Raw genomic sequence first — 288,358 nt, 5'->3', positions numbered from 1 at the left:
TTAAAAACCAGTCAAGTGGGAAATAATGCTTGACTCTTCTGATAAAAATTTAAGGAGCCAATAAATGTCATTATGCATTTGCCAAAACCCATAGACCGCACACCACCAAGCGTGAGCCCTAACGTGAACTGTGGACTTTGGTTGATAATGATGTGCCCATGTTGGTCCATCGGCTGCACCAAACACGCCGCACTGAGGACGGGTGCTGAGGGGAGGGGAGGATACACGTGTGGGTGGGGAGCGCTATGTGCGAACTCTCTGTAGTTCCTGCTCAATTCTGCTGTGAAGCTGAAACTGCTCTAAAAATATGAAGTCTATTAATTTAAAAAAAATTAAGGAGCCAAACACACGACTCTTATTCCAACATGAGAAAGATTAATAAGGGGAAAGAAAAGGTGCCAGTTTTGTTCCCCACTGTATTCTAGTGCCTGGCACAGTGCCTGGTCCACAGTGGGTGTTAAAAGACTTGATAAAGGAAGAGAGAAAAAGAAGGATGGAGGGAGGTGTACCATGTAAGGAGGGCGGAGGGTCTCCTTACAAAATAGTTCGGAGACATTTCCAGAAAATAAACACACATACAAAACTCTCAAGTTTTTCACCAGCGAGCACAATGAAGGAAAATTCAGAATAATAGTTAGCAAACACTTAGCTCATCCACAGAAAAAGCCTAACAGCGCACCCGTGACACATCCGATGTTAAACAAACCGGCTCCTTCCAGTAAAAGTCAGTTGCGAAACAGACCTCTAAGAAATTTGAATCAGCTCACTTGCTCTCTGGAGCTGTAAATAGATAAATTATGTGTTTAAAAACATATGCCAGAAATGATTCGGCCTTAGCAGCAATTGATTCTAAGCCGTTCTACCTGAAGGCAGAGAGGCGAAAGCCAGCTTGGTCCTTGAGCATCATCTGAAACCACCAGCCTATGAGAGAGCGCTCTCTTTTCTCTTCTCAACAGCAGGTGGGAACGCAGGCATTCTTTGCCAGGATCAAAAAAGGGCCATAAATCAGCACATATTTTAAACAAAGAGCATAAAACATTGCTTTCTTTGGCACCACTCTTTGACTAAAAAAAAAAAGAAAGAAAACTTATGTTTTCCAGAAACCATATTTAGCTGACTCCAACTCTGAAGGTGGTGTAAAATGCTAGTTCATTATAAGGATCCGTTACCAGGCTTCCATTCTGAATACACGGAGCTAAATCCAAAAACCGATTTCAGTCTACAGAAGGAAAGGTTGAGAAGAGCCCAGCACGGGGTCAACCGGCCACTTTACCTGCTGTTCACGAGAGGTTCCTGCCCAGGCCGGTCAAGAAGCTCTCCCTGGGTCTGGAATCCAGTCAAGCCGGCTGGAAATTTCAGGCTGACCTTCCCCAGGAAGGAAACAAACACAGCATTTGGGTAACATGTTCAGCAGACTGACAGTACACTGATTTGAAGGGAATAAACGCCATTCATTTTAATTGTCCGATGAGTTCAGATCGGTAAGTAGGTTGCCTTGGCTCCTACCTGTCAGAGCAGACCACGGTCTCAGGGGAAGAGTCTTTATTTGATGATTAATTTTTTGAGGCTTTAAAGTAAACTCAACTCTATGAGAAGACCTGGCCAGAATCCAACCAGAGAGGAGCCTGTGATCTACAAATTTTAAGACGTTTGTGCTGAAGCTGAAGAGCTGAAAAAAGAAAGGTCTTGATCCGAGCTTCCGTGTTTACTCTCGGCCGCTTCATGCCTGGTTGACTATGTCCCAAGGTCTTACCTTATTCGTGGGTGTAACTGCCAACTCCTGGGCCGCCCACAAAGATTTAAGTCTTTCCGAGGCAGTAATTAGTTTATATAAGATGGGAAGCTGATAAATCCTAAAGGGACCTCTTCTAAACTCTCGTAATCCATGGTCTCAGCAGTTTAGCCAATGTTTTTGTTATTTCCCTTGTGTGGACAAACCAGGACACTTGGGGACAAGCTGCATTCCCCCAAACGTGAAACAGACAGGACGTCTCCTTTGCTCCGCACCTAATGATGAGTCCTTAGTCTGTGCCAGGCGCTTTCGGGGGTCCTGGGGACACAGCAACGAACAAGGCAAGATTCTAGCCCCCACAGAGCCCCTCTCCAGAGTTTCCGTCAACAATTCACTCTGGAGACCAGGGAGAGGCAGAACGTCTCTCGAGGGACCAGGTATGGTTTTAAAACACCAGGGATGGTGTTTCAAATGACCTTCATTCAGCAAAAAGTCTCCCAGAAGATTAGACAGTCTCTTTCTGTATGTCTCTGCTTCCCAATCCGCTAGTCCAAGTGTGGCCCAAGCAGACCCCAACACAGCCCTGCAAAAGCCAAAGACAGAGGAGGACATTATTCGTCTGACCCTGAATCTCCATCTTAAGATAGATAAGCAGAGATGGATTCAAGATAATCTAATACTGAGACCAACTGTGTGATAAAATTTCCCACAGAGCGTCCCCATTTTCTGATTCTCTGTATTAACAGATTTTCTACCAGAGGAGGAATTTCAGCAGCAGAAATTGCAAATAAACAGGACATTTCTCAGGGAGAGTTACAGATGCGCCTTAAGAACACCTGGACGTATCGGTGGGCAGGTCACGAAAAACCTGAATCAGAGCAGCAGCCGCCAGAGAAGTGGGAGACAAAGCAGCAAGAGGTTGTATTTCAGAGAAAAATTCCCAGCAAGAGTTAGTGGCCAACCAGGAAAGTGGAGTAGAGAGCTCTGAAAAGCTAAAACTTGGTGTTCTGGGGGCTTCAGCCAGTAGAAATTCATTCATGACACAGGAAAGAGTAGTTTCAGCCAAGAGGTGGAGGAAAAGCCGGGATGCCGTGGGTGGAGGAGGAAACTGGTGATGGGGGGGCCAAGGCAGTGGGGGTAGACTCCATGAAGGATGATGGCACTCACCTCCTAACAGGCTTCCCTGCCTCTGCTTCATGCTGCACATCACTTCCTCCTAGAACACACACAAATCCCTTGACAGCACCTGCACAACAGATGTCACACTTCTCAGCCCAGGCACCCCATCCTAGCCTAATCCTGGCTTGCAGATACTTGCATAAATGCCAGTCTTTGCCACTGGGTTCTTCCCTAACAGACATGGCCCTTTAAAGGAATGCACCATTTCTTATTTGGCATTTCGTGTCACCCCACCTCTACCCATTCTGAAACAGCACTCCACTCACGTGGTTGAATGAATTGAAAAATCAGTGAGAGACGGAAGGAATATGAATGAGTGATACCAGCACTGACCATCTTTGCAACAATGAGTTTCTGCGTCCCAGTAAGGAAGGTGAAGATAACATTTGTGAAATGATTACATTTCCTCTTTAAAGCGTCTCATCGAGTTGAAAATAAAAATCTCTCTATAAATCCAACATCACGGCCATTGTCAAAGTGTTTTATTTTGGGAGTCTGAGTTACCCTGATAGTTCCTCATTATAACTGGACAAGTTCAACCGACACAAAGATCTCTGATTAGAAGAGGGTTCTCGTCGGCGATATGCCAAGTGTGTCTGGAGGCACTACCGTTTAGCGTGACGCCAAGACACAACACATGCCCCGTTGTGTCAAACCTCTGAGCCATGCAGGTGGAATCAAAGGACTCACCAGGATGGCAATCGACTTTGCTTTGTGTTGCCCCCGTTGGCACATTTCTTCGAGCTCTCCTGGTAAAGCTGGAGACTTGCTCGACTAATTCACTATGACGTTGTTTTCCTAATGAGGTGTCCTGACGCAGCAGGTACTCCAGTCTCAACATTTCTTTTGTTTCTTTAATGTGCCAGCGAGCTGTCTGACTCTCAGCCGCCTGGTCTTTCAGAAGTGTTACCTGCAACGTAGAATGAGTTTGCGCACGGGAGGTGCCCAGCCCAGCGTGCGGCACCTGCGAGGTCTCTGGGAAATGTTCATTCCATCCTCCTGGTCATCCTTGCCCTCTGGTGCTTTAGTTAACCTCCGGGGATAAAAATACTATCTCTGTAGGGCTTACGCTTTTCTTCATCCCAGAAGAGAGTCCAGTAGTTCTATAAACAGGGACTATCTAGATTCTGTAAATAAAATGCCACCATCGCTCCAGTGCTTTCTATGTGCCAAGTGTTCCAACCTTTCATCCTGACACTAACACTAGGAGACAGAAATATTTATTCTCCCTGCTTTTTAGAGGAAGAAACCTTAACGCAGAAGCCAAGTAGCTGAGGTGACAGGATGGGTGAGCAAGGGAGGTGGGGCAAGAGGCCACTTCTGCCTCCCTCCCACGGTCTTCGTCCTCAACCACTGCGCATACCGCCCCCAGCAAGCACGGTCTCGGGACGCTGCAGGACACAAAGACGGAGACGCCACAGCCCTGCCCTAAAGGGCTTCTTCCGGGCCGAACCGAACCGTGACCGACGACCGCAGGTGTGAGTGCCCGCACCTCCCCCCCCCCCTCGGCCTGGAGCGCACCCATCCCTCCGCCACCCCTCGGGCGCCCCCTGTGCGCACCATCCGGACCACCTGGGCCGTCTGGCGCGGGAGCGAGCGCACCTGCGTGACCCCCCCACCCCCCGCCTGTAAGCCTCGCCTCCGACACCCGCCCCCCAACCCCGAGGAGAGGGGAGAACCGCGGGGGCTCCCGCCGCCCTCGGCGTCCTGGGGGCCCACTGCCTAGTTTCGCCTCGCCAGGCCCGCTGCCCTTTCGGCCCTGGCACGCGGGCAGAGTACAAGCTAATTGGCGGGGCTGCTCCAAACGCTGCGCAACGCGCGAGCCGCCTGCTCCCCGGCGGGAGGGCTGCGTCCCCCGCCTGCGCGCTGACATTTTCTGGTGCCCGGGAGAGGCCACCTGCCTGAGGAAGGTGTAACGGGGGAAGGCTAAACACGGAGAATCACGTCCTGACAGCTTGGCAGAGATTCCCCCAGGGGAAAGGAGGCAGCTGGAATCCAGCTGCTCAAGATGGTTGGTCGGCAAGGAGGAGGCTCCACCTGGGGAGAGAAAGGAGTTCCTACAGGGACAGAGAGCGCTGCCTTGTCCTCCATCCATCTGCCAGGCGGGAGGGGCCTCAGCCCCCAGGCTCCTGGGAGGCAACAGGGCTGAAGAGGAGGCCGCTTCTAGTACCCAGCTCCCAGTTCCCAGCCTTCAGCCCTTAACTCTCAGCCCCCAGCTCTCACGCCCCCAGTTCCCCAGCTCTCAATCCCCAGGCTCTCAGTCCCCAGGCTCTCAGTCCCGCAGCTCCCCAGCTCCCAGCTCCGAACTCCCCAGCAAGCACCATCCCTAACATAGGCAAGAACAGGGCCTGGTGACAGGTGGGGGCACTGTGCTGGAACTGAAGGCAAAGATTCTTGACCTGGACAAAAAAAAAAGCCTCACAGAGAAGAGCGTCCCGGTGGAGAAGCTTTGCAGAGTGCGGACGGTGTGGACTTGTGGCCAGGTATATCCATGTTCAGATCTCAGCTCTAGGGCTGCCTGCAGCCAACCTAGTTAACTGTCCTGCTAACGTCTTCGAACAGTATGTCACTGATGCTCACAAGGAGCCCTTTAAGAGAAATTACCTTTTAATCTTTATTTTGCGAGAAACGTGCGCTTAGACATACCCAAGGGTACCAGCGCTGGGTCTAGAATTCGATGCTGCCTCGTGGACGTCCATGCCCTTCACTGCCAGCCCTCCCATAGAAGATGCTTCGTGCGGTACAGTACCTGTCCTCATCTGCAATGAGCTGCTTAGTTTCGCTGTCTCTAACGTAGAATTAATAATACGCATCTTGTGAAAAATTCGAGATAATGTAAAAAGGCACGTGGGAGAGGTCCTTGAAGGTTAAGGTCCAGGGAGAGTCCCTGGTATCCCCACCCATCTGCCCTCCAACCCCTGCCCCCACTTCCCCCCACCCTTGGCAGAGAACTGCAGACCCCATGTTTATCGCTGCCGTTTCTTTGAGATCAAATCCCTCTCAAAAACATTACCTTCGATCAGAAAGGAACAGTTGTTGAGTCTGAATTCATTTCGTTTTTGTTATTTTCCAAATTAAAATCATACATATTATATTTTTCTCATTAAAATTGTAATACATGTTGATGCCTAAAGGGTGGAAGATACAGAAACTGTAAAAAAAGAAAGTAAGAAAAATCTTTGCTTCCATGTTCAGAGGTGACTACTGTTAAAGCATTTTTTATTTTCAGTATTTCATTAATACATACTCCTTTTTTCCCTACAGAACTGCTGTCCTATAGCACGTTACCGCACTTGACCCCACATTTAAAATGCAAGGTGCTGTGAACACTTTACCATGCCACCAAACAATTCTTAAGACGCATGAGAATGAATGGTTGCTTTCAGTTTTCTTTGCAAAGTGGTTTATTATTTTGTAATGGAAAAAAATGTATGCTTTAAAGAATTCATTGTGTGAAAAATATCTTTTTAAGAGGGATGTGCTGCTTTGCCCAACAGGTGTAGTGTCTTGGGTTTTACATCTTGCTCAGGCCAAGTGGAGGGTGATAATCCCCCAGCAGTAACCACGATGTGAAATGGAGATCGGGAGGCTGATTTCGTGAGGACTGAATGAGACCAGGTATGCCATGTCCCCAGGAGAGCCTGGGCCGTGCTACGTGCTCAGTAACGGTAGGATTGTGTCAGTCAATGGCAACATAAGGAGAAAAAGATGGGCATTCACTGGGGGTACCTGGAGAACTGACGGACAGCCCTGCCAGCGATGTGCTGGGGCCAGCTCTTACAGACTCTGAAAAGTCTACTGTGGACTTTTGAATGATGGCCGTTCTGACTGGTGTGAGGTGATACCTCATTGGAGTTTTGATTTGCATTTCTCTGATAATTAATGATCCTGAGCATTTTTTCATGTGCCTATTGGCCATTTGTATGCCTTCATTGGAGAATTGCTTGTTTAGGTCTTCTGCTCATTTTTGAATTGGGTTGTTTGTCTTTTTTCTTATTAACAGTATAAGCTGTTTATATATTCTGGAGATCAAGCAGTGGTCAGTCTCATCTTTTGCACATATTTTCTCCCATTCTGTAGGTTGTCATTTGTTTTGCTTATGTCTTCCTTTGTTGTGCAGAAACTTGTAAGTTTAATTAGGCCCCCTTTTTTTTGCTTTTATTCCTATTGCTCTAGGAGAACATTGCTGAGATGTATGTGAGATAATGGTTTATTCACCAGAAATTGACACAACATTGTAAACTGACTATACTTCAATTAAAAAAAAAAGCCAACTGTTAAATAAATACTCAGGAACTTTGCAGGTTGGTGGTAAAGACTGTAAAACCATTGCTAGCTTGAAATGTGTCATGGTGGGAGCATTTACCCCACAGAAATTGGAGATCAGCAAAAGCTACAAATCGGGGCTATTTGTTTGTTGTTTATTTACGTATGTAATTTACCAGCACATCACTGGTAGGGACAACCCAAAGGCCGGCTTTGCTGCTCCTCAAAGAGGTGGAGCCCTGAAGAAAGGGTTCTGAGGGCTTGTGTGGCGTAAGTTGATTGTGTAAAGTTGGTACGTGATTAAGATGAGCTGAAATCATGGTCTGATTTCTCCTGCTTTAACTGGAAGGAGGAGTAGGGAAGCACGAGCAATGGGGAGCCTCCAGGGCAAAGCAGAAGAGTTTTGTTTGTGCTCCTAAAACAGAACTAGATGGATTAGAGGATTATAGTGTAGGCGATGGGGACGCTTGTCACCCGGAGTCATGAGGTCTTACTAGTGTACGTGAATAAGTTCAGGGTTGGAGAGAAATCCTTGCCCAGGGAGAAGGCTGTGGGGAGGAGCTGAAGAATGGATGCACACAGCAGGCTTCCCTTTGACATGTCACAAGAATCAGAGGCATAGGGTCTGTGTGCTGGAAATGAAGTGGGAAGCCCCGTGAAAAGACGAGCAGGACCCCCAGGCAGGGCCACTACTTTCTCACTGTCACCACCCGGTTCCCTGGCTTGGCAGCATTATCTCGCTTTTTACTTCTGTAAAACCACTTGCTTCTAGGAGGACGGAACTTATCCCTAAGATTATGTTGGTTCCCAAAGCTCACTCCTGATTGGTCCATTTGTTATACTTTATTTGCATATGATGTTGCAAAATGTTGCAGAGTCTAGACTGGCAGCCTACAAAAGCCTGTGTAAACCTACAGACGGGGTCTAGAGCTTGGAGTGTTAACTCCTCTGGGCCTGCCTCCGTAATAAACCTGAGTTCTCCAACCCTCCGAGTGCTGCTTGGTCTCTCGCCAGGATCCAGGGTGCTGTATCACTGAGCTCTAACACACTTTGCTGTAACAGAAGGGTCCACAGATCACCGGTTCTCTTATGTCACAAGGATCAGAGGCTTAGGGTCTGTGTGCTGGAAGGGTTCTCAGATCACCGTTTCCCCTTCTTCACCTGACAGGTAAGAAAGTAGGGCCCAGAGCAGATAAGGAGCTTTCTCCAAATCCAGAATCAAGGGCGTTGGACTCCTAGCTCAAGGTTCTTTCCTGAGCTGCCCACTGCCCAATTCATTGTGGATATTGCACCTGTGGTCACATATGTATGGCTGGAATTTAAGGAACTTCACACAGAAAAACCAAAGCATTAGGTCCATTCAGGGGGCACTATACCAGATTACCAGAGACTGGGTGACTTACAAGCAAGGGGGATTTATTTCTCACAGTTTTGGAGTCTGTGAAATCCAGGATCAAGGGAAGAGAAGGGCTGCTTCCTCGTTCATAGATGGCTCTCTTTCTGCGGTGTCCTCACACGATGACGGGCCTGGGGTCTGTTTAATAAGGACACTAATCCTTTTCATGAGAGCTCCACCCTCGTGACCTGATCACTTCCCAAACGCCCCACCTCCTAATGCCATCCCCTTGGGGGTTAGGATTTCAACACAGGAATTTCGGGGGGACATAAACATTTATTCCATTGCACTGTGGTACTGTGGAAATGGAATAGGGGAGGCACTGATAAAAGATATGCATGAAAAGAAAGAAGAAACGAGAAGGAAAAAAAATTTGGTTTTTCGATGTTAATGAGAAATCAATTTGTGATTGGATATGGAAACTCAGTTCAGGTTCAGTGAACAGCATCTTAATTATACTAATACCCAAATTAAGAAGCCCTTCAGTTCCCTGCTGCCTCATTACAGGAACTTGGCCTTGTCAGTTACTTCCTCAAGCCCCACCCCCAGGTGCTTGGGCACAGGTCTTCCCCTCCCACTTCGCTGTGCCCAAACACCACGGCCCCAGTGCCCTTTGCCCTTGTGGTCTGGGTTCTCTTGAAGCAGAAGCAGGGAGAGAATTTGGGCTTCAAGATTGAAAGGAAGGGAGGAAGAGGGCAGGGCCCAGGAAGAACTTCAGTGCAGGCCCACGAGGGGCTTGCCCATCAGGTGGAGTGGCTCTGCAGAGTTTTGCTGTTCAAACGTCACTGTGTCACTTAGGCAGGGTTTTTATAACCTGCTTTATTCAGGCCCCAGAGGAGAGCAGCCCAGGAAGGTGGTGACCTGGCAAGGAGGCTCTCTGCAGCCCTAGGAGCTGACCCCTGGAGGCGGGGCTAGCTGCACCCCGCAGCCAGAGAGCGGCCTCCTTAATTTCCCTTCAGCTCTGCTGCTCTTAAGAGGAAGTTTCCAAAGGGCTGGGGACATCAAATAGGAAGGAGGACCCAGCAGAGAATATGTCATAACTGAAATTAGGCGTGACCACTCTCAGAACACATAGGCGGGCCTGCCCTGGGGGCTCACAGAGAGCCCTGCTGCCTGGCTCCAGTGCCGGGCCTGCTCAGCCCTCTGCGTGATGCCTTCCGGGCCAGGCCCAGGCGCTCGAGGCCAGGCGAGAAGAAGGTGCTCTGAGCCTCAGCCCAGCCCAAGACCAGGCTTCCTAGGCTCTGTTTCTTGTCCGAGGATCTGTCCCTCCTCGGCGTTACCCAAAGTGGAAGGGCCTCCTTCGTGGGGCACCATTTTACACCCATGGGAGCAAAGTCCAGCTGCTGGATGCCATTCGAGATCCAAATAACTTTTAAAATAAGAAATAGAATTGTGAGTAAGAGGAGAATAGCTTGTGTGAGAAAGCTTTAAAGTGTTTAAAACAGAAGAAACCTATAGTCCAATCCTACTTATAAAATATTACAAAAATATTGAAGGAAAAGCAGCAAATAGAACAATTTATCATAAGAATAATATTTGTGAATTAGTCAGGGCTTACTCTAGGGATGTGAGAATGATTCAAAGTCAATAAATTTATCAATGTAATTCATTCTATTAATATATTAAAGCATGTTTTTAGTAAAAAAAAAAAAGACCTCTAAGAAAAATTTAAGTAGAAGGCAAGTATGTAAATGTGATAAAGGTGAACAGGTATCAACAGCAAACATCATGAACAGTGACATGAGAACAGTATTTTCATTAAAATCAGGGACGGAAACGACATGCTTTTTATGACCATTATAATTCATCACTATTTTGAAGTTTTAGTTAGTGCAGGAAGACAATAAATTAAAATAGTTTGTATAAATATTGAAAAAAAACTCTTTAGTAATACAATTTTATACCAACAGAATTTTAAAAAATCATTAAAACTAATAAGAAAAATCTGAAGGCTATAAATGTACATAAGAAATCCACAAGAGCCATATGAAGTGAACTATAATATTTTATCGAATGATATAAAGCAAGACAAGAAAAACAATGAAAAAATTTAGTATGGAAGGAGAATGCATTATAAAAATGTCATTTTCCTCAATAGTAACATGTATAATTAATAGAATTCTAATTAGGATCTAAGTAGAGTTTTTACTTAATTGGACACATAATCTTAAAATTCATTTGGAAGCTTAAATGTCCAAAAATAGCCATAAAATAATAAGGAATGGGTTGTGAACGAGGATTTTCCTACCAGAAGATAAATCATTCACAAATGGCACTATAGTACAAGCAGCACACTGTGGCACAGGAAGTTTTTAAAACATTAATAAAATCCCTGGAACAGCATGAAGAGCCCAGAAGTAAATCCCAGTGCACGTAGCAATATAACCTGCTCATGAAGAAGATAATACTGTAATCCAGCGTGGGTGGGGCAGCGGGTACCCTGTAACGCATGGCGCTGGCGCCACGAGCCACCCATCTGGACGAAAGGAAAGTCGCACCCCCATCTCACACCATATTCACAAATAAAGTTTTGATTGATGAAAATCCTAAAATAACTTTTTTAAAGTTTGAAAAGAAATTTAGGATGTATGTTATAACCATCATGTTGGGGAGAATATTTCAATTGAGACAGGAAAACCAGAAGCTATATGTATGTTAAAAAAACAAAAAAGGCTGACACTGATAAAGGAAATTCATGCCATGTAAGAACCCACTAAATAAATGGAGGCGGCCCCAGGGGTGGGGTTCACACCACAGATCTAAACCTGTCAGTCCCCACTTACCAGTAATGCCTCCCTGTCAAGGAAACCTAGCATAATGCCAGTCACCACCCTCCAGCCCAGCTTTAGTGTCTCCCCTTACCCTAGAAAACAGGATCTGCGGGTCTTAGAGGAACTCCCTGGCCTCCCAGCCAGTCACGCCCTGCTTCCTCGCTGCTTCTTCCAGCGCTCTGTAGAACTCGCTCCTGCCCAGAATCCCCCGGGATGAGTGGTCCCCTGTCCGCAAGGTACGGTACTCCTCCAGTCCATGAATTGTGTTTCCCTTGAACGGAAGAGCGGCAAACTCGTTACTAAATTGCCTTGTTTTGACATTTGACCACACAAAATTTTAAAACTTTCACATGGTAAAAAAAATAAATAAGTAAACAAAATCAAAAGACAAATGATAAATTTAGGGGAAAGTATTTGCAAGACAGATTATAGATAAAGGATTTATAGTTAATATCCTACTATATCACAAAGCTCCTCAAATTAAGAAGCAAAAGGCAATCCACAAGAAAAATGGATAAAAGATACAAAAAGGAGTTTATAGAAAAGCAATTCCAAGTATCACAAACCGTGAAACATTGTGTAGTCCCAGGAGCCTTGCACAGCTGCCTCGTGCTGTGTGACCTTGGCCAAGATACTGAACTTTCCTGTGCCTCAGTTATACCATCTTACAAATGGAGACACCCTTAGGAACTGTCCCATAGGAGTGTGGTAAGGATTAGGAGCTACTATATGTAATATGCTCCCAACAGTGCTCAGCACATAGCAAGCCCAGTACAGAGTAAAGCATTATGTAAGCATTGGCCGATGTAATGAACTAGGGAATGCATATTAAAATGACAGAGCAACAGGGCTTCTCACACATCAGGTTGGCAAACATTAAAAAAAGTGATTACACTGCCAGTGGGAACTCACAGAAGAGAGCTGATTGCTGGTGGAAATGTGAAACGTCACATTTGGGATTCCAATATCTCTTCACATTTTAAGTCTGTATACTCTTTGACTTGGCAGTTCAACTGCAGGGAGTCTGTCCTGTAGAAATAAAGTCACTAGGACAAGGATATTCACTGCAGCCTTGTTTGTAGTGACAAACAACAGGGAACAAAACGAGAACTTGCAAAAGGAGGGAGTAAAATTATGGTATATTCCCAACCTTGTAGTATTATGCAGTCTTTCAGTAGAATGAGCTTTACCAGTTGACTTGAAGGGATTTTCCCAGTATGCTTTTAAGTGATAAAAGCAAACTTCAGAGAATGTTTTGGGGAGGGGGGCATTTTTGCAAAGCAAATATTGACAGTCCTTAAGTATATGTATGTCTCTTTGTATATTGTTCTATGAACATGTGAACGTTAGAAAGACTACACACTGGGTTGTTAACTGACTATCTGTCTTTATTGCATCTTCTCTTCATATATATCTATTTGTAATAAATTCAAACACAAAGAAGTGTAAGGAAGAGGATTGAAATGATCTGAAATCACATCATCTGGAAATAATCCCATTAACTTTTAGAGATCATTTTTCATATATTTCTTAAGCATACTCACAGTTTTATGTAGATGGGGTGTGTGATATTGTGATATAATAAATATATATTTAGTATACTATCCTGGTTCTTGGCATAAGAGCATTTAAAAGCCCTGGAACTTTTTGGAAGCAAACTAAATGTCCATTAATAGATGAATGGATAAAGAAAATGTGTCCTTGCAGCACTATGTACAATAGCCTAGACGTGGAAGCAACCTAAATGTCCACTGACAGATGACTGGATAAGGAAGTTGTGATGTATATATGTACAATGGAATACTACTCAGCCATAAAAAAGAATAGAATAATGCCATTTGCAGCAACATGGATGGACCTGGAGGTCATCATTCTAAGTGAAGTGGGCCAGAAAGAGAAAGAAAATACCATATGATATCATTCATATATGGAATCTAAAAAGAAAAAGAAAAAGGAAAAAAAGGCACTAATGAACTCATCTACAAAACAGAAACAGACTCACAGACACAGTAAACACTCTTATGGTTACCAGGGGAAAGGGAGTCAGAAGGGATAAATTTGGGAGTTTGAGGTTTGCAAATGTTAGCCACTATATATAAAAATAGATTTCAAAAAAAAACCAAGTTTCTTCTGTACAGCACAGGGAAGTATATTCAATATCTTGTAAAAACCTTTAATGAAAAAGAATATGAAAGTGAATATATATATATGTATATGCATGACTGGGACATTATGCTGTACAGCAGAAAATTGACCCATTATAACTGTGCTTCAAAAGAAAAGAAAGTGTGGTATGTGTATGTGTGCGTGTGACTATATATATAGACACACATGCACAATGGGATGTTAATCATAAAAAAAGAATGAAATTCTGCTATTTGCAACAACATGGATGGACCTAGGGGGTACTATGCTTAGCGAAATAAGTCAGACAGAGAAAGACAAATACTGTATGTTATCACTTACATGTGGACTCTGGAAAATAAAACCAATGAATGAATAGTACAAAACAGAAACAGACTCACAGAGAACAAACTAGTGGTTACCAGTGGGGAGAGGGAGGTGGGGAAGGGCAAGATAGGGGTAGGGGATTAAGAGGGACAAACTAATATGTATAAAATAAATAAGCTACAAGGATCTGTTTTTCAGCACAGGGATGGGGTAAGAAGAGCATCTCTTGTTATTCAAAAGCCCCTTACAAACACACCTGAATTTATGATAATACGGTGACTCCAGGTGAGCCCCTAGGTAGGTTCTGAATGGGGGCTGGTGGCCAGAGGAACCAAGCAGTATTGGGGGTTTGGAACTCTCAGTCCCGCCCCCTAAGCTCCAAGGAGGGGAGAGGAGCTGGGAATTAAGCCAAACACCAATTGCCAATGATTTAATCATCTGAGCCTAAGTAATAAAACCTCCATAAAAATTCTAAACAATGGGGTTTGGAGAGCTTCTGGGTTGGTGACTGCACCCCAGTGCCAGGATGGTGGTACACCCCAAACTCCATGGGCTCAGAAGAAGCTCCTGTGCTCAGGACCCTTCCAGGCCTGGCCCTAGTATTTCTTCATCTGGATGTTCATTTGTATCCTTTATAATCTCCTTTATAACAAATTGGTAATAGTAAGTAAAGTGTTAGCCTGAGTTCTGAGAGCTATTAATAACAAATTTTCAAACCTGAGGAGGAAGGGGTCACGGGAATCTGTGATTTGTAGGCAAGTCAGACAGAAGTGTAGGTAATTTGGGGACCTGCTAGTTGTGATTGGCATTTGCAGTGGCTGCGGGGGGCGGAAACTTGTGAGACTGAGCCCTTCACCTCTGGGGTCTGCATTCACTCCAGATAGTGTCAGAATTGAATTAAAGCGTAGGATACCTGGTTGGTTTCCGCAGAGAACTTGAGAATTGCTTGGAATGGAAAACCCTCACGTTTAGTGTTACGTGTGGAAAGAGATCCTTGTAGGATGAAGGATGTTTTTAAATTTTATTTTATTTTACATAATACAATAAAGCTAGGTTTCATTTGAGAAGGGAAATCCCCCCAAAAATCTCATGCCGAATGCTCACTGTGCAGGAAAAAGTCAGGAGTAAAAGTCAGGAGATGCTGAGAAACGATGGCTCCTGTCACCAAAATAACTCTGTGAATCTGAGCAAATCATTTCACCACTCTGGGTTCCCAGTTCCTCGAATAAAGTGGAGTTTTCTGTAGAGGATCTCTGAGGTTCCTTTCTGTTCCAGAATTTGATGTTCCTGTATTGTTAGCTGCGAGGAAGTCAGCATGATGTACGGAGGGAGGGCACAGGCTGTAGAATCAGACGGAACTCCACAGCTGTTGTTAATGCGTATCTTTGGGCTAAAGAGTGAAACTCTAAGAATGAAGTTCCTCACTTGAAAAATGGGGAAATAATAATTATAGGATTGCAAGAACTGACTGGAAAATGAACACTAAGGACTAAGTATTCATAGTAGCATTCTTTTTGGATCTATGCTAATGATGAGACAAAATATTTTTAATCAACAAATTAAAATGATGGACTCATTTTCAAAGGGATGCTTTGTTATCTTAAGCTGAAACAGTTTAAAAACAGGGCACCAGATTCAATGGGGGAAAAATCAGCAAGTGATGAAACAGCAGAATATCTGTGCAGCTTTTTCAGAGAGCTCATTTCTGAACAGCTTACCAGGGAACTGTTCTATTTTGGAGAGATTTTTTCCCCCAAGTTCACCCAAACAGGTGCTGCTGAATGAAACCTTCCTAGGTTTCAGCAAAATGGAGAGGCTGCATTTTCTCCCCTGTGCTAACGCATCACATTTTTCATAAAATTGGAAGGAAAAAAAAAGTTGTGAGCAGAATTTCATCAACCAGAGCATTTCAGAGATGCAGAACATGGGCGTTCAATTTTACACCGTAAATCACGGTGCAGGAAACCATCATCTGAGTCCTGCTGCCGTCCTTCTGTACCTGCCGTGCCACATCTTGTCCTGGGAGGAGAGCGACTTCATTGCCTAACAATTATAATGCTTTCTCTGAGGAATCCCAGTTGCTGCTGAGAACCAGCCTGTCCAAGAATGTTACGTCAGTGATTCAATCAGAATCTGAAATATTCTTACAGAAAAAACATCAATTAGAAAGTTGCATCATGCAGACTCAATATTGGACCTTTAGCTCATCATATTATTAAAGATATAGTTCATTAGGGACTAAAAACACTGCACCAAGAGCTGGCGTTATTTTGAACAGGCCAAGAGTCACAGTTTGAGTAAAGACCAAGAAGGAAAGCAAACAAACAAGGTGGAAGAAATTTGGGATGTGATTCTTTTTTTCTCTAAATCTGTAGTACTTATTATGTGCAGATGACAAGAAAGTGTCGTCTGGGCCAAGATGACTCTCACCAGGTACCAGCATGAGATGTGAAAAAGCAACCTTCTTTCTACCCAGGAAGAGAGCTGTTCTGGATGCGGGAGGACAGTTTCCCCTCTCGGAAGGGCTGTGTCTCAGGACGGTCTGTGCTGGGTTTGCTGTAGTGGAGTTTGGTTCTGCAATGAATGTCTTCTCCGTAAGAGTCTCCCTGGTCTTGTACGCTGTTTCTAATTGGACCACCAGCCTTCGACATTGAATGAAAAACCCCAAACTCAATCAACCAGAGGGTCACTGCATAGAAGAACAAATCATTTGTTTGTTTTTAATTTATTTTCTTTCTTGGCCCAAATACTAAATTGAAATGACACCGAAAGTATCGACCTAAAAAAAAGAAAAAGAAAATTCAAGGGATTTACTCCATTTAAAAAATATATGTCTGTGCTCTGGAGTATTAACAGCACGCAGGGCTGTGGGAAACCAGTTCCCAGTGGATGACAAGGTGATGAGAAATGATTCGGGTTCAACTGCTTGTTTTGTTTTGTTTTTAATTTATAATAATAATAATAATAGATAATGTAAGTATGCCATGCCCAGTTTATAAGTTGCTTTAGAATGTATTAGTTACTGAATTTTGAAGGGGCAAAATCCACAAAGGGTACAGCAAGACCTCCCAGGCAGGGCCGTTGCCTTGCCGCTTTTGCACTTCTGTAAAAGGGCTTGCTTCTAGGAAAACAACAGTTACCCCTAAAATTCCATTGGTTCCCAAAACCTCATTCCCGATTGGCCCATTTCTAACACCTCATCATTTGCATATGGCATGAACTTAATCAAAACCTAAAACCGTATGGAAGCCTGTGTAAACCTACAGATGGGGTCCAGAGCTTGGAGTGTTAAGTCCTCCGGGCCCGCCGGCGTAATAAACCTGAGTTCGCCAACCCTCCGAGTGTCACTTGGTCTCTTGACAGGATTCAGATTTCTGCAACATTTCGATCTTCAAAGCAATGATACAGATACCATAATTCCCCATTACACAGACAAGAAGACCGAGGCTCTGAGAGATTGACTTTATCCAGGTTTTTCAGTTAATGAGAGGCAGTGATTGAAATCAAAATTAAGTGTTTGGCTTCAAATTCCTTGTAAGGAAGTTGGATTGAACTTTTAGCTGTTATTCGACAGATTTGCAGTTGGAAAAGGGAAGTCATAAGGAAGTGGCAGGTTTCTGCTCTCCTAATTCTTCACACAAAAATTTTTATTAGTTGTACACCGGATTCCAGGCGCTGGGTGGGGATCTGTGTGGAAAGATGACCAGGACAGTTCCTGCCCTCAACGTGCTCCCTCACATTCTAGAACCAGGTGCAGACAAAACTAGCAATTAATGACAAATGTCTACGGAAGTGGGCACGGGACGGGAGCCAGAACAGAGGCAACAGCTCGTGCTGGGGAAGACTGATGGGGGAGGGGGTCTGCACCAGGGGTCCCTGCTCATCCTCCTGGTGGGAGAAAGGCCACATCAGCCCCTTGAGCTGACCCAACCGAGCAGGGTGGTGACTGGGTGTGACCCACCTTCCAGGATCCATCCCCATCCCAGGGCCTGGAGTCTGAGCTCCACAGCTTTCCTGACAAAGAGCAAAAAAAGAGACTGAACACGTCTCAGCTCCACACGCCCTATTTGTCATTGATTTGCGCACAGACTCTTCCATCAGGGCATTAACATTTAATTGTGCTGTCAGGGCACAGCCTTCCCTGTCCGACAGTTAAAAATGGCTTGGGACAGGGGAGGAAATGAGGACATGAAGGCCACGTGAAACGAGAAAGGTGAGGCATGTTCTCAGAGGGGAGCCAGACCTAAGGGCCAAGGACGGTCCTGAGAAGCAGGCCATCTTGCTCGCTTTCTGTCACTGTCCCTCCACTGCACACTGACGCCTGGCAGACCTGGGCCCGAAGGCCATTTAGGGGGCCACGTGAGAGCCTAGACAACCCCGAGGCCTGAGGAGAAAGCAGGGGTTTTCTTCAGTGAGGAGAACCCAAGAGGCTGGGCCCTGCAGAAGTGTCTAGAGGGCAGACGCATTCACGCCCCGCTTTTCTGAGCCCACGAGCAGCCGGCTGGTGTTTTGACTCTGGGCCCCACCCCGGCCCAGGTGAAACCCAGTTGCATCCTGTTTGTTTGAGAAACAGTGCCCGTCTTGGCTGCCCAGCGTCACACGCAGCCTAGAGAAACGGCCCGGGGAACTCTTCCAGGTGGCGGCACTCTCTGAGGCAGTGAATCAGTGTCTCAAGGTGACTCATTCCAAGAGGCTATAAATAGGCAGGCGATGAGAGGAAGGCGAGAACTGAGTTTCATTCAGTTTGGGACTCTCTCTTTATACCTACCTCCTTTTTAAAAACAGAAGCCAAGCGGGAGAGCTTGCCTTGCCGAGTCTCCAGGGGACTGGGGAGAAGGTGGCCCACCGCCTCCTCGTCGCCGGAGTCAAAGCAGCGCCCAGCACAACCCTGTCTGACCCCCGCCCACGCCTTTGCAGAACACAAGCCTGAGTCCAGGGCATCACAGAGAACCAAGATGAGGTGCCGCCTCATCCTCAGCAGATGAAAACCTTAGAGTCACATCCAGAAGATGCTTCAACATCACCGTCACGTCTCGGGGCATCTTCTAGTTTTGAGGGGAGGCACCTGCTGGAAGGGAGGGGCCTTTGGAAATGCGTGGGTGTATCTGGTTGTCTTAATCAGGGCTGGGATGACCTCAGCGTTTCATGGGGGGAAAAACCAAGATGCCAGACAGGTTGAAACGCTCTGGCACGTGTCCCCAACCAAGAACCACCCCTGCCCTGCATGACTGCTGGGGGCCCTACCAGGCCTTCTCGGGCAGGGAACGTGTTTGGAATGGTCTGAGCCTAAAACTAAACTGCATTCTACTCATCGACCGAAAGTATTTGTTTCATGTTTTCAAATGCATGAAGTTTTCCAGGAAAACTTGATTTTTCCAGGATGGTGGGAAATCAAGAAAAAAGAGAGTTTTGTTTCTTTTGGAGCTTTACCAAGAGTTGTTCACCTTTTGGGAAAAAAATCAGATCCCAGACGGCAGTGCCCCCCGCGTCATTTGCTAGCAAACACACAGGCTTGTACCGGTCTGCACCTGCCGCGGTCCGATTTCTGCACCGGAGGATCTGACCGCTGGGTGCTGGCTCCTGATGCAGTCGCGCCAGATCTTTACGTGTTGAAGCACATATGCTGTTACCCTAAGCGGCTTTGGCTCTATTTCTCCTTTCTGTTCCATTGGGGCATTTTACTGAGTTTTAGAATCATGCATAAGTGAATAATATCAATTGAATTCCAGGAAAGTAAAGGGGGTATCTTAGAATATTTGTTGTGGGGGAGTCATGGGTCTGATCCAGGTCCTAAACCAGGGTAGAGAAAACTGGTTTAGGTTTTACAACAGGACAAACTCCTGAGAGAGGAACCAAGCAGGTGACCATCAGCAACGGGACTCCCTGAATCATATTCTGCGCTGAGGCTCAAATGCTTCTGAAAACACAACTGCCTGCAAGAATCAGGCGGTTCATGGGAGGGAGTGAAAGGGCAGAAAGCAGGAGGGTGAGGGCTGTGGCAGGGGCGCCAGCGCGCCGTCTCACCAGGTGCAGCCTGGTGGCTGTGGGCCTGCAGGGCTGCAGGCACAGGCTGCCTAGGCTTTCCATGTGTGCGCTGGGAGCTAGGAAGCTGACATGTTGGGGTGAATCCAGGCTACTCCACTAAAGAGCCGACAGTCCCCTGGCTTAGGGGACCGGTCGTGATCACAGCGGGGCCACAGCCACGTCTGGGTGTCAGCTGGGAGGGGAGGGGCGAGGGCGCGGAGGAGAGCCCACGAGCAGCATTACTGAGGCCCTGACTCGGGAGCGGCCCACCCCCAGGCCACTTCTGCCGGCCCTCTGATTGGTGGGGAAATGTCATCGTCAGCTGGACAACCATCGCCAGCTGTAACGCTGGCAGTCCTTGTCTCAGTACTTAGCTCAGGCGCTTAAAATATGTCACGTAGGCCAATCCTCCGCAGACCACGGAGCTGCACTTGGCTCAAAGACTCAAAAGGTGGTGCTGCCCTGCTGAAATGGACCATTCAGTTGAAGCTTTTGAAGTTCCTCACCCGGAGAAACCATGCGGAACAGAGGAGGAAGGCAGGTGGGCCAGAGTGTTTGAGTGGGCGGAGGGGTGGCGCCCTCAGAGCAAACACTCTTAGCGGGACAGCTTGCAGGACAGAAGGACCCAGGCCTTGAACGCAGGCAGGGGAGGTTTGATTCAGCTTACCTGTCTCAGCTCTGCCTTCCGTGACAGACCCCTCCCAGGCCAGCCTAGGTGCTCCTGGCACAGTGCTGGCCACACTTCACTGTTTTCCTTGCCTATTTGTGTCTTCCCTTCTAGACGGCAATTATAATTTGCTCACTATTATACCCTCAGGTCTTGCAGAGTAATTGGTACACAGTAGGTGCTCAACAGATACTTGATGAATGACTAAAAAAAATCTTATGAACCTTAGAAAGTTAATGCATGCTTCTGAGTTTGTGCAAGGTGCGATCATGGTGAATGAATGAATGAATGAATCTGGTTATCATGTTCCGAAGGCCGGAGTCAGCAGGACAGAGGCTGGGTTTCTCGTAAAGGACTCTGTGATCCAGGGTAGAGATGTCCTGTGGGGAAGGGATGGGCTCAGAAAGGTCAATGGGTTGAGGGGTCTGCACAGGGATTGAGGAATAAGAAACTCTGCTTCTGGGTGTTTCAGTTCAAGTTCAAATCTAGTCTAGTGTTAACGGAGCTGGCTGCAGTACAAGTAACCAAGGGAAGGCCTGAGTGGAGGAGACAGCGTGAGCAGCAAACGCCTGAGGGTTCTATGTCCTATGAAACTGAATTAAATAGACTTTCTAGGAGACACTTCCCGGATGAGGAAGCATTTATGATGGGCTGTGAAGCATGCGGAAAATGAAGGTTCTGGAAAAGCATGTCAGCTTCATTATTTGCCAGAAATACAGCAAGATTCTAATCAGTATTTTTATGAATGAAAAAATAAATGAAGAAATGAATGGATGGCAATGGTTTGTAACGGACTCTGGAAAAATGACTGGGTGGACAGACAGGGGGTCTTCTCTAGTTGGAGAGATTCTGTCTTTTCTGTATCAGGCCTTGGTCACTCAGAAGAAAGCCATGGCCTCAGAGGAACTGGGTTCTGCTAGATGTGAGGGGGCATTCAGGGAGAAGTCAGGCCACACCTTCCCTGGGCCAGTGATCTGGGAAACACGAAGCAGGTGGCAGCCCCTGTGACCCGGCATCGACCCGGCTGCTGACCTTGCCAGTCACACCAGCCAGCCCCAGGGACTGCCAGGCGGCCCCGGCATCCACTGTCACATCCTCAGGTTTGTGAAAGAAAGACAGGTCTTCCACTGTGTGCAGGGGAGTGGGCTGCAGGCAGGGAGCCTCAGACAGAGCCCAGACACATGTGAGGGGAGGCAGCCTCCACAATCAAACAAAGGCTTGGCTGTTAGGGGGCCCCTGAGGGATGACTGAGCTTGGGTTAAGGAAAGGGCTTTCTCCACAACCACACGGATGCCTGGAAGTGACGGTGCCGCCTCCAGGGTGCCCGCGGGAGGCAAGACTGAAATGGTCCAGCGCGGCCGGTGGCCGGGGTCACGGTGCCACTAAGCAGGTCTTAGGAGCTGGGGGTGAGGGAGGGTGGGGCTTGGCTTTAAGTCTTGGAGAAAGAGACTCCGAATGCGGCTGGAGGTGAAGAGGAGACAGAAGATGATCAAGCTGAAGGAGAACGAGACCGAAAGCAGGAAGTCTTGCATTTTAAATTCAGGTTTTCCCAACTAGCAGTTGACTAGTCATTGTCCTCCTTTGTGCCCTCTTTTCTGCACCTGCCCTGCTCTGGCCCAGGTTTGCTGGGGGTGGGGCTGGGGCAGACGGACATGCTTGGAAGAGGCACAGAGTCCCGCATCGCCATGAGGGGCTGACACAGAAGTGATTTCCATTTTCCTGCATTTCATGAGCACATCACGGATACTCGATAAATAACAGAATAGCAACAGCTCCAGGCTCACAGACCCCCCAGCTGGAATTCTGTTCTCTGCCAAGGTCAGGGGGACCCCAGGTAACCTCAGGAGCAATGACTTCCATGCCTGTAGCTTCCAGGATCAGTTAGAAATAAGAAAAGATTTAGGCCAGAGAATTAAAAACTGGGATGGATCTAAAGCACTTCACCCCCAGATACTCCACTTTCTCAAAGATGATGATCCAAATAATGGAGGTTCTGAATGAGAGCGAAAAACGCTCTTTGGGAAAAAGCCTAGATTTCGGTGCTGAACAATAGGGTAAGTGTTTTGAAAATGACTGACAACAACAAAGTTAAAATATCCAAACCTACCTCAGGAATTAACCAGCCAAGGAAACGGGCATTTCCACTATCCAGGATGTAAGCAAGACTTCAAGGGTGAACATCTCAGAAACGGTAGGATGTCATATTTGGAAGGGACGATTAAAGGTGAATTTAGCACAACATACACACGTTACAGGTGAAGAAACTGAGGCCCAGAGCAGAGATAAGACATGAAAAAGGCATATTCAGTGTTTACCTATTCCTGTGCTGAGTGAGGATATGACAACAGCGTGTCCACACGTGGCGCCCGGCTGCCTGCAAGGCTGATGGGGAGGGATGTGTGGTTTGATGCTCCCCCGCATCTCTTCCTTTGGGAGGACGCTCCATCTCCTGAATCTGTCACCTGTGGTGCTGTCCATCATGGGAGGACCCTTGACCTGGGCTGGGCCGTAGTCCCAGGGATTGGTCTAGAGTGGGGATGTCATCCTAGCAGAACCCACCCAAGCATTTTCCTGACATTTTTATATGGTTTGTCCCAGAGCTTCTGGGGCCATGGAAGCATGCTCCCTGGCTGCAAAGAGGAAGCTATTTATAGTAGAAAATGAGGTTAGTCTAGAAGGAAATAAACCCAAGATTAGACAGAGAGACAGCAGATAAAAGATAGATACATAAATGCACTCACGCATAGAAATATAAAAAGAACAAACCAGCTTTTGCTTGACTTGGTTCGAATTAGGTTTCTGTCAACTTGCAAACAAAAAAGTTGTGATCAGTGTAGTGGAAACACAAGGGGCCTGTGACTTTTTAATGATCTAAAGCTGATGAGCGGTGGTAGAGGGGAAAGGAATGTAAAATGGAATCCCTTTCCTCTCCTGGAACGTCTTCCCTGGGACCCAGAACTAGGGGGAGGCCGCGGGCCTTTGCTGTTGATTGCCTCCCGCCCCACTTTGTCTATTTAAAAATGACAAGACATAAATTGAAATATACAAACACTGTGAAAAGTTACAACGTTCAGCAGCCAAACGCATCCGCTGGTCTGGCCGCGCGGCAGTCCTGATGTGCAGGCCTTCCTGAATTCTGCCTCCCGCTTTATGTTTTATTCAGAAGCACACCGACGATGGCCATCTTCATCATGGAAATGGCCGCGTAACGCTCCTCTGTGTCGTGTGGGCAGTTTATCAGACTGTTCCCCAAATGTTCAACATTAAAAAAAAAAAAAGATAAGAAGACCTAGGTGGTCTTCTGCTACTTTCCTGAAACATTTTAGTTAAACTTATTTTCAGATAAAATGTGGGGCCACTTCCGACCCATTGCTGTTCCCCGAAAACTCCGTGTTTGCATTTACCTTTGTAAATGTCATCCTCTCTGCCCTTGGAATCTCCTGCGCCTTTCCTTTTATGTCTCTTTTTTGGGTTAACTCTTATTCATCCTTTAAAGCCCGGCTCTGACGCCCTCATTCATTTATTCTTCTTTTAGCAAGAATTTACTGAACCGAGTGCTCTGTTAGGACCTGGGGATGTGGCATTCCCCAGGGGAAGGGGAACATGACAGTCATTCATGCAACCAGCGGGTGTTTCTTGAATGTCCACTGCGTCACTGTCCACTGACAGTCGCCGTGTTAGGTGCAGGGAGCCCAGCGGTGAGTAAGACCAGGCCACTACCTTTGCAGAGCTTTTGGGAGATAAAAAATCAAATTCATTCACCAGTGGGACATGCACTCCTGTCCGCTATCTCCGTCCTCCTCAACAGGTCTTTCTTCATAGTAGACTGTGAGGAATGTGAGGAGAGAGCCCGTGTCTCTCGTCTCCTCCCTCCACCCGTGCGCGGGGCCCAAAGACAGCGTGGCGCCCAGCCTGCGCCCGGCAACGCAGCCTCACTCACGGAGGCCGCTGCCCCGCTGGGGGTGGTGGGGGAAGGCACTGTGCTTCCCCAAGCCTGGCAGACTGCTTTCCAGCAGTGGGTGGAAAGAGGAATTTAATGAGCTTTTAAAGGAGACAATAAAGCAGATGCAACGCCATGGCCATCTGGGTTTGAGCACTTTATGAGAAAGTCAGCCTCGGTTAAACTCTGAAGAGAAGCCAAGTGAGTTTAATCCCCAGTGAAAGCCGTTCAGTGAGGTCCCTGGGCAGGGCTGTGGCTGCCACTGCCGTCGAATGAGGCTGCCGGGGGCCCCCTCCAGCTTGGGGAGAGGGCGGTCGGGGGACCAGCCAGGCGGCCGAGGGCAGGGCAGACGCGGGAGGCCCTGGGTGCCCAGGTGGGGCTGCGGCTCCCGTGGCCGGGAGACCTGTGGTCCCCTTGGATTCAGAGCTGAAGAGACCGTCGAGTTCCTCTGGTCCTACCCTTTTGTTTAGATGAGAAAACTGAGACCCACAGAGGTTAGGTGGCAAAGACCGAACAGCGAGGCGGCGGCCGAGGCAGGAGGCGGCTCCCAGGTCTCCTGCCCCTGCAGCAAGCCCAGCCCCTCAGGCAGGACGCAGGGACCCTGACTCATCCTCCTCCACACGCGGCGCCTTCAAGATTAGGGTTTGGCCCTCTTTTAGTTTTTTTCTTCCTCCCTCCCTCCTTCCCAAGATGAGTGGGACACCTGTGTGTCCCAGGCACCGGGATAGGTGCTGAGGGTAGAGACGCCAGGTCAGGCTGCAGCCCGGAGGAGCCGCCGGGCTCTGCGGGAGGAAGACGTACCACTAGGAAATGACAGGGCAGTGTGGGCAGGCAGGATGCACTATGAGTTCCCAGTGCACAGGGGGCACCCAGCTGATCCTGGGGGCGTCGGGGACCACGCTCTGGAAGAGAGGGTGCTTGTGCTCAGTGGTGAAGAGTGAGAGAGAGACAGGCACGCAGCAGGCTTTAAGCAGGAAAGGGAGATCCTGGGAATTTCATCTTGGATAAGCGACTCCAGTGACGATGTGATGGGGGAGTTAAAGGGGCAGAGATGGGAAAGGGGGAGCTGTCTGAAGGCAGTGATCTAAGGAAGAGGTGATGGGGGCCTGGAGTTGTGCATGATAGGCAGGCAGCAAGGAAAAGAGTCAAGAAATAGTTAAAACTAACACCAGCACGCCCGTGGACTGGTGAGGAGGCGATGAGGCAACGGAGGAGCAGGTTGAGGCCCCGGCCCCACCAGGTGGTCCGTGGTCTGACGGCGCCTCCCCTGAGCTCCAAGCTGCCCACGGAATGACTCTATGCGGACAAGCACTGGCCTCTCAAACCCGAAACCCTACTTGATTATCCACAAAACCGTCTCCCCTGCTTCACTGTCCGGTTTGAGTCAGTGGTTCTCTTGCTTGGCCGAGCAGATGACTTCTCTCAGGCCAGCCCAACTGGCTTGCCTTTTCCTGAGGTCAGATTTAAAACGTGCATCTAGTCACTTCCCTGGGAGTGGCTGCGCCCCACCCTGAGCAGCTGAGTCGTTCAAACTGTAGGTCGGTTCAGCAAACATTTACCCAAAGATCACTGTGTGCTGAGCCCTCGGGATTCAGTCGTAGCCGGAGGTCAGTCCCTGCCCCTGAGCTGCCCGGAGCGTAAAGGGATCCGTCTCCGTTTCTGAACTACAAGCCCCTAATTCCGGGTTCTTTCTCCACTTTGCTTTGATGTCCAGAATGAAAACAAACAAAAAAAAACAAACAAGAAACTGGTTTAAAAAACAAAACAAATGAACAATAGCAAAACTCCCTTAATCATGTGTTCTAATGGGTCAAAGGTCAACATGATCTAGGATCTGGTGATAAATCTGTTCCAAAGACAAAATTTTTAAATTTGAGTTTTGATTTTACTGTAGGTGCTCCGTGACTATTTGTGGAATGAATGAATGTCCAGGCTAAGAAAGCATCCCCTGCGCAGGCCCTGTAAGACTTGCCTGAGACAAGGCTGGGAGCCGCCCGCTTGGCACCCCTGGGCCTGTGACCAGCCTCACAGAAACTCAGGGCACGATGGGTGGGCCAAGGTGTCAGTGACTATGATCACAGTCACTGTTTGTGAAAATCAGTGATACTACTTTGTCCTGGGTATTTGAGCTGGATCCCTCCTGCGCCCTGAAGTTCTGTGGCTCTAGTTATTCAAATCAATTCAACATTTACTGAGAAAAAGCAGTACAGATTGTTCAAGGTTGAGAAGAAGCCAGTTCTGATTTCCTACGAATTACAGTCTAGGTGGTGGTGCGATGAGGGGAAGCGGGGCTGTGGGATGTGGGTGTCAGGCCTGTGTTTCTCCCCAGGTTGCCCCTACCAGCCACCGGGGCTGGGCAAGCTGCCAGCGCCCGCAGAACTCTGGGTTTTCTCTCCTGCCTTCCTCACCTTGGACTGCTGGGAGGGCTGGGTTAGTCCTCTGGGGCTGCCAGGACGAAGCACACAGACTGCGCGGCTTAAACAACAGAAGGGAACCTTTTTACAGTTCTGGAGGTGAGACGTCGGAGATCACAGTGTCAGCGGGTTTGGTGTCCCCGAGCCTCGCCTTGCAGATGGCTACACCTTGCTACCCCTTCATATGGCCGTCCCTCTGTGCCCACTCAGCCCTGGTGTCTCCCTGTGTGTCCAAGTCTCCTCTTCTTGTGAGGATACCATTCACCCTAACGGCCTGATTTTTACTCAGTCACCCCGTTAAAGCCCCTGTGTCCAAACAGAGTCACATCCTGAGGTACTGGGGTTAGCGCTTCAGCATACCAATCTGGGGGGCACGATTCAGCCCACAGCAAGGACCAAAGAAAATCAAGTGCAAAGTGCCTAGCATGATGCCTGCCGGCACATGGTAGCACTCTACTGATTTGAGTTCCCACCTCTTCCCTTCGGTAGGACGCTAGAGGCCCAGAACAACCATTGTTAGATACAGCAAGTATAAAGTCTGGCTCTTGGGTATAAACTGTTACTAAATATGAACAAGGGAATCAAAATTAATGAGTTTTTATTATCAAAGCTGGTTTGGGGTTTTTTTTAATTAAATGTACTGAGGTATGGTTATAAACCATAAAATTCACCCTTTTAAGTGTTCAATACATGTCCAGGGAGTTCTGACAAACGTGTAGTTGTATATCCACCACTGTAATCAAAATACAGAACTTCTCCTTCACCCCAAAAAGTGCTCTCATGTCCCTTTGTAATTTCCTACCCATGCAAACCCTTTGTAATCACTGATCTCTTTTCTGTCTCTATGATTTTGACTTTTCCGTTATGGCATATAAACTGTCCTTTGATATGTAGTCATTCGTGATTGACTTCTTTCCCTTAGTGTAATATTTTCAAGATTCATCTATACTGCTACACGTATCAGTAGTCATCCCTTTTAGCAATTTTTATTGTATAATTTTTGTTATTATATTACACATTATCAGTATATAATATATATTATACATAATTACATAGCATATAATGTATATTATACATATTATATTATGTATAACAATAGATTATAATGTATAGTATATGTAATAAAATATATAATAAATTCATATTATAATTTATAAAAATTATATTCATATATTTATTACATTACACATTATATTATATTATATTATATACATAATTACATAGCATATAATGTATATTATACATATTATATTATGTATAATATATTATAATATCTAGTATATGTAATAAAATATATAATAAATTCATTTTTATAATTTATAAAATTATATCCATATATTTATTACATTGTACATGTTATATATATGTATTATGTATAATTACATAGTATATAATGTATATTATACATGTATTATGTATAATAGATTATAATGTATCATATATAATAAAATATAACATAATAAACTCATCTTTATAATTTATAAAAATTATATCCATGTATTTATTGTTACATTATACATTATATTACATGATATCATTATATTATATCATTTATTTATTATTATAGTATTATGATTTTATTATTATAATTTTAGTTTCTGCATTTACTGCTATGATCCATTTTGAGTTAATTTTTGTGTGTGGTTTGAAGTAAGGGTCAAGGTTCATTTTATGTATATGAATGGCCAATCATATACCTACCAACACAACATATTAAAAAGGCAATCTTGAGTGAGGGGAGGGTATAGCTCAGTGGTAGAGTGTGCATTTAGCATGCACGAGGTCCTGGGTTCGACCCCCGGCACCTCCATTAAATACATAAATAAAATAAACCTAACTGCCTTCCCCTTAAAAGTAAATAAATAAATAAAAAGGCAATCTTTTCCCCCATTAAATTACCTTGACACCTTTGTCTAAAATCAGTTGACCACACACATGTGGGCCTGCATCTGGACTCTTATTCTGTTCCGTTCCTCTATCTGTCTGTACTTGTGTGTTTATACTATGTGTGTGTCCGAATCCTTATTGTCTGTATAGCCTTTATAGCTTTATAGCAAGTCTTCAAGTCAGGTAGTGTTAGTTTTCCAACTTTGTCTTCTTTTTCAAAATTGTTTTTGCTTCTAGATACTTAGTGTTTCTATATAAACTTGAAAACCAGTTTGTGAATTTCTACCCAAGAGACAATCAGGATTTTGACTGGGATTACTTGTACCCATAAAGGACTTCATTCTGATAACTTAGATGAATACCATTCATAATTTGGTTAATCTTTGAAAGAAGCTTTGGTATTTTAGTAAACTGGTCAGTTTTTATTAGGTTTATAATAGAGGAGAACAGATCTGACTCCAGACTGGATCTGTTCCTTAAGTTTTGACCACTGTGCCCTGCCTTCTAGACTCAGTCTTGCCAGCTCTGCACCTTTTGGGAAACAATGTTGCCTTTAGCCTGAAATAGACAGGAGAGCCTGTTCTCAGGGCGCTGACCTTTAAGGATGTCAGCACTTCTGCACTTACGCAGAGCTGGCAAGTTGCAAAACAGAGAATAACCTTTGTTTTGTTGGAGGTTTACAGGGACACCATGGCCTGCCCACATGGACGGCTGCAAGAACAGAGCATTCCTGCAGCAACAAGTTTGCAACAACAAAATGCAACCCCTCCCCTGGTTTTTTTTTTTTTTGGTTGTTTCTTTTTTTTTTTTTTTGTATAAAAGCAGCCTGTATACTCATGGGAGCGGGACAGTTTTCCAAGACATTAGTCTGTCCTCCTCTCGGTCAGCCAGCTTTCGCTATTTCTTGCCCCAACACTTTGTCTCCCGATTTACTGGCCTGTCCTGCGGCGAGCAGAACAAGTTTGGACTCGACAACAGGTTGAGTATTTAGAAGCCTGTGATTCTCACTTCGTCTTCTGATTCTAGGATGCAGTGGAATGAAGCATCTCTCTGGTGACAGAAACACCTTGGAGTACATCCAAGACTCTAGGGGGTGCCATTTTGTCCTTGACACAAAAGGCAGCTTCAGGTGAACTCTGTCTCTGCCTATGACAGGGAAAACCTCAGAACTCAAACCCAAGAGAAGCTGCTTCAGCCATTCCCAAACAGCCACCTTTCCCCACTTCGTCCGGAGCAGAGTTCATCCAGTTTAGGGAAAGTGGTCTCACCCACCGCCCAAGACACCGCAGGCCCCAGGAGGAAGCGTGCTGGGGAGGAGTTGAGGAGAAGCCCAGAAAAAGCCAGGGCAGAGGCACAACTTTCTGGAAGCATTGCCACCGCTAGTAGGGGCACTTCCAGGTGGAACTCCCAGAGCAGGGCCGTGGCTGCCACACAGCCAGCCCCCCCGGGACCGCCCTCAGGACGCCAGCATGTCGGCAGCTGAGCTGTTGCGTGTGCTTTACAGTGGGGATTGTTAGCAGTTCCTAAATAGACCATTCATTCTTCCTTTCAGCACAGAAGGGTCTCACAGCTCCAAATACCACCAGGGGCCTGAATGTTTCAAGTCAAAACATTCCCCAAACCACAGCCCTTGGTTGAGATGCCGAGCTAGCCAAGGATTTAGAAGAAAAACAGCCACCCAGCAGCCTGGGAACCACTGGGCACACAACAGGCTGGTGGCCTCGCTCACGGGGGCTGGGAGACGGTCATTTTTTACCAGTCAGAGGTAATCTGCTAAAGCCAGCTTCCCTACCAGTGCCTGCCTCCACTTCCCTTCTCCCCCAGGAAATAACTCCAGCCCTGGGGCTGGATGCCGCGGGTGTGGGGCATGGGAGGGATGCCTGGGGTACCTGGAGGACCTGAGCCACTCCCTGCACCCCTTCTTCCTCCCCAGCTTTGGGGGAAAAAAGAGAGAGAGCGACAGAGAAAGGCTTTTGTAATGTTCCCAGCACTGCGTGTGCTTCAGGGAGAAGCGGGGCAGTGCCAGACCTCTTCCCAGACCCTGCTAGGTCTGTGCAGCAGCTCCAGGAACACAGGCCTGGTAACGCTGCAGAGAAGTTCACGCGGGTGCCAGCCCACCCAGGGAAAGCCCGCGTTCCGGGTGGTTGCAAGGCTCCAACAGCCATCCAGCCAGCAAAAGATATCTCCGAGGTCCTAGTGGACCTGTGCAACCAGCGGCACCGTCTGCGGGGCCACTTTCTGGGAGAAGGGTGGCTTTGCCACGTGCTTTGAGATCTCTGACCAGCGAGGACACCAAGGAGATGTTTGCAGCAACATCCTGCTTAAGTGGAGGCTGCTCAGGCCGCACCAGAAGGAGATGTCCTCGGAGATGTCTATTCACTGCTGCCCGCCCACCAGCACGCCATAGGCTTCCACGGCCGTCATGTTGGCTGTGTGGGAGCCCTGTGGCCAGAGATGTCTCCTGGAACTGCATTGGCAAGAGGAGAGCACTGCCCCAGCCCGAGGCCCGTTGTTACATGTGGCAGATGGTCCTTAAATGCTAGTTCCAACACCAGAACACCAGGTTATTCAGCAGGACCTCAAGCTGGGCAAACTCATCCTGAATGAGCATGTGGAGGTGAAAGTAGGGGCTTTGGACTGGCAACCAAAGGTGAATATGATGGGGAGCAGAAGACCCTGTCTAATTACTCAGCTCCCAAGGTGCTGAGCAAGAAAGCGCACGTTTCCAGGGGAACGTGTGGCCCATTGGGTGTGTCATGTATACCTTGTTAGTGGGCAGGTCACCTTTTGAGACCTCTTGCCTGAATGAGACCTAGCTCTGGATCAAGAAGAATTAATGCAGTATTTCCAAGCGCATCAACCCCATGGCTGCCTCCCTCTTCCAGAAGATGCTGCAGACAGATCCCACTGCCCACTGCCCACTCATGAGCAGCTCAGGATGAGTTCTTTACTTTTGGTTACATTCCAGCCCATCTCCCATGACGTGCCTCAGCATTCCACCGAAGTGTTCAGTCCCTCCCAGCAGCCTGCACCCCAGCAACAGGAAGCCTCTTGGAGTCCTCAGTAAAGGCCCAGAGAACCCTGTGCCCTAGACTCCCTGGGAAGAAGAGGAGTCCGTGGTCCAGGAGACCAGAGAAGTGGTCAACTGCCAGCTGGGGACATGCTGCAGCGTCTGCACAGTGTGACTGCCTCCAGGCCCTCTGAGGCTGGGGCTAGTGAGGCAGGAGGAGGCTGAGGATCCAGGTGGCATCCTCATCTTCTGAGTCAGAAAGTGGGGGAACTTTGGACAATTGTGGCTTCAGGAATCAGCTGTGTGACAAAGCATGGGGGTGGTCTTCAACGACTGAACTCACTTCATCTTCCAGTGCATTGTTGACTGTCTGTGGTACATAGAGTGTGATGGTCAGAGTTCTACTGTTGCAACAAAGTGTGCTACAGCTCAGTGTTACAGCTCAGCTGTGACAGCAACCTGGATCCGGGTGAGAGACCAAGCAGCACTCAGAGGGCTGGAGAGCTCAGGCTTATTACTCCAGCGGGCCCAGAGGAGTTAACACTCCAAGCTCTGGACCCCATTTGTAGGTTTACAGGCTTTTATAGGCTGCCAGTCTAGACTTTGCAACATCATATGCAAATAAGGTGTAACAAAGTGGGTCAATCAGGAATGGGCTTTATGCAAATGAGGTGTTACAAATGGACCAATCAGGAGTGAGCTTAGGGAACCAATAGAACCTTAGGGGTAAGTTCCAGTTTACTAGAAGCAAGCTGTTTTACGGAAGTAAAAAGTGAGATAATGCTGCCTGGCCAGGGAACTGTATGGCGCTGGTGGGAACGTAGTGGCCCTGTCTGTGGGTCCTGCTGGTCTTTTCATGGGGCTTTCCACCTCACTACATCACTGTTAGTTCTCCTCCCAGCTTCTTGATGAAGAAAACTCTCCGAGTATTTCCAAAACTGTAAGCGTGAACCCCTGTTAAAAGTGGGTACTCATGTGAAGGTCCAGCCACCGTACCTCCCTACCTGATTGCACACTGGCAGTGCCATCATCCTGTACCTCAGTAGTGACTCTGTGCACAGCAACATTTTCGAGGACCATAGCAGATTCATCCTCCCCAGTGTGGCAGCTGTGACCTACCTCGATGAGAAACTGGATTCTGCAGGTACTTCCTGATCCTCCTGGAGGACCACAGCTGCGCCAAGGGACTGGCTGGTCGGCTGTGCTGCACCCACCAATGGTGGACAAGCTGCTGGGCTCACGCTCGGCCACCAGCCACCTCAGACCTGTTCATAGCCCCTTCTGTCAGACTAGTGCCCCTCCTCACCCCCACAGGCACCTCGGGCCCCTATGGGTGAGCTCCCGTGGTGCTGTTTTTTGTGACATGCCCCCCCAGCCCAGCCCCCACCCGACCTGGGGTTTGGAGAGAGCTATGTTGTCCTCGCAGGTGGGGCTTGCTCTGTGAGTTATTTTTGTACATGTTGGAGTGTAGGTTCTGTGCCTCTCCTTCTTTCCTCTCAACCTCACCCTATGAATTGTACAGAACTTTGCTATTGAATTTGGGGCTGTCTTTTCCTTGGCTTTATACACATTAAATGTGTGAATCTTTTAAAAAAGGTGTGGGGAGTACTGACTGGCTACTAGTTGTCATGTGCTCTCGGGGGTCGCCTGCCTCAGCCAATGAGCAGCAGGAATGGACTCCTCCTGAGGTGTGCAGAGGCGGCTGTGCGGTGGACAGGGTGCCTGCCCTCACTGTCCTGTAGCCCAGTAAGCCATGTAGCAAACGTAAACACATTCAGTGCAACACGTTAGCAAGTCCTTTGCGATGTGCCTTTGACAGAAGGTGGTGGTCTGCTGAGAGCTGTGGGAGGCCCTCAGGCTGATGGGGCCAGCGGAGGCTACGCTGACTCGGTCATGGGGACAGATCTCTCAGGAATGGTCTTGGGGCAAAAGGATGGACCTTATGAGATCTCCTTTGAGTGACCAGCACAGGTCATCTAGCTGGTGTGCGGGAGAGCTGGAAATGCAAGCCGAAAGGTGGAGAGGGAGAGAAGGGGAGGAAAGCAGGAAAGCAGGGAGCCCTCAGTGGTAGGTGCTGTGACGGCAGCATGGTCTGGGGTCCCCTGCACATGCTCAGGGCTGCATGTGTCCACTGATGGGGAGTGCCTGGTGGATTCAGTCCAGGAGGGACACGCTTAGGGTAGCTATTTCGGCTGAAGGAAGGGCATCCTGGAAGGAAGCTGGAGAAGGTGGCTCAATGGTGGCCCAAGCAAAGAACGTGACCAGACTGAGATGACACGGCGTGCTGACTCAGGGCACATCTGGCTGCATATGCCTGTCCTGGTCCTGTTCCTACTACGTACTGCTGTGTGTCCTTGGGCAAGTTACTGAATCTCTCTGAGGCTCACTTTCCCCCTGTAGGAAAGATGAGGGACTAGCACTTACTGCACAGGGGTTATGGGGAGGATTACATGTAGTTACTGCTCCATAAGTGGCAGTGACTATTATGAGGAGGGGTCAGTTGGGGACCAGCTGATGGCTTTGATGTCACGCTTTCCCCCAGTGATGTGGACTCTGCCAGTGGGTGGGAGACTCAGCTTCTGCTAAGAAGCCAATCTCCCCTGGGGCTTGAGGGCAGGACTCAGCGCTCACCATGACCAAGTTTCAGTGAGTTACGAGGCCTCAATGTACCAGAGTCTTCCTACTTACCCTGATGATCCTATTAACCTATTACTTTAAATTGTTTATCTATGTGTTTATAATGGAGGTACGGGGGACTGAACCCAGGACCTCATGCATGCTGAACACGTGCTCTGCTGCCGAGCTCTACTCCACCCCCTCCCCCATTTACTCATATTTTGGAAAATCTTCAAGCTTTTTTCCTTCCAACTGTGTATAAGGGGAGGAAGGGTGGGAATGGGGAGATGTTCTTGGCCCCTGGCAGGAGCCTGAGGGGGCCCGGGGCACCAGAATCCCACTGCATTGGCAGGGGCACAAATCCCAGACAGATTATGTCAAGGATAAAGAGGATTTAGGGCGATGATTTAAAGCTTCCCTTTTCCCCTTTTTCGGCAAGGGCCTGGGAAGAGCGAGTGGGAACTGAAAACAGACGGAGCCTTGTTAGTGACGTGCGTTTTCACACGTAGAAATGACGGAGCTTTGGAAAGGAGTTTCTCCTCCTGTGCCTCCCAGCCCTTGCCGTCCAAGCTGATCATCAGATCTGAAGCTGCATTTGTATTCCAGTCTGATCATGGGAGACACGCATCCCTGTCCCTGTGGGCCCCAGCCTTGGCTTGTAGCCAGCAGAGAAATGTTCAGGGGAGCCTTCAGCTGGCACAAACGGGCTGCGGGGAAGCCAGCCAGCACCCTTCCCGGCAGCCTCAGCCCACAGTTTGCGGCCCTGGGAAGCAGGGTTGTGGCAGATCAGTCTTTACAACTGCTTTTTATTGGGTCCTCTCTGTGTTGGTTGCATTCAAGGCTCTCAGTCCCAGACAGGAGAGCAAACCACGAGAACCCGGTGGCGGGTCACTGACCCAGCGCTGAGCATACCAATGACCAGGATCCTGGGAACAATTGGAGCAAGTGCTTGAAATTCCAGACATGAGCCTGGCTGCCCCGCGCGGGGAGATGCATGTGTCTTGGGTAACATCCCAGCTGGCGATTCCCAAACTCACCAGGATTTCCACCACTGCAGCCCCGATTATAATTGTACCGCCACCCTGCTTCCCTGCCTGACTTCAGCCCTGCCCCACCGCAGGTCCTCGGTGTGTAAATCGTCTCCTGTTTACTCAGCTGAGGGACGCTGCCGAGGGGATGGGCAGCCGTTGCCCTCAGTCTCTTGCAGCCAGTGACCCCCGCGTTCTCACCCAGGCTTTCCTGGGGGTGAGCTCTGCCCTCCCCGAGGTTTGTCAGTTTCGGGGGAAGGGGCTCATTCCCTAGAAGCTGTGTTTCGGCCTGAATGCGTCTCCCACAGCCGGGGGCGTCCTGAGGGCTGAGGGGCAGCTGGGGCAGGAGCACGGCGGGGCAGGAGCAGGCTTGGGCGGCTGCCTGAGGTCAGCGACCTCAGGAGCAGTAAACCTCCTGCCCGCGACGTGTGTCTTCACGAAAGTCACTTTCCTTGGAGTGGCTTGAGCAAAATTATGCCTGGACACCAGATGGCCCTTCAAGGCCCCTCCCTTAGCTCGTAGTCTTCTAGGGGTCGATTCATCTCTTGTCCCACCAGTGAAAGGGTCGCCCGTTCATGTGTCACCGGGAGTTCCTCCTCATTCCCTGCCTTTCCCGGTTTATTCTCACCATCGAGATGGAGCGCAGAGTTGGGAGCTTCCTCTTCCAGGCTTGCATAGCCCCTGAGAGTGTGTGTGTACAGATCTGCGCCCTAATGTTCCATAGTACCCTGGGGGCAGGTTTGTTCTGTCCGGCCTTGTTTGCTGGCCCATCTGAGTGGCATGCAGGGTAGACAAGTGGCCTGGGGACCCTCCCGGTGCCTCACAGTGCCCTGGGGGTTACTTCAAAGTGCCCGGCGCTACTCCCTGAGATCCTGACTTGACTGACCTGAGGTCTGCACGTTGGCCTGAAAGCCCCCGGGTGACTGATGTGCAGCTGTGGCTGCGAGCCTCCCACCCCACCCCCACCCCAGTGTAGACCGTTGATGAGGCTCGCCTTGGAGTGAACCAGAGCTTTGCCCAAATGACACCTCCTCCTTTATTTTTTTTGTGTGTGTGTGTGTATGTGTTTGTGTGTATGTGTTTGTGTGTGTGTGTGTGTGTGTGTGGAGGGGGCGGGATTCTCAAACTCTCTTCACCCCTAGCGTTTATCCACTGTTGATACCATTGGTTTGAGCCATAAAACTCTTGGGGGAACCAAGTTTTGGAAGGAGACCTACCGGCAGGCAGTTCTCCTGTGATGTTTGGAACCGCGCTGAACAACTGTCTCCAGCACACGGGATTCTCTCACCCGCCAGTGTCACCCGTCACCTTCCAAACCTCTTCCTCCACGTTTTCTGGGCTGCAGATCACGGTTTCTGAGACCCTGTGGGAAGTGGTTGTGGGCAGGTCTGAGGCGCCGTGTGTGAGGCCCCAGGGGGGCCAAGCAGCCGGGAGGAAGGCATACATGGACAGGGTGTTTTATGCTAAACTGGAGCACGCACGGGGAGACTGGCTAGAGCCTCAGCCAAGGGGAAAATGATGAGTGAAATCAGATCAGGAACCGTTTGTCGAGGTCCAGCTCCACACGCAGCTCTCCGCTGGGGGCTGGGGGCTTCAGGGGATCTGACCACTACCTGAGAAAACCGGAGAAGAGGACGTGCCCATGTGAGATGGTGCGCAGAGTTGCAGAGCTCTCGGAGCACCGAGAGGAGTGATGCCCACTCCTGGTCGTAGGTTCAGTGTCTCACTCGTGGCTGACAGCAGCCCCGCGGCTAAAGCACCTGCAGTTGGTGGCTGGCATGAGATTGCTCCTGGGACATTCTTGATTTTTTTTGAGCACACAAAAGAGTATAGGGAATATTGCCCAAATACACGAATACCCTATTCCCCCACATTTGTTTCAGTTAATTTTGGGGGGTGGGAGGGAATTAGATTTATTTATTTATTTTTAATAGAGGTGCTGGGGATTGAACCCAGGACCTTGTACGTGCATGCTAGCCATGCACTCTACCGCTGAGCTCTACCCTCCCTCCGCCCCAACTCCTTGAATTATTATTTTTTTAAAGCCTGAAACATTAACCTTCTTGTGTGTCATTTCCTTCCCTCCCTCCCTCCTTTCTTGAAACTGGCATTTGTCTTTCCCATGCTCACATGGGCATCCACGCACAACATATGATACGGGTTTGCAAGCTTGCAAACTTTGTATGAGTGGCATCATACTGTGTCCTCTGCATGTTTTCCATTCACTGCTCTGTTTCTGAGGTTTATCCGTGTTGATACGAGATTGACTACACTATTTATGTATCCATTTTCTTTTTGATGGGCATTAAGAGTGCATCACATTCTTCCCTGTTAGAATGTTACACTGTTGTTTGTAATGTGTACTTTGGCACGTCTTTGTTTTTTCCTTCCACCCTCCCTCCCTCCCTCCCCTCTCTTTCTTTCTTTCTTTCTTTCTTTCTTTCTTTCTTTCTTTCTTTCTTTCTTTCTTTCTTTCTTTCTTTCTTTCTTTCTTTCTGTATAGTTGATTTACAATATTATATTAGCTGCAGGTGTACAGCATAGTGATTCAGTACTTTTGTAGATTATACTCCATTATTACAAGATAATGGGGATAATTCCCTGTGCTGCGCAGTGTAGCCTTGTTGCTCATCTATTTTACACATCTCCTTGCACACAGATGCCCCACTCTCTCCTCAGACGCTTCCCCTGTGAACAGAGCAGCTTTCAGCCCTGCTGCCCACCTGCCCTGGGCGGCTCAGCACTGGCAGCTTGCCTCTTGGTCAGTGAGCATTTGAACTTGCCCTGGTTTCTCGGCCCCACCCTGCACTTGGAGACCTCCTCTTACCCCGGAACTTTTTGTGGATCAAGCCATTCGGGGCTTCTACAGAGAGACTTGAAATTTTATCACTGCTTATTTTTGCAACTTCATCAAATTGATGAATTTATGAATTTGCAGGAGCTGATGGGACTGAGTGGGCTGTCCTCCCTGCAGGTTGGAGGCGACGAAAACAAGGCTGAAGGCTTTCCAAGTGAGTGCTTGACCTCATACATCTCCTGAAAAAGCAGAACTTGAACTTACATTCCTACAACAGGAGAGAGGAGAGAAGAGCGGGGAGACAAGGAGGACATAGGATCTTTTGCAGACATTTATAACGGCCCCCTCCCTGAGGTCCAGGGAAGAAGAAAGGCATAAAAAAAAGAACAAAGTCAGGTCAACTGTTAAAAATTATTTAATAGAAAGTCCAATGTCAAAATGTAACAATAAACAAATATACACATGTATAAATATGTATATATAATTAGAGCTGTACACTTTCTCAGACCCTTTTCCGAATGAAACAGACTCATTGTCACATCTTGGTGGTCAAATCAAAGATAATATTCAAGCGACGTGGACCCACTGGTGCTGTGGGGAACAGTGCTGCTGAAGCCCTTTGAGGGTTCAAAGAATTCCAGTCACGAGAGAGCTGGGGATGTTGCCCAGCGTCCTTTTCTGGAGACACAGAGAGGGAAGGTGCGCGGCCCCACAGCCCCCGACAGTGCACCCGACCCTCCTTCCTTAGCACCTGCAGCCACAGCCACCTAGGGACAGCTCTCCTGTCAGATGGGGTTTTGGATTATTTAAGCTGATGTTGTTTGAGAGTTTGCTTGCCCTGTCTCCCAGCTCGGAAGCTCCTGGAGATTCTACTTTAAGATGTTCTTATTCTGCAGGCTGCCTGCCAACACAGTGATCTGGGACGGATGCCATTGAGGTGTGCTGACCTGCTCTTAAAACAGTGGTGTCCAAGGTTGGTGTGCACATACCAGGGGGCACCCAAACCCTCAGGGGTTCAGAGACAAAACATCAGAACCTCTGTTTATAATATTTTTGTATTATTATTCTTAAAAAAGTCTTTGTTGTATACTTCAAAAAATGTGCCTAATATACTAGTACAGGAGTATATGAGTATCTGTTTTAAATAAATTAATAAAGATACAGAGGGAGTGCGTCTCTCACGGTTTTGGCCAATAGGCGTGTGTGGTCCAGATAGATGGGCACCCGCTGCTTTACAGAACCCACGTGCGTGCGGAGCGCTGGGGAGGCTGCCCTGCTGGGCTCCCGTGCCCACCTGAGGAAGTCCCTGCAGGTGCTCAGAAGAGCAGTGCCTCAAGATTACCTCCCAGACCTGAATGAGAGTTGATGCCTCCTGATCCTGTTGCTAGATTTTCCTTGAATATAAGGCCTTATCCTCAATAAAACACAAATGCCCTTGGGAAGAGTGAACCCACAGCCATTGACACCTGGCAAGGAAGCACTGCGATCTCCTCCTGGTGATGAGAGGGAACTGGACCGGGGACGACAAGGGGACAGGCTGCCCTAAGGCAAACCTGGCCGGATTTCATGACCACACCCCCACCAAGGGGACCTTCCAGGGCCTTCATTTTAAAGTAGGTGTATTTGAAGCCCAGTGTTCTGACAGTTTCCAGCATACGCTGGTGGGATATTCCAGTGGGAACCACAAGACACAGAAGTAGAAATTGCTCAGCAGGGAGCAGAGGAATATCTGGGAAAAGAGTAGGTGTTTGAGCTACAGCCTTTCCAAGGGTCCAGAAGGCTGGTGAATCGGCCAGGCTGCACCCAGGGGGGCAGGTGTGGGGGTCCGGCAAAACAGGTGAGCCTCCAACCGTACCGAGGGCCCTTTGGGATCCCGGGGCGGGAGACCTGCGCCACTCAGTTGGGAAAACCGCCTTCAGCCCCCAGTGCCTCCAGTTTCTCAAGGAAATGATGTCCCTTGTCTGAGCCTCTCCTTGAGCTTCTGGAAACCGTGCTGCCTCACAGCTAGTATTTTGACTCATCAAATTCTTTTTCTTCTCTTTATAGTTTTTAATTGCATTTGTCTGGGGGCAAGGGGAAGGGAGACCCCACGCTCTGAGCTCTGAATAGGTTCTTTGGAAAACCTAAAAGGCACTTTGAGTAGTCTCCACAGAGAGACTCTGCCGTCTCCAAGCCCTCCCTGGGTCACGCCCAGAGAGCACAGGGCCCCGGGAGCCCCTGTCCCCACCAGGCAACAACAGCTGTCTGAGCCTGTGGGTGTTTCCCATGTGCATTCAGTCCAGCTCTGGGGTTTTTCTTTTTTAATTCCCTGCTCTTTGGCAGGACACAGGTGCACACTACAGACCCAGCAGAGGCTCGGCCACCAGGTGTGACCCACCCCGGGAAAGGCTGCCTGAGGGAGGCTGCCCTCCCGTAGCGTGAAGGAAGGCCTCACAGCCTGAGTCGGGAGGCCCGCGGAGCTGCCCGTGCATTCGTCTCAGGGGGCACCTCCTGCCAGGGTCTAGGCCAGTCTGCTCCCAAGAGGCATTTTTAGCCTTGGTGGCTCTATAGACGGGTCAGGATGACCCAAGAGCTGTCCCCTGTAGGTCTCTAAATCCAGCTCAGACTAAAGCCCTTGGGTTCAAATAGCTTTCTGCCAGAGGACGAGGAGCGGGGCGGGAGCGGAGGGTGCCCGGGCATGAATCACCTCAGCAAGGCGCTGTGCACTTCCACAGCGGGGAGCGAGACCCCGGCCCTGCCGGTGACCACGCAGGGGGGGGGCTTCGGAGGGCCGAGCGGCACCTACAGCTCTTCTTTATGCCCCGTGGGCGGGCCACTGACAGCTCTGGCTGCATCCCTCTCCTCTCCTCTGTCTTCTCCTGCTTGGCAGCATGCAGGTCCTGACAGCCCACACTGTCCCTCCTTTGGCCTGAGTCCCATGCTGTCCCCTCAGCCTGGAAGGCCCTTGGCAATGCTCTCCCTCAGGCTTCTGACCAACTTGGGCTTTGATGTCCCTTCTTTTAGGAAGCCCCTGAGTCCCAAAGCTGGGTGCCTGCTCCTCTTAAATGCTCCCCCAGCACCCAGTAATGACCCTGCCCTGGCACGTCCCACACCGTCTCTCACTAACAGCAGGCTTCTCGAGGGCAGGAGTGGGGCTTGGGTCAACTGTGTATTGCTGGTGACTAGCTCAGTGCTTGGAGTTCACTACGTGCTCCATAAATTATCTGTTGAATAAATGAGTCCTCGACAGTGCGGAAGGCAATGCTAAAAACGCTATGTCTGGGCCAACCTGGACAAAGGGACCCCAGCCCCACTCACTGGTGCCCCAGTGTCCCAGTGGAGCTGCGGGAATGCCACAGTCAAGGCCACACCAGATGAGTGGGGAGTGCGTGCCGAACGCTGTGGAATACGGCTGGCCCTGGCACGTGTCCTGAGGGATGTATGTGTCTTACATGCGCCTGGGGTTGGGAAAAGATGCCACCGTGTTCAGGCTGGAGCCCAGGTGAGAGACACATGCTAGTGGCAGGCGTCCTGGTACAGAGGGGGCGCAGGGCGAGACCAGCAGACCTCCATCCTCCTGTTCGAGTCTAACAAACTTTCACAAGAGTGATCACTAGCTTTTCCTATACTGATATTATTAAATTACTCTAACACGTTCCTAGACATTATCTTAGAGGTTGCAAAAAGGCAAAATGCAGCTCTTCCTTGAAGTATTTCAATGATAAAGCAGTTATATCTTTCTCCATGTATCTTCCTGTGGGGTGTGTGTGTGTGTGTGTGTTAGGAAACTGATCCAAATTTAGAGCCTTAATAAGGCAGCTGCCTGGTTCTGCTCCAGGAAAACAGATACAAAAATTTTAAAATAAATTTGCATCTTGCCTTAAATTGAAAAACTGGCTTGAAATCTACTTGGAAACTTCCTTTGCTCACTTGACTGTCAAAGGAAAGCAGTCGCTGAAGATCTGGACTGAGATGCCAGGAAGCACGCCCGGGTCCAAGCCCAGTGGCCCCGAGGTTCTAAGGCTGCTCCCACTCCTTGAGACGCTGAAGTCCACCTGGCTGAGTTCACAGTGTTCGTTTTTACTGCCTCTAAATCTTACTCAATCAAGTGCAAAGCCTTGGGCTAAAAATAATCCCTGGAAAGGAAAGAAGGAAGAATACAGGGTGGAGAGGGAAGACAGTGTGAGAATGGGACCTTTGGTTTAGGGTTGAGTCTTGCTGAATGACAGTAATTTTTTTGGCTTCCAAGAGACAAGAGCCATTCCCTATGACATCTTAAAGGAACTGGACAGCTACCATGTTAAGAAAGAGGCGGGAATCTTGGGGACAGTTTTCATGAGAAAACTGGACATAGCACCCCCTTGACACAAGGAAATTGTTGGTTCTCTCAAGCTAAGTCAGTGAGGGTGGAGGCGGGCCCCCTCCAGGCAGCACCTGTGACAGCTGCTATGGAGACAGTCATCTGCTAGGCTGTGCCTTCGGAACCAAGGAGAGGAGCTCGGGGGAATTCTTGGGCTTTTCTGACCTTGGAACATGTCATTTAAATGACTCTCCAAGTCACTGCACAACTATCCAAAACATTTAAGGTCTTGAAAGAGAGTCACATCTAGTTTCGATGCTTAAATTAGCCTGGAAAATACAGAGCCCCCCAGTCCAAAGATCAAAGAGAAATTAAATCCCAGCCCACAAGAAAGGATTTCAAGTTAATGGTTCAGGCATGGCCTTTCCTCCACTTTTGGAGACCAGATTCTCCTAAACATTTCTGAAGGTTAAGGCTTTTCACCTTAAAAAGATGCACTCTGGGCTGAAACAGGCTTGGGACCCAGGAAGGAAACCAGAGCATTGTTCTGGCTGCATCTGATACCCAACTGCAGATACCAGGTTCCTCCTCCAGTTGCTGAAAGGATCCTAAGAAAGATATGTGCCTAAAATCCCAAAGCCTTTTCCTTCTGGGCACTAACACCCTGTTGGCCAGTGGCCTCTCCTGATTTGTGTGTTGCTCACCAGATATGGGAGGGGTCCCCGTGAGGCGACTGAGCTGGTGACAAGCCAAGGAGAGATTCTGGGAAAGATGGTGCCCCCACAGGGTGGTTTTCACAGCGTTGTGTCGCAAAGGGCATAGTGATTAAAAAAAAAAAAAAAAAAGCCCTCTGGAAAAGACTTGAATGACACCTGTCCTTTCAACATGAGTGTTCATGTCGGATGGGTGCGTTCTGCACCTAAGACACATCGCTTAGCACGGCGGGGTGGAGGGATGGATTCCCTTCCCAGGATTATTGTGCCAAGACAACGAAAAAATGCCGAGCACGGAGTCTGGCACAGAGTGAGTTTAAATAACAAATAGTAGTTCCTTTTCCTCTTTCCCCAAAAGTAGATTGGATCCCAGACAAGGTACAAGAGTCTTCGGAAAAGCCACGGTGTCGCTAGTGAATGAGTCCTAAGGTTTGTCATAGAAGTTGGTCTATTTACCCACAATCCTCACTTTCTTTCATAGCTTTTGACCCTTTCCCAGAGATATACAGAAAGGGGGCAGAAGTGAAGGGCATTCCTCACCCCCCTTAGAAAAACATTCATTGGCAAAAGGCAAGTCTCAGACCTCACCTGTGAAACCCCAAAGCTGCACGGCGGGGACACCTGCAGCGCGGAAGCCGGCTGGCTCACCCTGCTTTACACAGGCGGCAGGGGCGGGGATCCAGTACTCCACCCACAACCCTGGGAAGCCAAGTTTCTGCTCTGAGCCACCTTTTCGTTATGCCCTTAAATATATATTTCTTCTCCCTGATCAGGACTTGTCTCCTAGGGTTTTAAGTGACTTTGCAAAAACTTTTAATTTCTGAGAGGTACAAAGAAATGAAGGTCTGATCATGTCTTCCAGGGGGAAAGGGCGTGGAAAGCAGATTTTATGTAACTGCAATCTGATACCTTCTTTTTATGCGGGAGTTGGGAGGAGGAAGGAGAGAAGCCTTAGATACGAATTGTTTTGCCTTTCATAAAAAATACATCACATTGTAAAATGATTATAAATCCATAAAAAATGTTAAAAAAAAATCAGCGTCCTGGAGTCCAAGATTCAGAGTCTGTATTTTCCTGGATTAAGAATTTGATAATTCTTCCTATCAAACTGCCATATTTAACTGAGTTTCTTTTCTAAGACTTGTAGACATGGAAACGCTCTTTTAAATTCTTGCGCAATGTCTAAGCAGGACCTGTAATCCACATGCCAACGGCCCTCACGGGCCACTGAGGTGACATTCATGAAGAGGTACAGCCCCTGCTCTGAGCAGGCTTATGGGGAGAGCCTGGCCCTCAGAGAAGACACGTCTCAAGGAGAGTGGGAGAAGGACAAAGATCTAACTCGAAGCGAGAGGCATCAAACCGGGACCAAAAGCTGTGAGGCCGGGGCACCATCATCCCTGGGCCTGCTCTGGGGGGGCTGTCAGGTTGCAGGCGTGGCTGCTTCTGACCCCAGGTGACTCCTCAGTCAGGACATCAAAGCCCCGTCTCAGACCCTGGGCGCTGCAGACGGGGACAGACCCGGCTTCCAGCAGGCGGGCAGGCAGCCGCTGCAGTGTCTGAAGGCTGACCTAATTTTCTGTGCCCAGACTTTGTACCTTCTTTGCCCCTAAATAGACCATCACACCACCCTATGCTCCAGCCTGGGGCGAGGAGGCATCACTGAGGTAAAGCCTGTTTTAAGGCTCTCTGCCAGCAACAAACACGCATTCAATGATGACAGCAGTATGCCCCGATCCTGAATCCCCGCCAACCAGAAGGAAGCCACGCATCCACTGCTGAATTTTTACAATCTGCAACTCCGGGCACACAAGGCGTGTGTAATCCAGCTATAAATCTCATCGACAGCCCGCCCCACCCACTGGCCGCTGGCAGCTGGATTATAAATTGCACCCGGCACACAGCCATTCCATCAACCCTCTCTGTCTTAAATGCTTCTCAGTCCATCTCTCATCCTTTTTCTACCTCCATCCACCAGGCTACTTCCCTCCCTCCTCGCCTCCTTCCATCTCCTTGAGTCCTCAGAGACAGCAGCCAGGATAAGCACTAGCTTCTGGATTTTTCTTTCATTGCATCTAAGACAATCTGCTTAATGTTCAGACACACGTGGGAGAAAAAAAAAGGCAAAATGTTTTTGCATTAGACCTTTTCAGAAGGCATGAAAAAATAAAAGTACAAACACAAATCTCTTGACAATTTTATGATTAAAACCAACAAATGGAAAACAGACAGTTCTGAGCGTGGCTAACATAATCAAGCATTCCATGCCAAGCCGCTCCGCCACCCCATTTCTCAGACCTATTTCTAGATGTACCAGATGTGTCTGCAGATAAAATTGCTTTTTGCACATCAAAGAGGCAGCCAGCGTTGAACCCGGGAGACAGAACCCCAGGTGAAAAGCCACTGGTTCACGGCACAGCGCATAAGGTTTCATGAAACACTCAAAAATCAGGTCCCCAAGAGACACTTGGTTCTGTGAACATGTGTATCATGTCAAAATGCTAAATGTGACTGTAAGAAAAATGACGTGAGCGTGTTTCATCCGGGCGTAGAAGGGGTGATTTTCTGGGAAGACACTGACTGAGACACCAAGCAGGGAGACAAATGGAAGACATTTAGTGTTTGCTTCATTCTTGCTCAGTGAGAACAAGGCATCTTGGGAAAAAGTCATCCTCTGAACGGTGGACAAGTCCCGGGGGGACAAGTTTGAGGTGGGGCTTAGCAGTTGGTTTACAGTTGAGAAAAACTTATTTTAGTCACTTGGCCAAAAACCATACAAAGGGAGGGAACTTAAAACCCGAGGCGACTCGGCTCTCCCTGCATTTTCTGCTGGAAGCGGGAATGAAAAGCCTGAAATTTTGGCTGCATCTCTGTTTGTGTAACAACCACAGCTGCTTCCCAAAATAGCTGCTGCTGCTGGCTGAAGGCAGGCAGGGCTTTTGCGGCTAACATTTCAGTATGTTCTGGCTAGTGCTTGATTGAGTTTCCCTGCCCTCACTTTTGGCGTGCGCTGGGTCGAAAAGGAGACAAGGAGTCTCCCCGGTGGGCACCTCAGCGGTGCCATCAGCTGCGTGGATGGATGTCCAAGTGAAGGCTCGGTGGCAGGGTATCTGCTGACGACTCAGAACATACTAACGACCCCTCTTCGGAGGGTGGGGGTGTGGCTGGTACTGAGCCCCAGTTCACAACCCCCTCTCCCCGCAGAGAGAGAAACATACAGTGTTCCTTCTGTGTTTCTGCGGGACGGACTCGAACCTGGACTGCCGCTGTGGCATTTAACAGGGGGCCCTCCCCCGAAAGTAACAAAGAGAACCCTCGTCAAAACTACCCAATATGTTAAAAAAATACAAGTTATTTTCTCCTTTTGATTGCTATTTACTTGTGACAATATTTGTTAAAAATATTACTTCTGTCTTTGAGAAGAGATTCTCCCTTTTCATAGAATATGGAAAAATAAACTCTACCAAACGCACAGTTCATGCGCCCCCCCCCCCCGGCAACCGCCCTGATGCTCTGGGTTTTGCATCTCCCCGCATCGTCACCAGGGTCAGTGGGCTGCGTTTCCCGGCTGGCAAACGCTCTTCACTGCACCATCCGGAGGAAGCTGAGGTGGCAAAGCTCACATGACATTTTGAAGGGAGGGAATTAGGGAGTCGGGTGGTTTTATTTGCTAACAAAATGAAAGGTGACAGGGTGGTTTCAGGCCCTCCTAAAAAGCCGTGGGATGTCCCCTCATCTCCCCTGACCACTGACAGCGTTGTGGATACTTGGCGGGTTATAAATGGGAGGGTATGGAGCCATTAAGGTCAATTACCAGGGTCATTGCTAAGGAGGGCTCACCTGCCGCACCCAGGATCATCGCAGAACACTGAGCTGGATGAATGGGAGGAGACAAGGATACATAAAAACAGTAAAATGTTTATTTTCTTAGAAAAAAAAAGTGGGCGAGAGGGATTCAAAATGATTGTGATCACACTTCCGTCTGCATCTGAGCAAAACTGGTGTTGCAAGCTTGATCTTTGATTAAGAGAACCAGAAAATGAAACCACCCGCCGCTCGCTCCTACGTCACCTCCAGAAGTCATGTCACAACATGCTTTTTAATCGGTAATAGCGCCTCTACTTCTTCGTAGGAGAGCAACAAGGCTTGCCATAGCAACCATCCTATCTCCAAAGCGCAACACTGCCAGTGAGAAGCAAGGCTCTGAACGGCTCGGAGGGGGGAAGCAGGGAGGAGGGAGAGAGGGAAACAGGCGTGTGTCTTAGAAGCAGAACCGGTCTAGAATAGAAGTTGGATATCTGAGTTCACCTCTACCTCATCTTTTATAGAAAATAGGTTGCAGAGCATCTGAAAAACCAACAGCATCTTTAAGGTGAAATTGCAGAATTTCGCTGCAGACCTGGACACCGAGAGAAGTGAAAAGTTGCAACAAGTTTTAACTAGCAGCAACAAAGAAAGTTCGATACCAGTTTTTTTTGTTTGTTTTTAGCAATATTCCTTTGCGAGTTCATTAAGGAACACTGTGATTTAATGGGGCATACGATATGGAACGATCTTCTGTTGCTATATAGCGCTGTTCGCTGGAGAGAACCGACCTTTGCAAAGATTTCAACTGGGGTGTAACCTATTTACACAGTAGTAGCTCCCGGTTTGAGTGGTAGAATGGCGCTATGTGATATCCTCTTCTTCCGAACAGTAATCTCGACCCTTGAGGGGAAAAAAAAATAACAAGACATGAGTTACTTGCAATCAGTTTTCTCCCCAGATGAGTCTCCATGCTTCAGAGTCAGGCTCCATCAGTGAATACTGGGCACCAGGCAGGTGAGTCATAAACACGAGCAGGCTGATTTATAAACCGTGTAGACCTCAAGGCGTGGCTAAGTTTCACCAAGCTCCTAATAAGTCCTTACGCTGTATTGGTAAGAATTTATTTTATTCTCGGCACATAAAAGACTCAGCCTTTCACCGAGAAATTACCAAATGGCTGATCCATTCAGGAGACCAATTTTTCATGAACGGGGGAAACTGAAATGAACAATGAACAAGCCTCTTTCCGCTCACGATCCACAGCTACATCTCCATGCCTGGAATTGAACACTTTTACAGAGGAGGAGGGTATAACCTAGGGATGTCTTGTTTTAATCCAATATAAGTTAAAACAGGGATTAAAAAAACAAACAAGGAGTCCCTGAATGTGAGTAACACACCTAGGACCACGCTTGGTACGTGTGGGATGCACAAGGAAGACAAAAATGCCTCCAATGCAGTCTCTGACAAAACAGGTTAATTGAAGGCTTGAGATCTGTGTCCAGTTGTTACTTTTAAAGAGATTCTGCCCTTTCTCTGGCATGAGGTTACAACTCTGCGAAGGCACGGTTATGCCTGGGATTTAAGCTCCACAGAGGACCCAGCTGGGCTGTCTTGGTTAGAGCACATGGCTCCTCGGTCTGGCATCCCTCATGGACGGCACAGGAGCAGAAGTCCCTGCGTAGATAAGGACTTTGGATAAAGTCACATATTAATCCTATTTGTAGCCTTTGACCTTTTTTTTTTTTTTTTAAATACACACTACATGTTTCAATTTTGGGAGGAAATGTTCCTTTAAAAACAGAATTTTCTACAAGGACCTACTGTTATATAGCACAGGAAACTGTATTCAGTTTCTTGTAACAAGTTATAATAAAAAAGAATCTGAAAATATATGTATCTATATGTCTGTACATACATAACTGAATCACTTTGCTGTACACCTGAAACTAACATTGTAAATCAACTACACTTCAATAAAAAAAAAAATTAAAAGCCCAAGAATTTTCTAAATAACTGGGACTTATACTCCTTAAAGTATCTAAAACATGAAGCAAATAACTTTGCATAAAACTATTTCCCAAATGTATCAAGTGTGTCACAGTATCTGTATAGTGGAAGTCTCTCACATTCCCCTAATACTTTAGCATCATCGTAATGACTGATGGTACCCCCTGTCTTGGCGGTAATCCTGACTCTGTGACTTACTAGCTCGGGGGTCCTGATTAGGCTACCTCTCCGGGTCTCAGTTTCCCCATCTCTAAATAAAGGTAACAGCAGTACCCATCCCAGGTGGGTGCTGAAGATGGGACGAGTTAATAGTAGTGAAGTGATCAAATATGGCTTGGCACATAATTTCATGTCATACGTGTGTGCACACGTGTGCATGTGTGTTTGATAAATAAACAAACCCTGCCACACAATGGAGGCTTCAGAGCCTGCGAAAGCAGGAGTGGGCTGCGTCCATGCTATCTGGCCCCAGATTGCTCGTTCTCTCTGAACGTGATTCACTAATTACAGGGTTTGGTTTCCTCCACTTTCATGTTGCCAACTCTTACTTCCTGCTACTTGCAGAGTGTCTGAGCCTGGTGTCATCTCATGGGTTTTTTGTTCTTTTTTTAATTGAACTATAGTCAGTTACAATGTGTCAACTTTGAGATTTGCAGGCAGTTTTTCTCCCTGCATAAATGTCTTCCTGGGCGGGGAAGCTGGGTGACCAGTGTTCCCAAGAAGAGAAGGTGCACTGGACCATCATCCCCCCGACCCCTGCCTGGTGACACTGCCCAAGCAGATGCCGTCCCTTGCCTTGGTCCAGACCACTGAGGCGACACTCCCTGAGCCATGTGATGGGGAGCTAGAGAGGAAGACCTCGTGGACCCTGACAGCAGGGAGTTTATTCTCCACTGTGGGCAACAGGACACAGAAACGTACCAGACAATGCTCTCCATGTAACCTCAACTCATGGGGCACAGAGAGGAGACCTGCAAATGGGCCCCGGGTGCCCAGCCAGAGGGGCGGGGTGGGGCTCGTGGACTTTTCATGGAGGTTTTGTTAGGAAAGGAAAGAAGACTTTTCCAGTTGCATGTGGACGCAGACACTGCTGTGGGACGCTGGGCACATCACCCGGCTTTGGTTCCCTGGGGATACTCGTGGTCTCTGTCTCATGGGGTTATGATCGGAATTAAATGGGAAAACTACCGTGTGTGGCAGATGGTCAATACGTAATGGCTACTTACTGCTATGAAACTCTGGCTTTATTCAGGCCCCAATAGGAGAATAGGGACCGCCTTCCTTGTGGCTGCAAAGTGAGTGGGAATGGTGGTCACAAACTGTTCCCTGCCAGGTGTCGACGAGCCCTTCCTGCCACCTCGGCCTTGCACCCCAGACAGGCCAGAACCCCACGTGCTTGAATGCAGCTTCTACGGCAGACAATTAAGTCCCTTCCCTTCTCATGAAGCCTCAACTCAAAGCAAAGGCCCAGCTGGCCGATGTGGGGTTCAGAGGGCTCCTCGTTCACAAGGAAGAACTTGGATACAATGACAGACACACTCACACACACAGGTGAACTGGGGTGCTCATTGCCAAAGCAGTGTCTACAGCTCCGTAAAGGACTTATAGGGGTAGGCGGCAGAAGGAGCGTTTCAGACCCTGCGTGTTTGCTGTCACCATAAGAAAGTGCACCCTTCTGAGGGGCAGAGAGGAACCAGGGCTATTATGGGATGATATGGAATCATGTGTGTGAAGCTTTTAAAAATTGTAAAGCACTATAGAATTTAAAGAATCTTTCATTCTATAAAAAAGTGCCCCCTTTCGAGGGACAGATCTCCGTACATCCTCAGTATAAACCCCAAACAGCAACTGTCATTCCCCAAGCCTTTGTTCCTCTGAAATGATCCTAGTCAGTATGAGAAGGGGCAAGAAAAATCACCATCAGCTGCTTAGCAGACACAGCTTCATCGCTTGCTTACACCAACCCTGCGAAGTAGGAGTCCTGCCTTGCTGCTTGCTGGCAAACCTCAGAGAAACCCAGCCCATAGGGCTGGTCCTTGCCTCTCTTGTTACAGTGGTGAGTTGACAAGTGAATTCAAATTCAAATCAGCTTCATGTTATTATCACCTGTCAGCAGCTCTAAGAACCAAATACTTTATGAACATTAAACTTGGAAATAAAAAACATGGCGAGTAAGAGCTCCCACAGGGCCGCCGTGGTTTTAAGGAAGGGGAGCCCGAGAGAACTGTTCCTGGAGCAGCAGCCGCGTCTTAGTGTCACCTGCACGCTGGCCCCGCTGGGCAAGAGGGGGACTTTGTCTTTGTACTGTGACTTCGCGTCTCATTTAAATTTTTAAAGAACTGTGCTAAAAAGAGAACCTTAAAACCTCCAGCTGTCGGAAGGCAGGAAGTGGGAGTGAGCTGGGTTTGGGAGAGACACAGCAATTCTCCTAGCTGAAGCGTGCCCTTTCCCCTTAAAGAACCACAGAATGGAAGTCTTTGTAAAGACGCTCTACGCCGTCAGAATTAGGGACCGCGAGACACAATTCCACCCTTGTGCAAGGGACACACTGAAGCCACAGAGAGCCGGTCCCCACGGGGCCCCCACAAGCTGGGGAAGTGGAAACTCACGATGATGCTGACAAGGACGAGCTGTTGGAAGGACCACAGGGGCATTTTGGTGCAGACTGAAAAAAAAAAAAAAAACTCAAGGAGCTTTTGCTACCAGCATTTCCCTGACCACACCTCTACTGTGTGGTTTCCACGTCGTCTTCAATTGTCTGCATCATTTTCTTGTAAACCTGAAGTTTATGTCAACTCAGACAGTTCTCAGATTCTAGGGTAAGGATTTTTTTCTTTTTGTCTGTGTTTTGACATGTCTAGGCTCAGAATTAGAGCTATTAAGGGAAAGTGAAGGAAAGGACATTATCCTAATGTTAGCTTCCTCTAGTTTAAAGAGGACAGCTCAAAGACTGACTTCAAATAAAGGAATTATTCCTCCGAAGTGCCTATGGTACTTCTCCTCAAGTTTAAGTAGGCAAATGGTCTAGGGCTGGCCATCCAGTTTCAGGTCGGACTTTATCACAGAAGTCCTTAGGACGTCTCTGTAGACGTGTGTGCGTCTGGTCTAATGCGTGTACCTCAAGCATGTAGCAGTCCGTGTGAATTGAGTATTTCCCCGGTAGAGTAGACTAGAACAAGATGGGACTTTCCAAGAGGAAGCCGTGGGCTCCAGTTACCCCATCTGTAAAATGGGGACAATAAGACCTAACTTGCAGTGCTGTTGTGGGACTTAAAGAAAGTTAATACCCAGAAGTGTTTAGTGAAGTGCGGCACGTGGTGTGTGCTTAATAAATGACAGCTTTTATGATGATGTTGAAAAATGAGATCAACAGATCCAACTGGTAACAAACTGCCCATGGGAGGACACTCACGGACATTCAGGCCCTCAGACAAGCCGACACCGTGGGGGTTTGTCCTGCCCCCCCACCCCCCACATCCATTTCTCCTCATTTTCTGGATCTCTGCTCAAATGTCACCTCACTGTCTTCTCTAGGCTCCCTATATACAAGAGCACTTTTTTTTTTTAAACTGGAAAAGCATTTACATTTCCTTTTTCTTTTTAACTGAAGTACAGTCAGTTACAATGTGTCAGTTCCTGGTGTACAGCAGTGTCCCAGCCATGCCTATACGTACATATATTGGCTTTCATATTCTGGTTCATTAAAGGCTACTACAAGATACTGAATATAGTTCCCTGTATTATACGGAAGAAATTTGTTCTTTACTTTTATATATGGTGGCTAACAAGAGCACTTCTCACTCTGCTTCATTTTTTAAAAACTACTTATCTTTACCTGCCATTATTAATATATTACTCCATTTCTTTATTGGCTGTCCTCCCCTCCGAACAGACGTGTCCAGTGGGCAGAAACTGCTTTATGCACAGTTGCATCCCCAGGACTTAGACCACTGCTGGCAGCATGCTAGATGCTCGTAAGTATTCATTGAATAAATGAAAGGAGGAACAATGTCTAAAGAGTTCTGAAATTTGGGAGTTGAAAGGGGACTTAGAGGTCTTCCTCCCTAACCTCCCAGCTAATGTAGAACAGACCTCCACTGACCACATTACAGGAATCTTCTCTGTTCGGCTGGAACACATCAGATACTTCTCCAAGCTGCCCTTGAAACTGTTCAACAGCTGAGCCCAAACCCTGTCTCTCTGTAACTCTGAGGGAATGGCACAGTGTGGGCCTTTGCAACCAGGGGACAGATCCTCCCTCATTCCATTACCTGTGAATAACGAGGTTTCCACCCAGGTCTCTGTTTTTGCACGTCTGTCAGGTTTCCCACGTTCTTTTCAAAATGGACCCATCAGAAAAATCACCAGCACAGAATCAGATATCCAAGTGACACTGTCTAAGATATGTAAATTAGGTATCTGACAAAGAGGATCACCAGAAATGAAAGATTCCAAGAGAATCTATGTGCTAACTCTTAACAATAATACAAAACAGAATGTAAAACTGAAATTCCATCAAAGCTCTGAAGAAGGAAGTAAACTCTCAGCCTCAAAGGCATAGAAAAAGATCACCAAGAAAATTAAAAAAAAGATGAACATATTTGATCATGTCAACTTTTCCACTTAAAAAAAGAGAATAAGACATAATAAAAAGGCAAACCTCAACGGGAAAGACACCAGCGGCACACAAGGTGAAAACGGCAGGCTAGGTGAGAGCCTCGTATCACTGAAGGGGATCTCGATGGGAGGGAAGGGCACAAAGTGGAAACTCACCAAGAACAAAATAAAGCCACTAAACACACAGCCAGAAGAACGGTCTGCCTCAGCAATCAAACAGTACAAATGAAAGCAATCAGGTATTATTTAAAGATAGCGATGCCCAATTCTTGGGCGCGTACAAAGGAAAGCAGCTCTTACACACCGCGGGCAATGCTGTAAAATAGTATGGCTGTTCTGGAAAGTCACGTGGTAACATGTATTACAGGCCAGAAAAATGTTCATACCCTCAATACAGCAATCACAGAAGTCAATATCAATGACAAACCTCCAAATACATGTTTTAAAAAATATAGTATCTTGTAGTAGCTTACGGCGATAAAGAATATGAAAACAAATATATGTATATTCATGTATGACTGAAGCATTGTGCTGTACACCAGAAACACCAGAAATTGACACAGCATTGTAAACTGACTAGACTTCATTAAAAAAATTCAATAGATATGTGCATTGGTTCCTTGGGGCTGGAGCAGGGAGTGGGCATCTTAATCAGGTGATGGAGATGTTCTAAAACTGAAGTGTGGTGATGGGTCATGCAGTTTGGTAAATTTACTAAAAATCATCGAATGGTACATATAAAATGAGTTAATTTTATGGCATGTAAACTATACCTTCATAAAGTTCTTAAAAGGATATATTCAAATATTTTCATTGCAGCATTTTTATTAGGCGTGAAAAAAATCAATCTAAGATCCCAAAAGAAAAAATGGTTAAAACATAGAAAAAACAAACAAAACAACAGGACCAGTCATCCACTGTGTCCCAACCTGGCAGGTCCTGAAATACCACTGCCTTTGCACACATATCGTCCCCCCGCCCCTCCTGCCCAGCCTTCTCTTAGTGGCTACTTAGTCCTACAGCCTTGTTCCAACATCAGACCTTCAAGTGAAAGGTCTGGGGAGAATCGGTCTCTTCTCTCAGTGGTCCTTCCATCCCACCACCGTGTCTTACAGTAATTTTAACCCAAATGTTTGCTTCCCTTACTCTAGGGGGCAGAAGATGCCTCTCACTCATCTTTGTCTTTTTGACACTTAATGGAATCCTTGTGTGGCCCTCATCACAATGGTTATGGTACTTAGGTATGTGGAAGGAGGCAGTGGTCTGTGTGTGTGTGTGTGTGTGTGAGTGTGTGTGTGAGTGTGTGTGGCGGAGTTGGGGTGGGGATGGAAGCTGTTGAATGACATTATATTGGAAGTGTCCTGGGACTTTAATAGGTGAAGCCAGTCATCAATAACTTGCAGATCTTGTTGGAAAAAGCAGCCATCTTTAACAATACAGCTGATAAAGAATATGTTTTGAACAAAAAGTACAGAAGGTTCCCAGGTTTAACAAAAGTATAGACACATGGTCCCCGACTTACGATGGTTCCACTTTCAACTTCATGAAATGCAAAAGTGATGTGCACTCAGTAGGAACTGTGCTCTGAATTTTGATCTCTTCCTGGCTAGCACAGTGTAGTTCGAGTCTCTCTGGTGACGATGGGCTGGGCAGTGAGCTGCAGCTCCAGCCAGCCACGTGACCGGGACAGTACGCAAGCGATACTGACAACCATGCTGCACCCAGACCCCCCGTCTGCTTTTCACTTTCAGTACAGTATTCAGTAAATCACATGAGATATTCAACACTTTATTATAAAATGGGCCTTGTGTTAGATGATTTTGGCCAACTGGAGGCGAATGGAAGTATTCTGAGCACGTTTAAGGTAGGCTATGATGTTCAGTAGGTCAGGTGTATTAAATGCATTTTCGACCTCTGATACTTTCAGTTTGAAATGGGATTATGGGAATGTAACCCCCTTGTGAATCGAGGAAGCTCTATATCCGCAGAGGCTGGAGCACAGCCTGGAAGTTAGGGGAGGCGCAGCAGGGCTGCAAGGAGGGGGAACAAAAGTTGATATCAGAATTCCACTGTCCATTACCCATCATTTTTATTTATATAAATAACACCTACGCAAACTGCACATGGAATCAAGTCTCATTCTCTTTCCATTCCATTCAGCCAGGCGTCTTAACTCCAATCATTCACTCTCATCACCAAGTTCTGATTAAAGAACTTCACGGGCACTGCGATGGGGCCAGATAACTAAATAGCCCAGTCAAGATTCTCAGCTTTGGAGAAAACAAAGTAAAGTTCTGTAATGAAGGCTCATTACAGAAGTTTGTTTTGATGAGGCTTATCTCTGTCTAGAAGCCTGTGCTGCTACAGTCGTGGTGAAGCATGCTGACGACTCACCAGCGGAGAATTCCTCCCCCTCTCCTGAGCCTGTCTGAATGACAAGCTCTGTATGTTTCTGGTCTGTGCGTTTTCATTTCCCTACTTCCTGTTACACGATTCATCTTCCTCCCGGCTCTTGCTAACTGTGGGTTTACTGAGTCTCAGTTTCTTCACTGAGTTATGCCTCTTCCACAGCCTTCTACCCTGCATTGCGCTGGCTTTCTGGGCACCAAAGAACATCCTGATTAATGAAACACGATTGCCCCCACTGTATCATGTTGCAGATATTAAATGGGCCATCTTGTTTCTCTGCCCACCTAATGCCTTTCCCCTCCAGACTTTCCCTCCACGGATCCTCATCCAGAGGCAACTGCAGTTCTAGGACACTTAAGCTCTGTCCTTGAACCGGGAATATGGGCAGGAGAGCCGCATTCCATGGCTTGGGCATCTGCAAACAACCAGGCAGAATCCAGAACAATCATGATGAGAAGGGGGCGAGGAATGGGTGCAAAAATGAAATGAAGGACCGTGGAGGGGCTGTGGTTTAATCCTCCTCCTGTTGGGCTGTGGGCCAGAAGCAGGCGCCCTCCACCCCTTCCTCGGGGCTGCAAGTGTCAGAGCCTTTTCAATCGGGGAGTGTTTCAGCAGCATTTTCATTTACAGTCCAACAACAATTTATAACAAGTTTTCCAAAGAAAAGCAAAAATAATTAGCTGTGCTGTTCAAGTCTCCTCCCCCGGCTTATTCCATTAGAAAAATCAATCGAGGCATTAATGGCCGTGTCTGTTTCTAATGAGCTTTATTCTAATTAGACTCGCACGTTATTATTTCAGTTGGAAAAAGGTCTCGACTGTAATGAGCAGTAGGAGTGTGACAGCCTGTTTCTTTGACCGTATAAAGGAGTGAACACCCCGATAACAACCGCGGGGACAAGAATCCTAGTGTACTGGCCTTTTCATTTCCAAGACAGGATGTATTAACCAAACAGCTTTAAAACCCCATGAAGTGTTTATTATACCTGAATCCTCGTTCTACTGACAAAGGGAAGGATGTTTCAGAAGCTTTAAGGGACCCATTTCTCAAGCTTTGTCTGATGCTAACACTCAGATGACTTCAAAGATGCTCGTTTCCCCACAAGGAGGCGAGCAGGAGGACAGAGAAGAGCAGGGACGCAGAAGGTGGGGTGCCCGTGTCCTGCAGCAGGAATTGGCTACTTCCTCTGGGAAGAGTCAAACAGTAAATAGCTTAGGCTCTGTATCCAAAGGGTCCCTGTTGCAACTCAACTCTGGCTATAAGTGTGAAGGCAGCCACAGATGGTTAAAGAGTGAGCGTGATCGGGTTCCAATAAAGCTTTATTTGTGGAAGCTGAAATTGGAATTCGCATACTTTTTCACATGTCAGAAGACATTACTCTGCCTTTTGTTTTCCCCAACCATTTAAGAACCATTCTTGTCTGGCAGGCACTGGGCTGGAGTTTCTGTGACCCACTCCGGTCCCAGAAAATAGAATCACCATCAGTGGGTTCAGAGGCTAACACAGGAAGAGGGTCAAATCCTTGACAAAGAGCTCAAACAGCAGAGGTAATTTCCATCTTGAGAGAGATTTCTCTCAAATGGGGCCAGAGTTCTTCTCCAAAAGGTCACTTTATAAAATTGTTTTTATTTTATGAACAAGAAAACCATCAATCAAAATAAAAATAAAATTTAAAAAAATTTTCTTACAAGCCTGTCTTTTTAACAGATCAGAAAGTTTTCAAGTTTCATTTAAATTTTTGTCCATATGTATGTCACTGTTATATAGTTTCAATCCTCCAATAGGCACATTTTTTTTTCACTTAACATTATCTTATAAAAATTTCCCTGTTGTACCTGATTCCTTAGAATGATAAGGAGATACCATCAATTTTGTGGAATTCTTTGCAGAAGATTTCCAGGTCATTTGATGGACTTAATTCAAAGCGATGTCTTAATCTGTTCTCAGGAGTAAGAGTTAAGACTTAAATACCACCCCTTCACTGCCACTATATTTCCATCATTCAGGCATAAGAACTAGTAAGATTTTGGAACACTTGCTTCTGGCCGCCACTCTACCATCCCTGTCCCATGTCCCTTCCCCCATCCCCACGTGCAACAATGGTCATGGTTTGGTATGTCTCCTTCCAGCTCATTTTTGATACTTTAATCTTCATATCATATTCATCCTATACCAAAAACACTATATACTATGTGTATACGAATGTTTACACATATAATGGCTATAAACACATGCCATTTGTAAATATATCAAGACAGACCATACTAATATGTACTTTCACGTGTGTTTGTCTGTGTCTCTGTGTGTTTTGTGCCTGGCATACAGCTGGTGCTTAATAAATGTATGTTGAATGTTCATCTATAAACAATACATGGTATTTTACAATTTGTATAGTGTCATACAGTTTTCATCATTCTGCTTATTCCACTATTTCTTTAATAATATGATTTGAGATCTATAATTGTGGCTATATATATATATATATATATATCTGAATTATGTAACTGCTGCATAATATTGTACTGTAGGAATATATAGGACTTTATTCATTCCTCTAGTGGTAGGCACTTAAATTGCTTCTAGTTTTTTTTTTTTTTTTTTTGCTATGGAACATAGTATGCTTTAGTGAACTTTATAGTATAAATGTAAGGGAATTTCAAAGATACAGACTCATAAGTTTAATTGATGGTTTTTATTGGTTTGTGTTCGTAATACCTCTTTATATATTCTGGCTACAGACCCTTTTGATGTTTTAAGTACTACAAATATATTCCAAACTAGTTTACCTAGAAGCTCTGCACCTGGGACTTGTGAGACTCATACAGATGGATGCTGACCCACGATGCTCGCCTGGCTTCCTGTGTCTATTTAACATTTTTTAAGAACCCAGAAGGGAAGCAGGATAGGATTCAACATCTCCAAATCTCCAACAACCAATGTTGAGAATATGAGTTTAAAGTATTGGATACTCCTCTTTTGACTCTATTTAGAAAAATAGGGCTGAAATGAGGGCAATCTACAAGTGTCTGTTCCAAGAATGATGCTTTCTCTAGGAGTTCTCAACAGAAGGGCTCGTTTCTGGGTCTAGAGAACACATTCCAGTTATACTTCCTAAAAGAATCAAAGAGGTCAGGCTTACCGTGTTAGTGCTTTTGTTAGAGAGCTCCTTTTTGTGACTCTTTGTTGTTATTACAAGCATGTAAAGACTGGTATTAATAAACACTTGTAAAAGCAGGTTTTAAGAATCTCACAAGAATTAAAAAAGAATGAACCCTCCCAACAGGAAAAAGATACACAGGGATCCAGCTGTACCCAGGCCAGTGGCTCCCCGGCTTGTTCTGTAACCACAGATCAAAAACTGGGACAGGCTATTTACTGGCTCTAGAAATGTTCATGCAAATCTAACTCCTTAACGTGTTTGTACCACACAGGAGGGGGCGCGGCTCAGCACGCTGGGGAACCTCTTCCTCTGGCGCTCTGCCTTCGCGGTGACATCCATCCACACACAGGAAGGCACCTGCTCCAGCAAGACTCAAGGGGACAAGTTCTGCACTTTCAGTCTCCGTCGTAGCCTGCCTCCAAACCCTTCCTCTACAGACGCCCTATATGATACGGACACAGGCACCTTCGACCAAAATAAAAGCTGCCAAGCACAGAGCATGAACAGTACACCAAATACTCTGCTAGAGAGTCTGGGTGAATTTTCTTTAATTTCCCAGACAAGTCAATATTATTATCCCCCTCCCCCTTCTCCTGGTGAGGAAACCAAGGATCAGAAAGGCGAGACGGGTCACGCAGCTGCCCCCAGAGCCGGTCCTGTCCCTCCGGTTTCTCGGCACCGTGTTTACTGGTACGTGCGTGCGAGGCTGCCTTTTGTTCAGAGCCTCTCGTCTCACACCGAGCTCTCTGCTTTGGGAGCCTCAGGCCACACCTCCTTCCTTTGTGTGCTTGCGCCCAGGGTCTTATCTGCACCATCCACCCGTTCAACAAGTTAATTAAGCCTCTGTTCTGTCCCAGGCCCTGTGCTGGGTTCTGGGGAAACAAAGATGGAGACCCAACTTTTATTCTTAGGAAACTGCCTGTGTATTCTGCAAGTCCTTTTAGAGCTTCTGAAGTAATAAAGCGGTAGTTACAGAGGCTGGCACCCCCTGTCCCCGTGTGCTCCCTGCAGGGTTAAAACCAGGCCCCTGGCTGCCAAACGCAGAGTGGAAAGGCCCTGGGGAAGAAGGGAAACAGCCAGCTCAGGATGAAGATGTGAAGAAGCCGAATGAGAGCAAGTCAAGAAAGCAGCTCAAGGCGGCGCCGCGGTCGCTCCGCTCGGAGGGGCACTGGGCTGCCTCCCTGCTGCGTGCTGCCCAGCCTCCTGGCGCTGCTGCGTCCACAGCGTGGAACACCAACACGGACCGTGGCTGCTGAGTCCGGCTTCGCTGCATTCATAGAAATGGCATGGGTTGCTTTTTTCTTTTTCTTTTTTGCATTCATGTACGCCACTGTGCTGGAACCTGAACCCTTCTCCTCTGCTCCTTCCCAAGGAGGCGGCACAGTCTCAAGAATGCTCTGAAAACCGAGCCCTCCAGGAAAGAAAAGTGAGAGACTGGGTGTGTGACTGCACTTCTATTTGGCTGCCGCCTGCTTTATTTTCTTTGGTCGCATCACTTAGGACTCGCAGCTCCACGGGGATGCCGGGGAACGCTAGGGTCCTCAAAGCCCAGGGTGTGCACGCCCCTTGCCAGTGGTTCCTGCACAATGTTATCACCGTGACTGTGAAGAGGCACCTGCACAGAGCTAGGCAGCAGGCAGAGACTCAAGCCAGGGCTGAGTCTCCCCGCCTTACCCTGGTGATTACCGCTTTAATTTGGTGGACAAATGAGGACAGGTGTGCACAGGAGCGAGCGAAGGTGAGGCAGGGAAAGGAAGGGTTTGGGTACTAGCAAAGCAAGGCCACACCATGTCTCCCACGGAGCAAACAACCGTTTAATGCGATGCTATTTGCAGTCCAGCCCACTTCCAAAATATACGTGCCGGTGAGAGCGTCCCTCTGCCAGTGCTGAAGGCCTCAGTTGTTACTGAACGTGACAAGCGGGGTGGGGGGGACACACTACAACGCTCTCTGTACAAGTGGGGCAGGCCAGGTGACATTCGTCAGGGTTTGATGCAACAGTCCCATGTTTCTCGTGGGCACTGAGAAGGGCGCTAAACACAGGACCCAACAAAGCTTAAGATGCCTTTCATGAGGAAAACTAACAAGAAGCAAACGGCACTGTACTGATGTTAGGTAGTTTAGACAGAAACGAGCACTGGGCTGGGGGAGAGGGAAGGGAAAGGATCAGCCCAGAAAGTGGCAGTGTGTCTGCATCCAGGAAAAGGGACTCCAGACATTTTTACTTTCTCTAAATGAGGGCCAGTTAAGGAAGCCAGTTAACATCAAGGTGCGGCAGCTGCTTGTGGGAGGGGGACCTGGTATAACCTGACCCAGTGAACCTGCCCAAAGGGGGTGGGCGGGCCAGAGCGCAGGGAACCTGAGCTGTCAATCAGTCAGTCAGTCACAAAACCAGGATATAAAAACGGGAAGAACAAAGGAACGGCGCCATTTTCCCCTCTCTTGGACTGGCCCGCGCCCAATTCTCGGGAGTGTAGCATGTTTCACCATTTTTTTACTTCACTAATAAAAATCTTGCTTATGTCACAGTTTCTGTCTCTCGTCAAAAATTCCTTTTTTTCGGGTGACTAAGAACCAAGGTAATTCTTACTTTCCTTTTCCCGGGAACACTGAGACAGTCTCATTTCACAGTCAGCGTTCCCTCTGAGGGCGAAAGACGCCTTGGCTGTCGGCGGCTCTTAAACCTTCAGTAAAGCAAAATATAAATCCCTGGGTCTGCCTGGAAAAGGTACTATGAATGCAGATACTTAAAAATGTATTTCCTTTTTCTGTTTCTTACAGGTAAACTCAAATGTACAGCAGAAAGCAAGTCTTAAAACTGGTCGTGATCTGTGTCTGGTACTGTGTTCAGAACCCCCTCCTCGGGGCCAGGAGGTTTCCCAGCCTAGGTCTCTCCTTTCTTCTCTAAGTGCAGCGGAAGAAGTTTGGAGTTTAAAGTTACTACCTTGCTCTGCAGTAAACTGTCATTTTCTTTAAGGTGCAAAATTAGGCAAATGTCACCACTTCACACGAGGGTGAGGAGCCCGTGAACTGTCAGGCACAATGGCTCTCGATCGATCGTAATGGAGTAACGGTGAGGCATCCGGGTGAGAAATGACGAGGAAAAACTAAATGAGGCACTCCCATCGTTTCACAGGGTTTTTACTCTCCAAAAGGAAAAGCAAAAGTAAATCAAAGATTTTGAAGTGTCTTTTGAACTCTTCCTGCTCTCCTGACAAAACAGCTCCTGTGGTCACCCGCAGGTGCAGCTCAGTGGCCTTCTACATAGACGCCAGCCTAGTGAAACGTGGCCACATGTCCCAGAGTGTCCCACCTGCCTGGTTCCTGGACCTCAAGTTTCAACTGGAAACACTTCGATGCTGGAGGACCTGAAATTCGCTTTTAAAATTGAGCTCCTCAAGGCAAGGGGCTGTGTCCTACTTATTTTGTATCCCCTATTTCCTACCTGGTTTTCTGTTCTGAGTCCCAGCATCATGTCTGGTACTCAGAAGTGCTGAATAACTTTTAATGCATTTTTGCTACTTGCTTTTCTTTGCCACGATTAACTTCCTAGACAAACCACAGGTCCAGGTGTGGTGCAGAAGTAAACCACCGCTCGGCATCAGGACCGTTTCTGAATTAGAGGGAGGTGCGCACATTAAGCCTCACTGTAAGAATGGTCCCAGTTTCCTTATACCAACGGTACTCCCACATCTTGTGAGAGACAGAGCAGAGAGTGCTTTGGTGTGGACAGGACAGTTCAAAGGTAAATCGAAAGATGCCCTACAGACATTCAGTAAATACAAAGGATGAATCCAGGAGGGGCAGGTTTAAATCTCTCCAGAGTCACTCAGTTTTGCTTCTTATCAATTTAAGGAAGGAAAAAAAAAAAAAAAAGGAATTCCTGGATATTTCTGGGAAAGAGTAAATCTCAAAACTCAAGGCCTCTCAAAATGACTCCAAGTTTCAGCATGATGCTCTGAGTTTTCTTTTTAAAATCAACCCTATAAAACCTAAAGAATAGATCTGAATTGCATTTATGGTTGACTACATGCTAGTTGGACCAAAGAAATATTTAGCAATGGTAAAAAGTCAGGAAGGTAGTAAGAATCCAACTTCTAATTCTGGTTATACAAACTACGGTGAAGACCATATTCAACCACAAACGTATTATCCGGAAGGGACACTCTAACATTGGGAGGCTGGATGTTGAGATGACACACAGGATGGCATATTCACAATATTCAGAAGGACAGGCTTTAGGTACGGGAGGAGAAACAGGCAAGTTTGGCTCAGAGAAGATAGAAAATTCCCTTAGAAATCTGTAACTGGGTACACGTCATAGATTACATAACGGCTCTTTTTTGAACATAAATGTATTTAATACTGGGAACACTGTTTATGTTGTATCTACAAATCCTCAAAGCCAATAAATGATCAAGTTATAAACCTTGTTTCTGTTGTGGTCAACACATCATAGTTTGTACCCTGGATGCAAAGTAAGAAGGGATGTCGCGTTTCAGGTGGGAACAATATATTTCAGTTTTGAGTAAAAAGAAGTAGAATTTAAACTGTGGAAACACACCAGACAGGGATTAGATAAGAGCATCTTCAACGCCTGGCCAGGGTTTGTAAGTGTCGTTTAAAAAGGTAACTCACAATTCAGGCTTCAATTTCTACAGACCACCTCTGACTACTAAGCAGATATTTCTGTTGCCAAAAAGTTAGTGGAAGAGAAATAATCCAAACTAACAGAGAGAAAGCCCTTCATCATTACAGTGAGAATAAAATACTTCTTTTACGCCTCTCTTTACTGAAAACAAAGTGTTATCGACAAGTTGAACAGCTTTTGAACCAGTATGTGAAACTTGGTGATTATTCCTAAATGACCTTTTCAGTCTGAAAAGTCATGCATAAGGTAAAATTTCACTAAAAGTAAACCACCACCACCCCCACACACATACTCAACTGAGTATTTAACCATAGCCAGGGAACACTGCAGATTAAGCTATTATTTTAATTTTAATTCATTACCCATCTCTGTTTTTCATATTGGTAACATATGCTGGTCTTTTAATGGTGTGTTAGAAGACTACACAATGATTCTTTTGGTCAGAGGGGGGTCTGCTGCTAAAAATTGGATGAACTTAAGACCTCCTTCACTGTCTCCCACTGACTGAAGAAACACTCAAAAGGGCCACAAAAAATGAAAAATAAACAAAAATTAAAATGGAAACCATTTCGAAGGTAAAACTGACCTACGATACTTAACCATGGCTGAGATATGTTCTGAATGTAGAATTCTAGTCTTCAGAGTAAGATTTTCAAATGATAATACTAAGATTGATAACTTTAGCGTTTAAAATTCACCCCCTGCAGTGAATAATTTAAATTCTATATGCACGTAAGCCTTTATTTATTACCATATTCCATACATCATTCTGTTGATTCGTATATGGCGCTCTGAGATCCTAAGCATGGGTTCAGTTTCCACACAGATCAACTTTGTATCTGTCTAGACAAAATCCACACATTCCGAGAGAAGCAACTGGGGGACCGCTTTGGAGTCAGACAGACGTGGGCTGGAATTCTAACTCCACCGCTGGGCAAAGCTGCAAACCAGGTAAATTACTCACGCACTCTGAGTCTCAGTTTCCTTGTCTGTAAAATACAGAGATCACCTGTCTCACAGCCACTTCTCTGAGGTAGGTACCGATTGCAACATGTCCGCGACGTTTGTAAAGGACTCAGCGGCGCTGGGCGGGGGGCAGGCAGGTACTGGAGACCATCTTGCTTGCAGTCTGAGGTCAGAGCGGGGCATCGGGGTCGACAACACACAGTGATGCAACATTCTGTCTCTACGCAAAGGCTCTTACTAGTCTCTACCTGACTTTCCAAGCTTTAATTAATGATCAGCGGCAGCCCAGATCCTGGGAAGCTCTGTTATACATTAAACATTCTCAGAGCCTCAGTTTTTGGAGCAGGGTGGGGGACTTTGGTTTTAACTCTCTAGCCATCCCCTTGCAAGAACAGCTTTGCAACGTACAAACCAGAATATCGTCACCCTAACTCATGAGGCAATATTTCCCTCAAACACTTAGTTCTTTTACCTCTTACCTTTTCGATTTTTTCATCCAGCATTCTGAAGAATTCCTGTTGGCTTTCAGAGATGTGCATGCTGAAAAACAAAGAATAGTTAAATACATATTTCCATGTTTAAGAAAACCTAGCTCCTTCAAACGAAAACTGCTGGGTCCCTCAACTTTGGGGCAGCCATTTATTTCTTGCAGACTTTTGCACTTAAGTATCATATTGAGGATAAATGTCATTATGAGTAATCCTACAAATGTGTTTCCTAATAGCCTGTCAGTTCCTATGATTTAAGGAACACAATTTCCTTTCAAAGTACTCAAGTTATTTTTAGTGGTGTTACTGGGAGGTGTGTGCCAAATTTTTTCTTCAGATACGTATTTGTCATTAAAACAAACAGTATAGGCAAGCAGCATACAGCCTATTTCAACCCTGGGTGTAACCACAACAAGAAAATATATCCTAATTATTATACTGAAATGTGTGTTTCACAAAGGCTGTCAGTGTCAGCACGGTGTCCAGCCGACTGCACAGGCGTGGGCTGGCCGCAAACGAGAGGGAACTTGACGTTGTCCCTGAACATCTTCTGTCCCGGGGACAGCAAAGGCATCTCTTTGGAACTGAAATTCCACTGGAACGTGGGAGTCAGTGAGGAGGCATGTCTGAGGAGCCCTCGCCCTGTGTGATTGCTTGTCCTTGGCAATTTACCGGCATACTTAGTGAGACACACGTGGTTGGTGGGGACAAACTTAGAAGGGAAGGACAGCAGAGAAGATTCACAGACGGGAAGGAAAGGGGCCTGGCAGCAACATGATCTTAACGAGAGTAGTTTCCACCCAGTGAACAGCCGTGGGTGTCCAAGGGGGTTCGGGATGCTGGGGGAAGAGACACTCGGCACTGTTTCTTCCCTTACTGTTAGTTACTACCCCTGGTTTAGTAGTGGGGGTCGGGGGAGGGGTGGCTCTGGACCAGCTTCTTCCCTCCCCGCCGAGGGACGGTGAGCAGCCCACCTGACATCCCCTCCGCACACCTCATCCTTTTGGGGCCACAGAGAGTGACACAAGTGACCCGAAGCCCTTCAGGCCTCCCAGGACAGGTAATGAGGCTCCAAAGAGGTTTTCCCCAGTGCGTAAAAGCTAGGTTTCAAAGCTGGGAGCACACAGCCATCAGTGTGGAGATCAAGGAGAAGCAATGAGAAGACCTGGTAGCCTTCACTGCTGGAAGGCACCACGGACATCATGTAATTTACGTACACGTCCTGTTGCAGAAACAGGCCCTCTCACTGCAGGCTGGAAAGGCAGGGCGGAACCCGGGATGGTGAGAGTAAACAGCCTCCTCGTGCTCTGTCTGGACAGAAAAGCCGCTTTGCAAAGCTGAGCTCTTCCAGATTCCTCAGGGTTTGACTTCTTTTAGTGCCAAAACGTTTTTTATTCGAGCCACTTTGGATGCAAGTCTTCTAAACTGTGCACTCAATTTAATAGACGATGTATCTCAACTTTCATTTCATGGCGAGGGGCAACTCCCCTGATCTTAAGTCTTAACCCTCCTCTGTAATACTGGGATAGTCCGGGAGCCTCGACGGTCGGTGGAGCGGCTCCTCTTTAAGCAAAAGCTGAAACGGCCTTGAGTTCCAGGCTTCCGTTCTCTGGCTGCCTTTTGAGCTTCTTCTCCTGTCAGAGGAGGTAACAGTCCTGTTTCCTCCTTCTTGCCAGTTGCTGCTTGGGCTTCATGTTTGGCAACAGCACAGCCAAGCTTGTTAGAGTTTTGCCTAAAGTTCATGTGAACAGGCTGTGAGGGAGAGCCTGGGGGATTTCTTGTGAGTGGGAAACACAAATATTCTGGTACCCACTGTGGCTGCCTAGACACTTTTTGGGGCACCTGCCATGTTCTTAGCCAAGCTCTCAGCAGATGAAGGTGCTGGACAGCTCTGGGCCCCAGAGAGAAAAGGCATGAAGATACTGATCGATCGATCAGTAGATTGATCTGTCTGTCTATCTATCTGTCTGTCTATCTATCTAAACATAACCATATATATTAGTTTCCCTAGGAAATCCCAAGGGACGTCATAAAAGTGGCATTTTTAGGATCTGATGTTCATGGTGGAACCTTTTTTGGTTAGAGATTTTAGCATATATTGCCTTGCATATAACAGGAGGGTAGTACATATTTAATTAATAGACCAAGTGGTCTCTATTTAAATCCGTGGGACTCACGACTCCTCACAGAGGCAGCACAGCTTTCTAGCATAGATGGGGTGCAGGCCTGAGATTCCTCATTTATAAAACTGCTAGGCTGGTCTCTGAGGTCCTTTACGGCAGTAACGTTCTGTGATTGTTACTAACTTCCGTTAGCTCCTTTACTCAAACATCACAACATGAAAACAGGGGTGTTTGGCTGATACTCATACGTATGCACATCAGATGGACAAGAGGGGAAATCTTAAGTGAATGTGACCCTGCAAGTGTGTCTCCATCCCTCCCTGTGGTGGAGAGCGCACAGGCTCAGGGACCTGTCTCAGGAGTTTCAGACCCAAAGTGAAGGACCTCAGGATGCCCATACGGTAAAAACTTGAGTGGATTCAGTTTTGTGTAGTCTAGCTGCATACTTTCTAATCATTAAAAAAAGAAAAAGATATCCCTTGATGGAAGCAAACTGAACGAAAGCCACCTAATCCAGGATTAACTAGACAAGACAGCGTATTTTCAACCCCGTCTGAATCTTGAAGGAAGTATTCGCCTTGCTCTGGGGTAGAGGGTACAGGGTCAGGCAGGAACCTTACATTTTCATTTTCACACGTGCCTTTGAGAAACAATCCTAACCAAACGTCAGCAAGCTGCCTTCGGTCCGCTGTGTCTCTACCATCGTGCCCACGGACGGAGAAAGGCTGCCTCCTTTTCCTTCATCCAGGAGCCCTAGCACACCGCTGCCTGCTTCTGCCTCACTTCAGAACCGGCTGGGACGAGCCACTCAGCAGACCGGCTGCCTGTCTTGCCTCCCTGAAACACAGCACGTGGGCTGTGACAGAGAAGGCAGAATGGAGGGGGCTGATTTATTACCAAGTCCCGATGCACCAAATGAGCTTTTTCAGGCAAAGCCTGCGGTCCCTGGAAGCGTGGCAGGCGGACACCCACATGAGAGCCTCGTGGTCTGTGCGTCGTCTTAGGGCTGGTGTGACCCGAGGGCACGAGGCTTACCCTGCTGTTCTCCACGCCTTCCTTTCAACGGGGGCAGAGGCAGGATGCTCACTCTGATGAAGTGAATTGCCCACTGTTGACCGACTCCTGCCCAGAGAAACACGATGCCGTCTTCTCACGTGGAAACTCGTATCAACACAGCGGCGCTGACGGTGGCGCTGACCCTCCAGAGCGCACAGCGCACCGTGGGGAGCGGTCCGTGAGTAACAGCTTGACTCTCAGATCGCCTCTGACGGACTGTGTGATGGCGGTGAGTGCGGAGCGGAGGAGGGAGAGCACAATGGTCTCCCATATTCCCTCAGGATACCACCAAGGGCTGACTGGGTTGCTTCTGATTTAGTTGATAAAGTATGAATCCTTGATGCTAAGACTAATTAGATCTAAAAATCTTTTATAAAAGCCTGTATGTTGGTACTTGATTTAACTCATAAAACTTCAGTCATTCCTCTTTCTCTCTAATAACTAAAATTCCACCTTGGAAAACACAATGCTCCCCCTGGAACATTTCTCTCTCTCTTTTTTCAATTGAAGTGTAGCTGGTTTACAGTATTATATTAGTTTTCAGGTGTGCAACACAGTGACTCAAAATTTTTATCGATTATACTCCATTTATGGCCCTGGAACATTTCTCATGGCTCTCAGCTGGTCCTGGCAAAGCTCTTATGAGTTAACCCTGCCATCAAAGGTTCTTTTTCCTACAACTTCTCAGCTTCATGAGACCAAGGATGACAACGCTATGGAATCTCAATGCAAGTAATCAAATGAACCAAAGGTGGACAAATGAGCTCTAGAGCGGAAAGATACATGGTTTCCACGTTTAGTCACTTAAAAAAATAAGCTTCCAAATAAAAATCTAAGCCACAGAAGTATGGGAAGACAAGGTCCTAATTCCCTAGTACTTCACCTACAAAAATGAAACTCAGTTACCCCGTGGGTCCCTGACAAATCTTAGCCTGAACACAGTTCCTTCTTGATGATCATCATCAGTGTTTTTCAGCTGCACCTCAGGAAGTGGATTAATCCTAGACCTCACAACAGGACACACCCTTGCTATTAGTTCATGCATGGCTCACTTTTATTCGGTTATTTAAAAAAAAGTATAATAAGTATTCATGAAATCAAAACAAAAAAATAAAAGCTGGGATCTCAACAACCTAGAGCTTACTTCCCAGCTCAAGGGAGCCATCACGTCCCCGCTTCCCTTTTGTAAAGCTTCACTCCATCTCTCTCCGTGCTTGAGAGCAGATGATCTGTTCCAGGTGTTTGTAAGTTTACAGAGCGCATCATGCTACGTCACCGCTTGGACTTGCTCTCTGTCCCAGCGCCATGTTGCTGGGTCCGCCCAGGGCTGTCCATGGCTGCGGGGCATTCGTGGTGACTGCTGATGTTCCACTGTGTGAACACAGCGAAGCGCATTTGCCCAACTTCCCGTTAAAGGGCGTTCGGGCTGTTTCTAATTGTTAAGGCGTTCTTGCCAAGCGTCAGACACTGTGATGAGCATAGGGCATACATTATTTTATTTATTTTATTTAAGCCCCAGCTCTGTAAGACAGGATTTTTCACCTCCATTTTTCTTGGAGAAAACTGAAGCTCCAAGACGCTAGCTCACTTGCCTGAGATCTCAAGGCCAGCGGGAACGTGCTCTGCACGTGACGCCGAGCGAGGGCGAGGCTGTGAGGATGCCTGCCTTTACAGTAAATCTTCCACAAGGTAGGGAATTATCCTTCCGCTCATGGGGGAAGAAGAAACAACACCTCATCATATTTTATACAACTACATAATAAAGAATAGTTTCCTGGATCCTATATGTCAGCAAGTAGGAAAAATAAAACCCTTTTCTTGGCCCTCCAGAAAGATTTCTTAGTTGAATTCCAGGAACCCAATGATCTGATTCACAGTTTAAAACACACACACACACACACACACACACACACACAGAGACACGAGCGTGATGCTGTGTGAAAAATAGGGAATTTTCTTCATAATTTTAATGTAAACACATGCTCCAATTTACTCAACTTCTCTGAAAGCTTCAGCACATGCCAGTCTGCAAAGCATGAAAGTGTGTCAAAGTTAAATAAATATTTGCTCTGAAGGAAAAAAGGAATTCTTAATATAGTCTTTCTCTAGAACGCAGAGATAAGAAAAGCATTTAAAAATAGCATATATCCAACGTTTTGGATGAAAAGATGATTTGGTAGGGTCATCAGATATCGTTGTCCCCAGAGGCAGATAAAGTTAGAGGAGATAAAAGTGATTGCCGGGGAGTGGATTAGGGAGGTTGCGATTATAGCCCAATGCTTACCTAAGGGGCAAAAACCGGTGGTATCCTTAAACTGACGTTGAAAATGATAAGGGGATTTAAAAATGTCCAGTTTTCTTTGAAAGTGAAAAAAATTAAGTCCCTGTGCTCGCTCACCACCCCCTGAAGAGTCCCAACCACCACGTCCCAGTGGCCCTGGCTGTGGCCGGGGCCCAGACGCTGAGCCAGGTGAAACCAATTACGTTATTTTTGTCTCAACTTCCTGGGAAGAACCAAAGATAACACAACCCTGTCCACTTAGGATTTTGATTTTGGGGCTCTATTACATACAGGCACTAGTCACATTTATGTTGGGGTGGGGTGACACATGTGCGAGCAGCACCCTCGGGGTTTGTTCGTTTTCGGCTAGAACAGCACAAGGGGACGTGCAGCCTCGGGGACAGCAGGGCCTCTCTGAGGAAAGGGGCGGTAGCTTCACAGACAAAGTGCATTTTGTTGCCAGTGTAGATTCAGTTCTAGAAAAATCCAGAAAACTATTCTTTATTCTCTTTTAACATTTTAATTGTGAAATACTTAACACATAGAAAAGAAAACCTATCATGCTATTTGTACACTTTTAAATAATAAGAATGAAAGGAACAGGGATAAAACCACCACTCAGATTAAGAAATAGAACCTCTCTCTGGTCCCTCTGTGTTCTATGCAGTAGAAGCGACCACGATTTGAATTTAGTGCCCTTCATCTCCTTGCTGGCCTCTGCTGTTTATCTCCCCCCCCATAATCTTGCTTAGTTCTGCCTTAGTTTTTGAGCTTCATATGTGTAAAAGTGCATGGAGGCAGGTGCTTCTTACTTTACGCCACAACATGACACTGGCGAGGCTCCACCTCCTTGACACGTGGAGCTACGTACAGGTCGTAGATTTTCACTGATACGCAGCATTCCCAGCACAAGGACGTGCCACATTTTTTGTTATCCATTATATGTTGGACGGACATTTGGGTTTTTCCTTCAAGAGCTTTAAGAGCTCACGTAAGCAGTGCTGCTGTGAACGCTCCCAGAATATGTCTGCTGGCCCCCGCGCACAAGAGTTTCTCCAGGGCCCACACCTGGGAGTGAAGTTGCTGGGGGGCCAGGTACGCCCAAGCGACAATTCTACTAGATAATGCAAACTGTTTTCCCAAAGTACTTTGACCAGTTTATACTCCCACCACCAGGGGTCAAGAGTATCAGTTACTCCCGATTCTAGTAAACCTTTCGTAGCATCAGACTTCTAAATCTTGCCAGTCTTGTAGTGTGCCATGGTATCTTTCTCATACGCATTAGATACTAATGTTTCCTCTTCAGTCAAACGGTTGTTCATGTTTTTAGCCTGTCTTTCTATGAGTTCTGTCCTTTAGTTACTGATTCATAGAATTCCTCTATGTGTTCTGGAAATCCAACCACTGTTCATTGTATGTATTATAAGTATCTACCCTCATTCTGTGGCCTTTTACTCTCCTATTGCATAGTCTGATAAATAGAAGGTCTTAATTTTAGTGTAGTCATAATAATTAATCATTTTTCTTAAGATTTGCATCCTTCGTGAGTTATTTGAAGTTCTCCCCTGCCCCAAACTCATAAAGATATTCCCCTTTATTTTCTCCTAACTGGTGTGAAACGTCAGCTCTGCCATATATGTTGGGTCTGGTTTGGGACTCTGTCTGTTCCATTAGACCCAGTCACACTGTCTTCATTACTGAAGCTTTACCGTAAGTCTTGATTATCTGGTAGGCAAAATGGAGCTCACTCTAAAAACATTTTTAGCTTTAAAAACGACATAGGAAAAAAGGAATGAGAACTTACTTTGCTCTGGGTTGATGAACTAGTCCCGGAATCTCTTTGTTAGTTTTAAGTCTTACATTTGAACTGGCACTTTTTTCCTGAAACACATAAACACACACGCAAAAGACACGATGAGAGTCAGCAATCAAAAAGAGCACACATTTCCATCCCCGAAATGGTAGATCTGTTTGGGAGCCTGTGCAGTCAGTTCCTTCACAAGGACGTCACAGGGTACAGGCAGCCTGGCCAAGCATTTTAACACGGAACGTTGTCATGAAAAGAGGAATTCACTTTTTATAACAGCTGTGGCTCCTTTTAGAAAACTATGTGTATACACAACATTGTAAACTGAATATAACTCAATAAAAAAAAAAGAAAATTATGTGTGGGTAGTCTTTGATTTTTAGGTGGAATTCCTGAAAATAGGAAGAGAATCAAAGCGTCAAAAAAGAGCAAGTGTCATACAACCGCCGCCATGGCTGGCTTGCCCAGGTTAAGCGACTTCGTGCAGTTTATTTGTGAAACACAACTGCGGTTATTGGGACAGAAAGTCTGCACAAGGCTCTAGCAGCGACAGGCACAAGAACACAACTAAAAATAGTATTTTACACCTGCAGTAAATATTGAGGTTGAATTCGATTAACTTAGTAAAACTCAGTACTAGTCTGTATTCCAGAAGCCACTTCTTTGGCTTTTAGCCCGATCTGATTTCTTGTTCCCAGTAAACTAGCCACATGGGAAAGAAATACTCTTAAATTTTAAAATGCAAGTGTATCAGTAAACACGCTGTCTCAATGCTACAACTGCTCTGTAGTTTTACAACATTATCTTTAAAAATTATTCAGGGTGCTTCTTAATTTGCTTTCTAAACACACTTCCCCAAAATGAAAGGAAAGACTATTCTAAACTTACTTAACAGGTGACTGTAGACACTCCAGGAACCCGAGATGTGGCCATAATTAAAGACCTGGGCGAGGGCAAGGAATCAAACTCCTGCGGGCCGGCCCACCCTTCTCACCGCAGGCAGAGGGACGCGAGATGCTGCACAGAACAGCGGGCCCGGAGTGATCTCTTTCAAGCGCCCCTACCGCTCCCAGGACAGCAGATGCCACGTAAGTCAGCGTGAAGCTGCACTGACTCCCATGCTCTGGCTGCTGGCTATTCACCCTCAAACGTGAGCGTGTCTGTACAACGTCAGTCCCCCAAAACAGGGTAATTTTGTTTGCGACCTTCTCGAAGAAGAATCAGTCACTATAGTTCTCTAGCCGTCTAGCTTACTGCCTTCTTTACCTCCCGCTAAACTTACTTAAACATGAATATTTTAAAAGTATAAAATAGATACTGTCCCCTCTGCTGATGTAGTCAGGGAGCAGCAGATGAACTACCTTATCTTTTTCACAAAGAAGTGGGAGAACAATCAGAAAACTTTTAACGCACTGACTCCAGGCGGGCAGGACCCTGGTTCCTTCTTTACGGCCGGGGCCGCCGTGCCTGGCTCGGGGCCTGGCAATTCACGGGAGGTGCTTAATGATGATAGAACAAATGAATGATGTCAGCAAATAACCACCTTTTTTTTTTTTAACACTTTGAGATAAAAACAGTTCAACCGCAGTCTCTCTGCAGGACTGAAGATCTAGGTTCCCTCCACATGAGTCATTTTCTCCCTTAAACTTTATGTCCCCCTTGGATTAGGCATTGAAAATGGATGTACTGGATATGACAGAGTCTTACGCTTTTTTTCTATTCACATAATTTCCTAAACTCTTTGAACTTAAAGGATGCATCACAATTGTAAATGTTGCTGAGGCAGGAAAGAGGCTTCTACTTCTAAATATACCAATGACAATTACATTGTTTCTATTCAACTTATTAAACTGTACCCTTCATCATTATATCATCTCACCATATCCTCCTCAAAAATACATAGTGTGGTTGCTAAAAAAAAAAACCTCCCCCAAAAGAGAGATTCAGGAGATAGGAGGACACTTCAGGACACGGGGCGCAGACGTGCACTGCTGCGAAGTGAGGGGCAGTGAGGGGACCAAAGGCGAGGCAGAGGCAAGGTCGGGGGAGAGAGCAGCTGCAGATTACCCAGGTGCGAACACATATAATTACATACAGCTTTCTACCCATTATGTATTCATAATGTATTCATTTTCCAAATTACCACTCAGCAAGATCGGTAACAACTGAGCGCTTACTGTAAGTGAGGTACTGTAAGTGATTTGTGGAGGAGGGTGGAGCTCAGCGGTAGCACACGCTTCGCATGCACGGGTCCTGAGTTCAACCCCCAGTACCTCCATTAAAAAAAAAAGACTAAGTGATTTGCATATACTAACTCATTTTAATGTTCACAAATATTTACATATATTAACTCATATTTATGCCCACATACCGCTCTGAGATAGACACCGTTATTATCCCCATTTTATAGATGAGGAATCGGAAGGCACAGAGAGGTGAAGCACTTACTGAGACCCTGCAAGTAGTAAGTAACGGCGTTGGGATCTAAACCCATGCAGAATGGCCCGAGTCCGTTATTAGCCACTAGGCCAGCAGCCCTCACACATTTTAGTATCAAGAACCCTCATCTCTATTCTCCAAATTTTGATACATTTTATTATACAATATGGAAAAAAAAACACATTTGTTAAAATCACCATCAACCTCATCAGAAAAGTCATGACAAATGCTATGAAACTTTCGGTGGTAGTTACAAGTTTTTCAAAATTTCAAAATGAAAACGGAATGTATTCTTCCCCTGCGAGTGCCTGGTGGTGGTGATCACGACGACTACTAACCAGAGGTGATGCCACTGCCTGGATCTGTGCCATGTCACCGGCAGTTTTATCCACCATTGCTTTTGCTCCATCAGTGCAAATGTCAACAGAGTGAAAAAAGCAAATAGCTTCTGTATTATTAGGAAAATGACCTTGAGGACTCCCTAAGAATGTCTCAGGAACCTCCAAGGGTCTGCGGGCCACACTTTAACTATATGCCTTTCTATTTCTCTTGCATAGAAAAGAACTATTAATTGTTTAATTGAGGTATGTGCCTTATTTCAGAAAAAATATTTAACTATCTTAAAGAGGTAAAATCTATATTCCATAAGATTCCCCTATTATAATGAAGACATACGAATGACCAACAGAAACGTAGAAGAATGCTCAGTATCACTAATTATCAGAGAAATGCAAATCAAAACTACAATGAGGTATCACCTCACACCAGTCAGAATGGCCATCATTCAAAAGTCCACAAATGATAAATGCTAGAGAGGCTGTGGAGAAAATGGAACCCTTCTACACTGCTGGTGGGAATGCAGTTTGGTGAAGCCATTGAGGAAAACAGTATGGAGATTCCTCAAAAGACTAGGAATAGACTTACCCTATGACCCAGCAATCCCACTGCTGGGCATATATCCAGAAGGAACCCTACTTCAAAAAGACACCTGCACCCCAATGTTCACAGCAGCACTATTTACAATAGCCAAGACATGGAAACAGCCGAAATGTCCATCAACAGATGACTGGATAAAGAAGTTGTGGTATATTTATACAGTGGAATACTATTCAACCATAAAAATGACAACATAATGCCATTTGCAGTAATATGGATGTCCCTGGAGAATGTCATTCTAAGTGAAGTAAGCCAGAAAGAGAAAGAAAAATATCGTATGATGTATCACTCATATGTATCTAAAAAAAAAAAAAAAAAAAAAAAGAGAGAGAGAGAGAAGAAGACAAATGAACTTAAATATAAAACAGAAATAGACTCACAAACATAGAATACAAACTTGTGGGTGCCAGGGGGAGGGGGGTGGGAAGGGACAGACAGGGAGTTCAAGATTGGTAGATACTAACAAGTATATATTTAGAATAGATAAACAAGTTCATACTGTGTAGCACAGGGAAATATATTCAAGATCTTGTAGTAGCTCATGTGAAAAAGAATATGAAAATGAATATATGTATATTCATGTATGACTGAAAAATTGTGCTGTACACCAGAAATTGACACATTGTAAACTGACTATAACTAAATAAAAAAAATTCCATTATAAATGTGTGATGACGTGATTACAGTAAAAGTATACAGCTGTGCAGTTATCACCACAATCCAGCTTTAGAGCAGCTCCATCAGTCCCCAAAGTTTCATCATACCCATTTGCTGTCATCTATATATGCTCCCTGGCAACCACAGATCTGCTTTCTGTCTCTACAAACTTGCTTTGTCTAGATTCATACAAACAGAATCAAACAATATATTAGTGTTTTACATCTGGCATTTTTCACTTAGCATGATGTCTCTGAGGTTCATCTATACTGCAGCATATTTCAGTATTTCATTTATTTTAATTGCTAAATAATATTCCAGTGTACGGATATCCTGTATTTTGTTTACCCATGCATAAACTGATGAACATATGGATTATTTCCAGTATGTGGCTATTACGAATAATGCTGCCATGAACATTCATACACAAGTCTTTGTGTGGACGTATATTTTCATTTCTCTGGGGTAGATTCCAAGGTGTGGAACTGCTTGATTATATGGTAAGTTTAGATTTGATTATTTAAGGTACCACCAAACTGTTTTTCCAAAGAGGCTGTACCATCTTACATTCTCACCAGCAGTGCGTGATGGTTCCAGTCTGTCTACCTCCTCGCCAACACTCGGTATTATCTTTTCGATTATGGTCATTCAAGCGGATGTCTCATTGTGGGTTTTATTTATTTTATATATGTGACTTATTTAGATTTGTTTTTATATTTCTTTGAAGCTATCAGAACACGTAGCATCTTGCTACATAGGAGCATTTATTTGTTTACTGGTTAGCTGTATTTGTATCAAGACATCAGTTTTATATTTGCTTATAAATACCATTTAACTTCTACTTTGGGTTTGTTTGTTGGGGAAGAAGAAGTTTAAAGAGATCTGCCTTTAAAAAAAGAAATAAGCAAACAAAACCAAGAAGGGCTGATGGGAGCCTCTGATGGAACAGACACAAAAGAGTGGACTGAGAGCTGGCTGCAGAGTCCTGGAATAGGCACAGAGAATTAAATTGGGAGATGACGGAAAAAGTAACTAAGATATTATTTCCCTTGGCAAGAAAAAACTGTTTGATGGCATTTGACACTCATAAACTAAGTACCTAAAATAAACTGGGACCAAGCGGGATTCAGATGAAGCCATTCAAAGGGCCCTCAGCAGGCAGTTTGCAGCGCTGTGTGTTCTGATGATCCATTCACACTGGCATCACCGTCATCTAGGATGTTTGTTGAAATTCAGATTCCCAGGCCCTGCTCAACACCTGCGGGCAAGTCTCTGCAATCAAGCCCAGGAACCTGCATTTTAAACAAGAGTCCTAGGTGACTCAGCTCAAAAAGGTTTGAGGACTCCTAGTTTGGAGAAAAGACACCTTTGGGCTTAGAATCCCCCCTCCTGGCCTTCCACAGAGCTGCTTTCAAAATGAGCCCTGGGGGTCTGCAGAGCTGCCTCCGGGGTCAATAAAGAGAGGGCTCCCAGAACAGCGACCTCTTGGACAGTTTAGACTCAGGGCTTTCAACTGATGCTGGGAAAAAAAAAATCCATTTCTCACACATGTTTGCAAACGAATGGCAGGTAGTGACAGGTTTATTTAAACAGCAAATCAAACAATTTCTCTTTTGCTTGAAATAATTTTATTTCTTTACGACGAGAACATACTTGTCAGAGTGTAGAGTAAACTTATCATTCTCTTCTTAGATTTCCTCACGTTAGAGACAGTCAAACTGGCTATATTTATCCTGCTGCTCCCAGCCCCTGGTGGGCATCTCCCAAAGGGAAAGTCAGAGTACCGAGAGAAACTGGCAGCTGCTTTAGGAAATTCTCTCCAGCTTCGGCTCCTTAATTCTAAAGGAAGCACCTCACTGCCTGCGGGGAGCTGACAGGAAGCGCCCTCCGTGCAGGCGACGGGAGCAGCTTCTTTTCCTCCTGTCACTTCTGTGACTGTGTGTCCCAGGGCGTGTGAGAGGACTCCGGCAGCTGCGGTCCTGGGGGGGGGGTCCCCTGAGTTGATCTGGGCTGGAAATGTGAGGAGGGATTTTATCTCCTTTTCTGGGGGGCCCAGAAGCAGGAAGTTCTATCTTATAAAGAAATCCCAGGGGCCAGATGGATTCGGGAAGCTGGAGGCCCAGAGAAAAATAGTGGGGGTTGGAGTAACAGCTCCTGGGACTGCTCATGAGGGACCCACACAGAGGAAGAGACACAAAAGCACTAAGTGTGAACTCTCAAAGGGTTTCCCTCGATACACAGACCCTGTGTGTACCTCTGAACCACTGCATTGCAGAAAGGACCTGAAAACTAGAAAAGGTAAGATATTTTAACTAGAATCAGGAGAACTTTGTGTGTGGTGGGGGAGGGAGGTACATACACATTTTAAAAATAGGAACATGTTCCACTATAAAACAAACAATGAGCAATCATTCCAGCTTTGGGGGATTATTCCATAAGATGTACTCTCTGAAAACACATGTGATGTCTTGTGTGTGATAAGCGGTGTTAACATGAGCTAGGACACTGCCTCCTTCAAATATAAAGGAATTTCATCTCCTGTCTTCTAAAGGATGCTGATTAGCTGATCCACGTTTACTCCACCAAGATTTCTGGACGTTAGCAAATGGCAAGGCCCAAGCTACCCAAAGCAACTGTCAACTTGGGCCCAACAGGGTCATAGTTACGTGAGGGCAACACCTTCATCATGATGACCTATCTATGGAGATCATTGGAATTATTAGTATTTTGTTAGAATTATGTAGTTGTCATGAAATTGTCATGGAAAGTCTCAGCTTTATGGAAATTCTTTTTCTATAAATTGAAACACAACCATGTTCCTCATTTTATATAAAGTAAGTCAGTTTTAAAGCACCTAGTATTTTTCACACAGTTGCTTCTTAAGGTAGATTGGAAACATTTAAAATAATCTTTCAAAAGTAAACAGAGTGGTAAGAAATTGCTCAGAACAGATTTAGAATTGTTTACTAAAAAACCTAGAACCAACTCACGAAGTCACTATGTCAAAAGTTAAAAGAAACAAGCTATGATGTTGTTATAAATCACACTTGGAATTATAAGTTAAGGATGTTTCCAACAAGATTTTGTGTCTCCAGGTTTTTCTAATTTGGAAGAACTATATTCCATGTCTGGCCAAGATGCTTGTATCAGTCAGCACTGGGGAGGTTATGCTGCAGTGAAAAACAACCCCCGATATCAGTAGTTTAATAATATACCAGCTCATGTCTTACACCTGCTACGTGTGCAGTGCGGGCTGGCAGGAGGGCTCTGCCCATCCTAATTGCTCAGGGACCCAGGCCAGCGGAGGCCCTGTGTCAGCGTGTGTTCTCATAATCCCCATGGTGGGGGAGGGAAGAACAGAGCTGAGCGAGGGTTAAATGCTCACCCTTGGCCCCAGTGTGTCACAGGACCATGCCTAAATTCAAGACTGGAGAAGGAGAAAGCACAAGCCTGCGTTGTGCTTGGAGGAACTGGGGTGTTTATAAATAGCCCCAGTGACTACCATCATGCTGAGTTTTAAAAGAAGTATGTTTTCTTGAAGAACTACCTAACATTCATATTTATGACCTTTCTCTCTGAACAATGTAAATGCGTCAAGTATCTTATTTGTACTGAACGTGGAAAACACTTAGTGACAGTTTAAACAGGCCCAGATGCCAGACCTCAGAGTTCAAAACGAAGTTGACAGCTGGTTAGCTGGCACTAGTAAATTAGGTTAAATGTCGTCTCTAACACAGAATAGAGGCAAAACTCTGTGGTTTTATTCCCCATCCAGAAAACTGCACTGGCACCCACATCCACCTGCCTCTGATTTTTCCATTTCTCACATCTCCTTTCCAATCATCAAATAAAACAAAACACAAAGGAATTCAAATCATAATCACTGTGATTCATAATAAAAGAGATAAAAGATTTCAGGAATTCACCTATCAATGGACTATGGTCCTTAAAAGATTGCAGTTAAGAGCTGACTAGACCAAAATAAACTTGCTTTATGCTAGATTTTTCTGATGAGTAAAAATAGAGGCAGAAAAATCAAAGTATATGTGATCAAAGTTAACAAAAAATATTAGAACAAAGAAATGTATCATCCATCATGCCCTTAATATTTTAGCAAATAAAAAGCCACCACTTGTGCAGAATTGCTAAACTTTTCCTGTGATGAACTAAAATCTTGACAGGTTTTCCTGGCTAAGTTGAGAAACTGTAAATGCCAAAGCTAAAAACAAAAAGTTAAATGATCCAGTTTTTTTTTACAGGCGTGATCTTTCTTCTCACATTCACTGTGCTGTATAAGCCAGCCAAAATTCAGACTCCAGCCTTCCTGATCTAGCTGGGCAAACCCACAACTCTCTTTAATTCCAAATTTGTCAGCGTCCAGAAAAGCTGCTGTTATTAATTTCCTATTGCTCCTCTGGCAAATGAACACAAATCAAGTGGCTTAAAACAACACAAATTTTTATCTTATACTTCTCTGGAGGTCAAGAGTCTAAAAACGGTTCACAGGGCTGCCTTCCTTCTGAGGCTCTAGGAGAGAACTTACTTCTTTTCCTTTTCCAGCTTCTAGACATCACCTACATTCCGTGGCTCATGGTCCCTTCTTCATCCTCAAAACAGCAGTACAGCATCTTCTGACTTTGGCTTCTGTTCTTACACCCTCTTTTTCTGATTCTCCTGCCTCCTTGTTATAAGGACCCTTGTGATCATATTGGGCCCACTCAAATAATTTAAGATAATCTCTCCACGTTAAGATTCTTAATTTAATCCCTTTCCCCATGAAAGTAACTTATTTACAGGTTCCATGGATTAAGATGCAGACATCTCTGTAGGGAGGTATTAGTCAGCCTATCACAGAGTTCCCCCCGGCCCCCGAAGATTCATACCCAACTCACATGCAAAGTAAGTTCACTCCATCCCAAGGTATGTAAGTCTCAACCCATTACAGTATCATCTCAAGTCTCATCTTATTTAAATCTAATCAGCTTAAAAGTTTCATTACCTAATTACCTAAATGATCTAAATTACACATGGATGAGGCTCTTGGTATAATCTATCCTAGGGCAGAATTCCTCTGCATCTGTGAACCTGTGGAAATGTTACAGCAGAGTGTTACAGCAACCTGGATCCTGGTGAGACACCAAGTGACACTGGAGGGTTGGAGAACTTGCGCCGGCAGGCCCAGAGGAGTTAACACTCCAATCTCTGGACCCCGTTTGTAGGTTTACACAGGCTTTTTTATAGGCTACCAGTCAAGACTTTGCAACATTTTGCAATATCATATGCAGAGTGGGTGTAAGAAATGGACCAATCAGGAGTGAGCTTTATGCAAATGAGGTGTTAGGAATGGACCGATCAGGAGTGATCTTTGGGAACCAACAGAATCTTAGGGGTAAGTTTCATCCTCCTAGAAGCAAGCCATTTTACAGAAGCACAAAAGCAAGATAATGCTGCTGGGCCAGGGAACCGGATGGCACCAGCAGGGAAGTAGTGGCCCTGCCTGGGGGGTCCTGCCAGTCTTTTCATGGGGCTTCCCACCTCAGAACTAAGAACAAGTTATCTGCTCACAAAATAACCTGGTGGGACAGACATGAAACAGCAGCTACAGGCTGTTCTCCCCATAAAAAAGGGAGAAAATGGAAGGGAAGAAAGAGCCAGCGACACCAAGCAATTTCAAAACCCAACTGTGCAAACTCCACTAGGTTTCGAGGCCTGGGAATAATCCCCTGTGGCTTAAGACTGCCCTCTGGGCCTGTAGCTCCTTCCTTGTAGGGCAGCACACATTTACAGCTGAATTGTTTCATCACATTGTTTCCTGATTATAAAATTTTGGGAAGGCAACAACTGTAACAGAGGAGAACAGATCTGACTCCAGACTGGATCTGTTCCTTAAGTTTTGACCACTGTGCCCTGCTTTCTAGACTCAGTCTTGCCAGCTCTGCACCTTTTGGGAAACAATGTTGCCTTTAGCCTGAAATAGACAGGAGAGCCCATTCTCAGGGCACTGACCTTTAAGGATGTCAGCACTTCTGCACTTATGCGGCGATGGCAAGTTGTAAAACAGAGAATAACCTTTGTTTTGTTGGAGGTTTACAGGGACACCACGGCCTGACCCACATGGACGGCTGCAAGAACAAAGAATTTCTGCAGCAAGAAGTTTGTAACAACCAACCATATCACCTCCCCTGTTTCTTTGTATAAAAGGAGCCTGTATTCTGACAGGAGCAGGATGGTTCTCCAAGACATTAGTCGGCCGTCCTCTCAGTCTGCCGGCTTTCTGAATCAAGTCACTATTCCTTGCCCCAGCACCTCGTCTCCTGATTTATTGGCCTGTCGTGCGGCGAGCAGAACAAGTTTGGACTCGGTAACAACCTTCTTTTCATTTCACCCTCTCTCTGTTCCTTTCAGTTCAAAGTAGCAGTGTTTCTGTTAGTATAACATCCTTGAGGACCTCAGGGGTCTCCTGTGTATGTCACAGGTATTCGCTCTGTAACACAGGAAGGGCCTCCACAAATCCTTCCTGGATAACCCCATCTCTGTTCCTGGCTCTGCTGAGATGACTGAGGAAATACACACCTGAATCACAGGCCTAATCTATTCAAAGAGCCATGTATGTGATCAAATGCTCTGACTTTTTAATCCTTCCCAGGAACTAGCAAAACATTGTTCAACCACACGCTTGGCTTTTTTTCAGAGCACGCTTTCCTGATGGTAAATTTCTTAATTTTAGTGTCTTTTGCAATGTGGATAGGCTGAGAATTTCTCAAGTCATCAAGCCCCGGTTCCCTTTGGATCAAGAAATAGCTCTTCTTTCAATTTATCTCTTTCCTCTTGCATTTTCCTAGAAGCAGCAAGAAGAAACTAGGCTGTGACTTCAGCACTCTGCTTGGAAACCTTCTGGGCTAAATAATCAAGTTCACTGTCTCCAAATTCTCCTTTCCACATTGCTGTAGAACACAGTTCAGCTAAGCTTTCTGCTACCGTGTAACAGCGGTCCCCTTTTCTCCATTTTCAAATAACAGGTGTCTCGTTTCCTTCTGAACCCTCACCAGCAATGCCTTTCACGCCCATGTTTCTACCAACAGTCTTGCTTATGACGACTTACACTCTTTAAGATGATAAAGGTTTTCTTTACCACGCTCTTCACTTTCTTCTGAACCCTCAGCAGCAGAGTCTTTAAAATCTACCCTTCTACTAGTGGTTCACGGCAATCTAGGCTTTTTCTGTTACGCTCTTCAAAATTCTTCTAGTCTCTGCCTACTTCCCACTTTGAAAGTCACGTCCACACTTTTAGGTATCTATAACAGCATTACCGTATTTCACAGTGCCAAAATCTGTACTGGCTTCCCACTGATGCTTACCAAACTATCACAGACTTCTAGCTGAAAACACAAATTTGGAGGTCACAAGTCCAAAATTGGTCTTCAGGTCTGTCTTCCTTTGGGAGGCTCTAGGAAAGAATTTGCTTTCCAGCTTCTAGAGGCTGCTTACCTTGACTCGTGGCTCCTTTATCCGTTTTCAAGGTCAGCAGCTTAGCATGTCTCCTCTCTGACCTCTGCTTCCAACCTTGTATCTTCTTGTTCTAATTCTTATCCTCTCGTATCCTGCTTACAGGGATGTTTGTGATAATCCAGGATAATATCTCCATGTCAAGATCTTTAATTTAATCAAAGTCCACTTTCGCACGTAAAGGAACATATTTACAAGTTCTAGGAATTAGGATACGGACCACTTGGGAGGTGGGGAGGGAGATCATTATCCAGCCTATCTCACATATAAGACTCAGTCATCTCAGGCCAAACTCAGGTCCATGGCTCACAATGAAAAATCATATAGGGACAGAAGTATGCATTAAAAAGTATTCATGGAAAACTATAGTAGAGAAAGCCAATGGCCCATTCTTCACCAAATCACTATTTAATGGTACTCATGGGCCAGACTGTGCTAAGGAATCAAAGGTATGATCCTCACCCACTAAAACATAAGAAAGTAAAGAGGTGTTTAAAAAACATAAACCACTTGAAATGACACAACCCAGAGGAGATCAGGGAAGCTTCCTGGAGAAGGAAAGGCAGGACTGGGTCTTGAAGAGGGAAGAATGTATACCTGGCAGGGGAAGAAGAGAACCAGGCATGTATGGAAAGACATACGGAGCCAGAGGGAGCACGGGGTGCCAGAAGGGGGTGTGAAAGATAAAGCGGTGAGGTGGGCAGGGGCGGGGCCATGAAGGGCTCACGTTGGGCATTTAGATTTTCCTTTGAAACAAGGTGAAACTACTGAAGGAATTTATGGAGCTTCTGTCTTGTCAGAATTGTGTTTCAAAGATATAATCAGAGAGGGCTGGGGGTAGGGAGAAGGGCAAAATAGGGGAAGGGGATTAAGAGACACAAAGTACTAGGCATACAATAAACAAGACATAAGGATGTAATATGCAACATAGGGAATACAGCCAGTATCTTATGAGAGCTTTACATGGAGGATAATCTATAAAAGTATTGAGTCACTATGTCATACACTTGAAACTAATGTAACATTGTAAATCAATTATACTCCAATAAAAAAAAAAAAAAAGAGATGGGATCAGAGAGCTGGTGAGGAAGCCGTGCCAGTAAAGCAGAAGAGATTCTCTGTGAAGCTAACTTAGACAAGATGCGACAGCAGATAACAAGAGTATGGCTTCTGGAGTCAGACTGCCTCTCCACTTCCCACCTGTGTGGCCTTGAGCAGATTATGTAACCTCTGTGCTTCAGTCTCCTCAGCTGTGAAATGGGGATGAAAGTTGCCCCTACTTCCCTGGGTTGCCTGTTAGGCAGGAAGTGCATAACAGACGATGGCTTGTATTGATAAGACAGCTCATTGCTCTGGGAATTTCAGACAAGGGAACAGGTTTGAGAGTTACCCAGGAAAGACTGAGTGTCCACTGCGTGCTGGGAGTCGTGCTGGGCAGGCTCTGAGGGAAACAACAAGAAAAGACAGAAGAGATCCCTATCCTCTGTGAGCAACTGCAAAAAACAGGAAAAAAACTCCAAATGCTAAATGATAATATAAGAAAGAAAAGGATTTGAAGTCAGTTGAAGGTATACAGGAGATGCATGAGGAAAAGTACAGTGAAAGGTGACAACCAGATTTCTGGCTTAAGCTGACCCAGGAAATGGAGGTCACTAAATGGGAAATAAAGGCGGCGTAGGGTTCCTGATTGAAATGGATCCAAACACGTGCTTTCTCTTCCTTGCTACATAATGGATGCACTGACATTCCACGTAAAGGCATCTTTCTGGGCAGGCAAAGGGAAGTTGACATGGCTATTAATGCAGAAACGGGCTGGGCGGTGGTGCATTTTTCTTGAAGGGAATGAAACTGAAGCTTCAGGGTCTGTATCTAGATGGTCTGAACAGTCAGAAGAAGTTAGGAGCACACGTGGTCTTTGTGAATGGATACATTAGAATGGAATTATTTTTAGACGATATCCTTTACCAATGGCACATAGTCTATCCTTGTGGAGCCCAACTAACATTCACATGTGCCGGGTCCCCTGTGTCAGGGAGGGATGGCTGGGAGGCACGGCTGGGAGGCACTGCAGATGGAGAGAACACCTGTCTGAGGGCCTGGAATTTACTGGCTTACTTCACAAAAGTGGATCTGACCTCAGGCCCAAAGGTGGTCAAGCAATGTCCCCTCTCTCCCTGGCTCTGATCTTTGCTTGTCACCTTGGTTTCATTTTCCAAGACCCTATGGTCACCCCAGACTTAATCCAACTCTGTGACCCCACAGGCAAGAGGGACTTCCCCGTCAGCCCTAGTTACAAGGATGCCAGGTGCCAACCACTGTGGGAAGGGGGTTGGGGTCCCTTAGCAAGAGTCAGGGGGCTTGCTGGGGAAAGAGAAGCAACAGCGACCACAACATCTTTAATTCTTCTGCCTATAAATTCTTTGTACGAAAACATTTTTTCTGTAACTACACACATTTATAAAATATATGAATTCTCTCTTGTATATATTATGGTTTAAAAAAAATTAAAAAAAAACTCAATGGTTTCACATACTCGAGTCTTAAGATTTTGACTGGTGGAAAAGAACTGATTTCTTTTTTTCATTTGCTATTTCTTCCCTCATTCTATGATGAGTCCTGGCTAATTCTAAATTTAGCTCCCAACCCGTAGTGTAGTTTTTTCTCTCCTATACCCTTCAGTAACCTCTTTCCCCAGATGTCACAGTAAATGAGGAAGTTGTCGTTTTAAAAGGGCCCTCCAGGCTGTCTAGCTAACACAAGCACTGGCTCTGCCATGGCATGATTACTTTACAATGTGGACTCGGTCCCTAGATTTCTGTACCCAGTCCTGACAGTCAGCAATCAAACCCGGTGTTGTTCCATTATTGATGTACTTTTCGCCTGGGGCTAGGAAAAGACGGGCTGGTTGCAGCTAGCACTGGGGTTGAAAAAGCTCTTTAAACGTGAAATATGGTACTTAGAGCAATAAAGAGTAAGTGTATCTTCCCCCCACCCCTCCTTTTGGAGAAATGTGCTTCTAGAAATACCTTCATTCTAATGCTTTAAAGGGGGTGTGAGACCATGACGATCTATCTGCTTCTCGGTCTTTTCGAAGCTTTCCAGAAAAGCTCTCTTTGTGGTCTTTGCCCTCAAACTGATGTCCATTCCTGTGAGACATCCGAGCTGCGCGCTTCCTGTTGATGGGGGGCCATGACGGGGCTGGGCGCCTCTGGCAGCCTGCCAGCAAGCTGGGGAGAAGAGGTGGGAACCAGCGCTCTCCGTCCCCTGCGGTCACTTCTTGCCTCTCTGAGCTGCTTTTATTAGGAGGCTTTCAGATCAGGGTTTTTAATGATGCAACAAGCCTTGGGGTACTAAGCCGGCCTTAAGTAAAACGGCTTCTGAACGTTCAGTCTGTTTTCTCCGTTCTTCTCATTTTTCAGTTTTGGGATTTTTTGGGGGGATTGGGGTGGGGGAGGAATGGAGGTACTGGGGATTGACCTCAGGACCTCATGCATGCTGAACATGCAGTCTACCACTGAGCTACACCCTCCCCCCGGCTCATTTTTTAGGACCTGCTAGGAAAGTAAGTCTTAAGAGTCAGTTTGCTTGTTTCCTTGTGCTTTTCTTGTTCAGGGGGAAATCTTTTTCTAAGAAAAAGGGGAAAAAAAGAGTGTAACTGGCAATGAGAGAAAAATATGTTAAAACACATGTTTAAGAGCTTTGATGAACAATCCAGCCCTAAATATAAGGTGATCGCCATTCTTCCAAATAAAAGGTCCTTGGAAATGTGTCTTGGAAAGCTTAAATTTATCATCCTTTACATATGTGGTTAGAATCTTCAGGTGGCTCCTTATGTAGTTTATTAATTCAGTCTCAAAAATATATTTAAAGTCATGATTTTTAAAAGTCATATTAATCTAGAACTAATACTTTTTCCACACTCACATTTTAGAAAACAATTTAAACTTTTCAGTGCATCTGACATCAGTGTTTTCACAGTCACTAACTTTTTGAGTCTTCTAAAGTTTCCCAGGCATATCATTTTCACTTTGAATTTGTTTGCTAGAAAATGCATTTTGAATTTTTGTATGTTGTTGTTTTGGAAATTTAATTATAAGCCACAAACAAACATTCAGTCGTGGTGAGCTCCACATTCAAGGTAACTATTCTTTCAAGGTAACTATTCAAAGGTTGTTTACGATGACACATGGAGATAATGACTAAATTAGAATGATTTTTTTTTCTCATTTAGAAACAAAACTGATTCTGTCAGAAGATCTCTAAAAACATCTAAAGTGACCACTGACTAATAAAGTCAAGTGTTTTACGCTCATATGTCTCCCTGAAACTCTGTGTTCAAAATAACAAGAGTGCCTTGTACCATGTGACTCAAATACAAGGTGGCATTACTTTCCTGAAGGATAATTAAAAACAAAACAAACAACTCTGCTTATATTCTGGTATATCTTTAATAAGAGATTTTCTTGTTTGCTTCAAAAAATCTATTTTCTGTTCTTTCCTTATTTTTATACACTCCAAAATCAACATTAAACAGAAAATAGATTTCTATGTAAAGATCTGTTAAAATACTTCCTTGTATCTTTATATAGTCTGCAAGCTCAAAGGACAATTGGTACGTCACATAATCCACTGAACAATCGTCATCTGCAGGTTTTGCAGCAGAGAAGAACAGATCTGACTCCATCTGTTTCTTTGGCTTCAACCCTGTGCCCTGTTTTCCAGGCTCAGTCTTGCCAGCTCCCCACCTTTTGTAAAAGAATGTTGCCTTTAGCCTGAAATGTACAGGAGAGCCTGTTCTCAAGGCGTTGACCTTTAAGGATGTTAGCACTTTCGCACTCCTATAAAGATAACAAGTTGCAGAATAGAAAATAACATTTGTTTTGCTGGAGGCTTTACAGGAGCACCATAACCTGACCCACGTGGACAGCTGCAAGAACAAAGGATTCCTACACCAAGCAGTTTGCAACAACCAACTACACTCCCCGTTTTAGTATAAAAGGAATCTGAATCCTGACTTGAGTAAGATGGTTCTCCAAGACAGCAGTCTGCCATCTTCTCAGTCTGCCAACTTTCCGAATAAAGTCACTATTTCTTGCCCCAACAACCTTGTCTCCTGATTTCCTGGCCTGTTGTGTGGTGGGCAGAATGAGTTTGGACTAGGTAACAGTTTGGCTGCACTGGGAAAAGCTACACATCCTATTAAAGTTCAGATATGCAGGAATTTTAACAACATGTAATTTTACACATGCAGAACTTTTTAAATGCCCTTGGACTTGGAGAACTCAGAGCAAAGTAACTTTGTGAGGGGCCTATAGGTCTTACTTTGTTTCTGACGCCAATACCAATCAACCTTATAGGAGAAAAACATAATTTTTCAGTGAAAAGCAATAAAGCCAAACTAAAAACTGACAGCAGCTGGGAAGGAACTACAATGAATGATTTTACTGGGGAAGCATCAAATAGAGTTCAGAGAAGAGGTACTTGGTGAGATCCAGAGAACTACGGCCTGTACATGGCCAGATCTTCAAAAACCAGACTCTGCCACTTACTGTGTGTCAATTCTGCGTGTAGAAAGTTCTCAGAGCCTCAACTACTTTCTCTGCAAAATGAGGATAACAGAATGTTTCATAAAGCACCAGCATCCCGTGAAATGAGATTAAGTATGATAATGCAGAAGCATCTGGGATATGGCAGATATTTAATCATTCTTAGGTATTATTTATTTTCATGATGGAAGAGTTACTTATTACTACTAAATAAAGCTTTTTATTCTTTTATTATACTTCCAAAAAGTAACCAGGTCAACCTGAGACCTGTCCTGAAACACATTTTGTCCTGATATTGTGGGGTGTTTGAGAGCAAGGGAGCCACCCCTAAGGACGGTCTAGTCTGTCCCTTTTATATCGGTGGTAACTACTGTCCATAGAGATCAAAGGACTTGATGAAGGTCATACTGTTAGTGTCAGAATGAAAAACCTGTCCTTTAATCCAGGTGCCAGAGTTATAAAGCAGCTGAATGTTCAAATCTCATCTTCTCATTCTGCACGTAGGCGAAACTTGTGGAAGGTGACTGGCTTGTCCTGTGATGGCTGAATGAGTCACAGTACCAGCGAACATTTACTGAGTGCCAGCCACATGTGAGGTCTGCCTGAGGAGAGATCCAGGATGTGCTTGGAACATGCTAGGAAGGAAGCAATGAATGGATCCTAGAACCTAAACAGGCATTCCTAAGAAGCCAGAGCAGCACGACTGAATGATTTATCTCATGGACACCCCACTGCGATGCACTCTCGGGGGGCCGTGGTCTGGGATCCTTGGCCCTCTGTCCTAGTTAGCATGGGGCCCTAGGCAGCCATTTGGAAAGCAGCTCCGTGCACACAGGCTGGGCACGTGGACTGTGGGCTTCAGGGGTGGACAGGGCTTTTTAGTCTGATACCCGTCAAGGGCAGCATACTTGGATCTATCTACGTGGGCTGATAAGGGTCCCAGAGAAGGTGCACTGCATCTCATTGTGGAGAATCTAAACCTCCTTGCCGAGCATTCTGGGAGCCGGATACAGGAAGCCAACCAGGGACGCTGGCATTGAGAATGCAGACTTCCCCTTGAAAGCCTGGATCTCAATTCCCCAAGACTTGCTCATTGTACAGTGTATCCAGCTTTTTGGGGTTTGCTAAGCCAGCTTCCGCTCCCTCTGCTTTCCAGTTTACAGAACACTGAGACTCCTCTCTGTTCTTAGTCAGAGAGGATTATTGTTACTGTGCATCGCCTTTAACTGTTAGCTTGTTGGTATTTCAGAAGGAAACACAAGGTAAGAGCCATGTTCTTCCTGGTCAAATCCAGGCACCGTGAACACACTGTCTAACCCTGTACCTCTGTGCGGTAGTCTGCATCATTCCCACGGAGAGGTGAGGAAATGAGTTTTAGCAACTTGCCCAGAGGCTCTCAGAAGGTTTGAAGTCAGGTCTTTCAGAGGTCAGAGCCCAAGCTGTCAGTGACGACCACACCCAAGCATTCACAGTTTAATGATGACAATGGCCATGGGTCATCGTAGAGCGCTCTAAAGTGTTTTGTGGGGACTAACTGCGACAGCCCCGTGAGACGGGTACCATCCTATTAACCCATCTTACAGAAGAGGAAACCAAGTCACAGTGTGGTTAAGAAGCCTGCCCAAGATCACAAAGCCTAGAGAGCCTGGCTCCAAGGCTGTGGTCTTAACATTTCCCAAAGACAGTTAAATACACTATGTCCACCTTGTGGATTTCCATGCTTTACTTTAGGAACCTCCCTCAGCTGTTTTTCCTCTTTCCTAGATGACTTGCTCCGAAAGAAAACAAACAAAAAAATCTCTTTAAACCAGCCAACCAAAGCAAAGACAATGAATAGAAGACAGCCACAGTTAAAGTAAAATTATTTGGAAAATATTTGCACAAGAAATTATTCTACTAGATTACAGTATCCTGTTTGTAGTTGCCTTCAGATATCAATTCAAGAATAGTGTGAAGAATGTGCCAATATAACTAGGCATGGGAAACACATACACTTTTTAGAGAGGAAATGACAGCTTGAATTTGCCTCCTCGTCTGACGGCCTACAATTATGTATGCTAGGGGGTGCTGTTGAACAATTTTAGGGTTTGTGTCCGTTTGGTATTCTTAGATTTGTGTGTGGTGGTGCTATGGGCGAGAGTGAGCTTGTAATTTTTAATTAAAGTCTGTTTAACCTCAGTCTGGTAACTGCTAACCAACACAGTATTTCACTGCAGAAGAAATTTAAAAATAAGTTACATTCATTTATGTACAGTTACTTCTTATTCATGCAGAAGCATTAATCACCCATTATTTTCTTTTCCACTTGCATGTCCCAGAACTCAATTAAAAGATAATGAAATGGAGGTGTGAAACCCCAAGAAAGTGGCAATGTCTCTAGAGCATGATCGATGGTGTAAAGACTTGTGTCTCGGAGTAGTTAATAGAATCCGTGAGCTAAAGGAAGCACAAAATCGAATCAGTGGAACCAAAACATTAGCAATCAGGAAATCTTGGTTCTACCTCCCTTGCCCCACAATTAAGCTAAATGAGCTGAATACTTGTTAAATAAATCATGATGCAGGAAACACAGAGGATTAGGAAGGTTAGAAAGCACAGCAGTGCTTGCACTGAGCTAATACAATTTCAGCCACCTGAACTCGGTCTAAAATAAAAATGTGATGCAGTTAAACATATAAAAGGCCAAACAACAGGCAGAGCCACCCACAAAGGCCACCCAATTCGAAATGAAGCATTTGTAGAGATAGAAATCCGTCCCCTCCACAGTGGTCTAAAACATTATTTATTCTAGAGTGGTGCCTAGCTCTACACAAAATAATTTTAGTAATGGATGTTTGAAATTTTTTGAATGAGTAAAGTGATTGATCAGCTCCAGTGCTTACAGATTTGTGACTTTCATACTCGTTGCTTAAAAGGAGATGAGGATGAATCATCCATGTACGCTGAAAGGTACCCTGTGACGAATGAGTACCCAATTTACCAAAAGATAACCACGTGGCCTTGATTATTCCCTCATGGCTTCACACATGGCTTCTCCCACGTGGAGTAAAAGACTTGCTCTGATATTTTATGCAGCTGCCAGGACAGTGCTAGGCAAAAGGAACTCAATGAACACTTGCTGATTGACAAACTGTACAGACAGAAATGTGGGCCTGTTCCTACGGAGTTGATCCAAGTTTACCGGAGCATCCCCACAGCTCAGGAAGAGTCACTACTCCATCACTGTGGTTTAAAGGCGGAGGTGAACAGCCTGCCACCATTTTGCTAAGAGAACCATTTATTTACCTTCTTAGAAATTACTAAGTCAAATATATATATTTTGCCTTTCGGTTCTCAAGTCCAAGATAATTATTGCTTACGATCAGAAGACCTGACAGCTTTTAGAGCACCGAGGCAAAATGGTGTTTCCTGCTAGACAACCCATGGGAGATACTCCAGGTACTTACTAGTTTTCTAAAAGCATTTAGTTTGTGCTTGGAAATAGCCTTCAGCAGCAAATACTACACAATACAGGTCCTTTTTCAGTATTTTGGGATATAGACTAAAAAAAGAAAACTCTAAAAGCCTTTTAGTGGATGAAAACTGATTATTAGATGATTAAAAAAAAAAAAAAAGCTAGGAGGAAAATACCCGAAGTGTCATATTTAAAAACATCCAAAAAAAAAAAAAATAAACCTATTCAATAGGCAACTTCAGCCTTTGGGAACCAAAAGTTACTTTTCAGGGAGCAGTATCGAAGATTTAGGGGAGAAAACACTCTGGATGTGACATCGGGGCCAAGGCAAGCGATCTGGTTAGATCACGTCTTATCACTAATCACATCTATTGATCCTAAAATGCCAAATTTTGACTTCATATGGTCACTGAACGTATGCTATTGTGCCGGTAACATTCGCCAGATAGCAGCCTATAGCCCCGCTCAAGGCGGTTGGGCAAGTTTTACCAGTGATCTGCACCCCCCCGTCCCGGCAGCCAAGGAAACCGAGGGCCACACTCACACGTCTTTGAGGGGCGCAGAGGGTTGCGTGAGGGAACCAGCTCTGAAATACATGGAAATGCCTTCTTGCTCTGCACTGGCAGACTCATCCTGGACCAGGCAAACCCACTGCCCCAGTTTGTTCTAAATGTGGTAAATGTTCTTGTCAAGATGATCTCCACTGAACTTGGATTATTCCACAAAGGCTGGAAATGATCTCTTCTTCAAAGATTTTTCATGGAGGACACAGATAGCATTGCAAACAAGAGCGCTTCAGCAATGCTGAACAAAATTAAGAAAATAAACGGTTTTCAAAAGGCCCTTAAGCACACCAGAGGGCGTCGTTTACACATATAGACAACTGAAGCACTAATTAAAAATAATTCCCATCTGTTCATTAGAACAGGCAATTGAAAAGCTGCCATTAGTCACCATCTCTTTAATCTACAAGCAAAGATCATTCAAGGTAAAGCAAAGAATTAATTTTATAGGGGCATCTTTGCCAGGGACTGGCTCCTTTCAGAGGTGGTGAGCCAGGGGGCACAGCTGTTACACTGGAGGATTCTGGACAGCCGGCCCCCTCAGGGCCAAGACATGCAGGTCTGGGGTGCCTGGAGTTTACGGCAGAGAAGAGGCCGGCTGCCCCAGCCAGGCGCTCCTTCACCGGCAGAACAGACACCTAACAATGGTGCTTTCAGCTAGAGTCTCCAGGAAGAGGGTTTACTTTAATACTTGAAAGGAAAAAGCCTGAATTTCCTTAAAAGGATTCTAATCTGCTTGTTCTTTTGGCTCCCATGAACCAGTGCGGTTTTGCTATCATCAAAGAGAAAAATTACAACAATATCTGAGTTTATACACATCAGAGAATCTCACATAGTCTAGTAGGTCAGTGTAAAAGGATTTTCACCTCTAGGTTTGCAAAAATTTTTTGTGTCCTTTCTTTGGTTCTTAGGAGCTCCAAACATGAACTGCCCTTCGATTTGATCTCTTACTCTCCTTTGAGTAAAATAATCCAGTATCTGATAAGCACTGGTGTGACAGGTGCAGTGCTATACTGTCTCCTAAGGCAAAGCAAACATCATCTTTTTGGGGCCCCTTCAACTGGGCAGGAAATGTGACTGATCGTGATTGTTCAAGGCATGTCTACTCCGTATCAGGCAACTTACGTGAATTCCCGCTCACCCTTTTTACATCACTTGGCATTTCCCTGCCTGCTACAGCGAGTATGTGCCAGGGACTCCTTATCCACACGCTACACAGAAGGAAATCCAAGCTCGGGAAACGTGGAGCATGTTCACAGGGCGAGGTACTGGCAGACTCGAACCCGTCAGCCTGACTCACATCCCTCCCCTCGGCTACCCCACGGTTTTCCCTGCAGAGGCAGGCAGCATCAGCCAGGGGCGGCGATCGCGCACTTAGCTCTCTCCAAGCGTTGCGTCCACAGGTCTTACGTGTATTACCTGATTTAACACTCACAACAATTCTATTAGGAAGTTATCATTGTTATTATAGCCATCATTTCACACGAAGAAACAGAGCTTAAGAACCTGGCCTCAGCCCCCACAAAGCCTCTGACTCCAGACGCCCAACAACCAGAGGGGCAGCCTGGTGACGGGGAATCTTCTCTCGCCAGAGGTGCCAAGTCGGCCGCCAAAGGATGCTGTGTTGGGGGAACCAGAGAAAAATCCCTGCACTCTAGTAGGTGGTTGTACCTGACCTCCGACCTTTCAGTTAGAGGTTCCCAGATGCTTCTGTCTACAACCTAATGGTTTGTATATATTTTGACTCTGGAACTATAAAATGGATGTTAAAAAAAAATTCTAGCAACTACCCTAGGAAATATAAGAAAGAATGCACAATTTGTCACCTTGCCAAGATCAAACGTTTGGAAAGCCCGAGTGAAATCGGCTGTTGTCACTCACACAAACCAGGGCCAGAGAAGTCATTCACTGATAAACATAAAAGACGCCACGTTCCGTGACGCACGTGTTGAAAGTGAAAGCGAGCGTGGGGGAAGATGTGAAGAGGCAGCTGAAGGAGAAAACAGAAGGCTGCGGTGAGGACAGCAACTTCAACGGCTGCTCAGGAATTAGTGAGAAGGGAAGGCAGAGGCAGGGAACTGGCTGGAAGGTCCCAGACCTGAGGGAGGAGAGCTGGCCCCGGGCACTGCAGCCCGCGGCCCTTGGCTCTTACCATTTTGAAAACCAAGTGGGTAAAGCAGGACATGTGGTAGATTCTGTATACAGACCTATGCCTGAATTCATTTAAAAAACAGGGGTTTATCCGGACAACTGCGTGTGCGTCCCACTGGAATTCCCCACTTCACAAGTGGGTGGCTGTGTCCAAATCACAGCGGTGTCATCTAAAACGTAAAGTCCCATTAGTGACAGTGCTGCCAAGCTACTGGTGGTGGGTTTTTTTCTTCCCAGTTAAAACAAAAGTACTTAAAAAAAAATCCCCAAACTAATATATAATCAATCAATGAGCACCAAAATTCATCTAACTACTTTCTAAGTGGAGATTAAAACTCGACGGGTGTCATGCTTCATAAATGGGGCATCCCAGGCTGGGTCAACACGATCAGCACATTAATGGATCAATTCATGGCCCCCACACTGACTTTCTTGGGAGTCGGGAGGCCAAGGCCCATGGTTAAGAATTCCACTGTGACCCTGCGAAGGTGGAGTGGAGGGCAGCTCACATGCATGCAAAAAACATCAGTGATAATTTATAAGGGGATATAATGTTTGGCAATGAGGAGAAATGGTACTGTCTGAAGCAAGATAAAAGCTGATGGGAAAAAAACAAACGAACAACAACAACAAAAAAAAAAACACTGGCATTTTCGGGAACAGAGTGGGAAGGGAAATGACATAAAGGTTAGCAAGTCTTGTGATGCTCGGGCCACATTTATCACAGTGACTCAGTTGGACAAAAAATAGAAATGGATTTTCTGCGCCAGGACAGTCTTCCATTCATCTTTTCCTTTCTAATATTACAGCCATCCTCCTTAACAATGAAGATCATGATTTTACAAAACGTGGAGTATGGATTCCCCCCAGGCCTGGTCCTGCTGGGTCCTGTCACTATGCAGACAGCCCTTTTCCAAGATTTCTAAGGCTGGTTCTGTTTTTCCTTCCTTCATCTTTTTCAACAAACTTTGAATTGTTTCAAAATAAAACATAATAGCCTTTTCTGGTTAAAAGCATTACAAGGGTATACAACCCTGAAAAGACAGCGAGCAGTTGTCACAGTGGTAGTGATGGTACGTTCTTGGTTTTTTAGTTTTAATTTAAATTTTTAAAATAAATAGCAGGCAGCCCCCGATTCCCTTCCTCTGGGTTGGCCTAGCCTCTGGCAGAAGCCCCTTGCCCTCTGCCCAGATCCATGAGACGGACCAACCGTCTTAGAACAAAACCTGTGACTCCGCTCTGGAAGCAAGGACAGGCTTCTGGATATGCTTTGTTAGCTTGCAAGAAGCGTGCAGGGAACAAGGCCGTGCGTGTCAAACATGTTGGGGACTCACATCCTACCCCCGCGGCTGACCCACCCCGTGGCTTATCCAACTGTCATCTGCCTTGGTTTACTTGTCCAATAAAAATCCATGAGAATGTATACTGTGGTGAACGCTGTGAACGCCTGTGTGTGTGTGTGTGGTGGGGAGTGAGGCAGCCGAGAAAGCAGTCACTAATTAGGACACCATTTCTTACAGATCTTTCTCGAATACAGTCCAAAACAAAGCAGAAAGGAGGCAGCAAAGCTTTATCTTCCACCAGCAGCCGCCCTGTGTCCTAGCCGCGGGGCTGAAGCGAGTTCACCTCAGGTGTCCGTTGTATCCAGATGGCTGGAGGGTCCACACAGTGAGGATCTACAGGAGGCACCAAGTAGTCTCCAGGGAAATTACTTCTCCTGCCAAAGGCTTGTTAGCTGATGCCTCTGTGTTGGAGCAGAGCTGTGGTGAATTTTTCCTCACTCAGAACTTTTTTTTTTGCTTGAAAAAATTTTATTTATTTATTTATTTTTAAGGACGTATATAGTTGGTTTACAATGTTGTGTCAGTTTCTGGTGTACAGCATAATGCTTCAGTCATACATGTACACACATGTATATTCCTTTTCAAATTCTTTCTAATTATCGGTTACTGCAAGATATTGAATATAGTTCCCTGTGCTACCGAGAAGAAGCTTGTTTATTTTATGTATATAGTAGTCAGTATCTGCAAATCTTAACTCCCAATTTATCCCTTCCCACCCCCTTCCCCGTAACCATAAGTTTCTTTTCTACATCTGTTTCTGTTTTGTAAATAGGCTCCTTTGGGTCATTTTTTAGATTCCATATATAAGTGATATCATTTGGTATTTTTCTTTCTCTTTCTGGCTTACTTCATTTAAAATGATCATCTCCAGGTCCATCCATGTTGCTGCAAATGGCATTATTTTATTCTTTTTTATGGCCAAGTAGTATTCCATGTACATATATACATCACAACTTCTTTATCCAGTCATCTGTCAATGGACATTTGGGCTGTCTCCATGTCTTGGCTATTGTACATAGTGCTGCTATGAACACTGGGGTGCATGTATCTTTTCACATTAGAGTTCCCTCCAGATACATGTCCACTCCTGGGCCTATATCCAGAACTTCTGATTTAGTCAAGCATTCCACCCCACCCCAGAGTAATCTCTCCCCCTAGGCACACCCCTTGACCTGGGAGTGAAAACAGAAAGGGAGGTTTCACCAGAAGCCTGAGAAGAATTTGGGAGCACAAGGTAGCTCTGGTCCAGAACTCTGGGATGGGCAGGTAACAGGTGCCTTTGCATGTGGGTGTGAGTGTGTGTTATGCGCTCATTCCCACATCAGCAGAGAAGACTCATCGCACAGTTCCATGAAACAGTGGCCTTTGGGGAGGATCCTTCTGTAAGGACAGGAGCGGCCTCTGGCTGTGCGCAGCGGTGCCCTGCGGCTGGGCCCTGAGGGGCTGCGCTGGTGCAGACCTCAGCCTCGGCTCAGGCAGGGGGCAATGCAAAATGGGCATCAGGTAAGTAATAGCAAGTCAGGTGGTGAGAAGTAGTAAGAAGAAAATACAACAGGATAACAGGGAGTGGGGGCTGGTAGAGAAGACTCATTTTTAGCTAGGAGGTCAAGGTCTCCAGAGTTAGAAAAACGTTTGCATTGTTGTTAGGCGTACACACACACATGCACTTTTGGACTTCACAGTAAACAATAAAAAAGCTTCAATTTTTGTTTTCATTTCCAACCGTCAAAATCTAAAGAATCCTACTATATAGATCAATTTAAGTTGCAAGGAATTTTTAAGGTACTGTTCATAATTTTTATTGTACTTAAGATTTTATTTTATAAATTATGATACAAAGGAAGTGGGCTATAAAGTTTACAAATCTTTGCTATACACAGATTTCCTTGAATTGATATGTTTAATTCATTGGAAGAGTGAATATAAATGGATCAGTGAATCAATGAGTGAGACACTGATGGCCCCATTAACAGAAAGGTTCCACACTCTTACTTATTAACTTGACTTTGAAGCCTCTATTTCTGTAAAATGGGATTAAAAACCATAACCAGAGGATTGTGAAGATAAGATAGTGCCTTTACGTGTGTAGCACAGAGCTGGACAAATAGCAAAGACGCACTGACTTTTTTTGACTGAAAAATAAATAGGGGGGAGTGGTTGTAACTCAGTGGTAGAGCACATGCTTAGCCTGTACCAGGTCCTGGGTTCAATCCCCATTACCTCCCTGGAAAGAAAAAAACTAAAAGCTAAACCAAAATAAAAATAAATAGTAGGATGTAATTTATGTGAATTCTAAACTAGTTTTATTAAATAAAAATGTATTTAAAGACAGACTGTGAAATAACTTCTGAGCCTTGAATTATTAATAGAAATCCAGCATTCTCAAGAAAAAAATGGAATTAATTTATTTCTCTTGAATTTATTAATAGAGCTTAAAAAAAGGTTTTCTCCCCAAACCCAAAACAATAAAATACATCTTCCTTCATCCTTGCATCTGTGAAAAGTCACATTCAGGTCACATGAAGCACTGAGCCGATACACTCAGCAGGCTTTGGGCCCCCTGCTCACGTGCGAACTGAGATGTGGAATACGAATACACAGTGGACGTTTCCTGAGCACCTACGGTGAGTTCTGGGCGTGGACCGAGACCTTCAGAGGTGGATTCGCTAATGTAATCCTCTTAGACCAATACGCCAGGACTATACGGAAGCAGCTTTCCTGAGCAGGGATGTCCCTGCTATTGTAAAGTAAAATGTCTATTTTACTTTGATATAAATATCAAAGATATCATTGCTGTTGCTTCTCTGATAATCAAAGTAATACATTTTTTAAAATTTCACTGAGTTATAGTCAGTTTACAACGTTGTGTCAATTTCCGGTGTAGATCACAATTTTTCAGTGATACGTGAATATATATAAATTCATGTTCACCAAAGTCATATTTTTGTTGTAGGAAATAAATAACTTGTCCTACAGAGTGCCATTAACAATTTGGAATTTTTTTTTTTGTTAGTTTTACGTTTCTTTGCTTGTCTTTCTTTTTTTTTCCTCTCTCCTTTCAACTACAAAATTGGAATTAAGTAAACAGTCTTTGAACAGATGATTTTTTAATGGCTTACACTATTTCACTTTTTCATTATGTGGATAAACCATTAAGGAACCATCAGGGTAATACTGGGGATTTAGGTTATTTCCAGATTTCCACCACTGCACATAGTGCTGCCATAATATGCTTTATACATGTCTTTGACTTCCTTCTTCTTGGAAGAATTATTTGATCAATTTGAATATAAGCATCTATTTTCACGGCTGAAAATATTTTCATTCAGAAAGTAATAATTTATAATATATTTACATAAATGTATAATTTATACCCTTAGCGGAAGGATATGAGTGTCTAGTCCATCCTACTTTGTCAGAATTGACAGCATGATTTAAAAACACAAAAAGGGCATAAAAAATGTCAGCTTCCTACATTAAAAAATATCTGACTGTTTTCTTAAACCTGCTTTTTTTCCCCCAATAATAAGGTTAAGCTTCTCTCTTCCATGTAAACAATTTGCTTTTCTTTTTCTTTTGTTCTGCAACCTGTCTACTCATGTCCTTTGCCCATTTAAAAAATAGGATTGTTTGGGGTATCCGTATGGTCTGACAAAACACTTTCTATGTTAAAGGCATTAAATCTCTTTTTGGATAATATTTGTTGCAAATAAGTAGTTTTTTACTGGGCAGTATTTATCTTTTAAATGTTTGTTGTGCTTTTTGTTCTAAGGAGTTTCAGATTTGCATACATTAGGCATGAATCATCCCTGCTCTGCCCTGAGCCTCTTTCTGTCCAATTCACATCCTTTTCTCAGAGAATCTGCTCCTGTCCAGAGCAGACAGTGAGTCTCCCCTTCTGCCAACAAGGCCAGCTGGTCCAGGGCGGGGCAGCTAACCAGAAAGAAGCAGACGCTGGCTGTGTAACTGAGTTCAGGTCTGGTGCCGAGACTCCTGGTCCCGCCAGAGTCTAGACCAGCTTCTCTATCTCAGCCTCAGGAAGGACCAGCCCAGTCACACCCCTTGCCCTCGGATGAATTCAAGATCCCTTTCCAGTAAACCCTCCATTTACTTGCTGTATGTTGAGTTAGTTTAGTTCCTCACTCTCTAACTATCTTTAATAAAACATGGTGAAATAAAGTAATTCTTTCCCTTGTGGTTTCCCCCACTGCTTTTGTATTTCAAAATCCTTCCTCATCATAGTACTGGTTAAATAGTCACCTGTTTTTTTCTCCAAGAGTTTAGAAAACATTAAAAAAAAAAAATCCACATGATTCTCTGGTTCTCTGGAGTGATTCTGGTATGTGGTTTGCTGAATAATCCATTTCTTCCCCTAAAGGTTTGCTGTGTTCCAAGTGATCATAGGCGTGTGTGTGTGTGTGTCTTTGTGTGTATTTCAGAGCTATTTATTCTATTCCATTGATACTTACGCTTGCAATACACTGTTTTAATTACTGCAGATTTATTGTCTATTTTAACATGTGAGATACCAAGAGCCTGTTCATCACTCCTTAAACATTTTTAATAGCTACCCTGTCCAAAAACTATTTTGTTATCAAAAGATATCTTTTGGGGGCTGTGGGGTCGGGGGAATGGGGAGAGGCTGGTCAAGGGTATAAACCCTCAGTTATAAGACGAGTAAGTTCTGACGGACACGCATGATGACTATAGTTAATGATACTGCACTGTATACTCGGAATTTGCTAACGGAGTAGAACTTGCGTTCTCACTACAAAAAGAAAAGGGGGTAATTGTGTGAGGTGATGGATGTTAATTAACTCGACTGTGGTATTTCACAAGGTATACATATATTAAATTACTTTGCACAACCTAAATATATACAAATTTTGTCAAATAATCCTCAATAGAGCTAAAAAAATCTGTTAAAAATGTAATAGAGGAGAACAGATCTGACTCCATACTGGATCTGTTCCTTTAGTTTTAACCCTGTGCCCTGCTTTCTATGCTGTCTTGCCAGCTCTGCACCTTTTGGGAAACAATGTTGCCTTTAGCCTGAAATAGACAGGAGAGCCTGTTTGGAGGGGGCGCTGCCCTTTAAGGATATTAACACTTTTGCACTCCTATAAAGATAACAAGTTGCAGAATAGAAAATAACCTTTGTTTTCTTGGAGGTTTACAGGGACACCATGACCTGGCCCACATGGACTGCTGCAAGAACAAAGAATTCCTGCAGAAGTTTGCAACAACCAACCATACCCCTTCCCCTGTTTTTTGTATAAAAAGAGCCTGAATTCTGACTGGAACGGGGTGGTTCTCTAGGACATCAGTCTGCTGTCCTCTCGATCTGCTGGCTTTCCGAATAAAGTTGCTCTTCCTTGCCCCAGCACCTCCTCTCCAGACTTACTGGCCTGCCATGCGGCGAGCAGAACGAGTCTGGACTCGGCAACACAACTAGATGTCCTTTTCTTCCATCAGGTCACTGACTGGACTACCTCAAGCTCTCAACAGCCAGTTATGGTTTAACCAAGTCTGGTGAGTTCACCTTCACAAAACCAGAAGAGCTGTCACTTCTGGATGGCCAGGTTCATGGCCATAGCTTGTGCTCATCAGCCCTGCCATGTGAAAGTCAGAAGGCAGGTAAGAGAAGTTTAGTGAACATGCTGTGGGCAGCATTGTGAGTTGCCTTTTTAAAAAAAAAAAAAACTGATGAAAATTAGGTAGTCTACAAAATTAAAATAAATTAATGCACTTTCCTTCCAAAAAGTTCATAAAAATGGACATTAACAGGCCTTGCAATCTGATCTAGCATCATACACTTTCTTTGATATTTAAATCTTTAAAAAATTTAAGCATCTATTTATACTATGTGTTTTCACAAAACCATATACAATAGTTATTGGTACCTTAAGGAAAAATACCCATTAACTTCTTCAGTCAACTACCACATTTTGTCTTGTAGCAATAGTTCTAAAGGGACTTTCTATATATAATCAGGTTTTTTGGAGATACATATACTTAGCTAAAATTAGAACATATGAATATATAAAAATAAATAGGATAATTTGGGGACTTCACTGATAAATTTTTCATTAAAAAGAAACATGACTGACTAGGGAAAACCATCTGCCAAGAATGTCCCAGAACTGCCTGGCTGGCAGAACCGTCCCTGATGCTCCACACCTGAATTTTACACACCACAAAAGCAATCAAATAAAAAGAAACGTGCCCACAGAGATAACTGTCTCACCTGCAGAGAATGGGGGGGAACACAGTTATTTCCCTGACCAAAAATGAGACCAGAATATTTAAAAATGCAACAACTAAAAAGGAAAACATATGAGTGTATATGATACCTTCTCTGACTTTATATATTTAATACATATGTTAAATATGCATTTATTCTATTTTTAAAACACTGCTGCTAACAGGAAAAAAAGCAAAGACAACAGACTGGAGGATTTTAAGTGATTTCTTAGTGATTCTATTTTATCAATTTAAAAGCATTCTAAACAAGGCCTCACGCTCCTCAGTGTAACTAGAGGGAAAAGATTAAGTCCTTTGTTTGAGATTTTCGCTTACTTTACCTCCACCATCACTATTATTAAACCATTTTGTAGATGATGAAACTGAGGCTCAGAGGTTACTAGTCTCTGGTTACACAGCCAGGGGATTGAGCAGGATTTGAGCCTGGAATTTAGGTGCTTTCCACCACACGGGGCTCTGAACCTTTCTGTGCCACTGACCCCTCTGGCAGTCTGGTAAAGCCAACGTACCTCTTCTCAGAACTGTGTTCTTACATTGCTAAAATAAATACATGGGGCTATAAGGACAAAGATGATAAGGAAATAGAGTTCTCAAAACATTTTTAGGAAAAAGTGTGTGATACAGCAGTACATGTTCTTCATTAATGTATTAAATAAAATATACGAGAGGGTCTGGTAACTACGGTAATTCTGTAGCAGTGACGAGCATTAATATCTCAACAACTTTAACAAATAATGGTATCTACAATAACTTTAACGTAATACGAAAACACCTGATTCCTCTTGTTGGAAAGTCTCAGGAACTGCTGTTGCTTTGCTGCCTCCACTCGAAATTACTGTATTTCCTCGACACCTATTTCCTTCCCCAAAGGAAGTACCGGACACATCTGTCCTCATCAGAAGGCTAAATTCTAGTTAGAGGTTAGTAAACATAAAGATGCTGATTTTTCCCCTCAATCAAGTTCACAGGCTTCCTGAATTCTGTCTGCAGACTCCTTAGGAAAACTGGCTAAATACTCAACATAGATCCCGTGCAGACACCATGTAGACTCCCACAGGGAAACCGCGAATGACTGAAACGTCCCACCAAAACACTGAGCTGGGAGGCACTATGGGTTGATGTTTCACTTCTTTCAGGGCCAATTTAACCAATTAATACGCGCGCGTGCGTTTGTGTGTGTGCGCGTGTCCGTGTGCGTGTGTGTGTTGGAGAGCTGGAGATGGGACACAGGAATTACTACATCTCTGAAGGGTACCTTTATTACCCTGCCTGACCAGTGCCTGGTACATGCTGACCCTCTGCAGCCAAGGTACCACCAGGAGGTGTCAGCAGGTACCTGTTAGGGCACCGAAGAGGAGGAGGAGAAGAAAGGAGGTGAGACCCAGCAGAGAGTGACAGCCTTCGCGGGGCTGTGACAACCTCTAGCAGTGGTTACGAGGGGTGGTGGCCAGCAGCGTGGGTGCTGAGGAGGTATCAGGGGCGGGTAATCTGTTTCCAATCACTTGACTGGCCCGCGTTGCAGCTGCACATCCTGATGCCGTAGGTCAACACTTCAGATGGTTGCGGATGTCAGACAATGTCTGATGTTCACCCACATCGTCTTCCTAGAGAACAGCATATTCATTTTGATTGTTCTCCTGATAAGTGATGGGATATGTTAATATATTCAAGTTTGGGAGTCAATTTAAGATGCTGGCTAAAATTTTAAATACCTGGAAATGCTACCAAAACAAAATAAACAAACACATTTGGCTTTATTTTCACGACTTTGTACGTTGCAAAGAACTTTCCTGTGGTGTGGCGTTTATGTGCGTGTATGCTGGTCGTGAGTAAAGGAACAGACTTTCCTTGAGATTTCCTCACTGTGGTTCTCAGAAACCATGTACCCAGCAGCCAGCTCAAGAACTTGCCTTGGACATGCATGTCATTTGTAGTAAAAAAGTAAGTTTGTATGTACCTTTAATTGGCAAGGAAAGAGAATCTTAAACACAAACTTATATAGGCGAAGAATGATTACACTTAAAGACAAAAAGGAGACAGAATAATTCAGACCCTCTATCAATAAAAGAATGGTTCTCCAGTTCAAGTTAATTTAGCTCAACATTTGAGGCCACCCTCCATCTGGGCCTCCTGACTGGTCCGGGGAGGTCCTGCCCTGCGTGGCCTGGCCTGTTCCGATTGCTCTGGCTTCAGCTCAACCCACCCTCCCGCTTGCCCTCCTCCCGTCTGGGTTCCTGGAATATCCTAGGCTCGCTTCTACTTGGAGGACTCTCAACATGCCGTTTCCGCTGCCTGGAGGACTCCTGCTGGTCTGCCCCACCACCCGCCCTCCGCCGTCTGGTCAACACCCACTCAGCCTGCAGGTCTGCCTCGGGCCTTCCCGACCCTGCAGATCAGCCAGCTCGCAGGGCCCGGCGTCTGGGTGGGCGGGTACCAGGCTGCATCCACCTGGAAAAAGGGACTCTTCTGTGTAAACTAGAAAAAGGCTCCATCCATTGCCAAACTGTGTGCCTACAGCTTTGCAAACACCTGGAGGGGCTGCCTTTTATCTGCCCACAGAGAGAGGATGGCCTTTTCTAATTTGCACAAAGGCGCGGTGTATCCTGTCGCTGGCCCGGCAAGCCTGCCTGCCCACATATGCAGCTGGGCTTTTCATTCCTAGCACTGATCAGAGTCTGCAGTCACTGATTCGTAAGCTTAATTGGGCAGGTCACTCCCACCAGACAGGAAGCTCCATCAGGGCAGGGCCCATGGCTTCTCACTCACGTCTCCACCTCCAGTCCCTGACACAGTGTCTGGTATGCAGCTGGTGCTAACTGCATGTCTGTCTGTGGAATGAAGTAATAAAAAGGAGGGGCACGGAGATGCTCTAATGGAAGAAGTAACCAGACTCGGGGCACGATGGAGGTTACTAGCAACTTTACTTACTCTTCCTGAATAAAGGAGGACTTGAAAGCTAGAAGCAGAAGCGGGAAGCCCAAAAGATTGACTTCCTGACAGCAGAACTTTCATCGAAGCATTTCACCCCAGGGCTAGAAAGAAAGATGCTGCTTCTAGAAGAAAGCAGAGCCAGGCCAGCGGTGCTCAGGAGCCTGCCTGGGAGGAGAAGGAGCTTCAGACCGGGCAGCAAGCTGGGCGGAAGCCTCCGTGAGACAGAATCTAATGACTCATGAAATTCCAGGTAGACCAAGCATCCTGGAGCTCGCGAAATGTGTTCAAACAAAAGCCTCTGGCCCGGCTGGCTGAAGGCGCTGAGGCAGAAAGCGTCAACGTGTCACCCTGTCGTGCACGGTGGGAAAACGGGCTGCGAATGGACAGCTGAGGCCAGCGCAGGGGCAGTCACAGCCCAGCCACCCTGCGTCCACAGGGGCTCGGAAAAGAAGACCTGTGCGGGGCAGGGCTGGGCCACACAGCGGTGCCCCAATTGTAAGTTTTAAGCAATTACACGTGAGAGGGATGGAGCAGGGGAGAAAGAGGAAAGGTCCAGCGCTGGTAACTGGTTTCCATTCTAGGGGAAAAAAAAGGATGTTCTACCAGATTATGTGCCTACTTTTAAAACATTTATATAAAATACACCATCCTATACAGTATTCTCTTCTAGAATTCTTTCTCTACGTAATAGCTTAAAGACTTTCACATCTACACATATAGATTTTAAACAGCCACAATGCATTCCACAATATGGTGTATATTGTGGTTTATGTAACAGAGAGAGGGCAGTCAGGTTGGTGATACTGTTTCTTTGTTTTAATGTAGCCACTTGCGGTTGGCAGCCTCCAAGAGGGCCCCCCGGAATCCCAACCTCCTGGTTTTCACATTGTGTTGTCCCCTCCCACACTGGGCCCGTGTTGGTCTGTGTGACCCGGAGTCTACGGCAGAAATGATGGAACATCACTTCCAAGGTTAGTTTATAAGACTGTGGCTTCCCTCTTGGGTTTCTCTCACAGGTTCGCTCTGTCTCACTTGGTTTCTACATTCTGTGGGGAAGCCTACAGCCGTGGGATGAAGACACTCAGGCAGCCTGTCGGGAGCCCACGGGGTGAGGAACTGAAGCCTCCATCAACCAGGAGAGTGAGCTTGAGAAGCACCCTCCTGCCCGAGGTGAGCCTTGGAGGGGCTGCCAACAGTTTGACGGAACTTCGTGACAGACCCCGAACCAGAACCACACGGCTATACTGCCCCTGATTCCCAAACTCAGAAACTGTGTGAGACAATATTTGTTGTCTCCGGCTGCGACGTTCTGCGGTAATCTGTGACGCAGTAACAGATGACTGACACGCCGCGCATGGTCAAGTCCCAGCAGGGGACTACTTCGAGCAAAGGCATATGCATTCCAAAATTTGAAAGATACTGCCAAATTGTCTATCAGAGAGTGGCAGCAAGTTACAACCATCACGCCAACAAAGCACGAGAGTGTTGGTTTCTCCAAACCTCACAGCACCAGATATGACCGAACTTAAGCAGGTTTGCTGGACTAAGGGGTGAAAAACGGCATCTGGTTGCTTTGGTTTGCTTCTTTAATTTCAGATGTTGTTTTGGACATCAGAAATGAAAGGAAAAGGTGCCTTGTGAGGTTCTAAATGATTTATTAAAAAAGTGGCAGAGTGAGCCGCTGTGCCTCAAACCAAAGCCACTAGCTTACCATTTAAAATTTCTACTAAATGATTAATTTTATGCAAGAAAGAACCACTGAAATTGAGTCTGGCAGTTGAGGTCAGCATCTTGTTTTGGTCACTTTCTCAAAACTGCACAGAACATTAAGTGATCTCCATAAGAGATGTGACCTTGAACCTTAAATCTATCAGCCCTAAATCAGACGTGATCGAACTCCAAATATTAATTCCCTTTAATGCTACTGAACCAGAAGTTTAAAAACAAAATCAGAATGAGTGATCGGGATCAAATGGGAACTAAATGTCTGTGTTTTCCAAAACTACTTAAATGAAACATCGTAATAGTCTCAGACCAAACATGAACTCAACCAGGTCTTTACTTGGCTTCAATTCCTGCAGAGAATAAATGGTTCTGGGGAAAAAAAAATCTTTTTATCTTTTATAAAAAGCTATAAAAAACACTGGAACTCAGTGATGTTTGAGAGAAGCAAAAATAATGCTCCTTGGTGATGGAAATGTTCGCTTCCTTGATTGTGGCGGTGGTTTCACTGGTTTAAACACCTAATAAAATTCACCATGTTGCATATCTGAAATGTTCAGCTTACTGTACAGAACATGTAACATACCATAATAAAGGCATTAAAAACTAAACTAAAAAAAATAAAAATAATGCTCCTTACTAGAGAATGCTCATCGGAAATCATTATAGCCCTCTTACCACCAGCAACCCCCAGGTTTCACAATAATGAACACAAATGTTTATTGAATTATTTAAAAAATAATTAACACTATTCGTCATGACATTTCCCCATATTATTAGATATACCTGTTTCTACTGGCAGAAGTCATAAGAAACATTTTTAGGAAAAAAAAGATCTACTTCTTGTAACAATACTGTGGACATGTCATACCAGGGAAATTCCGGACAGCATTCCTAAGTGTCCAGGTGTCCAGGGCTGAGAACCAAGACAAATTGGTTGTAGATGGTATCAAATGATTACTTTACGTAAATGAGCAACTCAGCAGGCCCTGAATGGTTATTAAGCCAACCAGCTGACTTAGCACATGACAAGCAAGTGGCAATACCATTTAATTATCACCGTTGCTTCCCCAGGCTACACAGGTCTGAGAAAGGAAAACAGTGATGTGGGTGAAAACATGGCTTTCTCTCAAGAGAGGCTTTGGGGCCCCCGAGTTTCCCCCGTTTTCCTGGTGGGGAGGCCTAGGGTGGGTATGAGGGCACCAACATGTCCTCGCTGCCCTGCCCTGCTCCAGAGTCACCCCTGATAAGCCTCTGCCCGCTCTGGCCCTGCCCCGGGTCAGCCTGGCTTTTCCGCCCTTGTGGGCCCGTGTCGGGCTCCAGCCACACCTCCCCATACAGCACCCCACCCCACCACTGCCCCCCATCCCCGTCAGCACACAGGTGTGCTCCTCCTGAGCTGGGGGGCTCCCGCCCGGCAGCGGTGCATCGGGGCCACCCCCCCCGTGTGACCCTGCTCCTTCAGTGACCCTCAGCCCTCTCCACCGGTGGACGCCATGCTCTCAGTCTCCACGGTTTGGGTGGGAGGACATTCTAGCCATACGTTTCTCCCTGTGCACAGCTGAAGACAGTTTTGGAAAAGGAACTGCAGCTCTTCCCTCCCTCCCTAAGGATGCTGTGGCCACGGAGGGAGGCAGTCTCTGAGCTCTGCCGGAGCCTGGGGCCCGTTACAGGGGACTTCACTCCTTCTCCCCAAAGGTCTGCGGGATCCCCGGGCAACGGGAAGACCATCACTCCGGTCTTGTCATCGCTCTGCACTCCACACACATGGACCCTGAAGAGATTTTCTAATGAGCTACCTGAGGACAAGCACCATCTGTTACTCTACCCACAAACTCCATGAACTCTCCATGTAGAGGGGATGAAAGTCTCCTGCACAAAACTGTCTCATCCAGTAGCAGCTGAGAATTCGGATCTGCTTGTCAGGTAATTACCTATAACCTTCTGATGATAAAAAGTAATGTATTTTGCTAAAACCCTTCCTTCCTTCCTCTGCATCACTGTCGACCCTAGACTTTACCATCCTTTAGTGACTGCTATGGTGACCTGCGATGGGCTCATTTCAGCTCGTAGAGCCAGACTGCCTGGGTCTGAATCCAGCTCCGGCTTCTACTGGTTGCACGACCCCAGGCAAGTTACATAAGTACTTGAAATTCCTTTATCTGTGAAGTAGAGATAGTAAAAGCATCTTCTCCCTCCCTGCTATTAGTAAGAAATGAGTTAAGGCATGTGTAGTGTCTAGGACCCGGCCTGGCACACAGTGCTGGCTGTTAGCACTAGTCTCTGAGTCGTCCTGTCCTGGACTGTACCTCAGGACCCCCACCTCTGTGAGACCTGCAGGTGAGACCCAGCAGAAGGGCTGGGGTTTTTGCTCCATCACTCACCCAGTGGCTAAGCTAATGAGCCTCCCAACATGCTGTGACAATAACATGCTGACAAGCTGAGGATTACTGCTCCCGGTAAGGAGGAGGAATTTGCCTGGAAGCAAAAACAACAGCACAGTTCAGGCGATTAATCACCCTCAATGCTCTTCCCAGAACATTCAACTTCAGCAAAGTCAGGAGTTTTTGCATTTCAGAAACTGCAAACGGACAGCTGGCCATGCGGACACGCCACACCTGCCAGGAGCCACGTGGAAGGCTGTCCCCCTTCCCTCTGGAGCTCAGACGGTTCTGACTGAGCAACCCTGCCCACCAGCCTGCGACACCCCCCGGCTTCCAGATTGTTACAGGTAGATGCACTCCTTGGCACGCCTTTCTCAGGAAGGCAGCCACCATCATCAGCTTCCCATGTGGACGGCCAGGTTTCCCCCGCTCATCACACAGAAGGAGGAAGCCCTGCCATGGCTGTTGAAGTTTTACCTGGAGGACGCTATGAGTATTTCAGGCTTTCTGGACCCGCAGCATCATCGGGGGACCATGAGGAGATCTTTAAGTAAACCTTTAAGGATCTGGAATGTTCTCCCTATCATTTCTGCCAGGGTCTGAGCACAGGATTTACATCCTTATTCTGCCACCTGAAGATGTCCAGACAGGCCACATGTAAACAGTGCTAGTCCAGGACCCAAGGAAGTGAAGTCATGATTCTGTCTGCTGGGATGAGAAGAGCAGGCCAGATGCACAGCAGGTCAACAGAGGGGGAAGGGGTGGGAAGGGATAAATTGGGAGTCAGAGATGTGCACATACTAACTACTACACATAAAGTGAACAACAAGCGTCCACTGTACAGCACAGGGAACTATATTCAGTTATCTTGTAGTCACCTACAGTGAAGAAGAATGCGAAAACGAATGTCTGTGTCTATGTATGACTGAAGCATTGTGCTGCACACCAGAACTGACACATTGTAACTGACTACACTTCCATAAAAAAATAGGTCAAGGCTTATTCTAATGACGACAGGAAGCGTATTCCCTTAGGATGATACTCGAAGTTAATCTATTAGAGACCTTAATGCAAAAGAAATAAACAACCTAAAAACCCAAACAAATAAAACTAGAATTGCTGGAGGGTAGGGAGGAACCACATACTGGTTGTAACTGGAAAACGAGGAAAGAAATGTAACTTACATTTCATCTGCTCTGCTCCTTACCCAGCTGGGCAGAATCAACAATGGACACAAGTACTTCAAGGACCCCCGACACCCCCACCGCTGAGGAGGCAGGATGGCGCTGTGGGTAGACATGGGGGCTCAGGGGCCAAACGACATGGGTTCAAACCAGTTCCTCACTCACAACCATGTGCGCTTCAGGGAATTTCTTAGTTTCTCTGTGCCTCAGTTTTCTTATGTAACAAGAGGACTATTATGAAGATTCAATGAGAATTTATGAAATCACTTAGAATACCTGGCAATAGTAAGCATGCAGTGAATGTTAGCTAGTGTTGTTTGTTTTTGAAATTGGCTTTCAAATAAATAAAATCTCTTTACAAAGTTATTTGAAAATGTTCAAGTATACACTGGCACTTCTTTTAAATGGTTAAAAAATGCTAAATATTTGGGAAAATAAAAATGGCGTGATGGCATTTACACTGTTGGTTGTAATACCACTCACAGACCTCAGAACTACAAATAGAACTTTACAGCATAATAAAGCTTTTCCCCCAAAACTAGATTACAAGTTACTATAACTCAAAATACTGAAAACTGCCAGGCTCTGTCAATTTCTTTTCAAACCATGGTGTATCTTATACCCTAACAATTATGTTAAGAGTTTAGGAATTGGCATTTATTTAAAATGTTACTAACTACTACAAAAAGACAACTAAACTGAGCTAATAATTTGAGCATTAGTTGTTAGTATTTGGGTAAAAGCTTTTAGAAAGAACAAAAATATGCATGCATCACACACTGGATTTCTTTGGCATTTATTAAGAGCAATGGGTTTTTGCTTAATAATTTCACTTTCACGAATAGAACAGTAACGCCCCCTATCACTTGTCATCTACAGGGTGGGTATTTTTTAGTTTCTGTTTGTATCAGCCAGGGGTTATGTTGTGCTAACAAACATCCCCCAAACTCAGTGGTTGAAAAACAACAAGGTTTATTTCACTCATGCTACATGCTCATTACAGGTCAACAGGGGAGCTATTCCATGTCACCATGTCATGTCCTCACTCAGGGACGTGGAGCAGAGACCAGCAATCAAGAACTTTGCTGGTCCCCATGATAGGCAGAATGGAATATGCAGAATTTGACACTACCTCTTATGGTTTTCTCTGAAACGTGGCACACATCATTTCCACTCACAATCCATTAGGAAAAGTAAGTCACATGGTCCCAAGGGGCAAAGGAGTGCCCCGAGGACTCAAAAGGAGGAGATTTGGTGAACACTGTTAAAAGGAGCTTTGTAGTATCCTTTCACTTTTAATTTAAAGGTTAAGCATGCAGCTGTATCTAGTTCAAACATCAGACAGAACATACGTCTCCTTTTACAATGCCCCCTTGCTATGTACAGCCATAGCCTGGCTATGCAAGGGAGGAAATTAGCAATTTGTATCCAACATAAACTGACTTGCTTCTCCCTTCTAAGTGGAAACAAAAGTTGGACATGAAAGTAGTAAGAAGAAATTAACTTAGTTTCTTGTTAAATTATAAAGTAAGTACAAAGAGGGAGAAATATATATTTTTAAAATAATTCATTCTTTAAAAAAAGAACTCATTTATTTTATTATCTTTTTCTTTCCTTAACAGAGGCACTGGGATTGAACCCAGGACCTTGTGCATGTGCTTTACCACTGAGCTATACCTGCCACCCCCAGAACTTGTTTGTTTTCCCTTTCTTCTAGGGGAAGTAATCAGTTTTTTCATGCAAAGAATGCATTCCATCAGGTTGCTCCCCAAGGGTTTTACAATGTTACCCTCTGTGGGGCTTTTCTCTGCTTGCCTCCTCTGTCACCTGCACTTTCAAACAGGCACCTGCAGAAGACAGATTCAGTCTGATTTTTTTTTCCCACAGATTGATGAAAAATTAGACCTGGAACTTGCACTTGTTATCGTGTATTTTAAAACTGGAAAGGACCTCAGCTGTCGTGACAGGAGAACGTTAGTTGTCCTCAGTCACCTACCCCACTCCTCCTTTTACACGACGCAATGTAGCTACATGCCACGCCAGCCACCTCACATCCCTCACGCTGGCTGTTACCACCAACTACGTTCTGGCCAAAGAGGTATGAGTGGAAGCTGTGTGTCACTTTTAGATCATGCCTTTAAAGGACCTTCCCCATGGTCCTTTCCCTCCTCTCACTGGCTGGTATGTCGTCATGGCAGCAGACACCACAGTAGCGTTTTTAACCACAAGTGGATGCTGTGTGTTGCACATAGCACAGTGACAAGACAGAAGAAATCTGTGTCTCTGAAACCATGAAGCATCTATGTTAGCCCTGGAATGTGTGCAGAAGGACCATATGTAAGAGAAATGCATGTTTATAATAAAGTGTCAACTATTTCCACGTCAGCAGGTTCAAATCTCTTGTTTTCTGATGAAGAAACTGAGAACAGAGAGACTAAAGGATGTGTCCCTGGCCAGCTATTCCCTCTGTAGCCTGTACATTAACATGATAGAAGACTGCTCATCTCATGTTAACGGCTGTAAGTAAGAGTAAAGTTTCTCAACAATTTCTTTTTTTTAACGCTTTAATGTCATACTTAGCAGGCGGAACAAGAGAATGTATGCTAAGAACTATATCATCTCAAGTTTTCTTAGGATGATCCACATGTCCTATGAATAGAAATTACTTAGTTCAATGTGGATTGCCCTGGCTCAAAGCTCATGAGAAATCCTGAAGGTTTTGACTGAGGAAGCAGCCAAATTGTTGGGAGCTAGTCTCAAAATACATTTCCCGAAGTCTACAATCAGTGGGTCGTAGTGCATTTGTTGTTATTCCTGAGAAGGAGCAGTGAGCCTTCAGATGGGATTGGAATTTGGCTGATGGCATAAGTACCCAGCTTTAAGCAGACGTACAAGAAAGTACAAGCATGATTACAGTGAAGTCCACTCCTCGAACCACACTTGCTTTCATTTAGCTTTTTTATAGGAAAGGAGGAAAAAAATGGTTTTCAATTCACCACTTCCTTGATATCCTCATTTGCTATTTTAAAGTGCCATTCAACAGGCATTATGTTGTTTGACGTGGTTTTTGTGCATCTGACGCCACGAGGAGTTGCGAAACGGCTGGGAACCATTTCAGAGAGCAAGAACATCTGACCTTGTTGATTTAAGCTTGGACAGTTCACGGAAAACAAGAATTCCTTCTCTCCTTGGGAAAACATTTTGGAAGCATTTCTTTTAGGTCCTAGAGTTGTCTTTGTGTTTGGAAAACTTGCCACTGAATCTTAACATCACAACTAAAACCTCAGCGGACTCTCAGCCATCAGAACGCAAGGCCATTTAGTGCGATTTTATCCGCGCCTTGTTCCGATTTCCCACACAGCTGTCCTGAGTCATTTTTGCTACTAGCAGAAGCGACAGCTAATGCAAATGGGGCTCACTTTCTTACAACAAACCATTGTTCTTTGCATCACGTCACTTGTAGCTCTCAAAATCTCTAATTTAGAACTCAGAACAGGTAGAAGGGTGCACGCGAATGCTAGTTCTTTTTTAAATTGGATGCCACATACCCGCTTTAATAAATATCAAGGGCTCCTTGCTGCCTAGAGATTGCCTGAAATTTACCAGCATACAACGTTCCAGCCCACCCATCCTGCCTCTCAAGCCCTGTCATCCCCCGTTGTTACCTTTGCCACAACCACCTGGGGCTCTTCTCAAGTTAGAAACTTTCCCATCCTTCCGAACGTTCTGCCTGAAGTGACCCCCTCCACACCCACTTCTCTGTTTTTTCTGTGTGTTCTTTTCACTTGGTTTCTCTCCTGGTCCCTCCTACCTCTCCACTATCACTAGTTCCACTGTATTCTAATTATTTATGTATCCACACCCCCTGCTAAGTTGTGAGCACCTCACAGACAGGAATCACGTCCTAATTTTGTTCCGAACATCTGGTACAGTTCTTGGCACGCTGAGGATGTTCAATATATGCTTGTGGACTCAACAGACGCTTGGGAATAAAAGAAAAAGAAAGGATCCTAGAGAGTCTAAATCATTCAAATGAAAAAAAAGGACCCTAAAAGTGTAAGAGAAATCATAATTTACAATCATGTCTTTTTATTCCATCTTTTACGTTAAGCCAGGAAGAAGCCAAAAATTTATGGTGCAGAAAAGCTGGGTGAGAGGCCATGCATGTCTTTACACTGGGAATCAGAAGACTCAGATCTGAGTGTCGGCTTCGAGCTTTCTGCCTCCCTAACTCTGGGCATTTATAAAGTTAAAGTCTAAATCCTACCTCATTCTAAATTAAATCTCAGGCAATCATTGGCAAGAAACACTCCTCTAAGGCTTTCTTTTCCTTTTTAAAATCACTTCAGGATGATGAAAATACCTGCTGTACGTTCCTCAGTGTGTGAGGTTCTGGAACAGAAAAGAACAGATTTGACTCCATATTAGATTTGTTTGGCTTTAACCCTGTGCCCTGTTTTCTAGGCTCAGTCTCACCAGCTCTGCACCTTTTGTAAAACAATGTTGCCTTTAGCCTGACATAGACAGGAGAGCCTGTTCCCAAGGCGCTGACCTTTAAGGATGTTAACACTTTCGCACTATATAGAGATAACAAGTTGCAGAATGGAAAATAACATTTGTTTTGTTGGAGGTTTTACAGGGACACCATGATCTGACCCATGTGGACAGCTACAAGAACAAAGAATTCCTACACCAAGAAGTTTGCAACAACCAACCACACCCTCTCCCCTTTTTAGTGTAAAAGGAGCCTGAATTCTGACTCGGGGAAGATTGTTCTCCAAGACGTTAATCCTCCATCCTCTCAGTCTGCCAGCTTTCTGAATAAAGTTGCTATTCCTTGCCCCAACACCTCGTCTCCTGATTTATTGGCCTGTCGTGCAGCGAGCAGAACGAGCTTGGACTCAGTGACAGTTCCAGTCACTGGTGGGCCGTCAAAGTGCTCAGTAAACTGCAGAATGACATGGACGGGAGAGGCGTTATTGACATGTAAGGGAAAGAAAGGAAACAAGTCCCTTTCACTCAGCCTCTTCAGAGCAGTCACTTTGGATCAGGCAAGGTTGCAGGTTTTAGGGATTCAAAGAAAATACAGAGACTGAGGATTGTTCTGACAGAGCCCCCCCCACCAGCGTATCTCACCTACTCTCAGGTGGACTCACGCTAACCAGCTTCAGCCGCCGGGGTCTGAGTATCATGGTCTGAGGGCACGTCTGGGTACAGCAAAGGAACAGACGCACCTCCGAGGCCGAGACACACACCAAATACAGAAGAAGAGGGCCCACTATGAACCACCACAAAGCACCTCCCCTTTCCCAGTTTGATGGGGGACAGCAGAGCTGTCACTTCCTACTGGAAATGAGGACTGCAACAAGATTTAATTTTGCATTTTTCTTACAGGAAAGAACCAGTAGCTGCAAATATCGTGCTAGAACATTTATTTTTAAAATTGTTTATGAAGCATTCATTACTCCTTAGCATCCAACCTGGCTAAGTCCTGGATCTACAGGAAGCATTAAAAAGCGAAGACTATGCCTCTTTTAGCATTGTGTTAAAGATGACGCGCTTTTGTTGATCCATTCATTCATCCCACCAGCGTTCAGTTAACACTTACGACATGCTAGGCAGTGAGGCACCGGGGAAGCAGCCATTCACCACCAGAGGTGGCCGAAAGCAAGCATTACAACAATAGCTGTAACTGCAGCGGTGATCAGGGTTACAAAGGAGCAGTACAGGGTTCCATGCTGCAGTGCAATCTGTAGGGGGCAAGGAAGGATGGTGCAGGGGTGAGAGAATGCTTTCCCAAGGCAAGGGCAGCAGGGCTGAGTCGAGGGTGGGTGGTGCTGGAGGGGGAGGAGGAGAGAAAGCAGGTAGGGGCAGGAACAACTGGGCTGCAGGCCCAGGTGGGAAGGCATGTGGCCAGCAGGGATACCAGGAGGGGAGGGGACAGAGAGGAGCCCAGAGAGGCAGTGGGCAGGGGTCACATCCCCACCCCCAACCCTGGGTCAGTACCTGAGAGCAACACAAAGCCATTGTAAGAAAGGCTTTAAACATGGTGAACAACATGATCAGACATGCAGTAAAAAGCTAAAAAAAAAAAAAAAAAAGCGACTTAATACCCAGGGTAGTGGCTAATTAAGCAGCAGAGAACCTGGACAGGGGTGAGCCTGGGGAGCCATCACGGTTCCTGACCCTTTCATTTTATGGGTGAAGACATAGCCCCCAAGGTGAAGTCACTTGACCAAGAACACGGGAAGAGATACTGGCAGAATCTCCTCTTTATGACTCTTGGTCCAGTGGGTTGTTTGTTTGTTTACAGAAGAGCAACCTACACCCTTTAACTGTGAACGTAGAGTCATAGCTTACCCACCCTTTGACTCACTTTTCCACAGTCACAGGACTGACTGTACTTTCTTGCCAAACTTCATGGTAACAGCAATCGTTCATTAAAAGCCTGCCACGTGCCAGGCAAACTGCCAGGAGCTTTCCGTGTTTTATAAGGTAGGTATGATGTTTTACCGTGCTACAGTTGAAAAAAAAATGAGGCTCAGAAAGCTTTTTAAAATCGCCCAAGGTCAGATAGGCAGTTAAGTGGGATCAGGATCCACATCCATCTTCCTCTGGTTCCAGACCTTCCCCCAGGCCACACGGATTCTAGACTTCATTATCAAACACCCAATTCGGGTCCTCTGGGAAAAACCAGCATTGAAAGGTAACACCTTCCTGCTATAAATTAAAAACAAAAAACAAACCTACATGAAATTGTCTGCAAAGTTAACTAACTAAATAATGCACAAGTGCATAATCAAATAGCTACAGCCCCAAGGTGTAACAAGAATTGAAAAACTTGAGAAAAAATTTTTATTTTTAATCTACCAAACCAATGGCACCACAGTTTTTAAATGCTCCATCAACCTGTTCAGCCTGTTTCAGGAGACACATATTGGCAGTAACCACATGGCCGGAACAAGAGGGAACAAGGGCCCTCACGTGGTCTGATCTGCAGACTTAACTGGGGGACTCGCAACGCTGCTTATAACGAAAAAGGTGGGACAGTGGAGAAAACAGATCATCTCTGACAGGCCTGATCCCGGCCTCCAAACAGGCAGGAACGGAACCTAAACTCCGCTTCCCTACGGTAAACACTCCAAAAATCAGAGAAAGTGCAAGAGAACAGAAAACGAATCTGGCCCCAACGAGAAAGTAAGACCACAAGAAAAGTGAAAACCTTGGAAAATCTTAGAAGCAATGATCATCCCCCTGAAATGAGCCTCGCACACCATGTGAGAAATTTTCAGGAGACAGCTGCTGTTCATTCTCAGGGAGGGAAAAAGAAACAGCCCCGTGAAGAAGCAGGACCAGCAGGATGCGCTCACCCCATGACAGAAGCAATCAGATCATCATGGCAGAGGGTCAGTATTAAAATCAATGCTGCAGGAAATTGGGTTAGTCAATCAGAATTAGATACATGAGACATATGTGCAGGGCTGAAAAAGTAATTAGACGTTGAAAAAGAAGGTGAGATGAGATGGCATTAAAAGAGGGCATGACATTAGGTGACACTCCATTTCACAAACTAAAAATCATCAAAACATGCACAAGAACAAAATGGCCTTGGGGTATCATTTTTATTCTTCATTAAATTAGCAAGAGTGTTTTTAAAAAAACACTTATTGCTGAAAAGGCTATCAATTCTGCCCCTGTATCTCAGTGTTGGAACCGGCAGCCTCCCGACACTGCTGGTGGGAGGCTACGTATGTCCAAAACAATAAAACTCTTCATAACTGTCAACCAATGATCCCACTGCCGGAAACTTATAAAGGGAAATAAATCCTGCTGGAAACTTACGTAGGGAAATAAGTCAGCAGAAGAAAACGGTTGCTTTGGGGATGTGCTGACAGTAGCATTAGGTACTATGCAATAATGAAAACCAGGAAATATCCCACGGCAGGGTAAAAGCTAAGGAAAATCAATTTGAAGTACTTTTACACATCCATTGAAATTTAACACGATGACTATAAAGGAAGATGGAAAATGACATGATGCTAGGACAAAACTGGAATGCAAACTTGCACACTGGTTTTGCCTCCCACTCTGTAAAAACTCTTACTTGCACCTGAGCCAAGGAAGAGAGCATCCAACAAGAATTCACAGAAATAAAAAAGTGCATTGTGACGGCTGGACTTTGTATCTTTTCAAGTCGAATGTCAGGACGCAGTGGCTACAACAGGAAGTGAGACACAGGTTCCACGCTTACCAGCTGTGCCGCCTCAGGCAAGAAGCGTAACTGCTCTGAAATTAGCTTTCTCATCCATAAAACGAGAAAAGCCAGATTTCTGTCCCTTAGCAGATAGAATTATGCGATAAATATGTACATAGCACTGTCCTAGGCACTTTACAAATGTTACCATGTTTAATCATCAGAACAACTTGCTAAGATGAAGCAGTAAGCGCTTCAGTAACCTACGGTGACGACAGCAAGGAACAGTAACTTCCAGTTGCTTTCCTACGTCCAGGGGGTCAAATCTAGCAGTTAACAGCGACTGTCGCATTTACTGAGTTCTGCTGAAGTGGCACACAGTGTGCTCCGTGCGTTCCTCGCATGATCTTCCATAGCCCTTACAACAGTCCCTTAGGCAGGTACCATACACGTGTCCTCAGTGTCCCTCGAGTGAGAGCGCCGAGATCTGCACACGGGTCTGTCGGAGTTCAGAGTCAGGTGCTCTGTCACCACGTGACAGGTTGTCCTGTTTTGCTCGGCTGGTGTACATGGTCCTTCAGAATCTGAACCTCTCCACAGCGGCCTCACGCCAGACCTGGGAGAGCCCCGAGGGGACACCGTAACGTTTTAAGCCCCTGGCCTCTGCTCCTGCTGTTCCCCACCTGGTCTTCTTCAAAACTCGTCCTCATCCCCCAAGGCGCCACCTTCTCGTACCTCCAGAGGTGTAATTAAATGTTCCCTCATCTGCTGCTCTTTTTGTTAGTCATTTGTGCTTATAAGTCCCATGTGCTATATTGTGTCCTTGCTTCTTTATCAGCCTGTTTCTTACAAATTGTGAGTATCACAGAGGCAACGAAGAGCGCGTTCATACAGTTTGGCATACGTTGTATTCCTGGCTCTCAGTATAATTCCCAGAACGTGATAGGGACCCACCAACTACTTGCTGAATTAACGCACACTTCCAGGGGGGAGGACGCCCCTAAGACTCACTGGTAACACCGTAATCGTGTCCAAAGGACGGAGCATCAAGAGTCCACGTTGCTCCAGACCCTTTATCGCAGAGCGTGGACGCTGAAGGTAGTTTAGCTCAGTGAGAACGTAGAGGGGACACCTCCACCAAGAAGACTTCCCGGATGCAGTTAGGTCTGGGTTATGTGCGCTTAGCACCACGTGTTCACTCATAGGCCTGTGAGCCTGCTCCGTGGAGACTGCCTGCCCACTGGCTGCCCTTCCCTCCTCAGCAGTAAGCTCCTTGAGGACAGAACTGTGGGTACTTCTCACAATCTCCAAAACCAAGGACCAGTAACTGGCACGTTACTGATTAAGGAATATTTGTTGAGTGAGTGGTTGAATGAATGGGGTTGAGACATTTTCCTTCCTTACATTCTTCACAAGATATTTCAACTTGTCGCACGCTCTACTGGGCCAGTGCCAGACTTACAAAACAAACAAACAAACAAAAAACAACCTTCAGTTTCATGGTATTACTAGAATTTCGTGTAAAAATTAAATGAACAACTAAAAAGGGTAAACTACTGTCTATGTTAAATGTTTCTGTATTCTCTTCCATGATTGGGAAATCACTGTGAGCTCTAACCCACAGATTTATTTTTTCTCTAAAAACAGAATAGAACCGTTTGAGAAAGTAAATGTGTTTCCCACTGAAACCTTCTTAAAAACACACAAAATAAGAAGACTGATTTGGTGGACATGTGCCCTCCTTATCCTGAGATCAGTTCAGAGCTGAGGAACTATTATTAGAAAGCGCTCCGCTGAAGAAGATGCCTTCAAAAAGGAAGGTAAGATGTGGGACACTGTGTGTTCAAAGCTAATTCTAATTAAACAGGCTACTTTGGGTTACCGAGGTACACCAAACATTTAGCTCATTAGCAGGCTCTCGAGACAAGAGAGCTGTCTAGAGATAGACAGTTCTTCCTCATTATGAGTGATGACAAATTCTAGTTAAACACCCATTTTCACTTGTTTTATACATTCACTTTGTTTTTTCTTAAATTCCAGTAACATCAGCTAATTTAAACTTGAAAGCTAGACGCTAGGGTTAAGACGGCGATCCTCCACTTCAAAGACAATAATGCAACTTCAATCACCGTATTGGGAAACTTTCTCCAAGAAAGTAAAAAGTTATTAATATTGATTATGATACTATATTTGAAAGTTCAAAGACCGAAAATTAAAATTAATTAGAAAACTCCATTAAAAAATTCTACAGGTGATGTTCAATAAAACAGGGAAAACCTAAGTTAATATGCACTGAAGTGGCGGGGACCCGCTGGCAGCTGGTTTGGAGGGCACACGAAACAGGGAAATCTGGAAAATGAGATGAGAGGAAAGCATTTCATTAAGCACTTACTATGTGCTGCAATATACTGCAATAGGTGTTCTACAAAAACCACCTAATTCCTCAAATCCACCTGGGAAAGCAGAAATCATTATTCCTACTTTATAGATGAGAGACCAAAGCTCGTGCAGTTTGAGTAGGATCGCCCAGCTGGAAAGGAGCTTGGCTGGGTTTGATGCCAAAGACTGCTTTTCTTAAGCTTGTTTCAGATGTCATCCTCACTGAGAAGACTCAGGGGCAACGTAAGTAGATACATGTAGCCTTCCGGGTATCTGGTACTTACAAAGGTGTTTTGCTCAGGACACAAGCATGAGATAGATGTGTTTCTCTGTCAGCCTTTCTGTTCAAATAGACAACAGATCCAAGGACACAATTCAGGTTTCTGAAGTCAGTGGGATTTCCCACAATGCTTTTCACATCAAGTGGTCCCTACTCGCCCCGACACTTGAACTGGTCGGTGGTCGTAGTCAACCGTAGTTCCCAACGATGGCTGCCACAAAGCCTCCCACTCCCGGTGCCCCTCTGCGGTGGGACCTCGCCGCTCCCCCATCACAAGGCACAGTCCATTTTCCTACCTCTCGAATCCAGGCAGGCTCTGTGACTGCTCTGACAAGCAGAACTGGAAACAGTGCCAGTTCTAGAAAGCCAGCTGTCAGGTGAGAAGGGTGACCACCCTCAGACCACCACGCTGGGAGAGGCCCAAGCCATGTGGAAAAGTCATGTGTAGGCATCTGTCCACAGCCCCAGCTGAGCTCACAGCCAACGTCAGCCACCAGCCGTGTGACGGGAACACCTTAAACATCTAGCCCAGCTGAGCCCGAGGATGACTGCAACTCCAGCTGACAACTAAACGCAAGTGCGTGAGGGGCCCTGAGCAGGAGCTGCCTCGCTAAACTTGGCCGTCCACGGAACCATGAGATAATGACTTGTTATTTTATGGCACTGCATTTGGCAGTGGCTTGTTACGCAACAATAATAGATAATCAGAACAGCGGTGTTGGTTTTCTTCTTTGGTGAAGTACCTATTTCTTTTAAGCACTGGGAGTAGATTTGCGGGGGTTGGGGGGTATACTAAAATACCATACATCCCTGACCTGGTGGCTATTCTCCTGTGGAGGGTTATTCCTCTAAAGAATGGAGAGACTGTGAAAATGTACCTATATAAATAGAACCCATTCAAACAGGGTGGGTTCCCAGCAAATTGATGAGATATATTTGGAATTAGTTTACCATAAGGCTGTCAAACAATTTGCATTTTTTTAAAGCAGGAGCCAAACATGATTTAGTTCCTCAACAGCTTCAGAATGCCAGTAACCTGATTTATGTATGTCTCAACTGCCAAACCCCACCTGAGCTGATAAGAGAGAATTCAGCACTAACGATCCTAAAGTAAAAAAATAAATAAATAAATAAATCAAATGTCGGCAACAGAAGGATGCTCCAAAAATATCTGTAGGTTAAGTATATGAGAAAATAATGCTAAGATAAAAAAAAAAAAAAACAAACCTCTTTTCTAGGGGATGTCAGAAGGCTAGCACAGATTTAGCCAAAAATCCTCAACTTTCGGATCTATTGTTCAGTTTTTGGTGTTTTTAACAATGACCTGAAGGCTAGGCAAGAGAGTGAATCATCATTTACTAATACTCAAAATCCTATACTTACTAACAAAGAGAGGGCAGATAAAATATACTTCAAAAACCTCTCAGTAATGTAGGAGGGTTCTCTTTTCTCCACACCCTCTCCAGCATTTATTGTTTGTGGACTTCTGAACGGTGGTGATTCTTACTGATGGGAGGTCATACCTCACTGTAATTTTGATTTGCATTTCTCTGATAATTAGTGATATTCAGCATTTTTGCATGTGCCTATTGGCCATTTGTATGTCTTCATTGGAGAATCGCTTGTTTAGGTCTTTTGCCTATTTTTGGACTGAGTTGTTTGTTTTTTGTTATTAAGTTGTATGAGCTGTTTCTATATCCTGGAAATTTAACATTCGTCAGCTGCATCATCTGCAAATATTTTCTCCCATTCTGTAGGTTGTCATTTTGTTTGGTTTATGGTTTGCTGTGCAAAAGCTTGTAAGTTTAGTTAGGTCCCATTTGTTTATTTTTGCTTTTATTTCTATCATCTGGGTAGACTGTCCTAGGAGAACATTGCTAAGATTTATGTCAGAGAATGTTTTGCCTATGTTTTCCTCTAGGAGGTTTATAGTTCTTATCTTATATTTAAGTCTTTGAGCCATTTTGAGTTTATTTTTGTGTGTGGTGTGAGGGAGTGTTCTAATTTCATTGATTTACAGGCAGCTGTCCAGTTTTCCCAACATCACTTGCTGAAGAGGCTGTCTTTACTCCATTGTATATTCTTGCCTCCTTTGTCGAAAATTAATTGACTGTAAGTCTGTGGGTTTATTTCTGGGCTCTCTATTCTGTTCCATTGATCCATATGTCTGTTTTTTGTGCCAACCCCATGCTGTTTTGATTGCTGTAGCTCTGTAGTATAGCCAAAACATGGAAACAACCTAAATGTCCATCAGCAGATGACTGGATAAAGAAGCTGTGGTATATTTATACAATGGAATACTACTCGGCTGTAAAAAAAAAAAGAATAAAATAATGCCATTTGCAGCAACATGGATGGACCTGGAGATCGTCATTCTAAATGAAGTAAGCTAGAAAGAGAAAGAAAAATACCATATGATAGCACTCATATGTGGAATCTAAAAAAAGAAAAAGAAGACACTAATGAACTCACCTATAAAACAGAAACAGATGCAGACACAGTAAACAATCTTATGGTTACCAGGGGGAAAGAGGGTGGGAGTTTGAGATTTGCAAATATTAACTACTATATGTATATAAAAATAGATAAAAACCAAATTTCTTCTATATAGCACAGGGAACTATATGCACTATCTTGTAGTGACCCTTAATGAAAAAGTATGAAAATGAATATATGTGTGCATATGACTGAAATATTGTGCTGCACACTAGAAACTGACACATTGTAACCAACTCTACTTCAATTTTTAAAAACCCTCTCAATATCAGGGTAAGAATAAAGGAATTTTGGCACTTGATCAGCATTGCTCCATTCCCTGGGCAATTTGGGTCACTCGAGTTTTCTGTCATTAACACTAATAAGAAAATTTAAAAATAATTGCCGCTTTGCTAAATAATGGGGATAGTTCCACCACGGTACTTTCATTGTATCTTTTAAAGAACTCTTAAAAAGACGAAGCAATTTGTCCCCGTGGTGAACGTATTTACCTCCCAAGTTAATAAAGCCCTGAGAAGTTTACAGGGCTGCATTTATTCCTTCACCACACCACCCAGAGCAGAATGAAGGTCGTGCTGGCCCTCAGCCGAGATGCAGCTGGGTGAACTGTCCTCCCTCCTCTCACAGAGGTGTGCATTTCAAGGAGAAAAGCAACTAACATTTGAGGCAGCATGAATGCTGCTGCTCTGCTGTAAATCCTTGGGTTTTAAATGCTTCTTGTATAACTTCCTTTTCCCTGAGTTGTAAAAGTGACAAAAGTTCATTAAGGACGAAAGCACTTTAAATGCAGAGAGAAATTTTAAAAAAGGAGAAGAATCTTCCATAACCCTGCTACCCAGAGACACCCCACCCTCCAGACATTTTTTGTCAGTTAACACAAGCTAACGTCTCTTGTGGATTCTTTAGTTGCATTTCATGATCTGATCACAAGATTCCTGTGTATGTCGCAACACTGATATGGCTTCTGCTTACTCAATCAGAACTCTGGGCCAATCTTTCTTAATGCTGATATGTTTCTTGGTTTTTAAAAAAAAAAAACAACCCACAAAACCAAATGATGGACAAGAAAGATGTCATGGAACAAAGGGCTAAAATTAAAACAAATAGAGAAAACTGGAAGCTTATGATCCAATCAAACTGCATATGGTAAGAAGAATACACTGTAAAAATTTTATGATAATTTGATGACAAATGAAGATGTTACAACTGGAAGTTAATTTTCCATGGAAACCAACAGTATGAAAATAATTATCATAATAGCCAAAATTTATATAAAAATAAAACAAAAGGGGTTTTAATAGCTAATGTTAAGTTTAAAATAAAAGCTATTTTTTCCCATTCATCCCTGCAGATACATTTATTTTTGCCTTAAAACAAAACATCACTATATTACAGAATGCAGAACTTAGATGCAGAAGTCTTTAACCAAGGAGTAAAAAAGATTCACCACTGTTCCAACTAAGAAAATATTGTTATTATTAGTAGGTAATCTCAATGCACTCCCCAAACTGTTAGATACCTTAAGAAATAACTTCTAAGAATATTTTCTACAACAAAGGAAGTAAAACCAATAATATCCAGTTCAAAGAGTTTCATCTTAATTATTTCATCATATACAAGACTATGAGCTGTCCTGAGGATAAAGTAGGAACCACGTCAAGTTCTGAAGCTCCTGGTCCACAACAGTAAGGATGCTCTTCATCAGGAGTTTGAAACCTATAGAAGGACCCAGATCTTCCAGCAGCCAGTGAAGGTGATACTGCCCAGCCATCTTTGTATGTTTAATGCAATGCTGTTGGAATAACTGTTGAATATTTCAAAACTGAATGGAAGGATGTACAGATGGATGGGTGGGTGAGTGACTCTAGAAGAATATTTTAATCTGGGATTAATTGCAGCTAATGTCATGATTCCTCCAAATGTCACACTTCTTTCCACCTTATGCAATGGTCTTGTGGGCCAGTATCTTGGGTCAAAATCAAATACAGCATAATAAAGGATGGGCCAACTTTTCTGAATAACATCCAAGGAGGCCATTACTTAGGAATTCCTCATTAAGATACTGGGTTTTAACAAGTTTATACTGTATAGCACAGGGAAATATATACAAGATCTTGTGATAGCTCATGGTGGAAAAGAATGTGAAAATGAATATATGTATATTCATGTATGACTGAAAAATTGTGCTCTACACCAGAAATTGACACAACATTGTAAACTGACTATAACTCAAAAAAAAGATATCCAGTTTGATAGTTTTATATTCACGTGTAATAGAATTACCAAATTCTTTTGTCCTGCCTTTCTTCCCCACTCCCTCAATGAAAGGAAAACATGATTCCAGCAAAAATGAAACAGAAGAATTATAATTTATTCATTAACTATTTATTAGTATTATTAGTATTAGTATAAGGTCCTGAATGAAAGAGACAGGGTCTCATCCTTGTGGACCTTACATGCTGAGTTATAAACACATTTTTAAAAGTGCAAACTCATTAGTAACCAAAGAAATGCAAGTTGAAACAAAAAGGTACAGAGTAGTAACAACTAAACATTGTAAAGCTCCCCACGTGGTAAAGGGTCAAGAGAAATGGACACTCTCATATTTTGGTAGTAGGAAGATGAATTGGTGAAAGATACAGTAATTTGGCATACGTATTAAAAAAAATCTTTTGTCTCAGTAAGCTTACCCCTAGGGACTTATCGTAAGAGAATGAATGACTGGAGATACAAAGTATTATAAAAAAATGCTCATTAAAGTATCAGTTAAATTATGGTATATTCAAATGGTATACTCACAATGTGTATAAGGCAGGTCCATTTTTTTATACTTAAATAAATTTTATAATTTACAGGGGTTTTATACTTAAAGACAAGTTGTGAGAATAGTAAGGCGTTCCCATACACCCTGCATCCGGTCTCCTCTGTAATTAACCTCTTACACTAGGACGGTACACTTGTCACAATGAATGATCGAGCTCTGTTACGATATTCACACTTCCCTAGTTTTGACTGGGTGTCCTCCTCCTGTTCCAGGATCACATTCAGGACACTACACTACATGTAGTTGTCACGTCGCCTTAGGCTCCTCTTGGCTGGGACAGTTTCTCAGATTTTCTTTGGTTATGATGCCCTTGACGGTTTTGAGGAGTACTGGCCAGGTATTTCATAGAATGTCCCTCAATCGGGGTTCATCTCATGTTTTTCTCATGACTATACTGAGGTTACGGGTTTTGGGGAGGAAGACCACAGAGGTCTGAGCCATTCTCATCACGTCATAGCAAGGGACACGCAATCAACATAAACTTAACGCTGTCCGTGTTAATTTTGGCAGTGCTCAGGTAGTGTCTGTCAAGTTTCTCCCCTTATCTCCATAATGTACTCTCTCTAAGGAAGGCACTAAATAATTATTCAATCACTTATTTATATCAGTGTGGACTCATGGATATTTATTTTTATAATCTGTATAAAGTAAATGCATTGTGTACTATTCCACATTTATAGCACAACCTAATGCTTCCTAATTTGGGCACTACAAAATGCTCCAGGATTGTTATGTATTTCCCAGCCCTATAATCAGCCATTTGTCCAAAAAATCCTGGCTCCTTTTTTTTGGAGAATGGTGCTAAAAATAAGATCTGGGTGTCGGGGATGCTTGTTGCTACTGGGGTGTCATGGCTTTTAGGTCCTCTTAGCTGAGAGAGCAAGAAACTTGTGTGTGTGTGTGTGTGTGTGTGTGCGCGCGTGTGATTACACACACATCTACACCTGCACATATAAACACAGGTTATCAACACATGTATACACATATATGTATACAAATATATACTTGCCCATATGTGTGTGTGTATGTTTACAAATATGGATACACACATCCATCAATATTTCTGCATGTACCCATCTGTATCTACATTTGACTAAGCATTAATTCACACTAATGTCCCCAGCTCTAGTCTACTGCTGCAGGATGCTTCTAGCCACCTCCCCATGTGTGTCTGTAGCCTCTTACTCCGACAGTAAGGAACCTGGCTCCACCATCCAGGAGCCACTAATTCATTAATTACAGTGTTTTCAGAATTGTGAAATCTTAGCTCCGTTGCAAAACAAGTGCATAGTGCTTCTGTAAAGTTTCTTCTTACTTTCAGTCCTACAATCTCCATTCATTTCCAAAGTTACTTAGGTCAGCACATTTCTTCCCCCATCGTCTTCAGCGAGGTTATTTCATATATTTGTAATACTCTTAGATCCTTTTGTCAGCCTACATTCTATCCTGCGATCCCCTGATCTCAATGTTTTTTTTTTAATTTGCAAACATTAAAGTTCACTCTCTTTATTATAAAGTTCTGTGACTTTTGACAAATGCATAGATAGTATCATGTATCTACCACTATAATATCATACAGAATAGTTTCACCACTCTAAAAATTTCTGTTTCACCTACTCAGCCCTCTTCCTCCCACAGACCCATGGAAACCACAAACCTGTTTACCATCTCTATGGTTTTGGCTTTTTGAGAAAGTCATATACGTAGAATCGTATCATATGTAACGTACTGTTTTGACTATATTCTTTCCCTGAGAAATGTGCACTTAAGACTCACTCGTGTGCTTCCATGGCTTGGTAGCTCATTTCTCTTTCTCACTGACTCATATCCCATCGTGTGGATGTACCACAGTTTGTTCATTCACCCACTGCAGGACACCTTGATTGCTTCCAACTTTCGGTGATTATGAACAAAGCCAGTATCAGCATCCATGTGAAGGGTTTTGTGGGGTCACACTCTTTCAAATCTAGAAGCATGATTGCTGGACATATGGTAAGACAATGTACAGCTTTGTAAGAAGTTCAGGTCCATTTTTGTCCAGAAAAAGCTTGTATTTCTAACTGCTTGGGCATAAAAACAAACAGTTGTGATGGGATTTATGACTGTTTATTTTTGTATTCATTTTTGCATTTTCCCCAGAATGTTCTGAAGTCATTCGAGCAAGCAGCACATTTATAATCAGGGAAAAGTTAATTTAGGATAATTAACAGGAGTAAAGCAAAGCCAACGGCTGGCTCCGTGTTGTTTCCGTTCCACGAGCCCCGCAGCCCCCGGCCAGCAGGGGGCTCTGACGCGCGCTCCCCCAGCGCGCGCGGAGGCACCGCAGGTCGCGGGGAGCACTTCCCTACAATGAGATGGTCTGTTCCCGCCCCACAGCTGGTGCTCCCTGACACTGCCTTCAGCCACTGTGTGTCTCCGACGCAGGAGAATAACGGAACCCTGGCCAGACACCCGGAGTCCCGTCAGGATCCCTGCGCTCCCCTGCTACCAAGGACCCTTCTGCCTTGCTTTGAAGCCAACCGTGACCTCATTTTCCAGTTCCAGTCACCGGATTCCTGTCTTGGAGGCGCTGAGGGTCTAAGCTGAGGGTCTAAGTGCCCTCAACTGTACTAACCCATAAAGTATATTTTTAGAAAAAGGTTTGCCTCCAATTAAGCAAGCCCTCAAATGATCTAGTTACGAGCAGAAGTTTGTCAGTAAATGGAAATCTGCAGTATAACCTCACACTCTGACATGAACAACAACAAAATAACAGAAAAATGAAGCCAGCTCATTAAGTTCAGGAAAATACATTTGTCATTACCAATGGTTTTAATTTTCAAAGTAGGAGGACAGCTGGCATCTATTGTCATCCGGAGTAAATAAACTAGATCTACTGTGAACACGAAGCAGGCAGTTACAGTGGCACCTTCGTGTATCTATTATAATGTGACAAGCCAGACCGTACATCCTCTTCCTTCCAAAGAAGAAGTATGAATTTTTTATGCCTGGTTGTTTATTTCCAGTTTCTCTGAATGATAGGAATAGAATCCTTTGTCAGAATTACCAAGAATCTTTCAGAAACAACCCATGAGGCTGGTGGGTCCTGTGTCTCTGTTAATACTGGGTATTATTTACGCACCAAAGAGTCCAGGAGAAGAGACACTTTGCAAAGCCCGGACTCTTGGAGACATTATGGTTTCTTTCGATACTCTTACCTTCTGGGCATAAATTATTAATGTCGGGTAAAGCTACCCCTACTACTGGCTACTGAGTTGGCCAACTGATGAGTGCAACTTACATGCTTCGGTTTTATTTTTAGCATCACATGGGAGATAAGAGACTTCCATGAACAACTTGCAGAAAAGGCACCACTGTGCTGTATTGTTCTAGGCACTCTAATGGGTGGTGGGCCCTCCGTGGCCTTCTCCCTTGTCACTCATCTCCCTCCAAATCCACTGGGTAAAAAAAATGCCCGTGCTAAAACAGCGGCACAAATAAATCCAATATCCAAAATGACTGGGCAGACCAAACAGAATCAAGGTTTGAAGAGGACTTTTTTCCCTTTTCCACTTGAATTACTACGGCCTGGCTCTTGGAGAAGAGGCCCCAAATTGAAACCTAAGGTATTGTTCGTGTTGGCTACACTGGGAAGGTTTCAGAGGACAAACCAGAAGCTATGCTCTTCTGGGCAGGAGAGGGTTAGGAGGAACTAGGTTCGACAACTTTTAGCCAGCACCTTGCATCCAAGGAAGGCGTACTTCAAAGCAATCACGTTTTGTGACAATGCTGGGAAACGGAGAGTCATTCGTGGGCTGCCCGTGCGGTGGGAGCGGCGCCTTCCCCGGGAACTACGCTCAGCACCCCAGCATCAAGCATCAAGCCGCTGTAGCTCTGAACTGCGCCTGTGCTTTATCTCGGTTTATTTTGTGCTTCCATAAACAAGGTGTGTCCTAAAGTGACTGCTTCTCTTCTTGACACCATTTCAGTCTACAGAAGGTTTTATCGGAACACTGCTTTTGGATATCGGGGGGAATCGGCGTACACTTTAATATTGCCCTTTCTTCCTGGGAGAAAGAAGTGTGCTATGATAGTGTAAGCCTTTCTTCAAGGGGAATAGGTATTAACTCTTAACTTGGAACCAGAAGAATGCTGTTCCTTAACTTTGTTTCCACCATGAAATAGCAACTAACCTCAGAAATGAATCCAGGTGTCCTTTGAACTAGTGGCAACAATCACTATAATTTGTATTGGACTTTGTTTACAAAGCACTTTGTGGGCATTCTTTCATTCTCATAACATTCTGTTCCTGAATCAGGAACTTTGTTTCTGCTCAACACTTGAAACTTAGAAGGTTGATCTGACAAATCCCTCATTCTTAGTGAATCAGACTCTACCCCTGCTCTGCTCTAAACTCCCACAGTGCCAGGACCTGAATGTGCCTGGCTCAAGTAACACAGAAATGCTAGTTGGACAACAGATGTCTTTCAAGATTGATGAAGAGATAGCATTCTGCCCTCCTATGCCTTTTATGCCTCAACAAACAAAATACAAGAGAATGGTAACACCCAAATGAAAGCTCATGTGAGCTACTCCCTTCAGAAACTAAAAGGTTCAGGTAGATGGGGTCCGGGGTCCCGAAGCTGTTCCTCTAATTACCTGGAAGAACCTGAGGCTGATGTCAACGTCACACACATGAGAGAACAGGAAACGGGAATGAAACCACTGAGTTAGAAGCAGAGAATGTGGGGGAACAGTCTTGTGCTAAAGTGATGTTTACGAACTGCTCTAGGAAGAGGTTCTCCTGTCTAATCTGATACTCTCAGGACGACTCCCCAACTGCACTTTGGCTTGGGAACCCTCAATCTTCCAGAACTTCCACAAACTAGGAAGTAACTCCTTCAAGTCCAAATCCTACCCCCCCGCCGCCCTGCCCCCCACAACCCATTTCAGCCCCAGCCTGGGCTCAAATCCAACCTGCACCTTGGAGGAGGGAGGGGAGGCGAAAAGAGGTGCTGTATATGGCTTGACCCTTTGTAACATCAGCTTACTCTTGTTGGTTTATTTCCCCTTATTCTCAAGAGTGCTAGGAATGGTTAAATGACTTGGGAAATTGGGACATTCTGAAATCATGGTCTTTTGCCTTATTTAGTCTCTGAAAATAATGATTTGACCTTCCATTTGAGATGAGCGCTCAGAGATAAAGTCATTCCTAAGGGCACCAAGAATAACCTTTCTACAGAAAAGTCAGTTTTGCTATTATGTTGGCTGCTCTGTAGAGTCATAGGATAAGCAAACAGTTGTTAAAAAGAAGAGTTTAAACTGACTCTTAGAGGCTGCCTAATTATGAGACCATCTAGATGGGAGTTAATGTATCTTCTTACAGTGAACGATGTTGAGTCAAAGTTTACAACGTTCATTCCCACGCCTTTCAGTCCTCACGGGCATTCTCTAGAGATGAGAGTGGCATGGTGACTGTGGTCCCGAGCACTTAGCTCCCCTCCTGACCTGCAGGCACCGAGCTCGGCTGCGGACGACTCTCTGGTTTGTTCCAGGCTGTCAGTCACTGCAGCGCTCTGGAGAACACTGGCCCTCTCCAGGCACTGCTTCATCCACAGCCCATCTGGCAGGTCAGGGCCATGCCCCAGTTTTCACCAGCTGAATGCCACTGCTCCAAACAGAACGCTGGGAGGTTTCTGGAGCATTTCCTCTTATCGAACACACCTCCTATCTCTAAACCTTCAATTTTTTTGCAACTGGATATCCTGATGTTTGTTGGAAATGTAATGCCCTGGAGATACATATGGAAGCTCTCACAAAGCCCACAGGCAGGAAGAGGGTGTAGCCACACCTAACCTTGATTCCATTCTCCTGTTCCATTTAACCCCTTTAGAACGCTCTGTGTTTCATTTTGTCATTTGATTGTATTCAAAGACTGGTGACTTAGATAAGCATGTTTCAACTCAGTCTTCAACTCTCTGGATAAGACTGAAATCAAAAGCTCACCCAACCATGATTTGTGTCATCCGATAGAAGAGAATCTTCTCATTTATACAAAGATTTCCAGAAATAACGACTCAAAAACCATTGTAATACATGTAAGTCGAGGAAATACACACCAAACCCCAAAATAAATCCAAAAGAAACCCAACATCAAATGATCAATTAATTCCTAAGGGAGGATGGCTTAAGAATGGCAAATGTCAATCAAGGAGAATGTGATCATGTTTTAGCATCTAGCAGGAGGAGGGAGCATTTCAGAACTAAATCTGGAATGTCTTTTATTTGTCAAGATACTTTGGAGAGGGAAGCAGACTGAATACTGCCATGTCTGGAGCAATTTGCCTTTAAATTATTTACATGTAAAACTATTAACCTAAATAAAATGAAGCTGTGTGATCCTTGAGCTTCCTTGAGGTTGCCTTCTGTTAATCAGATACCTGAGAATGGTGTAAAACTGAGGACATCAAAGGTAATGAAAAAAAGACATAACCCTCCTTCATTCCAGATCCCCAAGTAACCAAGAAGTAAAAGCCAGAGTTTTGTTACTATTTTCCACTTCTTTAAAAATCATGTTTAAATCACACAAATAATACACTTATATTTTCTTTAAAAATTAAAAATATTGAGTTTAAGGATAAAAATCCCCTTTCATCACCACACCCAATTCTTTCTCATCCTTCCCACCCAACCCAACTCCACTATTGACAACAGCCCAACAATGGCATTTTCTATGCCAGAAACTGTGCTAAGAGTTTACAGGAATGTCTTATTTAATTTTCACAACTTCCGGCTAAAGTGGGTTCAATTATTGTCCCTATTTTGCAGAGGAGGAAACCCAGCCGTGGCATGCTTACACCCCTCATTAACTCAGGTGTCCAGTGCTGCTAGTCTGAGACACATCTCTCCAGGTTTTTCTATGGGTCCCTACACACAGAAAATGTAGTGTGTTGCTGTTTCGTTTTATTAAAAAAACCTTAAATGGTATCATACGATACACACCCAACCTACAATTTGCATTTCTCTGTGACGATTCATAAATTCTAACTCATTCCTTTTAACTGCTGTCTAGTGTACTACAGCTGGACCATCTTTCTATTGGCAAGCATGAAGGTTATTTTAAATTTTCCACTGAAAGAGACGATGCTGTAGTGAGTCTTGTGCAAGTTTCCTCACGCACACAGGCAGCTGGTTGGGTGGATACCAAGATAGGGAAGCCTTAGAGCATGGGTGTGCCTGTTTAGATTTTAATAGATACTGCTAAATTGTCCTCCGAGAGGTTTCCCACTAGTCTGTGTGTACACCGTTTCCGACGACCATGCCAAAATCTGATATTATCTATTTTCAAATTTTTGCCAACCTAAAGAATCATGTTTTAATATGCATTTCCCTGATTACAATAAAAGTTGCATTGAGCAACACCATCTGGACAGGTAATTAAATGATAAAGCGAGTTAAAATAGGGCAACATAAAATATGTGTGTGTGTGTGTGTGTATATATATATATATATAAATAAAGTATATTACTTTATTTTAAAATACATAGATGTGTATTTCCCCTCCCATCTTTGAACACAAGGACAAAGCTTCTCAATTAATGAATCACTGACTAGGGTTCCACATACACTTTCTGCATTAACCACACCCTTATAATGCACATCTGAGACTCCCTGGTTTGGCTGCTTACGTGAAGTGAGGATGTAAAGACCTTGTGAAATAATCTGAGTGCAGAATTTAATTGAATTTAACCTCAAGGTTTCAGTAATGTGCCTTCATCAAGACTTTCCAAAGCATTTAATCTAATTTTCACTATAACAGCTCTCTTTCCACACTTGTGTTTCATTGGTTTACATATTACTTAACTAAAATTACATAATTACAATGACATTCAACCAGTATAAACAGGTTTGGAAAACATCATACGGGCTCTTGGAAAACATGCATCTAACTGAGAGAGCAAAATCGCAGAGGTGTTCTAGAGAGCGGTCCGCCAGCCCCTGGGGAGCACAGCCCCGGCTGCAGCCAGCACCGCTCAGAGAGGACCTGTGGGAGTCTTTTAAGGCGGCAAGTTGGGTAAAAGAACAGCCATTGTACCAGTGATGCGGAACATCTTTTTATATGTTTATTGCCCGGTATCCTCCACTGTGAACCATCTGTTCATTTCAACTACCTATTTTTCTAATGGATTATCTTTTTCTTAATTATTTACAAGTGTTCTTTACAAATCCCAGAGACTAATCCTTTGTCTTTCATGTCATAAATATTTTTCTCTCAGGCTGTTGCCTATTAACTATTCTTTTGCAGTTATTCTGTTTTACAGAAGTCCTTAATTTTGATCTACTGCAATAAACTATTTTTCTGTCTTCAGAGCTTTTGCTATGTCATAAGAAAGCCTCCCTTTGCTAAGACTCTAAACATATTCTCCTATGTTTTCTCCTAATACTTCAATAATTTTATTATCCTAGATTCTAGAGGAGGAACTTGAAGTTCAGAAGATTCATGTATTTGACCAAAATGATAAAGCTAGAAATAAGCTAGGATCCACATCGGTATATATTTACCTGTCATCTCCAAAGCCAACGCTGCTACTTTATACCGCCTTTCTGAAGAAGGAGTTAAAGTCTGAGAAACTAAGTGAAATATATGGGTGTCCAACAGTGATGAAAATTGGATGAATGCACATCTTTGTGCTCAGAGCACATAAATTGTTGACATATAAATAAGTCATCACCAGCCACAGAAAACCAGCGTGATCTCCTCTATCCATAGAACCTGTGGTCCAAGGGCCCAAGTGACTAGAGATCGAAATATAATTGAGCAACTACTAGGTACAAACCAACCTAGAGGTCCAGCTACTCTTACTCATACATTCACTCATCCATTCAAGCAAACAAAAATATACTGAACTCCCAGCACGTCCCAGGCAATGCTCCTGTGCTCCACACACTCACGCATGTGGACTTTGCTAGACTCCTGTGCATGAATGTTCTGTAAATTCCTAAAGCTTTGCTTGCTCAAAACCAGCCTCTGCATTTGCAGTGTACCTTGAGTTGTGGTCATTTAGGTTGCATGCCTTCTATCTGCTGCCAGGAAGTGAGCTCCCTAGGGTGAGACTGGTCTGATGCGCCTCTGTGTCCTCTAAAGCACAGAGCCTAAGGCCCTGGTGATGCAGGTGTTCTGTCAATGCGCTTACTACACTGTCCTGGGAGCGATGGCTTCACTTTCTCTCTTGTGGACCACACCTGATCTCGTAGGGCTGGGCAAGAACAAGTAATGAATAATGAGTGAATGAACACCTTATATTTTCGTCAAACACAATCTTCCTAGTGGTTTTACCATTTCACTGAGGTCACTATTTATTTTCACCACCACTGGTCATGTTTCCAGGGGGTCACAGTCTTGTGATTACCATGATCTCCTGATTCCTCTGTCTTCCATGAATATGTACAAAAAGCTGTCAAATCTTGTTGCTTCTGCTGCAACCATGCCTAAACCCTTTCCCTTCTCCCCCTCCACTACCTTGGTTTGGGTTCACTGTCTCTTGCAAAAACTATTATAAATGATCTCCCCCCCCACCAACCCATGTACACCTGCTGATGCCACACAAACTTTCCTGAATCATAATCTCATTCTGCCAGTCCCTTGATTAAAATCTTCAAAGGCTCCCATCAATCCGCTGAACTGATTTCAGACCCCTCAGCTGGACATTAAGGCTCCATGTATGTATGACCCCACCTATGTTTTGATTCTAACTTCCCACTGCTACCCTACTGACCCCTTCTCCTCCTCCCTCCCACTCTGCAATCAAACAGGCCCATGTGCTTTTTATTGACTATATCTAGCTTTTCCTACCCCTGTTACTTCCGCCTGGGGTGGTACCCTCAGTCTGTCCTTTGAGGCCCATTGTAAACACAAACTCTTTCATGAAGTAGGTCCTGATGGTGCAACTGACAAGATATCTGCTGCCTTTGGTATCAGCAGCTCTCTGTGTTGCCTTCTTGGAATCAAGCTTGTCTTATGCATCTAATCCTGTTTTACTTATAGTCACTTGGTACTTACCTTGTTTACTGCAATACAAGCGCCTTGAGGTGTCTCAGTGGTTTTGTTATTTTTGTATTTTTCTGCAGAATCTGGTACAGAGCCTTGTACACAGAGGCACTCAGTAAGACACTGGTTGACCTGAACAGTTCCCTCGACTTTACTGTAAACTCCTTGAGGACAGTGACTTTAAGTACCCTGTGTCTCTCAATACAAGCTAAGAGCCTTGTGCACAACAAGTGCTCAAAACTTAAGTAATTTCATAGTTCCACAGCAAGAGTTTTCAAAACACATGTAACACTGGCATTAACCTGAAGTATTCACTTAAACATCTCTCACCAATTAACGTTGGTGAAATGAAAAGAAACACTGACTCTGACATTCTCCCTTCTTTTCATCTTACATGGTAATGCCTAACTGGGTGCTGGTCAGGCACCAGGCACTGCTCTCAGAGTTCTGCAACAACCGTCTCATGTGACCCTCACAACAGCACGAGGAAGCACTGTCTTGTCCCCCAGTGGGGGGGCGGGAGGTTTGGAGAAGTGAAGTTCAATCCCATAAGGAGTAAGTAGCAGAGCGGAGATTTGAACCCAGGCAATTTCAGCCTCTCGAGCCCACGTGGTCACCATCAGGCCCTGTGCCTTGATTATGTCTGCCAACACCTTAATTTCAACAGTTTGAGCAAATAAAAACTTTTTAAAAATACTCCAACCTACATCTTAAAATCATTCTTTGAAACACAAAAACCTCTTGACTCAGATTATTTTAAAATAAATTGTTAAGTCTATTTCATCCACCTTCTAATGTAAGATTCAAATTTAGGAGGCCATTTGTTTCCTCCAACAACATGCATGGTCAATCCTTGACTGTGCATCCCCTCAAAACAGCAGTGACAAAGACAGCATGCTTCCAGATGACTGAAAACCCATGTACCTTGGGAAAGCAGTCTAGCAGTCTCAGAACCAAAAACAACCATTTAGTCCCCACTCCCCATGTAAGTCCTCATACCCTTGGAAACTCCTCTTGGTGGCCTGGACTCTGATTAGAATAAAGGGGTGTGGGGTTGACACAGAGAATCCACAGGTAAAAAAGGCCAGAAACCCCCCCCCCCCTTTTTGAAGCTCCATTCGGTCTGCATGGGAGAGCATGTGCACCACTCCCGGCCACAGGGCTGAAAAATACGCCAGCACCGAGAAGTTGATAGATTATGAAACTGGAAGAGAAGGAAACAAGTCGCACTGGCCCTCAGTATGGGCACCATTGAGAGAAAACTCACAAGCTGTAAGATAAAAGCTGTCGATTTCCTTGGGATTTCAGAGACACAAGCATGTGAAGTTGAGAGGGGCAGGGGCAGGGACATCCAAAAAAGGGCCATCGGCCGACTGGTCATCAGTGTCCCTCCAGCCTCCAGTGGAAATGTTATTATTAAGATGAGCTTTGTAACTCAGACTGAAATTATATCAAGTGAGGACAAACTCTGATTTTCAGTAAAATAAGGTAGAAAAATGACTACTGACGTTTCAACTACTCAGGCCTTCTATTTATCTATTCAAAGTAAAAAAAAAAAAAATTCACATAAAAAGCCTGATGATATCAACACCAGTATTCAGTCATAGCTGCCTTGTTCTGGATTTAAGCGTTGATGTTAACACATACCATAGGCAGGATGAGGTTCTGTGGCTTAAGGGGTACCTTAAAATCCAAATCCCATGTATGAGGCAAGATTTTACGATACAGTACTTTTGCTCCTTTAAAATGGTCTAAAATATTCTGTTGCTGGCATTTCAGTAGTTGGAGCTGCAGATCTTATTATGTTCAGAAGAGAACAGAGGAAAAAGAATAAGCCCATGATGCTCACTAGCTGAACACGGAAAACGACAGTCTTCCATCTTCCTGAGCCCTGGCTAGCATTCTGCCAACTCCCTCTGCTGCAGCAGAAATCGTAAAAGCAAAAACAAAGCACACGATGGGAAGAGGAGTTTAAGGCAAACGAAAATATTTCATGAGGTTGCAAGCTTCTTAAAAATATATTCCCTCCAACACGAAAAAACAGCACATCATGAATCCCAAAATAAAACAGAAAAGCCATTTTGCTACAATATAACTGAAGGAATGCATATTCTTAACAATCTGTAATCTCTTGAGAAGTCAGCAAAAAGGCCAATTTACTAAATGCTTTTTCAGAGATGGACTATTAAAGTGGAGACGTGCACTCATTCATGTTAGAGAAGGAGGTCCCCAACTGTCTGTTTCAGATCATTGCGATCCTCACGTGAACTCAAAACCCACGATACTTTAACACTGAGTGCGAAGTGGAGCTACCTTTAAAGTACCTTGTTTTCCTTCGGAAGGCAACCTCCTTAACAGCACTACATGTTCAGAGTAATGAAACCGAGCCATTCGTTCAGATCTGGGTAAGAGTTAACAGAGGCAGAGAAAAAGGTACAATAATAACGGTCCTTCCCCCATAAACCTCAGTCCTACTCCGTGCTTTTTTCCTTTCAGTTCAACCACTTTGAAACACTAATAATCTTGCTCTATGTCCCCTGAAATATTCTCCATCAAGATTAAAGAAGGGCTGAATCAGAAACAAACAGGATACAGGAGTAACCGTGTTGCTTCCAGGCAAGCTATAAACAGCGGCAGCACGTTCAGGGCTTGGGTGCCGGTGTGCAAGTTACGGCTTAAACACGCAGTGCAGACTTCATTCCGACGCTGTCACCAAAATTCATTGTTATACGAGAAATTCAGTTCTTACCAAGTTTTCTTGGTTCCTGGCTGCTATTTTCTGCTCCTCTTCTGCCCCATTTTTCATGTATTTGACCTCTTCCACGGGTTTGATCCTATACTCGTCTGAGTACCAAAAAAAGAAAAGACATTTTATAACTTTTTTTCACAACGGTGGAGAAGTGTCAGTGAGAAAACCCCAACAGCATAATTTGTTAAGAGCCTTTTTCCCTGTGGCCTTTCCACGTGGTTCATCTGAGACAATCTGGAGGAAGCTTAACCAGCCTGTTTTTACGAGGTGCTCTCCTCTGTCCACTGGGAAAGGCTCAGGATCACGGAGGCAGCTAATGAAAGCTCTCCCCCTGGCCCGCTCGCAGCGAGCAGACGGTGGCAGAGCAAACCGGATATTCCATCTCTAAAGGTGGTCTGGAATCTATACACGGTAGGGCATATCACATAATGGTCTAAGCGGATTTTCTGCCTGTGGCGCAATGACATGCAGGACATTCACACCTTAATTTCTCTCTTTTGGGAAAGCAAAGTACTGTTTAAGACTGAAGCACTTAACTGATCAACAGACAGACATAAACAATTGGAAACTGAAATTTTCCTACTGGTCATCCCCGTATTAAATGTAGAAGAATATGCAGTTATTTTCATATGATGCACACAGGCTTTAATTTAACCTCTCTGTGAAGTCACACATGCAGAGCCACAATAGCTCATGGACCTAACTGGTAGGTCTGTCAGTCAAGGCTGGGGAGCACAGTGGGCTACGGCTGGGACCTGGACTTGGCGACAGCCAGGGAGAGCACAGCAAATTCCAGTGTCAAAATACGTCACAGGACAAACGCGGGAATTAAACTTCCCCAGCGTAGTGGTTTGGTGGTGACATTTTTACCAGATTCCTGTCAATAGGAGATGACTTGGACACACTAAGGTCAGGGGTAGGTGTGGCTCTGAGTCATCCTTAGTCCAGTGTGTCAGAAAAAAATCACAGAAATTATGGAATTAGCACATGTTATCAACCAACAAGCTGTTAACTGCCTAGTATATGGCGTGGAGTGATGCCTGTAACAGGCTACCTAACAGACAGAAGCCCATCATGAAGAAGCTGTGATGTATTTTCTTACTGTCTGTGGTTAATCTGGTGTCATGGCTGTATGCATACATAATCCCCTCCCTTATTATTTTTAATACCATTTTCTACATGGTTCCAGGCTTCTTCATACTACTTCTTAACACACTGCCCCAAAAGATGTTTGTTACAGTAATATTTCTCCAAATAATTATGCTGTTCCAATGTTTCTCAAAATTCTCCTCCTTAGGAAAGTAATACATTTGCATATACTGGAATAAAGACTTCATTGTCATAGCTAAGCCAATTGTTTTTTCCAGCTGACAGTTCAAAGTGGTGATTGATTCTGCTTCCTTCTAAAGAAATTAGAAAGACTGGTATGAGGTCACAGTAATGAGCCCTTTAGGAATACCACGTCCTAAATTTATCAACAAGTTAATCAATGGATTCTGATCCACCATTACAGCATACAAGAATTCGACATTCCGATTATAACTCAATAAAAAACATCAAAAAAAAAAAAAAAGAATTCGACATTCCAATTTGGTATTCAGAAGAGAAAAAAATGAAAGTAAGTTAAATAAAATTGGCACATTTAATTAGAGATTACTTACTCAGAAGTTGGAAGAGCACTTGTTAATTGAAGAAAAAAAAAAGACACTAATTATGCCTCCAATACAATTACATGGAGATAAAGATAAAGAAAAAAATAGTTAACTAACTTCAGTTTGTAACATTAATATTTATAAATGATGGTTCACTAGGATAATTACTAACATTTAACTGAGCTAAACTGTGATCTTTATTACTTACGGTGAGTCTCTAATTGTATCTAAATATAAATTACACACATACATATTTTTTAAAAACACAATTCTGGCGGACACAAACCCTCACATGATTAAGATGAGGAAAGCACAGGATGTAAGGACCTAAGCAGAACCTTATGAAAAAGCCTTCTAAAGGCGATGGCTATTTACCTGCGGCACAACAAAGGTCCCTCCTGGAGAGGAGCTGCCCTGGCGTTGCCCACTGTCCCCGCCCGCCCCCCAAGCCACAGCCCCCTGCAGGCACGCTCTAAGCAGACCAGTGACATTCAGTCTTCATTCTCTTTTTATCCCTCCAGGGAACGCAGCTGACTTGAAAGTGGTAGACAGGCTATTAATATTTTTCTAATATTTTTCTTCAATGAAATGGAAAAGCTTCTGGTTACATTACTTTCGAAGCAGCATTTTCGCACATGTGGACTTTTTATAACATCACCAGTTTAGAAAGGGGATAGGCTTTAGTGGGTCATTAGCAAATGCAGCTGGCTAGCCAACGCTGTCTTAGTGGAACATGCTCTGACCAGATAAAAAAGAAAGGAAAAACAAACAGCTACGCCTGCAAAGCCAGACCTATCCTTATTACTTACACAACACACGGCACAGAATCTCTCATGGTATATAGCAACAAAGCCAGCCAGACCCTCAGATACACCAGCACTTGCACAAAGCAAATACTTAGAAACGGTCTGTCAGATCTCTCAAAGGCTGGTGCCGGGAGTGAAGATGCCCATCTGGAAACAGACAACTCGTCAACCAACGTGTCACACATTTCCATGGCGATGCATCCGTCAGAAACGGCGCTCACCAACGGGCCTCCGTGCGGACAAACGGAGCATTTCGGGTTATGACAGTGACACAACCACGATGGAAATCCATTTTCCCTTTTGTTTAGGGCACAGGGGGGAGAATGCGGGACTGCAGGCTCCTTTCATGAGACCCACACTGAGGCAGTTAGCAGAGCCGCTGTTACAAGCCAGAGCACCCTGGCAGCAGAGCCATGTGCCAGCTTGATTAGGAGGAGGGAGAAGCAGACCGTCCTCCTCCCGCTTCCTCACATCTGCTCCCAGTTTTTCTTTGCTTCCTGTTGATCTTGTCAGGTGGCTTATTAAAGTGCACGTCAAGAACAGTGGGCTGATGCCCCGTTTCAAACCTGCTCCCTCTTCTCTCTGTAAACAACTGCAGGCCGTGCTAGTCAACATAGATCAGGGGAACAAGCGATGCCGCGAGGATATTCTCAGCATTCCATCCCCCAGGTTCCATCAGAGAGGGGCCGCACTGTTTCTGTGGCAGCTCGAGCTGCTGAAGACACACTGTTTTCCACCAAATCTCTGCACCTCACTTTTGACGTAAACTATATCATATACACGTACATAGAAATTAAAGTTTTTAGAGCTAGGAGGGGGTCAATTGGTTGGACTTGCTTTAGATGGTAAGGAATCATACGATTTTCTGGATCCCGCCAATTCCTCCAGGGTCAGCAACTCACGGGTCCCTCTCCCATTCTCCCACGCTCTGCAGACAGACAATCTGCCACAAGGTTACATTTATAATAAATGGAACTGACTTTCAAATGAGTCCATTAGTTGGAGATGAGCGCTGGAGTGAGTTTTAAAGTGCCAGAATTATATAAATGTTAACAATTTTCATAGAAGTACACATCAGATGGGGAAGGAGGAAGAACTGCGAGAGTTCCAAAAGTGGTTCTCTCCAAGGTAAGCAGGGACCTTATAGTTGGTTGCTCCCCAGAACGGTGAAATCTGCATTTACTTTGTCACCTCCTCACTCAGTCGTCTTCTGATCAATGGCATGTGTACGATAATAAATCCCATCTTTTCCAGGACTGGATTTCCAATTTCAAAACCTCTGTGCTAAGGTTCTCATATCAAAATAATCCAACATCTGGGCATCTTAACTGAATGCTCTGGATTGCTTTTTCACCCAGCATTTGCATGAAGATTCCCTGGTAGACTGATTTTATTATATGCCCAGGAAAACATGAGGGCTTGGGCCGGGAGGCATAAGAAGTACTTACAAAAATAAGCAAACCAATTAAAAGATTAAATTATCCTGTCTTATAGTAGAAACGCATTCCCCTTGGGTTTCTCCCATTGCTGAGCATCCTGTCTCTGCAGTTAACTAAATTCAAGCCCCCAAATCCTGGTACAACTTTAAATCCTTGCCTCGGATCTTTCTTTCTTTCTTTACTTGGGGAGATCCTTTGAAGAGCTGAGTATTCCCGGTGGCTGAGTCTCTGGAGCTAGAATGCCCAGCCATACGGCCCTGGGCACGTTACTCTTCCTCTCTGCGCCTCAGTTTCTCCATTTGTAAAGTGGGAATATTTACAGCACCTCATCTCACATGTAGGGTCATGTGAATGAATACGTAAAAACACCTGAAACAGTGCCTCGCCCGTCATAAATGCTCAGTAAGTGCTGGCTGCTGCTTTAGAAAATAGAAAAACTCTTGCTAGTTCCGGAGGGAACACTACCGCTAATGCACAAAGTCCATCAAGGTATAAAACCAGAAGAGCACACTGTAGCTATCAATAAGTAGTTCAGCTGAAAACTGCAACTCCACTAGGTTAACAAGTAAGACAAGAGGCAGTGAGAAGGGGGAGTTATCCGTGACAAGCCTTTAGTATTTTTAAACTATGTACATATATAGTACTTAAATTAAAATGCACATAATTTTAAAAGAACAACAAATGGCTTTGCTGATAGGAAGAGGAGTGGTCATTATCTGAGGGAAGCCAGGGTTACAACAAAACGATGCCCCTCTGTCTTCCTTTCCATCCTCACTCAGTTATTGCCACTGGCCCGGCTCCTCGTCTCCGCCTTTCTCGAGGGCACAAGAGTGGACAGGTCCAGCGCAGGACAGGCAGAATGCCTGTTTTAGAGCAAGAAGGGTAGAGGCTGCTCTTTTAAAAAGCCACTTTGGAAGGAAAACCCTTTTCTGGAAGGACAAGGAGGCAGGACTCTACGGTGCCACAAACCCAGGAGGGAGCGCTGGGTCGGCTGCCTCGGGAAGCGCGGCTCTGGCTTGGCAGAACTCCACCTCTCCAGCTGTTCAAACCTCCATTCGTTTACTCATTCAACAAACATTCACTCAACGTCTGCCATGTCCAAGCCCTGGTCTTTCTCTGGGGCTCATCAGACGCTGTCTGGATGGACTAGATTCCTGTTTTTAAACAAAATCTTTTTCTAAAAAAGAGAAAAGAACCCAGACAGTTGACCTTGGTTCACACATGAATAAATACATTCCCTAATCACTATTTCAGTCTTGTTTGTCTGAGGCATCTTTTTTTTTTCCCCCTGCTGGATTATCCAATGAAGAAAAAAGATTTCCTATGGGGGGAAACCCAATACCATTCTTTGCATTTCTGCATACAAGGGCAATGGGTGTGAAACTGCTCCTTCAAGCCGACCTTTTGAATGTGAGGTCCTCAATGTGGAATTCTTGGCTGACCTATATTCAGGCCTTTAAGCTAAAATTTATATTATTCTCCCATCTGGGATTTCTTTCCCAGCCTCTCAGTTGGCTCAAAGACTATTGGAGCCCAAGTCTCACTATTTTTATGAAATCTTTTTCAATATCTTTGGTCTACCAGTATCTCTTCTGCCTCCAACTATCTAAAGTTCTCACTTTTCACTTTTAAAACTTGCCAAAAACTCTCTTAGCATTATTTCCTTCACCTGTGAGGTGATTTAGACTAACTGTAAACTTCTCCAAGCTTCCGATGGAGTTGAACTTAGATTTTTGGACCCTGATACGGAACACTGTTGCGCCATCCTTGAGCTCAAAGACGGCTGCGCTATAGAAGGTGGGTTCACACGTTGGCCGAAGACACATTAAGCAGAATTCCCAAAACAGGGCAACTAGTTAGAGTTCCTTGAACCACAGGCACGTTGTCTCTGCTTTACGTGAGTGCATGCTCTATACACTAAGTAACCAGAAGACTAATTACAATAGTATCGTATGACCGGGACTGCTGTGGAGAGTGCGTAATGTAAACTGTTAGCTGCAGCTTGGTTCAACACTGAGCAAAAGCCCCTTTACCACAGAGAATCACTGGCTTCCTAAGTCCAGCCGCTTCGAACGTCAAGAGCGTCTTCAGTACTTGTGCCAGAAGCGGCGACCTCACTGGGGTGTCTCTTTCCACCACAGCCTCCTTCCCTCACTTAATTGTTTCCTGCCCGACCCCCGACCCCCAGTGCCTCCAGAGTCAGGAGCCTTCCTTGGTTAAGAAATGCAGGGACGGCACAGAGTAAACAGACTTCCAAGTGTACTCATTGTTAGAAAACATTCTGAACTTGGTGTTCCATTCACGACTCTCAGCCACGTGGACCTGGGAATCTGGAAAAGCCAAAGATGCGCCTGGGAATTAGTCACAGGTGTTTTCTAACAGTGACTGCACTTGGAAGCCAAAACCAAGCCAAACCAGCAAACCCCAGTAGTTGAAAGGTTTGCACTTCAAAGGGCATCTCTGCATAGAAACTACTTGAGAAGAGATGCTTGAATGTCCTGGTTACTCTGTGGAGAACCCGGTTAATGTCATGTAGCTGAACTGTTCGTAATGAGCACCAGCAACCTCAGTGCGAGGTCTTGGGAGGAGGTGGTCGTGGGACCCAGAGAGGTAGAGAAGGGGGAAAAAAAAACACTTCCTTCCCTTTTCCTCGATGTAAAGTGTGACCTGGGCCAGCACTTTAAACAGGTAGATTGTCTTTGATGTCAAAGAACATCCTCTTCTGGACCTAGCTTACATCTCCATGTAAACCTCTCCCCAGGGCTCCAATGCCTTCTGCAGCTTCCCCAGCTGGACCCCACCCCCACTCCGAGTCCCGCCCCGCAACCCCCCCTCTCCTGCAGCATTTCACTAGGGCATGTATCCAAGCCCAGTTTTCAAACTTATAACTTCTCAGCCTTTTTTTTGTCCCCCCAAAAAGATAATTCGTGTTAAATTAGTATAATCTCTAATTAGTGGACGTCTAAGGAATGCAACATAAACAGAAAGAATTTGAGCCTAGATGGGTGCTATGGCTGGGAATGGAACGAGGGGGACATAGTTTGTTTTTTTCTCTGTCTTTTTTTAAATTGAAGTACAGTTAGTTACAATGTGTCAGCTTCTGGTGCACAGCACACTGTCCCAGCCATGGACACACACACACGTATTTGTTTTCATATTCTTTTTCATTAAAGGTTTTTATAAGATATTGAATACAGTTCCCTGTGCTGTACAGAAGAAACTTAGTTTTTTTAGATTTTTGTCATGTAGCTGTCTGTTTTTTATATATAGTGGCTAACATTTGCAAATCTCAAACTCGCCAAATTTTATCCCTTCCCACCTTCTTTCCCTTGGTAACCATAAGATTGCTTACTATGTCTGTGAGTCTGTTTCTGTTTTGTAGATGAGTTCATAGCTTCTTTATAATAGGGCAGGAAAGTCACCACTGGCAAACCAGTCTCATCTGTCCTTTATCCGTTTTGGAGCTATTGAGCTTCCGAGTCTGTGGGATGCTGCTGATGATCAAATTTGGAAAAACTTCAGCTAATATTCCCCCATCCCTCCCCTCCCCCCGCTTCACACAGCTTGTAAATAGGGAGCTGTCTGACTCCAGAGCCCACACTCTTCACTATTACATCTTTGTGCTTTGCTTCTGAGCTTGTCTCACCTCTCCCCTCATCCTAATCTCCAAAATACAGATTTTATGGTCCTTATCTTTCCAGCAATAGGTCAGTGCCTAACATTTGTTGGACGGAACAGAATTTTGTCGCAGAGGCATTGAAGAGCAGAGAATGGGAAAGGCTTTGATGACGACAGCACTATCCAGCCCCGGTTCACTGCTAAACCTTCCTCACCCGGAAAGCATTTATTTAGCACAGACTGAGAACCTGCTCTGGGCTGGGCTCTTAGACAAGCAGCGCAGGGGGCGGGGAGGGGAGGGGAGAGGAGGGAGGAGGCTGGGAAACAGTGCCCAAGGGAAACTACTGTCCTGGGGGGAGGACTGATGTGCTGAGAACCCCTCTGCTACCTGGAGCGTGTTCCTCAGCACAGTTAGACCAACCCTGTTCCATCTTCGGCCACAGTTCACCAGGACGGACTAAATATGGAAAACCTTATGCACAAAGCACAGACTCAGCAGAAGGACCTCATAGACCAGTATCAGTTCTCTGAGCCAGGCAGTCCCTTAATGATACTTACTACATCCCCACTCGTAGGAAGTGATTCCGCCCTTTCCAATGTAATAGGTGTTATTAAGCAATTTCCAGGGTGATTACGAACTGCCCATTCTAAATGTTTCAAACATTTCTAAAAGAAGGCTTTGGCGCATTTAATGCAAAATGCTCTCGGTTCTTCCCAGAGTGTGTCTCAAATCAACTTAATAAAGGAAAACTAATTTCAAAATAAGATTGTTGGATACATTAAGTTCTCATGGTCTAAAAATACTAGCTCTTAAAAATAACACGCATGGAAATGATGTTTTCAGACGTTATATTTGTGAAGGTTAGACATGGAGGTGTCCGGCCACAGGGTTTCTACAAGAGGAATTGTGAGGACTGTACCCACCTCCTTCATGACATCTCATAACCGAAAACTGTAGGGGGAGGGTACAGCTCAGCGACAGAGCACGTGCTTAGCGTGCACGAGGTCCTGGGTTCAATCCCCAGTACCTCCATTAAAAATAAATAAACCTAATTACCTCCCCTAAAAAAATAAATAAATAAACAAACTGCAATTAAAAAAAAAACCTGTGAATGTCATCAAGAAAGCAATTATCTTATGCCTGTTGTATCCTTATTCACTAGTGAAACCTAGTGGGCGAAATATTTGAAAGCCAGAGAAAAAAGGCCTTGCGGTGCTGTTGGCTCCATTCAGTCTTGCGTTGGCCGTGTGACACCCATGTTAGCACACCCTGACCAAGCAAGGGTGTTATCCTTTTTAAAAATATGCAATGAAATGAAGGGTGAAAATGGTACCCAATTTTTATTTTCAATTTGATTTACCAGTGATACTGGATAGTTTCTCCACATGTTGATCGATCATTCATGTGTATTTCCTTCTTTGTGACACGTCTCTTCATGCCTTTTGCCCTCCTTATCTTATTGGAGTTGTAGCATTTTTTTTTTAAAATTGACTGCTACTCTCTGGGCCCTAGTTCAGAAGAGATTCTTTGACATCAAAGACAAACCACTTGTTTAAAGAACTGGCCCAGGTCAAGCTTCACACAGAGGAAAAGAGAAGGAAGTGCTCTCTTTCTCCTTCTCTACCTCCCTGGATCACAGACGGACAAAATTCTGTTCAATCCAACAGATGTTAGATTTAAAAAATTTTTAAATAAGCTCTCTGTAAACTATAACAATTTACGGACACACTTCGGGCCTAAAGAGGTCTGGGCAAAAACACCTCTGGATTTTAGTTCAGACGTGAGGAAGGAGAAGGTACTACCTGCTTTCTGTCTGAGTCAAGTGCCGGGCTACCTCCTCTGTCTCTTCTGTGTTTTTTCTTTCTTAACGTCAACAGTATTTATTGAGCACCTACTACATGCGAGAATGCAGTACTGTCCCAGGGTTATGTCTAGGGGAAGGATGCACACCTGTTGTCAAGGGGCTCACAGCCAGTGGGGGAGGATTTAAGAAGTGAGCAAACAGAGCGCAGAGTGTTTACAGCCATGAGGCGCACAGGTGTGGGGCGACCGAAAGGCCAGGAAGGAGGGGCCCTCTAAGCGAGGCTGGGGAGAGTCTTGGAGGAGGTGGCATTTCAGTGGAGCCCTAGGGAACACCAGTGTGTGGGGGGAGGTCAGGTTTGGACAAGTCAGTGAGTTCAAAGGTCAGAGAGAGCGCGGCAAACAGGCGCAACTGCAAGGTAGTTAATCCGGCCACCACGCAGGGTTCCAGGGGCCCGGAGAGACGTCAGGGGGAGCGGCTGACAGGGCCAGCGCAGGACGGCCTGGGGTGCAAATGCCACCACCGAGTCAGGCTCCGTTCTGAGGGAGACATGGACGCCCCCTCCCTGCCCCCCAGCGCCCAGACTGAAGCCACCATTACAGGCCAAGCTTCTGTCCTCTGGACTGTCCTCAGTTATCTCTGGAGACACCCCCAACTATTAATCCAAGGCTTTCTGCCTCTCCCTGAAAGACGGCACAGCCAAGGTGGAACTTACATCTGGAGGTGGACCAGTCAGCTGAGGAAGGCGAGGAAGACCGACACATGGAGAAGCCTGGCCAAGAGCCAGAGAGGGCGGCCACAGAGGGCCCCACGGGGGTGGAGTCTTCACCCGGAGTCGGCCGCTGGGGCGCCGCTGGGGCTGCACCTTAGGATGCACGTGCGCCAGAACCTGACTCCTGCCTCCCCAACAGGGGAGCCTTCAGCTGGGGGCGGGCAGGGGTCACAGCACGCAGAGGAGGGAGTGGCCGAGGTGCGGTGTGTCATCTGTTCTAGGGGCAAAGGGGTGCCCCTGGACCTGACCCCAGCTCCCGCCCCTCTGGCGGGACAGCAGTGAATCATAGCGGACGGGGCACTGGCTTCAAAGGGCCTTTCTCCTGTGGACCTGACTCTGTGGCTTCCCAGCTGAGCGCCGCGGAGGCGGGGGACAGGCCTCGGAGTGAGCGGAGCACGCTGAGCTGTGGCCTCTCAGCACTCTTAGGGCCCCGTCCGCGTCCTCGAGGAGGACAGGCTGAGCCGCAAGGATGAGATGGTGGTGAAGCTTCCCTCACGACGGCGCCTTAAATAATTAAGACTGGACCTGCAGGCCCCGTTCCTGAGTCAGTCACCGCAGAGGCTGGACGCGCGTCCCCTTCGCTCACTTGGGCTCATTGTTCAGTGACCGGGGAACTACCAGCCACTCATTAAGGGCCCTGGAGCATTCATCTCCTGACAAGTTCCATGCAGTCAGGTCCAAATCCAGCCTGGATTCCTTTAGGAATGCACATGCAAACCCAGGCTTTCATATGGAGAAGGGGGTTAATTTTTATATCCTAGAGTAATAATTCCCAGCCAAGGAAGAGACTGAGTGGGGAGCCGCTCCCAGAGAGGGGGGCACGCAGGGTGGTTCTGACAGCGACTTATCCAGTTTCTCAAGAGCCCTGCTCTGCCTGTGCTGTGCTGGTCTCCACCCGCCACAGGAAAACGGGGGGGCCAGCTAAGCTGTCTCTGTTCTTGGTGAGGTTCCTGTTAACCTTGATAACCATTCAAGGGAAATGTCTGCCCAGTCATCTGTCCTCTCCCCTGCTCTGATTTAATCCTCAAGGCAGCCAGCCCCACGAGGCTGGCATTAGAACCCACGTTCTGCAGGTGCAGAGATCAGCCCTTGATCGGCTGGTCAGGTGGCATGGCAGGTTCTAACACAGGTTGGTCTGAATCCAGGGCCAGGCTCCTAACCACTCAGTCTGTTCTTTTCTTTTTTTTTCTAAATTGCAAAACACAGGAAATAATTATTTTGGGAAATGATACAGGCAAGAAGTATGAATGGATTCAGACACATCTGCAAATCGCAGTGATATAAACAAAAGTTACCAGATCACCTAACGCTCAAGGGTAACGCCAGGGAAGCGACCAGACCCTCCCTTGTCAGGACTCGGGAGTGTCCATCAGCGGAAGGTGACGTCCCTGTGCCCCTTAAGTTAGGGATTAACATCCCAGCAAAAGGAAGGGGCATGAAGCTGTTCATTACTATTTTGACCACCACTGCATCTCATGGAAGAAAGCTGAAGCTCTTCTCTAATACACAGTAAAGTCAATACTGCAACGTCTTTACAAAAACTTGTTATTCTGAAATGTAACTTCATTTGGGGGCCTCTGTTAAACACTGTAACTTTGATCTATGATCTTACCATTGAGACCAAGCAATAAAACAAAGGTCCCTTCCGTCACTGGAGTGAGGAGCAGGAGGAGGAGACTTACCACTGACACAGCGCTTTAAATGTCCTGGCTCCAGCTGGGAAAACTTGTTTTTCCACAGCCCGTTTGACTCACAGTGGCTCTGTGAGAGAGAACCATTAATGTCCCCATCATAAGGAAACGTTCAGCTCGATAGCTGCACCATCAAGCGAGTGGTGGGACTGGGGCCAGGCCTCGAACCCAGGCAGTCTGACTCAGACCCCGGGCTCCCATTCAACTTCCCACACAAGTGCGGTACAGTGAATTTCTGATAAAGACGAAAATTCTCTTTGCCTACTGATTTCTATTACAGAAATGTTAGGACATGCCATCACAACATGAATCCTGTCCCTGAATGCAAGTCACTTTTAAGATAAACCTTTTCAAGTCTGGCGTTAAAAAAATGTATTATGATAAAACAAGGTCTCAAGTAAATAGATTTTAAGGTAAACTACAAGGCAATATAGCAAATACGAACAGATGCTACCAGAGCGGCTCACGCACCTTCCTTTGTACTTGGAGTTGATAAAACCCCCGTCGTCAAGAGGGCTTGAAATGAGAGTTGCTTTTCTAGGACTGGCAATAAATTCCCACTGATTCATTCATAGTCAGTCTGTCACCTCTGTCCAGGATCAGTGGTCATGAACTTGCAGGATGGTTGGTCAGGATTAGGAAATCCCGTGACCATTCCAGAAATTCTTCCCCATTTAGTGTGGCTGCCATAGAATCATCCCACACTGTGAACAGTGTGGCCAATGGGGGTGTGTGGTGTGTGTGTGTGTGTGTGTGTGTGTGTGTAGGAGGAAGAAATACACCTTAATGCCCATCTGATTTAATTCCTTTAATGAGTTCTAACTTAAGTGGATTTCTGTTAAGGAAATGATTCTTAAGGTAATAATCAGAACAGAGGAAGGCATTAGCGCTTAAGCATCCCAGCAACCCCCACCCCCAGGCACCTCACTGAGGCCGGATGGGCTTGGCTTCTTTTGTGATGCTGTCCGGCGAGGGGGTGAGGTCAGCATGGAAGCCACAGCAGCCTGGGTGTACACCAGGAAGAGCAGAGCTAATGAAAAGAACTGGGCTGGAGGGGGAAGTTTTGCAGAAGATTAGAGAGAGCAGTGGAAGATTTCTGAGGCGGTCCAAAGACAGAAAGTCACCAGAGCGGCAGAGCACGAGCTGTATTGGGTGGACTTCAGTACACTGTGAAGCAGGTTTACAAACGAGATGCCTCTCTGGGATCCTCTGAGGTTATTCAGTAAAAATTTAAATTGCTTTTCAGTGATCTTTGGTGATTTCTTTTAATATGCCTCTGGACTGAAGCTGGCATCTGGGTTCTACAACCATTAGGAATAATTTAGTGGCAGCAAAATCATTAGCAAGAATAGGAAGAAACTGGGTAGGGTCATTTTCAGTTGAAGTAATCCCCAAGGCTACAGGCACTGCCACTGAATTTTTAAAATGGAAAAACACAGCTAAAATACAATTTGTGATAAAAGAATGCAGCCTCCTCACTTATGAAAAACATTCGTGACTTAGCCTTGCATAGCAGATCTCATGAGAAAGGTCCCCGAAGGCTAGGGGAGAACTCATTCACAGGTGTGTGCGCGGGTGAGGAGGGCGCGCACTCTCTCTCTCTCCTTTTGACATGTCTGTACCTCTTCTCACAAGAGCGTCATTCACATAAAACAAAAGATCATTTCCAGCTGCTATGACTCGCCAAGTTATCTTCCCCTCAGAGACTAAAGTGTGTTCTGACAGCGGCAAAGAACAGCTCTTTAGGAATAATGTGTCTGGGTGAGCCAGGGGAACGGCGTATCTGATGACTGCTTCAAGGCAAGCGGCACAGCCAGCAGCACGCCAGCCTCCGCAACCTGGTTGCTGTGAGCAAGCCTGTTTCAGTAACACCTTCTGCTCAATCTGTTTGTAAAAGGCGGTAGCTGTGTTTATTATTTATCTTTTAGGGAGAGGGGATGAGTATTCATTCATAAGGGCATTTGAGCCATTCATTTAAATTCAGATCAACTAAATTGTGCTGGAGAGCAACTGTGAGGCAGGCTCTGTAGGAGAGCCTGGGACACAGCGCCCCATGGAGAGGTGGTCCTCAGCGACCCCCACCCACCATCTGGAGGTAAGTTATTTAAATGTAGATTAAGACCCCGTAAGTTCCTCAACAGTCCATTTTGCTTCCTCAAGAGGGATGTATAGTAGCAAAAAGGAATTGTTGAATCGTCTCACACCTGTTAGAATGGCTATTATCAAAAAGATAAGCAGCAAGGGTGAGGGTGTGGAGACATGGGAACCCTCCTGCACTGCTGGTAAATTGATATGGTCACCATGGAAAACAGTATGTGTAACAGAGGAGAACAGATCTGACTCCAGAGTGGATCTTTTCCTTTAGTTTTGACCACGGTGCCCTGTTTTCTAGCTTCAGTCTTGCCAGCTCTGCACCTTTTGGGAAACAATGTTGCCTTTAGCCTGAAATAGACAGGAGAGCCTGTTCTCAGGGAGCTGACCTTTAAGGATGTCAGCACTTCTGCACTTCTGCAGAGATGGCAAGTTGCAAAATAGAGAATAACCTTTGCTTTGTTGGAAGTTTATGGGGACACCATCACCTGACCCACGTGGACGGCTGCAAGAACAAAGAATTCCTGCAGCAAGAAGTTTGCAACAACCAACCACACCCCCTCCCGTTTTTTTGTTTTGTTTTGTTTTGTTTTGTTTGTATAAAAGGAGCCTGTATTCTGACTGGAGCAGGATGGTTCTCCTAGACATTACTCTGCCGTCCTCTTGGTCTGCTGGCTTTCTGAATCAAGTCTCTATTCCTTGCCCCAACACCTTGTCTCCTGACTTAGTGCGGTGAGCAGAACGAGTCTGGACTCTGTAACATATGGAGGTTCTTCAAAAAATAAGAAATAGAACTACCATGTATATGACCCAGCAGTCCCACTTCTGGGTGCGTACCTGAGAGGGATGAGATCAGGCTCTCCAAGAGGTATGTGCATTCCCATGGTCAGTGCAGCATTATTCACGATCGCCCACATATGGAGACGACCCAAACGTCCATTGATGGAGTGACGGATAAAGAAGCGTGGTGTATATATAGTGAAACATTACTCAGCCATGAGAAAGAAGGAAGTTCTGCCGTTTGTGATAATAGCGATGGATCCTGAAGGCATTATGTTAAGTGAAATAAGTCAGAGAAAGACATACACTTTGTATCACTTATATATGGAATCTAAAAATGTTGAACCCATAGGAACAGCGTGGAATGGTGGCTGTCAGCAGCTGGAGGGTGGGGGAATGAGGAGATGCTGGTCAGAGTACAAGCTTCCAGTTCCAAGATAAGTGCTGGGGGTATAATGTCCAGTATGGCAACTGTAGTTAACAATACTGTATTATACACTTGAAAGTTGCTAACAGAGTAAATCTTTTTTTTAAATCAAAGTGTAGTTGATTTACAATGTTGTATTATTTGCAGGTACACAGGAAAGTGATTTAGTTATATATATATGTATATATTCTTTTTCAGATTATTTTCCATTATAGGTTACTGTAAGATATTGAATATAGTTCCCTGTGTTTTTACAGTAGGTCCTTGTTGTTGGTCTGTTTTATATATAATAGTGCGTATACGTTAATCCCAGACTCCTAATTTATTCCTCCCCTCACTGCCCCCCGCTTTCCTCTATGGTATGGTTTCCTATGTCTGTGAGTCTATTTCTGTTTGTAAATAAGGTCATTTGTATCATTTTTTTTTTAGATTCTGCATATAAGTGATATGACAGTTAAGAATCAATCTTAAATGTTCTCATCACACACACACACACACACTGTAATCTTGTGGGGTGATGGAAGTGTTAACTAACCTTATTGTGACAGTCATGTTGCAATGTATACACCTATCCAGTCATCACACTGTACACCTTAAATTTATACTTTATATGTCAATTACATATAAAGCTGGAAATAGTAAAAAAGAAAAAAACAAACCTTCTGTAGTTTCTAAGACTTTGCTTTAAATCAGACATTTTCAACATATAGCAAACTATGAAAGGCCCACACGAGTCTCCACAAACAGGCCAGAGGAGGCAGAGGGCAGCTCATACGGAGGCACGGCAGAGCTCCTCAGCACATCTTCTGTACGGCTTCCGCTCAGCTGCCTTTCTGAGATGCTGCTTGCCTGAGTTGAAATCTCAAGAACCCAAAGCTTTTCGAGTATAATGCTTGACCTGCACATGGTCTGAAGTCTCTTTTACTGAGGGTTATATGTGAAAGGGGCCTTTCGCCTGATCAAGGCCAGTGTGAGTGGGGTTCCCTGCCGCTCCTGCAGGGTCAGCCAGGGGTATACCCAAAGTCTGGGGGTCTTGGCAGCACATACGCAGGGAAATGTGTGCCAGCCCAGAAGGGCAAGAATTGTAGACTCATCCCTTTTACACCACCACCGTGCCAGTTCCCAGAAACAGCCTACATCACCGCCTGCAAAAACTGTTCCCCAAGGAGCAAGCCATACCAGCCACTCCAAGGTGTGGGTTTCAGGCTTTGAAACCCTTCAGCCCTCCCGCTAACCGGGGGGGAGGCCTAGAGTTTATTCATTTGTCTCCTCTGGGATGCTCTCTGGGTAGACCTGGCCTTGGCTAACCAAACCCCAGTCACTCACCCCTCTGCTTCCTGCTGCTTTTTCTACCCCTTCTGGTTGATCGTGTGACTCTCTTTATAATTTCATCTTCCATTTTCTGTCAACTTCTCTTCTCCCCACAGTCTGCGGAGGCAAACCAAACTCACAAAAGCCCAACTTCCTACAAAAAGTGAGGGTCTCTAACAGGAAGATTACCCATTTACCCCAACTTTTCAGGGGCAATTTTTTTCTTCTGTAAGAGTCTCCTGAGCACAAGAAGGGCTCTGGTGGAGCAGCGTGAAGGGCGCCGATGCCGTCATCTGGCGGTGGAGGCAGTGAGGAGAGAGGAGGTAGGGCAGTCAGTGTGTGACGTTGTCCTTTCCTGGAAAGATACTGCAAACTGGAGAAGAGATTCATAACGGGAAATTCTCTGGGGGCTTCATTTGTGCCCACAAAAGTCTGTGCTTCCTTTGTGTATCAGTTTGTGCATCTCATAGGACATTGCTCCTATTCTGGGAAGATGTGAAAGGTAACTGAGTGGCGATGATGGATATGTCTAACACAAAGAGAACAGAACAGGGACTGGAGCTCAGAGCAGGTCAGAGAAAGAAACTGAAGCCCAGAGTTCCATGAGGAACCAAGCGTGCAGACCTTGGAAGGGGCTGTGTTGCAGGAGAGGGAAGGGCCAGGTGAAGGGGGAGGCATGGCTGTCAGGGGAAGGGACGTGAGACCGGAAATGCACCTTCCAGGCACCCCGACCTTCAACCATCTTGCTAACAACGAAAAAGCAAGTCATCCCTGAAGATCCCCTCGTACGCAGGCTGAGTGAAATGGAACGCGGCGGTCTCTGTTAGAGCAGACGAGATGCTGAGCAAACACGCCTCCCCCCAGGAGGTCCTGGAGCCCTGAAGTGACTCCCTTCACCGGGCCGTGCCCCGCGCCTCGGCACCACCAAGCGCTGTGAGCTAAAGCAAGGCCAGCGGGACGGCACTGCTCTCTGCGACCCGGCCAGCATCAAACGAGTGTGCCCGAAGGAGGTTCAAAAAACCCAAAAAACCCCAAAACATTAATGTAGACTTTTGACCTTATTAATCCTTAACAGCTCCGTCTTGAAAAAGTCTTTACTGTCTCACACTAGAGGCTCCTCTTTCACCCCACGCTGCTCAGCGGCAGAGCACGGGGTCTTGGTCCAGAACTGAGAAGCCAGTGAGGGGGGGCAGCCTCTGTCGGTGCCGAGTCCCACCTCCCACTCCCGCTCCCCACTCAGACACCTGCTCTCGGGACGCTCCTACTGAGCCACCCCCGGAGCCGGGCCGCATCTCACTAGCTCCACTGGCGTCTCCCTGGTCCAGACCGCCGTCACCTCTCGCCTCGGCCAGCTTCTAACCGGTCCCCTGCTTCTACTCTCGTGGCTTACAGTCTGTTCCCTACGTAGCCGCCAGAAGAAGTCTTTAATTTAAAATCAAAATCAGACGACGTCCCTTCCCCACTCCCCAAACCCTCTGCTGGCTTCCGGTACGTTTAGAGCGGAACCCAGAGGTCTGCAGTCTCGCCCAGGCTGCCCGTCTGAGTCCACCCCCCGCCACGCCCCTGGCCTGGGCGCTTCAGGCTCCTTCCCGGCTCCCTCCCAGGGCTCTGCCCTGATGGCCTCGGCCTGAAACGCTCTGTCCCTGGGTGTTCTCGTGGCTTGCTCCCCTCCGTGTCTCTGCTCAAAAAGGTCAGCTCCTCAGGCAGACCTTCTGTGACCTGTGAATCTAAAATAGCCTCCCCCCGGCCCCCTCTCTCCTGGTCTTTATTTTGCTCACTGCACTCATCCCCACCTGACAGTGGATTGTATGTCCCTCTGCTGCCTGCCCGGGTCACTCTTTGGGATGTAAGCCAAATGAGGGCAGTCATTGTCTTTTTCACACGGTACATCCCCCCTGAAAAGGCCAGTTTCTGGCAACTGCTCAATAAATATTTCTTGATAATTTTCAGAGTTCTATCAGAGCTAAAAGTGTATATATATATTTTTTTTCATTTCAACACTTGGCAAGTGAACAACTTGGTTAGGGGCAAAAAGGCGGGGAAGAAAGGAGGAAAGCCATGGGCAAACTCAAGATCCACTTTTCAAATAAAGAGACATTTCTTTAGTGCAAGAAGACAACAGGAAGTAGAAGATTAATGAAGAAATACTGTGTTAAACAGCTGAGACAATAAAGACCAAAATGCTGGGGGGACATTAAAAATGAAATCCTATTTCACATACAATTTGATCATTTCTTCTTTGGTTGTAGATCAAAGTCAACAGTGACATTTACACAGTGAAGCATGGGTGCCTGTAGCTAGAAGGGAACTTAAATGCAATCTAGCTTGTCTTGAGTGTGATTTTCAAAATGGAAATGAAATGTAATGTAGAGATTTGTACCAGTTTGGCTTTGTTTTACGATCTGAAAAAATTCATTAGTTTCACGGATTTCTGTTTTACCACCATAAGGCCTTTTCACTTCACCCTTAATCTATTACCTTCAATTCTTAGTAGCCAGGCACATAGCTTTTGAAAATATATTTTAAATGAAAATGTAAATATTCATTTACATTATAACTTAAGCACTTACTTTTAAGGAAGTGAGCTGTACACACGTGGCCCTTACAGCCTTCCTCTCTCTCTCCCAATTGCCTTCCCCAGTAATGGCCCTTCTAGCTAAGAAATTTTAATTAATACTTTGTAAATAACTTTGCTGGAAAAGAATCTGAAAAAAAATGTATATATAACTGAATCACTTTGCTGTATACTTGAAACTAACACAATATTGCAAATCAACCATACTTCAATAAAACACTGTAAGTGTGCAACCTTCATAAACCATCAAAGACCATTTTTATTCACTGTTTAAAAGTATCGTTAACTACGTTAGTAGAATATTATTTATGTATATATTTAGTATTACAGTCATGAGACTATTATCTCTGTTATCCTTTAGAACTTGACTTTCCTAAGTTGTGACTTTCTCTTTTCTGGCCTGGCTGGACCAGCACAGTACAGCCAAGTAAGTTAACAACTAAATCACACTCTGAAAGCGACCAAGTTAGAGTACAGCGCAAAGTCAGCACCCGGGGAAATTAAATATTCCCTTTTTGTCTAAATTTTGTTTAAAACTAACTCCTACCATACGTTTTACTATCTCTTTCAAACAACAGAGCTCACACAGCCCCACCAGCACTTCTAACAAAACTTTAAAACAGAAAGTCAGTGACACAAATCTCACGCTGACTAGCCGAGGCCCTGCACCCTTTCAAGCATCCCTGCCTGAAGGATAAATTAAAACCCAGCCAGCCAGCCAGGAGGGAAGCAGGGGTCGTGACCCTCACACTTCCAATGTTCTCTCCTTCTAACTCATGGTAACGCTTTGAAGGTACAGAAAATATTGGGGACACTTCTATTGTTTTAGAAGGAAAAAAAATCACGTTACAAAGTAATCAACACTTAGACTGTAAATCTCGTTGTTGAACACTACCACCACTGTCATTTTTCTTTAAAAAATCCTCAAAATAATATCATATATAATCTCTTCGATGGCCCCATGGTTTGAGAGAAACTGAGACCACAGGTTCGTGTGAACTGCCCTGAGTCTGGGAAGCAGGTAAAGCAGAACGTGTAAACGTGAGCACTCAGCACTCCCCAGCAGTGACCATCTAAGTTCAACCCACTCACCCCTCGATGTGGAAACTGGGGGTGACAGAGGGCCTTCCTCTGCGGCAGAACCCAGACACACCCAGGAGCTCCAGCCTCTAAGTCAAAACTTCTCTATAATCTGGGCATGCTAGGCCACAGCCATTCGTTTTGTTTGTTTTAATAAAACCTTACGTAGTATGTTGCCCACTGCGCTAAGATGAATTAATTCTGCAAAGAGTTACTTATACTAATTTCAGAAGTGAGAGATTGGGACTGAAGCCACAAAGGATGAAGGTGGCTCAATTTCAAGTCAGTACTTTGTCAGCCTCCCCGTGACTTCTCCTCTTTATGCGTGGAAACGAACAGCAAGACAAGGCCCGTTAGCTAAAAATAAACTTCAGAGAGGGAATTATATCAGAGTTATTTCCTGCCTTTCAATTTATTCCCAGTCTTAAGCAACCTGTTGGGTGCGTGGCTGAGGGCAGGCAGAATGAAACCCAACAGTACAACTAATGAGTGCATCATGGGTTAGAGAAGAGAGCAGTGTCTTCAGAGCCCTGGGGCGCAATCCGGTACTTCACGGTGCAGCTGGCCCTGAGGAGCAGGGGACAAGCAGAACCTTGCTGCTGGGAACAGTTCCTAATGAGCGAAAGCACTGTGCGTGCTGGTATTTCAATGCCAACAGGTATATGAAAATACAGAAATTTCTCTTAATAAGTCAGCATCTTGACCACACTGCTTTTCATATTTTATATCTATGCAGGTGCTAACTTTAAGTTAAAAGGGACCTGAAGGTAAGGTCACATGGCATAGTGCTTAAAGGTACAGATTTGGGGACCAAACAGGTTCCTGTTGGACCCTACCTCATAAAGTATTATGAGGATTAAATGAACGAATAACAACATGCTCGAAATAATGTCAGGCACATAACAAATACTAAATAATTAAATAAACTCCTTTTAGAAAGTTTTCCAGGTTATTCTTTCTTTCATAAACAGCACATTCATCTTATAAGCATAATGTTCACCATAGTGTGTTTCTAAAGAAAATTTTTATTTAATTTTTTAAAAACTTCCTTTAGAAAAAAAGATGTAGATATTTGGAAATACAACAGACACACAAAGCACCGCCCAGAGATAATCATTACTCACCGTTCCTGGTAAATACCTAGAGGCTTGTTTCCAGTCTATGCACATATACCCTGAATATTTATTTGTCATTTGATAAATGACATTCTGTATATACAAGTTTCATAACCATTCTTTTTTCCACTCAGTATCAAAACAATTTAATTCAGTGAAATGAACAAAAAGAAATACCCAAACAAGGAAAGGAAGCAACAACCGCAGTGAACTCTGCTGCCCTCCTAGCCTGAAGCCTGGAGAGCGCAGGATTAGTGATGTGATGCACTTGGGTTTTCATTTGGTCCAAGGACCTGCAGAGCCAGACATGCGGATGAGTTCCCAGCCTCTAAAACAGAGGTGCCCTTGACCTTCCTTTGGCTCAGACATGAGTTTCCCAGACCCGAGTCCACAGGCGCTGGCTCAGGAGCAGGGTACAGCTGAGGGGGTGTCTCCCTGCCAGGGCTCAGTGATGGTCCGCCAGCAGCAGCAGAAAGAAGTCCAGTGTACAACATGGCCCAGCACACCTGTGTGTTTGTTCTTCCTTCAGAACTCTCAAGTTCACTGTCATGGGATAAGTCACGGCCGTGAAGAGGGCAGTGGGAGGGGTGGGCCAGGGACCGCCATCAGATCACAGGCTGAGGGCGAGGGCAGGAGGGCCTCGCATGTATCAGGGTTCAATCAGCGCTTCATGAACGGACACCCCGGCTGACAAAGGGAGAGGCATGGTCCATGGCTTTGTTCTCCCATTAGGTTGATAGTTCTTGAAACAGAGGAACTGTATCTTGTAGGTTAAAAAAAAATCCCTTTCTGTGCCTAACAAGGTGGCTCTGTGCGTCCCCTTTCTAAAGCACACATTTGCTCACCTAAGTTCTAAAACCAGACACAGCTAAGTTCCCTAAGTTAACATCATTACCTTAGGGAAGTTGCTTAACTTCTCACAGTCTCCATCCCCTCACCTGTAAGTGGGCGTGAGAGCCCCCCCCCCGCCGCCCCAGTAAATAATAGCTATCATTAACATCAGTTCGTTATTACTGAGTAACTTACATGTTGGGCATTATGTCATGTTAGGCAAGAGGGGTGTGTGATTAAAATTACAAGCATTATTTTCAAGGAGCTCAGAGCCAACGATCATAAAATAATCATGATTTACTGAAGAGTGGCTAGATTTGTCTCTAAGAAGGAAATGTCTTTATCTTCCCATCACATTTCACTGTTCCCTCTACCCCCTAAAGCAGGCCTGCACTGATTTTTCCCACTTCCCATCACCCACCTCCAGGACAATCTGTGCCACCAGATGTTCAACATACCACCTGGCTACATGTTTTCAAGTTTCTGTTTCTTGCTGAATATTTCCTGTGCACGAATGGTGTCTTTTCTAAAATGAGGTAAACTCTTTAAGGGCTGGTTACCTGATTCTGTTTTCTGTGCACCCACCACCCACGAGCACACAGGGCCCGTATATAAACACGGATTCAACTGGAACCACTCTAACCCTGCAACTGGCCGAGCAACCACTACTGAATGAGGGTTATTCCCTTAGGAGCACTTAATCGGGTGAAACCGTTTTCCTCACTGTTGAGAATGTGTTATCAGAAACACAATTAAACTGTGACACCAATTTATGATCACAAACTACTCAACTGGAAATGTTTAACAGCTGAACGCTTAAGAGAGGCTGGTGGGCGAATGAATGGTAGACCTATTTCCGCTCTGTCCCACGGGGATGGACATGCCATGCTACCTGCCACGGTGTCCCAAGCCTCCCCTCTAAAATCTGGGGCAAAGACCCAGGGCACATCTGCAGCAACCGCTTCCTACATGCCTATCCAGGCAGAATCTACTGCCATGGGTTTTTGTATTTATTTCACCAGATGTGAAGAATTCATCCGTGATATATGATGCGCATAGAAGCTACTTTTGAGACATCACCAATGTGCAGTGGTAAATAACTGTCATGTTCTGATTCCCGTGTGGGAAAAACAGCACACCATCATACTCTGTCTTGGCTGGGTCTATGAGGCTTTAATTGTTGCAGCAAAGTGTGTTACAGCTCAGTTGTGACAGCAACCTGGATCCCGATGAGACCAAGCAGCACTCGGAGGGTTGGAGAGCTCAGGTTTATTACACCGGCAGGCCCAGAGGAGTTAACACTCCAAGCTCTAGACCCTATTTGTAGGTTTACACAGGCATTTATAGGACCAATCAGGAGTGCGCTCCATGCAAATGAGGCACTACAAATGGACCAATCTGAAATTAGCTCAGGGAGCCAACAGAATCTTAGGGGTAAGTTCGCTTTCCTAGAAGTAAGCCGTTTCAGAGGCAAAAAGCGAGAGAATGCTGCCGGGCCAGGGAACCGGATGGTGCTGGCAGGAGGGCAGTGGCGCTGCCTGGGGGTCCTGCCATCTTTGTCGTGGGACTCCCGCCTCACAATGATAACACAGTCTCGATATGCACACAAGGCCATGTAATGGCCTTAGTAGTTCAGGGTCTGTAGTTATCTAGACAAAGGTGAGGCTGATCATTAAACAGCTTAAGGAATTAGCATCAAATTTTCTAGACTATCCGTCCAGTGTTTTCTAAATGCACCACCAATTTCCAGGTAACATAATTATGACTCCTATACTGTCTGTGTCAGCTTTTTAGTGTTTTGGGGGAAAAAATGTATAATGTAAAATATCCTAATATTTAAGATACTTGGCCTAATGTGAGATTTTCTAAAGTTATCTTCCCCACTGGTTTGGTAACGCTTCCCAGTCTCCCCTTAACATAACCTGATGCATAATGCACCTGAGCCTTTTCACCGTCTCTCAGCCTAAAAACTGCTGCCTGACTTCTGTTCCTTTGTCTGTTGTTCCTCTTTTAAGACTCAGCTGAGACCTTAATGATCCTCTTTGTGAGTCTTTAAGAGACCCTTCTGCATTATCGTCATGCGATACTGACACTTTTTATTAAGATGCCCATCTGTTGTATCATCATCAGTTTCTGAAAGGCAGGGACCAGGTTTAATCCATCTTCACAGCCTCAGTGCCTAGCACCAGGCTTAAGCCATGTGAGACAGGAAGTGTTCAGCAGACTGAACTGCTAGGTTTTAAGTGAAACCAACAAGAACCAGTGATCAAACTCCATCTATTCACCTGGACAAGCAAGTCTACCAGCCCAGTCCCTGCTGCCCTGGGGCTACTCCCAGGAACAGAGCTTTCTCCTCTGGGACAGATTTCACAGTACCCTGAAGGGCTTCAGAAGGCAGAAGCATAAAATTATATTCATTTAAATAAACAGTTGCATTGAATGACGTTAGCCATAAAAGATTTAAATCATACAGGAAAATACAAAAAAATAAAAGAAGTTAAAAATCACCTGAAGCTTCACCATCGAGAGCTAGCCGTTGTTAACGTTTTCATGAACAACCTTCCAGATATTTTTGTGCCCTTGCACAGAATTTTACACATATTTTATACAAATCAAATTTATAAACAAGATATCCTGTGTAAAACGCTTTACCAACACGTTGCAGACCTCTCTCCATCTCAATAAATATAGAGCACCTTGATCTTTCATGGCTGGATTCGATATATGTCCCATCAGCAAGAAAGACCCTGGAGCGCACATGTTTGCAAGCTTGTCCAATTATCTCCCTGTGATAAATTCCTAGGAGTGGGGCTGCTGGGGCAAAGGCCATGCTCATTTAAATTTTATATAGTATAGATTAGCATCTAAAAAATTGCTCTGGTTTGACATCCCCAGTTATAGCATGAGACAGATGCTTGTTTCCGCCAATTCGAGTGGTGAAAAACCTTTCGTTTTGCTTTGTTTTTTGGTGTGTTTTATCTGATTACTAAGAAGTTGAATACCTTTCCGTACGTTTATTGGCCTTTCATATTTTATTCTTTTTCAATTGCCTGGTCACAAACTTCATCCATTTTTCAATTGGACTGTTGGTTCTTTCCTTATAGATTTTAAGAATTTTTATTGTATTAGTCATGTTAACCTTATCTGTGTTGCAAAATGTTATTCTCACTCACTTTGACATTTATCTTTTTATCTTTTAACTTAGTTCATGGCAGTTTGTGTGTTTGTTGCCATGCAGAGATTTAAAATTGTTATGTAGTCAACTTTTTATATGGCATTGGGTTTTGTGGCATCAAGAAGACATTCTGCAACCTCAAATTATAAAAACACCCATATTTTTATAGCACTTTTATGGTTTCATATTTTACAGTTCAATCTTTAGTTTCATCTGAAAAAGTCTAGTATGAAGGGATGAGCTAGCTAATTCAATTTTTAATATTATACTTATGAATATAAGGTCATACAAGTTTTATCAAAGGATTCATATTTTAAAGAATAAAACAGAACTGAGTATGAATAAAGAATAAAACATGAAATAGTATCTAATTTGTGCATCTTTTTACTTCAGTTAGTTATGAATGCATTTATCCAACTATAATCTGTCTGTTGCCTCTTGGCCTCTCCATGCTTTGCAAAGAAATGTCCTTACTTCTATAAACATCCTCACTGTACACGATAAACCCAAGAGTAGGGAAATGCTGGATCACACCATACATGCAGACACAACACACAGATTTATTGTTGATAAATAAAAATATATTTGCTAACTTCTATGGTGGGATTATGTTTTTAATCCACACTTTTATAGAAATAAAGCATCATATTATATTCACCACTCTTAAACCATATACTTTAGTCTTTTGATTTAAAGATACACATACACTCACGTTTTACATAGAATGGAAGCTGGTCTAGGTCAAATCAGAGAAAGGACAAAGAGACGTTCGTAGACAATAAACATTTAACGTCTGGAGAATGACATGTCTTCAGTAAACTCCCCCAGAATAATCAAGGGAAACTCCGGCTGCTCACTGGGTGGTGATAATAAACGGGCCTCACTCAGCGCACGTCACGTGGCAGGTCCTGATCTGAGGGTTTCCCTACATCGATGCAGTTAAGCCTCACAACTGCCCTCTGAAGGCAGGTAAGTGTGCAGATGGGGGAACTGGGGCGAGGTGGGCCTCAGATATCTGCCAAGACTACCTGTTAGTAAGCAGCTGGACAAGGCTTTGAGAGCAGTTAGCCAGACTTCTGGCCTGTGGGTTTCCAGTCCACTGAAAATAGCCCTAATTACCACAACAGAGTCCCCAGACATCTTCATGGAAAAGCCGGGGCTGGGCTCAGGCAGCCAGTTAACAATCGCTTTGCAGACTCTTAAGCAAAAGTGGGTTTGGATTTAATGCTGAGGACTGACACCTTATTCCAGAGGGGACCCTCCCTTTGCAAAAGTCTGCATCCTCAATTCTAGCCACAGCCCCACCTCTTTAGTTAAGTGAACTGGCGTGGCTCTTAACTGCAGTTTCCTTTTATATCAAGTGGAGAGCATGAGAAGAATTGCTCATGAAACGGCCTCATAAACTGTAAAGTATGAGTCAAACAGCTGTGCCTTTGATGCCAAGTAACAATTCAGGGACAAAGGACACAGCCACACTGAAGGCTGCAGGTGCGGAAGGCAGGTACCGTGCACCCTGCAGAGAGGGCCAGGGCCGGAATGAGGTCCAAGCCCCAGCCAGGTGTGGCCAGGTGGGCACGGCCAGGTGGGTGCCACTAGCTACATAAATGCTGCCAGGCAGGTGCTGATGGCCAAACCGGTCCTCTTGGTCACTCAGCCAGGATTCCAGGAAGAGGCCATTGTTTTGAAGTTCTGAACTCTGTGACGTCACTCAGGAGCAAGTAACTATGGGGAGAAGAGCTGTGGGTACAGATGCCCTCCCACCTTCTCTCTTGTGGCTGAGTCACTTTTTTTTAGAACTTCCCCCGGCAGAGAACAAGCCTTGCCCGCAGCTCCTTTCGCTGGATGGTACCAGGAGGCCAGGAGGCCCCCAGCCGCATCTCCGCTGCCTCCTCCAGGGCCACATTCGATCTTATTTTCTGTCTGATGAAGGGCTCCAGGCAGCTCCAGAGAAGACAAGGCACCTGGACGGGCAGGGGAGCAACTGAAGGAAACCCTCAAGACGGAAAACCGAAGGGACACTACCAAGGGCCCTGCCGGCACGTCCCTGCCGATGGCGTCTGAGAACTTGGAGGCCCCCTCATCTTGCCTTGGAGTGACAAGTGATCCAACTTTTCTGCTCATCTCTTTGTCTAATATGAAGAGAACAGACTCGAGATACCACCAGCAAAAGAAAAACAGCCCGTGGATTTTTCTTTCTTTAAATATAAAAAATATAGCACATTGCGTGACTTTCTGTCATGGAGCATTTTCCAAACAGAAATTCAGACGGACTGTGCCTCGGCTAGAGGAAATTCTGCATCCCGTGGCATTCCAGCGCATCTGCTCTGAGGTGGGCGAGGGGCAGGGGTGAGGAGGTCAGGCCAGTCGACTCCTTTTTACAGCTATCGCTTGACTGCGAATTACACCTGATTTTTTAAAAATCTTACTTATTTATTATTATATTACTTAATCACTTTGCTTTGCCAGTAGTGAGGAAGAGGTAGTTAGGTTTGTTTAGTTTTAGAGGTGCTGGGGATTGAACCCAGGACCTCATGCATGCGGAGCACGCGCTCTACCACTTGAGCCGTCCCCTCCCCACCAGCCACACCTGATATTTTTCCAAGTGCTTTCTCTCCATGGGTAACACCTCTGCTCCTCCACACACCCCGCGCGGCAGGCGCCGTCGTTAGCTCCGCACTGGAGATGAGGAAGCCCAGGCCGACGAGGCTCCTCGGCAGAGACAACACGGGAAGCGGGGGAGCGGGAACCGCCCCGGCTGTCGGAGGGACTCACAACCACGCCGTCATGCGCTCAGCGCTCAGGCTGGCCTCCCCTCTCCTGTGAAAGCAGTAACACGCATGGCCTGGGAACTACCTAAAAGCAGAAGGGAAACTAAGATGCTGTGAGACCCTCTCTGAGCGAGACGCTGGCCTGAGCACCACCACTTCGGAAGTGCGAGCTGGAAACCCCAGCCGGCCGGGGTGGGCTGGCTTCCGTAACTTCACGAGCCCCGGGGGCGCTTTAAATCATTAACACCTTTCCGAGGCTCGGCTCAAGACACCGTGGAATCTCCAAAGGCTAAATCTGGGCCAAGGTTCCTCACTCATCTTGGCTTAAATTTTTTTCAGATTTTATGACGGTGACCCAGCTCTCTGACACACCCATCAAACACTTCTGCCCATAAGGTTCTCTACCGAGTCACTGAGTTGGGGGAGGAAAGATGTCCTCGCTGACCTTTGGGAAATCACTTCAGAAGTCACTAGAAACTTGCGTAGGCCAGCAGAAAAGGTACACAAAAGGCAGCTGAGCACAGGCACTGGGGGGCACAGAGGTGAGCGCCCGCCGGGCCCGCTCCCAGGCTCTGCCTCTCGGGCCGTCCTGCGCCCCCACCTGAGTGCACCTCCCACCGGCAGAGTCAGACGATGAGGGCCGCCGCCTCGGCCTGACGCCTGTGTTAGACTCATAATACGGAACCTCCAAAACAAACCTGAGGGGGACGGAAACTGTGAACACTACCTTCCAGGGACTTAAACTAGCACCATCCAATGGAAACATAACATGAGTTATGTAAGTCCTTTAAATATTGCCAACAGCCACAACTGATAAAAAGAAGCCAGTGAAATTAACTTTTAGTAATACATTTTCTTTAACCCAATACTTCCAAAGTATTATCATTTCAACATGTAATCAATAGAGAATTAGTGAGCTAATTAGTGAGCTATTTTATACTTTTTTTCGTACTAAGTCCTCAAAAACCTCGTGTGTAATTCACACATACAGCACATCTCAGTTAGGACCAGCCACATTTCACATGCTTAATGGTCACCTGTGGCCTGCGGCTCCTGTGCTGGATGGCACAGGGCGAAACACGATTCCCTCTGTCACTGAGCCACGGACACAAATTAATTAAGCTTTGATTCATCGTCTCTTGATGCAACCGGAAATTACTGTGGGAAGAAACAGTGAATTACTACTTCGCTTCCAACTGCTTTGACTTTCTGAATAGATCTGATATTTTCTCATTTAATCTTCACTATAACCTGTGAAGCCAAAGTCAGTAACACCATCTCTCACACACGCACGCACGCACACCTGTTACATGTTCTCAAAGGATCAGATCAGAACTGAAGCCACTCAGGAGTAATACAGGACTTGAATGAAAGGAAACGGTCAAGATACTGATGCTTTTTTATACAAGGTCTTATGTCACCATTCGTAAGAATCTAAGCGCTTCTACTTAAGGGAATATTTATAAACATCTGGCTTTTCTAGTCCTTTATCAGCCAAGGCCACCACACCACACAGGGAAGCTGCCATGGTCAGAACCCCACCTGGTCCCCGAACAGTCTGTCTGCCTCCAGCTCCTGGCACCCTAGAACCCTGTGTCCTCTCAGGACCACACAGCCCCTGCCTTCAGGGGGATGACCAGCGCATGAGAGAGAGGACACACGTACACAAACAAGAAGATTAGACACATAAGCAAATACACCAAACACGTAAGTATGTAAAAAAGTATTCTGGGACGGCAGGAAAGAGATACTTTCTGAAGGTATTAGAAAAGCTTCATGCAAATTTGGAAAAGGAACAGGATTTAAAGAGACAAAGGCAGGAGAAAGGGCCCAGGGCAAGCAGAGGTCACGGGGTGCCTGACCTGGAGGACGGCAGTGTGCGGAGCAGGTAAGTTGTCCCATCTGGCGGAGGAACAGGGAGCGTGAGGGACAGAGTGTAAAACAAGGCTGCAAAGGTGCGTAAGAGCCATCTTCAGAAGTCTTGCTATGTTCACTAAGGATTTAGGATTTTACTAAGAACCGAGTACAACGGCAAGTCCTGGAGCAGGAGGATGAACACAGACAGAGGAGTACCGCAGAAAAACCTGCTGCAATCTGCCAACGGCGCCAATAACAAAAACAAAAAAAAAAACCGGACAGTCAAAAACAAACCAAAAAATAAAAAAAGCAAAGCAGCGAACAACCAACCAAGAGGGCCAATGGAGCATCAGTTCAGAGGACACGCACTCGTCTGGGCGAGGGGTTAACACCCCGGGTTACCGTGGCAGGAGAGGACACTAGGAGAGGCTGATTCACAGATGCGGGAACCGGAAGAGCCAGAGGCCTCGAGTTTCAAGCCTTTTCAAGATTAAAGCCTACACCATTGCTAGAATGATGGTGACCTTCACACAAATAGGAAAGGCAATATGACTAAGCCTTCGCCTCTTCGGGGTGGGCGGAGAGATAATGACCTCAGGTCAGACACGTTAATTTCCCTAATAAGGCCCGAATCTGCTCCGTGCAACCACTTTAAGGGTCTAAGTGAATGACTGTTGAAAGAAATCCAATAAGCACTTGGCCTTCCCTAGAACTTGCTTAACTAGTTCCTGAAAACTTGAAAACTTCCTGGTGGTCACTTACTTTCTGCAAGCTGCTCTTGGCAATCTGCTCGGCTGTCCTCTGAATGACCTCAGCAGACCGGCTGACCACCCTTCGCGTCGGCCCTGACCACGGAGGGAAGGAAAATTCCAATCTGGAGATGGAGCTTTCTGGCCTGGATTTTGCTTCTGAAAGGGCCACAGTGTTGAAGCATCACTTTAGATCTGCAATTTTTTTATGCTTCGATATTTAAAGTGAAAGAAAAGCCTGTAGGTAAACATCAGTGATAAAGTTCCTTGTCAACGTCTATGAAGGTAGGAGTCAAGATGCACATTTAGTACTTAATCCTCGATTGTGGAATATTCTATAGAAATTCTCTCCCACACAATTGGAGTGGTCGGTCTCCTGAATAACCAAAATATCACAGAGACCAAAAGGATCCCTATAAGCAGAAATTACCATTTGTAAAAACACACTGCTTATCAACGTTCCCCAGCATGTCCTTAGAAGCTATGAAATTAAATTCACACTTTTAGGAAAAGGATCAAACCTGTGGGTGGACACACACTCAGAGGCACATACTTCAGAGCTGCCCCCAAACATGCCACCTTTCACAGACTTTGTCAACTCTTCAACAACACGTGGTAACAACATTTTTTCAAATATTTAAAAACACTGAGCCTTTAAAAAGTGAATGAGGCCACTTTACTCAGCGAAAAACAGAGGTGTGATTTAGAAAGCAGAGTACAGCTGGCCAGGTTGGAAGACAACCAGCATGAGTTCTCATTGCCTCTGTCAACGGGTTTGGTGACCAGTCTCCAAAGATGGTGCCCATCAATTCTCCCCCTCCCCACAGGCACACACTCAGAGACGGAGAGCCTCTGGGCCCCCCTGCCTCTGGGCTGGTCTTCTGACTTGCTCTGCTCACCAGAATGCAGCAAAAGCGACCTTCTTGGATATTCAATGGATATTCAAGCCCAGGTCTTAAGAGGCGTGGAAGCGTCACTTCCTTTCTTGGAAGCTGGTCACCACGTGGAACGCCTCACTCACTCAGATGGAAAGAGAGATGTGAAGCCATCGCGTCAGCCGAGCCCAGCTGAGCTCCCAGCTGACGCAGCTGCACGGCTGAGCCCAGGCAGAAGATAGATGGACTGCAGCCACCCCACAGAGTCGGGACAAAGAATAAATCAGTGCTGCTAGGTTCGGGGTCCTTTGCTGTGTGGTAATAGGTCACTGAGACAATGGGTGACCAAAAATATCAAATGGCTACAAGGGAGACAGAGCCACCATTCATCTGTGACCATCTGGGCTGCCACGGGGATTTTGTACACCGCCGCTTGCAAAGTCATTTAAGTGGAGAAAAAGAACCTTCTCGTATCAAAGCGAAGCGCTCAGTGACACCTGGGGTACTGAGCACTCACGGTCGCTCTGGAGTCTGACAAGTACTCCCAGGGCCCTGCAGGACTAGGAAGACTGTCTCCCTTGGCTGGTACACGAAGCTCTCTCCTTCCCAGTGTTCCCGCTCTAACTGACACCATGTCATAAATCTGCAAGTGTTGATGTCAGAAAGAGTAACAGGAGGATGGATGCTGGAGTGAATAAAACTTCAGTTATTTAAGTATTTGGCAAGATGAGGGGAAGCTGGCAGAGGCCTTAAGTACACTTTCTGGCATGGACGGCACGGAGCCAGACAGACAGCAACGACCCAGCAGGCTTGGGGCAGAGGGAGTTCTCAGCCCCAACCCTTGACCCCTGTCTACAGCCACACCCTGGCCATGAACGTGCTGTGGTCGGACGGGCTTCTCTGCCCCTTGATCTTTGAGCCGGTTCCTGTGCCTTGATGTGGCCAGGGAGCCAAGTCCAAGCCCAGGCTTCAGAGGCATCGTGAGTATCACCTGCACGTTCGCCTCCTGCAAAAGAAGAGCACGCGCCTCCTGGCTCCCTGGCCCCAGGAGGAAGCCGAGAGAGTCACGGAGCAGAGCCATCCAGCCATCCAACCGACTCATGGTCAAGAAAGACGTGCTTGCTGCTGAGCGCCGCTTAGACCTTGAGGTTGCCCAGAGCCCAGCAAGGGCTGACTAGCACAAGCCTCTTCTTTCAGATACTGACAGCTGCAAACTACACCCGCTACTTCAGAACCACAGGAAGGCTTCTGGGCTATAAAAGCTGTAATCCTATTAGAAATGGATGGTGAGATGGTCTCACTGCCAAGCAGAACATAAATACAATACATGGAATATCACGGAATTTTTGCTCTTACAAGTCTAAGGTTATCTTTCTACAGATTGCAGTTTGGTATTCAAAGCTCTCCATAACCCTAACTTAGTTTTCTAGCCAATTCTCTCTCACTCATATTTTATATTCCATTCGAACTAAATTACTTATAATTCTTGAATATGCATCACATCAATCACCTCCAGCCTTTCTTCATCCAGTACCTTCCTACACCCTTCATCCTATAGGTTTAGAGTCTCCAGTCCTTTAAGGCCAGGTTCAGATGTCACCTCGGAAAGAAATCTGCTCTGATCCCGCCTTTTAAGGCAATCTCTCCAACCCTCTGACTCTTACCATCAGGTGTATGTCTTTTCCTCTTCTGGTGTTTGGCTTATGCTGCCTCATAACACCCCCCCATCCTCTTATAAGGTTCCAGAAAGCAAGGTTTACGTCTCCTTTTCCTCTGCATCCCCCATGGCATTTAGCAAAAGGCCTTATACATCATGCACCGGCCAGCCAATACTTTTCTGCATTAAAGAATGAGTGACCGACGGGAGGCAGCAGGGCAGTAGGAAACGACACTGAGAAAGAAACATGGACTTTGAAGCTGAGACCTGATTGCATCATTTAGTAGCTGAGCAACACTGGACCAGTGAGTCTCATGGGGCTTCAGCTTCCAGATCTGTAAAACTGAGCTGGCACGGGCGTCACTGGAGTGTTGCGACCATTCCACACGGAAACGGATGCACGTGCTCCTCGCTGTCTGACAGATGGTGGAGGCACACAAACGTAGCTCTGGTTACAACAGTGACAATGACACAGAACATCACACAGAAGTTGGTTTAAACAAATCCCTGAGATCAGATTATTCCCTCTTAAAAGTTAAGTGCTTGAGAGTGACAGTAATGACTCTAGTTCTCATTAGCTGTCTTCCCAGAAGGTATGGTTTCAAAGATGTGGATTCTAGTTTTATTAAGATGCTCACATACTACGTGTACACAGACTCTTTTCCGCAGTTCTCAGTTCTATAGGTCGTGACCCCTGGAAGCCAATTTGTTCCAGGCAACATACACCTTACAAGAAAACAAAAGGAAATCCTTCTCCCGCTATACACTCGAGTCCACCTGGAACAGAGCAGGATCCCTCCCACAGTGTCCCCAGTGCCTCGCCAGGGCACGGAGACAGCCCCACAACCAATCAGATGGAAGGCTAGAGATTCAAACGCAGCAGGTTTACTGACAGCGACTGAACGGTGCAGCCTCAGCTGTTTACACATGAACACTATTTCAATGAAGTCCTTTATCCAATAAACGCCACGCGGAGCTTTGATGAATAAAAGGGCCACGCAAATGTCAAGTCGTGGGTTAGAAGTTACTCCGGAAAAACTGCTTCACCCGCCTGGACGAATTGGAATTTTGTAGGAACACGAACCCACACTTCATCAGGGCAATCACTGATCTTCCGAGGGACAAACTCAAGATCAGGCAAACTCAAAAGCCGGTAAGTGGCCAGGTAGGAAGCCTCCGTGAGTGACCGGGGCCTGATGTGCACTCACGGGGAACACTTGGCCATTTACTGGAGGCCACAGGACCTGGGACCCTACCCTGCATTTTGCTGCCTCAGAAAATGATGCATCAGTGTTGCCAAACCTTTGCAAGAAACTGGAGGTTTTATGTGAAACATCCTGATTTTTAAAGACTGCCTAGCTTCTTATTTTAAAACTCTCTGGGGGGGCCAAAGAAAATATATTTGCAGGCCAGATGTGGCCATGGGCTGGCAGTCTGTGACCTCTGCACTAGTTAGTCTCAAGTCACTAAGCACTGTCAGCGGAGGTTCAAAGACGATTATTAAATCCATAGCATTTGCACCTTTGAATCTGAGCATTTATAATTCACGCAGAGTAACTCCAAAAAGCCATCTCATTGCCTCAGTTATAAATCCTCCCCTACTTTTGGACGTCCACGTGTTCAGTCCTACAGTTCTCTTGGACCAGGACACCCTGTGGTCACTGTCCCACGCGACTATTTAAGTTCCGCTTAGTTCTTCAAAGCTTCCTGTAAATGTAGCTCCTGCATAAAACCTGCACGATCCTCCTCCCAAGTCTTCTATGTGTGAAGTACAATGAACACTGTCTGATGTAAAAGCTCACACTGATCTTTATCCTGTCTCATCAGCCCTCGACCTGCCCCACTGTCCCCCCGAAACGGAGTAATGCAGTAACACTGCAATTACTCACTGCCGCTTAAGTGCAAGGCCTGGACCGACGGACCAAGGATGAAGCTCAAAGGTACTTACCGCCAAACACATCTCCGTTCTGGTAGCTCTTCCCTTTCTGGGCCTCCTCTTCATTTTGAACAGTGGCAACATGCTTGGCGGAGGCACAGCCCATAGTCTCATTCGGTCAGCTTCAGCCGGGCTGAACTGCAAATCATCTCTACAGACACAGGGACATTTTTTTTTCTCTCTCTTTAGACACAAAGAAAATCCACCTTCTTGCTGAGTCGGTCAAGATGTGCGCACCTGCGAGAAGAGAAAGCCAGATCAGAGTGGGTGACATGAAACTCGTGTGTGTGTGTGTGTGTGTGTGTGTGCGCGGCCAGCACTGCCCTGAATTCCTGCCCGACCCCACGGGACGGGGGTGTGACTGGGCGCTGAAGAAGGAAATGCCATGTGGGACATCTCTCATCCGATTCCTGCTTGGAAGGCCGGGTCGGAAGGCCTCCCCTCTACACAACGTGTGCCTGGACTTTTTGAGGAGCTAAAAAATTTCTATTTGGTTACTCAAATAAGTATTTGAGCACTCCCACTTGCCACACACAAACTTGAAGTGCCATCTAGGTTTGCTAAGGTTCTGGGATCTGAAAAACCTTCAGAGGGAAGAAAGCACGCAGACGAGGTGCACCGAGCTCCGGAGGCTGGGGAAAGTCAGAAACTCGGGCTGGTTTCCACGCATCCGGTGGGTTTTGTACATGATTCAGTACTTCATTTGACCCCGAGGTGACACTGTTTTCAAGGATAAAGAAAGGAGACGGGGGCAAGGACTTGGACTTTTGTCCATTTTCTGCATAGTCGGCTGCATTCTAAGGATTGAGAAGATGCACGGCTACGAAGAGAAGAAATCAAGGCGGTTGCCCACCTCTTTCAGAGCGTCCATGCCTCTGCCTGACCTCCACTATAGGCGGGAAGGGTACTCACAGATAAGCCACGGAGGCGACAATCCGCTGGTTAGCTGGCGTGAACTCACCCTCCGCTGCTCTACTCAAGGTCACCACCCAAACCCCCAAGGTTTGCTCTGCTCAACTTGCTTGTTTTTACTGATTTATTTTTTCATCATCCTTACCGAGCCCTCCCAGTCTCGTCGATGTTTACTTTGAAACATCTACCCCTGCCTCTGTCTCCATCCATCCCCCTGTCAACAGCCCTTACCTCCTCATACCCACACCCACGGCAGCAAGAGAAGCAGCAAGCCGCCCTCCTAACCCCCGTCAGCACCCACACCCCACCCTCCCCTCTGTCCTTTACAAACACTCGTTTCTCAGTCCCAAGGGCAGTGCTACCAAAACGCAGCTGCCAAGGTTTTCTCTTCCAACGAGACCGATGCCCGAAAGCCCTCCTTCCTAGAGACTGAAGACATCTCTGGATGTAGAAACCCTACCATTTAAACCACCTCATCTCAGCAAAGGGAACTTTTCATATTAGCCTAACACTAAAAGGTCATTCTAAATCAACCTAATGAATGACCTTAAGTAACACAGGTGACGACCTTACATTCAGCCAAGCAAATGCAAATGCAAATGCCAACACCAACTTGGCAGCTGCACCCCCAGCTGGGCGTGGAGAGCTCTGCAGACGTCTCCATCGCTGGGTACATCGCATCACTGACAGAACATTACAGGGCTGGCTGGTGAAGTTTTACAAGCAAGGGAGATTTTTTTTCCATAGTCAATTGCTTATCAGTTTCTGTAACAATATTAGGTAACCTCAGTTTAACACATTTCCCCCTCTTTAAAGCTATAGAACACACATACACACACGCACGCACACAACTATTCTCATGATATCTAGCCCCTAAAGCTACAGGATTTCCACTGCAGGTCTACTCATACTGGTCTGTAGAATACAAAAATTTAAACAAATTTCTACACAATACAGTGTAGTAAGCGCCGTGATAAATGTTTCCCAGGAATCTATGACAGTGCAGAATTCCAAAAAAAGCAAGTTACATTATGACTGGGCAAAGGCAGGAATTAAAAGAGGAAGCGGTATTTTGTAGGGTCTTAAAAGCTTGGTAGAAATCTGCCAGGCTGAAAGGGTGGGAGCATCACCCAGAGGGAAATAGCTGCTTGAGCTGAGACACGGGAACGTGGAAGAGCGTGGCATGGGTGTGTGTGTGTGTGTGTGTGTGTGTGTGTGCGCGCGCGCGTGCACAGGCATGTGTGTTCAGATGAGTTGAGGAGGGAGCGGGGCAGGGAAGGGGACTGCACTCCTGCTTGTGAACCTGGAGGAGGCCTTGCTAACTTTATCCAACGTAATAAACTGTAACTCGTCACAAGATACAGGCAGTCCGTTTGATCCCACTTTGAGAGATTTCGAATTGGCAGTGAGGAAATCCGTTCTGTCGACCTACTGTAGTTTTTTAAGAAACATCCGTGAAACACGAGACAAGGACAGGAGACAGGATTCAGTTCTGAAGGCAGGAGGAGGGAACTGCGCTCTAACCGGGGGGGGGGGGCTGCTAAGGGTTGCTGCCGCTGCTCCATCCTCCCAGCCGGCACTTTCTCAGGGCAGCATCCCCCCGGGGTCCCCACTCCAGCATCACCAAGCAAGGTGTGGGCTCCCGGAATGAGTTCCTTAACTTTCAGAAGGGAATATGCGGAAACCACCTCACACCCCAAGTGAGAGGGGGAACCTCCCCTGCCCTCCCTGTGGTCTGCTGCCACCTCCTCAGAACAAACAAAGTAAAACCAGAAAGGACAGCGGGAAACCGTCACAGAACCCAGACGGACAGCACGAACCCAGAGACAGCTTACAGCCCTCCTCCCTGCGGAAGTCCTCCAGCTTTCCTGTTCTGCATTCCTGTTTCCTGTCGACAGCCTCACAAGTTACCCAAGAAGTTAATGTAAGAATCTAAGGTGTGGATTATTCTCTGCCTCTCCTGAAAAGCCCTGTGCGCTGGTTCTTCTGTTTTAAAAGTCACGTTTGTGTATCAACAAATCATACTTGAGTTTAAAAAGCTGAAATCACACGGAAGTCGAACATGTTGCAGTGGGCAGATAAAAATAAAGCACTAAAAAAAAACTTTTCAAAGGACTTCTCTGTTACTCAGGCATGGAAGTGAGGGGTGTATAAACAAGCAGATTAGACACCATTCTACTGAGACACACCCAGTTCAAGTGATGACTCAGGAAGCTTTCATTTAGCTCTGTTTTTTAAAATAAGCCCCATCGCTCAATACGAATTCTCTCCAAATCACAATTAGGTGCAGATTTTGTTTTGAAACACACACACTATGTGATTTATGGCAGTAACTTAATTTTAAGAACGAGGTCTTCAAGTTTTACAAGTGCATCAGAAATATACTTTAATATTTTGCCCATTTTTGAAGGAGATAATTATGAATTTCTCTGAGAGGCAAGAAGATCTCTAATTCTCAAAATCAACCATGGCTCACCGGGGAAAGGTTTTTACTATGTCATTTGGATTCTGCTCATAAATAACTCCAATCATTCATTTAATCAACTAATATTTATTGACAACTACTATGTGAGAGACACGTTTGGTAGACACTGGGCACACAGAGGTACACAGGACAAGATACAGTCTCCTCCCTGTCCCCACAGAGCACGAACACGCAGAGGAAGATCATTAGAAAGAGCAGCCTCACAGCCTTGTGGCCCTCCGTTCCCAGGTAAGTACAGGCAGAGAGGGGAGTCCGCCCCACAGGCACTGATTCAGCCTGGAGACTCGGGGTATCAAGAGAGGTCAGGCTGGAGACCTGACCACGGCCGAATAAACATCACTAAAACACCCTTGAACTGCATCTCTTCTACAGCCTGATGTAAGTGTCAAGGTTTCATTTCTACCAAGAATTCTCTCACTTAACCTCAACCCAGCTGAGACCTTGAATTCAGGAGACCCTCAGCAATGGATCCCTAATGACTGCTCTGATAACCTGCTCAAACAAGTTTCCCTTTGGTTTGTACTATCCTCCACATGAATCCGATCATGTATTTTTAGCTTCCATCTTCCATTAGTTTTGCTCAGCTTCTTCTCTCCCAGCCCCCACACCTCCTATTCCGCAACCTCCCTGAAAGCAGCCCACTTAGAGAGGTAAGGCTGATGGTGCAAATGAGCGTGCACAGAACGCAGCACCAGGCAGATCTGAGTCTTGCTCTCACATATGGCTCCAAACCGCGTGCTATTCCTGAAGGCACAGATCACAGTGTGAGAATTAAACTGAAGCACCTCTTTGATGTTTCATGGAATCGTCTAATAGCAAGTCCCACTGAGGGGGACGTTTTAAAACTGGGTAAATCTATATGGTAGGATCACCAGGCACCTCCAAAACATGGGGTCCGATTAACGGCCCACGGCTTTGTGTAAAAATCTCCCCAAGTGGTGGTTCGGCTACATCATCTCGAAGCATGAAATCAGAAGCTGTAACTCCTACCCACGGTACTGTACGCTAACCTAACACAGCACCATCTATACAGGACATTTTTCCTGCTTTTGATGAAATACACAAGCAGATTTGTAAATCAATTCATAACTTTTAAAAAGGACTAAAAATTTGCAACATGCAAGTTCCCCTCTCCTCTCCTCACACTGGGCTTCAAGCCTCTTCAGGTAATGTTTTAGGTCTCCTTGGGGCAATTACTGTTCCGGAACAATCCACGTGATAACATGAGGAAATTCTTCTTTATACACAAGTTAAGTCTGTTACTTTTCCATGCATATTCCACACATGCGGAATGCATTTGCCGTCTTATAAGAAAAATTATGGATTTATGATGAATTTTATTCTTTTCTTAATGTTGATGATTTCTCTTTATTTTTATTTTATCCTTTCATCTTTATTGAGGTATAATGTACAAAACTGCAACGTATTGAAAGTATTCAATGGGATGATTTAATTCGCTGCATACACTAGGAGAGGATCCTCACCAAGGTAATTAACATACCCATCACTTCACATATTTACCTTGTTTTAAAAACAAGAACACAAATTCTACTCTCTTAGCAACTTTCAATCGTACATACAGTGTTACCAACGATATGAAGGCTAGGAAAACCCATAAGCAATCCCACTCAGACCTTATTCATCTTGTAACCGAGAGTCTGTACCCTTTTACCTGCCTCTGTCTATTCCTCCCATCCCCCAGCCTCTGGTGACCACAATTCTACTCCCTAATCCTGTGAGTCTGACTTTTTAAATTTTAAGATTCTACAGGTGAGTGATGCCATGCAGTATTTGTCTTTCTCTGTCTGGCTTATTTCATCTAGCATAGTGTCTTCCAGGTTCACTCATGTAGTTGCAAATGGCAGGATTTCCTTCATGATCAGGCTGAATAATGATCCAGGGTGTGCGTGCGTGTGTGTCTCTCACATCTTCCTGACCCATTCATTCACTGAAGGACGCTCAGGTTGTTTACACACCTTAACTATTGTGAATGATGCTGCAATGAACATGGGGTACTGCTATCTCTTTAACAGAGTGATTTCATTCCCCTTAAACGTACATATTCCAGAAGTGGGATTGCTTATGGGTTTTCCTACCCCCAATTTTTTGAACTGGAAGCACAGTTTCATCAAAAAATACACTTTTATAGAACTGGGAAGAAAAAATATGCAAAATCTGTTTTAAGAAACATCAAAGAGATATCTGACCTTTTTTTAAAAAAAGGCCATGGGAAATATTTCTATTTATATAATATTGTTGATCATTTCACTTTTGAACAATTAGTTGTGGATTTTTTTTTTCCATTTTGAGTGGAAAAGCCAAAAATACTGTACACAGTATCCATGTCAAGAAAGGCACTTCTAAAAAAGTGAATTAAAAGTGATAAACTCCATAGAGAAGATCTAGGTGAGAACGAACATGAAGACATCACATGCAGTTCGGAGGACTGGAGGAAAATCAAATTCTGATTGCAATGGGTACACAGAGAGCTATGAAGTCAGTGGTTAAGAAAAGGATTTAGCCACACTATTAATAGATCAGGAGCAAAGTGCCCCATCTCCCTTTGATTGAAAAGGGGAATCAAGAGAAGGCAACATCTAAAAACTCCTTTCTTTGATTGAAGAAAGAACCAACATCTAAGCTCCACAAAGGAAAAAAAAAATATAGATAGATAGATAACTAATCAGTCTGTTTGCCCATCTGTTCTGCTTTGCTATAATGAGTGTTAATACAGCAGCCCACCGGGGGGAAGAAGAAAGACAGCTTAAGAGTGATTTCTAATCTTGAAGTTCTGGAGTCCCTGGGCTACCGTTAACACCATTTCACATTTCATTGTGCATGTTAACGATAAGACACAGAGACGTCACATTTGACACAGGGATGCTCTGGAAAAGCCGGATCCTCCTAGTAGCCACAGAAGACATTCATTCCTCGCCTCACACTCATTCAGTGGCTTGACAATGGACGATATGCTATCAACGCCAAAGAAACAGGAATCTCTGCTGCTGGTTTCTTTATGGGAAAACCCTCAGTTCCACAAATAACGGTTGTACAGAGGTGTCTCTCAGACACATAACAAGAGTAAATGCTATGCAAGACGATGCGTTTCAGCTGGATTTCCGCAGAGAGGGATGGGGAGGTACGGTGACCTGCGGAGGGGCACTGGAGGGGAGGCGGGGTGCTGGATCCCGTCTCAGGCGTCACGCGCCTGCCTCAGTGCCAAGCTGGGCTTCAGCTCTCCCAGCCTCCCTCTTCGATTCTGTCATCCACCCGGACACACGTCCAAGTGATGCTGAGAATGAAATTACCACTTACGGAAAGGCCATTTCTTAACTAGACTCTATCTACAAACTTTGTTTCAACACTTACCCAATTAGGATATACTTGCAAAATTTTCCCCCCAGAATTTCAGGGAAGCCCTGTGAGGTCTAAAGATTATTACCAATTACGTTTTGGCCCCAAAGTGTCAATTTCAATTGTGTATAAAGTGAAAAAAATGAACAAAGCTTAGCTCTCTTATTTCCTCTTCTCTATTCTGCCTTTAATGGATAAAAATAAAAGAAAATTTTAAAATGTTTCTTATACAGAGGTGGTGAGAGAAAGCCTGTGGAATAACTGTTCTTCAGCTAAGGATTGAAGAGTCTGGCGCCTTCACCCTGCAGCTGAAAACTCTGTTCTTGTGTTTCCGGTATGCGTTCACACAGGTTCATGCATGGCGGACACTACTTCAGAGCAGGCAGGAGAGGGAAACACCAGATCCAGATGAAAGCAACCCACCCACGCCAGGGGGAGCCTGCGCAGAAGAACTATGCCGTCTCCAGGTCTGCTCCTCCGTGTTCAAGGTCAGTGGCAGACACTCCTGGACTTCGAGTTCTCTTTCTTCTTTCCACTTCCGAGACTCAGAACACCAAGGGATTTGCAGGAAGTCGCCAACCTGTGTCGGGGGGAGGCTTCTAACCAAGACGCCCATGACCAGGGTCTTCTGGCAGCTGTGCTGCTGGCTCACCACGTCACTTGGAGCAAATCCATGTGATTTCCTTGTCAGTATCCCAATAATAACAGCTGTTGCCCCTCTTTTTTTTTTTTTTTTGATTGTTTTGAAAATCTAGGTTACGAAGACCTAGACTATGAAATGCTTTGCAAAGCACTTATCAATGTGAGGCTACAGTCTTCTGTGCGTCCTCTGCCGTGCCGGGTGCCTGACATCACCCGTCAGACTCATGTCTTTTCAGGAGTACTGGGTGGAATCAGTACGGAGTGGCTCCCACAGGTGGCCCCGGAGAAAATGAGAGAAAACAGATGGGAAGGAAAAAGTAAAAATCAAGAAATGACTAGAACGTGTAACTTGAATAAGTATGAATGACTTTTCCAAAACAGAAGTGCAACTTGACTCTAATCTAAACAGATGAAGTCATCGTCCTTCCCAAACGGCCAGTGAAGGACACCGTGGGGGGTCTGTGTGTTGAAATGCGAAGAACAGATACGATTCCTGCCCTTGAAGGGCCAGCATTCAGATAAAGCTAACAGATCATAAGCACAAAACAGTGAAATAAAACTCCAATGACTAGTATACACTACAGGGCAAGAAAGGGATCGGAGATGTTTTTCAAAGTCAGAGGATATTTCAAGCTAATTAAATTAGTGCTTGTCTCAGCTTTATTTTATGCAATAAGAGATGCAGGAACACCCAGTGTAATGAGCTACCCTTAGCAGACCCTTGGGAAGAGACCCTCATTTACCGACGGGCAGGATGGAGAAAGAGATGTCATGTCAGTTTTGAGCTGTTGATCCTCTTTAACACCGTCAACTACAACAGAACAGCAGCTGGATTAATCCCTTGGAAATCTGAATGTTACTTCTGCGGTGCTGAGGACAAGAGTTGAACACCACTGATCTTTGTCTGATGCACACATTGGAAAAGCACGTGTGACGTTTCCACCACTGAATTGCAAAGTCTCGACTTTTATACAAGGCTAGTGTGTTCCACATTTCTGATTCAATTCAATCTCTAAACTTAATGCTGAAACGGCTTATACCTCAGCTTTAAACTGGTTACTGTGGTAGATAAAAAGAAATATGACCAGCAGACACAAAAGAAATGAATTATCTAAACTAACCCTTAGGAGCAAATGTGAGAATCATTTAAAAACAAAAAAGCCCACTGATACTTTCTTTGTGGATTTGGGGTGCTAATATTTGAGCACAGATATATTTAATATCCCCAAAATTATGAAAACTTTTAACAAAGTAATACTCTAGCACTTTAATAAGATCTGAATACTAGAAACTGAAAAAGTATTTCTCTCAAAACCTAAAAGCACATGCTTCTTTCTTCCCACAATAACCTCTTCCCCCCTTTTCTCCCCTCTCTGCTGAAATAAATGAGCTCATCCATCAGAGACTGGTGCACACTCTGACCTACGATCTCCTGCTCTCCCTCTGCTCTGCTTCAGGCCAGACGGTCAGGTCCGAGGAGAAGTCAGCAATGATCCAGTGACTGAGTGAACTGAGCACTTCCTGGCTGGGCAGGCTGCTCACTGAAATGAGCGTCTCTAAGGGAAAGCCTTGGTTACTTGAAATTCTGCTAGAATCATTGTGTTCCGTCCGGAACAGCTCAATTTCTGCAAGTGCCCTAAAAACTTAGAGAAAGCGAACAGAAAAAAGCTCTGTGTTGGTGGAGGACGTGGCCTCTTACACACACACACACACTCTAGAGATGTAAAAATTACATCCAGTATCTTTGGATTTTGTAAAGGAAAGGAGTTGTGTGGCTCTGTGTTCTCATTTATGAGATGGGATTAGACCCCCTGAATTCTGAGGGGAGTAGATGAGATGACACATGGAGTGTGCTTAGCACAGCACCTGGCAATGAGTGAACAACCAGTCAGCACCTGAGAGTTACTGTCACTGTCATCACCGTCATCATTACTTAATGGGACGGTGATGAACTTTAAGAAGAAAGGGGCGGAGGCATAAGAGCCCAGAAAAAAGAGACAGAAGGAGCGATGAGAGGTGGACCTGTGGCAGCTTGGTGGTTCCTAGGGACTGCACCAAAGATAAAAAGACAGAATACAAACAGAAACCGAGAGACACCAGTTCTGCAGCAGGAGAGACCCACGGTCCTGCTGCAGTTCCCGCGCGGACAGCTCTGAGCGCTGCTGGTACTTCCGCAGCACTTGGGGGGGGGGGCAGTCTCGGCGGGGACATCCCGGGCGCTGTGTGCGGACAAGTCGGAGGTCAGTGAGCGCTCCCAAGCTTTGTCACAGCTGTGCAGCTCCCCTCTCCCTGCTAGTATGCGTTTATGTGTCTGTCTCCTTCATCAGGCAGATATCCAAGGTCATGACCATGTCTTAATTATTCCTCTCTACGTTCTCTCCGGCACAGGTCAGGCACATAGTGGGTCCACAAAAGATGCTGAGAGATGAATTCTCTTAGAAACCTCTTTTCATAAAGAGATGTGGAGGGTTTTTAAGGAAGGGAGCTCTCCTCCACCTCAGGTCCTAGGTCACCTGCACGGACAGTGACGTCTTTAGCACATTATCAACAGCTGTAGTTAAAAATGTTCATCTGAGCCAACATAGATGATTTAAAACTATGTTCAGTGTATGCTTCCTAAAAAGACAGAAAGGGAGCAACACATGATATTATACCAGCATAATGGAGTTTTGAAAGCATTTGGCGCTTGTATGGTTGGCCCTAATCTGCTCCAGAAAACTGTGCTATTTATTTACTTCGACAGTCATTTTTGGGGTAACCTGTGTAGCGCTCAGTGTTCCACCTGGGTCCCAGGACTGCAGAATGGTGAGCCGGCCAGACCTCGATGTGCACTTCCCGACTGTCAGCTAGAATCCAGAGACGTTTAGCAATGCTTCTAAAACTCAGCCACCTGAAAAATCAAGGGTTTGCTTTTTGGTTTTTTGCTGAAATTTACATCTTTGCTAAGCTTTCCGTGACAAAGAACGATTTCAGGATAATGTCCTCAGAGGACCAAACAAACTGAAGTTATAAATATCATTTTCAGGTAGCACAAATCAACACCCCTGAGTTTTCAAAAAAAGCAAACCAAACAGCACCTCAGCTCTCCTGCTGCTCTCAAGAAACGCACGAGACCTTGGGGAACGTCATCGATTTTGTAGAGCTCAGCCCGAACGCACATTCTCTGCAATCATCTACTTAGAGAAAGCAGAATGGACGAAGCTGAGAGAACAGATCCAGGAGGACAAAGCAATGTCATGTGAGGCAAGGCCACCCCTCCCTGCTGTACCTTCCTCCCATTCTCCTGATGGGTTTGCTCATGACTCTGCACTGGGGAGTCTTCCCACGCCTACCATCATTTTGGTGACGTTCAGTAGGGCTTGAAACAACAAAAACATCAAAGAGACGGCAAGAAGCCCTTCCCTAGCCTTGATGTTCACCTTCAGCCCCTGAAAAGCTATTAAGGAACATGCAAGGGTTACAGGTCATGAGCTGTTGTGACCTGGCAAATGTTACCCAAATTTGCAGTCTACTCTAAAATAGTGATTGGAAATCGTCCCAACGTTCCCCACATGAAGTAGCATGATGAGCGGACATGGTGTTCCTTCCCACTTGCCCGGCAAAGCGCACTGAGAGACAGAGACCAGAGCGACAGGCTCGGCAGGACTGGACAACACGGGCAGGAGCAACCCGCCTGGGGCCACCGACGGGCAACCGCAGTGCAGCCTCTGGACGCACCAGCCAGCACCTCCTGGCGCTGATGCCTTACAGCAGGCCCACAGTCAGTCCAGTCGGACATGGGAAGGTTTCAAGGCTTCATCTGGACAGAGACCTAATGCATGGCTTGATGGTCAACTCTTCCATTGGAGAAAGAAATGGCAGAAATGCGTATCTTTGAGATCAGATCACGTTCTGTTTGGACAAGGTCTCTGCCCAGCCGTCATCTCTGTGGGACCTCTAGTGGGGTCCAGGCTGAGGCGGTCCTGGTCCTGAATATGACAGAGGTGCATCTGGCAAGCCGCTCAGCGCTCCTGCACCTGGGAGGACGTCACTCCACCGTGGCCCCCATTATTACATCAAGCCATGGCCACCCTAGGAACAGCTCTGCAAAGTATAAATGGCATACATTTTCTAATTCCAAGATGTCCCTGAACATTTGTAAGAATTTTTAGGATTCAAATTCAAATCCGCATTTGTAAATCACGTTCTGAACCCAGCCTCTAAACCTCCCCCTGTTCATCAGCATTTTCAGGCCATATTTTTATCTGCTTCTTTGCTCTTTTTGAGAAAGGCAAAAATTCACAAGGCAATGTCCAGGGGACCTCAGGACAATACTACTGGCAGTTTAAAAGCATCAGAACAGATTAAAATTTTTCGTAAAAAGTTGTACTTCTCATAAATTAGTAATTATCCCATTAATCTTCTACAACAAAGATGAATTAAGATTCTTAGTGCACTGATTCTGTTGAGTTCTTCCCCTGGTCCAGAATTCTTTAAGACTCACTAATGTCTCCAGCGTAAAGCCTGAGTTACCTAGACTTCCAAGCTAGATATGTCCTCAGGGACCACTGAGGTCAAGCTTCTTAATTTTACAAACAAGAATACAGAAGACTGAGGAGTTTAGGCCACTCAGGGTCCCCCAGGACCCAGACGCACTGACCCACTGACCCACTGCTGCCTCTTCCTCCTGCCCCCGGGTAACACGCATCCTCCTCACCACATTGGGCGGGGGGTCTCACAGACCACCCTGTCCCTCCATGTTCAGCTCACATGCCCACCTCTCCACTTAAGCCTTAATTTTTCCAGGAAGAAGCCTCCACACCGTTTCATGCCTTCCTTCAATTTTCTCTCCTTCCTAAACTCTTCCTTACAGAGCTAATTATTTGGTGTCTCCCGGCATCGCTCTCTAAATAGACACTAAGTTCTTGGAGGGCAGAAACCATCTCCTGTACTTGTCTTCTCTGTTATGTTGGACACCCCGCCAGGCACAGAGCAGGAACTCAATAAACCTTCTTCAAAACAGCGAGCAGCAGGCTGGCTTCGTCTTCCCGCCTCTGCACCTGCCACCCGCTGCCTAGAAGGTCCTCTCCCTCCTCACCTCGCCTGGCTAACTTCTAGTTTGCACGGGCTGTCCCCCCTCAAACGCCTCAGAGTACTTGCCAGTCCCCGTTCACAGCCTTCACGCAGGGCAGAATATTCGAATTCCTAATTGCCAGTCTATTAGTTCCTTAGTCTAGAGTGCAAACTCCTGGGGAGACACAGGTCGTGTGGTTCTTGCTTCCTCCTGCATCCCTAGCTCCCCCAGCGCGCGGCTCAGGACATATGCTCAGTAAGCAAACACGGGGTGAATGCCTCCAGGAGGAAGGTTTTGAATTCCTCTTGGAAATCAAAGCTTTCCATCCGCATCTCCAGTCTCAGCTGGCCTCCCGCAGGCAGACTGCTCTAGCCAGTCTAGCCTCTGGCTACTAACCCCTGAACATACCTGCACATTCCAGCCCTAACTGCCTCTGCTCACACTCTGAGCTTAGACAGAAAGCCTCCCCACTCATCTCTGCCTGTTACTCCAACTCTACCCATCCTTCAAGACCCAGAGCGAGTCCGATCACCACTCAGAAACCTCGCTCCAGGCCACACAGATCTTTGCCTTCTCCAAATTCGTCGGCCTGTGTCCATACGGCCCATTCATCACCTATCCACGCGGCTGCCAGTCCGCAGTGGTCTTCCCATCTCAGTGCACCCTGGCCTGCGGGCATCGCCTTCTCTCTGGCGTCAGCACTTCCTGCTCCACTTAGGGTATGATTCCATGCGTAGTCCTGGGGCATCTCCTGCACTGTGGTTTTATGTTAACTTCTGTGCATTTTGGTCTTGGTGTCCTAGTTCATTTATACATTTTTCAAGGCAAGCCATGCTTTCAGTGTCTTTGATCCTGTGCAGTTCTTTGCACAAAGTAGAAGACTCATAAATATTTATTACTTGACACGTTGGCTAGACAGCAAAAGTGAGTGGGATGGGAGAACCACGGAAATCATAAAGGATAACTTTTGCCAAAAATGCAGTTGGAACTTCAGATTATTAGAGGCTGTTTAAAAAGGTCAAATGGTGATAGTGTAATTACCCCATAATTTGGTAAAATTGCTCTCTGAATAAAGGTTATTTTTAAATAGAAACTTCTGTCCATATGATACAAAATTATGAGCAGAAGAGAAAATTTAATAGAAAAGGAATAAAAAGGGAAGGAAAGAAAAACACACCCAAGACAGGGGGGCCTGGCTGCAGCCTCCCCAGTTGCATCGCTCGACTTTCATCACAAGATCTAGCTGGTGACTGAGTTAACACCATGGCTCTACAAATGCTTGCCCAACAACTCCCTGAACGTGAACACAATGATTCCTCCAGTGTCGAGGGAGAGGAGGGTGGGGTGTTAATCTCTGTTTCCTAGTTTGCCATAAACATTTCCTTGCCGTAATTATTTTGATGGACTGTGTCTCACTATTTTATTTATTTTATATCTCACCCTACTTCCCCACCCTCCCCCCAAAAATGTGTACAGTAGCTGCTTTCAACCATAAATAGCAAGTTTAGAACACAAATGCTGTGTGGGGGGATCAGTAATTCCGGGTTCAGTAACCTAGCAACAGAATGTCAAGACATTCTCATCTGTACCCTCAGCTGCCAAGTAGCCACACTCCCAAGACCCGAGGCTGCAAACCCACTGCTCAGATCAGGTTTGGCTAATCACGAATCGATACTGGCCAAGCAATGGGAAAATCATCAAACAGAAGAGGCTTTTTGCTGGGGTCCAAAAGCCCAAGGGTAAAGAAATAGAAACAGGAAGTGTACACACTACTGGGAACTGGGGCCACAGAGTTGCCAGTTAGGATGTGGCCCTGGGAGGATCCGAGTTAGCCTGCATCTATAACCCTCCAGTGAGCAACACCTCACGTATGTTTTATATGCCAAAGGCTGGACACAGTTTTAGTGAAAATGAATTTTAATTCCATTACCAGGAACGTTCTGCTAACTGAAGACAAGAAGGAGAGAAAGGGGCTCTAATTTTTTTTTTCTAATGAATTAATGTAAATTGAATCCTCCTTGTCAAGACATGTTACCAAAAAGAAAATGAAGACACTCTGTCCCTCCTGCCATTTCGTTTGGCCTTGTCACCCCTCAGCCATCTCGCTCTGACACACCTGGGTTTCTAGGGGCATCTGCAGTGAAGGGTCATCTATTTCTTAAAGAATATACATATTTTATTGGTTTCCCTTCCCTACCTAATAGTGAAGGTCATGGTATAGGAAAACAGCATAAAATGTGTTTTTTGAATCAACTGTTCCAGCAGCGGCAAAAATAAATGAAACGTGGGAGGCTGTTTATTTCTATGTCAAAGAGAAAGTGAAATTCTCCATAGGGTGACACGATCATTGGTTTTCCCCAATGAAGCAAACAAATCAAATAAGAATAAAACAGGAGCCCAGCCTTCATCGTTCACGGTGTAATGAGTTCTTGCTAGATTAACCATTCTCCTTCCTTGTTACACTCACTCTGAGAAAACCACCACCACCACAAAAACCAGATGAACAATGACAACAGCAAACAGCCAAAGGGCATCCATCTATCAGACAGGAAACGCAGCAGCCAGGCTGGCAGCCTTTCTGAACATTGGCTGACTCCCGGCCGGTGGCTCTGGCTGTGTGTGCAGGAGATGGGCTCTGCGACAGGACACGTCTTCGGGTAGCAGCAACGATCAGGAGGATTTGTTGGTAGCAGGGTCCTCACACAGGGAAACCCAAACTTGCCAAGGCTCTCCAGGCCAGGCGGCTGCCTAGGGAGTGCACATAAGGTCAAGAATCTTAGACTTACTGAAAACACTAAGAAGTACCCAATGGTACCTCTCTCCCTGACAAATCAACCACCTGTTATTAGGTGGGTGGACCAACAACACTGTGTCAAGAAGACCAAAGACAGAGTGTGCAAGGCTTGCAGGGAGCCCTGCCCACTGGCCTTAGGGCAGTCTATGAGATGGACGAGGCCACCACACTGGCATACAAGGAGCACCCAGTTCAAGCCCTGACTGACTGCATGGTCCGAGGTCCTAAGCAAGAGGTCTGGCCAGCAGGGTGGGTGATGTGGGTGCTCCTGGGTCACGCAAGTAGGGGGAGGTGCTGAAACTGAAAACGAGCGTCACTCTGGCAGTGATGCTCAGAGGACGGCAGGCAGGCAAGCATCAACATTTTCGGGGGGAAAACGAAGACAAGAAGGACAAGGAAAATGGAGACGGGCTGGAGACAAGGCAGGACACCTGCTTCACAGTCAAACAGGCATGGAGAGCCACAGAAGTCAGGGCGCCTGCTGCGTCACAGAGGCTAACACACGGGTGCTAGGCCATCCCTTTACCATGTGTGGCGCCCTCCACACGCTGGCTCTGTCGACCTGCCAGGGTCTTCACCAGATGGTTCAGGGGACGCTAACACCACAACTCTAAATGCCAGCAACGTTAACCCCGAACTAGGGCTCCCCTGGAGACGAGAGGGAGGGGAAATGCTCCTTTAGATAAAGGGGCAGCCGCCCCCATTTTGATTTCCTCTGCTTGAGAGTAACGGGGTCTTAGTGAACAAAAAAATGGGTAGAGGATCCGAGCATATTCAGTGGTACTGACAGCATCTCCAGCCTTGGTGCCTCTTGCTGGCATCTCCACAACTCAATTTCTATTGAAAGTCAACTGAGGCTGCACTGAATTTGTTGTAAATGTCCATCAAGGACCCTGCTTCTCCCGACAACGCGAGCAGCTGCCTGAAGGAGCAGCACGAACGCTGGGACGGGGAGACTCACGGAACGACTTCCTCCCCCCTCAATCCGTTCCTGTCACTACCGACCACTGATTCTGAATTAAGTCTGTGGCTGAGACGCCCAGAGCAAAGCAGGGATGGGTTCAACGTAACAGAGAGGAAACACGTTTTTCTCTCTTGGGGACCCCAGCTCCCCCACCTCTGCCCTCTCTGCTGTGGAAGGGGCTGTGCGTCGAGCCCCCGTGCCAGAAAGTCCTGGAAAACAGCAGGAAGCGCTGGAGAGGAACGAGGTGTCAGGAAAAGACACGCTGCGCAGCGGTGGGGGTGAAGGAGACCGGAGGCAGCCAGGGGAGAGGTGAAAAAGGAAAATGACGGAGAAAGGGGCGGATGCAAGAGGGCTTGAGGATGCCACCTGCGCCAGCTCAACTCTGCCTCGAGACTCCGCTCACAGGGCCCCATTTCTAGGAAGCCTCTTGTGATCCCTGCTCCCCCTGAACTGTCCTATTCAATTTAAAAAAATCTAACTCCAGCTCCTAGCACAGTGACTGATGCATAGAAGGTGCTCAACACAGTTTCCAAATAGCAGGAAATGGAGGAGTTAATGAACGGACACCGGCCATGACCAGCCTAGGGCAGCTTTGGGGTCTGGAGCCAGCACAGAGCACAGCAAACAGCGCTAAAGCCCCTTTTACAAGAAAGGAAGTCATTCAGTCACTGGGAAGTAAACAAGCAAAGCTGCGCGCAGTTTCTGCAGGGTCCCACACGGCCAAATGGGGCGTTTTTATAACTGGCATAAATTCCTTATGGGCCCGGGTTTAACACTTTGTACTCTTTGACCTAACAGTGTTAACGCAAGCCCTGAGAGCGCCTGACTCACCCTTCACCTTCTCCAGGAACAACATATACGTTGGGAAAATACAGCCCGTTCTGTTAAAGTAATGAATTTCTTGAATGTCAAGCTATTTACTAACAGAAATTACTCCCCTGACCAGTTTCTCATCTCCCTTCCCAGTGAAGCTGGTAACACTGACATGAAGCGTCCAGGACCCTGGAAAAGCCTCCGTCAAGTCAGCGTTCCCCTGAGAGGGGTCAAGATGCAGACACACAAGAATTTCATAACAAACAGCACAATGTGACTCACGCAGAAGGCTGTCAAATAACGTTTAAGTATGATTACGACTAAGTTATTCTGGGTTTTTTTTTTTTAAACATACACTTCACTTTATTCAAGAAATGGCAAACTCTTTGATAGAATTACCTCTAAAATAGAGAAACTTAATTTGTAGATACTGACAGGCATACGTAGGATAGATAAACAAGATTATATTACATAGCACAGGGAAATACATACAAGGTCTTATGGTAGCTCACAGCGAAAAAAAATGTGACAATATATGTATGTTCATGTATAACTGAGAAACTGTACTCTACACTGGAATTTGACACAACATTGTAAAATGACTATAACTCAATAAAAATGTCATTAAATAAATAAATAAATAAATAAATAAATAAATAAATAAATAAATAAATAAATAAATAAATAGAGAAACTCAATGAAGATACGCGTACTACCCTACTTCCTGTTTATTTAAACTTGTCACCAACTCATTAACGTGCGAGTTGTTGTCTTCCCCTTTCTGAAGTTCCAGCCTTCCGTCATCACTTTGTTTCCTGACACAAACTTCAGGGCCCCTTAAATTCTGAATTAGTCTAAGTTTGATTCTTTTAAAATTCTCTTTAAGGCATATATTTAGACATGAATTAAAATGAATTTTGTTATGAAAAAGTTTCCCATCTCTTGTGATAATGGGCAACAAGCCAGATTGTTGTAAAAGCCAGAGTTGGTGTAAATAAATGAAGACGTTAAATCGAAATACATTTTGGCATCGTTTCAAATTCCAGCAGAGTCAAAACCATAGCCATTTACTATTCAGTGCACGTGTGGCAAGCATGATACGTAGTTTTCTTATTGCTTCAAATAGTCTAGATCTAGCAGTATAGGTGTTAAGTCCTTTGGAGAAGATTCCTTTGATCTGTTTCCCCAGTGGGACCCTGCACAGATAAATGAATGACCAGAAGATTGTAACAAATCTTTCCCCCCTATCAGTCTTTGGTTAAATTCCCCAAGAGAGGCAGATATTAGCAGAAGACGGACAAAAGGGCAGACAGCCCTGGAACAATCTGTACTCTGCATCACACAACAGAAATAGTTCCTCTACTGGGACCAGTCATCCAGGTTCCCCCCACCCACCAGGTAAAGGTCCCGAGGGCAGGACCCTGCGTCTCCTTGGGCCCAAGCATCCCCCACACCCAGCACAGGACCCTCAATTCCACCTGCAGAGGCAGGGTGGAGCAGTTAGGACAACCTAAGCTTTGGAGTCAGACAGATTGAGGAAGAAACAGTCTGCTGTTTACCAGCGATGAGACCCAGGGAAAGATAATTCAACTCTTAAACCTTAAGTTTCCTCTTCTATAAAATGAATATAAACACCATCTACCTTGTAGGGAAGTTCTGAGCATTTGAAGCCATGTCTACAAAGCAATTGCCATGACATCAAGCACTTGGCAGATACGGAATAGAAGACCGTTCTCATTATAAATAAGTGAATACATATCAGGAAATATCCATGCCGTTAAATGATAAAGATGGCTATGATTGCCTGAATGATATTTACACTAAGTTTCACTCCCATAAAAAAGCCTCAGGACACTCAAAACTGATGCAATCTCATTCTGCCTTTATCTGTGACAGCCCATAACAAATCAGACCGCAGATGGGGGAAGTGAGCGCCCTGACAGCTGGCAAGATTCCCACCCAAGAGGCACAAAAGAACTAGGAGCAGATGCAAGAGTCCAGAAGAGTCTGGGCAACGTAGCAGAGGGACTGCGGCTCTCAGCTGACTGAGCCCCCAAACCAGGGGTCACGTGGACGATCACAAAGAGGTCACTTTGCCTGCGGCATACCGATTCCACTTAAGAGAGCGAGCGTGAGAGAATCTATGTAAAAAACATTTCTAGCCACCTGGTTCGCCTCTCCCACCAGCAGCTGGAACCCATGTCTCCCCCCCTGGGGTCTCCTCACCACGTCTTGCTCCCCTCGGCAGCCTCCTCCCAGGCTGCCTTGTGTTGGCCCATGTGTCAGAGAGCACAGGCTCCCTGAGAGCAGGCGGCCAGCGGCGCTCACCTTCACTCAGCCAGTAGTTTTTGAATGTGCCACTTTCCCTCTCAAGATGACAAATGCAATTCTAGTCACTTCTATATCCCCAACAAGTTCTTCCTTATGAGAAAGAATTAAATTCAGAATACTCTGTAAATACCTGCAGTTAACTGCTTTAAGGCAGCAACACCATCTTCTCATCACGCATTTATTTACAGCTCTAAGATACTGGCAGCGATGTTACCCTAATTTTAAGGCAAAGGGTGATGTCAAAGCAGATGATCACTGCCACCTTCTCCAGCAAGCCGCTCCAGACAACTTCCTCCTGGTTTGGTTTCCTCTCTCTTCCTAGATGCTTAAACCATTCATTCAGTTTTCCAGTCAACACTTACTGCTGCTGTGCACCAGCACCCAGGCATATACAAATATATAGATATATTTGTCTCCAATGGAGTGACTGTTACAGAGTAAAAGACGGCAAGTGAGAAACTGTGATACCATCAGGTGAGTGCTACAGCTAGCAATTCACCGAGTAACAAAGTGTGCCTGGATGGATTCAAGGGAGGCTGGGCAGAAGGCGGGATCTGAGTGGACCCGTGGAGAATTTTAATATGACAAATATCAGATCTGGGACTTGGGTTATCATAATTGTTTCTGAAGAGGAAGAGTGGGAATATTTTACTGTGAAAGAATATAAACATATCCTAAGCTTTCTGAAGATCATCAAGTTTGTATTGCAGAAGTAAACTCCTCATGTTGCCTTTAAGCTGTTAGCTATGATAATGAAATCACCCAACTTGGTTAATTAAAGAGGAAGTTAAATTTAAGCAGGAAGTAATGAAAAGAAATCAGATGTCAACCAGCCAAGTCACAGGAAGTAAGAACCATGTTCCAGTGTACGTATGTATGCATGTATGTGTGTATATACACACATGTTATATGTGCATATGCTGTGTACATGCTAGAGTATGTGTCTATATGCATATTAATATGCATGTGTATGTATACACTCTCTAGCATATAAACAGAGAATTACGTAGCTTCTTGAAGTATTCCCAGGAGCCATTAAAAATTCGACCGTGAAAACCCAAATGAATAGCACTCATAATACCCCAAATCTGAATGTTACACATTCATCTAGTCATGACCTCGTTCAGCAGCTATTAATCCAGGGTCCAGCATGGGCCAGGACACTTTCTAGGTGCCTGAGATCTGACGGGAACAAGAAAGACACAGAGCGGTAAGTGGTCATGGTCAGAGTGCTTTGCAGTAAACCTTACTATTAGCCATCTCACAAAGGTAACCACTTCCGGTTGTATTTTCATCATTGTCCCCAAAGTGGGGGGACAACAAAACACCACAGGGAGAATGGATAAGAAGAGAATTTCTAATTTAGGGGTGGGTGAGCTAGATATTTCACAGCTCCTTTCTAAGACTTTGTTTCTCAAAGTGTGGTCTAGCGGCCAACAGGAGCGGGGTCCACTTGCGATCTTTTCAGGATAACAGAATCTTAGGTTGTTCCCCCCTGACCTCAGAATGTTCGATTCTAACAGAGATTCTTACGCAGACAGAAGTTTCAAAAGAAGTGCTGTTCTAACAGGTTTTAGTTATAAGCTGAATTACAAGACAGGTCACCTTACATATGTGGCTGGATGTGATCTCTAATAGGTTTCAGTTATAAGTTGAATTACAAGACAGGTCACCTTATATCCGAGGCTGGATGTGACCTCTAGGCTCCTTTTAACTTTTGAGACAGGGCCATGACAATGGCACTGAAAGTGGAGAGGGCTCACTGGCCTTTTAAAATGTCAAGTCATAAGGTTAGGGACAAACCTACAAATACTTGTATTACCTTTAACAGCAGAACTTGGAGGAATTCAAATTTCAGACGGCAATAGAAACATACATGACACATCATACTGCATTAAACTCTAATTCCTACTTTCAGAATCCAGACCATTTTGCAATAAGGATATAATCAACTAATTCAAAATAGCCTATATATTTACTACCCTCGAATGCCTCCAAGGAATGCTGGAATTACACTTGCTTAAATCAGTCATTTATAATTCTAAGGAATTTAGGGAAACCACACCATGACACCTCTGAGAAATCCTATCTCTTCCATATGCGAGTGACCAGTGGGTTAGGTTGCCCACCGTTGTTGGATTTACCATTAAATTTACCTCTAAGTATCTGTGACTGTAATTACCAGTTCGATTGACACCTACTAGTATAATACATTATTCATACAAAAGCCAAAGTTTCTAATCTACTCAACCATATCTCACTAAAGGGTCAAATACACCAAAGCTTGAAATATTGCTATCTTTCCCCTTGATTCTTGGTTTCAATTACTGGATAAGGATTGTGTTTTAAACATACACAATTCCCCACTTGCTGTCTTTCCAAAAGTAAATGAAACAAAAGAAATTTACTCTCTGTATGTCTGTGTGTTTCTGAGGGTTTTCCTTACGGATCCGCCGCCAGGGGTAAACGTCAGGCAGAAGGCACGCCGGGTCCCTGCACGCTGCCTGGTTTCCTTCTAGTCATACAGTGTTCTGCTCCTTGTTTTCAAGTTGAGGAAGAAATTTCAATCCACCTCTCCGACCGCTGGAAAGAAAAGCTTAAACATAACCCCTCTTCTCTTTCGGAGTTGACTTTTCAAAATTGTCATTTAAAAGCACATTCGTGGCAAAGCAGGAGAGCAGCATGCTTAAACTCCGACTTGGGTAGACAAAAGCCGGCACGTATCTGGCCCTCGCTGTCCCTTAATCCCTGAAGTTTCACGCATAAAACTAACAGCTATTTCTTGAAGAGCAAGTCAAACACAGCAGTTATGAACAAACACCCTAATAAAAAACCAGTTTGGGCTGAGATTTCTTCAGAGATTAAAAACCAGAAACAGGTCAAGCAAAGGCAAGGATCTGGAAGGAAAGAGGATATTAACATCGGTAGTTGGTTCAGCAAACGGAGGAAAAGACAAAATGCAGACCTGTGTTTACAACGGGTTGTTTCATTTAGGAAAACAGTTTCCCGAGGCAGGCAGATCTAGCAAGTGTTGCTGGACATGATACTCAATACTTGAAAATTTCTTGGAAAGCAAAGAAAGGCTTGCAAAACAAAAGCAGAACACAGTTGGAAGCAGGTTTTTGGCTCCCCGTGCATTCAAGGCAATGCTGCATTTACCTGGGGCTTCGTAAGTGCAGATGCCCATAAATACCGAGTTCTCCCTTCTGCCCTTGGGATCCCCGGATGAGGGGATGGGGCTCAGCTAATCAGGATGAGCTTGGCTGTAACACAGCTCCGGCCTCCTCTCCCCAAAGTGATGTGGGCTGTGGTCCTCCCCACTTAGAGGCATCTCACAGGACACTTCCCAGCTCTAAGATTTTTCTAGGAACAGGCTGTGGCTCCTTGTCAGGCAGCCTGTTTACCATTTAGGAGGGAAATGACCCCAGGTGAAAACAGACCGGTGGCCTCTGGAACACAGCAACCTTCTCACAAAGGGCTTTGTGCTTCCTTCTGACTGGAAGTTTTCCACTCATGAGGCCAGGGAAAGCTTTTAAGGCACAAACAATAGAGGTGAGGCAAAGCTACTAAATACTACAAAGCTCATCAAATAGATCAGTTTATAATAAAACTATGCTAGGTCCCAGGAAAGACAGAGCACAGGAGGGGGGAGGCAGAACAAACAAGCAAGTTACAGATTTTGTTCCTACCTCGCATAACCTGAACCACCCCATCCACCCTGTGTGACCCCATAAATAAAGTGACTCACAGAACTTCTTGTGTGCGATTAGCTTCAAAAAGGCCAACCAAAGTTTGTTCTGAGCCATCAGCCACACAGACATGTCCTGAAAAGGTATACAAACCACAGCCTGCCTGCGTGCAAACCACGCGTGTGCTGGTTACACCCGCTTCTTGCCACCTGGCCATGCTGGGGTCAGGCTGGTAATACACGAGGCAAACACGACCTTATTTCACAAGCAGAAAACCACACAGCTTACTTTTGGGGCAACCCTCAGTTGTGCTGCTGGGGACAAACACAGCGTTATCCAGGGACCCACATTCAAGGGTCACCCCACCACTGACGTGAGAAGTGAGATCTCCCTTTGGACTGATAAGAGAGCTGGTCTCAGCCCCACAGCTGCAACGAGGGGAAATTTTGCTCTGCACCAGGCTTTGGGGATTCTAGAAACCAAAATCTTTTTAAAGGGCATAAGCCCTTCATAGGAGACACAGTGACTCCTGCCAACCGAACCTTCTGTCTTGTAATGAGAAGAAAGCTCCCTCCAAGGAGCATTCCATGCAGTTTTCATCAGGAACGCCTCTGCACTGCGCACGCACATGTCTAGCAGTTTAAGATGTGGCCTGCACACAACCGGGGGGAAATTTCATTAAGTAGTTGGCTTCAACTTCTGAGTTCAATGTCACGAGATACTTCGCCTTTCAGGGAAAGCAAAAGATCACTTGGGGACTGCTTAGCACTTTTATTCATCTCCAGTAACAAACTAACACTAACATTCATTTCTAAAAACGACATCATTTATAAAGGATGCAATCATTGAATGAAGCCTTTGCTCATAAAGTTTATAAACATGGAAAACTTGAGCTTTCAGATGATTGTAATTTGCTAATGCCCTTTTTGTGAACTTGGAGCAGAAGAGGCCTTCAGTGTGCACGATCCTCACTTGGGGGAAATTCTGCCGCTAATTTTTAATTAATTAGTTTCTGAGCATGCTGTGCACCCATGCCTAAGTTTTAGAGGTGTGTGTGTGTGTGTGTGTGTGTGTGTGTGTGTAGAGTTCTTTAGAGCCACAAAGCACAATATTATAACTGTTGAAGAGCAGATTGAGACTAAAACCAATGTTCCGAAATTGGGTAAGAATATAAAAATTTTAAAAGAAAAGGCAAATGATGTGACTGACAAAGGTTTAATTTCCAGAATATATAAACAGCTCATACTACTTAATAACAAAAAAACAAACAATCCAATCCAAAAACGAACAGACGATCTAAAGCAATTTTCCAATAAAGACATACAAATGGCCAATAGGCACATGGAAAAATGCTCAATATTATCAGAGAAATGCAAATCTAAACTACAATGAGGTATCACCTCACATCAGTCAGAATAGCCATCATTAAAAAATCCACAAAAGATAAATGCTGGAGGGGGTGTGGAGAACAGGGAACCCTCCTACATTGTTGGTAGGAATGTAGTTTGGTGCAGCCATTATGGAAAACAGTATGGAGATTCCTCAAAAAATTAAAAATAGACTTACCATATGATCCAGCAATCCCACTCCTGGGCATATATCCAGAGGGAATCTTAATTCAAAAAGATACATACATAGCAGCACTATTTACAATAGCCAAGACATGGAAGCAACCTAAATGTCCATTGACAGATGACTGGACAAAGAAGTTGTGGTATATTTATACAATGGAATACTACTCAGCCATAAAAAAGAATAAAATAATGCCATTTGCAGCAACATGGATGGAACTGGAGATGGTCATTCTAAGTGAAGTAAGTCAGAAAGAGAAAGAAAAATACCATGTGATATCATTTATATGTGGACTCTTAAAAAAAAAGAAGACACTAATGAACTCATCTATAAAACAGAAACAGACTTATGGACATAGTAAATAATCTTATGGTTACTGGGGGAAAAGGGGTGGGAAGGGTTAAATTTGGGAGATCGAGATCGGCAAATATTAACTAATATATATATATAAACAGATAAAAAACCAAATTTCTTCTCCATAGCACAGGGAACTATATTCAGTATCTTATAACAACCTTTAATAAAAAGAATATGGAAATGAATGTATGTATGTATATGCATGACTGGGACATTGTGCTGTATACCAGATATTGACAGATTATAACTGACTGTACTTCAGTGAAAAAAAAAAAGAAAAAGAAAAGGCACGGCAATTATTTTTATGTGATTCATTTCCTTTTCAAATCATAGCTTTCAATAAGCGATTTTTATGCTGGTAAATTCAGAGGTCACCTGATACTTCTTTTTTCTCCATCCTCATTTCTGATTTTAAAGAACAGAAGAACTCATTAGCACAAAAAAATGAGTTAGGTTTTCTTCCTGATCTTTATAGAGCCTTTCATCCAAATGAAATTTAATTAAGTTTAATACTGATATGGACATAGCAGAGGACAGAAAAGTTAAAGCAAAAGGACAAGCAATTTGGTTATATGTTTATTTTGGTAAACTTTCTCTAGCTGCATGTGCGCGTGTGCGTGCATGCGTGAGTGTACACACCTTCTGGGCGTGCCACAGCCTACAGGGCAGGTGTCTCACTGGGAACATCACCTCTGCTGCTTGTCATCATGAAGCTCACAGACGTCTCGTTGTTTGTAATAAGGCATTGTTGACATCCACTGAAAGGCACATATTATAGGGTAAACAACACATCCTACCACTAACCCTGATTTAGTGCCACACGTTAGGTGGTTAGACACCTAGCAAGTTCTGATTGGGGGCAGGGGGAGATCAGGAAAGGGCAAAGCTTATTAGCACCCTGCCCAGAGAGGGCACGGGGCTGGGAGGGCCCCGGAGAGGCCTGCACATAGTGGGGTGGGGGGCCAAGCTCTCCACTTCACTGACCCCAGTGAATCCAGTAAGGGGGTGCTTCTCTGATGGGCCCTGAGTGAAAAACCTTTGTGCAACCTCTCTGCACCATCCCCTCGACTGCCCCAGGCCTCCACCTACGACCTCACAGCGCTGTCTTCTAAACAAATGACTCCCAGGCCTGGAACTGAAGCCACCACACACCCCAGTCCTGCCATAAAGACGCCTCCCTCCATCCCGTGCTCCCACACACCAGGCAGGAAGACTCTGCTGTGGGGTCCAAAACCCAGTGCAAACTGGCTTTCCTATTTTCCCGACTGAGGGCTTCTCCACCAGGGACCCGGCAGGAGGAGCTGACTAAGGAAAGCTGCTCAGAGATGCATGATCACACACTTAGATTCAAACTCACAGCTGCTAATCGGGACGCTTTCACACACACTAGAGACAGAGATCTTAATTCTGAGGATGGAAGGCTGTGACTGCTGACAAACTTTTCTGACTAAAACTGTTCTTGGAAGATTTAAATAATAATTTTCTGGGAAAATGACTTCACTATCGAGTTCAGTGGCTCCTGAGTAGCAAGAAATTTAGTTAAATCCCGATTTTCACTGCTAAAAGTACTGTAAGTTGAAAATAAAATTCAATCACTTTATTAATTTATTTAAAATGTTTAGGTGAGAAGTTTAGGAAGAGGGTAGTCTGATTTCAAACCCTTTACTCACATATTTTAAAGAGGTGATGAAGAAATGGGAGAAAACAGAATATAGCCAATATTTTATAACAACTATGACTGGAGTATAACCTTTACAAATTACGAGTCACTGTATTGTACACCTGTAACTTACATGATATTGTACATTAACTATATGTCAATCAAAAAAAGAAAAAAGAAATGGAAGAGAACAGAGGAACTTAGAAAAGGGAGAGAAATAATCAAGACGCCAAAGAAACACGGTCTCTCACCGACCCCTCCCAGCGGTCACTCAGGACACCTCTCTCTTCAGGAAACGGGATCCAAGGAGCCCTGTGGCCCCCCTGCCAACATGCCCTCGAGAGAGCTCAACATGGCACCCACATGAAGGAAGACGGTCTTTGGAGACCCAGGTCGGCATGCACCCAGCAACCACGTCCCAAACACTCACACCTCAGCACTGGGCAAAGGACAGAGTCTCAAAGATGCTACGAAGGTACCAACAGGTTAGCTTGTAGCCTGTAAACAGTTACAAGGCAATTAAAAACACCAGCACCCACTGGCAGCACGTGCAACGGCAGAGCGGGCATTTGAGAGCAGCTCCCACATGCTCTGAGAGGAGAGCCATCCCATGGACCTGCAGGATAAGTGGTACTTCCCACGCTGATAAGATGGGTAAGACAGGGCGGTGGGAGGGGGGCGCTGACCTCCAGGCAGAGCGAATACATAAGCAAAACCTAGGAGAATTGACAAGTAAGTCCTGTTCTAAGCAGCTCTGAGGAGGGAGTGCCAGGAAACGAGACTGCTCAGGGAGACAGGGGCTGGGTAATGAAGGGCCTCGCTAAGACCCTGTAAGCCACTGATGTCAACACGGAGGCCAAAGGACCGCAGTTTTGTGTTAGTAACATCATTTCTGGGAACAGAAGGGATTAGGGCTAAAGGCAAAGAGACCAGTAAGAAGGATTCCAGGGGCTGCCAGATGAGAGATGGTGAGCGTCCAAATAAACACACTGCACACATACCATTTAGGAGGGAAAGTAAAGGGAGTTTGATGACTACTTCGATGCAGAGGTTCATGCAGGGAAGAAAGTGAAATCTAGGCTCACTCAGAGGTATTTGAAGGAAGAGCAATTGGGTAAATGGTAAAACCATCACCCAAACGTGTTATCTTTGAGCTGTTAGTGGAGGTAAAGAGCAGACAAACGAGTGGACAGGGCTGAAGCACAGGACAGAGTCGGGCACCAGAGATGAGACAGGAAATGTGCAAGCAGAAGCACCATGAATGTGACCGCTGAGCGGGGTGCTTCTTAACCTTGAACCATGAGGCCCTTGAAATTCTGATAAGTACCATGAGCCTAACCCCTAAAAAAATGCACGTCTGCAAATGCAGAGTTAGCTCATTGATGGAACACACAGATGAAGTATTCCTGGTGCAAAGCAGGGAGACAGGAGGCTTAGGGAGGAGGGAGTTAAGAAACAGGGCAAAGAAGAAACTGTGAGAGCTGCCAAGAAAAATGATGCCTGTTGAGTGACTGCAGATCACTCTTTCTAGAAACGTACCTGAAATTGGGGTGGTACAGGTAGGCAGGACTGGGCTTCAGAGTAGAGTTTTAGTTTGGTGGTGTGTTTTTTTAAATTTTTATGGAAAATTTCTAACATATTCAAAGTAGAGAGAACAGGATAGTGCTGCCCCTGATAACCTATGTTTGAGCTTCAAGAATTATCAACTCATGTCATTTCATTCCTAAGTTTCAGTATGTATCTGTAACAGGACCACACTAAAAGACACATAACCATGCCACTGTTAACACACACACACAAAAATAATAAAACCTTCAAGTCATCAAATATCTAATTAGCGTTCAGCTCCCCCCAATTGCCTATTTTTTCACATTGTTTCCAGTTTGTTTAAATCAGGAGCTAAATAAGGTTCACACATTGTATCTGGCTGACAAGTCTGTAGTCTCTTTTAATCTATAGGTCTCCCCTTGCATTTCTTCCTTCCTTCCTCCTTTCTCTTTCTTTCCTTTCTTCTTTTCTTTTTCTTTTCTTTCTTTCTACCCCCTTGTTCATTTATTCTGTGAAGTTGTTTCGTTCTGTTTAATTTTGCTGATTGCATTCTTGAAGTGTCATTTAACACTTTATTCCTCTGTGTCCTGTGTACTGGTACTTGGATATAGAGATCTGATTAGATTCAGGGTCAATATTTTGGCAAGAATACTTCTCAGGGGGTGTTGAGTTCCATCAGAAGACACACAAGAAGGATTCTGTGAAAGATGGGGCTGACAAACCACGCCTATCTGCTGTGGAAAAGAAGCCGGTGAAAAGGGTGAGGCAGAGGAATAGGAAAAAGCACTGGAAAAGACAGTGAATAGTGAGAAAAGAAACAGAAAAATATAAAAAGCAACCAGTTCCTCTATTCATAAAGCACCCCGCTCCAGGACCATTTCAAGCAGCCCTGAGAATCTCTCTGTGTAATTTGTGGTAGTAACGGTCACCCGTCACAATAATCCTGAAGGCATCAAGAAGACAAGACTACATTATTTTGCATTTACTTTCGTCAAAAGTGTGAAGTATTCCATGATTTTTAAAAAGCCTTGCATTAAAATGTTCAGAATTAGAAGTTTCTGTGCTTTAAGAATGAATCTCCCCAGAAAATTCACTGAAGGGGCATCTCTTCCATGTCACTTATATATGAGTAACTATTTTGTCTTCTAAACAGAGTCCACATAATCACATCCCTCAGCCCTGCGAGGGAAATGTTGAGCCAATAATGTAACACGGATGTAATTATAACAGCAAAACAGTAATAAAGAGTGAGATCCAAGGGTATGTATACATTTTAATTAATCTTCACTATTATCACATGACATTCTTTTCCCCTAGGGACCAAATCTTTCATTTTACAAAACGCACCTATAAGAAACAGATCTCCATTAACTGATGGCCCCCTAAGGGACACATTGATTCTATCAACCTGCCCTCTGGAAAAATCTGTCTCATTGTCTATGGCTTTTCTCCTGTCCCTGCCTCAAAAGAACAAATTCTATTTCAACATTCATAGCAAGTATGTTCCAATTCACTGCGTGTCCCCGTGCACTGTAATTACTCTGCCATTAGAAAGAAATGCCAGATCTAAAAACAAAGCGTGTTTTAATTTAAAGTGCAGTAATATCAAGTTAAAAAAGGGCTCAGTTAATTAAGAGGCTTTTTCATTAAAGAATTTTATATTTCGAAAACTTTCATCTGAAAACAAGTCTGCTAAAAGCATTTATAAAAACACTGGGGAGGTGATTCTATTAGGATGAATGGGCAAATTAAAAATCAAGGATTCAGATGCCAATGCAGAGACCAGTGACAGCCCACTGTGAAGTGCAAAAAAAAAAAAAAAAAAAACCACGGGCAACATGCTAATTTTTCATAAAACCTGACTCACCCATCATGATCTTTCAGCTCCTATGGCAGGGCTGACCCGCCATCTTGCTATTGTCCCATTTGGAGCCACATATGACACCACTGCACGTGACCACGGAACAGATGCGGCGTGCATACGAGATGTTCACACACCAGACACACAGGTGAGACGGAGTCTGCTTTGCTTGGAAGAGTGCCCTCTCCTCCTCCCTAGACGGGGGCCACACCACGCCTCTGTACTCAGCATGAACCCCTCCCTGGCGCTCAGCCTGTGTCTGCCGCATGCTTGGATAAAGCGCCACCCTCACTGTCCTCATGACAACTTTGTGAGGCGGACGGTACGGGTGTAGACCACATACTCATCTTCACCTGAGGAAATCAGGGTCAAAGGCAAGGGGACTTGCCCAAAGTCTCACAGCTAAGGAGCAAAGGCCCCTGAGAGCAGGTCAGTGAGAGGACAAGTGGATGGAGGTGGAAGACTGAGAACCCTCCTCTACGGAGACCCTGACGACTGGGCGCTGGACTCTCTCTCCAGGACGCTCCTCACTGGGAAGCAGGGCCCTCCAAAGAGATACACGCTAAACAAACAGGGATGGAAGGCTGTGGTCAACTTCTAATCACTACGGGGAACGCTGCCTGTGTCCAGCCTCGGTCTTGGGACTGGGTCTTCTGCCCTCCTGCCTAAAAGGCTCTGAACACAGTGGAGCCAGCCACCTGGGGCTCTGCCACCCCTTCTGCAGCTCTAGGAAAGGGGCCAGTTAAAGGGACTTGGTGGGGTGATCATGTACTATAGGGGCTAATGTGCTGCCACCCCACCAGGAAGCACGGGGGCACGGGGGAACATGGACCCCGGAGGAGAGAGTGACCAGCAGTGTAATAAACAGGGAGAATAACGCGGGGTGAGCAATTCTCTCAGCGCACCTTTAATACCAAGCAGGCAAGTGATCTTTTCCAGGTAGTGTTTAGAAAGGAAGCTTTGCTCTGAGAGCTCCAGGAGCCCACCACTGGGCACATGCTCGTGATGGCCGCTCCCGGAGATGAACCTCCTTTGGAGAGAGAAGGGAGGAGACTTAGCGTGGTATTTATAGACTTGTTAGCCGGTGGAACATAAAATCTGGCATCCAGTGGCGAACAAAACTTTGCATTTTTAAAACCAGCTAACTATTCAGATCAGAACAGCGATGGCACTCCCAGTTCCAAAGCACTGAAAAGCAGGTTAGGTAGGGTCTAGTGTTACACATAATCATCTCACCCAGAGCTATTTATGCAGGGCGCACAGGAACAGCCTGCAGAAATCACAAACATTTTGCACATAAGGAGTAGAAACGCTAAGTATATGATTAAGGGATTTTGCACCTAAACCTCAGGGAAGATCCTGCAAGCAGGGCAACTCCCTTCAGGAAAATGCACAGGAAAATGCTTTTATTCAGCTGCTTTATTCATGTTTTCTTCACATTCGAAGCCCAGCATAGCACTACTGTAATTACTGACTTCGCACTACAGTGCTTTGTATGAAGGCAGACAGGAAGGGAGAACGGAGCAGAGACCAAGTAAGTTTAAATGTCACACTTAGCATCAAATTATTTAAAATGTTGATCTCCACAGTAAATTCTGAATCAGTGGCAACAACCACACAGAGCACTTTCCTTCCGATCCACTGATACACTGCCTGTCACATGCCTCTGATTTAGAACTGTTTCCCCCATGTACACAAATATTTTTGTTCAGCACAGAGTGTATCAGGAAGGTGGAGATAAAGATCAACAGCAGAAGAATAAGAATTTTAATCTTAACCGTCAAGTAAGTGGGTTAGGGTCCTAACACTATTTCTAGATCTAATCAAAGTCATGACCCAGAGAGCAAAAATAACTTTCTCAATCACTCAGATCATGGTGTTACAGCTAAACTGGCAAATGTCACAGGGAAACGAATGTTCAGGGGAAGTAAAGCTTTAACAGTTCTAGCTGGGGCTGCCCTATCCCTAGAGGTTGTCAGCTAAAAGGGAGGGGATCACCACCATTTATGAGGGTTAATTAGTGCTAGCCAATTTACAGATGTCACCTTTCACGTAATCAGTATCATCATCCCCTGTTAAACATTATCTCCATTGTGCAGATGAGGAAATAGAAACTCTGAGAGGCTAGTGACCTGGCCCGTGTTACTACTAGTAGAACCAGAACTGGTACTGAGTCTGTCTGACCCTAAGATCCTTCTCAACTCAGAGATTCTATGATTATGACAACTGCTATTCACAGCTGCCATTCTATTGAATATCATGTGTAAATCTGTAAGCAATTTACATACAATCCCCATTTAATTTAATCACCACCACAATAGGAGGTGTTATTATTCCCATTTCACAGATGAGTATATTGAGGTTAGAAGAGCTGAGTAGCTTGCAAGGTCATCCAAGAGGGGGTAAAAAGTCAGGATCTCAGTCAAGTTCTACTTGACCTAAAAATCCATGGTGCCCTCCACTAAGGCTGTTCCATCCAGCATTCACACACGGAGTCCAAGTCTGGTTGTGACATTCACCGATATCTACTGGTAATATTACAAATGAGTATCAATCCCTATAAACATCAATATCTGCCAGACGTGATCCACTGCCGAATGGGTCTACATACTTCTTTTATTATTGTCAAATTCTTTAACATGCTTCTAAGTCGAGCGGAAAAATTTAATAATCTCTTGGGTTTACTGTGGCTTTAAATACACAAATAAATTTCCAGCTAGCTCAGAACTGCACACTTACTAGACAGTCCTGCCAGGCGGTGTAAACACAGTGGTTAAGATGACTGGTTCTGCCTTCTCGCCTGCAAAATGGGGCTGACATCACTTATCACAAACCAAGTCACGAAAGTGCACAGCGCGGACACATGATCAGCACACAACACTGCTATCTCCCTCTTATTTTAGAACTGGGTCTTTTAGGTCAAGTCAGAATAAAACTCTAAGAATCTAATGAATGGATTCAAATTGTGTTACAAGACACACAAATACAAGCCTGGAATCAAATATCTGATTTGGGGGCAGATAATACCTGATTTCTAGACAAATCAGATTATTTCCCTTTTTTTTCAAGAGAGACATAAAAAATTAAAATATCCCTCAGTATATGAAAGGGTCAAGAAAAGTGCTGTGGGAATTAATTAATGGAGAAAGAGAAGTAAAAGATGCAGCTTGGTTAAACAGGGAATGCGGAGAAGCATGGTAACTCACTAAAAATAACTCAATCACAAAACCGAGAGGAAGCTGCATTGAGGTAAAAATGAGTATGCATCCTGGGAATGGAAATTTCCAACAACCAAAGAGGAAGCTTTCTTCTATCAAAAGACTCAGAATTTTAAGGAGGTCCTTCTCCCCTGATGCCTCTCCAGAGGGAGTACATAGAATTTCAGTCTACCCAGCATGCTGGGTCCAGCAAAAGACCATCAAACAGGCCCCTTCCATGCAAATTATAGGGAGAACTCGGTAAGACCTTTCCCCAGCATCTGTGACGTATCTCTGGCAGCAACATTCAAAAAGAAATGCAGCATTTCTAGGACTTGATTTTCTTGGAAAATGTAGACTCTGGCTGGTCTATCAGACAGGTCCCTTTAACTGGGAAAGGTAATTGTTTCTGACATAAATGCTTAATACATAGCTTAATACATATTTTTCAGGGACGTAACACTTCACAAACTTTACAAGCATTCCTCGCTCCCTGACTTTCCTATTATGGCCTTTAAAGTGTTAGCGATGTTTCCCAAACTTACTATATTGAAATACGTTTGTTCAATTTCTTCGTAAACTTCTTTCAAAGAAGCTTTTAGAATCATCAGATTTCCTCAAGGCAAATATTTTGACAGTTTCCTCTAATATCAAAAAAGGAAAGCAAGGAAGCTGACGTACTTTCCGGTGCCATTCAGCTTAAGGCAAGTCTCAAGTCAGGCTAACTTCTCCCAAAGCCATCAGTATCTATGGTGGAAAAATCAGGTGTCACTTTCCACGGTCCTCTCCCAACAACCATTTTAAAATCCAGCTCGGTGGGCCTTCAGTTCCGTGAGACTTGGCCCCAGTCGGACCTGGGGCAGCAGAAGCAAGAAACAAGTCAATATTATTTAGGGGAGAGGGGTTGGTTTCTTTAGATGATTTGTAACTAAGCTGAATTCTTCATTTTACTTGCTTCTAATTTAACAACCACAGAAACATTAAGAAACCACCAGGCTCACTTTTTAGCCTACTTTTCAACACCACCTTTATTTTGCCCACCTTTGTGTAACTCCAAAACATCAGATAATGCCCAGTCATGCACTGATATGGGTGGATCTCCAGGGCTTTGCAAACCTAGGTATTGTTGGCCAATATCTATTTTAACTAAACCACAAAATCTTCCCCCCACAAAAAATGTGACTTCTGACTTTTCCAGTGTCTTACAAGGCTTCCACAGAGAGATTTCGATGGAATGACGTGGAGCGAGGGCTTTGAAGTCGGATAGCTCTTGGGTAGGGAGACATACCAGGGCACAGGGTTACCCTCCCTGCGCAGATGAGGTGATACCCTTGAGAGGTGAAGCAACCTGCTCAGGGTGGAACAACCAACGAGTGGCAGAACCAGAACTCAAACCTGAGCAGTGTGACTCCAGGCAGCCCAAAGATGTGTCTTATCAACGAAGCTTAGGAAGACTCTGGTTATTTCTCACTGACGAGATCCTTGCTGCATTTAAGGCAACCATATTCACGGGCTCTCTCCCAGATGGCCTAAGCCATTCAAGAATGACCAAAAACAGCCCCTACCTCCAAGGGGCATGCGATCTAATAAAAGAGTGCAATCTATCAGCAGCACTCCCTAACTGGAGGCCGCGATGGATGTGCCGAGATACAACCCCCTGCTCTGTGCGCCCAACCCCAGGCTCCCCTTCCCACCTCTGGCCTTGAGCAACCTTGTCTATGAACCCCAATGTGCTCTGCCAAGGTGACCATTTTCTACATGTTCTGTGAAGTGAGAAAAGGTTGGGGAGCACGGCACGATGTTAGTGGAGGGGGGCGCACAGCGAGAGGGGTCCGTCTGCTGTTCCTGCGCCAAGTCATCCAGACAAAGCACTGCCACACGAGAACAGAGGGACCTCCCAGGGGGACCCAGACAAGCGCCAAGATCCCTTCTGGCTCTCAGATTCCTGAAGAGGAAATATAACTGGCGAATGAAACTTCATTCTCAGAGCGGTACCTGCTCAGGACTCCAGGGCAACACAGAGTCTGGAATTTAGCTAAGTTCCATGCGACAGTCATCACGGACGAGGAGGAGAGTCTACCTTTGAGAGCGCCTAGCTTTTAGCCTCTTGTTGTCCGCTCCCCCCGCAGTGGGAAAAGCCATAAAGCGGTGTTAGGACTGCAAATCAAACCCAAGTTCCTCTGGGCCCCACCCGACAAGCACACGGCCAGCCTGGTGCCTCTAGCCGGCCAGCCCAGCTGCACCCACAGCCTTGGCTAGCTTTACATTCAGGGCGTGGCACCAGGGGGAAAGAGTGAAAAATACCTCAGGTAAGAGGGGAGCCAAACACACGGAGTTAGGATCGGAGGAGGAACAAGAGCCAAGGGAAGGTCTGGCTGAAACTTCCTATCAGAGAAAGATTCCTTGTTTCTTGTTGTCTGCTTGCGTTCACTCAGTCAAGAGCCTTGATGATATGTCACAGGTCGATTTTCTGAGTTCATTTTCCAGTGGGCTTGATGCGAAGCTCAAACCCTTTTTAGTGTTTCCAGGATGATTCTGTTTCCTGAAATGAATAGTTGTTGAAATATGTCTGTTGGGGGGGGGGGTGAGGAGGGAGAAATCCCTTCCATGGTGAGATAGGAACATTTGAATATTTTAATCATCTGAACAAAAATGTCAGGCGAACTTCCTCACCCCACCCCAGCAACCCCGCCCCACGACCGCTCTTTGATCTGGCCACCTCCTCCCTACAAGGGACAGAAGATGCCCCCCCCGCTGCCTTTCTCCTAGCCTTCGGGTCTCAGCTTAAAGGTCACATCCCTGGAGAGACCTTCTGAAATTCCTGCCCTCGCAACAACCCGGTCACTCAATCTCACTGCCTCGGTGGACTGACTTCACAGCGCCTGGAATCTGAAATTAGCGCGTGCAATTCTTTTTCCTTGGTTACGGCTGCAGCCCCTTCTTAGAACAAACATTCCACGTGACCAGGGCCCTCAGCTGCCTTGCTCACAGTTGCAGGCCCGGCACACAGACCAACGCCTGCCACCACCACGTGATTAGGGCGCGAGTAAGGGAGAACCAGGAGAGGTGGGAGAGCAGAATTCCCAGGACGGGGCAGAGGGGAGGAGCAGACAGTATGTCTCCCAGCAAGGCAGGTCAGTGGGAAACGGAGCAGGATGGCACAGGTCAGACTGATGTTTCTGCCTTCAGAGAAGCTCAGTCCTGGGCTCCGGGAGGCTAGGCAGAACTGGGTTCCAGTGCCACTCGGCCTCAGACCACACAAGAGGTGACTTCTCTTGATGCTAAACATTTCTAATGGGCAGCCAGCTTGGCCACACGCTCCTCCTACGCTCCCTGCTCCCTCTGCGTATGCACTTCCCAGCCCTCCATGGCGACCACGCCCAATTCTCAAATCTCAGACTTCACCCCTTCCTCTCAGCCAGTATCAATACACACGGAATAAAGAAAAGAGGTGCCATGAAAAGAGAATTATCCTGTCTTCCTAACAGTGATGCCACCAACTTAGCTGCCTCTATTCCACGTAACCTCCCTGCCAGCTGGTTACAATGCAAACAGCATTCCTTCTGCTAAGGTCCACCTCCCCGCCCGTCTCACCTATCAAGGACGTCTCTCTTGAATGATCCCCCATCTCCTGCATCACCAGCACCTCCCTTTCTGTTGGACCATTCTCGTCTTCACATCCTCCTTTCTTCTCCTCCTAGCACTGCTGGGCTTTGGTCCCCACTACGCTTCTATCCTTAGATTTTTATCATTCTTCCCATAGGTAATGGGAGCCCTTGGGAGCACCTATGTGGGAAAGTAGCATGTTCAGATCCTCACTTTACAAAACTAAGGGACACCGTAGAGGCACGGCACATTTACATCAGTCCTTCCTCAGGTCCTTGCAAAGAGGGAATTGGGAAAGAAGGCCTTCTGCATCCTCACCCTTCTCTCTGCCAGCCCAGCAGAGCGCTGTGAGTACCACTCCTGGCAACTTGAGCAGGGGGAAAAAGGATCGTCCAAGGCTATGGTTTTGGACCAGAGCAGGGAAGACTCCAGGGCAAGGACACACACCTCAGCCCATCCCACCTCCCCTGCAACCAGGGGAAGGGCTGTGAGGTGTGCGGTATCACTGGAGGCCCGGGGAGGCGGCCACGCGCTGCTGCTTGGGCTGCGGCAGACCCGCACCTGCCTGAGGGCCAGCCAGAGTGAGGGTGAGCCCAGGGCCCTGGGAAAGTCTGGGGGCAGCTGAGAAAAGGATGCTATGTACAGTTCCTCCCTCTACAAACTTGAGCGAACAAAAGCTCATCCCTCTTGGGTCTGACCTGGATACGACTGATCCTTCGATGCCCAAATTCCATGAACTTAATTAAGGTTTAAAAAAATTTTTTTAATTCTGAGGCTTGTCTCTTGATACCAAATACAATAACGAAAACTGGCAAATTCACTGCTCCATATTCTTTTCTCCTTCGCTAAGGACAGGAGGGGCAAAGCAGAAGAATTCCTAATAATCTTAAGGATTTTGCAAAACTCTCATGGTATCCATTTATCTTCACCAAATATCTTAACTCACCAGAAGCCTATAAATTTTGCAAGGACGCAGGGCTGTATTTTTCCTGCTTCCTCGCAGAGGCCCCAGATCTCAAAAGCAGGAATGATGAATGGGTACGGTTATAAATACTCCAAGGCTAATGAGAATCAAAGATGAACTGTAGCAAACGCTGGTATTTGGGGAAAGCCCCTGGTGTATGCTTGCGTTAACAGGTCCCACATAAATTCCAGAGCTATTTTATCAGATAAGAAATACGGAGCCAAAAAGCACTCATAAATCATGGTAAATTCAAGTTTCACCAAATATTATTTAATCAAAAGAAGGCTGTTTTTCAAAATGTAAGTGACTGACTGCTAACTGAAATATAAATTACATTTATGGACATTTTAAGGATTTTAATAGAATGGTTGTTTATCACTTTATTAGCAATGCAGGAAAGAGAAACATTAATCAAAGTCCCAGAAACAGCAAAATGTGAGGAGGGGCTCAGAGCGAGGAGCATTCAGTGGAACGTGAGGCGGGCTTGACTGACTGGGCACTTTCTTTCTATCTCATGGATGCTTGCGCAGTATCACCTGTACCCAAATGTCCCAAGATCATGGCTTATAGGAGGATGCTGCCAGGGTTGCCAGATTTAGGAAAAGAAAAAAAAATCGCGACTTAAATTGAATTTTGGATAAACAAGAGGTACTTTTTTAGCGTAAGTATGCCCCAAAGTATTTCTTGTGGGATATACTTATACTAAATTTTATAAGTACTAAATACTACTTATAAAATCCACGTGGAATACTTATACTAAAAATCATTCATAGTTTTTAGTATACTGTATTTTATCTGGCAGGCCTAATGCTACCTGATGGTTTGTGAAGCTACCAGAACATTTCAACCAAATATCAGACTAAGCAGATGCTTCTAAGTACCTTGAGTTGCCCTCAGACCAAAATCCAGTAATTCTTTTCTGCCAGATGGCACCACTCGGTGTCAACACAACCACCACGGTGTCCATGGTAACACGTTCAGGAACGGTCTGCTTGCTTTCCTAATTTAATTTAGAATCATACAATCACAGAATTTCAGAATTGGAGACTTGCATAGATTCCTTTTTTTTTTTTAAAGAAAAAAAAATATTTTGTCATTCCCAAGTGCAAAGAGCGTTCCTACAACCAATTACCAATGTGGGAGTAAGGAGAGTGACGCGGACACCACATTTAACCACAGGGGAGCCAAGAAGGTTCCAGTGCCTCTCCAGTCCCAGAATTTATTTATTTTTTCCAATGTTAGCAGATTGTTAAGGGCCCTTTTCACAAGTGGTGATATACACAGAGAAAAACTGGACTGTGAGCTCCTTGAGGACAGAATGGGTACTGAATTCATCTGTGCAACCCAAGAGTTTGACACTTGGTGGGCACCCAACGAATGTTTGATGAATGAATGAGTGACTGCGTGTATAGTCTTGAGTCACTGAGACCAAATGTGTGTTGGCTGGCAAAAGAGTGAGATGGGAAAAAGCAACAGGAGAGGAAGCCTGAGGGCAGGGTGACGGGAGAAAGTGCGAGGACCACAGCTCCTGCCCCAAGTCCATCTTCCTAACTGCATTCTTTGGTTTGTCCTAACCCCCAGTAATGATGCAAAGATATCATCACTCCCTGCATTTGGGTTTTCAGGAAGGCAACTGACTCGGCCCAGGGTCTGCTCAGACCCAGCTGATTGCCCCCTCTAGGACCGTCTTATCCATCAGAGGCACAGGCGGTGGCCCACAGGCTCTTACCGACCCACAGAATCATCTGCTACCTGAGGGGGAAAAAAATAGCTCCAGAATACAATAGGAAATCAAAACTATCAAAATTAGCAAATGTTTGCTTCAGTGTCTACAAAAATTAAGTCAACAATTAAAAGAATTCAATGCTCACATAGTTAAATATAAATCAGACTTATATAACATACGGGTACATTTTGTTAATGATGATACAGCGTGAAGTACAACCAGCCTTGGCCATGCCGGGATCCTTCCTCCCTCCCGTCTGAAGCTATTCTAATGTGAATTACCCAGCAGACCCCCTCCCACAACATTAAGGAAAAGAACCATTTCCTCTGGTTCCTCCTTGCCTGCTACCCTCTTCCTCCTCAAAGCTGCGCGCTGCACTCATGCCCTGGCTTTAAATGCAGCTTCATGCAGCAAATCTGTTTACCTGCAGTGCTTCCCACCCAGTCGTGCACAGTGACGGGCTATGTGGGACAGCTGAAGAATTCGGTGTAAGTCTGCTGGGAGAAGCTCCAACGGCTTAAGCATGAAAAGAGGTACAAATCTTACAAATGGCTTTTAAGGAGTGACCACCTTGTAGAAATGACTGTGCTCAGTGCGGTACTGCTGACCCCTCCCAACAGCCCCCCAGCGGGATCTCTTACCATCCTCATTCTACAGACATGGGAACTGGAACTTAGAGGAGGTGAAAGATCTTGCCTGAGGTCACCCACGGAGCCAGGATTTAAACTTGGGCAGCTCCGTCCTGTTGTAGATAAGCGGTTGACGGCTCCAGCCCAGGAGCCAAGTGGATGAAGACGAAGAGAAACTCAAACCTGTGAGAATGTTAGGATGGCCATGCCCCCAGTGAGCTAATGCCTCTGAGGGAGGTAGGGAGAGAGGAAAGAGGAAAGACAGGCAAAGAGATTTTTCCCTGCGAAGACGATGGGGGAGATGGGAAAGGTAAGACGCACGCTCCCCAAACAGAAGGCAGAGCCGCCCCTCCCATTATTTTGGAGCTGGAGGAGCACTGTATTAGGGAGTAGAGCTTCCTCAGGCCGGGAGCCAGAGGGAGACACCAAGTTCATTCATTTCAACCACCTCATTTAACAAACGGGGCGCCAAAGCCAAGAAAGGGTAAATAACTTGTCCAAGATCACCCAGCTGCCTCCCACAGCCTCTCTGCTGGTAAGAAGTAAAAGGTAAAATAAGTTTTAAAAAAAAAAAAGCAATCCAAGACACATAGGAGATGTCGACCTCGAAGCGCCTCTGAGAAACCTTTGGGGCTTCATGAAGAGTAAAGACGTTCTCACAAGGGAAAGGAGACGGTCAGAGTTTGTTTTTGCTTTTCAAATGGGGTAGATCCAGTAGACAGATATCTGTCCAAGCTAAAAAGGGGCTTTAGCAGATTTTCGCAAGCACTAGGCACTAACAAGAATTCACTAAGAGTATAAAACTAAGTCAACTTTCTGTCTGGTTTTTGACTGAGCTCTTGGTGAGCAGAAGTCTGGTCCACTCAGAGTGTCAAGATGTAGGCAGGGGACTTGGTGGTCTGGAACTGAAAGTGGCAAAATAAGGTCTGGATTCAGCTCAAACGTCTTAAGACACCTTGGCCAGCCTCACCGCAGACCTGGAAACCCCACCCTCTCCAGTCCCAGGGGACGGCTCGCTCGCTCTGCCAGTGACGTGATGGCTCCCTGTGTTTCGTTTCCCTGGCTGAATCCCCCAAGTGGGCTGTGAGCTGACGGATCCCGGGCCCCTGCACACTGGAGGATCCTGAGAAGTACCAGTCCAGCGAATGAATCCACACTTGTGTTCACAGGGCCACGATCTGTGGTGCATCCACAGTGTGTCAGGCATTGTGCTGAGTACCCAGTGCACCTCGCCTAACAAGGCAAACACGGCCCCTGCCCTCAGGGAACTCAAGAGTCTTGTGGGAGGGACAGGCATAAAGCAGATAATTACAAAAAAACTTACCAGAGTTACAAAGGGAAAGTCCAGATGCTTTGAGAAGGTGCATTAGGGAAGACTTCTTTGAGGAAATGACATTTAAGCCAAGAATCAAGATCAGAGCTACCAAATTAAAAGATGGCGAAAGAACATTTCTAGAAGAAAGAGCCCTCCACCCAAGAAAAATCCTCAAGGCAGGAAGATGCAGGGTGAATCCAGAGAACTGAAAAAAGGCCTGTGCGGCTGGAATAAGGCAGAGCGCCCCCAGCAGGGCAAGAGGGCCACACATGAGAGGTGGGCAGGTTCCAGGGAAGGTTCCCACCCAGACAGCAATGGGGCATGTCACCCAAGGGATTACAGCAGGGAGCGATGTGATCAGACAGGCTTTTTCTTTCTTTTTTTCATGGAAGTACAGTCAGTTCCCATGTGTCAATTTCTGGTGCACAGCACAGTGTCCCAGTCATGCCTGTGCATGCCTGTTCGTTCTCATATTCTTTTTCATTAAAGGTTTATTACAAGATATTGAACATAGTTCCCTGTGCCATGTAGAAGAAATTTGTTTTTTTAATCCATTTTTATATATAGTGGCTAACATTTGCAAATCTCAAACTCCCAAATTTATCTCTTCCCACCCCCTTTCTCCTGGTAACCATAAGATTGTTTACTATGCCTGAGAGTCTGTTTCTGTTTTGTAGAGGAGTTCATTAGTGTTCTCTTTTTTCTTTTTTTAGATTCCACATATGAGTGATATCATTTGGTATTTTTCTTTCCCTTTCTGGCTTACTTCACTTAAGAGTGATGATCTCTAGGTCCATCCAGGTTGCTGCAAATGGCATTGTTTTATTCTTTTTTATGGCTGAGAAATATTCCATTGTATAAATATAGCACAACTTCTTTACCCAGTCATCTGTCGATGGACATTTAGGTTGTTTCCAAATCTTGGCTATTGTACATACTGTGGCCATGAATATTGGGGTGCATGTATCTTTTCAAATTAGAGTTCCCTCCAGATACATGCCCAGGAGTGGGATTGCTGGATCATAGGGTAAGTCTATTTTTAGTCTTTTGAGGAATCTCCATACTGCTGTCCACAGCGGCTGCACCAAACTGCATTCCCACCAACAGTGCAGAAGGTTTCCCTTTCTTCACACCTTCTCCAGCATTTATGGTTTATAGACTTTTTAATGATGGCCATTCTGACTGGTGTGACGTGATACCTCATTATAGTTTTGATTTGCATTTCTCTGATAATTAGTGCTATTGAGCATTTTTTCATGTGCCTAATGGCCATTTGTATGTCTTCATTGGAGAATTGCTCGTTTAGGTCTTCTGTCCATTTTTGGATTGGGTTTTTTTTTGGGGGGGGATTGTTATTAAGTTATATGAGCTGTTTATATATTCTAGAAATTAAACCTTTGTCAGTCGTAACATTTGAGAACATTTTCTCCCATTCCATAGGTTGTCATTTTGTTTTGTTTATGGTTTTCTTTGCTGTGTAAAAACTTGTAAGATTAATTAGGTCCCATTTGTTAATTTTTACTTTTATTCCTATTGCCTGGGTAGACTGCCCTAGGAGAACATAGGTAAGAAAGGACCAAAATCACATGATCATCTCAATAGATGCAGAAAAAGCATTTGATAAAATTCAACACCCATTTATGATAAAAACTCTTACCAAAGTGGGTATAGAGGGAACATATCTCAACATTATTAACATTATTTATGACAGACACACAGACAGCATAACACTCAATGGTGAAAAACTCAAAGCCTTCCCACTAAAATCTAGAACAAGACAAAGATGCCCACTCTTACGACTTCTATTCAACATAGTCTTGGAAGTCCTAGCCATAGCAATTAGGCAAGAAAAAGAAATAAAAGGGATCCAAATTGTAAGAGAAGAAGTAAAATCATCACTATATGCAGATGACATGACACTATGTACAAAAAACCCAAAAAGCTCCACACAAAAACTACTAGAGCTGATAAAAGAATACGGCAAGGTAGCAGAACACAAGATTAACATGCAGAAATCAGTGGCATTTCTTTGCACTAACAATGAAATAGCAGGAAAAGAAAGTAAAGAAACAATCCCCTTAAAAATTGCATCCCAAACAATAAAATACTTAGGAATAAATCTGACAGAAGAGGTGAAAGACTTATCCATGGAGAACTACAAACACTGACTAAGGAAATTAAAGATGACTTAAAGAAATGGAAAGATATCCCATGCTCCTGGATTGGAAGAATCAATATTGTTAAAATGGCCGTACTACTCAAAGCAATTTACAGATTTAATGTGATTCTTATCAAATTACCTATGATATTTTTCACAGAACTAGAACAAATAATCCTAGAATTTATATGGAATCACAAAAGAGCCAGAATTGCCAAAGCATTACTGAAGAAAAAGAATGAAGCTGGAGGAATAACCCTCCCAGACTTCAGACAACACTACAGAGCTACAGTCATCAAAACAGTAAGGTATTGGCATGAAAACAGACATATAGATCAATGGAACAGAATGGCTTTTTAAAAAGACCACTCCGGCTGCATGTGCAGAATAAACCTGAGGGGAGAGTGGAAGGAGACCAGTTAGGAGGCTTCTGCACTAACCCCGTTTGAAATGGATACACAAATTGACAAGAGCACTGTTCTGAGGAGTCACTGCTACACAACAATAACCCAAGACTCCATCCGAGCTTGGGTAACAACCTGGAGGAAGATCTTCACCATGCCGCACCACAACTTCTCCTTGGCTCCACTCCGTCCTTTTCCAACATCTTTATCTTGATGGGGATGAGGCCAGACGGGAAACCAGCAAAGCTGCCAGTACATACACCTGGGAGGGGCGGCCAGCATCGAAGAGTTAACTGAACCACTACTTGACTCCCTTGTAGGCTCAGGGAGAGATGTTTCCTAAACATGGAAACTAGAAGGTCTCCACTCTCCAGGAGTTCTCAGGCTAGTGGGGAAATCTGAGCATAACAAAGATCAGCACAAGGCCAAGTGAGATGAGGGCTGAAGTCGTGCTACAAACAAAGCTGTGTGAACTCGCACTGGCAAGAAGAACTCAATCCTGGCAGGGAAGCAAAGGAAGTTGTTTTTTTTTTTTTTTTTCCCCCGAAACTTGCCTTTAAACTTGGCCTTTAAGGCTGAGTAACATTTTGAGGGGTGGAGGAAGGCAGGGAGGGGGGCATTCTTGGGAGCAGGAGAAACCTGAGTAAGGCAACAATTGAGGGGAGCAAGTTTGCTAGAGCCCAGGGGCAAGGCAGGCCCCAGTTCACATTCTAGAAGCTCAGGATTAGCATTAACTCGCCCATTTACAGTGCCCTGCCACATATATAGCTAATTTAATCTCACAGTCACACTGAGGTCAGTAGGACTGGTCATGACTGACACCTGGGAACACTGAGAACCCACTGACCCAATCACGGGCTAGAGCTGGGAGTCACACCCAAGTGTTCAGGCCCCGTGCATCAGCCTGGCTCCACTGTTCATCACTGAGACCAGATAAAACCAACAGCGCGACATTTAATGGAAAGAAAAATAAAGACCACAATTTAAATTTTCAAAAATTTTCAGAGACGTGAGATGACCACAAGCTCAACAAATGCTCACAGCTAATACAAGCTTCATCAGGAGACAGGCATCATTAAGAAATTACAGTAAAATAATGGCCTTTTATGACCCTGAAGCCAGACAGCCCTCAGTTTGATTTCCAGCACTTCCACTTACTAGCTGTATGGCCATGGACTGGAAATCACTTCCCTCCAAAGCGACGTTTTCCCATCTTCGAATTGGAGTACTCAGTCTGTCCTGTAAGGCTTGTTGGGAGGCTGAACAAGAAAGTGCAGGTAACGAGGCTGGCATGGAGCCTGATGTTGTCCTTCATTGACTCTCATCACAGCCCTCTCCCAAGGTCAGAACGCAACAGTGGCTCCACATTTTACGGGAGAGAGAGAAAATTTATAGAATGTTTGGGAAGGGCTATCAGGAGAGAAGGTACAAGAAAGTAGTAGTCTTGAAAGCATGGAGACCTAAAGCCTGAATTCTTGTCCCTGTTTTGTTACTAACTCGCTCTGTGACCTTAGGCAAGTCACAACTTACTTGTGACTCAGATCTTACCTGTAAAGTGATGAGGGTTAAGAACACGAATTCTAATTGACCTCTATAGTCCCATTCATCTTCAAAGTCTTTGATTGTATAAATCCTGCCTTAGGAGGACCTTTTAAAGCGAACTGATTTTCCAAAAGAAGAGCAAATTAAGAAGCTCCATGATATAGTTTTTAAAATGAAAAAAGCAGTCACAGAATAGAAAAGTACATTGAGTGTGTTTTACAAGAAATAATGAGATGAGTAGGACCAGTAGGAGAGAGGCACAAAAAGAATCAGCTTTCAGCTCAGGCTAAGGAAAAAGGAACTTTCTGACAATGAAAATTACTCCATAATGGACATGTGATCACTCAAGACTGTGATCCACAAGGGCAGGGCAATGCTGTATTCAACTTCACTCTCCTGTCACCTAGTCCAGTAAGTGGCAAAAAGGAAACTCTTAAGAAACAGTAAGTAGATGGACGGGTGGGTGGGTGGGTAGAGGGGTGGACAGATGGGTGAGTGGATGGATGGAGAGGTAGATGGATGGGTGGATACACAGGTGGGTAGATGGGAAGGTAGATGAGTGAACAGGTGTGTGGATAGATGGGTGGGTGGGTGGATGGGAAAGTAGATAAGAGAACAGTTGTGTGGACGATGGATGGGTAAGTAGGTGAATGAGTGGATGAGTGGATGGATGGGAGGAGGGGAAAGAAGGAGGGGAGAAAGGAGGAAGGATGGAAAGAGAGGGCTGCCTTAGGAGGCAGTGAACTTCCCCTTGCTGGGTGTGCTCTGGCATGGCTGGATGACCATCTGTGGGAGGCACTGCCGAGTGGATTTCTGTCTGGTGTAGGAGGATCCACTAAAGGTCTATGTGATATTTATCCCTCACTTTTCTCCCCAATAACTCATCCTACATATTTCTGTCAGATTAATCTTCCTAAAGGACAGTTCTGTTGATGTCACCCTCCTACTCAAAAAATTGACTGGCTCCCCATTGCCTGTTCAATTAAGTCTGCAATCCTGACATCTCAGGGCTTCCTTCAGCTTTGCCTGAAGGACTTCTATTCACTTTTTAAATACAACGTGGATATATCCTCCATCAAGAAGATGATCACTCTTCACCGTTCCCCCATAGTCTATCCGAACCACGTCACTGTTGTGTATCACTGCACACAATTATAATGCACTTGGTGACAATTCTTCTCTTCTAAGAGATTATGAAGCCCCCATGAGGAAGGAATCTTTACTTCTGAACCTCCAACAAATAGTGGAGTACCTGCCTTTCAGCAGTTATTCAATAATAGTAAATAGGGATTATGTATTATTCATCTGAAACCAGGCATTCCATTAAATTCCCAACATGCATATCTGCTTGGCTCTTTGTAACAACTCTACTGTCCACATTAAATAAGCAAGAAAGTGGAACTTCCTTGATGGGAAAATATATAATTTGCACAAGATAGGTAATTTGCACAATACACAAAGCAAATAGACGGTAGGGGCTAGATTCAAACCTGGTACCACACACCCTAAAGTCCTGGGTAGGAACGGCTCCACGGTGCTGCTCTCAGGGCGGCAAGACCATCCATGACAGCCCCAACCTGCCACCCACTCACTCACTCAGCAAGCACTCACTGAGCCATTAGGGGCCAGGCTCTGTATATAGAGGCCCTGCCCTTAAGAAGCTTGCAGTTTAACGTGTGACGCAGACAAATCAACAATGGCGAGGCGGAGCAGTAATGCACTCGGAGAGATTTGCACCAGAGTAAAAACACTGCAATCCAGGTGGGGAGACAGGAAGTATTCATTACAGCAGTGACTTCCAATTATCAAGCACCTACTGCACGCCAAACAGGTGCGCTGCAAATCACGTCACAGGGCCCCACCAATGAATAAGCTGTGGCCCAGCAAGGCGAAGTGCAGTCAGTGGTGGAGACAGTAGCTTCCAGGTATCAAAGGGCCACTGTTCTAGTCTCAGCACTGCGGCTTTCCAGCTGTGTGCCCGTGGGCAAGTTACTCAGGGTTTTTGCACCTCCGTTCCCCAATCTGTAAAATGGGAATGATAGTAGTTCTGACCTCATAGGAATGCTGTAGTGTTTAAAGACTAAACCTATGCAAGGCACTAAAAATGCTGCCTGATATATCGTGTTACATACATTTCACCGATTGCTAAATAACTTGACCAAGAGCATGCCAAGTAAGTGCCTGGTGCCAATACCCATTTCCGTTTCACACGAAGCTTCCTCGGGAATGCAGCTAAGACAAGGGGATGCTTGAGCTGAGCTCTGAAAGGCAAAGAAGGGATGAGAGCAGGGGAGGCTACGAATGGCCGTGGGAACAGCCAGCACTCCACGCTGCCTTATTTCTGTACTGCTGCTCATTCTTTTCTCCGCCTGATACTCCTTCTCCAGCAATCCTGACCCACTGAGATCTTATCCATCAGCCAACAAAGCCATTCTATTAGACTTCTTCCACGGATGTGACCCTGATCTCCTTCCCACGCACTTGGCTGATGCCTCTCTGGCCAGGGTTAGTCTTGTGTATACAGCTGGTATTTACACACTTTAATCCATACAAGTGTGCACACACATGCATGCATATGAACAGAAATCAACAAGGCTTCCAGAACGCCTCACACCCACGGAGCAGGCACTTTATAAAGCCCCGCGGACAATGACCATCAGCTCAAGTTCAGCGATACTGGTTATACTAATCACCATTCCGGAGCTGAAATTAGAAACCATCCCCAGACCGCAAGACAGCTCGGCTGTAAACAGTATTTCCTACTCCTGCTAACCCGTCATGAACTTCTCACCGATGGGGGGAGGTAAACTGTGATTTATTATTTAAAACTGCGACTCCACCTCCGTAGTTTAAAAACGGACAAGGAGAACTTGAGACAAAAGAAGCTTCTACCTTCTCAAATACAGACTCATCTGAAACTGTCACATTTGCTTTCTTGGCTTCCTTGGAAGCTGGAGTGGAGGGAAGTGGGAAGGAATTTTATATTAAAAATTATCAGAAGCATAATAAAGACTTCCTAATGGCAGCCCAGGACCATCTGGTACCCCATCCTGCCTCCTTTGTTACAAAATGGATTTGTCTCTTCGACGCCAGATAACAGAGAGACCCCCTGGACGTGTTATGCAGAGAATCCAGAGTACAGTTAATTACACAGAGAAAACCTGGACAAAAAAATACATAAATAAACCCAATAAAATTCTGTGAAAGAAACTGTAGTTTTATAATAAAACAAAAGGTCATTCTTAGGAAATCATTCTGATAAACAAAGCAACAAGAAGAGGACAGGAGAGGGAGACGCCATGACCTACTGCCGTCAGCACTGGTCTCCCTGAAGACCAGCTGTGCGGCCAGAACGGCCCCGACCCCTTCATTGAGCCCCAGCTAACTGCCATCAGGCCGCCCAGCCTCACATGCTGCCTGCGGATTTTGAGACGAAATGAGAAAAATCTATCCACAAAATGAATGAATTTACAGAAGAAGAGCACTCTGTACGTTCAGTTATCTCCTAATCACAAATTCTGAGGGTGGCAGGAATAGTTTGAGAGCCACTACCGAAGCCTGAGAGAGCAAAACCTAAGTCAGCGCAGACAGCTCGGCCCAGCTGTCCCCAGAGAGTGGCAGGAAAAGAGTAATTCGAACGGAGGCTCTTTTCTCTGAATCATCTCAGTGGTGGCGTGGACCAGAGTCTTAGTTGTCACCAACCCAACAAAGGAGACAGGGGTCCAGGAGCAAACGTTTCTGGAAGGGTCAGCTTCAGTCCAAACCCACATCGGTGGCTCAGAATGACCTGGGTGGTCAGGCAAAGCTGGAATTTCTACCCCAAGGCTAGTGTCACCGCCTTAACCAGCTCCCGAACCACAGACACTGGGAGGAATGCGGAGAAGGACCAACCGAGGGTTCTGCCGGTTTCCACACACAGAGCACAGGCTTGCTCTGCCCCGGTCACACCTGGCCTTATTCCAACACGGTTCGTCAGATCTCCTACCCGGATTCGCCTGGTGTTTCTCAGACAGACACTGCACGGGAAAACCTCTGCTTTCGCCTTTCCAGGATGCGAGGAGGCGACCTCACTGACGAGAGACAGCGGGAAGGGAGGCCCTACCAGACGCTGACGTCAGAAATGGTCTCATTTAGATTAAATATTGGAAATGCCGAAGTATCCCATAGACAGCCGAAGGTTTTGTTTTGCTCAGTAATTCTAAATTGTGAGCTTAAATGTCTAAAATCAGATTACACATATAAATGCCAAGGAACTCCTTTTGTGATAACTGTTAAAAACCCCATATTTAAAATCCCTGCTTAAGCTGTTTTAATCAAGACAGCAATCCTAAAGTCTTAATTTTTGAGGTCTCTTATGTGCAGAATTTTTTACTTTATTAGTAATGTAAAATAAACAGGCCACCCCTCGGGGAAAACGTTTTAATGCAAAGCCTTCACAAGTGTCCCGCAGCCACTCTGAGAGTTGCCTCGACACACGGATGCCTTTGGGGGAGGGGTGTACTTAGGGTCTAAGTGTACTTGAAAAACAGCATCGTCACCACGGAAGCAGCTCTAAATTTTGACTGTCTTTCCTTATGCCAGCAAAGGCCATATTCTGTACATGCAGTTTTGCTTTTCACTGGAAAGGGCTCTGACAGTAATTCACCTCGTCTGCAGCCGGCCCTGCCTCTGCATGGACAGCGGCCCTTCCCTCTGACTGCCCACGCCTCACTCTTCCGGCTGAGCCACAAACATGAGGGTAGGGTGAGGATCAACCGGAACTCCAGTGCTCACCACAAAAGCAGAGGGTGAGTTTATTTCAATTGTTCATCCCTTGGAGGAATCAGAGAAGGCCCAACAGGTTCCTGCCACTGGTTAAACTGGCAGAATCCCAACCTCTCTTTTTCGGATCTGTCAGTGGCAACTTGTCAATCAAAACGGAGTTACGTGTGGCCAAGAAATGGTACATTTAAGCATATAGGCCTTCCAGGGTGGTCACCTTTAGAAACGAGTACGTGACTCAGGAATACGAGGAAAAGGGTTGCTAAGAGAGGTTTGAAGCTCCTTTCTCAACGCCTTCAAGGTCTGCCCCATTCAACAGCTCAGTGACAGCACACTGTCATTCTCTGAAGATGTATTTGAGTCTGGGAAGCAATCAACAGGCATTCAGAGCCAAGCTCACCAAGTAAGACAGGTAATCATGTTGAGTAATACTGTTTTTCAAAAAAATTAGGTGTGGCCATCAAAGTAGTGAAACTGGTTTTCTCATAAGGATCATAACTAGACTCTGAAGGCAAATATAAAAAAAAAAGAGTTCAAAAAGTGTTTGCCGATAAATATTCTTGTTTTTAGACAATGGCAAGACCTTTGGCATTAGCACAAAATCAGCAAAGCTGCTTTGAAGACAGTGGTTCCCACTTGGACAGGCATACATGAGCGTATGGAATAAATTAAATTGAAGTATTGATTTCCGTCAACCGCCTCATAATCTAACATTTTGACTGTTTTCACAAAACTTTATTCTTTTCCCATTATCATTCTCATAAGTTAAAAATCATTCACTGAGGGAAAAAAAGGTATTAAAGTATACGATTCCTTCAAGGAACAAGTGATCGAATGCATGAAAGAAAAGTGTTAAATTCAGCATCTCAGAACTGAAGTGGCTTCAGAGAGCATTCACCCAAAGGATACTTACTAAGCAAACACTAGCAAAGAGAGAGAGAGAGGTGTTCCGTTTTCCAGGAACAACCATCTTGATCTCCTTTCAATAAGTCATCTCTTTAGGAAGGTGTTTTTGCTGCTGTGAGTTTGTCCCTGGCAACATTATTGGCCTGGGACTCCTATTTCTATGTTTTCCAAGTTGTTTTCAGTAAGAGGGCAGGAGCAGGGCTTCCCACTACACTCCTGGGGGTGAACTTAGGGACGGTGTCCTTACTCTACGTCACAATACTGAGAAAGTTTCCTGTGCGCTGGTGACATCAACACCACGATCTTAGGGCAGCATGGGTGGCACCTTACCCCAGATAAATTCACCTCCCTGAAATAATCAGCGCTCCAGGAATGAGATGAATCCCAAATCTCCTATTTGCACTTTCAGCTGAATAGTTTTCTAGATTCCTGGAGGTGGGGAGCTGCTGCAACAAGCACCCAAAAGTGGAGGTGGTGGCTTTCTACTTTTATTTATCTTTGCTCCATGATGCCCCTGGTAACTCCTCCACTCCTCTATTTCATTTTCAAAGACTTCTCAAAATCTGCTACACTGATTTCATGACTCATGCATGGGGCACTTCCCATGGTCTGAAGAACACTGGCCTATACCAGGTGTTTCTGACAGTGGTGCGCAGACCACTTTCGTCAGAACAGAATACGCAAAAGAAAAAAAAACATTTCTGGGCTTCGTTCCTGACCTGCTGCTACATATCATCTGTTGGGAAAGCCCAGGATCTGTCATTTTAAGAAGCTCTCTAGGTGGTTCTGATGTGCACTTAAGTTTAGAAACTCACCTAGATTCCTTAACCAGCCACGAGTCAAAAGGAAAACAGGTCCGAAGAGGCTATGTGATTTTTCAACGTCACACTGCTAATTGGTAGTGAAGCAACAGTGATGGGGCCCTCTGCCTTCTGTATTCCTGGGTAATGTTCTTTATATGCATAAAGACCACTCACGTCCATCTGTGATCTAGTCCCCCTCCTCTACTCGATGGGCATGCTCACTGTTGTATTTCCGAAGGGGCAAAACCCACAAAGGGACCAGCAAGACCTCCCAGGCAGGGCCACTGCCTTCCCGCTTTTGAGCGTCTGTAAAACAGCCTGCTTCTAGGAAAACAAAACTTACCCCTAAAATTCCATTGGTTCCCAAAAGCTCACTCCTGATTGGCCCATTTCTAACACCTCATTTGCATATGGTACGAACTTAATTGAAACCTAAAACCCTATAAAAGCCTGTGTAAACCTGCAGACAGAGTCCAGAGCTTGGAGTGTCAACTCCTCTGGGCCCGCTGGTGTCATAAACCTGAGCTCTCCAACCCTCGGAGTGTCGCTGGTCTCTCGACAGGATTCAGGTTTCTGTAACATTTCCAATGCCTAGCCCAGTGCCATGTCTGGGCGGGGACGAACAAAATCACATACATGGCCAATCCAACAATCAGCACATTGTTTAATAAGTACTGATCTTTATCGGACGCACCACTGACAGACAGAACAAATTGTCTCAAAGACTGAAAAATGAAAATAATGGAGGCAAAAGTGCTTTGCTTTCTCTCCACACAGGTAAGAGGAAAATATTACATAAATGATTCAACGGCGGCCAAAAGCAGCAATGCGCTAGGAACGAGAAGCATCAGTTTCACTTCCTAAGTCATAAAACTTACAAATGGTTTTCTCAGAATTTTAACAAAGGAACAGTATCAACAAAAGGCAAGCCAATTTAGGATGCTCAGTGAAGCTGTCTGTGAGAGCATAAAAATAGACCATGGAATTGGAATTTACTGCCAAATCTGTGGTTTGGTGAGGCTTTCTGATTTTGCCTTTCTAAAATCAAATTTTCCATCTGAAGGGCTTCGGAAGGCTCCTCCACTTCAGATGCACATGGGTCAAGCCCTGTGTCCCCAGCCACAGGGGAACCTAAAGCATGACCAGCACTCTTGAGGATTCCACTGAGTAACATTTATTTGCTCTTCCAGAAAAAAATCCAAGGGTTTTCCCAGGGTCTAAAGCCAAATTAATCCAATATGCCTGTACTGAGCAACTACTAACTTCTGAGTCTACTGTAGGGCTATTGGGGGTTGGGAAGAGATACAACCAGACTCTGCAGGGCTCGAGCCACACATTTTACTGCAAAAATTCCCCAACAGCTGTGTAAGTGCAAGGTTATTATTAGTAATCACACGACAGCTAATGGGTTTACCTAGAAGGAAGGACGAAGCAGTGTGGCATGGACGCCGGGGATGTTTTCTCCAGGGAAATACTCAAATGTGCGGCAGCGTGCTCTTCCCTTGCCCCTCCCTGACTTTGGGACTTCCCTATCCTTCCCTTTCCTTTTCACTTCTCCAGCAAAGTAGGTGTGAAAAAAAGAGGCCTAGAGATGCCACCACCAGACACACACTCACACACAACAGTGGTATTTTCAAGGGTGGAGAGAGGACTTCACAAGGCTCTGGGAGTGAGGGAAAGCTACCACCCCCTCTCACTTCATTCCCTACATCACCGCCCTCTCCAAGGCTCACAGTGGCCGGCGGGCCAGCCAGCCACGGCTACGGCCTCAACGCCTCGGGTCACTGGGCGTCTTTCAGAAACGTGCTCCTCTGGAAACTCAGGTCTGACCAGAGCAACTTCAGATATTCACTGGCAAGCTCGGCAGCTGATCAAAATCAGAAATATTCTACATCTTTCAAACACTGTTATGAACCTAAGAAGAAAATCACCTGTGGCATCATTAAGATTTCAAACAGGACATCTATCCTGAGCCACAGCAGCTACTCACTCTTCTACCTTGGTCATCATTAATACTGTCAGATTTCGTTCAAATAAACTTGACAACTGACTGTAAATACACCATATAATTTTTTTCAGACGTGAGGATGAGCGTCACCTCGGAGTTTGATGACAAATGTTAGGGTTTTAAGAATTTCTCCTACATACGTTTTGTCATACATGTATATACGTGTACATTACAACACGCACAAAGCCAAGAACACTCCTTGGCTTGAAGAATTTAAGAAACTACTCATGGTGGGCACTGCAGGGTCACCCCAGTAACACAAATCCACTAAAGAGCTAACAGGGAAAACCAGCAGAGATTATATTTAGATTATCTTTCACTTGCTTTTGGGGTTTTAGGATGACTGTATCCCAACGTGTAAAACGTGCTGTCTTACCCTGCTCCCTGCCTCCGGTCATCAACAGAATTATTTCTAGAAAAGGCTCAGGAAGAAAACTGGATTTTCCCAAGCCAAATTCAACTGCCATCACACAGCTGTCCCTTAACAAGGAGGAATCTCTCTCTGTCTGAATAGCAGCTACAGTTGCACTTGTGCAAAGAAATGATATATTTTTATTTTATAACTGAATCTCGTAACTGATCATGTTTCTTCCTGTCCTCTGGCTACAGGGAAACTCAGGGCTAGATTTGCAGACTACCTGTGATAGAATTAGGCAGAGCCTTACAGAATGCATTTCTGGACTTTACCTCTCTTCTGGTTTCATCTGCCTGACCCCCATGCCATTTCTGTTCTGGTTTATTTGCCTTTATTAACGTGTGTCTTTAAGAAACAGACAAATGAGTGCCTAAGCATTGTCTACCCTGTATGAGGCCTCCCTCCATTGTTCACCACCCAGGAGGATGCTCCGAGGCATGGAGAAACGTTCACATCACCCCGAGCTTATAATTTATATTTTATCTTCAAACGCACGTCCCTTACACAGGAAAACCACTGCTGGCTTGCTGATAATCCCTAGGGGCGATACCCTCTCGCCTCAACAATGGGCTGTGTGCTGTCTTCATTTGAGTGGTAATTAAACCCGGCTCTGGCTACATTATTTCCTAAGAAAATCCTTGTTTTATCTGCCAGGAATTGAAAAACAGGGGTTAAGGAAGTAAAACAACTAAACTCAAAACACGGAAATATAAAAAGCACAAAATGATATCATCTTTGCCAGGGAAGCCATCCCACTCAAAAGCCGTCTGTACTTCTGCAATTGGAAGACAGAGTAGATGGCAGAGCCTTGACATTCCCAGTTCTCTTTGAAATTTTATTTGATAATGAACAGTGAGCTCAAATAGTTTCCAAACAGCCAATCATCTCTGTGTAATTTTAGGTGCCCCAACTGTATGATTAGTACCAAGAAAGCATCAAATAAATTTTGAATCTTGCATCCAGGTCTGGAACAGTGAGGCAAGCTCAGTGGGCTAAAGACAAATTTTAGCTTATGACAGAAATAATCTGCAGAGCCTGGTAATGTCTCATAAGAAACTCACGATGAAGCATTTATTAAAGAATTTCATATAACCAACAACTTTCAGTCATGTTGGCTTAGAGAAAAGATAGCATTACCTCTCCACACCCTAATTTGGAAGTGGCATATAAAGCTGCCCCGTAACCACACTTTATCTAAAAAAAAAATAAATATTCTTAATTATTTTGCCATCATGAATAAGGGAGTAATATCCCCTGGCCCATCTGCAGAAGAGCTCTCTAAAGACCAGAGAAGCCAGCAGCTTCTCCAAGTTTGCTTAACACCAAAACCTCAAAACTAAATAGGACACCCCTGATGGTTGCATTTGATCATTACACTTCCCCATAAGCCACATCTGTTCATGCTTAAGTCTCTTTATATTCTGAAATTTAAAAACTGAAAATAAAATTAGATTATCAGAGAAATGCAAATCAAAATGACAATGAGGTATCACCTCACACCAGTCAGAATGGCCATCATTCAGAAGTCCACAAACCATAAATGCTGGAGAAGCTGTGGAGAAAAGGGAAGTCTCCTACACTGCTGGTGGGAATGCAGTTTGGTGCAGCCACTGTGGAAAACAGTATGGAGATTCCTCAAAAGACTACGAATAGACTTACCATATGACCCAGGAATCCCGCTCCTGGGCATATATCTGGAGGGAACTCTAATTCCAAAAGATACATGCACTCCAATGTTCATACCATAGCCAAGACATGGAAGTAAGCTAAATGTTCACTGACAGATGACTGGATAAAGAAGTTGTGGTATATTTATATAATGGAATATTCAGCCATAAAAAAGAATAAAATAATGCTATTTGCAGCAACATGGATGTACCTGGAGATCGTCATTCTAAGTGAAGTAAGCCAGAAAGAGAGAAAAATACCACATGAGATCACTCACATGTGGAAACAAAACAAACAAAACAGGACACTAATGAACTCATCTACAAAAGAGAAACAGACTCTCAGACATAGTAAACAATTTTTTGGTTACTGGGGAAAAAGGGGTGGGAAGGGATACATTTGGAAGTTTGAGATTTGCAAAGGTTAACTACTATATATATAAAAATTGAGAAAAAACAAATTTCTTCTGTAGAGCACAGGGAACTATATTCAATATCTTGTAATAATCTTTAATGAAAAGAATAGGGAAATAAATGTATGTATATATATATACATGACTGGGACTTCATGCTGTACACCAGAAACGTACACAGTGGGACTATACTGCAATTAAAAAGAAAAAAAAGAAAGAAAGGAAAGAAAATTAGAGAATCAATCAGGCATTTTCTCCAACTGTAAATATTTCATTTCTATTCTTTCTGGAGGAATTTAGAATTGCCTGAGAAAAACAGCTCTAGCTGATGCAGAGATTTAAGGAAATAGTTTTGGCAAATTAACCTTTTATACCTCAGAGAAAACTAATCCAAAATGTATATTAGAAGAAAATCCAAAAACTGACCACACATTGTTGTTCACTAAGGTCATGTACCATTGGCCACTTTCGTCTGCTTAAAACTCACTGCAATTCATTTTAACTGATAGGAATATGTTCGCTAGGACGTGGACTGGCTTTCACTGCGGTCTCAGCACTGCACACCAAGCAACAGGTTGAATCGAAGACATTCCTTGTGCTATTACAAATTTGGTCAAAATCATTCAACATGTTACAAAGTTATGTCTAAAGTATAAAATCCAAGACACCTACCCGAAAAACAGCCTGAGCTCGGTGTACCCCTTCCTTCCGAGCCAAATTCTAACGTCCCACAGCATCTTTACCCACCCCGATGACAGCATCATTGTCAGGACATCGCTTCCAAGCCAGATTTCCTAGATACACAAACTATTCACAGACCTTTTATCTATTACAGTTTTTTTTTCTTTTGCTGACCAGAACAATAAATTCTTTAAAAAGAAGAATCTTGCAGCATATTTCTTAGGTATCATTTTAAAATTTAAGAACACTCGCTTTATTTCTATTAGATTGAAAAAATAAATTTTCCGACTGTCTCTTCTTTGCTTTCTTCTCCAAAGTCTATCACCTTTATTTCTCGTAAGTCTGCCGATTTTTCATGCTTTATCCTTATTCTGCTATAAGTCTTCCCCTGCTCTTTATGCAAATTTATATAAATGTTTTGATGCTCTTCTGTGATGGCTACTCTGCAGGGCTGCTTGAGCAAGGGCATAAATACGACTCAAGTCAGCTGACAGTATAGTGTGGAACAGTAAGATACTACTCAGAAACCCACAGAGAGGGGAAATGAAGCAATGAATACAGAGAGCCCGGGAGTCACCGTAACAGTTAATCCAGTTCTGCATGTATTTGCTGAGGCCAGCGGTGAACCAGGCAGTGCGCTGGGTGGACAGTGAGCTACAAAGCTGGGGTGGGCCAGGCAGGCTGAAACCCTCACTGCCAAGAGTTACTAATGAATGAGTCTGTGAAGCATTATTAATTCATGACTGTGAGAGTCATTTTACTTTGCTGTAGATCACTTTTTTTTTTTTTTGTAATTAGGTTTAATTATTTATTTTGAATGGAGGTGCTGGGGATTGAACCCAGGACCTCGTGCATGCCAAGCACATGCTCTACCAGTGAGCTATACCTTCCCCGCCGTAGATCACTTTTACTCCTTCTGTTTTAATTCACCAAAACCCGGTACGAATCCTTTCATGCCAAGAGGGTATCTGAAAAGAGGGCTGTGTTAAAATGCACCTGCCAGTCATTTCCTGTAGTCTTCCCACCCCCCATCTCAAGCCCACATTCCACACCCCTCAGACATTCCATTCCCACCTCGTTTCATTTACTTCTTCCCCAATAAGGAGAGGTAATTTCTTTCTACAAAGGCCAAGATCAGAATCAAATCTAACACAAGAGCCTACTCACTGAAAAAACAAACAGAGCAGGTTTCTGGCCCCTCAGCTGCAACTCACCTGGACGGAGAAGAGACCACAGCAGTTAGTTTCGCCCACGGCTGGTCTGAGGTCAGCCTAGCACAACAAGACACGCCAAAGGCAACTTTCTTTGAAAACTGAGTGAGAATGGGGAGGGGAAACGTGCTGAATAGGAGATGGAAATGTTGGAAACTACCCATATTTCACCGTCTCAGCTGAAGCAACTCTTGGTAGTCTGGTACTGAAAGAACGCTGACATCCAAACCCATCAGGTCACTGCGGGAATAGCCGTGTGACTGAGGAGAAGACTGTTCTAAAGTTCTCAGATGGAGCATTGTCAGAATTAAATAAAAGCACCCTAATTTGCCATTTTTGTTATGCATGAGACTTCATCAGATTGGAAGAGCAAGAGAAAAGGTGGTGAAACCTGACCAGGTTTACAACAGCTTTTTCAAAGGTCAGACTATCCCCAAAGAATGGCAGAGCCTTCAGGGGGGCATGCCTTCACATTCTATTTAGCGGTTCAGTGACTATTCCTATTTCTAAGTGCTTATCAGGGATTTCTCATTCCTTACAAATACAGAACACAGATAAAGATTCCTTCTTGATGATAAACATTTTAACCTATAGCTCAGTTTGGCAAAGCTCCAGGCCCCAGCAAATGACCCAGACAACAACCTTTTGTTGAAATGGATTCAAACTAATGAATGATGAATGAAAAAAAGAAAAAACTCAAGGCAATAAAAAGCCCAGTAGAGCAGTGTTTTCTCACTGATAGAATGGGTCCCCTGTTGAACACAGAAGCTTCTTTGGAGGCAGGGCTTGCCAACAAGCACAAACCCTCATACCAAGCACTGCTGCAGAGTAAATTCACTCACCTTCTCTGTTCATTCAGCTGTCTGTCAGTGAAAAGTAATGTTTCAGTTCAGGCTTTATGTTTGATTTACAAATAAACTACCGCCAACAAAAATAAGCCATTCCGCACTGGGATGTTACAATTTTAAAACACATTTTCCAGTTTTAATAGAGCAATTTTAATGTATTTTACCAAGCGCATTGAGTCATCTACCTACTCAGCAAGGAAAAATTGACTTGCTACAGTTTCTATTTAGGACACCTTCTCATTCTTATCTGCCAATCTCCGTGTTAATATCACTGAGTTAGTAATTCTCCAACTGCTCTTTCCAGTGTTGATCATTTCAGGTGAGCAAATTAGAGCCAGTTTAGTTTAAAAATGACTGTAAGATCCCTGACTCCCTGTGGCCTCCTGAACAGCTTCTAAATCCTGTCAGTGGAAGGTTACGGGTCCCTTCTTCACCTGACGCCCATCAGCTCTGGAATCCCTACGCCCAGTGCAGAAACCAGACCCTGAGCCTTCTTCCTCATGACCTCATCACGACCTTATCATGTCTTCTCAGTGCAGTGAAGAAATGTAACATTTTATTTTAGACTTCTTTACACTTGATTTAAAAAAAAAAAAAACGATAAAAAGCCATGTCAAATGTAATGTTCATTGGTGTCCCAGTAACCATGAGTAACTGGCTAGAGACCTGGTGCATTTCCCTAAGTGCCCCAGCCCCACCCCACCCCCCAAAAAGGGCATTACACCTCACAGGTAAGCAGATAAGAGATTTACATGGAGCTATCAGAATAACCCAAAAGACTGGGTTTTTACTTAATTCAGAGAGAAAACAGTGTTTGTGGATTTCGGAGCTACTGTGCATGCACCTGTTTAATGGATGCATTCACAGCACTAAGGGGAGGCAGCAGAGCACAGGATGTGACCCACGGGGAAAGTTCTGCTTCGCTTACAAAGAAAATCTTACCTGAGAGAGTTTCTGAGTTTTTCATATTAAATGTTACCAAATGAAGCTGTAGTCGTTCAATTACGGGAAACACTGCTTAGGTACCCATTTAATTCTTTCCCACTCATTTTTGACATGTCAAATGTTTCAGCTGCAGTTAGTTCCACACTGAAAACTCAATTCCATAGAGAACTTGGAAGGAGGGGGTGGTTAGTGTAGAAAGGAGGAAAAAACCCACTTCATCTCACGAATGCATCCAAATTTAGACCACAGCCTCTCCAAGTTTCCTTGACTCTCACAGGCGTACAGCTGGCCCATTAAAACACAATGTTACAGAATGAGGCTCAAGTCCTTCCAGAGGAGTTGTCTGGAGGAGCAATCAGGAAACCATCTCAATGTGCTTCTGTAAATGACAAGGTCATCCTCCGGCTGTGGAGAGGACAAGCAGTGCCCGTTGGAACGGAGCTTCCCTCATAATTCTGATCCTCTTTGCTACTTAACAAATAACCTGCGTTATGTGTTCTAACATAACTGTTATTTTCCAAAGAACAGCAGTTGATCATAAACATCACTGCTGCTGCTTCTTCCCTTCCAAGGACATTTCTCCGTCACTCTGACTCTAATATCACCTTTGTGATGGACAAGATCTAAAATCCGAAGAAGAGCTCCCTGAACACTCATTACTATAGGATCTAACCGAGTCAGAGGAAACCAGCATCACTCTCACGTGTGTTTCGTTTCTGGACATACCCATTTTACCCCTTGCTAACCATGGGCTTATTAACTCTGTTTGGCTTGTTTTTACCTTTGTTAATCTTAGATATTACCATTTTCAAAAAGTGAAACATCAAAACACATGCAAGGGCTTTTATTTTCACACAGAACTCTGTAAAACTCTCGTTCGAGATTATACGAAGGGAAGGTAAATTTCCTGACATTAAAACCTAAAGCAAACTTGACAGAGACACAAATATAATGAAAAACGGAAGGAAGACACAAGGATGGCTTCAGGATCATTATAAAATCTGCTCCCCACCCCGGCTCAGAAAGGCACACACACATCCACAGATCACAAGCTGAGATGGGGATTCACTGTCTCCACTTGTACACTGACCACCTCATTTTTATTTAAAAAAAAATCTGTTTTGCCACATACACTCCTTTGAAACAGCGAGTTGAATAACCCCCAGAAAAAGCAGCTGTGTAGGTTTAGGAGCTTCCATCAGCTCCAAAGCGAACGCACACTAATCCAACGCAGAAGGTGCCACTGGACAGAGAGTCCACGGAGCTCTGCTCTAATTTCTACATAACTTTGGAAAGTCACAGTTCCTGAGTGAGCCCGGTTACCTAGCAACCAAATGCTCATTTGAATGCTCCTTCCCACCCTAACCCCTTCATCTGATGGGTTCTCTCCAGAAAATGCAGCGGAAAGAAAGGGTAGGAATGGGGGAATTTTGAAGCTACACACAATGAAACTTCACAGCATAATAACAATGATTAGCGCCGGGCCTGATAATAACATGCCAGGAAACAACTCAGATAAAAGACCAGGAATGAGTTTCATTCGCCGGTATCACAGCTTGGAGTATATAAGGGAATCCTTGAAGAGCTAAGAAAAAAAGGTTTAACATTTTGACAAGTTGGAGAAACAGATACATACAATCTTAATGCCAGAAGGGGGTAATGAGCTATGAAAGTTTTGCACAGGCATGGTTAAGAGAGGTTCTGGGGTTCAGGTGAATCTTGGGGATGGAAAATTAGGAAAAGCTTCAAATCAGAAAACCAACGGAAACCCTGGCAGGTCTCCCACTGCCCTGCCTGGTCAATCAAATTCTTTAAGGCCACCAGGTCCGTGAAAGGACCTGTCACACAGAGGGCAAGAGCCACTGCTTAACGCGACTGAAGACAAGCTAACTTAGACCTGATGTTAAAAACACACAGACATGCGAGCAACTGCCACACTGTATTTAAGGATTTCCTTCTCTGAAATTTTAAGGCTATAAATACTAACTTTCTGAGATGGGCCTCCACTGAGCAAATGATAGATTCGCCCCTGAAGTTCCTAAAAAGATATTCTGGAATAGAAGGTGGAAGCATGGCTTTTGAGGCCTGACAAGTCTTCATCAAAATCCCATCGTGTATTTCCTGTATTGACTTTTCCACAGCATGTGTTGCCTGTGTGGCTCAACATGGGACTGGCATCTGCACTAAATGAGTTAATGTACATTTTGCAGCTGATGCATAGCATACACTTGGTAGTATTTGCTGTTTAGGATTTCTCTTCAAAAATACTCTGTCTCTGAATAAAGTTATAATGGGCCATGATGATACTCTGCAAAAACGCAGTCCCCCCGAAATTACTGAAATGTGAAGAGCCCAGGCCTCTCTACCAGTAGCGGTACCTGGTGACGTGACGGTCACTCGTGTGTGTACAACGCACAATAACGTAGTTCGTGCTGCCCGACCCAGACACGAGAGGCAAACCCGTCTTCAACTGTTCACGTAACCAGTTAAACAGTCACTGTCACTAAATAAGAAACTGGAAAGAGCCAAGTGTTTCACATCTAACAGAAGTTTTCCACGAGCGTAAGTTTCATTATTTGAATTATGGTTAGCCTATTTCTGGGTCTGGACATTTTGTTGTTGTTGTCGTTTTGCTTCTGTTTTGTTATGAAATAATCCCGTAACACATGTACAATTTAATGCATAAAAACAAAACGAATGACTACGTACCTTCCTACCGAACCTTCCAAGTACCTTTGAAGTTCCGCGTGGAGGCAGCCCTCCTCCTCACACCCTCCCCTTCACCTCCGAAGGAACCAGCGTCGCCCTGCATTGATGTTCACAGTTCCCTTTCCTTTCCTTACGGCCTTCCCACAGACGAATCAGTCCTAAAGCTCTGTATCACTTTAGTTCAGCACTTTTTCAATTTTACAGAAACGGACTTACACTGTATTCTTCTGTCTTGCCTTTCCACTCGACATTATGCTTGTGAGATTCATCCCTGTTGAAACACACAGCTGTGGGGTACTCTCACGACTGTCTACTATAAATGTACCCCCAATTTCTTTATTCAGTATACTGTTGATTGGCATACAGGTTGTTTCCAGGGTTTTGCTGTCACGAATAGGGCTGCGTTCTCGCACACATGTGACAGTTTCTCTAAGGCAGTGCTTCTCAACCTTTTTCACAACCCAACTGATACAGAACATGATACGAGAATGGCAAACAGCAGTTATTAGACAAAAGTGCTCCCACTCCAGACTTGTGATCTGCTCTGCTACCCTGAAGGCTAAGGGGGTCAGGGGACCACTTCACAAAGCATTCCAAACTCCTTTCAAAAACCATTACACCAGTTTACACTGTCGCCATCACGGTCTGCATACTCCCTCTGCTCCACCCTCTTGCCCAGTGCCTGACGTTGCCATCTGCCAACCTGCTAGGTATGAAATGGTATCTCGCTATGGTTTTAATGTTAAAACATATTTATGCCTCTATAATTAAAAGAGTAGGGTACTGGAATATGAAAATGCAGACATATAACTAATTAATTACTTAGGGCAATTAAGTCTAGGACGGGGCTCATTCCAAATCAGTGGGCAAAAGTTGAACTTTTTAATAAGTAAGTGGCTTGTGATTTCCAAATAGCCATGTAAAAAGAAAAAAGAAAAAAATGAATCCATTCTCCATACGATACATCAAAATAAATTCCAATGGGTCCCAGATCTAAATGTTAATGACAAAACCACACAAGCACTAAAGGAAAATGTGGGTGACTGTCCTATAACTGTGTTGTCCAAGACGGGAGTCATCACCCACAGGGGTGCCAAGCACCCGAAATGTGGCTAGAAGTTGAATTTGCAGTTTTAATTTCTTTTAATATAAGCTGAAATTTAAAAACTGACACTCAAGTCGGTTATTGGAGAACTTTTAGTACACTTGGAACAACTTGGTTATGTGAATTTCCTTTTTTGACTGCAAATTTTACAAAATCTAAATACAGTAAAGAATTTACAATGAAAACTTAGTGACCACACTGAGATGCACTATAGTATAAAACACATGAGATCTTAAAAATTTAGCATGAAAAAAATGTAAAATATCTCATTAGTAATTAAAAATGCTGACTTGCTGAAATGACAATATTCTGATATATCGGATTAAATAAAACATATTATTAAATCAGTTTCACCTCTCTCTTTGTACTTTTTTATTCTGACTGTTAAAAATTTACATACGTGGTTCCTATCACGTTTCTACTGGATAGTGCTGCTCTGCAATCTAAAGGAAAACTTTTTCCACATCATGATTCAAATCCAAGGAGCAATAAAGACTGATAAAACCGACTATGCCAAAGGAAAAAAATTACATAAAAAACACCACAATCAGAGGAAAAAGACAAATGATAAACGGGAAACTGTCAAATATTAGAGGTTACATCCCTAATATATAATGTCCCTAATATATAAGAAACTTCATAAAATAGAGGAAAAAATGTAAAATTCTGTAACAATGGGCAAAATATATGCAGAGAGAGTTCACAGAAAAAGAAATGTAAATGGCCCCCAAACATATGAAAAGGAACTCAAGCTAGCACATAATAAAAGAGACGCAAATTAAAATTACACGAGAGTGTCATTTCTCACCGTTTAAATGGCAAAGGTCTTTGATCACATGTCTACTGGGAAGGGGCGAGGTAAGAAGGCACTCTCATTACCTGCTGGTGGGAAGGCAGAACTGTACAGCACCCACAGAAGGGACTTTGGCAACACCTTAACAAAACTGCACAGCTGTTACTCCTTTGACCCAGCAATCCCACTTCGAGGAATCTATCTAAAGATAAACTGGCAAGAATTGTACGTAAATATTCACAAGGCTGCTCATTCAGCTATCCATTTAGTTAAGGAAAATAATGTCTCTGTTCAGGCTTTATGTTTGATTTGCAAATAAACCCCCACCACCCAAACCAAATCATTCACACTACAATGTAAGTGCCAAAGACCAGAAATAAGTATATATCCAAATGGATAAAGTTTGGTACATATACACGATGGCGTCTCTGCAGTTGCAAAGCGCACTGAGAAATGTTTATGTACAGCTCCAGAGTGATCTCTGAAAAACACCATTAAGTACAAAAAGCAAGGTGCGTAACTACAGTCTGCTGCCTTTTTTCTATAAAAGAAGAAATAAAGACATGCTTGCTTATGTTAAATAGAAACAATATGCATATGCACACACATAGACATGGCATACATGCACCATGTACATACAAAAACATACCTATACACATACATACGTGTATTTCCATATCTCAGTAGCTAGCTATATTTTTTTTTCTAATTTTGTCCACTTGAACAGACCTAGAAAAGGACCAGCCCAGAGGCAATGAGAACTCCCAACACCCGGACTGTGGGCTCTAAACACCATTTATCAATAAAAAGACCTGCAACAGGGGAAGTACTAGACAAGTCTGAAATACCCTGTTATACCAAAAAGTAGGGACGCCATCAAAGACCACTGCAGTCATGTCAAAAGTATTCAGAAGCCAACTTAAAGAGCTGTCCCATGGGCCAAAGATAATTTGAACTTCAAAAGAAATAACTGCAAAGGACTGAAGCACATACATTGTGTTTAAATCCATGAGTTCATAATGATACTTAAAAAAAAACCACTGGTCTTCTTTGGAAGATGCTGGAAAACCAACTCATGAATTTGAACATTATTTTAACTAGAAGGAATAAAACTGAGCATTAATTTTCCTATATAAATTATACCCTGATGTAACCAAATAATTGATGTGATAAATTTCTTTTTGATAGAAAAACTCCAGCTAACAAATGCAGAAGGGACGACAGAATATCGTTTTATAACTGTTACTGAAATAATATGTCCATCAGTGGTTTTTGAAGGGACTGGGAAAGCTTTTAATAGAAAGATCAGGCTGATAACACTTAAATACCTCAATCAGTCTTAACCTCACAAATGAAGAAACAGGAAGCACGTGTGCCGCCTGATGTGATGGTAACAGGAAGGACATAACACTTTCTAGGAGAAACTCCTGCCAAACTACCTGATCACGCTTCCATCTAGATCAAACTAGGAAATACAGGAAACCAACAATGAAGAACATCGAGAGAAGATGCAATCAACGAACTACAGGAAGCAGGGAATCCTACAGGACAAATTCTTGTTTCTTTAACAAATAAACTGCTTGGGAGGAAAAAGAAGAGGGGAAAACAGAGAAAGGAAGCCTACGAAGAAAGGCAGGTGCATCTCTTAGGTGTGAAAATTGTTTGGATCCTGAACGAAACAAATGAATCATTAAAAAAATGTATGGGTCCACCAGGAAAATCTGCTTACTGACTGGATATCTCATATTAAGGAATTATTGCTAAAACTTTTCTAGACATGATAATGATATTCTGGTTATGCTAAAAGGAAAAAAGTCATTATCATTTAGAAACATAATCTAGTACACACAGACAAAATGACATTATGTCTGTGATTTGCTTCCAAAAGAACCAGGAGATGAGGGGAAGGGAATGTGTGTGTGTGAAGGGAAGGGCAGGGGGAATGGAGGAAAGAGAACTGCCCAGGAGCTGATAATTAAAAGCCTGACTCAGAGCAGAGAGCCTGGACTCCAGTTGCAGCACCACCACTGACTGGCTACACGACCTTGGTCGAGGTCCCAGAGACCCTGGTTCCAGTTCTTCCTTACCTATAAAGCAGAGGTAGTAGTCGTAGGTGCTTCAAGCGGTTGCTGCAAGCATGAAAGAAGACATTTAAAAAAAAAAATTGCATGTAATGTACTTAGCACAGCACCCACGTGCAGGGTAAGCACTCAGTACATGTAAACTTTTATTATTACAATTGTCAATTATTACTATTGTCATCCAAGATCACGAAGCTAGAGTTAGGAGGTGGTGGAAATGGGATAAAGTTTGCTGAATCCAAAGCCTACATTCCTTCCAATACAATCTGATGCTGGCCCCCAACTCCACCCCAAGTCTCCCAGTGGAGACTGGGGACAAGTAACAATCCACTCTGCAATGAGACCCTATTTATACCGTAAACCTTTTTTTTTAAATTGAGTTATAGTCAATTTACAATGTTGTGTCAATTTCTGGTGTACAGCATAATAGTTCAGTCATACATATACATACGTATATTAACTTTCATATTCTTTTTCATTATAAGTTACTACAAGATAGTGAATACAGTTCCCTGTGCTGTACAGTATAAACTTGCTGTTTATCTGTTTTATATAGAGTAGTTAGTATATGCAAAGCTCAAACTCCCAATTTATCCCTCCCCACCCTCTTCCTCTGCTGGTAAATGTCTGTCAGTCTGCTTCTGCTTTGTAAATAAGTTCATTTGGTATACCACAAACTTTAATGATGTTGCAACTCAGCCTGGCTTCTGCAACTAGCCATCCTCTGTGACAGTGTTGTACCTTAATGTGTCCTTACTGTGGATGGCTCCTCATCTGGTGGGATGTAAACACTCAGGTATTTTAACCCCTTTATAAATCACGATACACACTCCTGAATTCACAAGGATTAACACTGTGCTATTTCATCATCCTCCCAACACGTGGCCTCGAATTTTTACTACATCGGGGGCTGGCATCAATTACATTAGGCAAACCACGGAATCCCAACATATAAAACTAACAAAGTGATAAAACATCAAACTTCGTGTGCAGCATAAATACAGTAATACTGTAATGCTAAGTACCTATACCTTAATATTTCTCATAAAGTAAATGTTTCCACTTCTATTTAATAACAGAATTACAATATTCTGAGAAAACCTCTTCAATGCTATTTCACTTCATGTGACAGTTCTAACCACATGCCGATTCTCGATCTGTCCTGTCTTCCTGACACCACTTGCCAGGTTCTCCTGCCTCTATGAGAGTCTGCATTTCTCAGCCTCCTTCACTAGCCTTTTCCGTCCGTCCACAGCGCATAAAGGTTGGTGTTCCCTGGAACTCCCTGCTCAGTGTTTTCCTTCTATTTACCTTCCCTGGGAAATCTCATGCAAAACCACCTAGCTTCAACTACCACACTCTTCAAAAAATCCCTTCATTCATTCATTCATTCATTCATTCAACAAGTATGTGCTCGGCCCCCATTGTGTGGTAGGCATCCTGGGGACATAAGAAAATCAAAAAGAGATACTGTCTTGCCCTTGTGGATCTTATAGTTTACAGGGACATTGGCTGGGGTGGGGGGATCTGTATTCAAATAATCACAAAGATAACTGTGCAATTATAAAAGTGGTAAGTGCATGCGGGCGAGGTGCATGATGGAGTTAAGACAGAACAGAGGGATCTAAGCTGGTTGTGGAGATTAAGAGAATGATTCCCTCAGGAAACAATGACCGAACGGAAATCAAACCCACAATTCTGTCCCAACCCTCTCTTCCGAATATCAGTGTATCTCCATCTAACAGAATACAACCACCTAGAGCTCAGAATAGTTCAAGCTCAGTTAAGGATTTTTCCTCCCAGTGCCGGGATGCCCCATCTCAGCAGTGTGACCCATCCAGAAATTTTGCAATTATCCTTTACTTTCTTCCTTACTCTCCTTTCCCAAACTGTCACCGAGTCCCACCAGTTTTGCTTCCTAAATGCCTCTCCTATCTGTCCCTTTCCTCCCTTTTCAGGCATTAATTCAGTTCCCATCACCTCTTACCGAGTTAGTACCAGAGTTCACTCGCTCTGACTCCACTCTCTGTTCCCCTCCAGTCTTCACCCACACTCACGAAGGAACCGTCTATTGTGCAAGCTGTGTCCCTCCCCTGTTTATACTCTCTCAGTGCCTCTTGTATAGGGCAGTAAGTCCAAATTCTTCACTCTGAAGCCGTGCATGGTTCATCAGTCTCATCCTCCGTCGTGCTCCACCAGATGGGAAACTCCAGTGACCCACAAGCACCCACAAGCACCCACCATGACCCACAAGGACCCACCATGACCCACCATGACCTATAAGGACCCACAAGGACCCACAAGGACCCGTGCCCACATATCTCCATATCACTGTGTGTCCTCTGCCTGGAAGGCCCCACTTCATCTTCTGTCTGCCCCCAAATCCCTTTATCCCCCAATGTCAGTCTATGGACTAGTCCATGAATCCATAGTAAAATGAGGAAAAATGATGAGCAAACCGATGTTGGTCCACCGATACTTTTGAAAATGTAAACAATAACCTAGGGGACTCTTGTGCAGCCTTTGAGTGTCATCTCAAACACTTTCTTCTCTGTGAAGCCTTCCATGACTTCCCTATGATGGGGAATCTATAAGATAACTTACTGTCCAAACTGGGAGACTTCTGAAGGCAAAGGGGGTGCATTAATAACTATGGTGAAGGATGGGCAAAGACCAGGACTGTCCCAGGGAGCCCAGGGGCCCGGTCAGCCTACTTCTAGACGGAGTTGGCTGCTTTCTCCCCTCAATCCTCAAGGCCCCTTGACTCCCCACCACACGCCACGTGCGCCCGTCAGCTCCCACGCTAGCCTGAGAAGTCCGCAAGGGCAGGGCCAGGCCGTTTTATCTGTGTCTCCAGCATCTCTCCAGTGCCAGGCACGAAGATGACACAGGTGTCATCAACAAAAGTAAATGTTCGCTTAATAAATTATCTAAGTGCGTAAGACAGATAAGATCTTTTAACCTTGGCCAACAAAGGAATTTAAAAATTCCCACTATCTTTTCTCATGCCTGAGAAAACAACACTTCCTCATTTGGTTATAGAGTTTTCAGTGGGAGCAAGGTCTTCACAGAGAAAAATTCTAAGCCTCAGACCAATGACCAGCTGTCAATCAACTAACAGCTACTTACTCAGCTATTAGCCTCTTAAGGCCCAGTGGGCATGACAAAGGGCCTGATCATTTGGTGGGGGTGACAAAAACCACACAAATGAAGATCAAAACTAATACTGAAATAAAATCAACAAACATCAAATAAGTGGTACAGGAGTTCAAGGAAGCCACGGGAGAAGCCACTCCGACGGGCAGAGAAGCTCCCTGAAGGAGAAGGGCTTTGAACCGAGACCCGAGGGAATGGCGTGGACCTCAGAAGCGCAGCAGAAGGAGGAAGTGCCCCGGGCGGGCGGCTGCTGGGGGGCCCCCAGGGTGAGCAGAGCATCTGTCTTGGGAGCTGTGCCTAGACGGTCGTAGATTCCTGGCACAGAAACCGGAACATCTGAATTTTCCGTAAATATTCAACAACTCAGAGAGCTTCCTGTAGTCTCATCTCTTTCATCAAAGGAGTAGTACTGTCTGTCTGAGACATAGAATAAGATACACGTTGCTTATTCCTTGATAACCTTTCAAGTGTGAGAACTGTTACAAAATTATCTTGAGAAAACTGCTTCTGGCCGACCCTTCAGATGGAACTGAAGTCACCCCTTGGCGTGTATTAATTACCTGAGTCTTTGAAAAGTTCTCTGCAAACCTCAGCCTGGTAGCCTGCAGCATCTCCTCACTCTGTATCTAGCCTTTCAATCCTCTCAAGAAAGAAATCATAGTGTTAATGTAGGGGTTCCCCCCTCCTTCAATGCTGGTGAGAATGTAAACTGGTGCAGCTACTGTGGAAAACGGTATGGAGGGTCTTCAAAAAATGAAAAATAGAGTTACTGTATGATCCAGCAATCCCATTCCTGGGCATATATCTGGAGAAAACTCTAACTCAAGAAGATACATGCACCCCAATGTTCACAGCAGCACTATTTACAACAGCCCAGACATGGGAACAACCTAAATGTCCCATCAACAGATGACTGGATAAAGAAGATGTGGTATAGCTATACAATGGACTATTACTCAGCCATTATAAAGAATGAACTACCATGATTTGCAGCAACATAGATGGACCTAGAGATTCTCATACTAAGTGAAGTCAGTCAGATAAAGACAAATATACGATATCACTTAGATGTGGAATCTAAACTATGATCAAATGAATTTATTTACAGAACAGAAATAGACTCACAGACATAGATATTGGTAATTCATAGTTACCAAAGGGGAAAGTGTGCTGGAGGATAAATTAGGGGTTTGGGATTAGGAGATACACACTACTGCATGTAAGATAAACAACAAGGTCTTATTCTATAGCCCAGGGAAGAATATTCAATATCTTATAATAATCTACAATGGAAAAGAATATATATGAATATATATATAAAAAACGGAATCTTTGTTATACACCAGAAACTACCACAACATTGTAAGTCAACTACACTTCAATAGAAAGAAAGAAATAAAAATAAAAAATAAGTAAAAATAATACAGGGGCTCCTCTGAACTGTAAACAGCCATGTGTGGACCTCCTTGTCAACTGTGGGTTCAGGGAGCTTTGGGGAGCGCCCGTGATGACACACAGTTCATCTCTTGGGCTGCTGAGTGGGTCTCACCTACTCCACTCGCCTCTGTGATGATGGGTATCAAAAACATCCCCACACCCGGCAAAGACCACCAGCTTCTCCTTCCCCTTCCCTTCCCTTCCCTTCCCTTCTCAGGCGGGGAAAAACCATAAGTTACCAAGTGAGGTGGCAAACGTCCTAATCTATGGTTTAGCAATGAACTGAAATGACTACAGCATCCACCGCACTCCAGTAAAACACAGATCCATCAAGGAAGGGAATTCTGACTCAGAAACCACTCTCCCCACTCTGCTCTGAAGTGCCTTCCTCCAAAAGGCCCGGGGCTCCCAGGATGTTTCATAACCAGTGTTGGATCTGCTTTTGAAGTGCAGTTTTATAAAAAGACCGGTCCCAGCTCATAGGGTACGTTTTTCCAGGAGCAGCCCTCAGTGTAGTACTTCTTCTCCCACTGACCCTACCGATAGGGCTGACATAGGTCACACTCTTACAAGGGGAAGCAAAAATGTCAGGTCTTAGCTGAAGAGTCCTTGCTTGGCATAAATGTACCCAGTGAGCTTATAAAATTTTCATGGAGAACAGTGAAAGCATAACAAAATGAGAACAAATTTGGTTCAAGTTACGGTAGTATTAATTTACGCAACATCCATTCAACCAACATTTATTTAACCAGAGGAGAAAAAAAAAATTAGGTAATGAGGATGAAATTAAACAAACCAATCTACCTCTGTGATTAGTAAGTAGAATTCTGGTGTGCAGCGAAGGCTTTCAAAGGTGCCATTATTACAAATCTCTAAAATGCTTTTCAAGATTTGTTGTCCAAATCTTTAAAAATAACAATAATCATTGAGTGATTCCTTCATCTATTATCCAATACAAGTTGTAAAAGCCAAGTGAAGAAGCAAAGTGCGTCAGCTATGATTAAATGGCCTAAGAGAGCATCTGACAGTGAAAATATTGCAGAATCAGAAATGTAAACAAAGGCAGAAAGATGTCCAAAGCTGGGCGTGCTCTAAATCCATTTTTCTACAAGGCACTAAGCATGAGGACTTCAACTCGCGAACGCTGTAAACACATGAGCCTGTGAGACAGGCAGGGGCAGGTATGCGCCGGAGGGGCTGAAGGCCTGATGGAGAGAAGTGGGTGGAAGTAGTAAGGGAGGTGCGTGGGGCAAAGCAGGACAGGGCAGAGGGGCCCTGAGGGCAGAGGGAGGGGCCTCGGCTGCAAGCAGAGCGCCTACCCTGAGCAGAGAGGTGGGAGGAGTCAGGGAGAAAGTGGGCCTGGAGACACGCTTCACATACTGGAAAAGAACGTTGGGACACACACACAGCTCAAGTCTTGCGGGCACAAGTCAGGTGGCGGGGGAGGGGTGGGTGGGGTGAGGGACAGACTGGGAGTTCGAAATCGGTAGATACTGACAGCTATATACAGAATAGATAAACAAGATTATACTGTACAGCACAGGGAAATATATACAAGATATTGCAGGAGCTCAAGGTGAAAAAGAATGAGAAAATGAATATATGCATGTTCACGTATGACTGAAAAATTGTGCTCTACACTGGAAATTGACACAACATTGTAAACTGACGGGTAACTCAATAAAGTTTAAAAATTTTTTTAAATAAATAAATAAATAAAGTAAGGTGGCGGGAGAAAGAGAGGGAGGGCCTATGGATGAAAATCTGTTGGGAAGGAACACATGGAGACGCTTCAGAAAGGATGGGAAGGTGGAAGGGACCCTCGGCAAAGGAGGGAGGCAGAAGCAGCCCTACGAGGGGGATCAGCCGCAGGGGGCAGGGCCGCGGAACGCAGGCTGGCGCAGGCTGGCAGGCGGGGGGTGCTCCTGCGTGAGACAGGGCTCCGCTTTGCCCATTTTAAGTGATTTTAGAGGGAGCAGCAGGGAGCACCGATTACGGCTCCCTTGGGAAAACCCAGTAACCCAAGAGGTGGGGCCACCTGGGCTTCCAGGCCCTCGCCCCGACTCCTGGAGGAAGGCGCACTCCGGGCGGGATCCCAGCATAGAAAACCCTGAGCGCTGTGGCCCCAACAACAACGCCAGTAAGACAAGGGTACGTGAAAGAACTTTGAAAACCACAAAACTCCCTCTAAATATAAACGCAGCTATTCACCAAACCCCTTGGACAAAAAAGAGAAAGCCGTGAGTCACAATCGGGATTAAAGACATATCTGTCACATATTATACATATTTTAACGTAGTTATCAAATATTATACATATTCCCAACCAAGATGCCCCTAACAAGAAATTCCAGTCGTTGGAGAAGACATCATGGTTGATATGTTTAGCTCCCTCTCTGATACGTTTTCAACACTGAAAAACCGGACCTGAGGCATAACATGGAGCTCTTGATAAACTCTCCTACTGATGGATTAAAACGGAACTCCGCATCTAATGTATTTCCAAGGTTTCTGACACATTACAGATCGTAACTAATTAGGCGAATTCCATTTGACTCAGTCACTCATTGAGCGACTTCCAACTGCAAGGCAGTGCACCAGCCATCACAGGGGTTGCAGAGATGAGCGGAACAGTCCGCCTTCAGCCGCTGGGTCAGTTCATCCTAGTTTCCATTTCAGATTGTGGCAGCGGCATCTCCTCTCGCAAGTACAGAGAGAAAGCAATCTTGACATTGTGACTAGCCTACGGACCTAGGGAATGCATTGTCCAGGAACATATTAAATAAAAGAAAATTTTTTAAAGGAAAGGAACTTCTTAATACCTGGTGACTGAAGACACTGCTGTGTGTGCCTTTCCATGTTCATCCTCAGCCCAGTTTACATCCAACCTCTCTTGTCGTGATTGCATAACCACAGTGTGTCAAGTTGTTTCTTGTTGCAACTGTAACTTGTAAAATTAAACTTCAGAACTGGGAGAGTCAAGATAAATAATTGCCTACTTTAAAAATATGTATGTATATAATTTACATGTCACTGCAGATAAGCTCCTGAATTATGATCTCTTAAAGTCACAACTGTCACCAATTTTAAAATACAGCTTCAGTGTAGCAACCCTCCCTGTATGCGGGCCCTCTCCCTGTCTTCTCAGTTTTCTAAGTACTTTATATTTATCTATTGCAATCTGCTTTTCGTGTTTTAATGAGAACCTAATTAATCACAACTTTTACTTTTCCCAAGCTCTGGGATTTGTAAAATTCCAAAGAAAGAACATAAAATGGCCAAAAAGGCCCTTGTTTGTGCCCCCGCAGGGCTCCAAGTTGTACTGATGAGGTCGCGTGAAGCTGGTGATACTCACCACACTTAGGACCCTCTGAGAATGGTCTCCTGCCCTCTCCTGTTCCGGCGGGAGGGGCCAGGCCTCTCCCTCTCCAGCCTGGACTGTCTCATTCTTGAACAGAAAACAGCGAGTCGCAGGGGGGCCACTAGGAGCCTGGAGTGAGCTGCTCAGGATGTAACAATCAAGGCTTGCCTGGGTCAAAAATCCAGCACAGAGCTGAGACACCATCGAGGAAATGATTCTCACAAATGGGGCACACCACCTCTCTCCTGGGTAGAGTTACAAATCCTGGGTAGAGTTACAAATCAGTCACAGCAAACAGTGCCAATTAATGAGCAAGCTTTTGATTTTTACCCTGTGATTCTTCAAGAAGCTCAAACCACTTCAGACAGTGGCCTAATAACTCCCAGAAATCCATGCTAGGCAGGAAAAGTGACATGGGGGGTGAGAGAACAAAGGGTAAATTATTAAGACAAGAAAACAAAATGACCAGCTCTTCTGACAGGTGAAACTGAGTCAGTGCTAAAGAGGAAAGCTCGAACCGCAAGGTCCTCGTGGGATGAACTTTTAACATTGGATGCAAGACCTCTCTACCGAACAAGGCCATTTTTCCTGGAGAAAAGCTTGCCAACAGAAGCACCCCACGCCTTCCCAGGCATCTGCTCACCCAAGCACTGAGTTGACTTGTCTTTGCTGGTTTTCAGAGCAGCCCTCCAGAGCTGCTCTCCGCACCCGGTCTGCACAGCAGGCAACACTAGGGGAGCTTGCATTTCAATGCTGCATTTCTGATCCAAGTGCTAGCCCCAGCACTGGTTCAATGCAGATATAAACACACTCAATTGTCCTATGACCAGCACCTCCTACTTTATAAGCAGCAAAAGAAAAATAGATGATCAAATCTAAATTAATTTCCATGCCTGTGACGAGGCTATTTGAAAATGGATATTCAATTTCCAAACAGCCAACACAGAATATGTTCTATTGATCCTACAGCCCAGCTCCAGAAGTATGAAAAAGAGGAGAAAAGCCCCAAATTGAGCATCTTGGACTTAAAGACCCTGCAGAAACATCACCCTTTTCCCCCAAGAAAGCTAAGGTAGCCCAGGCCCACTTTACTCAATTTTTTTTTCTGCCCTGGTACATCTCAACCCTGCCAGCTGAAAGGTTAGGGAATGAGAGCCCAGCCCCTGGAGTAAGGAAGTGTTCATAGGATCGGTCTGTGTACTGAACTTCCCCAAACAGCCCATACTCCATACTGTCTCCTTAAAAAAAAAAAAAGAAATAAAAAAAAAAAAAAAAGCAAGCACTACGTGGAACCTATGGTTTGTCAACCCCCTCCCAAAGTCTGAGTCAGAGCATGTGTCTTTACTGAGGCTCTGGGTGACCAGGGTGTATCGCTTTCAGACTTGCTCCAATAGCTGAACTTGGGGCTGTCTTCCAGCCACGTCCTATCTATTTTAAAACAATTTTCCTAACCCACATGCGCTGGAAGATACCTCATACATAGGTCAGCCTCCTGGAAACCGAACACTTCTGTCTCACACTGTGCTTGTCATCTCGCAGGACTAATGCGTGTTTACGTGGATATATTTTTATCTTCGACTGTGCAACTCCTGGAGCAAAGAAAAGCCAGCCCGATTTTTACCATCGTGCCTGAGCCAATTCAGAGCTTTAGAAGAGAGATGAATGGAAGATGAGAGCCTCTAAGCCCAGGGGCTTCTCTCACACAAACAGTAAGTGGGGGTGGGGGGGACCCCTCCATGGAGGGAGGCGGCAGGGTGGAAGACGGGGGAAGGACATTAAGCAGCAGACCAGAGGCAGCCGCACTTCGGAGGGTGTGCAATCTCTCCCTTGTACAATAACCAAGCACCCTCTGGCTGCATCGCATGGGCACGAATAATAAATACATCGAGGTGGGCAAACAGCTGCACCGAGACAAACCACCCCCAAAAGGTCAGAACTTCGGAAATCCCGGGGATCACAGTACCCACACAAACACACCAATCGATCGTAGCCGGAGAAGAGACTTGGAGATTCAGCAGAGGATTCGGAATTTTGTTGTTTCTTTCAAGCTCCGGCTTGCAAAGTGCGGCGGCTCCAGGCAGAGCTCGAGGGGAGCAGGAAAGGCTGAGGGCGGCGGGGAGTGCGGGTGGGAAGGGAGGGGTGTCGAACCCCAGCCACACAGGCCTCGAGGTGGCGAAAGTCGTCAGCAGCAGCCCCAACCGCATCCCAGCCCCTCGGCCCCGGCCCGCAGACGCCCCTGCAGCGCCCACGACCCCAGCTGCCGCCCTCGGCAGCCCCGCCAGCCCCGCCAGCCCCGCAGCGGCAGCGGCAGCCGCCCCGGCCGGGCCCGAGCCGCGCGCCGGCAGCGCCACGGCCGCGGCTCCCATCCCCGCCGAGCGGCCGGCAGGCACCCCGCAGGCCTCCCCTCAGCCCAGCCGGGCTGCGCCGCCGACGGCCCCCGCCCGGGGCCCCGCGGGGGGCTCACGCTTACCTGGGGCGCTCGCGGGGGGGGCTGAAGGTGGCAAGCCTCCCGCCCCCCGCCCGGTCCTCCTCGCCGGTCTTCTTCCTCCCTCCTCCTCCTCTTCCTCCGCCTCCCCACAGTGAGTCCCGGTCTCCCCCTCCTCCCCGCCGCCGGGAGTGAGAGCTGGAACCTCCGGCGCCCGGCCCGCGTGCGCGCGTGCGGGAGGCGGCGGCGTGCGGCCAGCTCCCCAGCAGCTGAGCGCGGCGCGCGGCTCCCAACTAAAGTGTGAAAGAAGCGGCGGCCGGGGCGGCCGCGGCTCAGAGCGTCCCCCCGGGAGTGGGCAGGGAGCGAGCGGGAGCCGGCGGGGAGCGAGCGAGGGAGGGGACCGGGAAGGAGCGAGCGGGGGAGGGAGGGGACCTTCTCGCCCAGTCACTCACTCGAGGGGCGGGGGCAGCCAGACACTCCCCCAGCGCCGGCCCCGCCCCGCTCCCGGCTCCCGCGCGCGTCCCGCTCCCCCTTGTCCTCGGGAGGGGCCTGCGGCGGTCGCCGAGCACCCCGGAGGAAGGGGACCGGGCGAGCGGGTCTTCCAGGGCTGCAGAGAGAGAAGGAGGGCGGGGACGGACGTGTTTGTGTACAGCGTGTGTGCGTGTGTGTGTGTGTGCGCGCGTGCGCGCAGGAGCACGCGCGCACCCGGAGCCGGCCGGCCAGCGGGAAGGGAGACCCCGGCGGGAAAGCTGCGTCCTCGGCCTGACACCCGGGCGGTGGTGCGGGAGCGGCGGGGCCGCCCCGAGGCCCGGACGGCCCGGCTCTGCGGGAAACCCAGGCCAGCCCTTGGGCCCAGCCGCAGGGCTGCGCCTGCTGGAAACAGAGGGAGGGAAGGCCGGGCATCCTCGGCGCGCCGTGCGGCTCCTCCCCTCGCCGGACCCGCCACCAAGCCGCCTCCGCCCTGCCCTGGAACCGCGGCGCCGGCAGGATGAATGAAGCGTCCGCCGCTCGGCAGAAGCCCACTGCGGGGCTGCGGCGGGGGGAGAGACAAGCGCGACACCGCCCGAGACTTCGCGCCCTGAGCCCCCTCTCTGCCCCTCCCCGCGGCGTCTTGGGACTAAAGGGCGGAGGCCGCGCCCGCAAGGCGTGTCTGGGATGACTGAGGATCCTGGAACCTCGCCGCCCACCCCCGTGTCTGTTCAGTTTTTGTGAACACTCACAAGAGGCCAACCAATTTCCCACCCTCTGGGGGAAGGTATTTTTCTCTTTTTCCCTGTCTTGTTGGGTGTTTCGAGTGCGCACTGAACTGTTCTTTCAACACTGATAGCGTTTGGATGTCTTTTGTGTGGCTTCCCCGCGCCTCGCTGCTCCTGCATCCCCCTAGACATGTGCAGAATGCCAGGCCTCCAGAGTGAGAACCCCCAAGAAAACAATGGGGCAAAAGAGCCTCCCTCCCGGGGTCCTGTGGATTATCCAAAAATCCAGTCATTTCTCACTTTGGGCCAAGATGAAGTTGGAAAACGAAAAAGGACACATCAGAGCTGTGATGGTGATGAGACACTTCATTGAAACTCAAGTTCATAATTTAGTTTAATGAAAAGAGTTGATAACGTACCCATAATGGCTAGGAAGTTGGCCTTTTTGGGTTAAAAAAACTGGTTTTCCAGTACTCTCACTTTTTTAATTTGAAAGGCAGGTATCACATTGTTTTTGAAACTCACTTGTATTCCATTTTTTAAATTATCCATATCTAGTTCATTTTTTTTGTTTGGAACCAGAGTTCTTTGTGGTCTAGCCTCCTGGAGAGGAGCGGTTAAGAAGCGGGAGCAGGCCGATTAGGATTCCAATCAGATGCACCAGCCACCATTTCTCTTACCTTAGGCAACTTACTTCATTCTTTTTTCAGCCTTCCTTCCATCATCTATAAAATGGGATTGATGATCACTAGTTCCTATCTCAGGCTTGTCAAAATAAAAGGAAAATAAAATGAGATGGCAGTGCATATAAAACACTGCATAATGCCCGACACATGGTAAGAACTTAATAAATATGAGCTACTATTTCAAATACATAGTTTAATCCCAAATTTGGTAGGTTTTTTTCTCTCTCTCTCTCTCTCTCTTTGCAATCCTTCTTAAGAAACTTTAAAGCTAGAAGTGAAAATCCATCCTCTGGGTTTATCGAAATGTAGTCAGCCCTTCTCTGGGGTTTTCAGGCCATGTCTGAAACCTTCTACAGTAAATGAAAGAAGTGTATGGTTAACATGTGTGTGTGTTTATTTACATGTAATTCTATATAAAGAATCCTTGAGGATAACAAGATTTTGTCTTTTCCTACTTCTCTCTTTCCCTCATCTACATAGACCACCCTGAACAGATCGAGCTCTGTTAAGTGTTGTGTTGTAATCTATCCCTTCAGGGCTCAGAGCAGACACTGGCGCTGTAGCTTTTCTGAGGACGAGGCAATGTGGGTCTCCTCTGAATTGCTATCCTCAGAAGTAACAGAGGCCAAAGAGCAAGCCCTTCATACATGTGCAAATTTTAAAAATTCATACTATGATTTTTTAAAGCAAGTTTTTAATTTTTCAAAGTAATACATGTTTATTGTGGAAAATTTAGAAATTGTGGAAACTCAGTCAAGTATGAAGGAAATAAAAAATCATCATAATCTTATCCTCCAATTCCTTAAAAAACTGAAAATAGACTTACCATATGGTCCAACAATCCCACTCCTGGGCATATATCCAGAGAAAACTCTAATTTGAGAAAATACATGCACCCCAATGTTCACAGCAGCACTGTTTACAATAGCCAAGACATGAAACCATCCTAAATGTCCATGGACAGATGAATGGATAGAGAAGCTGTGGTATGTTATATGTGCAATGGAATACTACTCAGCCATTAAAAAGAATGAAATAATGCCATTTGGAGCAACATGGATGGACCTAGAGATTATCACACTAAGTGAAGTAAGGCAGAAAGAGACAAACACCATATGATATCACTTATATGTGGACTCTAAAAAAAAAACACAACTGAGCTTATTTACAAAACAGAAAGCGACTCACAGACATAGAAAACAAACTTATGGTTATCGGGGGGGGGAAGGAGGATGGAGGGACAAATTGGGAGTTTGGGATTTGCAGATACTAACTACTATGTATAAAATAGATAAACAACAAGGTCCTACTGTATAGCACAGGGAACTGTATTCAATATCTTGTAATAACCTATAATGGAAAAGAATATGAAAAGGAAAATTTATATATGTATGTGTATATACATATAACTGAATCACTATGCTGTCCTCCAGAAACTAACACAACATTGTAAATTAACTATACTTCAATTAAAACAAAATCCTACCCTCCAGAGAGAAGCACTCAATAAGTGCTTCAAGTATATCCATCCTACCCTTACTTACTATTATTCAGTCAGCAAACATTTGTTAAGTACCTAGTTAGGGACCAGACAACTTCCCAGGGCTGAGAACAGGTTGTATGTTGTTAACATTATTTGTTTCTCACTAAAAACTACTCTTTAGAAGTAACATTTTATATGGTAGTAAGGTTCTCAGGATAGTCTACAAAAAGTCCATGAGAGGAATCCCACAATTAAACTATGGTGCTGACCAGAAACAATCCAGGTCTCGTAGGGCTTCAATCACAATTCAGGAAACCATCTTCCGAATAAAGAAGACAAAAGCCCTTGGAAGGGCTCGTGTGAATAAGGTCCCATGATACTTAAGCCCTTTTGCATCTCAGTAAACCCTCTTTGGTGCTGGAATTTCTGTAGAGATGAACTGCTTTGATAAACATAGTTTTAATGTGAAAGCTCATTCCTCATTTCACCTGGGATCCCTGGGGTACCCCTCGTTTCTCCTCTAAATCTGGACAATCACCACCACCACCAGCAACAAACACACACACACATATAAACACACACACACACACACACACACACTTTCTTTTACATAGCCACCGGAGGGGCAGTGGGACTACAGGGACTTGGGTAAGGGCTGCAGAAGAGAGGGGAGGAAGGGTACCGCGGGAGGGGAGGGGGCAGAAGGGCAGGGCACTGAGGTGCTAGAGAGACCCCTTAGGTCTAGGTATTCACCGCAGACCACTCAGCAGGAATTGCCTGCAAATCTGTTTGGTCAGCACAGCTAAATCTACTAGACATTTTAAAACAGAATAATGTCTTGCTATTCATAACTCTTAAGGAGACTATAAGCATACTTACATAAAAAAGAAGGAAAGACATGATTTCCCCTGGGTCACAAGTAATACAGCTACCTCCTCCTTGCCCTTTCACCACTAGAATCTCTGGATTCCATCTCTTTGAACACCCTAAATATAATTTTCAGAAAAGACATCTTTTTTTGCCCAGAAAAGTTAAAATTTAACCTTCAAAGGCACTATATCATAATGGATTTTCTTTTACTCCTAAAGCCTAAACTTATAAATATTAGGCTGTATAAAACCATTTATAACATAAATTTGAATTTTTTGTTTCTTGTATTTTTTTTTAAGTAGAGTGTTATGGATTGAATGTTTGTATCCCCAGATATATATGTTGAAGCTTTAACCTCCAGGGCTGATGGTATTAGGAGGAGCTAGGCCTTTGGGAGATGAGCTCGTGAGGGTGGGGTCCTCACGATGAGATGAGTGCCCTTAGGAGAAGGGACCAGAGTGAGAAGAGACCAGAGGGTGCTCCTCCAACCCTCCTCTCCCCATCCGGAAAACAAGTCAGGAGCGGGGGCCCTTCCCGAGAACCTGACCATGCAGCTACCCTCATCTCAGACTTCCAGCATCTAGAACTATGAGAAATCAGTTTCTGTTGTGTAAGTCCCCCAGCCTGTGGGATTTTGTTGCAGCAGCCCATGCTGACTAGGACAGCGAGCTTCCCTTTACCACTGACTGCAAAAAGGAAACCCAGGAAAATGCAGGTTGATTGAAAAAAAAAACATAGTAAAAGCTAGCCACTGTGGCCTCCTGTAACTTCTCATAGGAATCTAAATGAATTCATTTTGTGTGATTTATTTTTAAGAGCTTCCAATCAGGTTAGTTCTAAATAATCAAGTCAAAAATAGCGGTGGCAGGATTATTCAGAAACAAGTCGTCCTAAAGTTGGCGCTGCTCTGCAGTGTGCTCTCTGTGTTTGCGCCACGCAGTAGCAGCTGACACCGAGTGTCTTCCGCGTGCTAAGCATGGCATCGTGTACCTCGTAACGTACGTGGGGTAACTCTCTTCATCCTCCCGGCAACGCAGTCAGGCAGGTGTGAATATTACCATCATTCCCATGCAGATGTGGACACGGCAGCACGGAGGGGTGAAGCAATTAGCACGAGGCCAAGTCAGATGCCAGAGCCCACACTTTGAACTTTGGAAATGTGTTTTCTCTTCTATCTCTTTCACTTTTCAGCCTCAATCTCTTTCCTAAAATGAAGCCTGTTTGAGCAACTCCAGCGTCTGAGTTTCTTTCTTTTTTTTTTTTTGCCTGTTTTTTTTTTTTCCAAATTGAAGTAGAGTCAGTACAGTGTTGTGTCCATTTCTGGTGTGCAGCACAATGCTTCAGTCACACATGAATATACATACGTTTATTTTCATATTCTTTTTCACCGTATGAGTTTCTGAACTTTTGGAGAATCCATTCGTCTTCCTCACTTGCTGAAATTTTGCAGCCTGATGCTGTTGGGGACCTTCCACACCTTTACAGTGGCATCAAAATCAGTAGCTGTTGGTTTGAGACTCAATAGGGGTGTGTGTGTGTGTGTGTGTGTGTGTGTGTGTGTGTGTGTGTGTGTGAGTTTAAATCGTCCTGGGGGCACCACAGCGCCACACAGGTAATGCACCCAATAAGCAGTGGTGGGCTGAGGATTGTTTATGTATTTTGTTGACAGCGGTTAATTCTAGTCACACCACACATCTCCTCCTGAATGGCTGGGCAAAATCAGAGCAGGGAGTTTAAAGTCAGCGCTAACAGCTCGCTAATGGTTCTAACTGGTCTCTCAATGACGTGTGAATTACTCTGAGAAACCTACTTTTCTAGATGGAAAAACTATGACTCTTAGATCTATTTTTTTCTTCCTTGGGTTTCTCCTTAGGGTGTGTATTTTCTTTTATTTCATTTTCAAAAGCAAGGTGATTAGAAAGTGAAAACATGGAACATAGACACTGGGAGCAAGAAGAGTTAAGAATCCATAACCAAGCGGTGAGATTCAGCCACAGACAGGAGAGAAGGGAGCAGAGGGAGGGGAGCTCCAGGACCCCGGACGGGGGCGGCCAAGCCCCTGGCTGTCTGCTTCCTCTTCCTCTTGTTGCAAGGCCTTGCCCAGGTATTGGAGGTGAGTTTTCCAGCGCGGAGCCCCTTCCCCAGGTCACGCAACGGCTCCCCCTCTGTGGGGATGAGAGATGAATCCCCAGACACTGAAGTCATTGGTTCTTACTGACATCTGCTCAGAGTCCTACCTTGCTTCCAGCGTGTATGTGCTAACAGTACTGTTAATTCCACGTGTTGGTCTCGTCTCTCCAATCAGCTGTCAGCTCTGTGAGAACTGAAGGCTCGCTGCTCCTATAGCACTAGATCCAGACTGCAGGGACTCACAGCCTTAGAGGTAAGGGCTGCTATCAACCAAGTTGCTATTAAGTCACTCTGTGCGCTCCTCTTACTGATGCTGGAAAGCAAATGTTGACATTCAGATCTTCAGCAACTGCGGTGCAGCCAAAGGAATGTGACTAAGGTAGAAAAGGAAATGGTGTGTATGTGTGGGTGTGTGGGTGTGGGTGTGCGTGGGGGCGAGAGAAAGAGCGAGAGAGAGACAAGCAGAAAAAAAAATTTTTTTGTCTGTCTCAACTTCACCTGTTTAAAAAAAACCCTCTCCTTCCCCTACTCCCTTTCAGAAAGTGAAACAATATTGAGGCAATAAACATAAAAAGTGGCAGCTTCCTTCGCTGTAATTAAGCAAGAACTCCTAAAACAGCTAACCGGTTGTTACCCCTTGCCACCCTACAGTTCCAAAGCCGTGCTGGTTCTGATGTTCTGGACCTGTTTCAGGTACAATCACTGAGAATTAAAGTGTTTGGAAACTAATGGGAAATATTGCTGCCAATTGAGATATAAGCAACCTACTGTTTTCAGATCGAATTCTAAAAGGAAAGGAAGGACTTGGAAAATTCCAAAACAAGTGTTTCAAGTGGCTTTGGGGTGTTAGTGTTACATCAGGCAGCTTTGTAATCTTCCCTGCACGTATGAACTGATTTCAGCCACCCTGCGACGCTAGGAAGGGATTGTTATTATAAATATCTCCATGTTCTAGATGCAAAATCTGAGAAACAGCAAGGTTAAGTGATAGGGCCAAGGCCAAGGTTACCCCCGCTAATAGGTGACAGAGCTGGGCTTTGCTCTCAGACCTGGTGCTTAAACTTCACCAACCATACTGATGGCGGCTGCTGGGAACAGAAAAGGGCAGTTTAATCTTCTGGAAGCTGCTGAGTGGTAGGTAGCCTCAGTACACTTTCCATCTTCTCCGGAGTGGTCTTTATCACCTGTGAACAGCCAGGGTGAGAAAAAAGGAGTAGCACTGCCCGACCGTAACACCTGCTGGCAAATTGGAAGCTTCCCGTGGGATCTTCTAGAAGGCTGTTCACGGGGATAGAAGATTCCAGAGTGAAGGTGGCTGGAAGGCTTGAAATATGACAGCATTTCCACGCTTCAGCCTTCGGTGTGATTAAATCAGACCTTGATCCAAAATAGCTCTGCCGAGGAAGAACAGCTTTCCCTTACAGAATGCTCAGTGTGCTTGTAATGTAAGCATTCATGTCATCACTTAAAACGTTTTTGCTGGTTTGAAATGGTGGCTTTATTTGTTTCCTCCTTTCTTCCCTGCTTAGTTCCACAAGCCCAGGCCAGCTCTTGGTCCCTCTCTGCTGCACTCTTGGCCACCTGGACTTGCGACTCTGGTTGAACACTGTCCTTGTTGTCAGAGTCCTTTCTCTGAAGCACGGATCTGTTTGGCTTACATGCCTCCAGCTCTCTGTTGGGTCCAGAAGGAATTCTAACCTTCTCTATCACAACACAAAATCTTCCATCATTTGGCTTCTGCTTAGTTTTTCAGATTGATTCCCAGTCCCAGTGGCTAACGAGATGGATGAGGTCCCACCTCCCTGGCTGATTTCCTGGTTCCCATGATACTCTGTTGTTTTCTACCCCAGTGCCTTTGCACATGTTATCCCTTGGTGTAGACAGCTCAAACCACTGCACATTTCAAGAGCTTGCCTCTCAGCTAACCTCAGTTTTCTGTGCCACACACCAGCTCTGTGGCTGTGGGCAAGTCATCTTCACCACTGAGCCTCGGCTGCTTCTTCTGCAGCTGAGGGGACCAGACTTTGCGTATGGAGAATTCGAAACAAAGGCCTGGCGTTTGGCACAGTTCGAGAGCAGTTATGGATGCTTCATAAATGGCCATTATATTATCATGGGCTCTCTGTGGTCTGCCTTAAATGTTGTTTTGTTCTGAGAAGTTTTCCAAAGTCCACCTTGCCAGAATTAAGCTGGTCCTCATCTCCTACTGAACTTTTGGGACTTAAAAAAAAAAAAAAAAAGGCTGTGAGATTTGGTTTATTTGTCATTGTAGTTAACCAACTCTAACTAACCCATGCCAAATATGTATTTTGTAAATTGTATAATTCAGCCATTTTTGGTATATTCGCATGCAACCAGCACTGCTGTCTAATTCTGGACCATTTTCATCACCTCAAAGAATATGAGGGTTCCAACTTCTCCATATCTTCACAGACACCTGTTACTGCCTGTCTTTTTTGTTCTGGCTGCCTGAGTGGATGTGAAGTGCTACCTCATGGTCGTGTTGATTTGCATTCCCCATATGACTAATCAGGTTGAACACCTTTTCATGTGTTCTTCTCTTGCAGTTGGCTTATAATTTTATGATGGCTGTTGCTATAGCCAACACTTGGTTACCCTTCACATTTCCTATAACCCTTTGCTCAAAGCTTTGTAAATTGTGGGGCTTGAAATGTGTTTGATGAGTGAGTTATTTATTCCTGATGTCACCTGCCAGGTATCCTGATATCAGATGATTATGGAGAGAAGAGTGAGAACAAAGAAAGTATGGAGAAAAGAATAGAGGAAAAAAAAATCAAAGAATGTGGTAACTATTATTCTGAGAGCATCCAAATTAGATGTTGAATACTGCTTTATAGCTATTAAAGATGTACTGATGTTTCTACCAGGAAATACCTACCTGCTTTCATGGCATTTTTTTCCTCTTGATTACGTGGGAAGATTCATTAAGGAGGTATTATGTAAAAATTGAGACTTTTTAGTTTTAAGTGAGAAAAAAAAAGAATTAAACTGGAAAATTTAATTTGCAACTCAGGATGGTAATTGAGCACAAGGGCTTACCTCCTCCACGTGCCTTCAAAGGAATTTTTAAAAATAGGAGGACCTCTGTTACCATCCGAGAAACTCAATCAAGGTGCTACCACATGCTAGAAAAATCTAAAAACTATTCGATACTTTCTTTAAACGAAGCGAGACTCATTTGAAAGAAAAGAAAGGCAACCCTCAATTCACTAAATGCAAAGGGAAGAGCCAGGGAACTCGAGGAAGCAGTTCGTGTTGGAATCTCGCTGTCGTCCTTGCAGAGAGGCTGGGGCGGAGGTGCCCGGGAGGAGAGAGGCGTCCCTGCAAACCTCCCGGAAGGGCACCAGCCAGCCGGGCGCACAGCCCGGTCCCCCGCACTGCTGGGCCCAGCTGTGAGGGTGGCTGTTGGAGAGAGAGCCCATCCCAGCCCAGCCGATGGTGGGGCGCCCCACAACCAGCCAGCTCTGCGCTCAGTGGAAGGCCTCCCCTCACCAGGGATGCCTGCCTCCCTGAGAGACCCGTGCTGGAGTTCCATGTCCAGCTCATGAGGCGCCTGATCTGACTGATGTAAGCCGGCCCCTTCTTCCAGCCCTGAAGAGCATGTGCGGTCTTTTAGTTAGGCTTTGTTCGTTGTAAGGAATAGAGGCTTGATCATACTGGCCTGAGATGGAGGGGTCAGAGGGAATCACTGTGAGACTCTCTAAGCATCACAGGAAGCAGAGCCTTTCTGGAAATTCAAAACAGGAACCCTAGAACCACCAGGCCTCGTGGAGCCCAATGCAAGGAATCACAGCGCTAGCCCACGCTGATGGGGCTCCACAGTGCCCCCACCTGTGTGTCTCACTGCGAAGGGCTGTGATGCCTCCTAGGAGTTCTCATCGCAAGGAAAGAAACTCCCCCCTCCCCTTTTTTGGGTTATCTGTGTGAGATGATGGATGTTAACTAAATTGACTGAGGAAATCATTTCACATTGTATGTAAGTCATGACACTGTGCACCTTAAACTTGTACACTGTTATATCTCAATAAAACAGGGTGGGGGGAGAATGAGAATGATGTTATTATTGGTGATACAGCAAATGAACTCTCATTCATATGTATGCCAGTCACAAATTTAAATATTTTATTACTAATAGCAATTTACTTTGCAACACATCACACAGTGGTTCATAGTGGCTGAGCTCTACTGTGCTCGGCGAAGGAGAAAGGCTGGTATTTTTCCCCAAAGTAGAAGAATGTACAGGTCACATTCTCTGAGGGCAATACAACAAAATTGGAAATGGATCAAAAGAAGATTTTTAAAACCCACAAAAAATTTTAAAATGCTATCCTTGTGTGTAATAAAGATGAAAATTCAAATAAATGGGAAAATATGGATTATGCTATAAATTGTGTTGGAACAAACTAGGAACGATTTGCAAAATGACAAAATTAGATCTCTACCTTGAGAACCACATAAAAATAAACCCCAGATGGATGACGTTTTTAAATGTGAAAAGTAAAGCTACTTTTATTTTCTTTTTAGAAGAAAAATAAAGCATTGGTAAAATTTTATAGAACCTTGAAATAGGCAAGGCTTATCTAAGCAGAAATCACAAATGAAAAGATTGCTAGTTTTGAATGCATTAAAAAATCATACGTCAGAAAAAGATCATAAATAAAATTAAAAAGTAAATGACACGCTGGGGTAATACTTGTGATGTATTTGATGGATAAATGGCCAGGTCATTAATATGTAAAGAGTCCTGTAAACCAATAAGAAGAAAACCACAAATTCAACAGAAAACTGGTCAAAGATGTGAAGAAAAAATTCACCAAAGATGAAATATAAATTATTAATAAAAGTTAAATGTTACTAGTGATTAAAGAAAATAAATTAGAAATACAATGCTGTTTTCTCCCTCGCTGGCAAAGTCTTTTTCAAAAAATACTGTCCCTTGAGTTAAGCAAAGTTTAGGGAGACAGGCAACCTTGTATGCCTCTGATGAAGCAATTTATCAATATATGTCAAAAGCATTAGAAAGTCATATGCCCTTTGCCTTAGCAATTACTGGCCTTCTAGGAATTTATCACAAGGAAATTTTCAGAGATATATGCTAATCTATGCCATGCTAACAGTTTTTAATAATATGGGGAAATGCTTACGAGACATTATATTATAAAAGAGGATGGTAAGTTGTATGTTAGGGCGGTCATAAAAAAAGTCAAAAGATATACACATGTGCTTCCAAAATATTAAAATGCTAACAGCGATTTCTGTGGTGCAATTTGGGGTGACTGCTTTTTAAAATATATTTTCTCCACTATTCAAAGAGCACATTTCACATTTATAGTTAGAGGAAAAGTTATTGAAAATGGAGTCTACTCCTTTAAGACTCTTTCCCTGAGAACAAGTAAAGATGTGTAGCTATTGGGACTGAAAGTTACCTACAAGATTTTTAGTTCAAACCCCCATTCTGCTCACTGCAAGCTCATTTCCCTTATGCTATAATTAACATGATTCGAGATCGCTCTTTTTCTGTAAGTACATACATGCATTTGTTTATACAGAGTTTCCAGAAGACTGTCATACAAACACCAGACTTACCTGTCCAGGTAAAGACACTGCATTCTAAGGATGAGAGAAAAGTCTTTGCTCTCTGGCAGGGAATATTCTGGCCCTGCTTTTTCTAGGTGGACGTCAGGAGATGGCTTCTGTGGCAGCCGTGGGAGGACACTTGCAGACCCCCAACTAGAGAGAACGCAGTTGAGCAGTTGGCTGTGTCTGTGCAGAGGCCAGGATTCCCAGTGGCTGCGCCCCGCCAGTGGCCCAGCGCGGCGGGGATACTGGCAGACCCTTTCCTGGGAGACACAGGACTCCTCTGACAGCCGACATTGCCCCCAGGACTCTCCACTCTTTGCTGACTCCTCACACCGCTGGGCAGCCGAGAACACTTCCACCCAGCCTTCTCTCCCTCTCTCCTTCACTGCTGCTCAGACTTGCTCTCCCAGCCTTGTCTGGGTTTCTCTCTATCTTTAACTCACACAAGCATCTTCCCTAATAAAATTCCAGCATGTTTAATCCCACCTTGGCGTTTGCTTTCTCAGAAAACCCAAGCAAACCTAACTTCCTAGCCGTTTTGGAATCCTAAGTCTTTCTGCTCACCCCTCCCCCCAGCCATCCTCCCTGCCCTCCCCCACTCCTCCTCACCATCAGTCACTAGTCACCATCGCCATCACCCCCAGTGCACGCCAGTGAGGCAGAAGGAGCGGGGGCAGAGCACAGCCAGCCACCGCAGTGTCAGCTTCCAGGAGGTGACGGACACACCTCCAGCCACATTCCATCTTTTCAGGTCCACGTTGTTTCCCTTAGTGGGCATATTTCACCCCACCTTTTTGGCCTTTGGACTGAAGGCACAGTCACCAACAAGACCAGTGCTGTCCAATAGAAATATAATGTGAGCCGCATATGCAATTTAAAGTTTTCTAGTAACTGCATTGGAAGCTGAAAAGAAACAGGTGAAAATTGCTTTTAATAATGGATTGTGTAGCACCCAATGTATCAAAATATTATCATTTCAACATGCAATCAATATAACAATTATTAATGACATGTTTTACTTTTCCTCATAGTATGTATTTGAAACCCACTGTGCATGTTATCTTTAGAGCACATCTTGATTCAGACTAACTACATTTCAAACACTCGGCAGTCCCACGTGGCTAGAGGCTTGGGGGTGGTGCAGAACTGGATTATCAGCGCCTTGAGTACAGGGGCGAGTGTTTTCCTACTCTTGGGCTGGGAGAGCGACCAGGACTGTAACGAGTACTTAGGAGGTGCTTGATGAGTACTTGCTAGCTGGGCGTTGTTACGTGAGATGGAGTGGAATGTGTGCTACGTAAGGGCCCGGAGGTAACTTGCGTGATGGCGCAGGCTGGGTGGGGACTGAGGCTCCGGGGCGCCTCGCAGCTCCAGCTGGTTACTGACATCTGTGGAGGGGAGTCCCTTATGCTTCATCAAGAGAGACCAGAAATCTGGATTTTTACGTGAAATCTTCCAATGTTCACGCCAGCAGTTAATTCAAATTTACTGTGTATATGGGTCTGTGTTGGCTTGTGAAATACACGATTGTGACTCGCACTGTCCTCTGTGTATAATTCTTTGGAAGGTGGACACAATACAGCGACGAGCTAATTAGCATTAGTAAGAGGATTAAACTAAAAAAATTGTAAAAGCTGCCATATCACCTTCTTGCTGGGGGATGGGTGGTGTCATACATTCTTCAAAGCTTGGGTTAGCCTGTTTCAGAAATATTAAAATCAGGTGGTTTCGACTATGGTTTCTTAATCGCTCTCTCTTTGTCTACGTATAGTCACATCTTTAACATTTCCCTTTGGAAACAGAGCCAGAAGGGGTGCAACACCTTTACATGTTTGACATCACCATTGCTAACTGAACCCATGGGGCAGAAAATGCTTATTTAAACACGACAGTGTCAGAGTCCTTCTCACTCTCAGCTACGAAAAAGCTGTGACCTTTTGTTGGCAGAGAGAGCCTGTCAGGAAATCACCTTGTGATGCACTGTTACAGCCAGACGGCTGTAACCCACGCTCCCCAGAGTTTGCCTGAGGTTCAGAAGCGGCCAAGAAGCTGGGGACCCAGGCCTCCGTGGTGTCACTTCCTGTGAGGGTGGAGGGAGGAGGATGCTGTAGGTGACATCAGTTAGTCAGCTTTAATATGGAATACGTGCTAGTTCTCCTAAACAGCACTGTACACATTCTGGAGTGCAACCCTGTGTGTCATCTAGGTCCACTACCACATTCCTGTGGATCTGGATGTAATGCCCCTGAGGACAGAACACAGTGGCAAATTTCTATGAGAAGGGATCAGCGTTCCCTTCACCACTGGGACTGACTGGCTGTCACCCCCTTTTTGCTCTTAAGCAGAAGAGGCCATAAAGCTAGTCAACAGAAAATTCAGTATTCCAGCCCAGGGTTTCCTGGTTCCAGGGCTGTGGTTCTCCCACGATGCTCGCCGGGTGAAGAGCCAGAGGTCCCTGGCCGCACAGACTGCCTGCACCGCTCACTGCTGTGCAGCCTGCTTCCCCCCAGCCTTCAAGCTGTCTTAGCTCCAACTGAACTTGGCCATAGGACATGGAGGCGGAGTTGCAAAGACTCCAACAGCTTATGTGCACCGAGGCTCTCTGTGTCCAGGCCCAGCGCTAAGGGTTTGGTCTGAAGGACTTGCGTTTGACCCTCACCGCGTCTCCACGAGGATGGCGCTGTTACAGTTACACTCACCGAGCGAACATGGAAGCGGACGGAGGCTCATGGAGTTTAGGTCTTTTTCTTTTTCAAAGTCACAAAGCTCCAGATTTCAACCTAGGTTTTTTTTTGTTTGTTTTAATGTTTATTTAGTATCCCATACCCTCCAAAAAAGGATGCGAGGTGGATATGATCAGCGGTGACAAATCACAGAAGACACTTTTACAAGGAGAAATGATTCTAGTGGAAGGTGAGGGAAGGATGACTGAGGGCAGGCAGGCTCCGCTAGCCCCGGCCACCGCAGGAGCCGAAAGGCCTAGACTAGTCCATGTCAAAGGCTCACCTAATTGAGGTTGTTAACTGTAAGTTAAGGTCATATTTTACTAGATTGCCCACGCTCGGGGTCATCAGTCACTCCTCCCTTTCCCACACCTGTCCAATCAGTCAGAACTCAGTCTCCTCCAATTTGTCCCCCTTCTCTGCTCTCATCTCTGCTCCCCCAGCTCAGGTCCTCACATCTCTTGCTGAATATAGAAAGAGTTTCTCAACACTTTGCCCTCCCTCTGCCCCTTCTTTCTCTACACTGTCACCAGAGTCCTGCTGCTTTTACTGTTTAAGTAAATTTCCCTTCCAATTTCTTCTCTGTCGGTTCCAGCTCAGACTCCACCATCTCTTGCCTGGGGATCATGGCTGTCTAACCTGTCTCCCTGCCCCTCGACCTTGCCCCACTCCCATCCACCCTCCACACCCCGAATGGAAATTATCAATTCTCTGCTTAAAATTATCTACTGCTCTTTGGCGCGTCAAAGGGCATTATCAATAAAGCGAAAAGACAAAAGCTCGTGGAACAGGAGAAACCATTTGCAAATCATATATCTGATAAGCAATTAATATCCAGAATACATACAGAACTCTTACAATCCTACCACAAAAAAAGCAAACAACTCAATTTAAAAATAGGGAAAGGATTTGAACATGCGTTTCTCCAAAAATGATGTGCAAATAGCCTGTAAGCACATGAAAGGATGTCCAACGTCACTGATCCTTAGAGAAACGCAAATCAAAACCACAGTAAGACACCACTTCACATGCTTTAGGATGGCCACTATAAAAAAAAAACCTCAAAAAATAACAAGTGTTGGGGAGGAGATGGTGAAGCTGGAATCCTTGTGCATTCCTGGTAGGAATGTAATATGGTTTAGCTGCTGTGAAGGACAGTTTGATGGTTCCACAAAAAGTTAGGCATAGAATTACCACATGATTCAGCAATTTTACTTCTAGGTATATATCCCCAAAAATTAAAAGCAGGAACTGAAACAGATACTTGCATAGCAATGTTCAGAGTAGCAGTATTCACAGTAGCCAAAAAGTGGAAGCAACCCAGATGCCATCAAGAGATGAATGCGTAACCAAACGTATGTGTATGTACAGACGTACCTATAACTATATAAAATTCAGCCTTAAAAATGAAATTCTGAGACATGCTACAAATGGATGAACCTTGAAAACCTTATGCTATGTGAGCTGGTGCAAAAGGACAAATACTGAATGATTCCACCTATATGAAGTGCCCAGAACAGGCGAATTCACAGAGATTGAACGTCAAGTAGTGCTGGAAAGCAGAAAAGAGGCTGGGGTGGGGGTGGCGGGGGACCTGGGGAAATGAATGTTCAATGAGAAGGATTTCTGTTTGGGAAGATGAGGCGTTCTGTAAATGGATAGTGGCCATGTACACACAGCACTATGAATGTGCTTTATGCCACTGAATCACACACTTAAAAATAATCAAAATGTTAAATTTTATGTTATGTGTATTTTATCACAGAAAGAGTAATATTTCCTGTCAGCAGGACGAAGTCCAGCCTCATTAGCACGGCCAATACGACCTTTCCTCCTGACCTCGCGTCTGCCAGTCCCCCCAGGTTCGCCTCTGGCTTGCTTCCCTGGCTCTGATGAGGCACTTAACTGTCCTCCTTTCGTGATGGGATTCCATGCCCCGTCCTTCCTTCAAAGCTCAGCTCACACTGCCTCCTCCAGGAAGTCCTCCCTTCTCTTGACATCCCACGCTTGACTCAGCACTGACTCTCCGTGTTTCCCATAATACTTAGACAGACAGATCTCTCCTCAGCCCTCAAGACGGAGGCTCACTGTAGCCTCTCTGTGAAGCCCTCCGTGTCTTTCTCAGGCAGGTGGCTTCTCCCAGCGTCGTGTTCCTGAGTCTCCCAGTGCTCTGTTCGCTTTGCGGCCATTATTAGCCCTCCCACCTGTCTCTGCCACTAGCCTGAGAGCTTCTCAAAGGCGGAGACGCGGCACCTCCGCACGCGGCACCCCCGCACGCGGCACCGTGACGGTCGGAGCAAGAACCCGGCTCAGAGAGCCCTGCCGCAGGAGTGATCGTCTCGGAACGGCCACGTCTCAAACCCACTCCTCTTAGGTTTGACGTGGAAAGGAGAGGCGTTTGTTCTCTAAGGAAATAGAGGAGCAATCTACTGCCCTTTTCCCATTAAAGACGCAGGTACTGTTTCCAGCCTATATGAGGTAAGCGCTTTGTCTGACTTTGGTTTTGGTTGGTCGGTTCTCTTTCGCCTCTAAGGGTTTACCAGGGAGACCAGAAATGGTCCTTACTTCTAGCTTTAAGAAAAAGAAAAACACTAGGGGGAAAAAGAAGGAAACTTTTAATAACTTTCAGGAAATGTGGTTCTTTTAAAAAGGAAAATTTGTTTGCCGATACTGACTGGTATATGCAAGACAGATAAACAAGCTTATGCTGTAGGGCGCAGGGAAACATAGTCAATACCTTGTCATAGCTCTCGGTGAAAAAGAATGTGGAAGTGAATATATGTGTGTTCACGTATGACTGAAGCATTGTGCTGTGCACCAGAAGTTGACATATTGTAAACAGACTATATCTCAATTAAAAAAATGTTTAAAACATTTAAAAAGGATATTTTGCTCAAACCATGTAAGATGGGCCTACCTCATGCCATTTCTTCACATCTTTACTCTGACTTGTATTAACCAGTCTCTGATTTCCTAGCATAAATCATTATCTCCTCACTCACTGTTGTTTTTGGTTTTGAAATCAGGTCCCTTTCTGAGCCCTGGGCCATCAGAACTTCAACATAAGCATTTGGGGGTCACAATTCAACCCGTAACCCCACCTTATCTACCCTTCCCAAGAACTCATTTAAAAATTTGTCATTTTCCCCATTTTACAGAGGATGAAACTGATGGTCAGGGAGGTTAAGCAATGAACTCACAGTAGAAGAATGAGTGAGTCGCAGAGCTGAGCTCTGAGACACGGTCTCTGGGTCCAGATCCCAGTCTCTTCTCATTCTACAAGCAGAGTGCCTCTATTTACGGTCTCTGCCTTATTTCTTCTACGCTTAGTAAACACCTGTCAGCTTGTGGAGTCTGGGCCTTTTCACTGCTACGTAATGATTTAGTTCCATTTCCAAATATTTACTGAGTACCTGCTACTGTGTGAATTTCAGGCACTGGGGTCAAAGATGACTTGAGACATGGACCAGGTTTCAAGGCACTTAAAATTGAATGGCAGACACAGACACAGAAGCAAGTCACTATTTCATAAGGGAATCCTGGGTTTTAGGCAGAGATTCAAGCAATTCTTCTGTGGAGGCATTAATACCAGTTGATGGGATTCGGCCAATGATTTCTGTGTCCTCGCCTGGGTGACCGGTGGCTGCAGGAATCACGTTGCACCAGCAGTTTTCTTCGCGCCAGCGCGTGCTTCCTTCGTGGGACTGCTGAGGAAGGGCTGTCTACGGAGGAATTAATTTCTGAAGCAGAATTAGCTTCCGAGAAGCCTGACCTCAGCATGGTGTTCCTTTCTCTCTGCTGAGGTCATTCACTCTCTCTCCGTGAGAAGGATCTGGTTCTGGAGACACTCAATCTTGGCATGAAGCGACTCCCTTTTCCGAGACAGATGATGAAGTTTCCACAAGAACGCAGGGGGACATTTTCTTCCTCACCCAGGATCCCCCTGAATGTCACAAATCTGCCCTTCCTGGGGGAAATCTGAACAAAGCCAAGCTTTTCTTTACTCCAGATACCAAAGTCAGTCTACTGGATGAAATATTTCCAGTGAAGGCACTTCCTCAAAGCACTGTTCTACACAGTCCTTTGCCTTTGAAGTCGTCCAACAAACTAATTACTGTAAAGCAGACATGACTGCGTGTCCCTCTTAAAATGCACACTCCCCCCCCCCATGTGCCAGGAACTCTTAATGAGCAATGATGGAATTTTGAGGGCTTCAAAGAAAGATCTGCTTTCAGACATGAAAATATCTGTTTTTTTAATAAATATTCACAGGATCAGGTCACTTAAATTCTGAAATTTTCAGAGCGGGCAAGCATGAGAATCAGAGCGAGGGAGAAAGAGAGAAGGGACACTTCACTCTTAAAGAGGGAACTTCGCTACTGACATGCTCTGGTTTTAATGAGGTTTGGCAGGAAAACACTAGTTAGTACTTGGGTTTCTATCTCAAAAATGGAGCCTCAAATATCTTCAAGCCGCAAATCCTCCTTGATGTGCTATTTGCAAATAATTAGGGTTTACTCATGCATTCATCCAACGTTTATTGAACATCTGTTACGTGTAGAGCTCAGGGCATGTAGAGAAGGTTTTGGGGAGCTCAGACTGCTGCTTATGAGAATGCCAATGTCAGTGTTAACAACAAGAAACAGAAACGCCAACAGCTACATACGTCTACATCCTTCCTCATATGTGTCTAGTGTAAATGGCACTGCCATTCGGTCTTAGGCTGGTGAAATATCAAAGTTAATGGCTCACTCCGGTCTTCATGAATACGAGTTGAAGATAAAAAGTACTTAATGAGACATGCCCTGGTGCTGGAGAAGAGCTGTGTCTGTGAGGGAGGAAACTAAGAAAGGAACAAGTAAAAAAAAAAAATCTTTCTCCTGACAGAAAAATCCCCACTTCTAAGATGCATGTTTCTGGAGTAAGTAGACACTAAGTACAAAGCAAGACCCTCTCACGCCTGATTCCATCGCTAACACAGATGTATTAGATGGGGTGCTTTTGGCTGTAAGAACGGATAATCCACCCAAAGTGGCTTAGCTGAGAAAGCTATTTACTCTCACACAACAATGAAATATGGAGGTCGGGTGGTATCTGGGCCTTAATTCAGCAGCTCAGTGAGTTCGTGGGGGCATACAGACCCTGCCCATCTTTCTGAGACACCATTCTCACCGTGCTGGCTTTTGGCTTCAGACTGTCTATCCTCTGGCTGTCTGTCTATTTGCTATTTTTGGCTCTGTTCTCTCACCGTTGAAAGACAGTTACAGCAGCCCTGAGCATCCCATCCTCACGAATCTGTATCCAGTGGCCTCCCAAGAAACAGCCTCCTTTGAATTCCTTTTGAACAGCAAGAACCTTCCAGAAGCTCCCTCTACAGACTTCCTCTCAGTTCTCATTGGCCAGAATTAAGTCACACGCTTATTGCCAAACCAATCACTGGCCAAGGAAGTTGGATTATCGCACTTTATCTAAACTATCAAGATTTACACCCCAGGGCTGGAGAGGGGGCCGGCATCCCCTGAAGAGTATGGCTGTCTGATTCCTGGACAAAATGGGAACACCTATAGCAAAGAACACAAGGCAGAAGTTGGTGGTAGGAGGGCATGGGTGCAAGGTAAGCAGCCAGAGGGGCCACCACTTTGGCGACTCAAGGCAGAAGTACCTCCAGGCAAGGAGCAATTCCATGATGGGGACCTTCTCTGATGGCCACTGGGCTTGACCTTGCTGCACAGAAGGGATGAGCTGCTCTTGCAGGAATGGGCTTTGCTGACCTTTAGGGAAGCCGTGAAGGACACCCTGTGCTCTGTATTCTGCCGGTTCATATTACACCACCTTGACCTGCAGCCAGATTATGCATGAGAGCCCTCAAGTGGCTCACGGCTTGGGTAGGCTGGCTGACATCATCTGTCAAATGCGGCACTCTAGAATTATCTTAGCATCGTTAAACCACGCAGAGGCTTTCCCATAGAACATTTATGGGAAAACGTGTCTTTGAAGCAAGAATGAAACACCCTGGAACTTACTCCGTGGGGAGGAATGGAGTGCCGGCCCCAGCCCGTGACCGCCATGGTGGGGGGTGAGGACACAGCGACCAGTGACCAGGTTTGAACTCAGTGAGAGAGGGGCATGGGTGGGGCTTCTCGAGTTGGTCCTTCTTTGTAAACCTGAAATTATGAGCGTCTTTGAAATGGAGAAGCTTGCTTCTTATATGTAAATTACTCAACAGTAGAAGGGATCATATTAAAATACTTTAAGAAATATTCCTAGTGGACCTGACATAGTGCTTTATGCGTAGTACTGAATGGCTGTCTTTTGCTCAGTGGATTACAGTGAGATTCCTTCATAAAATTATCAAAACAGGAGTAGACCCAAGTACTGGCTACCCTGGCAATATTACTGGCATTAAAGCTCACTTTACAGAAGCAAAAGCTGTCCCCCAGGTTTGTATCAGCGGTTCCTTCCTGGGGCTGCACACGGAATCGCCTGCAGGGCTTCCCACACCTATGCCTTGGTTTATCTGCAGAGTTTCTGATTTGGTGGAGAGTCAAGTCTGGGTATTGACATGTTTGAAAGCCCTCCAGGTGGTTCTAATGTGCAGCCAAGGTTGAGCAGCTGCACCCAAGTCACCGGCAGGGTTTGTGGAAACACAGGTGTCTGGGCCAAACCTCAGAATTTGTGATCCAGCAGATCTGGGGTGGGAGCCACTGACTGGCATTAAGTTCCCAGGAGATGCTCATGCTGTTGGTTGCAGGGGGATTTAAGAACCCCCGACTCTGGAGCACGGTTCAGCAAACCCATAAGCCCATGTAAGTTCTAAGTCCATGTAGGTTACAGAGCTGGAGTTCTGGTTTTGTGTGGCCCAGGCACTAAGGATGGTTTTACCTTTTCAAAGAGTTACAAAGAAGCAAAAACAAAAAAGCAACGATAAAAACAAAGAAGAATATGCAACAGAGTCCCTGTGGCCTGGAGAGCCTGAAATGTTTGCTCTCTGGCCTCTTACAGAAAATGTTCGCTGGTTCCTGCTCCAGAGAATCTTCGAGTCTGGTGGAAAAAAAGTGAGAATCTTAAAAGGGCAAGAGAAGAACTTTGATGGGGAAAACGGTTCTGGAGGCATGGGGGAAACTAAACAGCTGAAAGAATATTAACTCCCTCCTAAGTGCCAGGAGAATGGTATAATTTCATTTATCCTGACGATGCTATTATTGTCACTCCCATTTTATAGATCAAGATAATTGAAGCTCAAGAGATATTAACCTACTAGCATACAAAGCTCGTACATGATAGAGCTATGAATCAAAGATTCCTATCAACACCAAAAAAAAAAAATTCTAGAAAAGGCTTAGAATTCTGTTTAGAAATGGATGTCTCCCAGAGTAAGTCTAAAAACATATAAGCCCTAAAAATATCTATTTTTTCCCCCTGTGGTTCAATTCGTAATTGCTGTGTTTCAGGCGCTATGCTACAAAAATCGGTGAACTGCTATCCCCGCCTTCGAGGAACTTACTGTCCAGCGAGAGAAACAGACACGGGATGAAACCCATACAAAGATGGAGGAGAGGCTGAAGACCAGAGGGGTCAGGCAAGGCTTCACGGAGCAGAGATCTTCTAAGGATGCTAGTGCCCCAGATCGACAAGGCTGGGAAAGGCTCCCTGCAGAGCAGACAGCACTGATATTCCAACCCAGGCAAGTCCCAGATGGAAGGATTTGACCAGCTTGCAGCGTCTTTCTGCAGACCGCAGGGCTCACCAGCATCTTGGCCTCTGACTACCTACACACATGAGACATCTGGGCGGCTAACCGAGAAGAGGCCCCTGGCTCAAGAGGCCAGGAACAGCCAGTGACCACAGCAGCTAGCATGTGACAGCAAATGCTGGTCCAATTTCAGTGAAATGAGAAACTTTCAGCTCTATTTTATGGTTTTAGGCAGTCATTTCCAAGCACAGTTATTAAGAAAGGGGTTATTTAAATTAATGATTCGTCTCTTGGATGGGGAGAGTGGTAAGTGAACATGTGATAATGACATGAGGGTTAGGTTTCTTACAGCCGCTTTGGGCCAGAACACTGTGAAACCACCAGTTTTGTGTACGTGTGATTTGCCATGCCAAGCTGGGGGAAGAGGCAGGATTCAGCATCGTTCGTTTCAAGAGACTAATATTTTCACTTCTCACTTGAATTTGCTTTTAAGGGTCGAGGTGCAGAAGAAAGCACCAGGCAAGAAAAGCTCCCAAGATTGCCCACTACTGTGTTCTGAGTCCACAGAGGGGAGTAAGAGAGAGATTTGTGCATCAGAAACTGGCAGCCTGGGTGGGGAGGGGAGGAGGGCGTAATGGACGATCTCAGCACAGTGCGGTGATGGTGACGTCAAGTCGGGACAACAGAGGAGCCGGAAGAGGAGCCCCTAGCCATCCAGCAGGATTCAAGGAAGGCTTCCGGGAGGGGCTGTGCTGGGCAGAAAGCTTGCTTCTCGTCTGACAGGGATCCCCTTTCACTATCTTTTTGTGACTGTTTTTCTTCTGTAAACGACACATCTGACCCTTAAGTTTTGACCTGGCTTTTTGTAACTTAAGTAGAATCTTAGAGAAATTTTATCATCCATCGCTGACGTGCACCTGCCCCTGGGGAGGTGAGTCGCGAACAGCTTAAGGGCATGAAACACCGGAATGCAGAGCCCAGAGAATGTGCTGAGAGATAACTCATCTAGAAAGAGCCGACTGGTTATACGGCAGCATTCTAGAACTTTCCACATAGATCAGGCATTCCATTTTTTTGTTTCACATGTACATTTTAAAACTTGGGAGAGTAACATAGGATCATTATCAAAAACTTTGGAAAAGGAAGGAAAAGCACAAAGAAGAAAAAAATCATTTATATTAGTACAATGCAGAATTAATCTTTCGGTATATTTGCTTTTAAAGTCTTCTATGCGTATAGAGATATGCAGGTTTCAGACAACTGAAATGACATCGTATATATACATCTGTGCTCAGTTTCTTTCTGCTCATTTAACATTATTTCATATGAATTTTCTCATGATTTTACAATTTCATCAAAAATTTTTTCCACCACGTGTTTAATTATTTTAACCATTCCCTTTCTCTTTAGAAATCTAGTTTTCTTCCCCCCATAGTTTTTGGCCATCATAAATAACATGATGAAAAAATGTGTTACATACAACCTTGTCCTGGTTTGCCTGGGAACTTTAATGGTTTTTTGGGCACACATGGCTAAAATGCTTTCCAAAAAATCTATCCCTTTGTCGATATTAAGTATTACTATTTTTGAAATATGTGCTAAAGTGACGGGTCAGATTGAGTATTTCATTTTCACTTCCATTTATCACTATAGTGCTGGCTACTTAAAAATGTTTTTCATGGCTATTTTTACTTTTTCTCTCTTAAACCTGTCAGTGTCCTTTGCCAATCTTTCTACTGAGAAATTACTTTTCTTATAGATTGTACGAATGCTTTATAAATGAAGACTATTAAATCTTTCCATATTCATGAAAATATATTCTTCCTTTTTGTTTGTCTTTAGATTGTTTTATGTGCAGAAGAGTTTAACTTCTATGTAATAAAAGCAACAATTTTTTTTCGTAATGTTTCACACTTAGATTCCTTTCTTAAATGTGGGGAAGATAAATACTGTTCATCTAAATTTTCATTTAGTTTTTTTAAGTAAAAAAAATTTTTTTTAAATTTTCTACATTAACCTCTTAGATCCCTCTAGAATTTGGTTTGGTTTATGATATGTGGTGCGGATCACGCATAACATCAAGAGAAGACCCAAAGTGAAGGCAGTGTTCCAAGACTAGGAAATATTTTTCATTCTCGATAGGTGACATTCAGTTAGAATCAAATGGACAAAAAATCAGGATTAACAGGGCCCAAGTTATACCATACGACTCTGAAAATGCAAATTCGTTATTATTCAAATGCAAATTATTTACTAGACAAACTCTTTTAAAACCTAGAGCATGTGGGCAAAAATAATATGAGGGTCTTTGATATTTATTTATTCAAGACATATTTATTGAGCACCATTTACTGAGTTATGCCAGAAACGGTTCTTGACTGGAAAGCAACTGGAATCACAGTGGCCCTGTTGGAGGACACAGCACCAGGATGTGTCACACCGTGGAGAAGAAAGACATTGTCAGTTTAATATGGTTCATGTGTTTGCAAGAAGCAGCTCTTCTAAAATACAACTAACTCAGAAATGCCTTGTTGTCGGACATAGCAATGTTATGAGGGAATGCGATGACGAAGTTTCTGGCGCCCTCTAGAAATGACTTAAAAGGGAGAGAGGAACAGTAATATTTTATCAGGGTTTACCCAAGGATGATAATATTTTTTGGTATTATAGTCATTAGAAAGTTAGACTGTGCAGTGAGTTGGCAGGCTTGTCCTATGTAGTGGGTTGGCAGTAAAATCCCAAACGTAGGAAATGTTCTGCAAAACCATCCAGTTCCCTTTGGGATTATCCACTCACATGTCTCAGTAGTCTAGGTTCTTTTTCTGGTATCAAATTAGAACACATTATCTTGACCCACTATGAAACTGCCTTCGTTGAATTATGCCTAAGGCTTATGCCCTCGGCATTTACTGAGGGGCATCCTTGTGAATTTCATTGCTGCAACTGTCACAGAGATGAAGGCGTTGTCAAACAACTCACTCACCCCTCCCTCATATGACACTCCCTCCAGAAACGTCCCCCTTCCCTCCCTTCCCTCCTCCCTTCTTTCATTTTCTTTCTTTTTTAAAATTTCTGAATGCAGTTAGTGTAATTAAGTTTTAATGACATTAACTACATGGACCTCTCCATCCCCTCCCCTTGACTTCCAACTCCTCTTTATAATTCCTTCATTCTAATTTATTTTCACTTGTGTTATTTTATTTCCTCACTGTATTTTTTCTTAATGGGTCATTTGCTCTAATTTCAAATAATATTCTGATAAATTATTAGTTCCTAGGTATTTTGCTATTAGGAAGAGCAGCAGTGGCAGGAGGGTTTGATCTTGCCTGCCAGCAGGGGGCGATGGCGACGGTTGGCTAGAGCACTGTGTGAAGAAGGAAAGGCGTGCTACGCTTGATTAGCGATGTCTGCTGTGATCACGGTAGGAGAGCTTGTTGGCACTTCTGCCAGGTATTTGACATCTAAGTCTTAAATAAATACATGACTATTCTAATAACAAGAAAGCAAAAACAAGAGAATTAATGGCATTCTGACTTATAAACCAGTGATTCATAAGTTTCATTAGCCCACATCCTTTCCTCAAAGCATGATTATACCTAGGTAAAATGAAAAATATTGGGTTCCTAAACTGTGATAAAAAAGAATAAAATAATGCCATTTGCAGCAACATGGGTGGAACTGGAGATCGTCATTCTAAGTGAAGTGAGCCAGAAAGGAAAAAAATAATTACCGTATGATATCATTCATATGTGGAATCTTACAAAAAAAAAAGACACTATGAAAAAAGGACACTATGAACTCATCTAAGAAACAGACTTGCAGACATAGTAAACAATCTTAGGGGTTACCAGGGTAAAGGGGGTGGGTAGGGATAAGTTTGGGAGTTTGAGATTTGCAGATGTTAACCACTATATGCAAAAATAAAGAACAAATTTCTTCTGTACAGAATAGGGAAGTATATTCAGTATCTTGTAGTAACCCTTAATGAAAAAGAATATGAAAACAAATATATGTATGTATGTGCATGACTGGGACAGTGTGCTGCACACCTGAAATTGACACACTGTAACTGACTATACTTCAATTAAAAAAAAAAAAGAAAAGAAAATCTCACAATGGAGAACCAAGAAAAAGAAAGAAAGAAAAAGAAAAAGAAATGGGCCCTTTTTTATAAATTTTACTGGCACTGACTTCATGCAAAGGTAAAATGGGATTCTTCCTAGAAGGGGAGATTTAAGAAACCGGGTCCCTAAATCTCTCTCCCACTGGCTTTTCAATATATGAAAGTGTAAAATTAGAGATAAGTTTTTTAGATTCTAAAAGCTAGCTCTTAATGACTCCTTTGCTAAGAGACAAATAGTCCTATAGAGGGGTAGCACTTTAGCTCTTACCAGCTAGTTAATTGCTTGACTACTAGTTAGGAAGATGGGACAGTGGGGATAGGGGATCCTTCAGTTGGGTATGAACAGCCAGAGGAAGGAGGGGCGGCAGAGCTAGGTTTTGCCAATTTCGCAGTCTGGCCTGGCTTAGTCCAACAGCCCACTTGAGATAAGCAATGAGTAAGCTTATAGACGCATCATCACTGGTCCTAAAGAATGAGGCACACGGCAATTCTCTAACTAGGAGTTGAAAGGAATATATAGGCAACCATTAATGACACAAACAGCAACTTATATGCAGATTGCAGATGAAGAATTCTTACTTTTTTTTTTACTGAATAATTTGTTATTCAAATTCTCTCAAATCCAACAGACACATTTCTGGGAGGAGCTTTTTTTTTTTTTTAATTGGCATGATAGGAGAAATGGGGCTGCCACTCATTCATTCATTCATTCATTCATTCTGTGAATAAATTGATCAATGTTCCTTCTGTGCTTACAGGAGTCTGGTACAGGGCAATGCTATTTAGGATGCAAAAGTAATGGAAGACAGAGTCCCTGCCTCTGAAGAGGTTACATCTGGGTTGGGAGATTAGTGGTACGTACACAAAACAACCGGGGAAAGCAGCAGGCTGGATGAAATCAAGTGTTAGGGTGCATGGTTCAGACTGCTGGCACTACAGAAATTCAGAAGCAAGAAAGATCACGTGAGGAGAAAAATCAAAGAGCAGTCCCTTTGAAAGGGACTGCATGGAGCTGCTCCTCCTGTCTCAGATGTCAGCAGTCAGCTCTGTCCTCTTAGCACCCTGGGAAAGGCTGAAATCAAGACTGTGTGATATTCCACACCTGCTCTGGACAAGCCCAGCACGTCCCATTCTGAGAACAGCCACCAACCACCCAGAGAAGGAAGTCAACCATGGACTCCTGGAAGTTCTAAAATAATTTTAAAAAATGAAAAAGAAACAATTTCTATCCTTGGTGTGCAAGGTCTTTGTGAAGAATTATGAACTTCACTGTTCTGGCCTGCGGATTGCTGTTTGGACCTGCTACATCCACAAAGGCAGGTTCATTTTTGTTCAAATTTAGGAACCTGTTGCTCAAATTCCATAATCAAGTATGCAAGACATATTTGAATGTACAAGCCAGCTGTTTGGTAGAATGTCCCTCAATTTGAGCTTTACCAATTGTTTCCTTATAATTAGTCATTTAATGTCTTAGAACCCAACTTAATTTCTATTTTATGCCTCTACCACCCAGGCCAGTCCCTTGGGTCGGGCAGCTGAGGCAGTCATTTCAGGTCCAAGCTTGAGGGCTTGTCACAGGCGCTGCCCCTTACCCACGTTGACGGAGCATCACTGAAACTAAATTTCAAATGTTCTGTCTTTAACAGTCTCTCAAAGAGCCTATGAAGGACGCTAACAGCATGGACCTTCTCAAATGTCCTATCTTGGCTGTAACCCCCTGGATCCCTCACCCTTTCAGGGATGGCCCTGGCCCCATTCCTGCATGGTGGTGAAAGCAATCTAAGTCCATTTGGACATGTCACCACTTTTCCTCAATTCTGGCTCAGTTCTGGAGGCTTCTCAGGTGCTGAACTGTCAGGGTCCGAGAAGGGGGTCTGCCTGATGAACTCGTCTCCCCCTGCAGGTGTCTACTGACCATGCTTGGTGCTCGGGCCTTGGTTCATGCAGGCCACTTGGAAGATTGTCCCCCTGGTACTTTCTGGACTGCTGGCTCTTTCTACTACTTTCCAACGGCTCTCACGCATGGGCAGCAGGAAACTTGGCGAGTGAAATGAAATCCCTGACTTCCTAGGCCTTGCTGCCTCCCCGGAGCACGAAGCAGACAGACCCTCTCTCCGTGTAAACCACTGACATGTGGCTTTAGTCATCACCTCTTCTCCCATCCTCCACCCACCCCCAACTCTTCAGTCCAGAAAATCCTTTTCTAACCTGAAGTCTTGCTTTACTCAAATCTTTTATGTAGACTAGCAGTTCTCGAAGTGTGGTTCCTGGTCCACCATCATCAGTATCACTTAGGAACTTGTTAACATGCCAAGTGTCTTCCACCCCACCTGGCCCTACTGAGCCAGGAGCCCTCATTAGAGTAGGGTCTGGTGACCTGTGTTTTAGTAAGCTCTCCAGATGATTTGGGTGCTAGATACAGAAGTTTGAAAGCTACAGATCTACACCTTGAGTTCTTTTTCCTCCCCTAGTGCATTGGTTCTCAAGTTTTAACATACATCAGAACCACCCGGATGGCTTGTTAAAATAGATTTTTGGGTCTTACCTGCAAAATTTCTGACTCACCAGGTTGGCAGAGAGGCCTGAGAATTTGCATTTCTAACTAGTTTCCAAGTGATGCTGATTCTGCTGGCCGGGGGCCATTTCACAGAACCGTTGTCCCCGTAAAAGGTTTTAGCTCCATAATTGTCAACTCTCTTCCTTCCATCTCTCCCAGTAAGATCCATCTAATTATTATTGCTAACGTAATCAAATACATTCTCTAGAAATCTGCTTGCATGTAGCTATTTCTGACCCAGAACCATCTATCATAACTTTGACCAGGGCATATACGTATATTTTTGAAAGCCAGTATCTGATGTTAGATCAGTGGTGCTCAAGGCTTTTCATTGCAGTTTCCTCTCCAATTCGAGGGCTCCCATAGCTAATCCAACTGTAGGACATCCCACAAGAGTCAGAAAGAGGAAAAATGCCTACTGTTCACCTTGTAAGATCGATTTTACAAACAGCAGGTCAGAGTTTCATTGGCTTCTCCCCAGAACCCAGAGACTGAGCAAAATATGCTTCTTGGGGAATACAGAGGCGTCAGAGAGAAGGGGATGGACAGGCAGGTTGGGGGGGGCAATGAATGAGCAAATGTACTTTACTTACCCTTTGAGGTGAAGGTTTTTTGTCATAGTTTGGGGCAGAAGGGAGATGCAATTTAACCTCATGACATCTTGCAGTTTAATTGTTGGTTCCAGTATCCCCAGATTTAAGAAGAATAAAAAGTGGCCACCTCCCGCCCTTTCCTGCTTCGTTGTGTTTAAATCCATGTCTTGCCTGCAGCATCTTCAGCATCCCCACTTATTTTTCACCTGGCCTCCTGAAGAGACACCAAGTTGTTTTTTTGGTTTTTTTTTTTTTTTTTTTTTTTTTTTACTTAATTATCACAGAACAATTACTTTACGTCTGCAGGGCACAGTCACATTCTCAGCTAGGCAAGGAGCCACTTCAGAGAACTGTTTCTCCTAAATCTTTTTTACATGAAATTCTATTTTGTTAAATGACCCGCATGGTTCTGAATGAAAGTACCGACCAGAGAACACACTGACTATGAGTTACCACAATTATCTGGCTGGGTCAGCATCGCTCATTGATCACTGCAAGCACTGTCACTGTCAGGGCAGTCTTGAGGGCGCCCTGAACAGGAACAGGACTGTTGCACTTATAGCGAAGTTGCAGAGAATTTTCTGCTGAAGCAACAACCCTAAGGCCACTGCAGGGGCAGACGTGGGTTTCTTCCCTTATACTTGTGTCCAGAGGAGTGGGGTTACTTGCGTTTTTCAGACATTTGCTATGGTTTTCTACCTCCGTGTTTTTCCCTCCCTGGCGTTAAGCACAGTGCCTTATTCCTCGTGGCGCTCAGTAAATATTTATTGAGTTGAACTGTGGAGACCGCCAATTAAATATCAGGATCAAGACTTTTCTATTTCACTCTTCTCTGTATAACCAGCAATTCCAAAATAACAGTAGCAACCCACAGAGAAGAATATGAGATAAGAAAGGTGCGATGCCCTGGAGTCAGTCTGAGGGAGAGCTGTCACTGCAGTAACACGTGGACCAAACCCAGGGACACGGCGAGAATGGGCACACACCTTGACAGGTCTTGAGGAGCACATGGATTTCTTCTAAGAAGCTGGCCACGTCCAGGGCCAGACCATGATTTACTTTCTTGTATCAGTAGGTCTGGCAGGGGGGAGGTGGGGTGTGGGGAGCACCCCGTACCTGGTGCAGCACCGCAGAGAGGCAGGAGACGCAAGGCTACGTGAAAGTCCTTGTGGACCCAGCATTTCCTCAAGAAGAGGCTGTCAGTTTAATGGGGTAAATCAGTGAGTGAGCATGACAGTGAGCTCAGTGGCTACTGATACTAGATAAAGAAAATAATCAGGAACAAGAAACACTAAATTACCATAGCAAAAACAGGAGACAAGCAAACTTTCTGCTTAGCCCAAAAGTGGTTCCAGGACATTAGACTTGGAGAACATGCAATGTGGACATGTATATGGTACGAAAGAGTGAGGAAGTCCTAAGCCCAAGCTGCCTTCTGTCTCTACTCAGTTCATGAACCCTCCCTGCACTACCTTTCATAAGTCATTGATCCAGAAGGAATCGGTCCCATTCAAAGTTGAGTAATAATCAGAAAACAGCCACAAAGAAGCAAAAGTACATGACAAGCAAAACTCAGGTAAAGGATATTCATCAGGTGAAGACCATGCCATGGAATATGTTTCCCCTTAATTATCAACTAAAACAAAGAAAATGCAGTCTCTAGAAATTAGAAATTAAAGGAGAGAAAAGTATTCAAATACACGGAGAAAGGAGCTGACTAGTGAGTAGTCAAAGCTTTGGAAAGGATGAAAGAGTAAAATAAAACCATTTTAGATCCAGAAGCCACAAGGAGTCAGTAATAAGGGAAAGAAGGCAAGAGAGAGACAAATGTAAAAAAAATATAATCAAGCAGACGCTGAGACAATAGGGAGCACACAGAAGACAAAGGAAAACTGCCCTTACTGTCTTAGAGGAAAGGAGCAGGTTAAACAGAAAAACGTGCTAAAGATATAATAGAAGAAGCTTTGGAGGATGATGAAGACTTGAATCTGCTGACCTCACCTCCTTCAGGACTTTGTTCCAATTTCACCGTATAAGTAAGATTTTCCTTGATGGCCATAGTTAAAATATCCACCTGGATTCTACTTTATTTTTCTCAACACAATACCTGAAGTATAAATTACAGTGAATGGGATTGACAGTAGCTTAGACACCACAGGGAAAAGACGTAACATCAAATAAAATGCAAGGGGAAAAACCTTAGGATAAACGAACAGAAAATCAGTGTTGTGAGATCATATCAAGCAGTTTATATATGTGTCATTGGAATCCTGAAATGGAAGAGGAGAGAGAGAGAAAAAATATTTGAAGAAATAATGGCTGAAAAATGTCTAAATTTGATAAATACTCTAAACTTGCAAATGTAGGAAGCCCAATGAACCACAAACAGCAAACAAAATCACACCGAGACACATCATGATCAAATTGTTGACAAGCACTAGCTATGAGAAGAGAAGGGTGAATGGAGGTGGGGGCGAGGGAGGACACCATAATCGAGAGAAAACTAAAAGCAAGGCAGACAGCAGCCTTCTGGTCAGAGCCAGAGGACAATGAAGTGGTTAAATTAAAGCACTGAAAGAAAACAGTGCCAACCTTGAATTCAACAAACTACAAACATCTCTTTCAAAAATGAACGTGAAGTACAGACTTTTTAAAGGTGAATAAAAACTGAGAAAATTTATTGCCAACAGGACTATGCTAAAATTATGTTCAAAGAAATTCTTCAGACAGAATGTGATACTAGAAGAGATTTGGATTTACACAAAACAATGAAGAGTGCCGAAAATGGCAATATGTGATTAAACATAAGATACATTTTCCTCACTTTTAAAATCTGTTTAGATAACTGTTTGGAGAAAAGAAGCATGTATTGCCAGGTTTATAACATATGCAGAACTAAAATATAAGACAACAATGTATCTCAAAATATATAAGAAGTGTTACAAAAATTATTTGTAGGTAGACAATGATAAAAGATGTATGTTATAAATTGTAGGACAATCACTACAAAAGAAAAATGGGTGTATCTAATAAGCTAAGAGTGGATAAAATGGAATACTAAAAATTTTTTTTAAGTAGAAAAGGAGAAAAAAGGAGCAAAGGATAGATGGGACAGATAGAAAACAAATGGCGAAAGAGTATATTTAATTCTAATGTTGTTAATACCATTACATGTAAATGACATAAGAGGACAAGCAATCACCTTGTATATAAAGATAGAAATAGGATAGAAGTAAAAAAGATAAAAAAACACAAAAAAACACTGATCTGAAGAATGCTGGAGTGGCTACCTTAGTATCAGACAAAAGAGATTTCACAACATGGAATGAAACCAGGAGTAAATAACACTTTTTAATTTGTTGTGTGCTTTGGTTAATTTCTAGAGTTTGAAATAACAGGTTTTGATAATTTTTGTCAAGTTTTACCATTGTTTTCTGAACCCCTCACTCAGGTGTTCTGGAAGTTACACCCCCACCTGGATCATTACAGGAATGATTATTGAACGTATGGTGTCTTTTTAAGCATCTTTGCTGTGATCAGATTTTTCCCTTGTTGATCTAACAGATTACTTTGATAGATTTCCTAATGTACAACAGCCTTTGCATTCCGTGAATAAACCCTAATTATTCATGTTGTTTCATTCTTTAGTTAGATTGCTGGATTCTATTTGCTTTTTGGAAAAGTTTTTTTCTTTTTCTTTTTTTTTTTGCATTTATGTACATAAATGAGATTACAGTTATCTACTTCTTCTTTACAAAGTTTTGGTGTAAAACTTTGTGCAGTAAAGTTGTGCAGGCTTTGTGAAATGAATCAGGGGCTTCTGTATTTTTTTCTGTGGCCTAGAATCATTTAAATGGCATAGGAACCACCTGCTCTTGAAAGGTTAGATAGATTTCAGCTATAAAACCAGTAGGTAACATTTTTAGTGAAAAGTCTTTTTGACCTTTCTAGTGTCTTCTGTGGTAATTGGCTTATTCAAAATTTTTCGTGTCTTCTTCCTGGGTTAATTTTGGTCATTTACATTTTACTGAGGAATTACCCATTTCCTCTAGACTTGTAAATTTGTTGCATTGGAGCTTCATGTAATTCTATCTTATAAAAAAAAAAACTCTCTTACATTGTCATTTGTCTCTTTTCTCATTCCTAATTATTCATATTTTTACCTTCTCTTTTATTTTCTTAATTAAGTTTGCACTAGGTTATGTATTTTATTGTTTTTTTTTAAATTTGGATTCACTAATTATTCTACTAAATTTTGTTTCTCATTTTGTTGGGTTCAAGATATAAACTGTCTCTCCCTAAGTGGCAAAAAAAAAAGTTTCCTAATCTTTCTAAAATTTCTTAGATAGATAGAAAATTTCTTCGTCTTTTATCTTTCTTTTTTTTAGGGGTGGTGTGGAGGTAATTAGGTTTATTTACTTAATTACTTTTTAATGGAGGTACTGGGGATTGGACCAGGCACTGCCACTTGAGCTATACCCTCCCCCTATCTTTTACCTTTCTTGCTTAAACTAATTAAGGCATTATGGCCATTATGATTATTTTTTAGCTCAGAGTACATCTTTGTGTCCCATAAGTTCATGTATGAAGGGTCCTCCTTTTTCATTGCTTTCTATAGAGTTTATCATTTTAGTTTGACATCTTCTTGACCTAATGACTACTTAGAAGTATATTCTTACTTTTCAAGTACTTAACATTTTCTACTTTTGGTCAACATTTTATTCTTTATTCTTAATTTTATTGAGTTGTTACTAACGTTAATTTATACTGTTTTTTTTTTTGGATACATCTGTTACTGATCTCTCTAAATATTTTTGGTATATGAAGACTGTATTTTCCACTGGAGAGTTCCAAAATTGTTCTAAAGATTTATTAATTTGAATTTGTTGATATGCTATTCAATCTCTCCTTGTCTTTATTTTTGAGTACCAGGTTCTCTGAGTCTAAAAGTTGTATACTGACGTCTCCCACTCTGATTACATTTTAAATAGGTTCTAATAAGTTTGCTCTATGGATTTAACTCTTATTTCATTAGGTGTAAGAAAGCTTATGACCATTATAACTTCTTCATAAATATTGCGCTTTTTATTCATCACATTATATTCATCTGTATCCAGTTTGGTACTTTTACACATAGAAAAGCGCGTATGTCATAAGTACACATAATTTGTAGAATTTTTACAAAGTGAACACACGTCTGTGACTACTACACAGATCAAGATATAAAACATTACCAGGTTGAGGGGGAGGGTATAGCTCAAGTGGTGGAGTGCATGCTTAGCATGCAGGAGGTTCTGGGTTCAATCCCCAGTACCTCCTCTAAAAATAAAAAAATAAATAAACCTTATTACCCTGCCCAAAAAAAGCCTAAATAAATAAATCACTCTTCAAAAAATATTTTTTAATAAAAGAACATTATCAGCATCCCAGAGTCCTCCCTGAAGCCTCTCCCAGTCCCTGACCCCTCCAAGTTAACCATTATTCTTACTCCCATAACCATAATTTAGTTTTATGTATTTTAAATGTTACATAAATGAAGTCATACAATATGTACCACTCTGTGTTTGGTTTCTTTGGTCCAACATTATGTTTGTGTGTTTTTCCATGTCTGTGTGAGCAGCAGGAGTTTACGTTTTCATTGCTGCATAGTATTCCATGACATAAACATACTAAAGTTTCTTTATCCATCCTGTCATTGATTAACATTTAAGTTACTTTCATTTTTGGTGGTTACAAATTATGTTGCTATAATGATTTTTGTACAAGTGTTTTCTATACATATGTGTGCTTGGCCCATCATTTCTATTCCTAGGTATGTACCC

The 288,358-nt window shown here is 44.8% G+C and overlaps 1 protein-coding gene, 1 long non-coding RNA gene and 1 pseudogene across 7 annotated transcripts; 2 read left to right on the top strand and 1 right to left on the bottom strand.

Moving 5' to 3' along the window:
• The first annotated feature begins 23,662 nt into the window (after window positions 1–23,662).
• Window positions 23,663–32,191, top strand: LOC105069031 (serine/threonine-protein kinase PLK1 pseudogene; annotated as a pseudogene).
• A 14,877-nt stretch (window positions 32,192–47,068) lies between these two features.
• Window positions 47,069–253,268, bottom strand: C21H1orf21 (chromosome 21 C1orf21 homolog). 3 transcript variants are annotated; one of them, XM_074349942.1, is made up of 7 exons: window positions 252,927–253,268; window positions 175,594–175,818; window positions 140,575–140,669; window positions 72,543–72,619; window positions 71,030–71,214; window positions 65,270–65,330; window positions 47,069–47,877 (listed from the first exon to the last, which is right to left on the bottom strand). In XM_074349942.1, the coding sequence occupies exons 2-7, from the start codon at window positions 175,685–175,687 to the stop codon at window positions 47,799–47,801; spliced, it is 591 nt and encodes a 196-aa protein (XP_074206043.1). In that variant the 5' UTR covers window positions 175,688–175,818; window positions 252,927–253,268; the 3' UTR covers window positions 47,069–47,798. The 3 variants fall into 3 exon arrangements, with proteins under 3 accessions (XP_074206043.1, XP_074206045.1, XP_074206044.1); XM_074349944.1 differs by lacking the exon at window positions 71,030–71,214 and having other exon boundaries at window positions 252,927–253,241; XM_074349943.1 differs by lacking the exons at window positions 47,069–47,877; window positions 65,270–65,330 and adding an exon at window positions 65,338–70,483 and having other exon boundaries at window positions 252,927–253,266.
• Window positions 251,955–277,077, top strand: LOC123616840 (uncharacterized). 4 transcript variants are annotated; one of them, XR_012501446.1, is made up of 4 exons: window positions 269,200–273,672; window positions 274,573–274,740; window positions 275,022–275,254; window positions 275,757–277,077. It is a non-coding gene; the product is annotated as an uncharacterized LOC123616840 (long non-coding RNA). The 4 variants fall into 4 exon arrangements; XR_012501447.1 differs by lacking the exon at window positions 269,200–273,672 and adding an exon at window positions 251,955–252,165 and having other exon boundaries at window positions 275,022–277,077; XR_012501448.1 differs by having other exon boundaries at window positions 274,573–274,625; window positions 275,022–277,077.
• Window positions 277,078–288,358: the final 11,281 nt, after the last annotated feature.

This window comes from Camelus bactrianus, chromosome 21, assembly GCF_048773025.1.
Source record: "Camelus bactrianus isolate YW-2024 breed Bactrian camel chromosome 21, ASM4877302v1, whole genome shotgun sequence".
NCBI lineage: Eukaryota > Metazoa > Chordata > Mammalia > Artiodactyla > Camelidae > Camelus > Camelus bactrianus.
Note: the sequence above shows the minus strand (reverse complement) of the source record. Positions and strands in the feature narration are given on the sequence as shown.

Bases quoted from the DNA above. Each gene is read 5' to 3' on its own strand.
- C21H1orf21 (XM_074349942.1), bottom strand. From the start codon at position 175,687: ATGGGCTGTGCCTCCGCCAAGCATGTTGCCACTGTTCAAAATGAAGAG. The intron at 140,670-175,593 runs GTAAGTACCTTT...TTTGGTACTCAG, and splicing joins GAACGGAGATGTGTTTGGCG to ACGAGTATAGGATCAAACCC. The intron at 72,620-140,574 runs GTAAGAACTGAA...TATGTGTTTCAG, and splicing joins CCAGGAACCAAGAAAACTTG to GAAAAAAGTGCCAGTTCAAA.